At 42.9% G+C, this 283,964-nt stretch overlaps 2 protein-coding genes and 1 long non-coding RNA gene across 7 annotated transcripts; 1 reads left to right on the top strand and 2 right to left on the bottom strand.

Moving 5' to 3' along the window:
- Positions 1-42,253: 42,253 nt before the first annotated feature.
- On the top strand, positions 42,254-267,464 carry Nhsl1 (NHS like 1). 4 transcript variants are annotated; one of them, XM_035440374.1, is made up of 8 exons: positions 42,254-42,679; positions 202,752-202,904; positions 227,538-227,662; positions 242,603-242,795; positions 247,119-247,250; positions 257,610-260,891; positions 261,445-261,574; positions 264,950-267,464. In XM_035440374.1, the coding sequence occupies exons 1-8, from the start codon at positions 42,388-42,390 to the stop codon at positions 265,674-265,676; spliced, it is 5,034 nt and encodes a 1,677-aa protein (XP_035296265.1). In that variant the 5' UTR covers positions 42,254-42,387; the 3' UTR covers positions 265,677-267,464. The 4 variants fall into 4 exon arrangements, with proteins under 4 accessions (XP_035296265.1, XP_035296267.1, XP_035296266.1 ...); XM_027401947.2 differs by lacking the exon at positions 42,254-42,679 and adding an exon at positions 199,824-199,971; XM_035440376.1 differs by lacking the exon at positions 247,119-247,250.
- LOC118238363 lies at positions 52,216-61,313 on the bottom strand. The gene is made up of 3 exons (XR_004768462.1): positions 61,212-61,313; positions 60,143-60,254; positions 52,216-52,346 (listed from the first exon to the last, which is right to left on the bottom strand). It is a non-coding gene; the product is annotated as an uncharacterized LOC118238363 (long non-coding RNA).
- A 10,208-nt stretch (positions 267,465-277,672) lies between the features above and the next one.
- Positions 277,673-283,698, bottom strand: Hebp2 (heme binding protein 2). Of its 2 annotated transcripts, none has more exons than XM_027401944.2 (4): positions 283,597-283,698; positions 283,000-283,135; positions 281,598-281,778; positions 277,673-277,871 (listed from the first exon to the last, which is right to left on the bottom strand). In XM_027401944.2, the coding sequence occupies exons 1-4, from the start codon at positions 283,696-283,698 to the stop codon at positions 277,673-277,675; spliced, it is 618 nt and encodes a 205-aa protein (XP_027257745.1). The 2 variants fall into 2 exon arrangements, with proteins under 2 accessions (XP_027257745.1, XP_035294993.1); XM_035439102.1 differs by having other exon boundaries at positions 277,822-277,871; positions 281,716-281,778.
- Between the last annotated feature and the right edge of the window lie 266 nt (positions 283,699-283,964).

Here is a 283,964-nt window from a genome sequence, read left to right as displayed (position 1 = left end):
TGGTAAGTTTGAGGCCAGCCTGGGCTACAGGAAACCCTGTCTCAAAAATGTTTTTCTTCAAGAAAATAAGGACTGCTGTTTTGAACAGAAGATTCGTAATCATCTCAGAGTCCAAAATACTCAGGTTGCCCATCCCATGCCACCATCCCAGATGGCAGGATGACTTTCACAGAAAGACTTGGCTCTGCCATAGAAGATATTGAGACTGTGTTCTGCTTCCTTTGCAGCTTTACTAGGCTTCAGATAAAAATAAAATCTAGTCTTATTTATTCAGCATGTTTTGCTCTGTAGCTAAAAAATTTAGGTTAGTTTTATGTTCGTTTTTTTTTCTTTTTCATTCCTTTTTTTCAAGGTATAATTTACACACACAAAGTTGGCATGCAAAAAAATGTAGAGCTCCATGTCCAGTTAGTGTGTGTGCATGTATGTGCATATATATCCTTGTAATTACTGCCTCATAATGTAACTTGTAACACTTCTGGCAATCCTCAAGGCTTTTAATGTAACCACACACACACCCGTAAACCTTTTCTACCATCATAGTACAATATTTAGAATGCTTTCATGTAAAGCTATCATTCCCCTTCTTTAAAAGGATTCATAATTTATATTCTGTTTGTTTGCTTCTTTTTTAAAGACAGGGTCTGTAGCCCAGGCTTATCTTGAATTTGTAGTCATCCTCCTGTCTCAACCTTCTCTGCCTTAGCCTCCCAAGTGCCTGGATTACAGGTGTATACCACCATACCAGGGCCAACTATAGTTTTAATGTTCACTTCTATGATGAATGTGATGCTTAATTTTGACTGTCAACTTTATTGGATGTGAGACCACTAACAGATTAGTTAACATACACTTCTGGGCATTGCCAGAGATGACTGACACATGGGACAGCGTCTGAGGAGGAGGGGAATTGAGGACCTTCCCTGAATATGTAGACTATCATCCAGCATTCAGGAGGATGGTTAAAAAACACTAGAGGAAGGAGGTGTCTCGTCCTGAGCATGCTAACTCTTCCTTATGAGTGTGTCCATTGCCACATGACCTTCCATGGACATCAGATTCCAGCTTCTTGGGTTTCTCAACAATGACTCAAATCAGGGACTCTCTGAACACTTCTCGAGCCTTGGATGGAGAATGCATCCCTGCTTTTCCTCCTTCAGCCATCCATTTCCTGGAACTGAGAAGCTGTCAGATTCTCTGCCTCGTCCACTGAAGATGGCCATTTTTGCAACACCCAGTCTCCAGTTTTGTTAGCCAATCTAATAAATCCCTCCTGTTCCCCTAGAGAACTCTAACTGAATGATAGAAACTGCCTTTTCGTGTCCATTTTGCCATTATTTTAATCCTCGTGAAAAAGAGTTGGGAGACATTTTTTAAAATTCAGCTATATGAGGTTTACTTTTCTGAGGTTTGTAGGAATCCTTCAAATATTCTGAATGTAGGCGCTTTTCTAAATTGTGCTTCATCTGATTTTGCCTGGTGTGTGTATTTTAGTGAGGTTCAGTTTTAAAATTTCATTCCTTTACTGACACCCTCCCAACCCCCACCCTACACACACAGACACGCATACAAACACACATACTCACACAGGGTCTTGACCTTGAACCTCTAACTCTCCTGCTTTATTCCAAGCACCGGGATTAGTCTCTCCTTCATACTCCTCTGAGCTCAAAGGTCATAAATGTCTCCTGTTTTTTGTTTGCTTGTTTTTTACACAAGGTTTCTCAGCATAAAAATGCTCTCCCCTCTACAAGAGTTTTTGGGGTGTGACTGGGAGAAAGGAACATGGGTACCACCATTCATCTCTCCCTACTTCCTGATTGCAAATGCAACATGACCAGCTGCCTCACAATCCTACCACCATGGCACCCCTCTGTGCTGACATGCTGCCTCAACTGTGGACTAAAATGGACCTTTCCTTCTTGGTCAGGATGATTTCTAACTTGGGCCAGTTCACACCTCCTTAGGCAACCTGGTGGGCCCTGGCTCCTGGGAGGTCACTACACTGATCCCTAATTTAGTTTGGACATGTCATTGGCATAACAACACTACAGCCCATAACTCCTGGACTCAACAAATCCTCCTCCCTTAGCCTCCTAAGTAGCTGGGACCACAGACCATTGCCACCACTCTCAGCAAACCATTTCTCCTTTGTTACCTTTGTTAGGTATTTTGATACAGCAATGTGGAAAAACAAAACAAAACAAAACCCTAACATATACCTAAACTTGTGAAAACTTTATTGGTGAGAAGGGTTGAAAGTGGAAAAAGTTTAAGAAGTTATGATTTGGTCTACCTGGAATCTATTTTAGGTATAAGCTATATAAGAACTTAAAAAAAATTGTTGAGATTTTTTACTGCAGGGTTGTAGTAAATGCTGAGTGACACATGTGGCATGCTTACTGTTAGCAATCACATTTTGTTGCTATGTATTTTTGTGTTTTGTTGTATTTATTTATTTATTTATTGACAGGGTTTCTCTATGTACCCCTGGCTGTCCTTGAACTTGCTTTGTAGACCAGGCTGGCCTCAAAACCCAGAGATCTACCTGTCTTTGCCTCCTGAGGGCTGGGATTATAGGCCCAGCCTGGTGATTACATTTTGACTTTAGCTATCAACAGGGTATGTCTAGTTCAAATAATTATCTCTTGTTATTAATCCAAAAGACTTGTTTAACCCAAAAGCATTTGCAAATACAGTACATAAGCTTAATTTAAAATCTCGGTGCTCAGTAGACATACATAAATTTTACTCAACCATTATGTCAAGCATAGCCAAGCTATGAAGACCTTTATATTATAAGCAAAGGAGACCTTCTTCTGAAAGGCCTGTGCTATTGTTGGAATGTGAAGATCCCCTGTAGGCACATGTATGTGAATACTTGTTTCCCAGCTGGTTGGAAGATGTTTCGACCTTTTTAGGCAGTGGGGCCTAGCTGATGGAAATGGGTCACTGAGGCACTGGCTTGGAGGTTTATAGCCCAGCTCCACTTCCAGTCCTGATCTACCCAGGTGTGAAGAAGAAACCTCACATGTCAGCCACCACAGCTGAGAGCCATTCTTGTCACGTTGTTCCCTACCTCAGTGGATTGTACCTTTAAGCCACAAGCAAAAATGAGCCCCCCCCCCCCCCGCCTCTTAACTTGCTTTCTTAATCAGGTCACAGAAGTCAGAAAAGTAACTAAAATGACCCAGGGATGGTGGTAAGGACAGATGGAATCTCAGGAAAACCTGTGACAAGTAGATAGCTCCAGAATCTGGAAGCTGTCTGTTGAAGAGTGTTACAGGGGCAGAACTGTGTCCTCACTGACTGTCCTGATATTAAATATATGGCTCTGATACTTTTGCTTTTCTTCTTGTCTTTTATGGAAGAATTTACCCTCTGAATTTCTAGATGGGAGGAAGCTGGGTAGGATGACACATACCTATAATCCAAGCACACCAGAGTATGAGGCAGGGGGAATGCCATAAGTTCAAGACCAGCCTGGGCTACCTACTAAGTTCCAGGCTAGCTTAAGCTACATATGGAGACATGGTCTCAAATGAGAAAAGAAAACAAACCCCAGTAGAAGGTCCATGGACCACAGGCCCATAAAACCTCATCATTGTCAGCTGCTCAACATAATAAATGCATTGTAGCTTTGAGCCAGAACTTCAGAGCTTTGGCCAGTATTCCAACTCTGTTTGGCTGACCGAGATCATAAATAATCCCTCATGGGATGCTACCCTTACAACTTTAAAATATATTGGTTGTCTGGAGTGGGGGCAGAGGGTGTGTGTGTTTTCTATGGTGGGCATGCAGAGGTTAGAGGACTATTACAGGAGTTGGTTCCACCATGTACATTCTTGAGATTGAATTCAGGTCATCAAACTTGTCAATAAGCACCTTTACCTGCTGAGCCATCTTGTGCTCTCCCTGTGGTGGTAACTTTAAGAGGTAAATAAAAGCCATTATATTAGTATACAGATCCTAATCTGCTGTGGGATAACCCTTTTGTATACTATTTGTCACTGTGGTTGGTTTAATGAAGAAGCTGGCTAGCCAATAGCTGAACAGAATAAAGTTAGATGGGAGAGCCAAACTGAGAACGATGGGAAGAAGAAGGGTGGAGTCAGAGAGAGTTGCCAGCCAGACAGAGAACGAGTTGGACACACAAAATGGAATCGAGGTAAAAGCCATGAGCCTTGGGGCAGCACATAGATGAATAGAAATGGGTTAAGTTGTAAGAGCCTGAGGTATTGGGCAAGCATTTATAATTTATAGTAAGTCTTCGAGTCAGTTGTCTGTGAAGTGGCTGCTGGTTATTGGGGAGCAGGAGGTCTGGACAGGAAAACTCCCCCTACACTAATCACTTTCCACCATCTCAAGAGAGTTTTATACTTAATTTGATAGCCTTAGAGTTTGCAGCCAGTAAAAACAGAGGCTACATCTCAGTGATACTGCTGAGAGACATTCTTAATTCACTGAATTACATGGATGAAAATGGTGTACTGTGTGCCGCTAAAACCCTGTTTTGCATTGGGAAGTACAATAGCAAACCCTAAAAGGAACATTGTTTAGCACAATAAAAGAAAACCCAAAGAGCTTCTACACAGACTACTCCAGATGACTTCACTTCTTTGATAGTTTTTTGTTTTTAAATACAGCAAAGGAGTTACTTCTCACATATGCCCAACCTGCAGGACCAAGAGGCCACCGTAGAGTTTAGGGTTCCAAGGAAACTACCAGAAAAAGACTTGACATCTGCCCCTCCCCAGACTGCCAGAACCCCAAGAATATTGAGGCTACAGATATCGACAGCTCCTACTTAACTCATCTGTGCCCAGCGCCACATGGAACCTGCTAGAGCCAGATAGATCTGAGAACTTCACCTTTCAACTTAGTACAGCAGTGCCAGCAGTTTGTAAATTAGTGCTGCCCTCAACCTTGGCCAGAGGGCCTTCTGCAGTGGACAGCAGTTCATGGGGAAACTCTTCACTAGTGCTAAGAGTTAGTGGCATTTGGGTGCTCAGCCCTAAATAGGACATTTATATTAATTCCCCCAAGGCTCAGGCAGTATCATGGAAGATGAGAACGAATGTAAGACCCTGAGGGTGGGAAGGAGTGCTGTGAAATGCCATCTTCTGGATGTGACAATGGCCTTGGCACTCACGAATTCACGATAGTTATGTGACCTGCACAAGTTCAAGCCGACAAGATCAGTCACTATTCCAGCAGACAGCACTGACTGGATTGAGCAGGTTGCACGTGTGCGCGCGCGCACGCGCGCACACACACACACACACACACACAAACATGAGGGTGAGGAGACATGTTGGGGGTGTTGTGAGAGGAGAGAGGAAGGGGTGGAATTTACTCAACATTGTATATAGGTATGAAGTTGTCAAAGAAGAAATAAAGTATTAAAAATAATTGCAAAAATACAGGTTGCTATTGTTACAAAGTACAAAAATAAGCGCTCTGATCAACAAAGCTGTTGGGTTTGTTTTAATTTTTCAAAAGCCTGTGAGGACAGTGATCTTGAGGTCTTAGCAACCCTGAGGTGGGAAGTAAGGTGATAGATAGATGGCTGAAGTGGGGGCCTAGCTGGAGGAAGAAACGGAACCAGGAAAGGGTGAGAAAAGATAGTGTGGGAAGTGAATGGTCACAAGCAAAGCATAGTAACATACATGTGACATACATGTATGAAGACGCCACAGTGAAACTCAGTAGTTTCTACATTAGCCTAAAAAAGTTAATTAAAAAACCAAAACGAAAACATACAGCCCTTTCAGTGTATCTTTTATTAAAGTTGTTTCCTTCACACTCTGTCAGTAAGGAAACACATAAACACAAAGCTTCTTGTTTATGTGGGGCACAGTGCCTACAATATCAGACATGTAGCTTTAAGATTTATTTTGCCATTTATGGTAATTCACACATGTGGTGTTTTGGTTAAGATGGTACATGGTGGACGAGCACCGTGGATGTGCATGTGGGAATTCATCTTGATCCTGTGGTATTGGTGACAAGGCCCTGATTGCAGCAACCACTGCTGCTTTATTTAACAATGTCTTGTTTCTTTGTATGCTTTCACATTTTGGGATAAAGATTGTGTGTCCATCCAACAGTGAGCCACAGTATTTAAATTGACCAACCAAATATTACAACTACTTTGAGGTAGCCAAATGTACACTAGAAGCCTTAATTAAAATGGTGCAATGTTGAATAACTTAGCATTTTTAGTTTGGTAAATTTAGATTACCATGGAAAAATTCTTAAAACAAAACAAAACCTTAGGGCTAGGGATGTAGCTCATTTGATAAAGCATTTGCCTGGCATGCATAAAAGCTCTAAGTTTGGGGTTGATCCCCAGTATTGTATGCACCAGGGTCAAGCCTATAATACCATTGCCTGAAACAGAATTTCAAGGCCATCCTCAACTCTACATAGAGAGAGTTTGAGGCTGGCCTGGGTTGCATGAGACCTCCCAATACAAAAACCACAACAACTTAGATTCTAATGAAACTATGGAATCAGACAAGTCCAAATCAGTAACACAGCAGGTGATGTTTTACTGCCTAAAGCCAAATTTTTTCTCTCAATATGAACACAGCTAATCTATTGCAGGTCTTTTAGTGTTCTTTCTGCCTTTGTGTCCTATACAGGAGGTGTGTGCAGATTAATGAATTATTTCCTCACCTCTGGAAATTGTTACAAAACCTCTACTCATAGTGTTCCTTGTAACAACATTTAGTCTGCTTCTGGTGTGTGCTTGGCATAAGTGTTCTTCTGGACCTTTCTCAGGAGCTAAAACAAAGATGAGTGTCATTGTGCTTGCCCTTCAAATTATGCTGGTACCCGATGAAGGTGCTCTTGTATGAAATGACTCAAGCCAAAGCTTTTGGTCTATGATAATGTGTTCAACTATGAATAGAAAAAGAAGGTTTTTGTTTGTAAGAGGAAAAGAATTCTAGAGTGATGACTATCCACTTGCTGTTGGGACATGCCAACTCTCGGTAGTATAATAGAAAAGGTTCTCACATACTGGAGTGTGTATTCAATGACAGCCTGTTTCTCTACCTTCTACTACTCCCACCCATGTCTCATCACTCTGCAACAGTGTAGTTCATTGCTTCTGTTAGAGATTGTGTGTGAGAGAGTGTGTATGTGTGTGTGCTGAGTACACGTAAGTGTGTAAGTGTGCATGAGCCTATACTCTGTACATCCAGAGGCCAGATGAAGACATCAGGGTCTTCCCCCATGATTCTATGCCTGTTGCCTTGAGACAGCCTCTCAGATGACTGGAGGCTCCCCATTTTGTCTAGGCTGGTCAGCCAGCAAACTCTCAGGATCCACCCATCTGTTTCCCATAGCCATGCCTGACTTTTCACATGGTTAGGCTGGGGATTCTAATTCAGATTTGGGTCCTCAGGTTTGCAGAGCAATTATTCTCAACTATCTCCTTCTGTTAGAAATTTTAAACTAAACTGGACATAGTGGTAAGGGCCTGTAACCCTAGCTAAGCTGGAGATTGAGGCAGGTTATAAAGCTCAAAGTCAACCTAGGTTACAGAGCTAATTCAAAGTCAGCCTGAGTACCTTAGTCAAGACTGTATCTCAAAATTAGAGACAAAAAGGATGGAGTGAGCATGTAGCTCAGCAAAGAGCACTTGATTGTCATACACAGATCTCAGGCTCAATTGTCAACACTGGAGGTAGGCAGGTGGTAGGTAGATAGAAATGGTTATATGGATGGATGGATGGATGGATGGATGGATGAATGGATAGATGATAGATAGATAAGTAGATAGGTAGGTAGACAGATATATAGATGATAGGTAGATAAGTAGGTAGATTGACAGATTGATGACAAGTAAAATGCAGAAATTGTTCAAATATCTGTGTACAATTACATAAAGTTCTTGTAATTTATTGGTTGGTGGAGCATCAACTGGACCTGCTGGTATGAAAAAATGTGTTATTTAAATTACTTACTTATCCCTTCAAATCATGCTTACAGTTCCCCCCAAATACCGAGTAACTTTCAACATGAGTGCCTTACTCTTTTGCACACAGGTCTGCAGTCATCTGGGTCAGCTCTGTGTCGTGTGACACATCATCTTGGCTTGGTTTTAGTCTTTCATCAGCTGTAAGGCTGTCTGTGTACATCTCATCTGGGATCCAGGCTGAAGGGGTGGCTGCTAGTTGGTACAGTGCTCTCTCCGGGTAATTGCAGGATGTCAGCGGTTAAGCCAAAGACAAGAGGACCTTTATTTAATTTTTTGTTTGTTTGTTTGTTTTTTAGTTTTTTACTTTTTATATATTTGAATTACAAACAAGATTGAATTACATGACAATCCCAGTTCCCTTCTCCCTCCCTTCCTCCCCTACCACCTCCCCCAATAAAATCCTACCTGTCACATATCCTTTCTTCTAATCTACACCTGACTCAACCTTTCTGCTTCCTCATGATCTCTGCATCCTTCCTTTCCTTCCCGACTCACTCTCGTAGCTTCCTCCCTTCTCTTCTCATGTTCTCAATTTGCTCAGGGGATAGTGACCCTTTCCCCTTCTCTAGGGGACAAAGTTTGTCGACAAGAGGATCTTTAAATCCTTTCTTAGTGTGTGTCATAATGTCCTGACCAGAGTAAGTTATGTGGGCCAGCATCAGTGGAGGGGCACATACCACACCTACCCTAGTGTGCTGTTGGATTTTTGTGGCTAAGGGTTGGGGAGAATAATTGTGGACAATAATTCCATCTAGTCTACAGGGCTTCACTTTCTATGGATTCTGTCTGTGCCCCTCTAGCCCTTTGACCTCAGTTTTTATTTCTAATATGCTTAGTGGAAGGGAGAATACTTTCTATAACAACTAAGAATCTCAAAGGAAGTGAAGAGCTTTCAGGTAGCTTGACAACCCTAAATCTAGAATCTGGTATAGCTGGTTTTCCATTTTGGCACAACTTCTGGCTTCTTTGTTGGTTTACTTTTAAGATAAAATTAATGTTTTAGCATATTTATTAGGACACCCCACTCTAGTAATGCTGGAGATCCAACCCAGGGCTTTTATATTCTGGGTAAGCACTCTACTGCTGAGCTACAGCCTCAGCTCAAATAGGTTTAAATGTGTTTTGCTTTGTGTTTTTGTAGTGCTGGGATTAAACTCAGGGCCTATACATGCCAGGAAAGCACTCTACAATTGACTGATACTTCCAGTCCAATTTTGTTTTTATAGAGTGCATAGACATGATTCTCCATCTGATACTTACACAAATCTATAGCATAAGTGGTAATAGGTAAGAGCTTCTACTTATAGTTAAATTTAGTTGGCCTAGCACATTGCTGGGGATATAATAATATGGTCAAGGAACAATTGTTAATGTAGCATATTATGTTTCTTATTTTCTAATAATTATAACTGCTTATCTCATAATAATGTGGAGATGAACAGATCTTTGAAAATATGATGACATAGTGTTCTAGTTTTATTTCTTTTGCTGTGATAAAACACCCTGACCAAGGGCAGCTTAGGGAAGGAAAGGGGTTATGTGGCTTACATTTCCAGGTCACAATCTGGCATCAGGGAAGTCAAGGCAGTAGCTCAAAGGAAGAATATGAAGGCAAGCTTGATAGCTGTTTTATACAGCATTACCTCTGACCAAGGGGCTGACTTCACAGCCAAAGAAGTACAGCAGGACCCGGGGAAAACGCTGCTTGTCAGCTTTTTTCCCATGCTAGCTGTCACTCAGCAATCTCTCATACAATTCAGGACTAGCCACCTAGGAATTTTGGGTACAAATGGGGTAGGCCCTTCTGTATCAATTAACAATCAAGACACCCCCGCCCCATAGAATGGATAGCTACTGGCCAATCTGACCTAGGCAGTTCTTCAATTGAGACTTTCCTCTCAGATGACTCTGGTCTGTATCAAGTTGACAGTTAAAGATAATTAGGGGGGCTGGAGAGATGGCTCAGAGGTTAAGAGCACTGGCTGCTCTCCCGGAGATCCCGAGTTCAATTCCTAGCAACCACATCTGTTATGGCTCACAACCATCTGTTATGAGATCTGGTGCCCTCTTCTGGTGTGCAGATACACATGAAGCAGAATGTTGTATGCATAATAAATAAATAAAATCTTTAAAAAAAAGATAATTAGGATGCATATATATAATTGTGGGTATCCTCTGACTTCACTGGTATCTCATTAATTACACCATTTTAATGTAATGCATCAGAGTGGTGTTCTGTCTTGCTCTCTTTCAGGACAAAAGAGTTGTAAGATGCTTTCTCAACAATGGAAATTTGTTGGAAAGTGTTTTTTCCTCAGTTTTGCTTTAAAAGTCATTGTTCTTGAATAAAAGCTAATGTTGCTTAGGCAGATCCAGAATTTCTAGGATCAAATAATCCCTCTTAAATTAGCAATGATTACAGATGCATTGAGGCCTTCCATCCTTTCTGTCTGGTAACAGTCCCTAGGGAAATCTCTAAAGGAGGAGTCAGAAATATGTGCCAATGCAAACAAAACCTACCATGTTTCAGCACTCTACAGGCCATCCCGTGAAAATAACCATTAAAATGATGTTTAAATAGCATTCAAAATTAAAATTGTATTTGATAGTGAGCTATGGTGACTCACATCTGCCTGTAGCCCCAGCACTTAGGAACCCCAGGCGAGGGGGTCACAAGTCCAAGGTTAGCTGGACTATATACTGAGGCCTGTCTGGATAAACAAGTGAACAAGTACATAAACTATGTATGACATAGATATACAGGGGGAGTGAAGTGACTAGGTGTCTCTTGAAAGACTATTTCCTTCTTAAAAGGAAGTAGACGAGTCTGAGAGTTGATTTTATGAATGCATAAAGCAAAGAGAAAGTAAGTGAGACATGGTTTTGTGCTCTCCGTGGTGACCTCCTTAGGAGAAGAGTGTGGCCCAACTCCTACCTGCCTGTCCAGGCTTTCTTCATTGATTCTGGAACCTTACAATAGATCTTGATCTTGGTTTTTGTTATGTTTGTTAATTGTTTTGTTTTAGAATTGTTGTCTTTTATTTTTGAGAGGATAACTTCTTTTTTTGGAGGGGGGGGCGAGTCAAGACAGGGTTTCTCTGTATTGCTTTGAAGCCTCCTGGAACTAGTCTTGTAGACCAGGCTGGTCTCGAACTCACAGAGATCCCACTGCCTCTGCCTCCTGAGTTCTGAGATTAAAGGCATACATCACCACCTGGCAAAAGGATAACTTCTCATGTTGCCGAGGCTGGCCTCTAAATTGTCATGTGGCTAAGGAGGATTATGGGAGTGGGCCACCACCATACCTGGCTTGTTTGGTTTGGGTGGTAAATGAATTCATCCTTTATACTAAAGTAGAGGAATAGTTTGTTGAGTACACTTCAGAGTGCAGTGGGAAGTAACCAGAGTACTGCCTTTTTTTTTTTTTTTTTTTTTTTTTTTTTTAAGACACTATCTCACACTGTGGCTCAGACTGGAATGAGTCATCATGCTGTGCTTTCTTGTAAAATTTTTTAGTTTTATTTCCTTTCTTTGCTGTAATTTTTTTTTTTTTTTACCTTACTCTGTAGCCCAGGCTTGACTTAAACTTGCCAAGTAACTGAGGCTGGCCTAGAATTCCTGATCTCATTAAGTGGTGGGATTACAGGCACTCAACACTTCCCTGGTTCTGTTGTTGTTGTTTTGTTTGTTTGTTTTGAGATTGGGTTTCTCTGTATTGTTTTGGAGGCTGTCCTGGAACTCACCCTGTAGACCAGGCTGGCCTCGAACTCACAGAGATCCGCCTGCCTCTACCTCCCGAGTGCTGGAATTAAAGGTGTGTGTCAACACTGCTCCCTGGTTTTATGTGGTGTTAGGAATAAAACACAAGATTTGGTTTGTGCTAGGGAAGTGTTTTACCAGCTGGGCTGTCTCCCCAGCCCTCTTCCTTCCTTCCTTCCTTCCTTCCTTCCTTCCTTCCTTCCTTCCTTCCTTCCTTCCTTTCTTCCTTCTTTCCTTCCTTCCTTTTTTTTCTTTTTTCTCTCTTTCTTCATTTTTTTTAAAAGATGAGGTCTCCTTATGAAGCCCTGGCTGGCCTGGAACTCACCACCTTCTAGGTGCTGGGATTGCAGTGGTGTGCCACCACACTCTGCTGTTGGAAGTTTGAACCTCTGAGATGATGCTTTTTAAACAGGTTTGAAGCATGAAATGGGGCTGCTAGACAGCCTGGAAGTACTTAGGAAATCAGTTCATAATTGTAATGGTTCATCTTTTTCTCATTATCAAGTTTTTAATTTTATGAGCATGAATGTTTTGCTTGCAGGCATATATTTGTACCATATGCACACTGTGCCGATGGAGATTACACAATATCAGATCCTTTGTAACTGGAATTACATATTGTTGTGAACTGTCACATGGGGGCTGGGAACCTAACCCAGGTCCCTCTGCAAGAACAGCAAGTGCTCTTAACTGCTGAGACATTTCTCCAGCCCCTAATGACTAATCTTGATTGTCAACTTGACAGATGAAGTGTCATCTGGTTGACGAATCTTTGGAAATGTCTCAAGGAGGCTTATATATTATTTAATTGAAGAGAAAAGACCCACTCTAGATGTAGACAGCACCATTCCCTGGACTGTATCTCTGACTTAGTAAGAAACTAAAAGTAAAGGAACACCAGCCTTCACCTCTCTGCTTGCTGACTGCTGATGCAATATGACCAATCACCCTACATCCTGCCACCATGCCTTCCTCACCGTTATGAAATGTAATCCAAAATAAACCCCTTTTCTCTTTAAGTTTTCAAGTATATTTTTACAGCAACTAGAAAAGTAAACTAATGTTAGACCCCTGGAAAACTGAGGCATCCGGGGTCCCAGGCCACCACCGCGGCCCAATCACCAGGCCAATTTGAGAGCTTGCTGCAAACAGGTCAGCAGTTGGGGCAGAGACAGAATAGACAGAAAAGGACAGATGCCAACCCAATCCGCCCACGCTGCTTATAAGGCAATGGTGCCTGGAAGACCGGCGGCAGAACCAGGCGGCTACAATTGCCGCTAACTGAGGAGGGTCCAAGTGTCCTTGGCCTCCGTTCATACCTCCTGGGTCCTGGGTTTCCTCAGGGCAGCAGTCTGTCCTCTGGGCGAATCTGCCGATCACAGTTGAGGTGGCTCCCGCCCGAGCTCAGAGCATCAAAAGACCCCTGACCCATGCATGCCATGTGCATGGGCAGCAGGGACAGAAAGAGATGTTTAACACAGACTAGGGTCCTATTTGGAATTTCAGATGGCTAGCCCCATGGAGATCAACTTGGTCCTAAACCAAGTCTCCCCTACAGATTTCAGAAGGCTGCAGCCTGAACCTCCGCCCTAAACAATTCTTGTGAACCCTAATATAGGACCTTTACATTTACAAAAATTAACAAAAAATAGTAAAACTGATTCACAAGCAGGCGGTGAGGGTGTGGACTGCAACAGATCAGATAACAGATAATAAACCTGCTGCTCAACTGCTCAGACACCCAGCCCATTCCAATCCTCCAGGCATACAGAAACCGTACAGAAACAAAGGCCGGGAAAGAAAGTTACCTAGAGTGGCGCCACGTGACTCAACGAAAGGGGGTGTCGGAACTTTGACTGACTAACTATGGTCCTTAACGTCCGTTCAGTTGTCAAAAGTCAGACTGAGTTAGTTCGGGGACAGACACAAACAGCAAAAACAGGACAGACATCAGACAGGACAAACCGTGCGGCAGAGGAATGGTGCCCCAAACCAAAATTACAAACAACCCTTGGACTTTCGTTCAGGGTAGAACCAAGGGTTCCCAGAACACATCTGCTTTCCCTATGGTCCAAATCAAACAACCCTCAGACTTTCGTCCAGGGCGGGACTTCAAAGTCTCGAAACACATCTGTTTACCCCTGAAGTCCAAATTCCAAATTCCAAATACCAGTACAAATTACAAATACGAGTCTTGCACAGGCTCAGATCAAATTCAAGTCAAGGCACCAAACCAACAAAACAGCAAGAGACATAACAAGCAAACATATAACATTGAACATATAAGTTGCGAGCTCGAATCATCTTAACTCCAAGATCGAATCCACTCAGGTGAGGGGTGGTCGAAAATTGAGGACGAGCCCCCAAATGTTAGACCCCCGGAAAACTCAGGTATCCGGGGTCCCAGGCCACGACCTCGGTCACCCCAATCACCAGGCAGATTCGAGAGCTTGATGCAAACTGCATGAGGCTTTATTGTAATTTAACGAGCTAACCCCATGTTAGCTCGGTTCTTTTGTCCACCCACCATGGCGGTAGGCTACAAAAGACAGTTTGAACCCACTGCCGAGAGATCTTGTGGGCAGCATAAGGGGAGTGTCTAGGGGTACGCACAGGCTCAGGATTGATGTGCCTCCTGGCTTGGAGGGCTTGCCCTGTGTTGATTGGTCAACTGGTTGTTATGGCCCATAGGCCCTCCCAGGGTGGTTGCTATGCTCTGTGAGTCATTGCTGTGTGCTTGTCTGTAAAGTACACCCAGGGTCATAAAGCATAGTGCCACCAGCTAACTTCTGATTGGTTCCTTGTCACAAGGCAGGCACCTAACCTCTAGTGACTAAGACAAGGTCATAGTGAGCACGAGTTACTGTCATGGCTGCCGAAATGGGGGGCTGGTCCCTTCACTAATACATTGGTTAAAAGAGAATGTATATAACATATTCGACTATATGATATACACTGTATAACTGGGGGGTTTCCAATAAATTGTGCATTTTTTTGTTTTTTGTATTTTTGTTTGGTTTGGTTTGGTTTGGTTTTGGTTTTTCGAGATAAGGTTTCTCTGTGGCTTTGGAGGTTGACCTGGAACTAGCTCTTATAGGCGTGGCTGGTCTTGAACTCACAGAGATCCACCTGCCTCTGCCTCCCAAGTGCTGGGATTAAAGGCATGCGCCACCACCGCCTGGCTAAATTGTGCACTTTTGAATACTGCCTATCCTTCAGTTTTGTTTTCATAAGTTAAAACTTCTTCAAATTTGTGATTAAATTTTTTTTGAGACAAGGTTTCACTGTGTAGTCTTGGCTGGGCTGGTACTCATTTTGTAGACCAAGCTGCTCTTGATCCCCTTGTATCTGTTTCCCACATGCTGGGATTGCAGGCATATGCCACAGCTCTCAGCTTAAAACTGTAGTTTTTACACTGTTTTCTCTTCAGACTGTAAAAGTCTTTTTTTTTTTTTGGAGTGCTTGGGGTGGAGGTTGGTGAGGGGAGGGTGCAGGGTCTCAGGTATACCTGGCTGACCAGCTTAAAATTCTAATATTATTCAGCTAAGAATTCTTGATCCCCCTCGCCTCCATCTCTCAAGTTCTGAGACCATAGGCATGTGCCGTCATACCAACCCTTTCATTACTTTCATACAAGAACTATTTATTATAGCTTAGACGTGCTCTGATGTCTTGTGGGGTAATCATCTTGCCAGATATACTCAAGAAATTAAAAAAAGAGAGAGAGAGAAGAAAACAAATATTCATGACATATCTACTCTATGTGAGTGAGATGCTAAAATAAAAACCTTGTTAAGATGAGAAAAATTGCCATCCCAGAAAAAGAAAAAACAGAATCAGAAAATTTAAGTGACAGTTTCTCTTTATTGTAGAGTCACATTCTTTGAGATGAGCCCCATTGGGGGAAAAAAGCAAAACAAACAAAAAAACCTCAAAACAAAACAAAAAAAAAAACAAAAACTGTCCACCATACTTGCAAGTCAGTAATTGCAGCATGGTAAAACCATGTTTTATTTTAAAACAACTGTGCACAAAGGTTTTACAATGGACAAACACAGCAGTCTAAAGTCTGTATTATTGGGTATTTCCCCATGCACATTAAGACACCCCAGAGGACAGTTCAAGTTCACATCCATTGCTAATTGCTCCCAGGCTGGAGTTGAGTTGGTCCCTTGGCGGCTGAAATTTGTCCTTGTGGTTATTCCCAGAGTCTACAGCACTGACCTTGCACTTGGCCTCTGAAGTCATCTTTGTAGACTCACTCACTCTGCTGTGAAGTCTCCAGATTTCATTCTTGGATGTTTCTCTTTTTTTGGTTTTTGGAGACGGGGTTTCTCTGTGTAGCTTTGGAGCCTATCCTTGCACTCGCTCTGGACAACAGGCTGGCCTCGAACTCACAGAGATCTGCCTGCCTCTGCCTCCCGAGTGCTGGGATTAAAGGCGGGAGCCACCAACTCCCGGCTCTTGGATGTTTCTTGACTTAGGAGAAGCCTCCAAATGCCTCTTAAGCCAGGCAGGTGTGATTTCTTCCATCAAGTACATTCCTAAGACAAGAGGTTCTTCTCTGATGACAAATAGAAACATCTAGTAAGTGTTCGCTGTCTTCACATCCTACTACAAAGCAGCGTCTTGCCCTTAAGGACTTTTTCGAAGGAGAAAAATCTTGGCTGTGAACTCCCAGAGCCATAGCTAGGAATAGTCAAATGCTAGGAGGCTCCCAGTGGGGAAGGGTAAACTCCCCAGGTTCTGAGGAATATAAGAACAGCTCATACTTAGCAAGTGTGTTGACCACTGTCAGTCTCACAGCGCACTTTGGCCAGGGTTAAAGGACATATCAAAGATGTAAGGGACATTTGGGGCTGTCCTCGAGCCCAGAGGTATTAGTGCTCCTTTGAGCTAAGTCCTCTTCCCTCGGCCCACAGAACATCATGCTTGTTTTCTTGGATTGTGTCTTCATCCCTGGTTCCCTGAGCTTGTGTGGAAAGACACACTCAACTTGCTCTGGACCTAACAGGAAGACATTCCTGGGACTTTTACCTTGTCTGTCTGCCATGTCTAGCATGATTCCAGAGACAAACCTGACTGGGACAGTGAAGGGATGAAGAAAAGACAAAGACATAGTCCTGGACACACAGGTGGAATGGGCTCTCTGATGGAGAAATTGTAGCATCCCAGAGCTCAGTGTGTTTTTTATATACCCAGAGAGGCAGGTTTATGCAACAGCTGAATACTTAGTTTTATTATTATACAGAGATAAACAAGAAAGCAGGGTTTATAGTATACACCTGTATCAAAAAACCAGGATTAACTAATCTCAGTAGGAGCTGTCTCTCTAGAGAAGCAATCTCCATGCTGCAGATATCCAGGGAGAGAAAGCTATGGTGGACATTTTGTGTACACACAGAGGAAGGCTTTGCCATCCCTCTGAGTCTTGGGTGGATGGATGAGGAAGACTGCCATTTTCCCATGGGTCTGAGGCTCTGGTTTTTGACATGGCTGAGTCCATATCAACAGACACGATCATTTAGATCTTCGTTCACTCAGGTCTTCTTCCACTATTCACATGTACCCTGGGCCAGAAGAGTAAGAAATGAATATTTGACACAAACTTTGGCATGGGAAAAACAAATACACATTTTCCTGGAGAAGGCTCTAGGATTGCAAAGGCAGAGGCTAAGGCTTTCAAGTAAACAGCCCTGAGAAATGTCCAGATGGCTACTCTTAAGTATACCAGTGAAAGCTGAGTAAGTCCTAGAAGGCTTCCGCATAGCTAAGAGAATCTCAGGAAATATCTGATTGCTGTTCTACTGCCTTAGGTTAGCTAGCCAGTGGCTTTCCTTGCTATTCTCACTTCCTATGTGTTCACAGGGACAACTGCATGGGGAGGTAACAGCTCCATTTGTATGAACTATACAAGTACTCACATTCATGCAACTGTTGAGTGGCTGATTAAACTCCTGCTGAGCTGTGAATGGAAGTTCATGAGCTGTACTGTTAGTTAATACACTTGAAGAATTAGCAACCAGAGAGTCGTGTAGTTCTAGATTCTTATTTACTAATTTACCACCCAATTGTTCACTGCTCTGATTTACTAACCCACATCAATTTTAATGTGTATGAGGATGTTAATAGATTAATAACATGCTAACCACAAACTGAATTATGTATTTGTGTTCATAATTGGTGTGAGGAGAGATCGTCAAAAATTACATTTACTTATTTACTCTGTGTGTGTGTGTGTGTGTGTGTGTGTGTGTGTGTGTTGTGTATGTGCTTGACAGGCATAAGAGTGCTCCCAGGGTATGTGTGGGGGTCAGAGGACAACCCCAAAGAGTTAGTTCTTTCCTTCCATCTTGTGAGTCCTGAGGATTGAACATGGGATATCAAGCTTGGTAACAAGGGCTGTTACCTGTTGTGCCATCTCGCTGGCCCATGAGGATAGATCTTAATAGGTAGTCACTTCTTCTTAGTTCCTCAGAGCCGTGTTCAGTTGCCACCAATGCAACCTTACCAAGAGCCTCTTCATTTTAACTTCACAGTACCTCAAATTCAAGGGCAGAGGTGGGGGATAAGACAGGAAAGGTAAGGGTCTTTCAAGGTCTTCCTCTATTTAAGTCCTCTCTCCTGAGAACCCTTGCATGACTCCTGAGGGACCTTGTACTCTAAATTGTAGCTGTAATGGCCAGCTGTTAACCTAGCCCTCAGAGAATGAGAACTCCAGTCTGGCAGGTTTGCAGAGGCCCTGCATTCAACAGGTGGATATTACGTTTTTAAATGCTAGGTAAGCTTTGCTGGTAGCTAAAAACTCTGTTTCCTTTTAAGTAAATTAGCTTAATTTAGATAGTAAGGCTTTTTCCTCTAATTTAAGGTCCATTCATGTCACTTTGATTGTAAAAGAATAACCAAGAGATTTCTCTAAAGATCTACCTTATCCCAGGCTTAAAGGGATGAGGAAGGGGGTGACAAAGCCCACCACACTCCTGGAATAAAATCAGTGTCTGTTTGGTGTGCCTTCATGTTTAACCTAGCAGGAAGAAGACTAAAACAGCCATGTGCCACCATCTCATTGCTAATCCTCTTGAGACAATACATTTATTTATTTATTTGGTTTTTTGAGACAGGGTTTCTTTTTTTTTTAATTTTATTTTATTTTATTAGTTCTAGTTAGGGAACAAGCTTATTTCAAGTCCCTTCTCCCTCTCCCTCCCCTCACCCCCAAACTTTCTCCCCCACCCCCAGCCCACCCCCCCAACCCCATCCACCCACTACTCCCCAGGCAGGGTAGGGCCCTCAACGGGAGCTCAGCAAAGTCCACCAAGTCTTCCTATGCTGATCCTGGGCCCTGAGACAGGGTTTCTCTGTGTAGCTTTGGAAGCCTATCCTGGCACTTGCTCTGGAGACCAGGCTGGCCTGGAATTCACAGAGATCCGCCTGCCTCTGCCTTCTGAGTGCTGGGATTAAAGGCGTGTGCCACCAATGCCCGGCCCTGACAATACATTTATTTTCTACGAAAAAAATAATGTCAGTTTTGTTTTTTCACAAGGGTTATAAACAAGCAAAGAACACTTCACATTGCACTTCATAAATCAGATTTCTAAAGCAGGCCTCGATGAATTGGAAAAAAATTATCTTTCCTTGGTTACTTTATAGTTTCTAGAAAATAAATCACTGTTGTCAGGGAACAATGTGCTTTTCCTCAGTTGCAAATGTGCTCAATTACAAGTTGTTAAATAACTAAGACAGAGAGGCCACAATTAAAGAGTTTATCAAGGAATATGGTATTTGTGGATAAGCTTCCAGAACTGAGATGATACTTAAGCCATGTTTTCATGTAAGTGTCCTAGTTTACATAGGTGAAAGACAGCTTTACCTCAGCCAGCATGTTATTGATCCAAATCAGAAGAGGAAGGAAGTGCAAAGTGGAAGGGAAAATGCTAGTGTGGTGTTGGGGGAGGGCCTGGGAGCAGGGGTGGGGGGTGGAGGGGTGGGGGTGGGGGGTGGGGGTTGTGAGGGGGTGGGGAGTACATGCATGTATTTGGAGCCAGCTGTCTTCCTTGAGCACCTTCCACCTTATAATTTTTTTAGGTATATGGATGTTTTGCCTATACACATCTTGTGTACAATGTGCATACCTGATGCCCTGAGAGACTGGAAGAGAACATTGGATCCCCTGGAAGGTTATGAGCTGCCATGTAGGTTCTAGGAATTGAAGCCCAGGTCTGCTAGAAGAACAACAAATGCTTTTAACCTCTAAGCCATCTCTTTGGTATATCTACTTTAGGATTTTTTTTGTGGTTGTTGTTGTTTTTTTTTTGTTTGTTTGTTTAAATTAGAAACAAGCTTGTTTTACATATCAATCCCAGACCCCTTTCCCTCCCCTCATCCCCTCCCCTCCCCTTCCCCCATCCCATCCCCTTTCTGCTCCCCAGGGAGGGTGAGGCCTTCCTTGTGGGATCTTCAAAGTCTGTCATATCATTTGGAGCAGGGCCTAGGCCTACCCTGTGTGTTTAGGCTGAGAGAGCATCCCTCAATGTGGAATGAGGGATTTCCAAAGTCCATTCGTATACTAGGGATTAATACTGATCCACTACCAGAGGCCCCATAGACTGCCCAGGCCTTCTCACTGACATGTTCAGGGGGTCTGGAACATGCTGGTTTCCCAGCTACCAGTCTGGGGACCATGAGCTCCCCCTTGTTCAGGTCAGCTGTTTCTGTGGGTTTCTCCAGCCTGGTCTTGACCCCTTTGCTCATCACTCCTCCCTCTCTGCAACTGGATTCCAGGAGTTTGGCTCAGTGTTTAGCTGTGGGTGTCTGCTCCCACCAGCTACTGGATGAAGGCTCTAGAATGGTATATAAGGTAGTCATCAATCTCATTATAGTGGGAGGACATTTAAGGTAGCCTCTCCACTATTGCTTAGATTCTTAGTTAGGGTCATCCTTGTAGATCTCCTACCTTAGTTTTTAAGACATGGTCTCTCATTGAATTTGGACCTCATCAATTTGGCTAGACTGGCTGTCCAGCAAGGCCCCAGAATCCCTGTCTTAGCATCTGGGAATCACTAAGGTTACCACGGCTTTGATGTGGGTGCTGGGATTCCAAATCCAGGTCTTCATGCTAAAGCAACAGGCACTTCAGTGGCTGAGCCATGCCCAAGCTCTGCTAGATGAGGACTTTTAAAAGGGTTTCTGGAAGCCTCAAGCAGACATTTCTGTTTAGGCTTCATTGGACACCAGGTCAGGGGGGCATCCTCCTTCCTTTCCAGAGTGCATCAGAGAAAGCATCACTCCCTGACAGTGTACAAAAGAGTGCTGACTAGAAAGGTGGTAAAAACTCTTCTGCTAACGGAGCCAGCTTTTTATGCCTGCCACCACTGACTGGGCCTTTTTACTGAGGCCTTGTCATGTGGAATTGCTTTAAACAAACAAAAAGTTCCAGTTTAAGAATGCAATGTCCCCACCACTTATTTCCTCTTTTAAATGATAGATTTGGGCTGTCTTGTCTCGAAATAGCTACTTTTGTAGCTTGTGTTTTAAGAGTAGCATGTCTTAGATCAAATGACAAAATGAAGGGAAACATCTTGTGACCTTTGGGGTTTCGGTCTTTTTTTTTTTTTTTTTTGCCAAGATAGACAGTTGAGTATTTTGGAATATTCTGGAATTTATTTATTCAAGACTAAGGCAGAACCATCATGAATAATGGATATATGACAAAAAAGAACAAAATACACATTTCTGAAATTCACTTGAGCTTAATGAACAAGGGCAGCTTCAGGAAGAACTTTATGTCTTCTAGGGCAAGCATTTTATTGATTTACACGGGCAGTTCATAAAGACATCTGAACACTGTTGATCACAAAAATACCCAACTTAAGGAGCAGATCATCCTTTAGTTTTAGTCACCCGGCAACTTAGGGCTTGAAAATATTTCTTTGTTATACATATTTTTTGAAAATTTTATATATGCATTCAATGTAATTTGATCATTCCTGCACTTAACTCTTCGAAAATCCACCCCTGATTGCCTAGCCACCCCCCTAACCTCCTGTCCTTTTTTTTTTTTTTTAATAACCCACTGGGTCCAATTTGGTATGGAGCCATTCACTGGAATGTGGTCAACCCATCAGGGACGACATCCTCAAAGGAAACTGACTCTCGGACTAGAGGAAGCTGCCAGCTATCCATAGCTCTTCGCTAGGCGAGGTGGTCCATGAGCCCCTCCCACCTCCATGCTGGAGTGCCGACTGGCTTAATCTTGTACTGATCTTGTACAGGTGAGCACAGCTGCTGTGGATTCATGAGTGTAGTGGTCTCGTCATGCTCAGAAAAGTCCGTTTGACTTTGGTACTCCCTGACCTCTAGCTTTTAGCCTCTTTCTAACTTCTCTTCCATGATGGTCCCTGGGCCTTGGGGATTGGGGCATGATATAAGATGTCCCATTTGAGGCTGAGAAGTATCCACAGATACTTATTCTCTGCTCTTTGGCCAGCTGTGGGTTTCTTTGTGAACCACAGTCCAGTGCACAAAGAAAGTACTCTGATGAGGTCTGAGAGTTTCAACAATCTATGGGCGTAGAGATATGAATTTAAAGGCGGTTGTAGGCTCACTCCATAGGACCTATGAGCTCCCCTACCATGGATTCTTGACCATATTTACACTATCTGGCATGTGTTTCCTCCTGTGGAATGAGCTTTAATTGAGACGGAAAGCATGTTGCTCCTCCCTCCGGTCCCATTTTCTTATGTTTTCATTTCTAGTGTTTCTGGTGCCTCCTACCAAAGAACACAGATACAACAGATGTTGTAATGCTCCTTCTGTAGGAAAATGTACTGGGTTCCCAACAGGGAAGGCACAAGTGAAATTCTTGAAAAGAATTCATTTGTCAGATAGCCTCATAAATCCAATGCATTGCATGTTCCTTGTGTTCTTGATCTACTTGACTCTGTCTAAAAGTCTGTTTCCTAGTACTCAGGTTTTTGTTTTCATTTTATGTACATACGTCTCTTAATAAGTTACTCTGAAATTTTATACATTCTACCATTTACATCTGGCAAGAACCTCACTCACTTCATTTGATATCTAATACCCTGTTTATCCTCAGCAAAACTATTCTCTTTGCTTGGTGAGATGGCTCAGAGGTTAAGAGCCCTTGATGCTCTTGCAGAGGACCCAAGTTCAGTTCCTACCACCCACAGCTTTTGTTTCTCCAGGTACTCCTACTGGTTGTGGTAGTGTATGCCTGCAATTCAGGTGCTTGGACTAAGGAGGCAGTCAGATCAAGAGTTCAAGGTCATTGTGATGATTAGTTTCAATTGTCATCTTCATACAGTCTAGAATCACATGGGAAGAGAATCTCAGTGAGAGATTGTCTAGCTCACGTTGCTCTGTGGGCATTGTCTGTGGATGGTTGTTTGGATTATGCATTTGATGTGGGAAGACCTGAACTGTGCAAGAGTGGAGAAAACAAGTAGAGTGCAAGCATGCATGCATTCATTGTTCTATGTTTCTCTATATTATTATATTACATTATATTATATTATATTATTATATATTCCTTATTAAGGATGTCATTGACCAGTTCCCCCAGCTACTGCTATGATGCACTGTGATCTGTAACTGTGTGCTGATACTCTTTCTTCTCTAAGTTACTTTTACCAAGAGTATTTTATCATAGGAACAGGAAACAGAACTAAAACTATCACCTTGGTTACATAGTAACTTTGATGCTGGCCAGTACTAGGATCTTGTTTCCCGGCTGGAGAAATGGCTCACCAGTTAAGAGCACTTGCTGGTCTCAAAGAGCAGCACTCACATGGTGGCTCACAGCTATCCCTAGCTCCAGATCCAGAGAAACTGATGCTCTCTCTGACTTCTGACATGTGTTGTGTGCATACAAACGTGTAAGCAAGCTGGGTGTGGTAGCCTATGTCTTTAATTTCAGTATCTGGGAGACAGGCAGAGCTCTGTGAGTTCAAGAACATCCTGGTCTACATAGGAAGTTTCAGTCCAGCCAGGGCTACATAGTGAGACCTTATCTCAAATAAACAAAAGTAAGAGCCAGGCACAGTGGTGCACACCTTTAATCCCAGCCCTCAGGAGGCAAAGGCAGGAAGATCTTTGAGGCAGCCTGGTCTACAGACATGTTCTAAGACAGCCAGGGCTACACAGAAAAATGCTGTATTGAAAAACCCTGTGTTAAAAATCCAAAAGGAAAAGAAAGGAAGGAAGAAAGAAAGAAGGAAGGAAGGAAAGAAAGAAAGAAAAACCTAAACAAATAAAAAATGATTCAGCCAAAACGCTCATACATATAAAACAAAATAAATCTTTAGGATCTTGTCTGAAAAAAAAGATTTAATTTTGTAACAAATAATAGAAAAATTGCTTGAGCCGGCTTAGACAGAATTGTAATCCATTGTGCCTGTGACCACATTGTGGTTGAAGGTCTTCAGCAAGCCTGGACTAGCTGTCACATCTCAAGACACCTGAACACAAGGTCAGAACTATGACAGGACTCATTGCTTCTCAATTTTGTTCTCCCTCTGCAGGGCAACTTCTTTCTTCAAGGGTCATTATCTTCTGGTGCAAGTCTTTTGTTAGGCCTATGGTATGAAAACATTTTCATTAAATCTGTAACTTGATGGTTTCTTTTTCTTTCCTTTTCTTTTGAACCCCTGTAAACTTTTATTCAGAGTGGAATACTAGTGGCTCAGCTTATTCTGTGGAGCGTACTTGACTGGGGGGAATCACAGGGGAGCCAGTTGCAGCCCCAGTAAGGAGGGTAGGGTAGGGAACAGTGTGATTTCAGGCTGAGCTTTCTGACCTGCCCCTCTGGTCTGCAAGTGGCTCATAGCAGTAAAACATTCACTGGAACGTAGCTGTGTCCAGAAAAGGGCTCAGACAGTTTTAACATAAAGCGCTCACAGCTCAGAGGATAGCACACACACACAGCCCTGAGTCTCATAGGTCTGCTCACACACTCAAGTGCTCTGCAGTGCTGCACATTGGATCTGTGTAGATCCAACTCAGTGTCCCCATATCAGTTAATGCTGTACCATCCACAGAAGGGATGACAGACCTCCAGACGACTTCACATGTCTGTCCTGAGGAAGAGACAGACACACTTCATACCTCTGGAGGTGGCACTGTTCCTGGGCCAATGTACTCCATTTCCCACAATCCTGAGAATGCTTTTCTTTTTTTGTCTCTTCCTTCCTTCCTTTCTTCCTTTCTTCACCTGCTTTTCTTTTCTTCATTTTTTGTTTATTTAAACTTTCTTTTTTGGTTGGTTGGTTTTTGTTTTGAGACAGGGTCTTACTATAAAGGTCCAGTTGGCCTCCAGTTCATGATCTTCAGCCATAGCCTCCCAAGTGTTGAAAATTTGAGACATGCGCTACCACACTTGGCACTAAGCAATGAGTTCTTAAACACAACAACTCCAGTCATGATGCACAAAAACAAAAACAGATTAAAAATTAATTTATTAGACATAATCAAAATTACACACTCCCTGGGTGGGCGTGCCTGTACCCTCATTGTTTGTAAGGCTGAGACAGTGAGTTTGAGGCCACTCTGGGCTGCATAGAGAGGTTTTTTGTCTCAAGACAAAAACAAGGACCAGGGAATGTAGTTCAGTGGCTGCATGCTTGCATCATAACATGCTCAAGGCTGTCTCTCAAAGCCCAACTATGTGCTCAAAGATTTTATCATATGTTATCATGGAGAAACTTCATAGTCATAAGTTAGTAGTCAATTCTCAGATATTTTTTTGTAAATTTTACATTTTAGTTCATTTTCCTTTGCCATAACAGAATTCCAAAGCCAGAGTTATTTCTAAAGAAAATAGTTTTGTTTAGTTCACAGTTCTATTTAGGGCCTCATTTCCAGCTCATGGTGGAAAGAAAAAGGACAGGGTGCCATGTATGGGAGAGAAATGCATGTGTCCAAGAATGAGAAGAGGCGCTGGCCGTGGTTACCACCTCCCTCAAGAGCCATCTTGCCAGGAGGCATAGTCTCTATGACCTAATTACCACTGAAAAGGCCAAACTCCCAAGACCTCTCAATGTGAGTCATCAAGGGGACCAAGCATATCTGAACCACAGAACAGTGTAGGATGTAGGTGGAAGTTTAAAAGTTATGGTGTGCCTTTGAATATGCAGTTATTCTAGTAATACCTGTTTGAGAGATGGTTCTTTCTCCAGGGACACCTTTGTACCTTTGTTGAAGATTGGCTGTCCTTGTACATAGATGAATGTATTTCTTATCCTAGCTTATTGCTCTGTTTATTGATCTTCATCAACACCACACCACCTTGAGTCACATTCTTTCATGGTAAGTTATAATCAGGCCGAGTTAGCCTTCTGATTTGTTGTATTTTTTTTTCAAAGTTGTTTTAGCTATTCAGGTCATTAATATTTTTGTACCAACTTGCCAGTTACTACCGAAAAGACAGTTAAATTTTTTTAAGATTTTTTTATTTGCTTATTTATGTATTTGCTTCTTTATTTATTTTGAGGCAGGGTTTCACTGTGTAGCCTGGGCTGATGTTGAAGCTGGGTTCCCTGTGCCTCTGCCTCCCAAGTGCTAAAGTTACAGGCATGCACTGACCACGTGTCCTGTTTGGAGTTTTCTTTCTAAATATAGTAAAGTAGTTCAGGGGTAACACAAGCCTATGTATAATCTCCTATCTACTAAGGAGGCTGAGGTGGGATATTGTAAAGTCAAGGCTAGCCCATCTCCCAAGATTTTTGTATGACATAAAACTCACCAATTTATCTTTTCCTTTTCCTGTCTGTCTGTCTGTCTGTCTGTCTGTCTGTCTGTCTGTCTTTGTTTCTGTCCTTCCTTTTGTTTTCCAAGACAGGGTTTCTCTGTATAACAGTCCTGGAACTAGAACTCTGTAGACCAGGCTAGCCTGGAGCTCACAGAAATCTGCCTGCCCCTGTCTCCCTAGTGCTGAGATAAAAAGTGTGCACTACCACATCCGGCTAACTTAGCTTTTCTTAAAAACAATTCAGTGAATATTACTTACAAAGTTGTGTGACCATCAGTATTATTTAATCCAGAGCATTTTCATCACACACACATTCACACACTCCAGAACATCCTTGTGTCAATCAGTCATCCCATCCTGTTAGGCTCTCATCATTTTATAAGACTGCTTTCTGTGTCTATGGATTTGATTTATGTGGACCTTTTATGTAAATGAAATCATCCATGATGGAAAGATGTCTCAGCAGTTAGGAGTGCATGTTGCACAAACATGACAAATAAGGTTTGGATTTCAACACCCATGTAACAAGAAGAGAGTCCTTCAAATGCTCTGCACCAAGTAGGATATTAGAGCTATGTACCAACTGAGCCACTCTCAGCCCTAAATGTGTTTGATGCCACCGTAAATTGTGAGTGAGCTTTTCCTTCCTTCCTTCCTTCCTTCCTTCCTTCCTTCCTTCCTTCCTTCCTTCCTTCCTTTTTTCCTTCATTCCCAACATTCTCTTCTTTATTTTATAGAAACAATTTTTTGTATATTTTTTCCATTGGGCATTGGTGTTTTTAAGTTAATTTTTATGTTATGTGTATGGGTATTTTGCCTGCATGCATGTCTATGTACTATCTGCATGCAGTGCCAGCAGAGACCAGAAGAGGGATGGGATCTTCTGGAACCAGAAGTACAGGCTGTTGTGAGCCACCATGTAGGTGCTGGGATCAAACCCAGGTCCTCTGGAAGAGCAGCCAGTGTGCTAACCCAGTCCCTTGGTATTGCTTTGATTTCTGTTTCCTCTCTGATCTTAATTACTTCCTTCCTCTGCTTCCTCTGGTTTTAATTTGCTTTCCTTCTTCTAATTCCTTAAAGTAGAAGCTTTAGCCAATTAAAACATTTTTTTTTTCTATTCTAGGTCTTCTAAATTGTGATTTGGTTTTCATTCAACTCAAAATACTTTGCAGTTTCCCTTTTGATTTGTCCCTTAGCCCATTGGATTTGTCCCTTGGCCCGTGTATTACTGCAAAATGTGGTATTTTATTTCCAAATATTTGAGGATTTTTTTCAGAGAACTTTCTGTTATTGATTTCTGATTTAATTCTACCCTGCTCTAAAAGCACATTCTGTGTGATTGGAATCCTTTTTCATCTTATTAAGACCTTTTGGTGGCCAAGAATAAAAATAAGTTGTCTTTGTACTTGGTAGGAAAAGAGGATTGAAGAATGTTCAATTGAAATTACTTTCTGGAGTGGGAGGTGCTGCTCAGTGGCAAAATATTTGCCTAGCATGCCTGAGGGCCAGGGTTCGTGATCTCTATACCACTCACTTAAGAAATAAATGGTGTTCTCATGCATCAGGCAGCACCTGTATACTAACTAGCATTTTAGAAACTCCCCTAATTTACTTAAGCACTATGACAAAAAGCAACTTGGGGTGGAGGGGTGGTGGTGGGGTTTATTTAGCTTAACCCTCTCAGTCCCAGTCAATCACTGAGGGAAGCCAAGGCAAAACTCAAGGCAGCAACTGAAGCAGAGACCATGGAGGAAATGCTACTTAATGACTTGTTGCCTATGGCTTGCTCAACCTTTCTTGCACAACCCAGGACCACCTGCCTAGAGGTGGCACTGCCTGCAGGGAGATGAGCACTCCCACATCAACCATTAATCAAGAAAATGCTCCACAGACAAGCCCACAGGTCGGTCTGATGGGGGTAACCCCTCAATTGAGGCTCCCTCTTCCCAGGTGACTTTAGTCTGTGGCATGTTGACAAAAACTAAGCAGCACAGGAACCATGGGTGTTATGTTTCTATGTTCAGACAGACTATATTAAAACCTAGCCTGTCTGTCATATGTTCTTTCTGTTTCTTTGTACATCACTCTTCCAAATTAATCTCTTGCCTGAACAATGGTGATATTGATAAAGTCTACCCGAAGTCCTGTATGTAGATATTGAGAGACATTATCATGTGCAGCCCTTGGCATCTGGCCCGATAGATGTCAGCCATCTTAAAAGAAGGAAGCCACTGTCATATTCTGGGAGGACACTTCCTGTTTTTTCTCCCTACCCTCCAGTTTGAGGCACTTGATATATATTAAGTCAGGAGCACAATTCAAGCACAAACAACTTTGTGGACAGAGTATAGTGTTTGGAACAGGCATCATTGTAAGCAAAGTAAGTGATCCAGAGTATCTGTAGTCTGTGCTGGCTTGATATACCAGTGATGGCATCACCACACACAGCTATTTAGGAGGGAGCAGCACTCCATGAGAGTTCTGGGAGCCCTGTGCTGAATGGTTAAGTGAACTTGGAGCTGATGTCTGTTACACACTCAAAGTCGTAATTTGGAACCTGCAGATGGTGTAAACTAAACCACGGCACTGCAGAGAGGCAGAAATACAAGGGTAAAATTATAGCTTCTGAGAATAACATTTCACATTTCTCCTTGGCTGCCTGATTGGTTCTCAGTGGAATTGAGGTGTTGACTGTGGGCTACAAAAATCTAGGTGGTTTTGAGTAGCAAGCTGTCACATGAATTACTTTTCTCTCTTGGAGAGAAATTGGCAATCATGGCTAGGTTTAGAATTTCTGGGTTCAAACTACAGAGAAAGTGTTCTTTGAGGATTATTAATGTATTTATTAATACATGTTCTTATTTGACAAAGCCTTAGCTTCCATACCGAAAGATTATAATGGACATGTAATATTTATGGTCTTAAGATATTGGCTATTTTTTTAGCGTACTTTGTTGTGAAAAGGAAGATACTGGAGTGTTATATATCCTTTCATTACAGGTAATTTTTTTTAAAGTTATGATTATGACATCTTAATTGTATACTGAATTATTACCAAGTTTCTTAGTCCACCAGGTAATATGAAGTATGGCTAAATTATTAATAAAAGTCAAACATAATTATTGAAATTACAGTTGGGGTTGCATTGCATGATATTAAAAATACTTTATTCACATTTTATTTCCATATCCCTTTAATAATAATCTTACATAAAAGACCAAAATGGACACATTTTTCTTTCTTCAGTATGGTACAATTAAAGCAGGGAGTAGGAAGCTGGGGAGTTGACTTATTCAGTAAAATGCTTGCTACACAAACATGAGGGCCTGAGTGAGATCCCCAAAACCCTCAAAAAACACCGGTGTGATGTTATATTCCCCTAACCCCAGACATGGGAAGACCCCTGGAGCTTGCTGGCTAGCTAGTTTAGTTGAATTGTGGATCTCCAAATTCAGTGAAAGACCCTTCTCAAAAAGTTAGGTGGCCAATGACAGGGGGAGATACCTGGCATTTTTCTCTGGTCTCTGCATGCGTGTATATGCACACTTACACACACCCACACCCACACACACCCCCCCCCCACACACACACTGAAGTGCACGAACAAAACAGAGAGGGAGTGATAGAGCAGAAGAGAGCTGGTTTGTTGGCGTTACAACAGTGCTTTGCTAAATTGCTCTTTAGTTAGATGAGGCACAGATCCAGGTGTGATGCAACCAGAAACCTAAATCATTTTGGAACATCTCTTGCAAATTAAAAGAATACCTGCAAGATTCATTTTTTGCAAATTTTGCCAAAAAAAAAGTGTGACTTTTTGAAAACATCAGTAAAACTTCCTTGCTGGGTCAAAGATAAAGCAAGGGAGGGGCCCTGAGGCTTCACCTTTATTCCCAGTAAATCCAGTCCTGACTAAGATATATCATGAGGAAATCGGTGAGCATTCTCCAATTCCCCAAATTAATGAAAAAGCCCTGAATCTGGTCCTTGGGGATGGGCAATATTGCAGACTGTCAGCTACCTGCACGGAATGATGAATTATTCTGTTCCTGATAGTGTTCCCTCCTCAGGTTTTATTTACTTGAGTATGATAATTTAAAACATTAACATTTTGCATTTCCCCAAAAGAAATAGCCAAAATTATAATTAGCTACTTTTATGAGGTCTGAGAAACGGATAAAAAGGATTATATGTTTCCCAGTTTTTCTCAGTGGACACTTTTCTCCTGAAGACTTACTAAGTTTGAAAATGATTCCCCGTTCATATTTGCTTATGCTCTTGAAGAATGCTATATGCAAATACTAGGTTTAACTGGAAGGTGACTAAAAACAGGAAAGCAAGGATTCTAAATTTAAAATGCATTCTCTATTACTAGAAAGGAACATTTTCCTTGGCGTGCTTGGAGCTTTGTGACACAGAGAAGTAGACAATGAAGTCATTGCTGCAGGTGGAAAATACAAGCAGTCTCTATAGAAAATTCTACTTTCATCAGAGTTTCATGAAATCAGAAAAACATTTCCTTAGTTTTCCCATCTCTACTGTAGAGAATTTGGATTTGACAACCCCCACCCCGGTCTCAGGCACACAGCTACTTGATCATGTTTTCCTGCACTTATTTCAGATGGTGAAGAGTGAAATAATTAAGTGGCTGAAAGAGGGAGATAAAATGGGGATGGCGTGAGGACTGGAAATTGGGGAGTAAAGATGCTGTGACACCCATGGAACAATACATTTTGGGCCTTATCTTTTTCCTTCCCCTTTCTGCAGTGACTGATTAGCATGTGTTAGTTACACACAATAAAGGGTTTCATTGTGACATTTTGATATATTTATATAAGGCACTTTGATCATATTCACCCAGTGTTGTCTCTTTCGTCCTCTCCCCCACCCCACCACTAATCTCTTCCCAGCTAGATCAGACTCTACTTTTGTGTACCTATGACCCAGTAAGTTCCAACAGGGATGCTTACAAGGATCCAGACAAGTCTTCTCTCTTTTGAGACTTCTCACTACAAAGTCAGCAGGCTGGCTTTGAACTTTCCTCTACCATCTGGCTGCTAGGATTACAGATTATTCAGCCTCCTCCTCCTCTTTCTCCTGCCTTCCCCCACATACCCCACTCTGACATGGTCTCCCTAGGCAGCTGTCGCTGCCCTGGATTTCACTATGTAGACCAAGCTGGCTTTGAACTCACAGAAATCTGCCTTCTTCTGCCTGCTGAGTGCTGGGACTAAAGGCATGGATTGCCATACTTGGCCTAACCTGTCTCAATTTAGCGTCTTAATGGATGACCATCATCTGAAGCATGGATGGATACTGGGAACTCGAGAGGCCTCCTGTTTCTGTTAGATGACTGGACATGCCCAGGTGGAACGACTGTGATTCAGGGATTTGCTTGGTCTCTTTAGTCTGGGCTGTAGGGTAGTCACTGCATTTATCAGGGGAACTTAATTGGTTCAATGCCTCCTCTTGATATTGTATTCAGAATGTATGCAACCAGGGCTGGAGAGATGGACACTCTTCCAGAGGACCCAGGTTCAATTCCCAACACCCATGTGGTAGCTCCCACCTTTCTGTAACTCAGTTCCAGGGAATCTGACATCCTCACACCAATGCACATAAAATAAAATTAAATAAACTATTTTTAAAAAAGAATGTGTGCCACCTTAGAACAGTGAAAAGCAAAAGGAGTGTTGGTGTATGCCTGTGACCTCAGCGCTCAGGAAAAGGAAGTAGAGGGTTGTCAGTAGGAGGCCAGCTTGGGCAGTGTAATGAAACCTGCCTTAAAAACCAAAACACACAGAAAAGCAATAAGAAGGGCTAGTTGTGCATAATATAGTCTATGTTAAATAATTCACAGAATATTAAATTTAGTGTATTCCTCATGTTTTCCACCGAGAGTTTGAAGCAGCTCACCTGATATACATGTTTTTTTTTTTGTTTTATTTAAAGCACACTAATGTACAAGGTGATGAAAAATAGAACAGGAAGCTATTGTGATGTGAAAGGGGCACAAACAGAACACATAGCCCATCCTGATGCTGTTCTACAAGCACTTAGCTCAGAAACCAGCTCTGTCTGGATTTGGGATGTGACTCATTTGGTAGATCGCTTGTCTAGCATGCTTAAAACCGTGGTTTAGTCCCAGAACAGCATAAACCAGGCATGGTAGCACTTGCTGTAGTACCAGCACTCATTCTTTCCTACATAATGAGGGAGAGGATAGCCTTTCCTACATGAGACACTTATATCAAAACCATAAACACACACACACACACACACATACACACACACACACACACACACACACACACACACACACACACACCTGGCATATGCCAAAAACTACGATTTATAAAAATATATAATAATTAATCAGCCCGGCAGTGGTGGCTCATGCCTTTAATCCCAGCACTCAGGAGGCAGATGCAGGCAGATCTGTGTGAGTTCGAGGCCAGCCTGGTCTACAGAACGAGTACCAGGACAGGCTTCAAAGCTACATAGAGAAACCCTGTCTCGAAAAACAAAAACAAACAAACAAACAAATATATATATATATATATATATATATATGTAATCATGAGAGAAAATACTTGTTTGTTTTGAAAGCAGTAGTTCCTAATATCAGTTTTAAAAATAAATTTCTTGAATGAAGCTGTAGTAAACAGTACCTGTACCAACTAGAGTAATGGGTTTCGTTTTCTTCCTCTCTCTCTCTCTCTCTCTCTCTCTCTCTCTCTCCTTTTTTTCTGAGACAGAATTTGTCTGTGTAGCCTTGGCTATCCTGGAACTTGCTTTGTAGACCAGGCTGGCCTCAAACTCATGGAGATCTGCCTGCATTAGCTTCCTAAATGCTGGGATTAAAGGTGAGAGCCATCACTGCTGGGCAAGTAATGGGTCTCTAAGTTGTTTCTTGCATCGTCCGTTGACAAGTGCCAATTTTTCAGGCAATGACCAGGAGACACTGTGAAATGAAGCAGATGTAGTTGGTGAGCAGCTGAGCAAAGCAAAGGCATGAAATCAACATGTATGTGACTAAAAAGTATGTGACTCGGGAGGTCCCCAGTCCCTTCTGACTTGGGAGATGTTTCTGCTTCAAGCTTTTCCCTTGGTCTTTACAAATTTCATGAATGATAGTTGGAGTGCTGTGGAGAACTTATTTTTGAATCCCTGTGCTTAAGATTTTGTTGTCTTCTTTCTTTTTACTTTTAAAATCAGCATACAAAGTCTTAGATTTACTTATTATTTTGGTTCTGTTTTCAAACAGGATCTTGCTAATGTAGCCCACACTGGAACCGAATTTACAATTCCCCTGCTTCAGCCTCTTGAGCGATGTTCCCACTCTGATCCTGGAGTAGATGGACTTAGAGGCATGTGTGTGAAGTTTTCAAGTTGTAATGTCTATCAGTTGAATGTATGGTACAGACTTGGAGAGGGAGGGAAAGGCTGAGTGGGATAGTGACATTTTCTATATGTGTCCCTTTTCTGATGTGAGCTTATAGCTTCTAGTTTCTGAAGTTAGGAAAGTAGGACATGGCACAAGGAAGAGGAACAGGACAGAATTCTGGGGCCAAAATTTGGAGAACATAGGACTTGTCAGAACATGTGATGCAGCATTGAGCCAAGGGCCAAACCAAGAGGCGGGTGCCTGAGCCACCAGCAGAGTCATTTCAAAGGAATGAGGGATGAGAGAGCAGATTGTGGATAAGGTCTGTGGACCTGGAAACCTAATGCAGATTCCTCTAGAAGCTTGACTATAAAGGAAGAATAGGGAAATGATTATAACTAATTAATTAGACAACCAAGGACAGAGTCTTGAATGTAATCTCTATCACATATATACATAACACACACACACACACACACACACACACACACACACACACACACACACACACTCATATTATTATAGCCCAGGTTTTCCTTAAATACAAAATTCTCTTTCCTTAGCCTCTCAAAGTCTGGGGCTTCAAGTGTGAGATACTATGAGGAAGTCACTTGATGTGTAGCTAATGCTTTGTTGACTCTGAATTTCATCTGCTTCCTGAGCTCCATCTATCCACCTGTCAATCTCTCTCCCATGAGCATTCTCCATCTGTTCTCTCCCAAGAATAAGGGTCTTATTTCTATTGTTTGAGCAGGTGGGCATTGCCATTGGGGGTCGGGAGCTAGGTGGGTCTCCCTTGCACCTTTCACAGCCTTCTGGGATTGCTAGTCCCTGGGTGTCTGGCATCTGAGTTCTTCATTAAATTCTTACAACCGAATGGGAGTAGTTTGTTTCCTTTCATAACTCAAATACAGGAATTAACCTCCAATCATATACAAGCTCTCACATGTTGGGAAGTTCAGTGTCCCATGATAGCAAGGCCAGCCTGGGAGGCTGAGGGCATGTTTTGCCAAGGAAGTGACATTTGAGCCCAAATCCAAAGCTGAACAAAGAAGATAAAGAGAGGGGAGGATGGCCAGAGTGGAGAAAAGAGAGGCTGTAAGGCTCGTGTCACTCAGTGGACGTGACATGTGAGGAGAAGGAAGGGAAGCAGGAAACAGGGCTGACAGCATGACAGGACTTACACATCTGGGCTCATTGTGGTCCTCAGAGATAATCCTAGAGATAACTTTTGAAAAGCCTTAAGGCTTTGAGCCGGGGGGGGGGGGGATGCAATCAGATTTGCACCTTTGGATGATCTCTGGCTAATTGGAGTCCAGTCCTGATTTCAATCTGCAGGAAAATGACCACAGGCCTGTGTCTGCAAATAGCAGAAGAGACTAGGTTTGCTGAAGTTGGACAAAGGTTGCTGTCTCTTAGCTGATTCTATTCCTAGGCCACAGTATCTCATGGACCATATCTCAAAGGGTCTGTTGAAGCTTTCTTACATCAAAATGGTTTGCTGCTTTCCTCTCAGCTAGTGATGATAAAACACACCAACAATTAGACCTGATGCAGAACCAGCATTGACTGTGTATCAAAGGCCTGGAAAATGTGTAGCCTATCTGTATTGTGTACTCACTTTCAGAATATGCATTACTTGTGTACACACATGACCACACATATGCACGCACATGTGCGTGTCCCTACAGCTTCAGCATTGTAACTAGCACCATGGGCTTTCCCTTTCCCTTCTCTTCAGATGAGTGAGTGGGAAACAATGAAGAGCGCTAGTCACCTTCTTACAGACGCTGTGTCTGAGGACCTCAGGCTCCTTTCTTCTGGTGACGATTGAGTTGAGATCTACAGTGTCATAGGGCAGAACCCAACCAACCACTCATCCACCAGTGACATTAAATTATCCAAGACATACATCTCTAGAATGGTTTCCATCTGTTGTATTTACTACATAAGTAGGAAAGCTGTGACTAATGCTCAAGAAAACTCAAATATAAAGTCAATGGTTGAAGGTCAGTTAGACACTATAGTTAAAAAAGAATACAAAGATGTCAAGTGACTGGGGGTTGAGCAGTTGTGTGTATGCTTTCATGTGTGTCTGCATGTATGTGTGCTGGTGCAATACACATGTGGGCACATGACTGTGGTTGGCTATAAGTTGACATCTGATCTGATGCCTTCCTCAGTTGCTTTCCACCTTACTATTTATTATTTATTATTTTGAGACAAGGTCTTTCACTGAACCTGGAGCTCATGACTGGGCTGGCTAGCCTGAAAGCTGTGGGAATCTTCCTTTCCTGTGCTGGGATTTACAGGCATGTTCCACTATGTAGCTTTCCCCCCTTCCTGTTGGTTTTAGAGGATTGAACTCAGATCCTTATACTTGGATAGCAAGCACTTTGCCAGCTGGTTCAGCTCAGCCCAAGAAGGTTTTATTTTTCGATGTTGGGTGTTGAACCCAGGGCCTCAAGCAGGCCAGGCAAGTGCTGTCCCACTAAGCTCTACCCCTAGGCCCTCAAAGAGAGCTTTCTGAGAATTCGTTTAGACAGAGCTTCACTAAAGTTCCACTCTCACCCCACAGAGGGTAAGGGGACTGGCTTCTAGTGCCACACAGAATGAAAAGGTGTATTAAACTGTCCATTCCTTTACTACCATAATAAAATACCTGAGGCGGGCTAAATTTAAAAAGAGTCATAATTGGGCTTATGGTTTTGGAGGTGCAGGCTGAAGAGCTGCATTTGCAAACTTTTAATATACATACTAGGGATAGATGCCAGGCCTTCACATACCAAGCTTTTGCCCAGTTACTGCATTATACCCCCATCCCTGGTGAAAACCTTTAAGCTAGCAAAGTTCAGAGATACTGCAGGGCATCACATGGTAAGAGACAGGAAGGGGTGTGTAGAGGTTTGAAAGAAAATGACCCCCAAAGGGAATGCCACTATTGGGAGGTATGGTTTTGTTGGAGTAGGAATGGCCTTTTTGGAGAAAGTATGTCACTGTGGAGGTAGGCTTTGGGGTCTCATATATGCTCAAGCCACACCCAGTAACTCAGACTACTTCCTGTTGCCTGCACAAGATGTAGAACTTTCAGCTACCTCTCCAGCATTATGTCTGCCTGCACTCGGACATGTCCCACCGTGATGATGATGGACTGAAACTCTGAACTGTTAGCGAGCCACCCCAATTAAATGTTTTTCTTTTTCTCTATAAGAGTTGCCATAGTCATGATGTCTCTTCACAGCACTAGAAACCCTAACTAAGGTGTGTGTGTGTGTGTGTGTGTGTGTGTGTGTGTGTGTGTGTGTGTACACAGGTATGGAGGTTGGAAAACAACTTGTGGGAATCCGTTCTCTCCTTCCACCATATTGGTCCGGAGGCCTGAACTCAGGCCATGAGGCTCAGCAGCAGCCTTTATCCACAGAGCCATCATGTATGTCTGTGTCCCAGGACTCTTTGGACAGGGCTGGCCGTAAACTTCACTGCAATCTTTCTGTCTGCCTCCAGGGCTGGGAATTCAGGCATGTACATACCACATGGCTTTCATGTGGTAGTGGTGTAAGCTTTTAATCCCAGCACGTGGGAGGCAGAGGCAGGTGGATCTCCACGAGTTCGAGGCCAGCCTGGTCTACAGAGCTATTTCCAGGACAGCTAAGGCTACACAAAAACAAAAACATAAAGCAAAACCCTGTCTTGAAAAACAAAACAAACAAAGTAACTAAATAGATAAATGGAGACCAGATTTGGAACTCCATCCTATCTGAAAAGTCTTTGTGAGGATGGAAAAGACCTGAACAACAAGAGCCTCCGCGGGAGAAGGATGGAATGCCAGACTTGGGGGAGAAGAAGCTACCAGAATCCATCCATGGCCCGTGTCAGGTAGTATGGCCTCACTCCCAGTGAGGGCCCAGACGTGTTCAGAAAAGAGCACATTCCAACAGTGCACACCTAAGCAGAGTGTGATGTGGCAGTAGTGGAGTTCCATCCAAGGACTGCGGCCCAGCTTCCTGCTTGCTTGCTTCTACCCCTCTTCCTCCCCTATGGCATGGTTGCCAGCTGGCTGGGGGAGTGGGAACACAGCTCCTAGAATCCTGCTCACAAAGGGCTCCTGCTGGGAATTGGGAAAGGTTTTAATTACAGAAAGCGAGTCTTTCATTTCCCCCAACCCCCTCAAGCTCCCTGCTTTCTTCCCTCCTTCCTAAGCCGGGTTTTTGCTATGTAGTCCAGGCTGGCCTTGAACTCATGGCACCTCACCCTCCTAAGTGCTGGGATTTCATTACTACATCTCACTTCTGAATAAAATGTTTTGATAAAATGACTTCACTGGTTGAGAAGCTGAATTTAAATTCTAGACACAACCAGAATGTGGAATAAATAGAATTCATGGCCTATATTCATAAAGTAATTTAAATCTTCCATTGTCCATTCAAAAATCTGTTTAATAGCTGGGCAGTTATGGTTGCATGCTTTTAATTCCAGCACTTGGGAGGCAGAGGGTGGGGGATCTCTGAGTTCAAGGTCAGTATAGTCTGTCTACAAAGTGAGTTTCAGGACAGCCAGGGCTACACAGGGAAACCTTGTCTCAACACACACACACACACACACACACACACACCTGTCTAAACTTAGCACGGTGAATTCACACCTGTAATCCTAGCACTTAGGAAACTGAAGCATGATTGCTGTGAGTTCAAGGCCAGCTTGTATTACAGCATGGAACCTATCTAAAACAAAACAAAACAAAACAAAACAAAAACAACAACAACAACAACAACAACAACAACAAACCCAACCAACCAACAAACAAACCCAAAAACCCAAACCAAAAATGTGCTGGAGAGATTTAGACTTAGGGTGATACTGAGTAAATCCTCCCATTTAGCAAGTGAAAACAATAAAACCTCTTGCTGCTTAAGCCTGCCAACCTGAATTCAAGCCCTTTACCCACACAAAAGACCAGATGTGGCAGCACACATCTACAATCCCAGTATTCCTATGGCAAAACAGAGAGAATCATCCAGAAGCTCACAGGTTAGTTAGCTTATGGTATATAGAGCAGCTGATACATCAGGAGAGACCCTGCTTCAACAAGATGGAAAATGGAACCAATTCCTAGCTGCAGCCCTCTGACTTCCACACTTGTGCAAAGGCACATCCATGCCTAAGTAACTAATCAACGAATTAAAAACATTTAAATACAGGGCCTGGAGAAATGGCTCAGCAGTTAAGAGTACTAGCTGATCTTCCAGAGGACCCTGGTTCAATTCCCAGTACCCACATGACAGCTCACAACTGTCTGTAACTCCAGTTCCAGGGGATCTGACATCTTCACACCAATGCACATAAAAATAAAGTTAAATAAATTATAAAAATTTAAATAAAAAAGAGATGATGTAGCCCAGTGGTAGAGTGTTTACTTGGCATTCTTGAGACCCTGAGTTCAAGCTCCCCATCAATAATAAAAGAAGTAGGGGCTCGGGTTCTAACTCGGTGATAGAAAATTTGCCTAGCATACCAGAGGCCCTGGGTTTGATACTCAGCTGGAAAAAAAAAAAATCTTGGGATTGCTCCAGGATTATAAACTCACAAAAATATCTTTGTTCTACTAGTAATATTGTATATGAGGGATTCAAATATAAATATATATAAAGACCTGTTACATCATAATGATGGCAGTTATCCAATTAAGAAAGGAGTGGAAGCCAAAGATTTGGGTCAGCAATAGAGCACTGAAAAGCTCTGGGTTTAGTTCTGAGCACCACAGAAACAAAACACAAAAACCAGAGCACAAACCCAAGTGGATTTTCTCCAGCATTGTCTTTCCCCAGAGATGAACAAGTGGCCGATACGCTCATGAAGAGATGTCCAGTATCACTAGCTCTCAGGAAAATGCAAATCAAGACACATCCAGCAAGGTGGCTGTAATAATTATGAGTGATAATAACAAGTGTTAGTGAAGAGATAGAACCCTCAGTCATGGGCAGTGGGAATGCAAAATGGTGCCGCCGCCTGGGAACATAGCCCGTAATTCCTTACAAGGATAAACACAGAGTTCCCATATGACCCAGCAATTCCACTCCCAGGTATGTATACCTGAGAAAGGAAAATGTGTGTCCACACCGAAGCCTGGAGGGAGTGTTTATAACATTGCTCATAACAGTCAGTGAGCAGAAACCTGGATGCTCATTAGCTGAGAGGATCAACACAGTATAGCCTACCCATAACAATGAGATATTATTTAGCCATAAAAAGGAACGGAAGGGCTATTAACATGAAGAAGCCTTGAAAACACGATGAGAGCTACGAAAGATCACAGATTGATTCCTTTCCTCTGAAATATCTAGAATAGGACAGTCTGTAAAAACCACAGGAACAATGGTTGCATGTGGCTAGTATGGGGTTGGGGTGTCATGAGAACCACTGGTGAGACATAATACATTGGTCCAAATAGACTGTGGTGTGTTTGCATGCCCTTCAATATACTAGAAAGCACTGAATACTTACTTCACTACATACTATTATGTTGTATAGAATTTTAGTACTGTTTTGGGGCAGTCTCACTATATAGGTCAGCCGCAGCTGGCCTTGAACTCCTGCTGCTCTTGCCTGACTGCAGTGTGTGCAACCAGTAGACTGGTTTACATGGACAGTTAAAATGTTATTCATGGTCTGATGATGTCAGCGAGGAGCTGGTGGGAACATCGCCTTTTCACTTCAGGACATTTCTTGAGGAAACAGCATAAAAAGGAAACTTACACTGTTTATATAGTGCTTCATATCAAGATATAAAAACTGGACAGCACCTGCTGCCTGTGCTCTTGGCCCTGCAGGTGGTCCTACCAGGTGATCTGAGATCATTAACGTCACATATTGTAAAAACATATCAACGACAAAACAAGTTGTACAGTAGGGGAAAATGGAAAAGTTTGTCTGCCCTTCCTTCCTTCCTTCCTTCCTTCCTTCCTTCCTTCCTTCCTTCCTTCCTTCCTCCCTCCCTCCCTCACTCTCTTCCTTTCAGGCTTTTTGAGGCAGGATTTCTCTGTATACCCCTGGCTGTCCCGGAACTCGATCTATAGACCAGGCTGGCTCAGGGATCCACCTGTCTAGGCCTCCTGAGTGCTGGGATTAAAGCTGTGCGCTCCCTACCATACCTCCACTTGTCTAGTAAATCTTATTCAAGACGCTCTCTTCAGGCTGCTTGCTTACTTTGCTCCTGTCCTGCGGAGGGGCAGACTAGCCCCACTTTGGGGATTGATCCCAAGCTCAAGTTGCAGTGCTGCAATGTGGGTCAACTCAGCGACAGAAACCAAAGGACAAGATTCCTTTTCTGAGCAAACACAGCAATGAGGCCAGTGGGCTCTTTAGTTTAGGGATATTGGACCCAGTCTCCTCAAATTCTTCTTAGCAGAAGGTTTGAGTTAGCTGGGTGTCTCATGACTACGATTTTCCAGGCCCCGGATTCCCGGTTCTAGGTTCAAGCCTCCTAACTCAAACGCTTGAGGGATGGATGAAACAGGCAACTACGTCGGCCCATCTGAAGGACAGGAAGCCACTAGGGAGACACCTAGAAAAACTCTTGAAGCACTCTGAAGAGGTCTTCGGAGTCCCGTCCCGTCCCCCGCCCCCCCCCCACATCCCCCCTCCACTCAGATTCCTAGTTGGCTGCAGAACTCCTGGCCACTGGGTGATTTATTGAGGTCTTTTTCGAGGTTCACCAAAGCGTCCCAGAAGTCTCCGCAGCCTTGCAGGGGAGAAACCAGGAGCACCCAGACAGGCCCCCCGGCATTCCCCGGGAAGCAGGACAGAGACTCCGCAGTTACCGCGGCAGCGCAGGTGAGCAGCCGGATCCGGGCTGGCCTCGCTGTCCCGGCGCCTCCGCCTCCGCGGCGCCCTGTTGTGCCCCACTCGGGCTTGGGGTGCGGGCGGGGACTGGGTCCAGGCGCCCGGGGGCTCGGCTGGGGGCGTGGGCGGCGTCCTGGGAGCTCGGGGACTGCGCGATCGCCCCAGCAGAGTGCGCTGGGGCGCCGGGTGGCCACCGGCCTGGGCGCCGGGCGCGGCGGGCGCGGGAGCCGCAGGTGGTTCCCGGCCGGCTTTTCTCCTCCCCCTTCCCTTTCTCCCGCCGCCCTCCCTCGCGCCCGTGGCGGCGGCACTTCCCCCGCTTCCTCCTCCCTCTCCAATCCGGAGGGAGGGAAGGAGCGGCGGCGCTTTCCTGCCTGCAAACTTCCAGCGGGACCCACTGCGGCCGCCCGGGAACTGCTCCGGAAACTTCCTGCGCCGGGCTGCCCCGGAGCCCTGGAGGAGGCACGTCGCCGCGCGGCACCCGGCTGGGGTCTCCGAGCTGTCCCCGAGCCTCCTCCCCTCCCGGCCTCGTCCCCGCGGCTGCTGCCCCGGGACTCTCCTTTGTGTTGGATGCAGACCCGCGCCCATCGCCCTCGGGGCCCGGCGTGAACGCCGTGATTGCCGGTCCCCCGGCGCCCCGCGTGCCCAGCCATGCCCTTCCACCAACGGAGCGTGGAGCCCGCGCGGCTGCGCCGGCCCGAGGAGGCAGCGGTGGCTCGGGCTGCTGGCGCGCCGCTCTTCCGCTCGCTGGAGCAGGTCAGCTCGCACACTCTGGTCTGCCTGCTTGCCCAGCTGGCCGACCTGTCGCGCTGCGCCGGCGACATCTTCGGGGAGCTCGAGGGCCAGGCAGCCGCGCTGGGTCACCGCACCGCCGAGCTGCACCGCCGCCTCGACGCCCTGCACGCCGCCGCCGCGCGCCTGGACCACCGGCGAGTGAAAATCCGTGAGTGGCTGGTGGCCCCGGGGAGGGCACCGCGGCACCGAGACGCTCGGCCAGCTGCTGCCTCCCGCCCCCTGGCGGCCCAGGCTCAGCTCTCCGGCGTGCTCATGAGCCCATGGGTGTCGGGGGGCAGGGGACGGGGGTCTTGGGTGGGAGGCAGTGCAGGTGGCACGAGTGTGTGGCGAGCCCCGATTCTGGCTTCCTGGAGGTTGCCTGGGTGGAGTGTGCGCCAAGTGTAGCTCTTGGGATGGCTCATCCCATTGCTCTGCAAGGCAAAACGTGATGGGTCCTGTCGGAGAAGTCAAGGGATATATATATAGAATGGTTGAAGCACTACACTTTAGGAGGATGTGTTTGTGGACAGTCTCTGAGGACGTCAGCGAGTGTTGGGGTGGCTTGTCACCGCTGCCAGCTGCCAATTGTACAAGTGGCCTTACCTACCAAAGAAAAGCGTGCTAACTAAAGTCGAGGATTTTTTCCTTTTGGCCTTGAATTTTGTTTCCACCCAGACTGACCCTCAGTTCTTTGTTTTTCTGAGGACCTTGACCTTGAGCTGGGATTCTGTCTTTGTCTGGCCCTCTTCAACCCCCCCCCCCCAAATTAAGCCTATGGCCTGACATAGTAATCTCCAAGTGCCCATTTCATTTCAGCGGCTTTAACTGGCCCTGATGAATGAAGCGACTGGAATTTCCTGCTGGCCCAAACTGAGAAACTTTCAGTGTGATGTCTGGGTGATTTCTCCCGTTTCAGTACGCGAACTCGGTCATAATACTTAGTGCAAAGAGTAAATTGGGGATGGTTGATGGATTGCAGGGTGGGAGGGGAGATACTGGTGTAACAACCCACGCCTAGATTTCAGCAGCTCTGCAAGAAAAATGGCCTCACTTAGAATCACTTCATACGTAATCTGGAGTAGCTTGTTTTCCAGCCTGCTAGAAAACCTGAGTCAGGTTGAACTATCTTGCAGCCTAGGAGCTCGAATTTTCACTATTTTAAACTTACTACATGCTGCTGAAATGAGTCTTTCTAGGTTATATATTTATCATATGGTTGGTTTACATTTTTTGGTCAGCTCGATTTATGTTGTGCTAAAAACACATCCTTATAAGCTGTGGACCCAGGAGAGTAGGAGGGGATGAGAAGGTCAGAGCGTCAAAGTGACCTAATAGTTTGTTGGGGACATAATCAGATATATTTAGTTCATGTGAATGGAGACCTCGTACATAAGGATATGGTGTCACTGTCAACCTGGTAATCCTGTTTGTTTCTGTGTCCTTTTCGTGCAGGGTGTGTAACTGGGTGGATGAGAATTTCATCCTTGATATGCAATGTAGTGAGGCATATCTAGCTGCTGGGTGAACAAATCTAAGGGAAGTAAACAAAACAAAGGGGACACACTGTAGTGCATGGAATGGAGTGTTGCCCCATTCTGCAACTACCAAACACGGCTAGTTACAATTTTTAAACTAAAATGTAGAAAAATAAACAACATTCCTTGATATTAAAACTTTCTTTGCTAGTTTTGTTTTGCATTTAAATATATTTCCTCCTCTGCCTTCTCCCCATTCCACACGTCCTTCTTATTTTAGATAGTTTCATGTAGTCCAGACTGGCCTTGAACCTGCTGTGTAGCTAAGACAGGCCTTGAGCTCTACACCATCCCATCTCCAATTCCAAGTGCTGTTACATGCAAAGATGTCACCTCCAGCTCCCCCTCCCACTTTCTTTGAATATGTGTGCATTCCAATAAACTATACTGCCCTGAATTCTCTCTAAAGTTGTTCTTGGAGTGACTGAAGTAATTCTTTTCAGAGTTTTAATGAGCTTGTTATCTTAAATGGCTTTAATTTTGGTCATGAGAGAAGGCTTTGACAATAATAATTACTCCTGAAACCATAGGTGTGCATACACATAGAAAGATGAGTTATTAAACACGTTATTAGATTTGGCCCTATCTTTGCACACAACTTTTTTGTATGCTAATAAGCATACAAGTCAAGGCTGGGCAGTGGTGGCACACACCTTTGATCCCAGCACTCGAGAGGCAGAACTGTATGAGTTCAAGGCTGTCATGGTCTACAGATCGAGTTCCAGGACAGCCAGAGCTGCTAGAAAACCCTCTCTCGAAAAACAAACAAACAAACAAACAAAAACCCAAATAATTAAGAAAGGAAAAGAAAAGATCTAATAAGCAGCAAGTCACCTATACATTCATCCTATTTAGCATCTGCAGGATTCTTTGAAAACAATGCCTTGTCTAACACAGTGGCTCATACCTGCAATTCCAGTGTGTGGAGGGTGGCTGGCTGGCTTTGAGCTCTGAGCCCTATGATTAAAGGTGTGCATCACCTGTCCTTGAACTTAGAGTGCTGGGGTAAAGGTGTGCACCACTATGCCTGACATTTTGGTCCTTTTAAAGCAGGTCTTCCAAGTCACAACCTCCATTGTGGACCTTTGCACTGGGAATTGCCTATAGATGCCTCTGATTTCATGAACCCATAACCAGAGACGAAATCCAGCTCAAAAGACTTGAAGCCATTTGTCCTGGCTGAGGGCTAGAGCTCGTACCTTTGATTGGCCTGCCTGTTGTCCAGTGTGTGTGTATAATTTCCCTCCAGGAGTGTTTGGAAATAATAATCAAAGCATAGACACATTCGGTGAATGGTTTGGGTTGCCTATGAACATTAATTTCTTCTTTCTGGTAAGACAAGCCAGTCCATTCATGGCTGCCAGTGTCTGTCGTCATGTGAGATACCAGTGGAACAATTTGAACAGGGACTGCTTGGAACACTAGGTCAGCATGTTAGGCCCATGGGCCAGTCCTGCTGGCCCCAGGGACTATGCGGAGTATTACTTCAGGCTTGCCATTCTTCAGATGTCATAGGTACAAAGTCATACAAAACTTAATTTAGGAAAAGTACATATTACTGTTATTCCCATGCCCAGGGAGGACTCTTGATGAGTCCATGTTGGGCAAAGTGGTCCCACAAATCCAGTATGGACCTTGTGATGATTATTCTTGGTTGCCAACTTGACTTCGTCTGGAATTAACTAAAACCCAAACCTCTGGGTACACCTGTGAGAGTTTTTTTTTTTTTCTTAAATTATTTGAAGTGGGAAGACCCACTTTTAATTCAGATCTTTGAAGGTGGAAGATCTGCCTTTAATCTGGGCCATACTTCTTGTGACAGCCTGTATAAAGGACATGGGAGAAGGACGCTCTCTCTCTCTCTCTTTGCCTGCTTGTCCTCACTCTCACTGGCAAGTCTGCTCTCTCACTGGCATTAGAGCTGCTTCTTTGTAATCCGGCATACACTACACACCAGCTGAGACGTCTAGCTTCATGGACTGAACAACTACTAGATCCCTGGACTTTCTGTGGGTAAACAGCCATTGTTAGACTAGCTGGAACACAGTTCAGACATCATTCTAGTAAATCCTGTGTGTGTGTGTGTGTGTGTGTGTGTGTGTGTGTGTGTGTGTGTGTGTGTTCATTCTATCAGTTCTGTCTCTCAAGAACCCCGAAATAATGCAAACTTTAACACTGCATTTACAAGGGACTGAAGTTGAGTCTTTTACATCTACTTCCTTCAGCCATCCAGCAAGCTGCTCGTCAAAGATGGGGCAGCACTATTTTTTTTTCTTTTATAGTACAGTGACTAGAGTATATTTACATTTTAAAATGGCATGTAACGTGTGTGTGTGTGTGTGTGTGTGTGTGTGTGTGTGTGTGTGTGTGTGTGTGTGTGTGTTTCTGTGTACACATGCCACAGCACATGTGAGGAAGTCTGAGGACAACTTACTGGAGTGTTTTCTCCTTCCACCTTGTGGGACCCAGAGATCAAACTCAAGTCTCCTTTATTCACTGAACCATTTCATTGGCTCTGTTTCTGTGACAGTAAAACTTAGTTTTGCTGCTGACGAAATACGGCTTTATTGGAAATAGTAACAACAGACAGAAATATGAATAGTTATATCTGGGCTCTGTTAGCAATCAGGAAGCGTTACTGTGCAGAGGTCAACAGATACTCAAAGGAGTGGCTATGCTTATTAAGGTCTGTGGAAGTGTGTTCCCCACTCCCCTACTTGAGGTTTGACTCAGGGCATGTTAGGAAATGTTTTACCACTGTGCTGTATCCGCAGACCCCCTTTTTTATTTTTAAATTCTGAGACAGGATTTTTACAGGTTGTCCATGGCCCTGACTCACTTTGAGGCCCAGACAGCCTTTGAACTATTCTCCTGCCTCAGACTTCCAAGTAGCTGGAATTATGGGCCTGTGGCTTTGCCTCAAAAATAGTTTTACTGGGACACAATTCTCACTGGATTCGCCCATTTACAGTGTATAGGCCAGTGGGTTTTGTGAATTCAGAGACGTGTGGCATGACCACAGTCTATTTTGTCACATTTCCATGGTCCTGAAAGAACCCCATCACTGGGAGTCGTTTTCCGTTTCCTCTTGACCTTCCTTACCTCCAGGCCACTGCATATATACTTTCTGCCTCTGTAGATTGACTGCTCAGAGCATCCCAGACAAGTGTCCTCATGCTATCTGTGGTCTTTGTCCAGCTTCCTTTAAGAATCACAGTGTTTCCCAGGTTCACCATTTGCTGCTTCCCATAACTAACCATCACACTCCTGTGAAGTCTAAGGTGTATTAAAAACCCGTCATTCAGATTTCTTATGTGATTCCAAAACTACATGAAATAGAAAGACAAGGCTGTATTTTCAAGTCCATTTTATGGATGAGGAAATGCAAGTCCTAGGGGCTAGTAAAGGGTGTTAATAAACAGGACAAAGTGAGGAATCTCATGATTTCTGCTCTGAGCTCTTTTCAGTTTGTCTTAAAAGTCCTTATTGGGTCAGGGAATGTAGCTCAGTGGTGGCTTGCTTGCCCAGCAAGCATGAAGTCCTGGGTTTAGTCCCCAACACTTAATGTAGTGGTATTCAGTCTGAAATCCAGCCCTTGGAAGAGAGAAGAAGGAAAATCAGAAATCGAAGTGCAGTCTAGGCTACATAGTGAGTTTGAGGCCAGCCTGGGCTACCTGAAACCCTGTATCAACAACAAAAACAACTTCTTGTGTAAATATGAAGTCCTGTTTAAAGAGGGTAGAAAAAGGCAATTTGTTAGCATTTTAAAGTAATAGTTCTAGAATGACAGTTCTTCCCGCCACCTTTAGATTCCAGAAACACTGAGAAGGGTTTGCTGTACTACCTAATTAAGCCCTAGGACATCCTTTACACTGTGGTGTGTACCTCGCCTGTGCGCTCATACACAGCAGGCCTGGTAGGCTCTCTCCTCTAATTTTTAGATTTAAGATGAATGGTGTTGAAGATGGATGGCTAGGTGGGGGTGCAGCCCATTTAGCATGCATAGCTTGTTGGCAGAAAGATTGTTTAGGTATCGTCTTTGCGTAAACAGGTCTAAGAATTGGTAGACAGTGTGGACTAGTGCTTGAGCACAGTGTTCTAGGTGGTAGTTGCATCATCCCATTCTCGAATGACCGTCATCCTCTGACCTAACCAGCAGCTGGTTGATGTAAGCGTGACTGTCTTTCCTTCTTCCTCAGAATGAATCTCTGCAGTGTGTGTGGCTATGTACTAAAGACATTGGAGACAAGACACAATGGAGATGTTGACTTTACTGAACTTCTAAGAACTTCAAGGTGCTGCCTCACCCTTAAATGTCTATCTGGTAAACTTGGCACAAGTCTTACTTTCATTGCAGCATACCACACACTAGAGATGTGGTGGTGGAAATATAGTCTCCACCCACCTTTATCTGAGGAGAGAGTTTTTAAATTTATTAACAGAAACCAACAGCAGCCGAGTGGGCAGATTGTGCCATTAGGTTAAACAGCCTGTGTAAGATCAAGAAATTTTTTTCCTACATGTCCACCCTTAAGAACTGCTGCTTATGCTTGGTGTGGTGGCACATGCCTTTAATTCCAACATTTGGGAGGCAAAGGCTGGCAGATTTCTGTGAGTTCAAGGCCTGCCTGGCCTACATAGTGAGTTTCAGGACAGCCAGGCCTACATAGAGAGACTCTCAAAAATAAATAATAAGAATTGCCTGCCTAGTCTAATAGTACACACCTGATGATGGCAGTGATGAAGAGGCTGGAAGATAAGGGAGTTCAAGGCTAGCCTGGGCTATATAAGACCCTGTCTCAGTAGAAGAGGAGGAAGAAAAGGAGGAAGGATTCTTTTTTTTTCTTAAGTTTATTTATCTTTATTTTATGTGCATTAGTGTTCTTCCATGGGTGTCCAGTCCTCTGGAACTGGAATTACAGACAGTTGTGAGCTGCCATGTGGATGCTAGGAATTGAACCCGGGTCCTCTGGAAGAGCAGTCAATGCTCTTAACCACTGAGCCATCTCTCCAGCCCCTCTTTTTAGATTCTTTTTTTTTTTAAGATTTTATTTATTATGTATACAACATTCTGCTTCCATGTATATCTGCACACCAGAAGAGGGCACCAGATTTCATAATGGATGGTTGTGAGCCACCATGTGGTTGCCGGGAATTGAACTCAGGACCTCTGGAAGAGCAGTTAGTGCTCTTAACCACTGAGCCATCTCTTCAGCCCCTCTTTTTAGATTCTTAAGCTAAAATATTAAGTATTCATGATTAGAAAGACTATTTCTATCAGTATTTCTTTTATTTGTTTTTATTTGCAGTGTGAGGAAGAAGGGCCTTCTGAGTTTCATTCCCCATCTCAGGATGTATTTTATTCGCTAGTTGGCATGAGGATGTGTGGATATTCACATGCCCAGGAGTTAGTCATTTTCTAAACATTAGGCAGGTACTTGTTTCAAGTTCCTTAGAGTTCTGCCCATAGCATACTCAGGCTTTCTTCCCCAGATTTGAAAAGTGCCAGGGTCATTATGGAAAGAGCCCTGTGTTTAAATGCATTTGCTATATGCCCAGATTAGTAAAAAGGGAGTTAAGTTTTGAATTAGGAGGGTGTATCCTTTGTTGCAAGATTAAAGTCTACTCATTGATTCATGGAACACAAAGCCTCCTATGTTGACATAGTGTGATGATGTAGAGAAAAATCTCATGTTAATTAATTTCATCTGTATGTATTGTTTTAAGATGGGAAGTAATAAATGAAGAAATTTTAAACATTAATTTAAAACTTTTTAATTTTTGAGACAGTGTTTCTCTGTGTAGCCTTGGCTGTCCTAGAACTCACTCTGTAGACCAAGCTGGCCTCAAAACTTATGGAGCTCTATCTGCCTCTGCCTCCCAATTTCTGGGATTAAAGACATATGCCACCATGGCCTGGCTTTATTTATAATTTTGAAGTAAGTGTGTGTGTGTGTGTGTGTGTGTGTGTGTGTGTGTGTGTGTGTGTGTGTATGCATGCACATGAGTGAAGCACCCATGGAAACCAGAGGCATCAGATACTCAAGTTGAAGTTATAGAGAGCTGTGAACCACCTTATGTGAAAGCTAGGAACTGAGCCATCTCTCCAGCTCTTGGGGAAAAATGTAATAATAAAGGAAATATTTGAGTTTCTTAATATTTTGGAAGAAGATTTTAAAGCAGAAAACTAAGGCACTATATTCCTTTTGCTTTATTTAAACATCTTTTTTTTAAAGAAAATGGTTTTTAATTTAATTCATTCATATGTATTGTGTGTGTCTGTCACATATATGTGGGTACCTGCAGAGTCCAGAAGTCTTGGATGCCCTGGAACTGGAATTATGAGTGATTGTGAGCCACCTGACACAGGTGTTGGGAATGAACCTTCAGTCCTTTGGAAGAACAGTCATTTTTTACAGTCTTTAAAGGCCTTTAAAATTATTTACTGGGTGAGGTGGCATACTGACAGTCTTAGCACATCAGAGGCTGAGTCAAGGGAATCCCTGCATATTTAGAGCCAGCCAGCCTTGTTCCAGAATGAGACCTTGTTTCAGAAACTTTTTCATATATCCGAGGCTGGCATCAAGCTCTGTAGGTGGCAGATGACCTTGAGCTTCTTGATTTTCATGCTTCCACTTCCCAAGTGCTGGAATTACAGCCCGTGCCATTATACATAGTTTTATTTGACATTGGGATTGAACCCAAGGCTTGGTGCATGCCAGACTAATCCTCTGCCAACTTGGCTACTTCATTATCCTCCCCCTCCCACCAAAAAGTCAAATTTTAGGTAAAATATAAGATGTCTTGCAACTAACACAGAGGCCTAGGAACTTGCTTATTTAATTTTGTTTTTGCTCAAGGTGGTTTACACCCTGGCACAAATGAATTCTGCAGAAATTGAAATTCAAAATTAACAAAAGTGTGCTGATGGCGTGCCAATTTCTGTGTACTGCTTTCATTTGTGTTCTCTCTCTCTCTCTCTCTCTCTCTCTCTCTCTCTCTCTCTCTCTCTCTCTCTCTCTCTCATCCCCTCACTCTTTCCCCACCACATTTCCTTTGTGACAGGATCTCAAGTAGTTTAGACTGGCCTAGAATTCTTGATCCTCCTGCCTTGATTCCCACAGGCTGGGATTTCAGGCATGCACTACCATGCCTGGCTCCTGGTGGTCCATGTTTCTTACAGTGTTCACCGTGGCAGTGTTTTGGAAAAATGTGGATGGTGAGTTGGAACTTGTCTTTCAGTGAACTCCCAAGGGAAGGGCATGGAGGTCCCAGACTTCATGAAATAGTGACATGTTCCCACAAAAGGAGGAAACAGAGGCTAAAGGGCTCATGAAAGAAAGAGGACAGCCACATGAAGGGCTGGCAGCCTAGACTGAGGCTGAACCCATATGAGACACAGGAAATCCAGCCCCTTCAGGCGGGGTGCATCTTGAGTCAGGCTGCTCTAACATTGTGTGGTACATTCTCAATACTACCTGAGCCAACTGCAAATGATGACATTCCTTCTTCAGAGAAGCGGAGAAATAAATGTGTCTAAACCAGTAGAACGCTTGCTCTGCATGCTGCAGGCATAGTGATGGAAGGCTATACAATTCCAGTACTTGAGAGGTAGAGGTAGGAAGATGAGGAATTCAAGGCTACCGTTATAAAGGGTTAAAGGCCAGCCTGGATAACAAAAGACCCTATTTAAAAAAGAAAAGGTCCATCATATATTTTGAAGTAAAAAAAAAAAAATCACAAAGTCTGAATAGGTGTGGTAGCATAATCTGAGCCACATAGAAAGACTCTGTCTTTAAAAAAAAAGGCTTTTGGGCTTTTAAAAAATACACATGTATGTATGTATGTATGTATGTATGTATGTATGTATGTATGTATGTGTGTATGTAGGTGTGTGTGCATGTATGCATTTGTGTGTGTGAGCGCACACCAAATACACACGTGCGAGTTCAATCTGCAGGAGCCTGTTGTCTCCTTCTGCCATGAGTTCCAGTTCCAGAGCTCTGGTCACGATGTTTGGGCAGCAAGTACTTTCACCCGCTAAATCATCTCGCTGTCCACCTGGCCCCCAGACCCAGTAAAGTACTAGCAGATGGGCATATGTGAGACCGGTATGCACCATTTAGTGAGAACCCTGGTTCACAGTTGACATTCCACATTTGCTGCTTTTGCCTTGATGACAGGACAACTGAGGTGGCACCTATGTGCACATTCATTTCCCTGTGTCACCACTGATAGTTGGTCCGGGAGGCTGGGTTACTGTCACTTGGAAGATGAGAGCTGACCAAATCCAGAGGAGAACTGCTGGGAGAAATAAATGTGAAAATGTTACCGACTGGAAATCAAAACATCCTGCACAGCTTCTGGAAGCATCTGCAGTCCCTGACAGGAATGGGGGTAGGGCTTGTTTTCTGTCTTACACAAGCTTGAGCTTGGGGGCTGGGACTGGCAGCCCTTCTCCTGGGACCCTCGTGTGGATGTCCCATTTCTTTCTCAGGCTCTTTCTCCTCCATTTCCTCTCATTGTGGGAACTGGGAAGCCGTCTCAGTTCCCACTGAGCTTCCTAGCTGTGGAAGAACCCCCTCCCTGGAACCCTTTCTGCCTGGGTGGTGGCTGGTCCTGAGTCCTCTGCCCAAGCTCCATTCCCTGGGTAGTGGCTGGTCCTGAGTCCTCTGCCCAAGCTCCATTCCCTGGTTCCACTCGGCACTTGTTTGCTGCTCAGCCCCCTGCTCTTCTGGAGCCTTTTGGAGCCACAAGGACCATTTCATTCATCTCCTTGTTTCTCACAGGGTCTGAGTCATAAGCAATCACCCGGGCTCTGTTAAAAAACAGATTCTCAGACCCCGCCTCTGGAGATTCTGAATCAGAGGCTGGGTTGAGGCCAGGAACAGCCTGGGCCAACAAGGCCTCCAGGTGATTGTGATAAACCAAGTTTTGGAAATACCAGGCTGTTGTGTATTAGGAATCTGACCAGGTGGTAGAGCAGGTACCCATTCATGGAGTACATTGTCGGGATAGTGCCTTCTGGATCCCACAGTGAATCAGACAGTAGCCCTTTTGTTGTTGTTTTCTGTTTTTGAGTTGGGATCTGGCTAAGTGGCACAGTCTTCCCAGAAACTCAAGATCCTCCTCCCTGCAAGTGCAAGTCTTATACTAGTTCTAGAAGATCTGCTCTGAATTAGAAATGGCCATTTTTAGGGGACACTTGCCTCAAAAGACCTGTTGTAAGTTGTGGGATAGTGGTACTCCCTCAAATACAAAGTTGTGACTTGAAACATTTGGAATGTATCTTCTAAAAATTATGTTTTAAAAACAAGCAGAAGCCAGGTGCCTTGGCACATACCTGTAACCCTGGAATCTGGGAGATAGAGCCGGAGGACCAGGGCTTCAAGGATATCCTGCACTGTTAGAGACCTTTTCAAGAACAAGACAAACCCACCAGAAGACAAATAGAACCTCTCTGGTATGAGACACCCCCACCCCTACCCCCAGGAGTGGTGGTGATTTTGTCATTTACTCTGGATTGCTTTCGCAGACATAGAAAGCACCGTTTTCCCACAGGGAAATCTTTTATTATACCTTCCCATTTTCATTGAAAAGTCAGTGTGTTATCAGCCTACAGAGGCTTGTGCTGTGATGAATTTAGGACTCCTCTCTGGCCATGTTAGGCATCTGACTGAGGGTGCAGACTGAGAATGGGAAGAATTGAATTAAGTAGGCTCTGGTATTTGTAATAGGATTATGCCTGATCACACGAGTCATGGTTGAGGTGGAAGTTTTCCCGAGGATGCTCCCAGCTGACCATCTGGCTGCTGGACTATATACTGATGAGGAAACCAGCCTGTGTTTCTCAGGATATCCGTTGTACTAATTAATCAGCTGGTTGACTCTGGAGCAACGGGCTGCATTCATTACCTCTACTTGACATGAGCGCTGAGGTTTCTGGAGATCAGTGTGCAGCTCGGATAGACATAGCATGAATTTTCATTGAGTTTATAGAGTAAGCAGCACATTACAGTGTCCAACAAATATACTTGAAAGGGCATTTGGAGGGAAGTATCTCTGCCTCGTCCATCCAGCCCTTTGCCAGATCTACATTCATTGCTTTTTCTGTATCTTTCCACGACTTCTTCCCACAAATAGAGAACCGTTCTCATGTTTTCCCTCTGCTTTCCAGGCACAGAATTTCAGGGTTTGCCCTATCAGCTTCACAGTTCTTCTATGTGTCTTTTAGTGGGTTTCTAAAAAATTAACTACTTGTAAATCATATTTGTGAATTCCAGATTCAATTGTTAGCCAACTGAATTGGGGAAAAATAAGATAAAATTCAGATAGATTGCTAAATTCCTTATTAAAATTTTAAAAATTGTTAATGCTTTGGTTTTTAGGTCTATTTAAACACGAGCTTCGGAAGAGAAGATTGAGCATTTCCAGCATTTAGAAAGGCTATGGAGGGAGGGGGAAGGGACTGACTGGGTTAATAGCTTTCCAGCATGCCTTTTATCTGCATATCCCGATGAGGAGCGTGAGTTTCTTGTGTGGGATGGAGTAATAGTGATGTAGGAGTTGCATTTGGATTTGCTGTGGTGGATTTTACTATGAGACAGCGAGCTGGAGTTTGAAACATAAATGTAATGGCTCACGAGGTCTGCCTGTGTCTTAGGTGGCAACTGTGTTGACCGTGACTCATGGCAGACATTGGAAGCAAGCAGCTGTGGTCTGTCGTGGAGTTACTTTTCTTTAGTTGTTAACCTGAGATCAAACCTAAGATCAAAAGTTTGTGCTGACTTTGTACAGAAGTGGCTGGCGAAAACAGTATCAGGGTGGGGCACTTTAATCCCAGGACCCGGTAGGCAGAGGTCGGCAGGTCTCTGAGTTCCAGGACAGCCAGGGCTACACAGAGAAAACCTGTCATGAAAAACCAAAACAATAAACAAACAAACAAAAACATTATCAACAAGTGTGGACTGAGAAGCAACTTGGGGTTACACAGCCTACTTTTTGTAAATGAAAATTGAGGTCAGCTATGATGGGCCCAACCTTAAGGAATCTGATGCAGGAGGATCATGATTTGGAGGTCATATTGACCTATATGGTGAGATTGTGTCTCAAAAAAATAGACAAAGTTAATGTAAAAGTTTTTGGTGTTTGGAAGCACATTTCTGATTTGAATATATTAATGTATATTCACCCTAAATTTCAATTCAATTAAACAGAAGAAACAAAGAATACAAAAAAATGACATTGGAGAATATTGCTGTTTGTGCACACACATATGTACATGTCTTCATATTTATTGAAGTGTAGCTATTGGTAGTATGTATGTATGTATGTATGTATGTATGTATGTATGCATGTGTCTGTCTGTCTGTCTGTCTATCTATCTATGGAATCTAAAACCATGACGTGCTAGACAGCCTATCATGTTCTATCTATGGAATCTAAGGCCTTGGACATGGTAGACATACTATTATGAACATCACCACTGGCCCAATTGGTCATATTTTAAATAAACCCCATTCTCTGTACATAGTTTTCAGTTCTGATTGTTTAACCCCTAGCTTATATTGTAAGAATTTCTTCTTGTCACAAACTCCCAGAGGTTGTCTTAAACAGGAGAGGCTCAGGGGTGCGTTTCTGACAATCTCGTTTTTGCATTGGCTTTTTGGTGTTCTAGGAGCCCATGTGCTCATCCTGGAGTTAGGGAGAAGCTGTGGCTGTCCTGCTGATTTCGGGGATTTCCTTTCCAGGTGCTTGGTTCTTTGTGATCTGATAATTACACTCATGATACGGTGTCTAGAATGATGTGTAACTTGAGAACTATCTGTAGATACTTGCTAAGTCTTGGGATTTATACTGTCTTCTGGAAAAAACCAACAACCATTTTCTATGTCTAGGATCACCTTCTCAGAAGGACAGTACTGTGCCTTTATGGCAGATCACCAGGTGGAGGCGATTGTCAATGGTTGTCTTCTCATTCCTTTGGAGTCCAGTGGAGTACTGTGCCTGTAGGATGAACAGGTTCTAATGTTGCTTCATTTTTCCGGTTATCTTTCTCCTTTTTCCTCACAAAAGGGGACAAACTGAGCCGGGGCTATCTCTGAGTGGGAGGGTGCTTGCCAAACTTTCATAAGGTACTGGGTCAAAAAACAAAACAAACAACAACAACAAAAGGACTAACGGGAAAAAGCAAATAAACATTCTCCTTCTCCCTTCCGCAGAGTGGCAATTAGACATCTTTCTCCAGTTTGCTCACCTTGGTGGGTGCCTCCTTTGTCAACATGTGTGCGTGTTTATTTGTTTTAGTCAAAGAAGATTTTTTTTTTTTTTTTAAAACAGAGGGCTTTCAACTATCTCTTGTCTCCAGCTTTGGGTCTTGTTTTCTTGATAACCTTAGATCTGTTAAGTGCAGAAGAGCTTAGCAGAAAAACTGGGTACAGAGGGATGAGGGTGTGTGTGAGCTAGTTACCATGGTAAAGGATGAAGCTGTGTAAAAGGGTTGGGAGGGATGTCTATCTATCCTATTCGTACTTCATATATAATCTAAATAAATTATTTACAAAGTACAAAGCCCAATTATAATAACGTTAATGTACTATTTTTTTTTTTTTTTTTTTTTTTTGTGTGTGTGTGTGTTTTGAGACAGGGTTTCTCTGTGTAGCTTTGGAGCCTATCCTGGCACTCGCTCTGGAGACCAGGCTGGCCTTGAACTCACAGAAATCCGCCTGCCTCTACCTCCCAAGTGCTGGGATTAAAGGCGTGCACCACCAACGCCCGGCCACATTAATGTATTTTAATGTTTGGAAGGTACCATCTGTAACTAATATCGATAGCGTACCTACTATGTGCCCATTTCATGTAGCTTAACCCCTCCCCCCCCCCCCCCGATTTTTAGTGATGACAAAATGGTGGCACAGAAATGTAAATTTGTCCGAGTGTGACTTGGCTTGTCTGGAGAGCTGAGTTCTTAGCTATGTAATAAGTTTAGACATTTTATTTGCATGCATGTGTCCGGTGGTACCTGTGGGAGACTGACTCCCTTTCCCAAGATGTTCCAGTCTCATACACAAAATGGAACATTTCCCTCCAAAATAACTTTCAGTGGTTGAACTTTTGATCCTCCTGCCTCTGCCTCCCAAGTGCTAGTATCACAGGCTTGCTGTGCCTGGCATTTTTGGTATCTTTAAACAGGGTCTTATTCTATAACCTGGGTAGCCTTCAGTTTAGTGCCTTGTAGCTCTGGCTGGCTTGGAGCTACTGGCGGTCCTCCTGCCTCAACTTCCCAAGTGCTGGGATTAAAGGTATATGCCACTATTCCCAGCTTGTGTTTATTTTCCCCAAACTTGTCAGTTCACTGTGATACTGAAAAACATCTGAGTTTAGCTAGGGCTTAGGAAGTATTTCCCATTTTTCTTTGAATCTTGAAAATTATTGTGCCACTTGCTCAATAACATATGGCCCCGGGGACAAATCAGTAGCCCGTGTGACCAGGCTGTTGTGAATCTACAGAGAGGGAACCAAGTTTGTCTGCTTCTTTGCACTGCTCTGGAAGACAGTCTAGCCTCCAAACACGGAGTCTTTGTTAGTGTTTCCCGTCCTGGCCCCTTTTCCTCTGCCAGGCATTCATGGTCAGGGTCAGAAGACAGGAGTCACAGGAACAAATCCAATTTCAGGCTTGTTTTTGGTTAAGTGATGTGCTAAGGTTAAAAAATTCTCCTCCCTTTTCTCTCCCCAGACTCACTACATTCAAATGCTGGAATTCTGGTTTTACTTGGTAGTTAATGAGTGGAGGGCCAGAAACATTGATAAAACTAGATCTCCAGTGTGTCCCCCCACCCATTCTATCCCCTCCTTTCTCTCCTCTCACTCCCCTTTTTTAGATAGTGTTACCTGTAACCCAGGCTGACCTCAAACTTGCAATATAGCCATGATGACCTTGAACTTCTGATCCTCTTACCTCACCTCTAGAATGCTAAATTACGGGTATATTCCACCATACACAGTTTATGAAGTGCCAGGGATCAAATCCAGCACCTCTCGAATGCTAGGCAAGCACTCTACTAACTGAGTAGTTATAATCCTGCCCGCCCCTCCCCCCCTTATTTTTTTGTTGGTGAGAAATACCACTAACTGCTTGGTTAAGAGGATTATGACCTTGTGTGGCCCTGGAACCAGGGTGTCTGCATCTGTTGGTAGTCTACCAGATCCCACCCACCTCTGATATACTGAATCTGAATCTTGGATCTGGACCCTGCAGGCTTCCTTCCCGCCCACAGCCACCTAGGTGATGTGAGTGTATCCCGGTGTTTGAAAATGGTGTCTGCAGATGGCCCAAGGCTGGAGGATAGAATCACCTTAGAGAGCTCAGCATCCAGACAGCTGTGCTTGGGATAGGCAGTTTCTCAAAGGCGTTGCCCCTCAGTCAGCAGCAGGATATGGGCCTGAGAAGGAACAGTAGGAGTCTTGCTGGACAGTAGGAGGTGCAGCTGGTGGATCTCTCTGTTTCGGCATTAGTAACCTAGCCTCGGGGCTTGCCCTTTAGTCTGGGAGCTAGGGTATTTTCTCTTTTCCCAGGAACTTCAAACAGCAACTCTGAGTGGGGAGGTGATTCAACCCAACCACAGGGCAGGGATGGACTTTTGGAACAAAATCCCAGGAGGGAGGGTTACTGGTTTTGAATACTGAATTCATAAAGCTTCTTTTTGAGGTAGAGATAGTATATTCTAGTGTAACTAGGAAAAAGTAAGAAAGATAAGGGGTGTTTTTTACATATGGATGAGCCAGATATGAATAAACATGAGCCATTTTATAAGTGTGAATTAGTGTGTTGCTTTATTGCTTGTAGTTTTATAACTCAACTTTATATTATAACTTTATTATAACTCAACTTTTCAATTTATTCTTATGTATATTATCTGTCTAGAAATTGTCTCTTAGTGTGGCATAAGCCACTGCAATTTGGGGAGATTAAGGAGAAGTAAAACGGCAAAAGGCATTGGGGAATAGTGATTAAGAATGATATTTATTAGCTGATGATCCTGTGTAAGTGACTCAATATCTCTGTGCTGAATTTTCTCCTCTGTAAAACAGGCATTGGTACCTAATTTTTATCTACATGGGTGCCTGGCCAAAACAATGAAAATGCCAATGAATAGTAAAGATCACCTGTTGCTTTGCTCCAGTTTTATTCCTTGTTCCAGTAGGGTTTTTATTTTGTTTTGTTTTTGAGTGCATTTAAATGTCTAAATTTAGCTGGGCATGGTGGTCCAGGACTCTAATCCCAGCACTTGAGGAGGCAGAGGCAGGTAGACCAGCCTGGTCTACAGAGGGAGTTCGGGACAGCCAGGGCTACACAGAGAAACCCTGTTATGGGGATGGAGAAACTGAAGGCTAGAATGAAGGATTGCACTTAATTATTTGACTCAACTTTCATAATATGGGGTTTAATGTCTGGCTAGTTGAGTTTTCTGGAGACCTGATGGATAGGTCTGGTGTAATTTTGGGGTTCTAGGATTTTTTGTTTGTTTGTTTTTGTTTTTGTTTTTTGAGACAGGGTTTCTCTGTGTAGCTGTGGAGCGTATCCTGGCACTCGCTGTGGAGACCAGGCTGGCCTCCAGGTTCTAGGATTAAAAAAAAAAAAAAAAATGACAATTCAGTTATGAAGGTATAGACCTTAGACTTAAATATTTAGCATATTCTCAAAAAGGCATTTTGATTATGTCTCTGGTAGGGGTTTATTTTTTATGTCACTTTTCCTCTTCTCAGGTTGAGATGACATTGGTGATGAGTTTTTATTTGGAGTGTTCCCATGATTTGGGCTTATTTTATGCAGAAAATGTCTAATTTAGAAACCTGCTAAGTGACAGCACTTAATGTATGAGCTGCTTTGGGCTTCTATTTCCTTCAATAAACCTGAGTATTAGTGTTCCATCACTGTGACAAAATACCTGAGGAAATAAAGTAGCAATCAAGAAAGGTTTATTTGCACTCAGGATTTCAGAGGTTTCGGCCCACTATTGTACAGCCCCACCTCTTTGGTCCTGTGATGATACCCGGGGTGATGAACAGAGAGCACATGATGGTGTAAAGCTGCTTACCTCAGGGTGTCTGGGAATAAGGATGAGAGAAAGGAAGCATCCAGAAGAAAACATGTCCTTCAGAAGGTGTCCCTCTGGGGCTGGGGAGCTGACTCTGTCAGTGGAATGCTTGCTGTGTGAACATGAAGGCCTGAGTTTGGATCCCCAGCACCAAGTAGGAGCTGGGTTGAGACAACACATTTGTAATCCCAGCACTGGGGAGGCGAGGACAGGAGGATCCCTGGAACTCTCTGGCCACATGAGGAAGGGCCAGGTTCACTGGGAGAGCTTGTCTCTAAACATAAGGCCAAGAGCAACTTGAGGAAGACATCTGATGTGGATCTCTGGTTTCCACATGAATGGGCACCAGCGCGCGCGCGCGCGCGCGCGCACACACACACACACACACACACACACACACAAGACACATACACAGACACACATAGACACATAGACACACAGCACACACACAGACACACACACACACACACACACACACACAAGACACATACACAGACACACATAGACACATAGACACACAGCACACACACAGACACACACACACACACACACAAAAGACACATACACAGACACACATAGACACATAGACACACAGCACACACACACACACACACACACACACACACAAAAGACACATACACAGACACACATAGACACATAGACACACAGCACACACACACACACACACACACACACACACACAAGACACATACACAGACACACATAGACACACAGCACACACACAGACACACACACACACACAAGACACATACACAGACACACATAGACACATAGACACACAGCACACACACAGACACACACACACACACACACACACACACACACAAAAGACACATACACAGACACACATAGACACATAGACACACAGCACACACACAGACACACACACACACACACACAAGACACATACACAGACACACACATAGACACACAGCACACACACAGACACACACACACACACACACACACACACAAGACACATACACAGACACACATAGACACATAGACACACAGCACACACACACACACACACACACAGAGTACCTACCTGTCCACATTATGCCCCAACCCCTTCTGATTCCATCACCTTCAGAAAGCACCACCAGGGTGGGCTGAGCCTTGCTCACGGATGTCTTTTCAGAGGCATTCTAGATCCTAACTGTAACATCACCCTGTCCTCACCCACTCCACCCAAGCATATTCGTCATAGTAGCCCAGTCATCATGTAAGAATGTGCACTGGGGAGGCTGAGAGGTGGCTCAGCACTTAAGAGTGCTCACTGGCTGCTCTTCCAGAAGACTCCGGTCAGATTCTTAGCACCCACACGGCACCTCACAACCATCTGTAACTCTGGTTCCAGGGGATTGTATGCTGTCCTCTGTGGACAACTCACCAACAGGATGCACAGATAAACATTTAGGCAAACACCTCTATATGTAAAATAAAATAAGAATTGTTAAAATAAATTTTTCAGTGGGAAAATGACAGGCAGGATGCAACAATGACACCCCCTCCTCCCTAAGTGGTGTGATCAGGGCCTCATTTGGATCAGGCCTCCGGGTTCCATTTTAGAGGGTGGCAGGGGTGTGTGTGTGTTTGTGTGTGTGTGTGTGTGTGTGTGTGTGCATGCACACCTGCACACATGCACATCTTTATGATATAATAGCATATGTGTGGGTACAACTCTTTGAAAGCAGGGAGAGAATCATCTGCCAGGTGCTTGGGTGTGTGGGATTGAGAACATAGGCTTTGTGCTCAGCCGAATCCAGGATTATATAAGAGAACCAGGGCAGGGATGGAAAGTGAGTCTCCTGTGACTGCAGCATCAGTGTGGAGTGATGGGCAGCTCTGTGTCCAGCATTTAGGTCTGAGTGATTGTAATCTAATGGCCATTGAAGTGACTCAGTGGCTTTCTAGGATTGGTGCGATGGCTCCGTGGGTAAAGGTGTCCGCCAGCAGGCCTGATGATCTGAATTCGATGCCCAGGACCCACACTGTGGAGGGAGAGAACCGGCTCCTGAGAGCACACCATGGCATTCGTAGGCTGGCCCGCACTCAGACACGCTGTGCAATGCATCTTAAATAAATATGTTTTCTAGAGGACTTTGCACAGATGAAGGACAACTGTTTCAAAGCTCACTTAAACCAGTCATGGTGCATGCCAATGATCTGAGCATACGGGAGGCTGAGGCAGGAGAATGTCAGTTTGGAGACCAGCCTAGAGTAAGTCATGAGACCCCACCTCAAACAGCAAAAAAGCCTATTTAAGTTTTCTTTTTGTTGACAAAATGATTATTTTTGTGTCTACATAGTTTATCCTTATCTTGAAGCCTATATTTGGTGGTTTATAATTTAGTATCTCTAAAACCTTTTGTCTGCATATAAATTACAAGAAAACATTCATTTGTTTTATGTGGGCATGTATTTATGTTGAATTTTTGCTCAGAGAATGTGGGGTGCAAAACACTGACGAAGCCTTTGGCTCCTACTGTTCGTTCTTTGTAAAAGGAACTGAACTGTTTACAGGTGTTCACAGGATCCAGAGAACTTTGGTAAAGCACATGTCTTTAAATCATGTTGAGCTTGTTAAAAAGGATCCCTGTCAAGTCTCATGTAGCTTTACATGTCAAACATGACTTGGAAATGTTTCCCCCAGTGACTGTGTCTCAACAATTTATGTTCTCCAGAGGGTCACTGGGAACAAATTAGATTCTTGAAGGTCACAGTTTACTTTCAATTTGGCTTTCCAAAGTGAAAATGAACTTCTGGTTTTTTTAAGTTGAAGTTGGAAAAAAGTTGCAACAAAGAGTTTTCGAACTGTGTGGCGATTGTATTAAATGGGACTGGGCTTTGGCATCCCTGCAGCCAGAAATGGGACTCTGACAGTTCTTACTCTTTCTTCTTGTTGTAGCTATAAAAATGGAGAAAGAAAGGGAAGGTAAAATGTGCTGAGTCAGGGAAATTGTTTCAGTCATGTGATTCTTAGCTACATAAATGTCTTTGTGTAAGGGGAGGGACAAAATAAAAAGAGAGGTTTTTTTTTTTTTTTTTCTTTTTTGTTATATATTTCCTGACCCAAGGTATCACTTTGTAGAGCTGTCAGACTTTCTCATTGGTATCATGAGTTCCTCAAAAATTAATTTTGAAGATCATCTGGAGGTGTCACAGAATTTTTGCAGTGCCATTCAAGTCAGGCATTTGGATTCTAGGTGTGGAATGCTGTTTACTCTCCTTTTCTTGCTAATTGATCTAACAGAATATGGAGATAGGAGTTATCTAGAAATAATTTTATTTATTTATTTTTACTATATTAAGCCCTTAAAAAGGAATACAGTTCATCTGGGTTGTGGCAACACACACCTTTATTCCCAGCACTTGGGAGGCAGAGGAAGGGGTATCTCTGAGTTCAAGGCCAGCCTGATCTGCAGCGCAAGTTCCAGGACTGCCAAGGCTATGCAGATAAACCCTGTCTCAAAAACAAAAACAAAAACAATCCCACCAAAACAAAAATAAACAGCAAAGAACAACAAAGACTCATGTTGTCGTCCAAGACGTGGAATTCACTATGTAGCTCAGGCTGGCCTTGAACTTATAGCAATCCTCTTGCCTCAGCCTCCTGAGTGCTGGGATTACAGGTGTGGGCATGTATCTTTGGTGGTATTTTGGGGACTGAACACTCTACCACTGAGTTGTACCCCAGCCCTGAAGTAGTACTTTAAATAGAGCCATATCTGTTTTAGAAAGAATTGGGCTGAATTCCCTGCCAAGTCTCTTTTGTGCAGATATTCTTGTTGTTCTTTAGTAAATACGAGGACTTTCCCCTGGTGCCTGACTCTTATTTGTGGAGGTTTCTGTCTATGATATGTGGATCCTTTGCTTTGGGCCCAAGACAAGGCTGACACTTTGTGGTACAAGAGAGTTGTTCGTCTCCTTGGGGGAGGGGGAGAAGAGGAGGGGATGAAGTTGAAGGGATGAGAGAGGGAGAGACTTAAGAAGTATTCCTCTCAAGTTCTACTTCCTCCAAGTCAGGCCCCACCTCTCATACTTTCCACCACCTCTCAGTAGCCCATTCAAGTATAAATTCATCCATGAGTTAATCCATTGGTTTGGGGGTTCAAAGCCCAACCTATATCATTATTTTGGGGACCAAGCCTTCCATGCATTAGTTATTCGGGGCTATTTCATATCTAAACTACAGCAGTGGATCCCTGCCCCTAGAAGCTTCCTGGGAAAGGTTAGTTGGAATGTAGTTTTGCATGTCTCTTCTCTCCTGTAATTAGCGATTTTGCCAGGCTAAAAACCCCCACTCTTTGTATTTTGGAGATGTCCCTCTGCCAAACTCTTTAATCTTCTTAATCCCAGCACTGCTGTTGAGGAGCCCAGTCCTTGGCACCTGACCCTTTGAGTAGTTCTCTTTTCCCCACTAAAAGCTTTTGTGGTCTGCTCTGTGATCCCCCTGTTGTGAAAAATTTCACACTCTCATCCATTGGAATGCATGTGTGTTTTAATATCTGCTGGTTACTTGATGAGTTGAGTCTATTTGTTTTTCTAAATTCTGAAAAAGTTACTAAGTTAGTTCTTAAATCCCTTCCTTTTCTCTCTCTCTCTCTCTCTCTCTCTCTCTCTCTCTCTCTCTCTCTCTCGGTACCCTGATTTTGTGTTTCAATTGAGTACTTTTGCTGAGATGGCTAGGGGGTCTTTCCTGTCTGTCCCTTGGGAGTAGGGAAGGGGAGGGGCTATTTTGAGATGGAGGCTAGTCTTCTGGATGGGCAGAAAGATAAGGAAGCCTCCTGTTAGTAATGAGGTCATCATAGGCTACAGTGATTCTCCAGAAATGACCTTTGTAATCTTTTTGCTATGAAAACGAGACCTCGATGTCAGCTTCCTAGGAGCGGCTGGGAATCGGGCTAGAGCCTCAGTATGCACAACTCTATTCATTTGATCCTGTATTTTGGTATGTCCCAACTGTGTAATCTCACCCCAGAAAGCCTGTTTTAACATCTTCAGATGATCAACGTCCAAGCTTCTGCCAGGATGGCAATATAGGGTTCAAGCTGTTTCAGCAACTTTGCTGTTGTTCTTAGAGAAAGTGTATCCTATAGCCCAAGCTAGCCTCAGACTTCCTATGCACTGATGCTGGCTTTGAATTCCTCATTGTCCTGCCCTACCTCCCAAGTCCTACTCTGGCTCTTTTTCTTCCTTCCATCATTTCACTTCTACTCCTAATGCTCAACCTTTGGTTTTCCAGCTTCCTAAAGCATTCTCTCCTTCTGTTGTCTCACTCTTCATCTTCTGAAGGCAGTCTGTCTCTGCGTCGGTGCTGGTGGGACTGAAAGATGTAGCTCTTTTGCTAGAACTCTGGGGATACTATTTACCCCTGCTTTCTCATTTCCTTAAACATAACAGATTTCTCCCATGCTTTACTTAGCTTTCTTGTTCCCCTAGGGACACAACTATTCTGCTAGTCATCTTAAGGGCTGCTTTTGAGACCTCTAAACTATGTATCTTTCCTTATTTTCTTTTCTAGGGTGTCTGAGTATATCTCCTATCTCCCCTATCCCCCACACACTTATTTTTTTTGTTTTCACTTGAAAATGTTTAGTCTTAGCTAAACAGGTTACATGCCTGTAACCTTGCAATTCGAGGCAGGAGAATCACCAGGAGTTCAAGGTCAGCCTGGATTACATGATGGGTTCTAGGATAGCAGTCTACAAGGGGATATTCTACCTCAAAGAAGCCCTCACCCAATTTTTGCCTTTAATCTTATTTTAAATTGACAAATGATTACATAATATGGAGTACAATGTGATTGTTTTGATACATGTGCCTATTGTGGAAATATCAAATCATATTTTTATCATTCATTTTTATTATTTATTCTTATTATTTTATTATTTATTCACTCAGTAATTCTTTTTGAGGATTTACCCCAAAGATAATGAACAGTCAGCACTTAATAGGTGCAAGCTAGCCAGGTGTGGTGACACACACCTTTAATCCCAGCACTAGGGAAGGAGAGGCAGGTGAATCTCTGGGTTCAAGGCCAGCCTTGTCTACAGACTGAGTTCCTGTGTCTTAGTCAGGGTTTCTATTGCTGTGAAGAGACACCATGACCATGGCAACTCTTACAAAGAAAACAAGGGTGGCTTGATTACAGTTTCAGAAGTTTAGTATATTGTCATCATGATGGGGAGTATGGCTGGATGCAGGCAGATGTGGTACTGGAAGAATAACTGAGAGTCCTACATCTTGCATGCAACAGGAAGTCAAATGACTCACTGGGCTGTGTTCCAAGCATAGGAAACCTCAAAGCCCTCCCCCACAGTGACACACTTCCTCCAATAAGGCCACTCCAACAAAGTCACACCTCCTAATAGTGCCACTTCTTGTGAGATTATGGGAGCCAATTACATCCAAACTATCATGCCCTGTCTTGAAAAACTAAAACCAAGCCAAACCAAGCCAAAACAATAATAACAACAAAATAGGTGTAAACTTTTCTCAGTTTGGACTAAGAGTTTTTTTAAACATCACGTTTTTAAGCCATGAATGGTAACATCATGTTTACCCTTCCCAACAGCTTATGATTTTGCAGAGCACACTTTGTTTATCGTGGTGGTGTTAGGGCTGGGGTCTGGACCTTTTTATTTATTTGTGTCATACTGGAGATTCAACCCAGAGTCTTTTGAATTCCAGGCAAAGGCTCTATACCACTAAGCTCTACCTACCACCTGTAAGAAAATTTTTTTTTCTATTAATGGGGCTGCAGAGATTGCTCACTGGTTAAGAGCATTGGATGCTCTTTCAGAGGAGCTGGGTTTGAGTCCCAGTACCCACACAGCAGCTTTTGTGCCAGTGTCTGTAACTATAGTTCCAGGGAACCTGCTGCCTTTTTCTGACCTCTGAGCGTACATCATGAACCTTGTACAGAGTTGTACATGTTGACAAAACACTCAAGCATGTAAAACTACAGCAACAAAAAATTCTTTAAATATATATATGTGTATATGTATGTACACACACACACACACACACACACACACACACACACACACACACACACGCAGCAACAGAGTCTTACTAAGTTTCCTAGGCTGGCCTAGAACTTGTGATCTGTCTCAGCCTCCTGAATAGTTGGGGTTATAGGTGTGTGTCAGGATGCCTAGGGTTTTTTGTTTGTTTTGTTTTTTGAGGCAGGGTCTTTCTGTGAGGTTAGCCTCAAGTTCATTATGTATCCCAGGCTGCATTAACTGCTTGGGTATTGAGACTATAACCTTACAAATCTGGTAAAAACAATTTCCTTGCTCCCTCTCTTTCTCTTTCTCATTTTATTTAAATTTTTTGAGATTTATTTGTGTATGTTTGGGTGCTTTGCCTGCATGTATGTTTGTGCATGATGTACATATAGTATCTGCAGAGACCAGAAGAGGTCGTCAGATCTCCTGGTACTGGAATTACAGATGGTTGTTAGTTGCCTTATGGGTGTTAGGAATCAAAACTGGGTCTTCTGGAAGAGCAGTCAGTCAGTGAGCTTAACTACTGAAACATCTCTAGCCGCTCTTCTGTTATTTGATACAAAGTTTCACTTATTTTGACACAAAGTTTCACTTATTTTGACACAAAGTTTCACTTCGTATCGGAGGCTGACCTCCAAGTTCCAGGTGCTCTTCAGCCCTGATGAGCCTCAGTGCTGTGACCAAAGGCCCAGGCTTCGGGGTCAGATAAAACAATTTCTTAACAAGGTCACTGGGGTTTGTCTCATGTCCCATGCTTCTGAGTGGCCAGACAAGAGGCAGTGTGAATAAGGACTTGTTTTGACAGTCCTGTCCTACTAGATCATTCTTAAATTATATACTTTTTGATCCAGGAGGAGGGGAGCAAAGCTGGACGTCAGGTTTTCTGGTTTATTCTCTCTACATTATGGGATGTCTTCTGGTTTGAATGGATACTGTACCCAGGGCTGATAGAGGGAGAAAATACCCTGAAGGATCATGGACAGATCCTGAAGTCACCACCATGACTCTATTATCCAAGGCCTTTTGTTTGGTAGTCACATTGTGGCAGAAGTCTTTAAAGTCTTTCTTCAGTCTTGCCTTAATCATCTACTTATTTTGGATTTTGATTGTACAGAAATGTTCCTGAAACTGTCTTGTAAGACTCATACAGTTGGAAGGTCATTACTCTGATGTCTGTAGATCCACCGTATAAAACCATTTTCCAGTCTGATTCCCGGGGCCAAGGTGAACAGGAGGTTCATATCTTAGTTGGGTTCCTTTTCTGATGTTCTGGACCACGCCCCTTACTAGTGTTGGTTTCTTCTGCTATGGCTTTCAGGACTGATGATCAAATCAGATAAGACCTGTGAAACAATTTCTGTGCCCAAAGGGTTTTTTTTTTTTTCTCTCTTCTTTTCCTTTTGTTCTTCCTTCCTTTCCTTTCCCTCCCTCCCTCCCTCCCTTCCTTTCTTTTTTTTCCTTTTGAGACAGGTCCTGTGTAGCCTAGGCTTGCCTCAACCTGGAATAGGCAATTAAAGGGTCTGAAAACCTTTCTTTCCTTCAGCAGTTCCCTGTTTTCACTCCTGGGAATTTGGTGAGTGAATGAAATTGGAGAAGAGAACTGAAAACACTGTGGTTGAAAAAGCACTGACATTTTATCCTCCCCCCACCCCCTTAGAATAACGTCTCAAGTGCAAGAGTTTCCTCTCAGTTCTTCCTTAGAGGGGGATTATGTTGGGTTGAGTGATGATCATGCCAGACTTCTTAGTTTTTAAATTACAACTGGATAGAAATTTCACTTGTTTTGTAGCATCTGAGATGAATGATATAATTTGAAAACCCAGTGGTTTGGTGTAGACTAGAAAGCAATTCTTAGTGACAAACCATTGTTATTTCATGATTTAAACAGTGTCAAAGTGGCTCCAATAATTTTTTTTCTTGGTCTGAAGATGTAACTCATTTGGTAGAGTACTTGGCTGACATACAATAAGCCTTGGGTTCAGTCTCTAGCACTGTATCACCAGGCTTAGAGGCACAAGCTTATATTTTCTGCATCAGGAGGGAGGGATAGATGTTGTTATATGAAAATATGCCATTTTCTACCCTAGCACATACCTTTAACCGAAGAATTAATGTAGTTTGTTCTCAACATGGGTTACACATTTTAACATCCTATTTCACTTTTTGTCCTTCTGCTTGTGTTTTTAGTTAAATTCTACTTCCCTGGTCTTCTACTGAGAGCTCCAAATACCCTAGGCCCTTGCCTTTGGTGGGGAATTAGCATAGTAAAGGGATGTTGACCGGGTCTTATTGAGGACCTAGATCCTGTGGAACACAGTTTTCCAATGCTCATAGTTGCAGATGCAAAGATGTACTTTGACCTTAAGAACTTGACAAGAATACTGTTCTTTACATCTTAGGGAGGGCATTCGCTATCTACCAGTCATACCAGGAGAGTGTGCCCTTAATGCAGTGCTGCTAAAAACGTGCCTGGGAAAAAAAAAAAAAAAAAAAAAAAAAAAAAAAAAAAAAAGGGTATCTGGAATTTGTTAGTTCATCTATGAATCATATTTTTGGTTTGCACTTGTGTTAGGCATGATCAAATTCCCATCGAGAACATTGTAGTTTCACGTATGGTCTACTTCCCTCCACAGAGTGGGTCACTGTCAGCACTTTGGTATACACCCTCTCATTCTGTGATCGTTCCCCCTCCTGAATATCGGCACACTCCCACATTTCTCTCTCTACACGATGGGATCATATAACTCACAAAGTACAGCTTGAGCATTTCCCCTTTGTAACAGCATGCTCTGCAGTCTTCATGTCCAAATTCACCACATTTTCTTTCACGATTGCTGGTTTCTCATTGCACCAGTCAGTCTTACAGTCTGTGTTGTCATCCTCCAGCTGGTAGACATGTGGGTTTCTTTAGAGTTCTGACCATTTCCAGTCATGCTGCAGGGAGCATTCTTGCATGTGTACTCTGTGAAACCCATCACCTAGAATTGCTGTAAAGCTGTCCTTTGAAGAGGGTGGGGTTAGTTGGGGAGCATGGCAGCATATATGATGGTCAGTTGTGGTCCACATGATGAGGGTCTTTCTTTTTTATTTTATTCTGTGTGTATGAGTATTTTGCCAGCATGTATATTTGTGTGCCATGTGTATGCCTAGTGCTTACAAAGGCCAGAAGATGGCATCAGATCCCTTGGTACTGGTTGTGTGCTGGGAATCAAACCCAGGTCCTCCTGAAGAGCAGCAAGCTCTCTTAACCACTGAGGCCATCACTCCATCTACCCTACCTCCAGGATTTGAGCATTTGAGTCAAGCCATGAACTATTTTCTGACTCCTTGGTCCCCTCCCTTGCCTTCTCATGGCCCCATGTATCTGCTGCTCCTAGACATCCGAAGGATCCGCTGTGGTACTTTGTAGGTGGCATTGTCTTATGGACCATCTCACCCCTAGTCACTGTTGCCTATTAAATACGTGGTCAACTTCAGTAGTTAGGAGAACTGCCTGGGACATGAGGTTACACCTGAGGAGAAACTTAATCACTGGGGCAAAAGACCTAGGCTAAATTCTATAGAGTAGGCGTTGGGTGTAACATAGCGGTAGAACATTTGACAAGCATGGTAAGGCTGTGGGTTCCTTCCTCAGCAAGGCCAAACAAAACAAGTCAGTTCTATCTATTGTCTGTCTCTCTGCATTCATCTATCTATGTATCTATTATCTATCTACCAACATCTGTTTGTCCATGTTTATCATCTATATGACTCCAGCTATATAATGATGTATACAGCCTATTGTTCTGTTTCTCTGAAAGACCCTGATGTAAACATTGCATTTTCTGTTCACTGAACTTGTTCTTTAGCATTCAGTCCCCTCCCGATTTCTCTGAGTTGACAGACTGAGTTCCCTGTCCAGGAAGTCATTGCTTCTGCTCTTGCTCACTGAGGCCCTATATATTGCTGCCGTTGTCACCACCTGTACTCATTTCCTCAAAAGTAGTAGCACTGGGTCCTACTTTCTTGTATACTTTTCAATTTGTCCCTGAGTTTGAGTTGAGTGAAAGACTTAACTATGGTCTGGCTGTTAAGTGTGGTCTGAGAAGGCAAAGCAAATGGGGAAAGCGCTACCAGAGACACACTGGAGAACACGTGCAACCCAAATGCTAGGGAGGAGGAGAGGGCAGGGCCCTTGCACTGGATGGCAGGTGTGATGTCTCTTAGGAGTCACTATACCCCCAGGAACCACAGTTTAAGCCATTGTGAATTTGCTTTTTTGTTTTTAACTTTTTAAATATTTATGATCTAACTTTACCCTTACAAAGCCAAACTAGAAAATAATTCATAGAGACATTTAAAACAAAACAAAAGGAAATGCTTGTGAGTTCATCACCTGCATTAACTGTGAATAGTATTTGTGGATGTATATCTCCATCATGGATTCATTTCTGTGATTAACTGTGCATTACATTGTAAAACAGATTACCTTAGTTTTGTTTTATATGTGTGTTTTGCCTGCATGAATATATGCATAGCACGTGCATTCCTAGTGCCTCTTGGAGTCCAGAAGAGGGTTTTGGGTCCCTTAGAACTGGAGTTGCAGGAGGTCATTATAAGCCCTCTGTGGGTTCAGGGACTCTGACAAAGGTCCTCTTCAGGAGCAGTGAGGGCTGTTAACTGCTGAGCCATCTCTCCAGCTCTGTGTATGTTATTTTTAATACCTGTATAGGATCCCACTAGAGAGAAATGTGTGCTATTTAACCAGTCTCCTCATCATTAATATTGAACCCTCTCTCATTCTGAACACGGGTTCTGTGTGAACAGGTGTCATTGTGTACTTGGTTGTTGTTCCCTGAAGGTGGATTGCTAGAGCAGATGTTGTGGATGTTAAGTGACCTCCAGGCTTGGTTCTCAATATACATTTATTCCAGCGGTGTATGATAACTGAAGTACAGTTTGTTTTTAAGACAGGGTTTTGTTATGTATCACAGGTTGCCCTTGAGCTCACTATATAGCCCAGGGTGGCCTAAAAGACCCAGCAATACTCCTGCCTCAGCTCCTCTCCTCTGAGTGCTGGGATTACAGGGATGTGCCACTACACCCAGTTTAAAGGGCCTTTTAAAAACAAGTAAAGGGAGCTGGTGGGTGGCCCACACCTTTAAGCACAGCACTCAGGAGACAGAGGCAGGTGGATCGCTGTGATTTCGAGGCCAGCCTGGTTTACCGATCGAGTTCCTGGACAGGCTCCAAAGCTACAGAGAAACCCTGACTTGAAAGACCAAAAAACAAAACAAAACAAAACAAAACCCCAAAAAGTAAAGAGGCATATTCCATAACCGACTTCTACCCTCCCTCTTTTTCTCCCTCCTTCCTTTCTTCCATCTCTCATTGCTTAATCTGTCATTGCATCAGTCCATGTCTTCACTGGACCTTAGGTACGATGGGCAAGCACTCTACCACTGAGCTACACCCGGGGCCCAGTTTGCTTTTTCTCAGCTCTTGACTATTCTATATAAAATCTCGTTTGACCTGTTCAGCTATTAGTGATTCTACCAGGATAAGCTAATAGTCATTATAGACCCAAGCTTGTTTGAACAGAAAGATTAAGCATGTAACATCCGAACAGCCAGTTCTGCAGCATTCACGAGTGACTCACTTATTTGCTTGAAATGAGAAACTATGGGAGGAGGCAAGTCAATCAACGGAACTTTCTGTAAAGGAGTCATAATATAGCATGTAGACATAAGACTGCCCCCAGTCCCACCTTTTGGCGGATATAGATAGGACAGTGCAAATCACATCCTATTTATTGTCCTAGGATTCTGAACTATGATAAATGATAGGACTGCCTACCACAACAGTGGTTTCCCAAGGGCCAGGGCCATGGCCTTTCCTTTGTATCTTAGTGCATCTTCAAGAAGAAGTGATTAAATATCAAGTTAGATTTTTTTCTCTTAACAATTACAATTAAACTAGTTGTAATGTCAGGTGATGATAATTTAGGAATTTTCCAAAAGGAAAAAGAAGTGGTGAAAGTTACCATGTTTATTTCAACTTTTTTTTCCCCTCAGAAGTATTTTCCCCTCCCTATTTATATGTGTGTGTGTGTGTGTGTGTGTGTGTGTGTGTGTGTGTATGTGTGTCTGTGTGCCTGTGTCTGTGCATGCCTGTGTGTATGTCTATGTGTCTCTGTGTGTGTGTCTGTGTCTGTGTCTCTGTGTGTTTGTGTGCCTGGGTGTGCCCAAGTGCACATGGAGGACAACTTGCAGAAGTTTTTTCTCCTTCTAGCCTGTGTGACTAAACTCAGGTCATCAGGCTTTATCCATTGAGCCATCTATTCTGCCCCAGGAAGGTTTTTGTTATTGTTGTTGCTTATGGAGGTAAATTTACTTAACTAAAGAGTTACAATTTTTTCCAAGATTTTTTTTGGAAACAAGGTTTATTCCAGGAATAAATTTGTGTCATTTTAATTATTCAAGGCTCTCTTTTTGCCTCTAATTTCCTTCATTTTCCATGTAGCTCAAGGGACATTTGTGAAATATAAGATCCACTGTAACAGAGTTAATTTTAGTGTTTCTTATTTCTGTTTTCTACCACAAATAAGTAGGATGAAAGGAGATCCATGATGAGAGAAATGGAATCTGAATGTTCTCATGTTCAACATTTTTTGTTTTGATTAAATATCATTACATCGTTTTTTTTTTTTTTTAATTTTGAAGATGTGTGGGTGACTTGAACTAATTCCTCTATACCAATAAACACGGTCTTAGGGGACGTGAATTTTTTTTTAATGTGTTATTTTTAAACTTCTGTATTTTTCTCTCCAAAAGTCCAGGGGAGGAATACTTTATTGTAACTTTTCCCCCCATGAAGTGAAGTTTGTTAGGTCACAATTTTAAACATTCAAAAGTAGGAAGAAATGTTAATCTGCAGTTTTCTCTGTTCTGATGCTGATCATTGGAACCTTAGCCATCACAGCCTGGCTTAACTAGTCAATAGAGGAAATAGAAAAATAAAGCAAACAAAAACAACAACAAACAAACAAAAAACCTGAATCACTGAGACATGCCGATATTGCAGAAAAATACCGTGTGGGTGCCACTCCTGTTGCTCATCAGAGGAGGAGTACAGGCTGAGGGGTCTTCAGTTGTATAAATCTTTTGTAGAGATGCCATCGTTTCTTTTCTTTTCTTTTTCTTTCTTTCTTTTCTTTTTCGAGACAGGGTTTCTCTGTGTAGCTTTGGAGCCTATCCTGGCACTCACTCTGGAGACCAGGCTGGCCTGGAACTCACAGAGCTCCTCCTGCCTCTGCCTCCCAAGTGCTGGGATTAAAGGCATGTGCCACCAACGTCTGGCGAGATGCCATATTTTCAATCCAGAGAAGTAGGAGGCGTGAGGTGTTATGTGGGGAGAAGACATCCTATGACTATGTGTTTAGGAAGGGTGTGGTGGAGAAAGTGACTCTCCTCTTAATTGCTTGACTTAACATTATGGTCAATTAATGTAATAAGTAAAATGTCATAATGTATCTGCTACTGGGTGTTTAAATTCCTGTGTTTTCAGTCCTTGGAAGCCAGTTGTTACATGTTATGCTCAGCATTAACCTTGGCTTTCCTTTGGTTGTAGGGAAATATTAATTCTTATTTATAGCCACTGTTCCAAAATGTCTTAAATTTATTTATCCTTTCACTGGTAGCTAAATGTCTTAGTTACTTTTTTATTACTGTGATAAAATACTTTGGCAAGCAACTAAAGAGAGGAAGGATTTATTTTGGTTTGTAGTTCCAGAGGGATAGAGTCTGTCATGGCTGATGCGTTTATCAAATTATTCTTAATGAATAAGAAATTGGGAGTCAGTTATGGGGTAAGAACCTGAATGATCACAGAAGTGGTGATGTGACATCCTATATGTTCCATTCCTCCATCCTAAAGGGCTGAGTTCCTGTCTAAGCCCTCCCTTACTACTTCCTTTCTATCTATCCTCAGTCCTCCAAAACCTCTATGGTTAATTTTGGTCAGCTGGTGGCTAGCTCCACCCTCTGATTCAAAGCAAACTTTATTGTCAGAACTGGGATCAGAATATCACACAACATGCCGGGCGTTGGTGGCATACGCCTTTAATCCCAGCACTCAGGAGGCAGAGGCAGGCAGAGCTCTGTGAGTTCCAGGCCAGCCTGGTCTCCAGAGCGAGTGCCAGGATAGGCTCCAAAGCTACACAGAGAAACCCTGTCTCAAAAAACAAAACAAAACAAAACAAAAGAACATCACACAACACATGGCAGGGACGACATGGTGGCAGGATCAGGTGGCTGGCTGGTCACATTGCATCCACATTCAGGAAGTAGGAAGTGTGGCTTGGCTACAAAGTCCAGGTCCAATGACTCACTCCTCCATCTAGACTTCATATCCTTACGGTTCCACAGCCCACAGTACCACCAGATATGGACCAAGTATTCAAGCACATGAGCCTCTGGGGGACTTTTCTCGTTCAAAGCACAATACCAAGAGAAGTTTGAGGGTGGTTTTCCATAAGCTAAGCGTCGTAGTCATCATCTCAGCATACGTGTATTTGCTAGTCTATCTACCCTTTGCCAGTCTGTAAATCTTGGGTCAACGTTCTGGTGTTCTCTTGTGGAGGCACGGGAAGACAAGGATCTTTAAACCACTGGAAATTCAAAAGAAGCCAATCGTTCTCCTCCTTCCTGCTAGTTCCAAGAAGTTTCTTTTATTATGGATTTTGTCAAATGATTTAAGATTTGAAGTGCTTCGAAGGCTCACGTATGGACCCAGATGGTGGGGTGGTTATCTCTGTGAAGGAAATGAAGCCACTATCTCATCTACGTGTCTGTATTCATTTTTGTATTTATTTACAATAACAGAACAAGTGACAGGGAAAAATGGAAAATGAAAAATGTGGCATACACACACACACACACACACTCTCTCTCTCTCTCTCTCTCTCTCTCTCTCTCTCTCTCTCTCTCGAGTGTGCGGGTGGGGGGGAGGATGGGGGGTGGGCTGGGGGAGATGAACTTGAAAGACATTATACTGAATGGCCAGCTACTATGCTATGTGAAAGACAGCTATTGTGTGATATTTTACTTTTATGATCTTTAGACTTTTAAAAGGTCGACTCTATTGAAACAGAATAGAGTGTTGGTTACTGGGAACTAGAAGTGTCAGAAGATACGTAGTTACATACACTTATGGAGAGTAAGTTAGGTAGAGCTAATGTTTACAGTGACAATGTGCAATGATGTGTGAAATTTCCTAAGAGAGTAAGTCTAAAGTGCTTCCATCACACAAAGCCCAAAGCCCCCCTGAAAGAATACAGAGGTAGATATATTAATTAGTGTGATGGTAATTGTTTTACTCTGTAAACGTGTATTGATGGAAGTTTCTGTCTCGCCCGGTCCTGCAGCCATTTAGTCCCCCGCAAACACACAGAGACTTGTATTAATTATAAACTGTTTGGCCGATGGCTCAGGCTTCTTATTGGCTAGCTCTCTCTTAATTATTAACCCATTTCTATTAATCGATGTGATTCCACTTGGTCTTGGCAGGGCATCCTACCTTCTCAGTACCTACATGGCATCTCCCTGTCGATGTGAGTTCCTCTCCCCAGAATTCTCCTAGTCTGGTAGCCCTGCTTATACTTCCTGCCTGGCTACATCCTGCCTGTCCATTGGCCAAAACAGCTTTATTCATCAACCAATAAGAGAAACATATATTCACAGCATACAGAAGGACATCCCCCATCATATGCTTGCTATAGTTTGGATCTAGGATGTGTTGTAGAGGCTTGGCCATGGCTGGCACCACTAGGAGGTAGTAGAGCCTTTTACAGGAGAGGCCTCATGGAAGGACTGCTGCTCTTTGGGGCTTGCCTTTGATGGGTGAAGTGAGGCCCTAGTTTCTTCTTCCTTTTATTTTGTATGTGTGCACATTTGTGTGTGTAGGAGTGTACACACACAGCATGCATGCGGAGGCCAGAGGGCAACATCAGGTGCCTTCTTCCATCACCCTCTACCTTGGTTTTTTGAGATTGGGTCTCACCAATGGAGCTAGACTGTCTGCCCGGTATGCTCTGGCATGTCTATGGCTCTGCTTCCCCAGAGCTTGGATTTACAGGTGCACACCGCCATAGGTGGCTTTTACAGGGATGCTAGGAATCTGAACTTGGGTCCTTATGCTTGCATGTCAACACTTTACTGAGTGAGCTCTGCCATGCAAACCTTCCTTGCCTTTCTACAGGGCCTCAAAACCAAGATAAAATTATCCCCTTATGTACTGACTCGTATACTTAGGTATTATGTTGTAGTAGCAATGGAAAGCTGAAATACAACTTTTGTTTGTCAATTATACCTCAGGAAGGATGGGGTTGGAGGGAAGTTAGGACTCATCCATGGGCTGTAATAAAACTCTTCGATAAGTAGAGGCTTTCCTTTCAGATAACTACGGATAGCATGTTCTTCCCACGTTAGGTTATTGACTCTCTTATCAGGCAACCTTTCTTAAATCAGGAACATACGTTCAGGAATTTTTAAAATGTTTTTAGGTATTGTATCATAAGGCCTTTTTTTATTAACACAACTGTTTTCTCATCTTTAGGTCTCTCTCCTTTTGTTTGGTTATTTCTCAGATCCTGCAGGAAAATTCTAACGGCATAGGAATGGAAGGTGTGCTTTCCCAGAGGCAGTAGCTCAGTTCTAGTGCTTGTTCTGTTACCGCTTTAGATTTTCATGTTTGGTCATTCAGTATTCAAAAAGAATTAATGTTGGCTTCTGGGTTGACAGGCAGCTAGGAACTGTGTCTCTCCAATAACTGACCCTCAGCTCCTGCGACATGGGAAGCTCCCTCTTCTATCCTTTCCCTTTCTTTCCCCCTTTTTCATTTTATTTATTGATTTATTTTTGAGGTGGGCCTCAAACTCATGATCTTCCTGTTGCAGCCTCCTGAGTGCTGCAGACTACAGGCCTGCAGCCTATGCATGGCTACAAATGAGTCCTTTTGGTATCTTCACAAAAGCATTCTTTGGTCTCAAGTTTCTCATGCCACCCAGGACCACTGGGAGTTTGCTTATAAAACCTTTCAGAACATGTTTGAGTTTTTCTAAAAAGCCCTAGATAATTATAAACATAAATTACAAATAATTAAAATGCAAGCAGAACCCTCATTAACTAACTCCAGTTCTGTGAAATCTAGACTATCTGAACAAACATTGTGCCGATTTCTTGTGTTCTTTGGAGCAGCGCCCGCTCCCCCTATCAAGGATCTCGCTCTGCCCGTAAATCATGCAGGCCTTCTCTGAGGGGCACATCTGTGTGTGATTGCCTGGTTATGTGTGAGCTTGGTCAGCAAGGAAATCCTGTGTGTGTGTGTGTGTGTGTGTGTGTGTGTGTGTGTGTGTGTGTGTGTGTGTGTGTGTGTGTTAGGAGGGAAGCACTGCGTTGGTTTTTAATCTTCCATAAATGACTGTTGATTATTACACCTGATAAAAATGGAAGTAGGGCATCTCAAAGACGGGGCATGTACAGAAGCTTGTTTTCCTCACGGTTGTTGTCTTAGGAAAATTGGTGGCGTTGAGAACCCGGCTGCCTGAGGTTTCTTCATGCTTCCTAAACTGGCAAATTAGGATGCACTACTATTATGATCCAAAAAGTGTTCATCTCCGTGAGAGTTGCCAAAGGCAGGGGAGCCAAGGTATATTCAAGCTGGGAGCTGGGATACTGTTTTTCTTTGGGGGTGAATGGCAGAAGCCATGTGCTGTGGGCATGCATGCACTGTGTGGTAGCAGTTTGTGTCTCGTCTTGTTCCTGGTAATTTAGTCTCCTTGGCCTTCTGTTTCTATGTTGGTCCTGATCCTCCTAGCCACAGGATCGATGCCGAGTGTGACTCTTCATTGGCGGTCAATATCTGGAATGCTTTCAGCTGCTCAGAGACACCCCACACACATAGGGAGTAGACAGACAGACAGACAGACAGACAGACAGACAGACAGACAGACGGCCTTCCTTTTCTTCCTGACTAAAGATCTATTGGGTATTTGTGGCTACTAAGCTGGTCATTGCTGTTCGTCAGGTTCCTCTTGTATTTGAGTGTGAGGTGGAGGAGGGGGGCCCTTTGTCATAAGTATTCCTCCAAGTTACAACTTGACTGCTACAAGTTGTGTGTGTGTGTGTGTGTGTGTGTGTGTGTGTGTGTGTGTGTGTGTGGTGAACTCATGGGTACACTTGTATACATCTGCCACATTCGGGTGTCACTCAGGAGCCATTGCCCTTTTATTTTCTTGAGTAGGGCCTCCCAGTTTCTGGAACTCACCCAATAGGCCAGGCTGGGTGGGGTTCCTCAGTGATTCTCCCATCTCTGCCTTCTCAACATTGGAATTGCAAATGGGGACCAATGTGCATAGCTTTTTTCACATAGGCTTGGGGTGTGAAATCAAGTCCTCGTGCTCCCAAGTCCAGTACTTGACCACTGAGCTCTCTCCCCAGATCCACACCTCCAGGCTTTACTCAAGCTGACTTGAGCAAAGAAAGGAGGGCTTTTTTCTTCTAAGCTTGTCTTTGGGTAAGATGAGCTCTTTCTGATGTCTTCTGTCCACATTACAGTGGCTAGAGCTATGTATGGCCACCGTTGTCTGTCAGAGCATCTTGTGTTTTACTCTGAGCACATGGTGGCTACAGGAAACAGTTGGTATTGTTGTTAGTGGGAGAGTGAGTGGAGTCATCCTGGGATGACAACACAGGGTACACCGCAGAATGGTATCCTATTCTGGTTTTAGTTGGTTACATAATTGGTCACATAAAGCTGTAAGTACCTCATCTGGCTTCACTTAATTCTTTTCAGTGTCAGTTATTAAAATGAAAAAGGATGGTATTTATCGTATTAGAAAAGAGCGACTGGTTGTAATTTGGTTTCTAGTGATTGCTGTTGAATATCGTCTATTATGTTCTGATTCATCTCAGAGTTATCAGTTAGGTAAAAGCCATATTAAGTTGGCTTCACACGTGGTTAAAAAATAAATAAAATTTAAAGGCCCAAACAAAGCCCTGCCATTCCACAGATTCTTTTCTAGGCAAGGGAACATGGTTGGTGAGGGAACTTGCAGTCTATTGGACCAGATCAAAAGCTGGGGCGGGGACACATGAAATACAAGTTGGATACGGAACACAGGGCTTTTACTCCATGATGACAGTGGAGAAGAGGGTGACAATGGAGAATACTCTTGCATTATTATTGTTTAATGCCCATGTTTCTAACTGTATGTTTTGTTATTGTTTTCGAGATTTATTTTTATTTATGTGTGTGTCTGTGTGGGTGTGGGTGGATGCCCACAGAGAATGTGCTGCATCCCCTGAAACTGGAGTTACAGGCTGCTGTAAACCACCTGATATAAGCTCGAGGGTGTAGAGAACCCTCGAGCACTTTTTAACCTCTGAGTGAGCTCTCCAATCCCTTGCTTTTGTTGTTTAGACAGGGTGGAACTCAGGCTATAAGTGAACTAACTCACTGTGTACTTGAGGATGACCTTGAACCCTTGATCTTCGAGCCTCTCTACCCTCCAAAAGCTGGGGTTGGAGGTGTGTACCACCCATCCAGTTTTGGACCACATTTTATGATGTTTATTTAGTGTATCCAGGAAAGATCTTGTCACTTTAATGAGGAAGGAAAAAGACTTAATTATACAAGCCATTTAGAAACGTGCTACTTCCTGCATTTTTCCCCTCGGTCTGGTTTGGTTTTAGTGCTCAGGGTTTTGTGCCTGCTAATCATACTCTTTCACACTGCACTGTACCTCCAGACTATTCTTTAAAAAAAAAAAAAACAAAAAAAAAAAACCAAACCTGTGTCACAGGTGCCCCAAAATCCCAGTTCTCAAATTAGCCACTTAGGCTTTGTGAATATATCATGGGTTTTCGTTTCTGTAACATAAAATACCTATAATTTAATAAAGCTAAATCACAAACGCAGAAAGAAAGACACTAAATAGGTTGGGAATGGAGCTCAATGGTAGAGTGTAGCTTGTGTCCAGCCCTGGGCTCAGTGTCTACCACCATTGACCAAACCCCCGAGCGTCGGATCACGTCAGATGAGCTCTTTTCTCACGTCCCTCAGCCAGCCAGCCCCAGCACACATGGCCGAGTGTGGTCTCTTTCCCATAATTAGATTCATATCATGTGTATTGCTCTGCAGCTGGGATTTCACCCCCCTTATGACACATTTTCTTCTCTTCAGCACATAGGGATTGTGTTTTGTTTTCATCTAGGATGGCACCACCCGCCCTCAAGGACTTTAATTTTATTTTTACATTTGTTTACTTCTTTTCTGTGTCCATGTGCCAGTGGGTCACAGCACACATGTGGAGATCAGAGGACAACTTGTGGGAGTCCCTTCTCTTCTTCCATCACATGGACCCCAGAGATTGGTTTAGCTCATCAGGCTAGAGGCAAGTGTCATTACCCACTGAGCCACCCTGTCAGCTTTCCTCCAGATTAGATGTATGTATAGGTATGTATATATGGGGAGTGGCATATGAAGACATAGCCTTCTAAGTGTTTGTTCACATCTACTTCAGCAACAGTGGATCTATCAAGTCTCTACATTCTTTTTATGGCTATGAAATGTGATCGGACTACAACTGCTTCCTAGCCTATGGTCACTTGTCTAATTCTGAACATGTTCGAGAACAGAGCATCCATAAATCAGTGGTGGCTTGCTGGCATTGTGTGTGTTTGTTCTGAATCTGTGTGTTTATGTTTGTACGTACCTGCTGCATTGTGATGTTGTTGCATGTGTCTCTGGACTGAGGAATGCTCCCACAGAGAAACTTTTGACAGCTCCTCCGTAGCACAGTTTATTTCAACAATTGATAATAGCATTTATAAGTTAAATCTGCATAGTGTCAACACTTTGCAAAGGGCTAAGGACTAAAGGGCCTTTTTAGAAATTGCATTTTATTTATTTACTTACATGTCATTTGTATGTGAATATGGATGTGTGTGGGTCCATGAACCATGGCATGCATGTGGGAGTCAGAGGACAACTTCCAAGAGTCAGTTCTTTCCTTCTATTACATAGGTTTCTTTTGCCAAACTTTTCAGCTCTCAGGCTTATTACCAAGTACCTCTAACCACTGCGCTATCTCACTGAACCAAGACCAAGGATCTTTAAGAGACACTTAAGTGCTTATTGATAGATGTCTCCTGATTGGACCTGAGGCTGTAACACCCCAGGAAAGCCCAGTTGTTGTGGGCTCAGAGTGAATGGTGGAGGTCCCTTCCTCCAGAAAGAACTCACACAGCAATCTAATGGTTCTGTGCAGATACTTGGGAAAGCCAGTGTGGTTGAAATGCTTGAATCTCAGATGTTCCTCCCCAGGGTCAGGCACTGATCATCTGGCAGTAGATGCTGGAATTCTTAGCTCAGCCCTATTGTAATGCTGCTCTCGATTTGCTTAGGAAATTACCTGTTGGTGATTATTATTATAAATGGTGGTGATTAAACATCTCAGAAAGTGGAACATTCTGCGTGTGGGTGTGTAATGATCTGGCGGGTGCTCCTCTTTCTAGAGTGTGAAGCCTATGGATAAACAATGGCCTTTCTGTTAGAAATCCTACCCCCACTTTTGTCTATTCCTTTAGAGGTGGGTGTTCCATCACTTACAGAGTAAGAGCAATACGATGAATAATATGTGTTGTCCTGTGAAAAAACTATACAATTTATTATTATTACTGTGTGTGTGTGTGTGTGCGTGCGCGTGTGTGAGTTTGTACACAGGCACACATGTACCATGAAATGCATGTGGAGGGCAGAGGAGCACTTTTGGGAGTTGGTTCTTTCCTTCCACTTTATGGTCTGCCTGCCACATAAAGTGCTGTTCCCAGCACTTAATAAGTTGCAGGCCTCGCAAGAAGTACAGTTACTCAAATGGAGAGATCACATGTATGTAGGAAGGCCTTAGTGTACAGAATATGAAGGAGGCCTGTCAGTCCATGTCTCCTGGCTGATTCTTGTCTGGTTGGTGAAGGCAATCTCACATGATGACTGTGGAGCAGAGCCAAAGGTAGCTACCAACCTGGGTCTAGACTCGATTGCATAATTGTACATAAACGACTGGTTCTTTAAGTCTTAATTCTAAGGTGGCTTGTTAGTACAACAACAGATAAATGAGAATTCGCCTGTACTAGTGTTCATTTAAATAACTGCTTGGCAACAGATTGTATAAGTATGCTAGGGGAGTATGAAGTATTGCTAATCAAGAGATCGAAATAGCTCTGTCAATATATTATGTGCTGTTGACTAATGTAGTTACCTAATGAGGACAGCAAAGAAATGACATAGCCACCAGAGGCTTGGGTGCCACTGGATGTTATAATGAAACACAAACTTTAGCAGGGTGACTCTGGTGACATCTTAGGAATAATTGTTGGTATTTCAACACAAAAAAGAATGACAGCAGTGTAAATCATAAAGCTGGAAAAGAAATACATGGAAGAAATATACTGTTTAAATTGGTCGAATGCTTAACCCTTTCTCCCTTATCCCTTTCCTGTTGGATGTTTCACGCAGAGTGCCTGAAGAAGTCCACTGGTCCAAATGTTTTCCCTCAAGCACACCATTTCCCAAACCTGCCTGTAAGCTGCTTTCTTTAAAAAGTGAATACGCTTAGGAAATAATTATTCCTCAAAGTACACACAACTCCCAAGCAAGCTTTTGTTCTGCAGACAGGGCTGATTCATTAAGAGGCATCAAGATAATTGTCACGATTTAAAAATCTAAAAGAGACCCCGGAGCCTTTGGCTCCAGTATAAAACTTTCTGTTGGTTTCTTGGCGTAATGCCTCTGGCTGAGTGTCTTGCGCTGTACATTGCTCCATTTTTGGGTTTTGTTTTGTATTTTTGTCCCCAGGACAGGAAACTGCAGGACAAAATATATTCACTCTGGTAACCAATGCTGGCCTTGTGGTGACCCACTCTTTTTAAGTGATTATTAATGAAAAGGGCCAGGGGTTTTATTCTTCTGTCACAAAGACATTGTAAAACTAGGAATCACTGTTTTGACACAAGGAGAGCAACATTCACGCTAACAGTTGCATAATTTATTTCTTTCAGGAAATACTGTGCTCGGTTTTAATTAAAATTCTTGAAGAGTGCAGTCTTCATTGGAACACACCCGACTTTGCTCCCTCTTGGGATTAATCCATGATTGTGCAAAAGTCATTTTATAGAGAAGTGTTTTCTTACTAGGATGTAACTGCAGGCAGGCTTCTGCCTTTGACTGCTGGATTAAAGGTGTGTGGCATCAGTGGTCTCCTTTCTTATCATTGTTTCATATCTCATAGTCCCAGCCCCTTTACATCAAAATTAAATTTGAGATGATATTTTTTTAAATGTAGTTTTGTGTCCTTCCTTCCTTCCTTCCTTCCTTCCTTCCTTCCTTCCTTCCTTCCTTCCTTCCTTCCTTCCGTCCGTCTTTTGTTTCCTTCCTCATGCTAGGCCCTTTCTATTGCTCTACCACTACATCCCTCCACCATGTACGTGTGTGTGTGTGTGTGTGTGTGTGTGTGTGTGTGTGTGTGTGTGTGTGTGTATTCTTGAAACACACAAACAGTAAATTCTGATTGAATTAAGTTGCCTATGAATTTAGTCAAGTATTTAGTATTCAGGAATAGTTCAACTCTTCTCTAATAACCTCCTCAGTTATTAAATTGATTTTTAAGTGAAATTAGGAGTCCAGTATGGTTCACAAGGGAAGATTTAATCAAATGTCAGAAGGACAGACTATTTTAAAAAAAATTACCTTTAACTTGACTGATGGTGTAGCTTTATGGTAAGACATTCTCTGACATGTGTGTAGCATGCAGTTCCATTTCTAGGATGGAAAAAAGCAAGGCCCTCCACCAACTGGTTACATCCTGGCCCCTTGAGAGGAAGGTATAGTGAAGGTAGCTAGAGAAAATCTACACCCACCTATCCTCATTGTTCCCCCTCTTCCCCTCCATTTCTTGCTCCTTCTCTCCTTCCCTCCCTCTCTTTCATTTCATCTCCTCCTCTTTTCATGTTTGTATGAGAGAACCCAAAGCATCTTACTACACCTGACAGAAATCTCCTTGTTCTCCATCAATATCCACATGACAGGATATCTTAAAATTTCCCTTCTTACTTTTGAAAGTATTTCAGAGAACATGGGATTGTTTCCAGCTCTGGTTGTGGATATTGATGGAGAACAAGGAGATTTCTGTCAGGTGTAGTAAGAGAGAGAGGGAGGGAGGAGGATTTTCTCTAGCTGGGTTCCATCCCCAGCACCACATAAAGTTGACATTGGTGCATGTCTATAAACCCAGCACTCAGGAAGCAGAGGAAGAAAGATCAGAAATCCAGGGTCATCTTTAGCTACAGAGAGAGTCTGAAATCCACCTGAGTGACATGAAACCTTGTTATTTAAAAAAAGGGGGGGGGGGCTGTCCAAGCAGCTAGCAGTGCCAGGAAATTGTGCCACAACTCAAGTGATGTGGTCTCTTTACACTTACCTTTATAACTATTGCAATCAGCATTTTATTGGCCATCTTGCTTTGTGTTCGGTTATAAAAATTACTTTTGCTAAGTATAGCAAATAAAAATTGTACAGATTTTACTGTATAAATTACTCAGTCGTTAGAAATATGTTCTCTCTCTCTCTCTGTCTCTCTCTGTCTCTCTCTCTCTCTGAGCTGAGGACGAAACCCAGGGCCCTAAGCTTGCTAGGCTCTACCAATGCGCTAAATCCTCAACCCCAGAAATAAACAACAAATTGTGTGCTGTTGTGAGTGACACAACTCATGCCACTCCCTTCCTATGTATATCTATGTTGTGTGCCACCCTCCAACTAGTCACACACCTGCCTTCATCATTGGATTGCCTGCTATGGCATCTAATGTCTTATGTCTAAGTAACCCTTATGGAGGAGCCTAACACTATGCCACGTTGCCTGTGATTCATTAAAGGCCATCTCACTATGTAAGTCCTTTGTCATCTTACATCGTGATCACAAAAATAAGGGTGGGGACTGTGCAATAGGTGTTTTGAAAGCTGGGTGCAGTGCTATACACTTGTAATTCCAGTTACTTGGGCTACTGATGAAGAAGGAACAGCATTTAGACCCAGGAGTTTAGGGCCAGGCCGAAAAACAGTGAGAATCTATCCCATTAAGAATATTTCTTTTTTTGAAGTACTGAAGAGATAAGTCAGTGGTTAAGAGCACTTGTTGCTCTTGCTGAGGACCCAGTTTCAGTTCCCATCATCCACAAGGCAACTGTAACTTCAGTTCCAAGGGGATCTGATGCCCCAAGGATTTCTGAGGACAGTGTAAGCACATAGTACACATACACACATACACACAAAGTTAAAAATAAGTAAATTTAAAAAGTATTTCCATCAATATAGAGAAGCTGCAGTCACATAACTGCTATTGAAATGTATTGTTGTAATTGTTTTGGTTCTTAGCTGTTGCTGTGCCTAATAGAGAAGTCACACTTTATCATAGGTATGTGTATATGGGATTCCTTCCCTCTCCCCATTCCTTTCTGTCTACTTCCTGCCTCTTTTTAAATGTTTCCCTGCTGGTCTTCATCTTATAATCCTCCTGTCTCAGTCTCTCTAATAGCTGTTATTACAGATGAGTGCCACCACACCTGGCAGAAGCTGACAGTTTATGTAAGTTCAGATAATCAATCTAATAATCCATCAGTTAGCTCACGCGCATGGATGGAGTCAGTATTGAAGATGTCTTCAGTCTTACCAACCAGTAAGCTGATTTATGCCTCCCATGCAGTAGGGATGTTGACAGGTGTCGTGAAAGGACTGAGAAATACTGTGACATTATGGAAGAAGTTTGGCTGCCCTGGCTCAGCTAAAGATAAGCATGCCAGCTTTCTTTCATGTATCAGCTCTGCCACTTTGTAAAGCCACTTATTCAGCAATTCCATGACAGCCTTGGAGGGTGCCATGGAGGTCAGCAAAGTGCTACGAGACAGGGAAGAACTAGTAGATACTATGCTAAGGATGGCAGAGCCTGAGGCCATTTAGAACAGGGGATCACAAAAGTGTGTGGAGCCGCACCAGTTGGCATGGTAGCACACAAAGCTGAACCAGGGGGCTATTGGCAGGTCTCCGTGGGATTGCAGTCTGTGCATCACTGTGAGGCTGGCTGGTCAGGAACCAGGAGAGGCGGATGGAACTCTATGAGGTTTTCATGATGAGAAAACCTTGCAGACAAAAAGCCGAGTTGCTTAATAAAAAGTCAGTTTGTGCTGGGCGTTGGTGGCGCATGCCTTTAATCCCAGCACTCGGGAGGCAGAGGCAGGTGGATCTCTATGAGTTCGAGGCCAGCCTGGTGTCCAGAGCGAGTGCCAGGATAGGCTCCAAAGCTACACAGAGAAACCCTGTCTCAAAAAACCAAAAAAAAAAAAAAAAAAAAAAAAGTCAGTTTGTATAGAAATTTGTTTATAAGGATGTAAATCACTGTTCTCAGGGGTGTCCGTACCCATGTCTTAATTATTTAATGAGGAAAAGTCATTATGTGGGGATTTATTTTGTGGTAAATGAAATATACTGTATCCCCTGCTTTTAAAGGGTTTAGATAATGCATTTTGTCTTTCAGATGTTTTCTAAGATATTTCTAATTGCTCCCAGGTGGAGAAAAATAATCTGTCAGTTTCCAGATGGCCACTAAAGAAATAAATAAATGCACAAATCTCCTTTAGGTTCTTGATTGCCCGCCCCGAGTCTCGAGGCATCTCCAGGCAGATGAACCGTTCCAGTGTGAGTATGAGTGAGCTTTAGCCCAGATTTAACTTTCTGAAAACAGATGGTCCAAAAGAGGAAGGGAAGCCTCTTGCCATCCCCTCCGGCAGAGCGCAAGCGTGTTTGTCCTCATGCAGAGGCACTTTGTCTCTGTTTTGGCCTGACTTCTGGGAGCCCAGAACTCTCAAAAAAGATGTTTTCTTGAAAATAGGGAGCTCTTTTCTTGTTTGTCCCTGTATTCTTGGCTGAGTTTCTCACATTCTGGCTGCTTTGACTCATTGATATTCAGCTGGATGCACAATGGCCGAGAAGGCAGCAAAGGGTGGAAGTTGTTGCAATGGAAGGCCTGCCCAGGCCTCTGAGGAGAGATGCCAGTCTCCCCAGGAATAGTGGAAACCAGTTCACTTTGTCCATCATTTGGCTACTTAAAGCTCTCAGCTGATTTAAGTAGAATTTCCTGGTCGCTCCGTTTTTTTTTTTTTTTTTTTTTTTTTTTTTTTTTTTTTGAGACAGGGTTTCTCTGTGTAGCTTTGGAGCCTATCCTGGCACTCGCTCTGGAGACCAGGCTGGCCTGGAACTCATAGAGATCCTCCTGCCTCTGCCTCCCGAGTGATGGGATTAAAGGCATGCACCACCAGTGCCTGGCCCGGTCTCTCCCTTTTTTAAAATGTAGATTTCAGTTGGACTTGAACTTTTTTTTTGCCTCCTTTGCCTCCACATGCCTTTCCCATTGAGAAGAAAATTTATGATCAAGTTACCATTGCTTTTTTTGTAGCACAAGCATGTCTACACAGTTGGACAAATGGTAAATTTTTAAAAGGATTTCCATCAGCAATGTGGCTGAAGTGAAATTGATTATAAAATCGGAAATGGTTCCAGCCTCAGATGAGTTGTTTCCCTCTTAGCATATTGAAAACACACATTGAGATACTCATCCAACGATATAATTATTTCTTTGAGAGATGGCTTTGAAAAGAGTAATCAACATTTGCAGTTTGCAGTTTAGAATCTTTTAAGAGAAACTTGTTTATTTGGGGAGGAAGAAATTGTGTTCCACTAAAGCAAATTGGGAAAACATATAATTGAAGAGTGTGTTCATTTTTTTCCTATTGTAGTAGTTAGGAAGACAGGTCTCATACAAATCATTTTCTTATTATGGTCTATTTGCCTGACTTGAGGCTTTTTAGATTGTTAGAAGGAAATCCTATTATCACGATAGCTTTTGTAACAATTACTCCCACAAGTAAGTATGCATAAATAGTTCTGGGGGGGAGCGAACCTGGAGAGATGGCTCAGTGAGTAAAGTATGAGCGTGTTCACGAGGGCCTGCACCCAGAGAAAAGCCAGTGCTGGGAGACAGAGATGGTGGACCCATGGGTTACAAGCCATCCAGTCTGGGTGAAATGATAAACTCCAAGGTCAGTGAGAGGCGTTGTCCCAAACAAACAAATCAACGACAACAATGAAACAAGTAGAAAAGAGTTTGAGGAATATATCCCAGTGTTAGCCTTTGGCCTGGCCTCACAACAAGTGTATGTGCTCTCTCTCTCTCTCTCTCTCTCTCTCTCTCTCTCTCTCTCTCTCTCTCTCTCCTCTCTCTTTCGTGTGTGTGTGTGTGTGTGTGTGTGTGTGTGTGTGTGTGTGTGTGTGTGTGTGTGTCTGGAAATTGTCTTTAAGCAGTGTTGGGGGTGCAACAAATGATTTTGGTATTCTCAGGCCATAATTAGTGCTTGGTTTTTTTCTCTGAGACATACCTGATGTTTTACAACCAATTATTAAACTGGGAAAAACCAATTCTACAAACTTTCTTTGATTATAGAAAGCAATGCCAGTGAGTGCTGACAATTTGGAAGATTATAGTTTCTTAGCACCCGGAGTTGGATCATCAGTCTCAACATGCACAGAAAGGCATTTTAAAAATTTTAACACTTTGTTAAAGCCTTTCTCTTATCTAAAACCAGCAAGTGTGCCTAGTGACTTAGCAAAACTTAGAGCCTACATAGTCAGGGGATCTACCAATGCCAAGTGTGAGGAAATGAGTGAGCTATTTTATGACTTTGCCTGAGAGGAAAGGGATTCTTGCATTGAAATTCTCCAGGAGCTGTCAACTAGAATTAATTTAAGCAGACCCGTCAGGTGGGTTTGGATGGTGACCTACAGGTTTCTCTCCCAGGTCAGCAGGCATTCATTGTGGGCTATTGAGTCAAATAATTTGGACATCTCGGTGCCAGGGATCATGTGAGCAGCCAAAACCTGAGAAGACAGTCTTCAACCTGTTCTCCATTCCAACAAAGGGTGGTTGTGGCCACTGGCTGCTGTGCAGGCACGAAAGGTGAGGCTGAGGCTGGAGGGACCTGGCCTCAGCAATGCTGTTCCAGTGAGGAACCACACTCATTCTACAGACACCAGTGAGCCAAACTGAGTTCATAGTGCTAGCTTGTTCTCAAAGAGTTGAAGGTAAAGAAGAGAGACAATCTGACCCCGAGGGAGTTCTCATCCTGAAGGAAGATTGAGCCTAAGTGAGTTCTAGACAGAAGTGTGAAAAAGCCCAACCACAGAAACACTGCCAGATGTACCTAGGACACACAGGGTGCTAGCAGCTCCCTCCTTTGCCACTGCCTCTGTGTTTACCTGACAATGCCAGAAGAACCTGGCAGAAGAGAAGGTACAGCTGTGTCAGAAATTCAGTTCTGAAGGAGAATTCTTCCGGGACCTGCCATAGGTTTTGTAGACACTACCTCTGCTGCAGTGTAGGGCCCTTGGAATGATATGCAGCTTGTTATTTCCTTCCATAGCAGAGAAATACTGGACAGGGTGATTTCTCTAGAAATCTGATTAATTCAGTCTGTCCCCTCCACCCCCACAATCACTCCCAATTCAGTGGCTCCAGCAAGGGATCCCCAATCTCACCATCTCCAGCCCTTGTCATTCAGGTTTGTCTTAGCCTTAAACTCTTACCATTGCTCCTTCTGGTTCCCAGTGATACTATAAATGTATGCATTAGTCAATTACAATAAGGGAGGACTTGAATGTAGCTAGTGCAAGGCTGTGGGTTCAGTTCTTAACACTGCAAGAATGATTGAATGTATGAATGAAAGATTGAACAACAAACAAGCCAGGCAGAGGCTTGGGAAGAACAAAGCACTTAGAAGAATCCCTGTTGCAGATGCAGGCCCAGACACCCTTGATGTCCTCCATCTCCTTGGGTCATCGACCTTCACGTTAGTTCTGGGCTTGCCCTATCCACCTGCCATCCATTACACCAATTTAGGCTGTTGTTTTCTTAGTCTAAGTGACTATGGGGCCTTTCAATTGGCCGTTTGCTTGCAGTCTCATCTCTTTGCTCCTAGCTCCACCTACCTTGTGGAGTGATGCTCCGTAAATTGAGGCCATGCCCTCCCTGGAAGTCTTGGGTGGTTTCTCATAGCCAACTTTACTCCCTGAAGCCCCAACACTGTACACAGGCTTTCCATTCCCTACCTATGTTGTTCCTTTCCATCTCATTCTGCCGACTTCACCCCAGCACTGCCTACTTTCTTGAGTCCTGTGCTCTACAGCTGTGACAGCACTTGTAAGGGACACTCACTCTGATTTGGCGAGTCCACAGGGAGCATGCATCCCTTTGTTAGTAACTTTGTTAGTAACTTTTGTTAGCAGGGCTGATACTTATACTTGTTAGTCGATATACATTGTCCAACTCAGATTACTCACACTGACTGCAAACTTGATTTGCTTTCTTGGAATTATTAAGAGGCAACTGAGTCTTCTTTTTCCTGCTCATCATTGGTACATTCTGGCTTTGTTTTTATTTATTTGAGAATAAAGTGTATGCTCACAAATCCCCCCAGCAGACAAGCAGTAGGTCATTGTCATCTTTACCTTTGTCTTCAGTCCTCCTTTGTGTCATTGCCTACATTTTCTTATGCTTGATGACTTATTCTCTGAGTAGTCATGTATGAGACTTGGCAATGAATGAACTCATTCTTTATGAATGAACTCCATACTCTTGTAACTGTACTAGGCTCCTGGGGGTCAAACTCAGTTCATCAAGTGTGGCAGCAAGCACCTCCATCCACTGAGCCATCTTGCCGGGCCAGCGGCGATTTCATTTGTGGAGGGCATGAACCTCATTTATAGCCATTTCTACTCAGAGCTTTTGTTGTGACCGCCTATGTGGGTCTTGTTAATCCAATCTGCTTCACATCATTTAGGTCATGAATTACTTTTCTTGTGTCTTCAATAAAACCACGGTTTGCCTCTGTCCTAGGTCTGTGATGACACTTTCCTCTGTGTGGATTTGCTCTGGGCTCTTTTATCCCGTATGCCAAGGTGAAGGATTCTTTTGTTTACATCCTAAGTGTTATCCTGTTCTGTTTTTTGGCAGATATTACAATCTTGATCTCAGTCCTCAATCAACCCTACCTCCCTGTCACCAGCACAGATGGGAGATGGACTGGCAAAGCTGAGGGGCTTTGGCTGTTGAAGACCATGACTTTTAACCGGCTTTTGACTGTGTCAGAAGCCTGCTGGGGGAGCTTTCCCCAGATCTGCCATGTTGGAGCAGCACTCTTGCCCCACTGAGTCAGAATGACTGTGCAGAGCCTGGGGCTGAGTGTGTCACTCTAGAGCACATCTCCTTGGGTGGCTGATGTACAGTGAGGGGAACTGACCCATCAGGTGTTCTTCCTACATTATGAGGCTGTCTACAGAGGTTTTCCCTTCAGCAGAAGGCTGCCTGTTTTCATCAGTGAATAATTGTTAGATAGTGGTGTCTAAAGTCATGATTAATATAGACCTAAGCAGTGAATTTGCTAGTGGGGTTCCCTCCCTCCCTCCCTCCCTCCCTTCCTCCCTCCCTCCCTCTCCTTTCCCTTCTCTTCCTTCTCCTAGCTTCTCTCTCTCTCTCTCTCTCTCTCTCTCTCTCTCTCTCTCTCTCTCTCAATGGGTTCCCCCTGAGTAGTCCAAGCTGGTCTCAGATGTGCAATACTCCTGCCTCAGTCTCCTGGGTACCAGGGTTCACAGACTTTCGCTACTGAAGCTGGGCCTCTTTGTTCTTTTCAACAAGCAGTGTTTAATTATGTTGTCTAGACTGACCCTGGACTCCAGCCATCCATCTGCCTCCGCTTTCCTAGTAGCTAGAACAACTGTCTTATATGAGCATCCTTGGTGGTACTTTCTCTTTTTGATTTTTTTTTTTTCCTAGCTCTGTATCACCCAGAGCCCTCCAGTGGGTTGAAGGCTTCATGAGAAATTAGGGGCTGATGGTCAAGCTCAGGGCTTGAAAAGTAGTGATAGCTATAGATGAGAGAGTGCCGCCATCATCACTTTGTGGTTCATTGTGCCCCACTGGGCACAGGTCAGTTGCTGAGATCCGATAATAGGGCATACACTTTCCTATGTCACTATTCTGGAACAAAGGAAGCAGGTTCCCGCAGCTCTGCTGTGCCCCTGACAGGTTCAGAGCTGTCAGCCTTAGCTCCTAATTTTCTGTTTTTTTGTTTTTGTTTTTTTCCAAGACAGTGTTTCTCTATGTAGCTTCGTAGACCAGGCTGGTCTCGAACTCACAGAGATCCTCCTGCCTCTGCCTCCCAAGTGCTGGGATTAAAGGTGTGGGCCACCACCGCCTGGCAGCTCCTGATTTTCTATTACCTTATTTCCATGCAGTGTTTCCCACAGTCTGTTTGCTTCACAAACATGCCTTCCTCCCCTCATCTGTTCCCGACTCAGAGGACTTGTGTTCTAGAAAAGAGTGTTTGTTCTGTAAACAAATATGCAAGGGGGAGGATAATAATAGGTGGTTGAGCCAATGAGACCTGTGCTTGCTGACTTTGAATGGTTATGGTGGCTTGTGTGTGTGTGTGTGTGTGTGTGTGTGTGTGTGTGTGTGTGTGTGTGTGTGTAGGGTAGGGGGGTGTCAGGGAGTATGGGAGGGACAATGGATTTCTGGAGTCAGTTGCAGATTGTAGCTTGCCTAGTGTCCTGTGAGGTTCTTCTACAGCAAACAAGAACACCAGTGTGACTGACTCACATACCTGTGTCCCGTGCCCTTTCCCCTGCTAGATTCATTCTTTTTTTTTTTTTTTTTCTAAGATACACCAGTGTTCCTCAGGGCATTTTAGCCTTGCTCACCTCTCTGTAGCCCTGTGCAGCCTTCCTTCCAGGCTTCCCCTCTCCCCCAGGTACTGTAATACTTAGCTTACCCCACCTACTTGTCTATTTCATTAGGATTTGCATATTGATTTACTTGTGTGTGAGAGGTCATTTGTCTTCCTAAACAGTTGGGCAGCCATGGTTTTCTGCCCCTCCTGCGCCCAGGAGAGCTGGACTGGTGTCTGTAGCCGCATCAAGCCCCTAGAAGAAGCCCTTCTTTTCACCATACCTTCCCTGGCCTCACAGCAGGCTGGCAGATTAACCTCTGCCCTCAGCACAGAGACACAGACTTGTGGGTTGTCTCTTTGACCTGCTTTTACCAGACCAGGCTGTTTTCCTAGACTTTTCTCATAGAGGTCTTAGGAAGAGGGGAGGAGGAGGGGAGACAGGCTGCTTTCAGACATTCCAGAGATCTAGTGAGACCTGTTTTGGGGCCTCTACCCTCTGGTTCTGGTGTTGTCTGTGGACCTTATAAGCTGGTTTATCCAGAATGGCAGGAGTGCCCTGTAATGCTAAATGCTTGCCGGGATACTTGGGAAGGGAAGTTGAACCAAATGAACTTTTCTCCTCATCCTTCTCCCTCACCCTGATACTCTCTCATCAGGTGTGGAGCGTCACACTAGCCCATACTGTCCCTACCGTGAATTTCACTTCTCAGCAGAATGGATATTCTTCTTGACTTCACTGTGTTCTTCTGACTTCTTGGTGCTCAAGAACTACATATTGGCAGGCTGGAGCTGTAGCTCAGTTAGTAGAAGGCTGCTTGCCTAGCAGGCATGGAATTTTGATGCATAAACATTTTAAACATGTAAGAGTGCCTTGGATCATGTACTTTTTTTTTGGTCTGGAAGGCTTAGGTGTCAAGCTTCCTTGGCTAGAAAGAAAGTGTAACCATCCAAGATTGGCCTGGCCAAGCCCAGGGACTTGAGGGCCCCTTTGTGATTCAGGCTGACACCTGAGGAGGGTTGGGCAGACACTCTCTCTCTCTCAGAGCTGAGAGTCAAACTCAGTGACTTCAAATCCTAGTTTGGTGGTCTAGGGTGTGAGCCAGAGCTGCCTGATGGGGGCTCTGAGGGGACTCAGAGGAGGAGCTCCTGGGAATAAAGCTTGCTACCCAACAAGTACTTGTTTCAGTCAGTCACTGCCCAGTTACAAGCTACTCAGAGATCCCAAACACTGTTGGTTTAGATATTTTCAGACGTAATGAGAAATTCGAAAGCAGGCAGCGAGTGCTCAGGTTTCAAGCGGATTGTAGTATTTTCTGGGTTATCACTTGCGTATCTCTGTCACTCAGTTACAAGAGCACTTGTCACCTTAAGCAGAACTTTTGGCTTCTAGGCAGGAAGAACACAGCCAAAGGATTGTAGCAGCTGATTCTCAGTCCTCAGAAAGATGTGTAGAATTTGCCTTGCCTCCATTTCCACTGATTCTTGTTGACCAAACTATAAGGGAGGAAAGGGCGTGCAGTTTTTAGAGTGGGCATATCATCATCATCATCACACACCCCTCTCTCACACACACCCCTCTCTCACACACACCCCTCTCTCACACACACCACTCTCTCACACATGCCCATATACCACACATACACATTGCCGACACCTAGGAAGGGTTAGGAAAGGAATGTTTGATAGCAAACCAGCTGTAAGACCCATAACGCTCCCTATTGTAACTGTTTTTAGAGTGGGCACATCACCATCACCGTCATCATCATCACCACACACACACACACACACACACACACACACACACACACACACACACACACACACGGCACACACTGCCGACACCAAGGAAAGGTTAGCAAATGAGTGTTGAATAGCAAACGAGGTAGCTGCCTGACCCACCGTGCTCCCCCTATTGTAACTGCTTAGTTGACCTTGAGTGTAGTGGTTTGGGATCATAATTAGCAGTCACTAGGACAGGAAGCCCTGCTGGGAACTCATTCCTAGAAGGAAGCCACAGTTTGCTTTCCCCGGGCCATCCTTGAATAGACTTTCTGTTTACCCATCCTCTGTCCTCCTCCTGCCTGCTCATTTTTATCCTCTCCTCTCACTGCAGAGCCCTTTAGGGGAGCACTCAGGTAGTGGCGATGAGGGTCCCATCAACTCTAAAGATTAGATGTCAGGCAGCCGTCATCCATGCTGGGAATCTGTGGAGTTTCCAGGTCTCTCCTTGCTGTCCTCCCTCCTCTAAAGAAATTCTTAGGCCACATGCCTCCCCAGCTTTGCTGGCATTCTATTCCCATTCTGAGTTAATGAGATAGAAGAGGGGCCTTTGCCTGCAGTTGTCAGCAGGGAAAACTGGCTCATCAGTCTAGACTCAGTCTCTGTATTTCCCATCAGTGGTGGCCATCACCAGAGTGATGTGCTCATAACTTACCTTAGTCAGTGGTTCTGACTGTGGGGAAGGCCAGGAGGCTAAATGACGTCATCTAAAATGCTACCTCAACCAGAAACAACGAGAACTTTCTCAGGATGGGAACAGGTATTTGAAACATAGGCTGGGCCTTGTTGTAGGCTATAGACCAGCAGCAACTAATATTTTGGCCTGTGTAGAGTTCAACACGACGTGTCAGCCCCATTGATGTAGCTTACTATACTTGCTGAGAGCAAGCTCCCACCCTTCTATGCTAGGCAGATTCCCTTTAAAAGGGGGGGGGTAGTATAGTGACTTCTCTGGATTCATTATGCATCTATTTCTGACTTCATTGCCTCTCCATACTCAGTGAATGCAGGTGTAGCCCAGGCTAACTCCCTGGGAGGGTGTAAATGCCTTTTGTCCTGATTAAGACTGAAAACTGCATTTCTAACTCCTTTTCAAACAAGTGCCCTCGAAATACAGCTAATCGGCAAGAGAGGTTTCTTTTAAATAATTTGTATTGAGTGCTGTTTAAGCACCACAAACCAGTGGGTTTATATGAAGATCTTTATTTTTGAGTCGTTGTCACGGTGTAGTCAGGCTGATCTTAAACTCATCATTATCTTGCTTCATCTTCCTAATTGCTGGGATTACAGGCATGTCCTACCTTGTCTGTCTGGCTCTGGTAATGTATATTTCAAATTCATGTATAAAAGGTAAATGCTATTGTGAAACTTTTAAAAGGAACAATGATTGGAAAGTAAATGTGACTATCATCTATCTATCTATCTATCTATCTATCATTCATGTATCTATCATCTATCTTGTCTATCTATCTATCTATCTACCTACCTATCTATATGTATGTCTACCTGTATCTATCTATATATGTCTGTGTGTGAATGTGTAGTTTCATGGTAGAGCTCATGGGTAGCATGTGACAGGTCCTGGTCCCTTCATATCCCTGTTCTCAAAGATAACATCTTTTTTTACTTTGTCATATATTTTTCCAGACTTTTTTCTGTGCATTTGTATTTACCTATGGAAATTATCCTTTAAACTGAGTATAGTATGATGTTATGATGCTATAACTTTCTGCTTTTACTAGAACAATTTATATTGAAGACCCCTGTATACTAATACATCTGTTCTTCCTTTAAAAACATGGTCTTTGTTGTTCAAATTAAAATATAATTGCACCATTCTCCCTCTCTTTCTTCTGTGCAACACTTCCCACATGTCTCATATCTTGTTCTCTCTCAAATTCATGGCCTTTACTTCTTCAATTGTTGTCACATATATACGCATTTAAGCTTGTACTTTAGTTATTGTATAGTACTCTAAATCATGAACATACTTAAGTTCTGTCCCCTTTTATCAAGCATTTAGTTTGTTGCCATTGCTTCACATTTGTTCATGAAACAATTTATATATAGTTTCATGGGCATCTTTTACATGCCCCTTGTCTTCTAGGGTCCGTCAGAATTCACATAGGAGGCTATGGCACTGAGGAAATATTATTATGTGAATGTCTTATCCACGTTCCATGTTTCTTCCTCTCCTAGACAGGAGGAACATTCCAATACATCTGTCTTGTATTTTGTTTAGTTTTTAAGTTTTTATTACATTTGTGTGTTTGTGTGTGTGTGTGTGTGTGTGTGTGTGTGTGTGTGTGTGCATGTGTGTAAATGAGTGCATGCAATGGCCTGTGTGTGGAGGTCAGAGAACAGCTTGTGAAGGTGGCTTTCTCCTTCTACCATGTGAATTCTGGGTATTGAACTCAGCTCCTCAGACTTGTTGGCAAGCACCCTTACCTGCTGAGCCATCTTGCCGGCCCAGCAAGTATTATGCTTTGATGGAACAAGTTGGAGTTATCTATTTGCTATTTATTTAATACATTGTAGAATTTGAACTACTGCTTGGGTTTTGGCTCAGTCATCCCTGAGTAGTAACTGCAGTTAATGGTGTATGGAGGCAGGTTAGGAGTTTTCTAATGAGATGTTAACTAGACAAAGTACAGATGAGAGTTCCAGTATAGAGAATAAGTTGTCTCAAATTTAGTAAATGTGAGCAGTCACTGTGCCACAGACCTACCACTGTGCCTGTTTCAGAGAGAAGGCCAACTCTTTTGAGTTCGTTTCATTGAAGCCATTCAACTTACTTTTTAACAACGTTAAGTCCATTGGCACATACGGAACTTGAAAATGAGCCTTTTTTTTTTTTTAAGGTTCAAAATTTCTACATGTGTGCATTAACAGTTTCTGTGTTTAGGTTTTTGGCGCTAAGATTGAAAGTCTTCAGACTGTTTTGTTGTTGGAAACTGGCTGCCTTTATCTCAGAAATAGCTTGGTAGGAAAAACATGTCATTCAAAGCAGTTTTCGTGACTCTTTGATGGACAGACATGTTAGTGCCTTTCAAACAATCTAAAGCCCCATTAAGAAGCTCTCTTTTCTCCTGAGCTAAAATATGTGCTTACACAAAGCAATTTCTCTGTCTGGAGTTCCTTTGTTGGGATTCAGTGTTGCAGAACCATGTGCCCCGCTGAGTGGTCATGCAGGGTCCTGTGGCTAGACAGTGAAGGAGGCTGAGGGGGTTGAAGATCAGCTTTTCAATGCCTTAGGAAAGTGGGGGCTCTTCTGTTAGGATGCTTGGGCATGCCACCATAGCTCCCAGGAGGACCTCCAGGGAGGCTGTGCCTCCTAGGTCTAGAGGAGGCATCCTGTGTCTTCTTGCCAGATTGTTGCCGTCTCCATTGTGTGATGTTAGAACCAGTTCCGTGGGATTATGAAAGACATTACAAAGTTTCCATCTGGCCTCCTAAATATGTTCCCTCTGAGTATTTGTCCTGAAACAGCTCTGCCTTTAACTCTAAAGCTGTAGGGGTGGAGAGAGGCCAGCCAGAACTGTCACCTGCGGTGGTGGCCTCTGACAGTCCAGTGCTGTTGCAGCAGGTGATGCCCATTGCTTTGCTTTGGCTTTTGTTCTCATGTTTGCTCTTGCTTTTGTTTCGTGCCAACCACCTTGGCTTTTCTGAGTTCCCCAAGCTTTGATGCACTGCAGAAAACACTCAGATCGCCAGCATTTTAATCCCGGTAGTTGCCATCTCACTTTCAACTCCACTTCAAGGGAGCTTGCCCAACATTAAGGTACAGTTTGCAAATGCAGAAGCTGTATTGTCCTAAGATTTATGCGTATTCTTTTGTTTATGGCTTAGGGAAGTGTCTTGTTGACTTGACAGGCTTGTGCTAGTGCTGATCTGTATAAATAATTCTATTTTCTTTCTTTCTATGTTCCTCTGTTGTATTATATCAGGTGCTGGAATATTTAGAAATAATTCTCAGAGCATTGGTGTCAGACACTTGTGAGAGGGAGACTCTGGGTAATTTGTCTTTGTTCATTATGTTAGGCTGTGGCTTGCATTCAATGAATGAATGAATGAATTACTTGAGTGTCAGGCATGGTGTTAGCTTCTGGGGATACAAAGCATGAGATGGGAGAGACACAGGGTGAGGGGAGAAAGGGAACCCTTCAACAGTATAGCATACTGCTTAAAGATACATGGGTTATGATGGACAGTCTGGGGCACTTGCACCTAGAGGATGTCCTCTCTTGGCTTATGAAAAGAGTGGAGCGACTAAGCCAGATGCAAGAAGGGCAGGATCCCACTAGTCGCAAAAGGTACAGGTACAATAAATGGCATGATGTGACTTGGGGTAGACAGACACTTGAGGACACTGGGCTAAATGGTTGATGTCCAGGGATCTGTGAAACGGACTGAGCTCTCATCATGGAGGGCCTTGTAGAGCATCTGAGTAACATGGTCCTAGCCTGTAGGACTGATGCAAAATGGCATGTGTTGATTTACTTGATGGATCTATAGACGTGCTAGATGAATAGACATTAAAAAAAATCACAATGGATGCTGTGGGATTTCGTGTCCCTTTGTTGTTTTGCAATTTTACAAAGATGGCTGATGAAATTCATTAATAGTAGCCTGCAGCAGATGGACATGAGGCAGTGGAGACAGTTCCTTTTCTCTGGGGGTGAAACATTTAGTGGTTGAGAAGTGTCTGGCCACAAAATGATGGTAAAGCCCTCCTGCAGAAGACAGCACCTACACAACTCACTGAAGGCTCTCTAGAGCCTTCACTCCTACTGATTAGTGTTCAGGGTACTGGAATGTACTCTGCATGCTGCCAAAGGAGAAAGGTTAAACATCAGCTAAGCTACAAAAGCAAGAGTGACTTGCCTGCAAGATAGGCTGGTGCAGTAGTGGCACAAAACTTTTGGGAATAACTAACTAATATCTGATTTGAGTTAGGGTTCACTCCAAGAGATGGAACCCATACTCATTGCTGCTTGGGTGGCCAAGAAGAGACTAGATAGCTCAGGGACCTAGGAGAAAACCAAATACTACTGTTCTGCTAAAGGAATATAGCAACAAAGTAACCCTTAATGATATTCTGCTATACTCATAGATCAATGCCTTGCTCAACCATCCTCAGAGAAGCTTCCTCCTGCAGCAGATGGGAACAAATACAGAGATCCACAGCCAGACAACATGCAGAGAGTGAGAGCCCTTGAAACGCTCAGCCTTAATAGAGATATCTCTATCAAATAATCTCTTTCCTGTGCAAAGGGGAACAGAAATAATGTAAGAGACAGAGGGGATAGAGGACATCAAGAAATCAAGGTCTTCTGGATAACAGGGCTGGTTCACATATGAATTCACAGAGATTGTGGCAGCATGCACCAGGCCTGACCAGTCTTCACCAGATGGGGTCCTAGAGTTGAAAGGGGAAGTGGATACAAGCCTCAACCTTAACCCAGAGGCTATCTCCCATTGATAGCCACATGCAAATGAAAAAATAATTTTCTCCAAGGGAGTCTCATCCAGGTAACGGAGCACTCTTAAGAGTGGGCCCCATGCCCAGCAGTAGATGGCAAACACAAAAGAAACTCAACAGTATCTTCAAAGGTTCTTTGTCTCATAAGGTTAAGTCAGGGCATTTTGTAAAAACCTTACTGGTACTTTACATATATATTATGGCTTCAGTTTTTGGGTTTTTATAGGATTCCTGTATGTTCGAACTTATGTGTTTCTTGTTTGGTTGTTTTGTCATCCCCTTCCCCCTCTTTCTTTTTCTTTGAATCAACAGGGTCTCTCTATGTAGTTGTGCCTGTCCTGGAACTCACTACATAGATCAGGCTGTCCTTGAACTCACAGAGATCTGCCTGCCTCTGTCCCCTCTGGCATCAAAGATATGTGCCCCCACACCCACCCTGACTTGATTTTGGTTTATCTATTTCATTTTAATTACTATTCCTTAGATGCCTGTTTGTTTTCTAAGGAGAGACAGAAAGAGTGTGGATCAGGATGGAAAGGAAAGTGTGTGTGTGTGGGGGGGGGGAGACTAGGAGTAGAGGGAGGGAAAACCATTGATGGTGGGTGTCCTTCTGTATATATGTTTCTCTTATTGGTTGATGAATAAAACACTGATTGGCCAACAGTCAGGTAGAAAACATAGGAGGGGCTACAAAACCGGGGGAAGGCTAGGGAGAGGAAGGCAGAGAGGAGGCGCCATATAGAGATCGGGAAGATAGGTGTTCTCTGGTAAGATAAGGCCCTGTAGAAATACATAGATTAGTAGTTATGGGCTAATTATTAAGAGAAAGCTAGCCAGTAAGAAGCCCTCGGCATCAGCCAACAGTTTTATAGTGTCCTTGTGTTTATTTGGGAATTGGCTATGGGACCTGGCTGGAAAGAAACTCCAGCTACAAACCATAATCAGAGTATGAAAAAAAGTATATTTACAATGAAATAAAAAAAAGAAGAAGAGTGTGGGTGCTGGGGTTAGCTCTCAGTGGTAAATTGCTTTCCTAGCATGTGCAAGGTTCTGGGTTCCAGGCCCATCCTGGAAGGGAAAAGGGGAGGAAGGAAGGTTCAGGACATGCTGCAGTTTCATTTGCAGCCTCTCTTGGCATAGGCAGCATATATGCTCTGGATTGTAGGTGTTTGTCCTATGGGCAGCTGGCACAGTGCGGGGCTATGGGAACACAGTAATGACTTGGATATGTGAAATTCTTTGCTGTTTTGTGAAGCCCTCACCTCTGTGTTTTATGTTTTGAGCTCATAGAAATCCCAGCTTTGGAAAGAAGCTCGGGTAACTCTCTGAGTATTCTACAGGGAAAACCCAGAGAAGCGAAGTGGGAGCCTTGACAGTATGAAATTAGGGAATGAAGGCTATGACTTAACTCCCAAGTGTGTGAGTCCAGGACTCTTGAACCTTCTGTCTTCCCAGTTTGCCCTGCTTGATTGGCAGCACAAGGGTCCTGGTGTTCTCCCCCCTATAAGGTAGGTGATATCTCTCAGCAGAGATTCTAACCTTAGAGAAATTACATTGGGCCTGTTCTCTGGAAGAGAAGTTATTTTGGGCCTGATGTCTCACTTTTGATGGAATTTTTGCCTTTATATTTGTGCCTGCTGTCCCTAAAATACCCTTTAGACCTAATAATAGAGGGCAATAATCACTGGTCTAGAGGGGCATAGTGTGGTTCACATCTGTAATCTTAATACTAGGGGGCCAACCTGGGATATACTAGCAAGATGCCAACTCCAAAGGAAGAAGAAAGAAAAACCACCTTTCTCTTTATTTTCTGTGTAACAGTAATTTGTCACATATCTAGAGCTGATGAAAATGTGGTTTTTAAAAATAATATTTGTTTTACTAATAATTTATGTATATGTGTATGTGGGTGCCCTAAGAGGCCAGAATAGGGCATTGGATCCCTTGGAGCTGCAGTTATAGGCAACTGGGAGCACTCTGTGGGTCTGGAAACCAAACTCCAGTCCTCTGCAAAAGTAACAAGTGCTTTTAACCAACCTCCTCCCGCAGCCATCTCTCTAGTCCTATGCTCTCTTTTGCGAACTGTGATGATTTAAAACACAAACCAGAAAGTCCTGCCCTACACACTTCCAAGGGGATTCCTTTTGTTGTGTTATCTGTAGGACATGGTAAATGCCTTCAGTTTAAAATGAAAAAAGTAAAACTAGATAAAATAAAGGTTAAGAATAATCCCAGCACCTGGTAGATGTAGGCAGAGGGATTAGGAGGTTCAAGACCATCCTCCTCAACTACATAATGAATTTGAAGGCTATATGAGATCTGTCTTGATAGATAGATGGATGAATAGATGGATGGATGGGTGGGTGGGTGGGTGGATGGATAGATAGATGATAGATAGATAAAACAAAGTCCCAGACCTGGAGAAGGTGAGATCTGCCTAAATAAATAAATAAATAAGGTGAGATCTAAATAAATAAATAAATAAATAAATAAATAAATAAATAAGTTCCAGACCTGGAGAAGGTGATTAGTAGGTAAGAAAGTAAGTTGACCTGAGTTCAAATCCCAAGCACCCATGTAAAAACCAGACATGGCTAGATGTGCCTGTAAACCCAGGTGGGAGAGTAGACAGAGACAAGGAGGTCTTGAGAGCTGGCCAATCAACTGATCCAACTGAAACCATGAACTTCCACTTCAGTGAGAGACTCTGCCCCCAAAATAAGACGAAGAGGTTGGAGAGATAGATGTCTCAGCAGCTAAAAGCACTCCTGCTCCTGTGGAAGACCTGGCTTCAGTTTCTGGCACCTTCATGATGACTGTAGCATTAGATCCAGGGGATCCAGTGCCCTCTTCTGGCCTTCACAGGATCCTGCATGCATCCACAGGACAAACTAATGTACCTCACCCTCCACAAATAATAAATAAATATACTGATTAAAAATAAGGTTGCAGGGTGTGGTGGTGCACACCTTTAATCCCAGCACTCTGGAAGGCAGAGGCAGGTGGATCTCTGTGAGTTCAAGGCTAGCCTGGTCTACAAAGATAGCCTGAAAAAACCAGGACAGCCTGAAAAAACAAACAAACAAACAAAAACAAAAACCAAATAAACAAAAAGAGTAAGGTAGAGTGACTACTGGACTACTCTTCTGGCCTCCACACATGTATGCATGGGAGTGTGCACAGACCACACACACACTCTAAAAATATTCCTATGAACTTGTAAGAATAATTTGCATTTCTGTGGAAACTAAAATAAGTGCAATACTCTTGTTTACTTCATTGAAGATGAAATAGTTATAAATGTCATAAATCATGTATTGGATCTGTGTGCCTAATGTTAGACAATGCAGATAGGAGAAACTCAAGTTCTAAGGACTTTAAGAATCATACGATGTTGATCGATCAGCTGGAAGACTCATGGGTTGATTGTATGTGTAATGTCACTTCCACCCACCTCTCAGTAGTTTTTTTTTCTTAAGAATAATTTGTCCAAAGATGATGAATGGACTTTTCAATAAAAGATGCTCATACGATGGTTATCAATAGACAGAAAACGAACCCCAACTAAGCCTTATACTTTATATAAAAAAAAAAAAAACTCAAAAAGGACTACAGACAAGTGTCAGCTAGGGGAGAATCTAGGCAAAGATGTATAGAATGTTCGAGAATTGGTGTCAGAAAATAATCTAATTGCAAAGCAGGTACAAGACATGCAGAGCTGTTTCTCTGGGAGGATAAGCCTATATGAAAATAGTGTTTATTTGCCCTTTGATGCCAGGAGAATGGCAGTCACAACGCGCTGCTGCATCTCCCGGATGGTGTGCCTCTAAATGCTGGCTCGGAATATCGAGAGGCCAGGCCATCCCTACATTTTTGGTATAACATTCTGGAAAATAGTTTAGCATTTTTACTTAAGGTTGACAAGGGATTTGTTGTGTAACCTAGGATTTGCTCTCATGTCTTCTCTCTCTCTGAGGCCGAGATGAAAACTTGTATATGACATTCATAGCAGCAGTATGTTTAATTTCTCATAATTGCCAGAACCTGGAAAATACCCAAGTATCCTTCTGTTTGGACAAATTAGGGCTCATTGACATCAAGAATAATTAACACTCACTAATAAGAAGGTACGAACTGAGGTGCATAAAACGACTCAGAAGAACACGAAGGAAAGAATGCTGGATGCAGGGAAGTCTCTAAATGAAGTATACCCCCTGATTCTATTTGTATGACATTCCTGGCATAATGTAATTACAGGGGCAGAGGCGAGGTTAGTGTTTATCAAAAGTGAGGAATGACATCTAAAGGCTTAACATGAAGGAGTCTTGCTGTGAGATTGTGTTCATGGTGGTGGTAGTTCCAAAAGTGATGGGATGAAATTACACATAAACACACACTTATATATAATTGGTAAAATGAATAAAAAGTATGAATTCACCATTGGCAGTTCCCTGGTTTTGCTTTATACTCTGATTAAGCTGTGATCTTCAGGAGAGAGTGAATGAAGCATGCATAGGATTTCCCTGTATATTTCTTGTAAGTCAATGGTACATAACATTTCTGTATTTTAATTATTGTGTGTGTGTGAGAGAGAGAGGGAGTGGGGAAAGAGAGAGAGAGAAAGAGGGAAGAGAGAGAGAGAGAGAGAGAGAGAGAGAGAGAGAGAGAGAGAGAGAGGGAGGGAGGAAAAAGAGCTCCTCATGTGTGGAGATCAGAGGATAACTTTTAGGAGTAGGCTCTCTCCCTCTACTGTGGATTCTGGGTATGGAAAACAGGTCAGGCTTTCTCGGCAAGTGTCTTTACCAGTTGAGCCATCTGTTGGCCCTTATCAATGATTTTTAAAGTAACAAGATTTAAAAAAAAAATCTTGCTATTTCTTCATTGTATTTTTAAAATCCTTAACTCTTAGGTGTCATCTTTCAATATATGCAGAGTGTATTTTTGTAGTCCTAAGAAACCATGATATCCTTGTGCTTTGGGGACTTGCCACCTGATAGTACTTTTTAATGAAAAAGTTTTCAGGAAAATGTTACACATTTACAATTCCTTCCTTAACCCTCATTTCTGTTTGTCCTTAAAACCCAATGTGTTCCCGAGTGCCTATGATACCACTGCCGGATTTAAGTAGAGAGTACCTGTCCTTGACCTTAATTATTATCTCTGATTTGCCTAGGGGTGATTTTATGCAAACAGTATTCCTCTGACAGGTGCAATAGAGCAATAGCAGTCCAGTCTTCTCTTGGTGCTGAAAGGCTACAGAAGGTTGAAGGGCTCCCTGTGGACCGCCAAGAATGTTCCCCATATCCTCAGTGATCCCGGGTGGTTTAGTTTGGCATTCAGTACATAAAACCAGAGAAAGTAACTGAACAGATTCTTAAAATAACAACGGATATGGTTTCTGTGTAGAACAAGTTCCTTAAAACCCAGGCGAGAAGCACACTGCAAAGGTGCTCAGCAGGTCAGCAGGCTGGGGTGTGAGAGGCTCTGAATCCCACCCTCTGCTCCACGAAGCGGGGATGGCCAGCAATCCCTGTGAATGTTCCTTAAGGAAAACGTGTGGGTTAATATCATTCAGAGTGGCTGATTCCTTACAGTTCATTTGAATTCTATTTTGTTAACAGTTTTCTTTAAAAAGTAATTAAGGACAAAAAAACCCAAAAAACAACAACAACAACAACAACAAAAAAAAACCCCACAAACCAAAAAAACAGAACAAAACAAAACAAAACAAAAAAATCCTGCACAAATGAAAATAACAACAAAAAGCAAACCTTTGTCCTCTAGTGTGTCATGTGAACATGGTGAAGATGGTTATTTATGAATGACTGAGAAGTGTGGGCAGCCCTTTCTAAGTAGATTTGTATCCTGATGCTCAGTGGTACACCCAGGGCTACGGTTAGGGCTAGAATTAGGGGGTTAGGGCTAGGGCTAGGATTAGGGTTGGGGTTAGAGTTAGGATTAGGGTTAGGGTCATGATTAGGGCTAGGATTAGGGTGAGGGCTAGAGTTAGGGGGTTAGGGTTAGGCTCTTGAGTGGCAAATTTTCAGAGTATTTTGAAATATTGGAGGCTAGGTTATTTTAAATCATAATTTCCCCTTTCACAGATTAAAATTTTTGATCCCTATAATTACCAAACATTATGTTTTAATGAGCATACTAGGAGCTAAGTAAGCATCTACATTCCTGTTTATTAACGTCAAGGTAAGAAAATTTAAGTAAAATTTTATTTTAAAGAGTGACAAAATTATTTTTCCACTTAATTTGCAGTAATATGTTACACAAATGGTTTAAACTCTGTGAAGTAAGAATTGCATGTGGGTTTACTTAGCCATCTTATCTCTCTCTTTTTGGTTTTTCAAGACAGGGTTTCTCTCTGTAATCCTGGCTGGCCTGGAACTCACTCTGTAGACCAGGCTGGCCTCGAACTCACAGAGATCTGCCTACTTGAGTGCCTGTTTAAAGGTGTGTGCCACCACCACCCGGCTATATTATCTCTCTGTGTACCCACTTACCGAGGTAGTCTGGTTATATAGTCCACATAGTCCCTTAAACTTGTGATCTCTTCTGTTTAAGACTGCTGAATTCTGGGATTGCAGGCACTTGCCATCACACACAGAGCTCTCTCTCTCTCTCTCTCTCTCTCTCTCTCTCTCTCTCTCTCTCTCTCTCTCTCCCCCCCCCCCCCTCTCAATGTAAATGTGGGATTGGAGAGATAACTCAGTGGCTAAGAACCCTGTCTGCTCTTTCAGAGGACCTGGGTTCAATTCCTAGCACCCACTGACGTTTCACAAATGTCCATAACTTCAGTTTGGACCTTCTTTTGGCCTCCTAAGGCAATTCGTGTGCATAGTGCCTTGTACATACAAGCAAATCACCCCCTAATACCACACCTAATAAGAATAGGGGCAGGTGAGGTGGATCAGGGGTAAAGGTATTTGCTTCCACACCGGGTAACTTGAGTTCAATCCCTGGGACCTGCTTGGTGGAAAGACAGAATCAGCTCTGACCTCTACATGTGTACCTTAGCACCTGCTTGGTGGAAAAACAGAATCAGCTCTGACCTCTACATATGTACATGTGCACATAATAAACACGTGTAGTTTCAAATAAATAAATAGTTAAAAAGAGAAGTGTGAATGTTTAAAGCAGTTGGAAAGTTCTTTGTTTTTGTTACTCTGCAGCCAAGAACCCTTCGATCCTGTGTAGCGCTGATAGATAGGCCATCCCTTGCTGTAGGCATTGCTGACCTGAACTGAAAGAAAGCCGGATCTATTGCTTCATTTTACTTTGTTCTCCCGAGTACCCTGAACGCTCTTGGCACTGGCTGGTGAGAAAGATGTGCAGATGGCACTGGAAATTTACTTTCTGGTCCCTTCTCAGATCCTAACCTGACCCAGCTAGGGGCCTTCCATTGAGATCAGATTGGACCCGGCTGAACATTGTCATTTGATAATCTCAAGGCATTCAGTGAGAAACTAGAGGTTTCTCAAGTATCTGGGTTACACTGTTGGGTAGATAAGCCAATTCTAATTTCCCTAGCACTATGATTCCCGAATATGTTACAGAAGGAAGAAAATGACTCCAGATTAACACAAAATACTATGTTTAGAATTTGTCTTGAACAAGCATAAAATTTGCACAGTTCCATATCTCAAGAGTGTTTTCTGAGGCCACACTCCATGCTGGTATGGAATAGTGGCAGACACTGTATCATGTCTTTACAGCTGAAGTTGGCCACAGACTCCAGGAGACTTACTATTGGTCTGAGAGGGAATTGAAGGGAAGGCCAGGCCCTGAGTTCAGGCCTGGTTGAGAGCACAGAGTGACCTGAATTAAAAAGAAAACTGTCTCCAGTCATTGACTGTAATTTCATCTCTGCTATGCTGCAAAGGGTGGCGGTATGATTCAACCACCTCACTCCAAAGAGGAACAGAAAGCAGGCAGGTGTCATTTCTGTCTGGTTGACAGGTTGTTCCCATGATCATGGTGGTGAGAGGGCCCATGCTCTGTTTGTTTGTTTTTCTGAACGCAATAGAGAAATTTTAGGAACACAGAGGATAATTTCACGGATAATTTCACATGCATCAGCCATTGGGAATTTTCAGCAAGATTTGGACTAAGAAGGGCAGGCAGATGGCACCACTGAAGTATGAGAAACCCTTAGGGCAGTGTGTCTAGCCCATAATAAATAGTCTGTAGATCGTTTTCTGTCTCGAACTTGGACTTTAATAAGTGGTTGAAAAGAGGAATGTAAAGGTTCAGTGTTGGGGATCAAACTCAGGGGTACATGCTTGCTAGGCAAGTGCTCTACCTCTGAGCCTCACAGCAGCCTTCAGAAATGGGAATTTCCTGGGTGGTCAAACACATCTGTACCCTTCACTCACTGTCCTAACTCTAAGGTAAGGGAAAGTTAAAGGAAAGTCCTTCATAGCTTTTCATTATTCACTGTTCAGAGGAAATCATGCTAATTAGAGAGTGTAATCTGTGCTTTAGGGACTCACATAGATGTATAATTAGCATGATGAGAACACTATGTGCCGTGCCATAGTCAGTGGTGAAGTTTTCACATGTAATGAAAGTGCCTGATGAAATTCTAAACTCAGTCAGCAAAATTATTTTTCTAGTCAGGGTATTCCTGGAAATTTTGATGTTCACTGAAGGCAAACACAAATGCTATGTTTTTGTAAAATAAAAATGTGCCAATATGAAAACTGTTGAAAGTTTCTCTCTCTGTCTCTCTCTCTGTCTCTCTCTCTGTGTCTCTCTCTGTGTGTCTCTCTCTGTGTGTGTATGTGTGTGTTTTGCAGGGCAGAGGAGGGCAGCCTTGGGTGTTGTTCCTCAGGTGCCATTCACTTTGTTGGTTTTTTATTTTCACCATTTTTTTATTTAAATTAGAAACAAGATTGTTTTACATGTCAATACCAGTTCTGTCTCCCTCCCCTCCCACTTTGGTTTTTGAGACAGGTTCTCCAACTGGTCCAGAGCTTCCCTTGTAGGCTGGGTTGGCTGGCTCGTGAGCCCCACAGATTTTCATGTACTGGGATGACGGTTACAGCACTGTACCTGACTCTTTTATGAGTCCCGAGGATCGAATTCAGATCCTCACACCTTATTGCCTGAGCACCCAGCCTCCAGTTTTACAAAAGCAGCACTAACACTAGTCTATATCACAGCAGCCCAGTATCCCTGCTGCCTGGCTACCAATTGTCACCTGATCATTGTAACAACCCCAGATGCCCACAGTTTTCCAGGGTGTACCAGCGAGGGACATCACTCCTGGGAACTCATGTTCATGGCTTACTACATAGAGGGGGACTTCCCTTTCAAAAGTGGGAGGTTCATCTTACCTTCTGATGTCTCCTTAGTTCATGGGGTCTAGTATGTGAGGAGTGGGTGGTAGAGGGGGAAAAGATTGCACTCTGAGAGTTTGGGAGTGTGTTGAAGATGTTTAGCATTAATTCGTAAGTGCAAAGACACTGTGTGATGGTAGACAAGAACTCACTTGTCCTTTTCTGGATCATTTGTGTGGTCCTCATTTTTTCCATTGTCTGAGGATCACAGTAAATGATTTTGTGGAAGGATTGTTATTGGGATTTCTCTTGGGAACACCTAACCACTCAATATTATTGACTGTAGCACTTGGCAGCCACCAGGTTTTGGCCATCACAGAGGAATCAGTCACTGGGAGCTGGGTGACTCAGGGACTTAACTACATGCTAATGACTAATGTGTGTCAGCAGTCAAGGTGGGACAGAAATGGCCTTTGCCTAATTTGACAACAGTGGTTTGTTCTAATATTATCCCAAATAATATTTTTTGGGTTGCATTGCAAAGACTGTAATTCTGAATACACCCTTGGGAATGTAATTCTCTGCATGGCCTGTCCCTAACCCTGCTGTAAAACATTGTTTGCTTAGGTAGCCTGCCTCTTGGCTTCATTAGTCTGGACTAGGTTAAACACCAATCCTCAGTGGCAGAGTGCCCTGTGAGGAACCTGGGGAAGGGAAAGAGAGGGGGAGGGAGGAAGAGAGAATATGAGAATGACAGGTCCTATTGAGTAGTGGACTTGAATGCTGGGCTCACAAATGTGCTGGGACAGCTGACTTTTCTACACTGGTCTTGGGTATTGAGCTCAGGTCCATATGTTTGCAAGGCAAGCACTTTACCGACTGAACAATCTCCCAGCCTCAGAAATGGTTTTATTTAAACTTGATTACCTCCGTAAAGAGCCCATCTCTAAATAATATCCTAGGATTTCGCCCCACCTGCCTGTCTTCCTCTTTAGTTGGGAAATGTAGTTCAATTCTTAAGAGTTGTAGAAGCCCCACCTCCTAGCTGTATGGACTGTGGGTCTCAGGAGGATGCTCTGTTGAGAGGGAAAGGCACATGTTTGATAGACACATTCTTGATTTGTCAGTTCCAGTATTTCCTGGAGGTCAGTTGAGGTCTGTTGGGGTCAGTTGTGTGCCAGATCTTGAATTCTATGAGTGACTGTGTGGACTTCCAGTATGTTTCCTTTGTCTAAACTTGTTGAAGCTGGTGCTGTTATTTTTAGCTGAGGAATGCTGATGGAGAATCAGATTGTGACAGATATTGTGTCCTCTGCTCTCATGTGATTTGATGCCATCCCTGGTTACATGGCCCTGCGGAGAGAAGCCCACTATCATAGCATCATGAGGAGATGCAGGGGAAGGTGGGATAGAGCTCATGGAGTTCTGGTTCCTCTCAAAATAACGTTTACTACTCAGGTGCCTTCCTTTAATTAGTCATCATGAATGATATAGGCTAAAGAGATTCAAAGAAAGCATGAGAGTGAGGTGTGTGTGTTGTTGACTCTCAGCTTTCTTTTGCACACAGGATTGTGTATGAGGGAAGACCACAGGTTCTAATCAGACATGCTGAGTTTGGAGGTCTTGGTGGGGTTGGCTCTAGTGACTGGAATACAGATACCAGGGACATGTTTGGAAAGTTAGTATGTTACGGTGGTGGAAACTATGCTGACTTTAAAAAAGCACCAGAGAGAAAAAGAGAATCATGAAAAAAGGTCATTCATGAATATCATGTCTCTCTCTCCCTGTGTGTGTGTGTGTGTGTGTGTGTGTGTGTGTGTGTGTGTTAAGTGTACTGTATATGTATCATGTATGCACATGCATATATGCAGATGCACACATCTGTCTGTTTGAGCATGTGGAAGTCAGGGGAGGATGTTGACTGTCCTGTTCTGTCCCTCACCACTTTATTCCTTTGAGACAGAATCTTTCACTGAACCTGGCACTTGGCTAGGGGCCAGCAAGCCCAGCCATCCTCCTGTCTCCACCTCTACCCACGGCAGCACTCGTGTTAAAGACAGGTGACCATGCCTGGTCATTTTTACATGGGCATTGGGTGAGTATTTGACCTCAGGTCCTCATGCTTGCACAGCAAACATCTTACTCATGGAGTCATCTTTCCAGCCTGAGAATGTCACCTTTGAAGGACAAAGGGGATCAGCAGGAAAGAGTAAGACAGAGATACAGTCATCCTTTTGGCCAGTAGGTTTAAAGAAACCAAACATGTTTCTTTCCTCCTCCTCCTCCTTCTCCTCCTCCTTTTTCCCCCACCCCCTCTGTGTAACAGCCCTATCATGAAACTAGCTCTGTAGACCAGGCTGGCCTCGAACTCACAGAGTCCCACCTGCCTATGGTTCCTGAGTGCTGGGACTAAAGGCGTGTGTCACTACTGCCAGGCTCCACAGCATAGTTCTTAACTCTGCTCACAGCTTTAAAACGACACAGCTTGCCTGGTGCTGTGATCCCCAGCACCACATAAACTGGGTATGGTGATGCAGCACTCTAGAGGTGGAGGCAAGGGGGATGTACAAGGCTCGCTAATGAGATTGTTCAGTAGATAAACACACTCATATGTGTGTGTGTGATACAGAGAGAGAATAAACAAAAGGATTTTCTGGGGGAAAAAAACAAAATAAAAAATATTAAAAATTAAAAACTTGAAGGTCATCTTTGGCTACATAACAAGTTCCAGACCATCCAGAAATATAGGAGACCCTATCTCCAAACAATCAAAAAGTGACTGACTGCAAAAGAAGTTTTCCTTTATGCCTTAAGGTGGTAACCCTGAGCATTTCAAATTGGCTTCTTAGGTTTCTTATGGGGCCCAGGGAAGCCAGGATGAATTTGTTGCTGCTGACTCTAGCAACTGTCCTAAAGTGTTGTGTCATTTGAAGCCTTGAGGGGACCTCCTCCCCCCATCCCGCCCCCAGCCTCAGTTGAATGTGGGTGAGAAGCGGTGAATTTGAAACTTAGCACAGCTTTGCTAACTTCCCAGGAACAGCTCTGCTGTTAATTGTGGCAAACAGCCTGGGATGTCTTTATGGGGCTGTGGATTCTTTCTAGGCCTTTGGTGACCTTGCCGAGCTGGATCACCCCTTTATAATTTTAAGAGTCTCATTAAAACGAAATGCTTAGTCCCCTTACATAGTCTTGACTGTGTCACGGCAGCTTGGCACTGGTTTTGTCTGTCAAAATTGTATTTTGATTTGTTCACATAAGCCCTTCAGCCTATTTTTTTAGATGTTTAAAGCATTTTTCCATGTACTGGATGGAAAAGCCTTGATTTTCAAAAATTATTTCCACATGACCCTGGGTGCCTCCCATTGTACTTTAACAATGGTGGAGGGATTGCATTGCTTATTCTGTCTAGTGCTGGTGGTCAGGGACCTTAGATGCACAGCTGGGACAGCCCTAAGGGTGGTGATGTAAGCCCTTCGTTATTAAGTTGATGGTGAAAAGAGCTCCTGGCTTATCCCACTGGCCAAGCAGGGAGAATTCAGACTCCCAGCCTTCTCAAGTCAGGGACTGTCCCTTCAGTACCAGACTGAATGATGGCCTTCAGATCAGTACCTTTCTACCTGTGTTGTGTGGGACCCGCATAGGAAAGGACACTTTATCGTGGGTCCTTTTTCTTAATAGTTTCTGAATGTAGGTTTAGGACACCCCCTTTCTTTCTCCTCCTTAGATGTTAGGGGAAAGGATAGCATTCAAAGAGAAGGGACCTAGAAGTACCGCCACACGAACAGTAAAGAAGAGAAAGTTAGGCTGTATTGGAGCTCCCTCTGCCTGTCCAGCATAGTTCTCTTCCCTTATCCTGGGGGATTCATTTCCATAATGGCAGTTATATGATGTCAACTGTAGCCTAGAAATACCAATGGATAACTTCAGAAGTAAGTTTTTTTTCTTTTCTTTTCGTACTGCTCTGTAGTGTGACATCTTTTGATGCTATGCCACTGCGTTCCAACTATAGCACACTGATCTGTTTGTCCAGTGTCTCCACCCCTCATACACTACCTCCCTCTCAACCGCTTAGTAGACACTTTGGTTATCAGTTTGATTGTTGCATGTTGCTTGCATTTAAGACACTTTTATTTTACTCAAGAATGGCTCCCTGGGGACTGGAGGCAGGGCTCAGTGGTTAAGGTCCTGAATTCACTACTCAGCCACCACATGGTGGCTCACAACCATCTACAATGAGATCTAGTGCCCTGTTCTGGTGTCCAGGCATGCGTGCAGGCAAAACACTGCATACATAATAAATAAATAAATAAATCTTTAAAAAAGTGCAAGAATATTAATGCTGATATTGTGGACATAAAAATGAAGCTATATGGTGATTCTCTTCAATGGGGTGATAATATGCGATGTTTTTAGAGAGAGGAGAAAAACCGATCACATTATATAAGCATCATTGCACTATTCTATAAATTACAGTTGCTCCTTTATCACTTTTGGCCTATTACTAGGCATTATTTATGAATTAACTTTGTCATAGGTATGCATGTATAGGACAATACATGGGTTCAGTACTGTCCGTGGTTTCAGATAACTGCTAACCATCCGAGAGGATGTCCACTGAGGTCGAGTGTGACTACAGTATACAGACTCTGTAACACACACATGCAGAAATGGAGCCAGGAGCAGCCAAGAGCTTTTCCAGACCCTGTGCCCCTCGTTTCTTATCAGGACACCTTCCCCCTTTCCTAACAGTCTCTCAGCTCTGCCCCTGTGTTTGTGCTGGGCCGTTTTCACTCTTTACATATGTATCGCCCTGTCTTTCGAAGATTAGAACATCTGCATAGGAGAAACTTCTTTTATAATCTATCCCAATTCTTCCTATCACGTGGAAGCTGATTCTTAAAACTTTAAGTATTTTTTCTTTTTTAATTTTAGCTCTTCCCTCCTTTTTCTGCCAGTCCAGTCTTTCTGACATGTGCTGTGCCAAAAGTATGCACATAAAAAGGCTTAAGTCATTGTTTAGGGAGCCACCAGTTTCCAAACTTATAGATGACTGACTTACAAGGGCCACAGCAGCCTTCATACTGTGTTGTGCATCACACAATAGCGCTGGTGTTGGCACAGTGGGCAGCTTGTTATTTTGTGAAGTTTTAACTGTGTAAGTTGATCTCCCAAGGCCCAAGAAATGTTGAATTGCTAGGTGGAGCTTGGGTAGGGGGCACAGGGACTTAATTCAGGTGTGACTAGCCGCCACCTATTGGCAGCTGTCAGTGCATGTCCAGGGTTATGTATTGAGTAAGGTCCTCTGATTTATTGTTCTCTGAGAAAGGCCACCTGTGAGTGTCAGGGTTTGTCTGGCTGCTTGGGACCTCGTGGGAAGCCTTCTATGTAGCCCTTTCCTTGTTAATGTCGGTAGGCTCAAATGCTGTACATGTCCCATCAATTCCATGTTTATTGTCTTGATCTTCCGGGGAAGCAGAAGTGGTTTCGGCTCTGACTGCTGTTCCTTAGGATTCTGTGCACTTGGTATTGAGCCCACACATCTGTAGAGTTCAAGGTTCCTGAGGTAACTCCTATACACATGGTTTAAAAATAGCAACACAGACTAGTCCACTAGGATGGATGCAATGCCCAGGAAGTGTACCCCCCAGCCCCTTGCTCCTCAGAACAGGTAAGTATGGATGTCTTTGCTCAGAGCCAGGGAGTTTGAGAAGTCCAGGGAAATTGGCATCCCTGTTGGCAGTGGAAAGTAAAGCTGTCAAAGATTTGGCTCTCTTCAACTTCATTCTCCCAAATGCTTTCATGGACTCCCAGCTAGCCTGAACTAGTTGTGAATGGAAATCTTATTGTTCTGTACCATGAACGACCAAACAAACTGGCAATTTAGAGAAGTCTTTTCTCTCCCCTCTTTCTTGCAGCACCCACTTCCACCCTCCATAATTAATGTGATCAAATATCCCCCCAATCCTTAGAAATCCGTGGCCCGATCAGCATATCAAAGGGTGGGAAGGTCCCGAGCTTGGAGGAGGCCAGCAATCCTTACAAAACTTTGTCCGAAGTAAACAAAACTTATTTGCATAGGAAGAGACTTTCTCCCTTTACCTACAGCTGCGCGGTTTCCCCTTAACACCAGTTTTTAGTAGAAAATTAGCCAATTCCCTTTTTGATTCAGTTGTTTTTGAAAGTTAATTCTCACCAGCCAAAGCTCTGTTCAGACTGCGCTTTGAAGCTGGGCTGAATTAACAAATGGAAGCCTTGGCAGTTTACTAATTCATGGCTGTATCCCCCTCCTTTCTTTGTGTGGCTAAATACTATAATCTTTGACCTGAAAGGAAGACTGCTACCAACAAGTAAATATTTAAAAGGCTCCGAGAAGTATAATGTGCGTGAGTTTGTGCCTGGATGTCTGTCTGCTGGATTAAAAGGAATGACTCACTTCTCATCTGCTAATGAAAGTGAGGTGGTTGCTTTACAGTAGGTCGAAAGGAAGTGCTTCCAAAGTGCTAAGGGTTGGGGTTCTTTTTATTTTTAGGTTTAGCTAGCTGCCCCTGTGAGTGTTGCGTGGTAAGTATTGGCATGGCTGAGTTTGCACATTGTGAATGAATGAGCTCTGTGCCACCGTGGACTACTTGGAACCCTGAGAGGAAGTAGAAGCATGACTCACTCACAGATGTCCTTGAACTGTGTATCCAGGTGTGTGTGGTGGGTGGGGGAGGGGAGGTTGGGAGATGGGGGCATATTAACTTTAGAGCCAGTCCTAAAGCCTGGTTGAAAAAAGAGCTGGAGTAAGGCAAGGGCTCCCAGGCATACAGTGCTACTGGCCACCTCTGAGGACAGTGGCTCAGTCCCACTGTGTATAATGTCCCGTGTGCATCACCTCTGAAAAGACTTCCGTCCTCTTCAAGACTCGGGCAGTCTGGATGGCACTCACTGTTTATTTGTGTAGAAGTAGGTGTGTTTGTCCTGAAGGCCTTTAGGTGAGCTTCATCTACACATCCGACGCTTAAAACCTCAGGTTTAAAATTGAACGAAGCTACTTAAATAGAGGGTTAGGGAAAGCCCTAAGAGAAGAAAGGCTTGAGCAGCTGGTGGCCTTTGGCCATGGCACTTGCTGGGGAGCATGCTGCTGAGTGTCAGTGTTTTGGAGACAGGCTCCTGAAACTGGAAGCAGCTCCTTGCTCTCTTCCTTAATATGCCATAGTGTGTTTAGAAAATGTTTGGACCAGCCTATTGAAATGTATTTGTGCTTGTCTTACAAGAGTTTTCTGCCTGTTTGCCACCTCCTAATGTTTAGCTCTGGATACATAGTTCCCCCCCACCCCATTTGTATTAAGGGAACGAACCCTCAAGTCCTACAATTTTCATTCCATATTTTCTTTCACTCCAAGATTGAAAGGTGCTTTGAGATGTCAGCAGTAGGCCTATTAGAAATTACTTTCATAAAATTTTAAAAAGGTGGGAATCTAGTTTGGTTTCCAGGCATGGTCTCATGCATCCAGGACTGCATCAAACTTGTTACTTAGTCAGTGGTGGCCTCTGGTCTGTGTCTGCCTGCACAGTGTTGGCATTGCAAGCAAGCACCATCATGCCTAGGTTTTGGCCCTGTTTATGTGGTTCTGGGGGCTGAATCCAGTGCTTTGTATGCGCTGCAGATGAACTTTACCAACTGCACTACAGCCTACTTTAAGTTTTGAACAGCGGATTATGCTGTTTCTTTAAAGGTTATGTACAAATTTGTTTTAATTTCTTATGAGAATAATCATGCCAAAAATAAATGTTATGCGGGGATAAAACTAAATAGTTGCTTCTTGGCTTTACAGTTAAGACCAAGTGAAGTTAAATAGCATTTGAAAGTTTCCATAATTTTATCTCTTTATCCATTCACCTTAAACCTACAGTGCGGTATTATCTGCCAGTGCTTTTGCTCCGTGGAGATCTGGTACTAATAGTCCCTTATCTATTCCTTTGGTTGATTATAGTCTGAAATCCGCAGTGATTTCTCTGGGTGGGGATAGGCTTCTTAAGAGTTTTGTGTGGCTGATGTTTGTTCCACAAGGTGGCGCTATTGCTGTGCTTCAGAAAGGCCTGTCTGAGATGCCACTGTCGGTGCATACAAACGTTGAAATCAAGATACAGCTTGGCCTAATGTAAATATTTGTGATGTCTGCCACTCTGTGTTATCCCAGCATGTTTCTAAAAGGGGAAAGGATAATACTAAAATCTTTCTTACCATATTTTTATTGTGAACTCACAAAGTTAAAATTTGCTCATCACTAGAGTCAGGAAAAGGCCCATGCAGGGAGACCGGATACTAAGAAACCAGGCAAACCCAGGAACTTCTCTGTGCCCGATGTCTGAGAATGGAGAAATCAGCCACTTGGGAGGATCAGGAGTTACGCTTCCAGGAGACAACAGGAGAGACTAGGCTCCCGACTCGTCACAGGGCCTGGGTAGTAGTGTGGGTGTGATCAGTGACAGGGCTTTGACAGGGTCAGAGCTGAGGTCTCAATTGCCCTTCCTGAGTGCCAGCTGCTGGAGAGCAGAAGTGGTGGCGTGGAAGACAGTGGGCCCAGCGCTTTCCTAAGGGGACACTACTCTCTCACCTTTGTCCTCCAGTCTGCACAGCTGGCCTCTTCTTGTTTTTTTGTAAGGAACTAGAAACTGGAGAAACAGAGTGAACACCCGCTGCAGGCATAAGGAAGTGGAGGCCGAGACTGTAGGGATTACAGACAGGTGCACACTGAGCAGGAGAGCAGCGCCGGGAGCCACTGAGCAGCAGGGATCAGAGAGAAGTGAAAATGGAGTGAGATGGAAACCATGAAGTGGTGGGCAAATCCTTTCAGGCTTCGAGGAGGAGGTGGGGCAGGAGAGGGGAGTGGGCACGGTGAGGTTTTACATTGGAGCATGTCAGCGGAGAAACTGCCACTGGTCATTTGGCTAAACCTGAAGCCTCTTGGGTGGGACTAGCAGGGAGCAGGTGGTTGGCCCCTGATGAACTCCTCCTTGGTACTCGTCACCATGGAAGACAACTTCTTATCTGTGGCCGGCTATTGAATGCCCATATGCTGACCACACATAGACGGCTGCATACCATACAGGCAGTGCATGAGCCAACTGACCCCATGTGTGTCTCATAGACCCCTGGGTGTTCTCAGGCCCTTCCTCCAGAGGTTCTGAGAATCTGGAGTGGAGCCTAGGGGTCTGAATTTAAGAACCCTCAGAGGTCACTTGGGACCAGGCCCAACTGATCTGGACTCTTCGAATGAAGCAATTTCTGGAACATTGCTCTTTATTCTCTCTCTCTCTCTCTCTCTCTCTCTCTCTCTCTCTCTCTCTCTCTCTCTGTGTGTGTGTGTGTGTGTGTGTATGTGTTTGTGTGTGTGTATACCAAAGGACAAAGGATAACGTTCCTTATTCCCCAGTAGACATTTACCTTATGATTTTGATTTTTTTCCCCCCCAAGTCAGGGTCTTCTACTGGCCTGGACCTATCCAGTAGCCTCAGCTGGCTGGTTGGCTAGTGAACCCTGGGGATGGATCCTCCTGTCTCAGGCACATTCCACTGCTCCCTTTTCTTTTTCTTCCTGCCCATTTATTTATTTATTTATTTTAAAATTTTATGTGTATGGGTATTTTGCCTGAATGAATGTCTGTGCACCATGTTGCCTGCTGGTGTCTGCAGAGGCCAGAAGAGGGCATCAGATCCCCGTGGAATAGTGTGATTGACAGCTGTGAGCCACCTTGTGTGTCTGGGAATCAAACCTGGGTCCCCTGGAGGAACAACCTGTGCTCTTGACCACTGAGCCATCTCTCCAGCTTCTGTTCTGTCCTTTGTCTTTTGTCCATGCTGTGTCCAAAGTGCAGTAGGACTCTGCTGAATTTTATCCCTTGAACTGTTGAAATGGATAGGTACCTGACTTCCTAATTTGTGAAGCACACACAGGTTTGAAGTTGAAGCCCCTCCCCCTTTTTTTCTTTTCTGATTCTGACCTCAGTCCTGGGCAGTGTTTGAATTAGTATAGTCCTTCCTTGTGAACACCCCATTTCTTTCACCAAATGTGACTTTATTGCAGGCGGCTTTTCTGAAGGTGGGCGGTTTCCTTCTGCCACCTGCTGGTCATCTACATTAAGACAAATAATAGACCACATGGTTGAGAATCTAGGCACTAATACAGTCCAGCCAGGTCCGGCCCAGCTGTGTCTCTAGTCTTTGAGTGGTACCAGACTATCAGACATAGAGTCTGGTGCTGCCCTGGGCACTGGCAAATGGGCACCCATCAATCATCCTCCTCTCTGCCCGCACCCCTCCCCCGCCTCTAGTAGACCACTGGATAAACATTGGATTACACTATTGATTTCTTCCCAGTGAGGCTATAGCCTGTTTAGGAAAATCCGACTCTGATCTTTTCTGAGCCTTCAATGTAATCTCATTTTTTAGAGGAAGTCTCATCTGGCTCTGGCCAAATAATACACTTATGTATTTTTAAGCGACACTTAGTTGGTTCTTGAATAATGTCATTTTCTTAAGTGACATCTGGGCTGATCCGAAATGCATGCAGTACTTGACTGTAACTGCCTGTGTCCCAAAACAGTATTCCAGTTCTGAACAAAAGATTTGGCTGGTATCATTAATTTTCTCCCTTTTGAACCTACGTTTAACCAGGTGTGTTTTTCTTAGCGACTGTAACCAATAATGCTGCCTATCTTGTAGAGGTAGAGGGACTGGAGGGACTGGTACCTGTTGTAATCAGTTATATTTGTTTGCTTTTTGGGGCAGGCTCTCATTCGGGCTGTGCAGCCCGGACTGGCCTCATATTCACAGCTATCTTCTTGCCCCAGCCTTCCAAGTTCTGAGCTCTTAGGGATGCATGCCTTCCTCTTTTTATTTCTTTCTTTTTATTTTAAAACTAAACTGGTATTTTTCAGTTTAGGTAGGGCAATGTAACAGCATATCTTTGCAGTTTTATTAAATTGGGGGGTGGGTAGCAATCTCTTAATTGGCCAGGATTTCACATTTTTCTGTAAACCATTCATTGCTTTACATCATTTGGGGGAAGAAATAAGAAATATGTCTCCTAACTGCTAGTCAAGATGGCAAGCACCGGGGTTTGGAATTTAGAGTTTGTAGGTGAAACCTGGGTGCTCCTAGGGACGCCTTTCCCTGACAGGCCTCTAGTATCCACCTGGATCCCCACTGTGTTTTTTTTTTTTTCCAACTTTTTTTATTTGAATTAGAAACAGGATTGTTTTACATGGCAATCCCATTTCCCTTCTCCCACCTGCCCTCCCCATCCCCACTGTTTAACAGGCTTGATGTCATTGTATGCACCTGCTCCTGGCTTTAGCCGCCATCTTGGTCCACCAGCCACATCTACTTCAAGTTATATAAGATCTCCTGCTGCCTGGTTCCCTCTGCTGCTGAAAGTAACTTGCCAGCATGGTCCCATTAGCGTTCACAATGGTGGCGAGATGAAGCCCTTGATATCCAGTGCACAGTGATTCCAGAAGGGAGAGAGACCCATGTGGGTGCAGTCATGAGTCTCCATAGCTTTGTGTTCACTTGGAAGCTTTGGGAGACAGTACTGTCCTTGTTTCTGAGACTCAGTAGGTGACAGCATTGCTAGGCTGGTGAGTAAAATCACCAAGGGACTCTACTGTAATGTCTGCCTTAGCTTTTGCTTGCCAGTCTCAATACACTCCTACCGAATGTCAGTGGAGAAGACCCCGCTGTTTGCTTTGTAGAAGTCTTTCATTGTCTCCCAAAGTTTGTTTTTGGATGCACACATTCTTTTTGATAGCATATCTCGGAGCAGCACAGTCCACTAACAGATGTTCTCTCCATTTAGTGCCTCCATTTTTGATGGTGGGGAGCAAGTGTTGTGAGTGTCTTAAGTACTCTTTTGGCCTTTCTGGTTTCTGCTCAGGAGATGAGTTTCCCACTTTAGGCTCTGACACATGTGGCTGCCAAGGGACAACTGAAGTAGTCATTTCCAAATAGTCTTTTTCACTTGGAGATTTTGAAACCCGTTGGGCAAGTTGCCAGCGTATGTGACTACAAGAATTGTTCTGTGAAGAGGAAAACATCACAACAAAAACATGAAAACCACAAGTTCCACAACCAGGAAGTCCTTCCAGTTATATGTCTGTAAGGGAGGAAAATCTACCCCCCCCCTACAGTCTGAGGCCGAGCTGCTAATTGAGTTGATCGACCACTGATCAGCAGCAGAAATCTCATTGAACTATGCACAGAGATTCTATATAAAATGAGAGGTGTCAGATAGTTGCAAACCTAGGTAACCCCAACTGCAGAAAGGAAGCATTTGGGCTTCTGGAGGGGCGTGGTCACATTCCTCCTGGGAGGGGCAGGAGGAGCTTCCTGTGAGCATGGTGGTGGTGTTGTATGGATGCATGCATTCTCTTGATGGTAAAGGCTGTTTGGAGCAGCCCTTGTCCTGGTACACATTCTGAAATGTAGACTTCCTTTCCAGATACAAATCGCTGTGACAAAAGGGCTGATTTTCAGAATGACTCCTGTGTCAACCCGAGTATGCCAAAGAGGTATATTTTGGAAGTGGCATATTCTAGTCCAACCACATTTATATTTTAGGATGGTGTGTCCTAATCCTTAGCCCTTCCATTTGCCCATTTTGGAATTTCTATGTGGCCAAATTTCCATTTTAATATAAGGTTGTTAAATTAAAAGCAAATTCTTATAAACCAAGTGTGATTGTTTTTACATGTGAGAAAAAAATGCAATCATCATACTCTTCAACAAAGTTTAGGTATGTCCAGCTGGGAAGTAGCCCTTTGGTTACCCAGATGAAGTTGTAGGGAGAAGATCAGGTGCCTTGGTTCATGGGAAGAATCAAAACTGTGTGCCCTTTAGTTGCAGAGTGGAAAGTTTACTGTATTATTTAGAAAAATAACCTAAAAAGTATCTGGGCAGTACAATTCTGTTTATGAACCATAAGCAAACGAATCAATACTGCATCTCAGTAAACACACAGATATGTATGTAGAAAGAGCATGGAAAAACGTGTTTGGGACTGATACACACCAGATTTGAAAAATCACTTCTGAAAATGGTAGGGAAAAGGCAGGATGCTTATTTGTAGCATTTTATATTTTATAAAATGCTGAAGCAGGGGCTGAGAAATTAGCCCAGTTGGAATAGTACTTGCTATGCAAGCATGAGGACATGTGTTTGGACCCCAGAACCCATGTGAAAGTGGTATGTGCTTGTAGCCCTAATGTTAGGGAGGCAGAAAAGTGTGGATTTCTGGGGCTCACTAGCCAGCCAGCCTCGTCCACTCAGCAAACATCAGGCCAACGAGTGGCCGTTTCTGGAAAAAATCTAGGTGGACAGCTCCTGAAGAATGACAGCCAAGTCTCTGATGCTTTTGCTTGCGTTTGGGACCCTTTTTCTCCTACTGGGTTGCCTCTTCCAACCTTAATAGGAGGGGGTGTGCCTGGTCCTATTATAAATAAAAGTTGAAAAGTCCAGCTTCAGGGAACCACCTATTAGATGACACTTTCCCTACGTTTTTGCATTTACAAATATCCTGAAATAGATTGTTGAAAAGAAATTAGAAAATCTGGAATGTACAAGAATGAAAAAAAAAAAACAAAACAAAAACCCACAACTTAGATTTCATAGTATAGAGATGGGTAAAGGCATTACAGGTTATAGATTCCCCCTCCTCCACGCTTCCTTGTATGGCTTTCTGATATAGCTGTATGAATCTTAATACACGGAGGTATGCTCTCTGCTAGTCCTGGAGTTCCGAGGCTGCACTTTCTAGATTGCCTCCAGCAAGCTCGAATTTCCTGGTTCTCCAGCAGCCAGGATGGAATCGTTTCATCTCCGTCTCCATGCTCTCCTGCCTTTTCCTCTTTAGTCCTTACCTCCCTCTCTTACCTGGATGCATGTGAGTTCATTAAGCCCTCACCCTAGAGAACCCATAATAGCCTCATCTCAAGATTTTTTTATTAAAGATTTATCTGTTTATTTTATTTCATGTGTATGCATGCCTGAATGTAAATATGTGTAGCATTGTGTGCAGGTGCCTGCAGAGGCCAGAGGAAGGAGTTGGAGCCTCTGAAACTGGAGTGACATAGTCCAATCACAGCTGTATATCTTCTCCCCATATAAAGTCATACAGGCATTGCCCTCCACCGATACTACAAAAAATCCAAGGTACTATTGTTTTGTTCTACCAAGTCATTGTTTGTGCTAAAGTTTATGCTGGCCAAATTCAGTGGTGTGATAGCCAGTTTTTAGATTTTCAGGATTTTAGCAGCTGCTTGTAAATGAGTGCCAACTAGAAACTGACCTTGGTGGGAGTCCTTACACCATGGAAACTAGCAAATACTGCAAATCAAGGCTTCCTCCATACCTCAACTCCTACACCAGAGAGTTGCCTTACCAAAACAGCACTCCTGGATCGAATTTCTCTGACCACAAGAATCTCAGCCTGGAGTATTTCTTATCACAATAACTAAACTCCTAGAGCCTTGACTCAAGGCACTGTTGTCATCCCACCCCCTTTTGCTGTTATGTAACAAGTAACTGAATATTTGTGTCTTACAATAAACATTATTTTCCTTCCTAGCCAGCACCTATCTTCTGTATTTGACAGCCTGGCTCATTTCTTAGGGGATTAATATATAGTTCAACTGATTCCTTTATCTGGGCTCTTTTCCACCTCTGGAAGACTCACAAAGTGACACAAACTGAGTGAGGCCTAGACAGTTGCACTGCCCCTCCTACCCCTTGTGCACACACGCACGCACGCACGCACGCGCACACACACACACACACACACACACACACACACACACACACACACTTATTTGGAAGCAAACTTGAACTGAGGTTCTTTTTGTTTGTGTGTTTTGAGACAAGGTCTCACTGTGTAGCTCAGGCTGGCCTCATGTTCTAGGTCATTCTGCCTCTGCTGTGATAGCCAATGTGCTGCATTACACCTGACAAGAATTTGGGTTCTGAGTGATGCCAATCAAAAGCATTTTCAGCACTTTATACCCAGGTCTGTGAACTGACGTGGTTAGAAGGTTCATCTAGCTCGCTAGAGTCACTGCTAGCGTTGTTGAGATGAGCATGTGTTTCTTACTTGGAGTGGAAATGCAGTGAAGGCTGGTTAAATCCAAAACAAGCCTGTGAAAATACCAGCTTGACACTGTGCTGTGTAAGCCGAGATGAATAGAGCTGGAGAGCTAGAACAAAATAGAATGAATGTTTTGGGAGGTCGCCTGGGTTGACTGAAAACTTTTTTTTTTTTTTTTTTATAAACATCTACCAGGAAAAAAAGCCAAAAACCAAATGTCTTTCCACTGCTTCTGACCAGTTAAGTTCACCCGACAGGGCCCCGAGGGTGGGGTAGGGTGGGGTGGGATGGGGTGGAGGGGAGGCTGCCCATCTCTCTGGAGAACCACAGAGAGCCAGAGGCTGCTCCTCTGGTTTTGGTTTAGTGTTCACTGCAACAATTACTGGGCTAGATCACTGAGATTATGTGAGTTTTGCTAGATGAGAGCAAGTATTCATGTCTGGACAAATTTAGAAGGGCACAGACTCTTTTCCTAAAACGAAACAGTGTGACTGTGTGAGCCATGAGATTTTATTACTCACTCTTTAATTCAGATTATGTTTCTATTATTGGCTTCAATTTTGATTTGGGGGATTTGGTGATAAAGGATTGATCACCTTGAAGGTCTAATTATGTCCTTATCTTGAAACATAAGCTCAGAAGAAAAATTGTACATGGAAATGAATGCCTGGCTCCACTGTTCACTCCTTCACTGGAAATCCCTGTCCTTGGGGGGTGGGGGCAGCATACTGGCTTAAAGGTGAACTGTGCACTGCTATCAGCTAGCTGCTTTTTGGGGTTCAGAATTTCAGGCACTTCCTCCAATCTGAATCAGACTCTGCATTTTAATAAGATCCCGTGTGATTTATGTGTTTAATAAGCCTTATAAAAAGCTGACTGAGTAGGAGGAAACATGAATACCCATAACAGTTACTGCAGAGGCCATGAAGTCAAGATTTTCAAAGACTGAAGTTTCCTTTCAGAGTTTTACTCTTGCTCCCCTTGTGTCTGGAAAAATTGCAGTGCTGATATTCAGGGAATTTTCTCACCTGAACCCCTTAGATGGGGGTTAAACTAGGTACAGACTTCTTTTGGGCTATAGACTGCTCACAACCTGCGATGGTCCCTGTGCTCTGGCACCGGCGTTCTGGGTACCACTGCTGGTGATATTCCTGGCAGTGTGCTTCACCCCAGGGGACCCAGGGTGCTGATGCTATCATATTGCTCCTGTATCAAGTGGTCCCATGAGGGCAGGGCTAAGGCTCGGGATGTCAGATCTTCAAGGAGGCCTCTTCCGACACACAGATGTGTATGTGTTGTCATGTGAGGAGGAGAACATTACCCATTCATGGAGAGGGACAAATGGCTTCCAAAGCCAGACCTTTGAGCCCAAGTTGGCACAGAAGTCATGATCTTCCTGCCTCAATCCCAGAAGTGCCAGGGTTACAGATGTACAGGCCCACGCCAGGCACTTTGCGTTTTTATTTTAAAATGGGCTCTCCTGTAACCCAGTCTCAAGTTCCCTCCACAGCCAGGGATGACCTTGATCTCCTGATACTTCTTGCATGTGTCTTCCGAGTGTTGGGGTTACAGGCATGTACCACCCCCTCCCCACTCCCTGAGCTACTATTTCTTCCTTTTGAACACTGATGCACTGGCAGCTGAGTGTGGACAAAGGAAGAATTTAGTGTACTGAGAAGAATTTTAGTTATTGGTTGTGGGAATAACATGGCCTTGCTTTTATGGTTTTTTGCTTTGTTTCTTAGATTCAAGTTCTGGGATGACCCCAGTTACTTGTGAGGTACAGACTGGAGGATCAGAAGTTCAAGGTCAATCTTGGCTTCATAGGGAGTTTGAGCCCAACCTGAACTACCTGAAACCCCGCCTCAACCAAACAAACACCAAACTAACCAAGCAAACAAACAAACAACACCCCTGCTCCCCCCAGCCCCAAATCAGACTAGAAGTAACTATCTTACACCATTTACTTTTGTATGTGGAGATAGACTTTTAATTATTAGTGTGTACAAATTACATAGAAAGGTTTCCACTTAACCCTGCCCTTAAATTATTCATAAGAAGTGACAGTCCCAGAAGTAAAAGGTCCCTGAGGGTTGTCTGGGAGATTTGGGTGGTAATGTGATAAGGGCCACATTGCCCTGCTCTCCCCTCCCCCAGTTCAAGCTGCCAACTGCTGTGTGTGCCTCCTGCCCCTCTTTGTCTCTGTTCAAAAGGCTTCAGTTTGGCTACCCATTGCTCCCTGGGTGGCCAGGCCTACCCACTGCACTCAACAACCCAGAGCTGCTCTCTGCTACCTCTCCTCCTCTCTTCCCTTTCTGCTTTGACAGAGCAGATGAGGCACACATGGAAATGAGAAGTCACAGTGCTCATTTGAGGGTGTAGAGGCCAAAAGAACTCATGGCACTTGAAATGAATTCCTGCTCCTGGCTGGCATTTTACACAGATGGCAAGTAGAGTAATTTTATGCCTGATTGGTGGAGGGGTTTGTCTCATCGTATATCCTGTCATGTTTAACAATTTTTATTAGATGGAAAACTCTGACTTGAGTACTCTCCATTTAAAGAATGCTGGTACAAAGCAAAAGGCTTCTAAATGTATCCAATGTACCCCACTGACTTAGGTAGAAGATAAATCTCTTCAAATTCATGGGCATTAACTCACGAAGATGGAACTAGAACTTTCCCTAATAACATATTGTGGCGTCTCTCAGTTTTTATAGGTAACTTTTATTTAGTTTATTATTTAAATTGTTTCTGAAATAACACATTTTCTTCTATTATTGTTAGTAGTGATTGGTCAGTGAATCAAAAGGGCCAAGGCTTAATATAAAAGAGGCAGGCAGCCATCAGACTGATACAGATTCATCCTGGCGTCATTATCCAGTTATTCTGACCCTTGGGCTGTAGTCACACAAGGAAAGGACAAGGGTGCTAGTGAAAGACTGCCGTGACAAAGCCATTGTTTTAAAGCAATGCATTTTATCCTGTAAGGCCCCTCAGACTTCTGCTAAACATGTAATTTCAGAAAGCTCGTTTATCTGCTCTCCCAGTGCCTGAAGCAGAGCCATAGTAGGAGAGGGCGGTATTGGCACATGGGTCACAGCAGAAGTTGCAGTGTGACAGCCTGGTGGCAGGAGGGAGCATGGGGGAAACCCAGCACATTGAAGAGCCGGATCAGATCTCTTCAAGCAGGTCTGTTGACAAGGTCTGAGAAGGTTGTGTTCTCATAGTTCTCCGTGTGTGTGTGTGTGTGTGTGTGTGTGTGTGTGTGTGTGTGTGTGTAATGGTTAAATTAAGACAGTTTGCAATTTTGAAGATTCTGACTGAAGTTATTTGAGGAAACCAATGATACCCTAAAGCTCGATAGTCCACTGATGAACGTGTGTGGTCTTTGCCGTTGCTCAGTGAATGTAGTTTGAAGGAACATGGTAGTAGCTGAGGCAGTCCACTTAGGCTCCTCTGGAACCCACATGAAGCATGGATAAAACATGGCCAAGCTGACTACAAGTGTTGTATTCGTTGTTGGCCAATAGCAAGTTGGACCCAATAGTAACATCACTTAATGTATGTGACTTTCTTTGTATTATCAAATATGCAATCATCTAGACCAGTGCTTACCAACGTTCCTAATGCTGGGACCTTTTAATACAGTTCCTCATGTTGTGAACCACCCCCACTATAAAATTACTTTGTGGCTACTTCATAACTGTAATTTTGCTACCCTTAAAAACTGTAATGTAAATATCTGATATGCAACCCTAAAGGGGTCTCAACCCACAGGCTGAGAACTGTTGATCTAGGCCATAAACTAGCCAGTACATGGAGGAATTGGTTAATCAATTCGGTTTTGTGGTTTGTAAGAACAGTTTCTCTAAATCCAATTTGTTAGTTTGCCTACATCTAGGGTAAAATTAATTTTTTCCAAATAACTTAAGCCGTCTGTATAAATACAAATGACTTTAATGGAGAGTCTTGAGTCTTGGTTCTAAATAGGCCAATTTATATTAGTCTTGGTTGCTTGAAGTGAGTTTTCTTTTGCCTCCCCATTAGCTTCTTGCTAGATGTGTGCAAGGGTATGTGAGGAGGCCTGTTGAAGAGAATTCATCTGCTCTTCCGGTACAGGCAACATCAAGGGCTTTATTATGAAGCTTAGCTACCTTTACTTTACAAATGCAGCTATAAGATGTGGACAGCAAATTGGGGAGAACTTCAACATTCGGAGCCCACGGATTCTTCTTAGAGGGCAGGAGTATGTGCTGGGGAATGCTCCCACGAAGCTCTGAAATGCTAAACAGCATTGAGGGCTCATACATTCTTTCTGAGGTGCTTGTAAAAGTTCCCTATTTTATATTTTTAATTCCTTTTACTTCTTGTTTTCTGGAGGCAGGATGTCATGTAGCCCAGGCTGGCTGCTTGACATATAGTGGAGGATGGCCTTGAGCCACCGATTCTCCTGCCTCTACCTCTTCATTATCAAGAGGTTGGGTGTACACACCACTGAGCCTGATAGTAATAGCATCTTTGCACTTACAATACTGGTCAGCATAGATAGATCATCAAAAATTAAGAGCTGAAGCAGACTGAGCACACCCCTTGTGAACCTCTAACCTGGTGATGTCAGATACAACTCATTTCCTATTCCTGACCACAGCTCTGGTAAGGCAGATGCTTGAATGTCCCTGTCTGGACCTTGAGGGATTTAAGCTACATGGTCCCTTGAGAGTCCTATTAGCTTTGAACTCCTCATCAGTGCTAACTGGACAGTTTTGTCACTTGGCTTTTTAGTCCCAGTGTTTTCCACTGTTGTAGCATGAGAAGCGACTGTTGTAGGGACACTTTGCTCTGTAAGTCTTCAGTGAACATCTCAGACCTGGTATGCTTGAAGAACTCCCTTTATTGTTTCAGAGAGTTGGAATAGACACAAAGTTTGCTTTTAGAACTTTTTTGTTTTTCCAGATAGTTTCCCTGTGTATCCCTGGCTGTCTTGGAACTTACTCTGTAAACCAGGCTGGCCTGGAACTTTGAGTGTCACGCTGGGGCATCACATTGACTTAGGGGAGGTGCTACGTACATTCCAGTGCACTGCAAGGTAGAAGTCTAGGTGTTTTGCTTTAGCTTACAGGTGATTGCCCTCGCATTGTTTTCAAATAGAATTCTCTCTAATAAAGTGGCCATTGAAAGGCAGAACAGGATTACCTTCTGGGGCCCGGGCTGAAGGGGGTGCTGGGCCCCACATTCTGCCCAGGAGTGGCAGGAGGGGAGGCAGGAACAGGTGCAAACGTGGCTGTCTCACGTTTACTGGAGGCAGAAAGTAGGAAGTGAAGTGAAACTTCTTACATTATCCTTGATAATGGCATTTCTTAACCCCACCTAGGAAAGCGGGACGCTAAGACGCATGAAAAGGACTCCTGGTGATCACACTTTTCAGACAAATGGGTTCTGTAACTGGCAATCAATTCTGTGATCCGCAGACGTCTACATCGGACGCAGGCTTGCATTCCCATTGCTTTGCAGGAGTTTAGAAGTTTGAGTTACCACTGAAGTATGGTCTGTGGAGGGGCGGGGCTCTCTGTCTCCAATGAGGTGCCTTCAATGTCGGGCAAGCCTATCATCTTTCGCAGGAGTGCTTACTCTGTAATCCAAGCGATAGCCACGCAGCCTGTTTTATTGTTTGTGGAGTCCTGCGGCTAGGAGCGCTTCCCAGACGGGAAGGAGGGCAAGTGGGCGGTTTATGATTCTGCCTGTGCCGGGACGACAGAGCCGAACCTTTGATTTCTCCCAAGTAACCTGTGTGGGTGAACTTTAAACTGGGGGCCTGCTTGACTCTGGATCTTTTTCTGCCGGGTGGGGAGTTAGCTCCTCCACCAGAAGCTGGCTTTCTGCCTTCCAAAGGAAGGATGCCCTGGAGAGGCGTAGGATTACATTTAGGGATGCTAGCCATACAGCCAAGAGTCGGGGTACCTTGGCTCTTCTTTGCAAAGTCTTGGCAAGTGTGTCTGAAATGACCACACCGTTTCTTTCTTTCTTTCTTTTTTTTTTTTTAAAAGATTGTACTAATATTTATTTTTATTTTTGCCCGTGGACGTCCCTCCAGAAATCGGTGCCGCAATGTGGCTAGAGTAAACCATTTTTTTTTAAATATATCTTTAATCCTTCCTTTTCCTTTTAATCGGGCACACAGGAGCACAATGCCTGCCCGACTCTCAGCGTTGTCTGAATAAGTGGGAAGGGGCAGGCTCCTTTCAAGGACCCGGGCCAATTCTAAAAAGCCAGCTTTTTGTTTGTTGGGCTGCCCTTTGTCTCTAGAGGATTTTGATGTGAAAGAAGATGAAAAAGGAAGGCGCCTCAGGTTCCTTCAGCCTCAAGGCAAACCCAGGCTCCCTCTCACGTGCTGTGAGTTGGATAAATTTCTCCTCCCTGTCCAGGCAGACAAAGAGGCTGTTTCGCAGTGATGGAGAGCTGTCTGTCTGTGGGCAGCAGGTGGAAGCAGACGATGAGAACTGGATATACAGAACCAGAAAAGGTGACTTGGTTTTTGTTGTTGTTGTTTTAAATTTAAACATCTTCTAAAAAAAATTATTCGATAGAATTCTTTGTTCCTATCAATGATTTCTTGTCATGTCAGACCCCACCCCCCAATTAGGAGTTTCCTGTTTGTTTTGGTGTTAGAATTCAGCATCCTTCATTTGTCTAAACTAAAAAAGTCCTGCAACAAGATTCAGCTTGTGACTGTAGTCTTCTGAGAAGGTTAAATAGCTGTTGTTTGCAGTGGGTGCTCTCCCTTCCCCAATCCATGCTGCCCTGCCACGGGGGGAATGTCAATGAGAAGGCATGAGCACAGATGGGATCTTCTAGCCTGACAATCCTGGGCGAGTCATGAGCTCTGTTCTGCAACTGTTTTGAGAAAACTTACGGTGTTTGTGGATGGTCTTTTTGCAGCTTTCTTCTGAGAAGATGAATGAGTTGTGAGTGCGAATGCTTGAATTAGACAGGTGCTGAGTCTGACACAGAGGGAAATGGACACACAAGGGGTTTACCTTGGCCAGAAGGAGTTTTGGATTTCTGTCAAGTTCCATTTCAGACCAATGTTGGTGCCTGTTCCCGGGCTTAGCATATTAGACCCCCCCTGAAAGGTAAGGCAAACACAGTTCTGCTGGATGACAGGGGGCATCTAGTATTTTGTAATACCATTTTCTGTATGGAATTGCTGGCATCTGCCTATTAGTATGTGGGCTGTAGGAACTGAATTGTTTCTTTCTGTGATGGTCTCTGCATTGGGTGTTGTCCAAAGTCCAGCAGGGAAGCCCTCCTGTGTGTTACAAAGGAGCCTAGCCCAGACATTGCAGGCACTGTGTGTGACTTGTTTACTGTGTTCCTTCTCTGCCAAGAGAAACCTTGCTAGAACCTCTCAGGGACCCATTCTTCCCCCTCTTCTGGGAATCCAAACTGCAGAAATGAGAGTCAACTAACCTGTGTGCTTCTGGGTATCCTCATCATCCTTCGCTATCTGAGAATGAAACACAGCTCTTTTATAGGGACAGTGGGTGTTAACCTGCTTGTGCTTGTCTGTGGAATGACTGGTTGCTATTCTTTAAGATGTCAGTTGTTTATTGCATCAAGGAAGTGGTCATCCATGGTCCATCCATACTGAGATTTAAAACCTGAGTTTTGAGGTCACACTGTATAATCGCCAGTGTTGGAACAGGCATTTGCTTTCTGGCTGAAACTGTATAGTTCAAATCTGTGAACTACCTTTCTAAATCAGGAATAAGCTGTGGTTTTGGTAAGTGGCTGGTCCATAATGTTTGAACCAAACATGTTTGCAGGGTGGACACTATAGTGCAGTGGTTGCAAGAGAGTGCACTTTTGACTCCTTTGGTCTTTGCCAGCAGTTGCTTCTCAGGACTTATCTTGCATCAAATCAACCGCTGTCGAGTTTCAATTGAAGATGTGTACGTGTGAGCATGTGGCTTTAGTACTTCCACTGTCCGTGGTTCATCTAAATTAACATTAAAGGGAGAGAGACTGAATTTGTATGCATTACGTTGATTTGGAAAGTGAAGCCAGTACTGTACACTTGACTTGTAGAAAATAAAGAAGTCATTGTGAAGAGCGGGGGCAAGTTCTGAAGGTAGGGAGACTTGTTTATTTCCAATAAAAAACACCGTGCCTTTTATCCCTTCATGTAACATGGGCACTGTGGCCTCCTGTATATAAATGAGGGGCTACTACAGCAAGTTCTTAGAAATAATTGGCCCAGAATAAATATAATCGTTTTGTCATATGGGGCTCGGGGAAATCTGTAAAAAGCTGCCTGTACACTACAAATCATAGAATTACACTCTGTTTCCATATTTAGCTTACGAAAGAAAATTGGCTCTCTTCCTTGACATGCTGTCTCAGGGGCATGCACTAACAGTTGGCCTTTATTCCCCATAAGTCTTTCCTTTAGAGAAATGTAGAAGTGACATTTGTTTACATTAGCGGATCAAAAGAGGAACCATCTTTAAGAAAAGTCATTCAGAGTTTTGAGTTTTATTCTGATGAGCATCAAGGAAGCTGAATCCATAGCAGGGATTACCAGTCACCCCAGAGGGTGCCCAGTGGCCATATTAAGATTGGGTTACAAATCAAAAAAAGCACCTAAGACCTACCAGTCTGATGGGAATATGAGGCGTCTAAATATCCAACTCCTAGAACATGAACAAGTCTTTTGAAAAACTTCTGTTGCCCCCCCCTCCCCGCCACTGCCTTCAGCCCTGACAGATGGGGTGGGCCATGGTAACCTGGAAAGTCAACCTTCCTTGTATCCTGTGGGGTGTGGGGAAGCTGGTTCTGCAGCTGCCTCTGCCTGCCCCCAGCTGCTTCAAAGCCAGACTCTCAGTCCTGCCCTCTGTCGCCAGGTAACACTTTATAGCACAGCCAGCCCACTGGATCCTTGGTGAATAGTAAGTTGTATAACACATTTAGCAAAGTAGAAGGCCTTTTTATGGTGAATCTCTAGACTGAAGAGTAACAGTCACAATGCAAGTTTTTACATGGTTATTTTTGGGGAGGGCGTTTATTTATTTACTTATTTCTTTCTTGAGACAGGATCTCTCTCTCTACATAGCCTTGGCCGTCCTGGAACTCATTATGTAGACCAGGCTGGCTTTGAACTTACAGAAATCTGACTACCTCTGCCTCCTGAGTACTGAGATTAAAGATGTGTGACACCAGCCGAGCGTTGGTGGCACATGCCTTTAATCCCAGCACTCAGGAGGCAGAGGCAGGCGGATCTCTGTGAGTTCAAGGCCAGCCTGGTCTACAGAACGATTGCCAGGATAGGCTCCAAAGCTACACAGAGAAACCCTGTTTCGAAAAACCAAAAATAAATAAAGATGTGCAACACCAACCTTTAAATGGCTACTTTGGAAGATGTCTATCAGTGCCTTAGCCTTTGACTTACACCCCAGAAACTAAGGTAAAATGGCAGCTTAAGATTTCTGCAGATTCTTTTGTAGTATTAGAAGTGACCATCTTTCTACTATGTGACTTTTCCCCGTGTATCGAATGTTGCCTGAAGTGGGACAGGAGAAAGAGCTCAGAGGTTAAGAGTCCCTCTGCTCTTGCAGGGGACCTGAATTCCATTCCCATGACCTGGGTCAGGTGGCTCACAGCTGCCTGTCACTACAGCTCTAGGGGATCTGATACTTAGAGGCCATCTGCACTCATGTGCTAGTCTTTCCTTCTCCTATGTACACATAATTGAAAAAAAAAATAGAGAAGCTACTAGAAGAATCATAGAAATAGGTTCAAAGCCATTACCAGTAAGCATTTGGACTTATTTTGCCAAAGTCCATAATGAGTTTCAAAACTCTCTTTTACTGACATTTGTGCTCAGGGAGGTAAGAGTGAGTGTTTAACGAGGTGATCAGTTCTTTTGTTCTCACTGTGATCTGACCCAGTTCAGCACACTATGCTTCAACTTAATTAACTGTAAAAACCAGAATGTGAAAGTGAGAGTCATTGAATCAGGAGCAATATCACCAGACGCCTGTGCGGGAGACAGCGGGGAGTGTGGTTGCACAGGAGCTTCGGTGTAGCTTGCTTTGCAGTGATGGGAAGGAAGGCCCATGGGAGGAACCTTGCTTACTGAGTTCTGGGTGGAGGACGTGAAGATGCACAGACCCTACTGTCTAGGAGTTTATGCTTCTGTGGAAAAGCACAGGAGGTGTCTGAGGGGCAGTTAAAAAACAAACAAACAAAACCCCCAACAACAACAACTGTGGAAAAGTACAGCGTGAAGGTGTAGAGAAAGCCCAGAAAAGGAATTTTGTCTGAAACCTTTTCATGTTTTCTGTGATCTTCTGGTCATTAGCATGGAATTAACATCGTTTAATTAGCGATTCTTCGCCAGTAACACTGAAGGTTCTCAAGAACAACTAATGACCCACGTCCATCCTATGCTTCCCTTTCCTGCTCACTGAAATAAAATAAAAGGAGGTCGGGTCACAGTGGGGGTGTGTTCTCGTTGCGCAGAGCACGTTTTGTTTCACACACCCACCCTTCTCTTTTGGCTGGGTAGAGGCATGATTGATGATCTTGGATTGACAGCTCTACCGATAGAGAGGGAAACCCTCATTTTAAATAACAGTTTTACTCTTTCCCTGTGGATTTTATCGTCGTCTGAACTTAGTAACCTTACCAAACCTGACTTGTCTATATATCAGTGTCCCTGGGGCTTGTAACTTCAAACATGGGGCTAGAGGTACAGCTCTGTGTGGACTACACCTCAGGGATGAAGCCCTGGATTCAATCCTGGGCACCTCCTGGCCCCTATCTCCCCCCCCCCCCCCGCAAAAAAAACCCTTGATAATCAGTTCTTGTGTGTAGGAGCTGTATGTAAATTGTTTGTAGGAGCTATGTGTTATTTCATCCCAGTATCCCCCTTCAGAAGAGAGTTGCAGAAAGCAGACCCACTGTCCACAATTAGATTAGTAATGACCAGATATTATAATGGAGAAAAATGGTTTGCCAAGATCCAATGCAGCAAGTTCAAGTTCCTATTTCCATAATGATAACTGGGTTCTGCTTAAAAAAAAAATAGTAAAACACCTTTAAAACTATGAGACTTGAGAACAGCACTGACATTAAGGAAGACTAAAAGGCGCTGCTAAATATTGTTAAAGGAACATTGCAAATTTGTTCTGCAAGCTATACAAGCTTTATTTATTCTGAGGGTCCACTCTGTTTGTCAGGAAAGTGGTTAAATGGGTTTTTTATCTAAACAAAAGCACCAAAACAAATATTCTAGGTGCATGATGGCGTGTTGTCCTTTTTTGAATTTGGAATTATGTGAAAGAGACACAGAGAGGTCCACTTACTGTTTTCTCTGGTCCACTGATACCCCCCTTTATTGACCTTTGATTATTTCTTTTCTTCTGAGGTTGGCAGCCTCTGTTGCCTCACTACCTTATTTTATAGAAAAAAATAGCTTTTTTTTTTTTTTTTTTTTTTTTTAGAAATTAAGTTGTGGAGGTTTTAGTGAAATAATGTTTGGTCTAATATCCTCCCTTTATTAACGTTAAAAAGTTTGTGGGCTTGTTTGAGAATAGACACTTCCTTAAATAACTAGAAGTGTGTTAATGAAAAAGAGGCTTTCCACCAGGGCTTCAGTTGGAAATGAGTCATTTTTGCTTTTTTTTTTCCATTGTAGAAATGTCTTTACTAAATGATGAAAAAAATTTTGAAGCTGTATCATTCATTCATTCATTGAGACAGATTCCCACTAGGTAGCCCAGGTTGGCATAGAACTTGCTATGTAAAACAGACTGACCTTGATTCAGCTGCTTCCAGAGTGTGGGATTAAAGGTGTATCCAATTCTAAAACCCAGCTTTTGAAAGTTATTTTTTAAAAGGAATAGTTGTAAAATAGTTTTGAGAAATCCCATGTGTTTATAAGGATCCAATATTGATTCGTATTGTTATAGAATACTGCATTTCTATGTAATTTTAAGGGTTTTCTTTGACTATAGTATTTTCCACCAAATTTAAGGTTTTTTGTTTGTTTTCTTTTCTTTTTTGAGACAGGTCTTACTATGTAGCTCTGGCTATCCTGGAACTCACTGTGTAGCCCAGGCTGATCTGCCTGCCTCCCAAGTGCTGTGATTAAAGGTAAAGGTGTACACCACCATGCCTGCCGAGTGATTTTTTTTTTTTAATGACTGTATTTTCTATCAAAAACTTCAACTCATTATAGTCTTACTAGTTTTACCTCCTAAGGGTCTATTGTGCTTGCAGTCACCTGCTTGTCCTTATCTAGCTGCATCTTCTGCTCTTTCCTGGGCCTCTCTCCTCCCCTGCTGTATGTATTCTTGTTCCATTTTGATCCATCCTTGAGTCTATACTACTTACAGAATGATTTTTCTAAAATGCATTTTTACTCAGATTAGCCTTTGGGGCTCACCATTGTCTACAGAAAGAGGTCCCATCACTCAACGTAGCAGAGAACCTCTGTGCTCCAACCTGTATGCATCCTAACTCTTACATGGTGACAAGGTGTAAACTTACTGCTCTTTTCCAAGTCCATCCCTTCCTCTTCCCCTTCCCAGAATGCCGCAGGCTCCTCCTGTGCCCGCTGACTTCCTATTTAACCTTCCAAACTCACTGTATAAGTCTGGGCAGTCTTCCCCAACACCCTCCAGGCGAAGCTCATTATGTCCTTCCCTGTTATTTCTCTGCCTTCCTCATCCCCTGTAATTGCCTTTATCATACAGTGGGGTATATTTATTTGTCTTGAACTTGACAGCCAAGGCTTTTAGGACAGAAATGTATCCCTCCTCCCCACAAGGCTGGGTGCTTAGTAAACTATAGCTGAATGGGGGAACGTAACCTGTTTGGATTCTTTGGCAGTGCTGTTTGCACAAGCCAGGCACTGCATGCTTGTGAATTTGGCTAAAGCACCACCAGGTTAGATGTAGCCCTGTGTTTAGTAGCTGAACTCCGAGTGTAACAGAAGCCAAGATTGACTTCATGGGATTATAACCTTGGCGGCAGCCTGCTGTTTGCTGTTGCTGCCTGCTCTTGGGCTGTGCACGCATCAGGCACCTTGTAGAAACATCTGATTCTTTTGACCGATGAGTAAAGTTGACTTCAGTGAGCAGAGATGAGGCCTGAGAGCAGCAATGGGCATCTGTAAGGAGAGGCTGCGTGGTGTTATTGTGGTCGACTCCAAACCATTTTCCCTTTGCTTTTGCCATTGTGAAGGCTGGGCTGATTCTACACAGCATCGGTAATCCTGAGCAAGCCAATCAAATGCAAGTCTCTACTTTGGAGCCCCTTGGTAGTTTTCCAGCCTCCCTTCCTCTGCTAGGACACTAAGCTTCTCACTGTTCACAGCACGCAGTGGCATTTGGCCTCCCCTTTTCTAGAGCTGCTTTGCACCTGCTTCTCTTTCTCTGTCACCTCTGTCACTCAGCATCTAATATATTTTATGTTTTATTTTTTTATTTGTGTATGGGTTAATTCATGTGTCTGACTACAGGTCAACCTTGGGTGTTGTTCTCTCTCTCTCTCTCTCTCTCTCTCTCTCTCTCTCTCTCTCTCTCTTCTTTTAACAGATAGCTGTGAGCTGCCGTCTGGGTGCTGGGAATTGAACCTCTGGAAGAGCAGCTAGTTAGTGCTCTTTTTTTTTTTTTTTAAAAAAAAAGATTTTATTTATTTATTATGTATATAGTCTTCTGCCTCACAGTAGAGGGCACCATATCTCATCCAAGGTGGTTGTGAGCCACCATGTGGTTGCTGGGAATTGAACTCAGAACTCTTAACCACTGAGCCGTCTCTCCAGTCCATGTTTTATGTGTTTGTGTTCAATGTTATCTATCTCCTCCAAGTAGAATTTAGCCTCCCAGCTTGGTAGCCTGATTCTTAGTAAGTGTTCAGTATATTTTAAGTGGAGTAAATGGGCTTGGTGGCTGCTCAGAACCTCATCTGCTAATTGTGTAATTGGGGACAAGTCACATAAACTCTTTCTGATGAATGGTACACATCTATTCATAGATCCGTAACAGGTATGGTTTTTTGAATGAAAATGTGTATGAATTTTTAGATACTGCATTACTGTAGAGTAGTAGTTCTCAACTTTCCTAATGATGTGACCCTTCAATACCATTCTTCATGTTGTGTTGACCCCCAACCATGAAATTATTTTGTTGCTGCTTCATAACTGTAAATTTGCTACTGTGATGAATCGTAATGTAGATATCTAATATGCAGGATATCTGATATGTGACCCCTGTGAAAGGGTCATTTGACCCCCCAAAGGGATTATAAGATGCCTTAGAGATTAGATGTGGATGGATTTAATGGTACTGGCTGTTGGGTTGTATCTCTTCACTATTAACAGTGAAGTGAGTCAGAACATACCTTGGTACTAAGGTAGCATATACTGTAGAAGTTTCAGTGTAGAAACAAGGAAGGGTCATTGGGGTGGTTGTATAACCAGGTGTAAGCCGTGTCTTCCTTTACATAGTCCTCCAAAGAACCTGCCCTTCAGTATTTTTGTCAAGTCCTGAGATAAGTAAAATATTAATTGAAGGCCATGTCTGAATCAGTCAGTTCACTCCCCAATTATTAGCACTAGCTGATGTCTGATGACAGCTTACCAGGTCTACACTACTAAGAACACTCTACATGAATTAACTTGTTTAACAGATACTGTCTAGGTGTCATAAATAGTCACTAAAAGTAACAACTAATTTGATAATCAGGAAAGGGTCAGATCATTAGGATGGAGCTGGTCAGGAAATTTCCCTGTAGTAAGACAGGGACCCACATGTAATTATTCAGACAGAAAAGTGACATTGGCAGTACTTTGGGCGTTTTGGGGTCATGGTGCTTCCTGCCTCTCCTGGACTTGCAGCTCATTGAAGTTTCATCTGTGTCCTACCCTGTGTCATATACTTTGTACATCAGTGTGCAGGCATGGTGGGAATGGGGTCAGTAGACCATGGGGGGGCACAACAGACTAAATAACAGAATGTGTAGGACTAGAACCAGGCCATCCATCTAGAGACTGTGGTCATGAGAAGAGACAAAGTACCGGTTGGAATTATTACATATTCACACGAAGAAAGCAGCTTCGGAGCTACAGGTTTCCCGTTAGACTGTCTTTATTAGGGGGCCTCTTGGATTTATAGTGACATGTTCCTGGAGGCAGTGACACCTAAAGGGTTTATTTTTGTTTGTTTAGATGTTTCAAGACAGGGTTTCTTTGTAATTTTGGAGCCTACCTTGGAACTAGCTCTATAGACCAGGCTGGCCTCAAACTCACAGAGATAGGCTTGCCTCTACCTTCCAAGTGCTGGCATTAAAGGCGTGTGCCACTGCCTGGCAACACCTGAGTTTTTAAGAATACTTCTAGACTTCTTTTAGCTGTATGAAAGGCAGGTGGTTGTTACCTTAGAATTTGACTCTTTCTCATTAAAAGTGACATATGTGGTGGTCACTGTTTTAATTGGTGGAATTGGAAAATGTTTTAATAACTGACACCCATATTTGCATACATGTATATGCCTGGAGAAACTTGGAGCTGGTCAGACCTGGATATTCACACCACTTTTCTCTTCCATGCCATCAAATTCAGCATTGGCAGAGCAGTCCTGATCATTTCACGGCTGTCTGACAACTGACTAGTTATGATGGATGGTAAACCAATGATTATTTGGTTCTTGTTAAAATCTGTCACTCTTGCCAAACACACTTTGAATGTCCAAACATGATTGATAAGTGGTGAGCGTTCGTCCAGTGCAGCAGTGAGGTCCCATTGAAGGCTGTCTTTCCCAGAAATAGGAGTGTGTTCTGTTTCCCAGTTGGCACTTCTTATGTCCTCCCTCCCACTTACCCTCCTGATCTCATGAACATTTTCTCCCATCTTCCATGATGGCACATAGTGGGGCCTTGGGGTTTTTTGTTTTGTTTTGTTTTGGTTTTGGTTTTGATTTTTTGAGACAGGGTTTCTCTGTTGCTTTTGGAGTTTGTCCTGGAACTAGCTCTTGTAGACCAAGCTGGTCTCAAACTCACAGAGATCCTCCTGCCTCTGCCTCCCGAGTGCTGGTACTAAAGGCGTGCGTCGCCACCACCACCACCCAGCTAGGGCCTTGTGTTTTAAGAACTGCTGTTGCTCACCAGATGCAGTAAATTAGCCTTCTAAGTCCACACTCAGGAGCAAGCTTCTCCCAGGTGCAATGTGAGAGTGGCTTGAATTGGGAGGTTACCCGGAGTGGAGTGTCCCTTGCAGACACTCAGTAGGATGGGACTCAGCCTTGCCATTTTTCTGCTGCACTCTTAGTTTTGGAAAAGACTACGCTGAGAGCTGCAATGAGTGGATGATAGCGGGAGAAGGATGCTCAGAAAGTAGAATGAATAGGCTCTAAGAGTGGAGAGCACTCATAGTAGAGATTGCCATAAGAGAGTAGAGAGGAGTGACCATTTTAAATGACATAGTTGGATTTCTCAATATGCTTCCTGCATGACTAATTGTGTCTCAGGTGTTTTAGTCGTGTTTTAAGACACAGCTTAACGTTTCTCAACCCTGGTTAAAGATTTCTAGTTGTGCAAGGAAGCCAGCAGGTGTGAGTTCAATGTCTGTCCTTCCTGAGGGATAAAGTAACAACCAGAAGAGATTTCAACTGTATCGTTTGATTTTTATTCAGTCCCTCTCCTCTGTCCCTTGAGGTTCTGTCACTTTGTAACTAGAAACGCCTCAGCTCTGGCAGAAACTGGGTTTCCAGTGTTCTGGGGGTACATTCTGAGATAAGCTGAAGTTCTTCCCGAACACAGGTGAGTATTGCTTTAGTCTTGATTGACCGGGGATCCTTTTACAAAGCATACAACTACAGTTGGCAAGTTCACCTTCAAGGGTGGTTGTGGCTGGTGCTTGGCTTGGTTGCTGGGATCACCTTGCCTGATGGTTTCTTATTTACGTAATCTTCTACCCCACCCCCAGCAATATAAAGTACAGAGCTCTGACTTCCAGAAGAAAGTGATTAGATTTCTGTTTTAAAGCAATTGTATTGCTTAGTCAACACACTCCATTCCTAATATAAACTGATGGTTGAAATGTTTTTGTTCTTGTTTGTTATTAGCTTCCTTAGTGTGTTTGCCTGAATATTGCCCGACCTAAAATTCTGTCTGTGTGGCTTTTGAGATGGTATGCCTGTTTTGTGTACTTCTTTCTTTCGTCGTCAGGATGTGTATTCCTTTGGATCATCTGAACTTGGTTGAGACCTGTGTTGGTTTATTAAGTTGACCCTTAAATGTCACTGTAGCCAAGAAAGGCTGACACTATTTACTTGAGAAACATTGATGCTTGTATTCTTGTTCCAACCACTAGTGCCCTGAACAAAAATTTGATTAGAAAGTTGTCCATTGCCCCAGAAATAAATTTCAATTTAGAAGAGGGATGAATCTTCTACCGTGGAACCATAGTGTAAGTATTTGGCTCTCAGTCACCAAAATGTTGATTGCAGTTGATTGTGAGTCAGATATGTTCCAATGTCTAGAGTAATCTCCTTCACCGGTTTCCTAGTTCACATGTAGTTCACCTGTGTGCACATACAAAGGCTTTGTGAGACTGATTGCCTATCCTGTGCGTCTACATGGGATACCCCTAGTTTTCACTTATTCTCCCTTATGGAGGCTAAAATGTTAGTCCTGACCTAGTTGGCTGTATTATTCCTCATTGGGTCACAGCCTTGAGTCAGTTAAATGATACGTTGTGCCAGCATTACTTTTCAGTGGTGTCTTCTCTGTGTATCTGACAGTTCCTCGACAAGCAGAAGTTATAACTTGCAGGACTCTTGTTGTTGTAGAAAGGTCCAGAAAGCCTCAGGTACCCTGAGACCCAGTGTGGATTAGGGCTGCACCTCAGAAAACTGACTGTGACAGTGAATACGGAAGCATTTTCCCACTGCTGAAATTTCTCTTCTGGGTTTCTGTCTGTGCCACTAGCCCAGGACCAAGTGAGCGTGTAAGGAGCGGCCCTTGAAAAATGGCAGCAGGGCTGAGCATTTCCACTGTGAACCTCACTGCCTGACTTGGCATGACAGCGAGTGACATTGAAGTGGCTGCTAATCATGCCAGCTGATTCCTCGCACCTGCTGGCTGACCCTAGGGGAAGTCTGTGAATAGCAATGTCTGGCCAGTGTCTGCCTTATTCATTATGCTTGTTGTCCATTCCCCAGAAGGGGAAAATTAGTGGAGACATTTTATTCACTTAAATTTCCTTGTGTGTGTATGTGTGCATGCATATTCAGGCGTGTGCATGTATGCATATATCTGCATGTGGAGGCCAGAGGCCAATGTTGAGTGTCTTCCTCTGTTGCTCTCCACCTTACCCTTTGAGACAGTGTCTGTCATCAAATCTGGATCCCATCAGTTAAGCTAGAATGGCTGGCCAGTGAGCTCCTGAGGCCTTGTGGTCTCCGTACAAGCCCCGCCCTACGAAGTGGTGGGGTTACAGACACGCCACACTAGCATTTTGCATGCATGCTGGGGAGAAAGCACAGGTCCTCATGCTTGCACGGCAGGCACTTTACTCACTGAGCCATCCTTCTAGCCACTTAAATCTACCTGCATTGTTAACCTCTAGCCTGTCTGTAGGGAAGAGCCTGTTTTAACTAGAAGCAGCATTTTCTAAGCAACATCATATTTTATTAACTGGTGGTTGGTCAGAGACAATCGTATTGACACTGTGCTAGCCTCCATCAGATGGAAAGCACTTTTTTTTGGTTGTTTTGTCATTGGGATTTCTCTGAGCATTATTTTAAGTCAGGAAGAAAGGAAATCTGCCTTGTGGAAAGCTAAAACTATTTGAAATGTTTGGTTCTGAACATCATTCTGTATTGTATGTACTGTGTCTAAAGCCTGTTTACAGATCTGAGTTTACACAGTAGCCGCACATACATGATCTCATTTCATTGTGATGACAGTCCTGCAAGATGGGCAGGACAGGTGGAATTATCTCCTTCTGTGGTGGGAAGGCAGGTCCTGGAAGATTAGATGACTGGTTTGCTGCCAGCTAGGAAAGAAATGATATAGAGGGGATTTGAACCCACTTCTTGCAGTTTAGTTCCACCTTCTTCTTGTCTGAAACTCTGAACAGTTCAGGGATGCAGTTTAATTTTTTTTATTTTTGGACTCTTTAGTGTGTCTGTGAATAGTCATCACCAGTAGCCATCTGGCATGGTCCTGATGGGCACTGGCTTGTGAGCATCTTTATCTTGGCAGGAACTGAATCTCCACTGCATTGTCCCTTAGTATACTCACTGCTTTGCGTTTCTCTTTCACTGTCAGGCTTTCTTTTTTTCCTCCTGTGTATTGGGGTCACCATACTGTGTGCTTTGGTGTTTCTAATTTGTGACCTTTTGGTGTTTCTAATTTGTGACCTTTCGGGGAGGGTCTGAGCAGTCCATTTTATCCCAGCTGTATTGATCTAGAGACTAATGAGATCCTAAGCCACAATCCTGAGTCACCTGGTCAGAGGCCAAGTTCTGGTTTCTTGATCTCATTTTCAATGCTTGAGTTTGTTAGAAAAGTGTTCCTGTAATACTCAATTGTCTTTTACATATTAATCTTCTGTTAGCCTTTCTTTTCCAGTGCTATTGAATTAGTCATATTTGCATCATTGTACAGTTCTATTGCTGCATGTGGGCCTACCAGTTCTTTTTGTAAACACTGAAGTTTAAACACCCCTGTAATCCCTCTGTGTTAACTTGGATCAGCATCTGCTGCATCATTTAGTTAGACAGCTTTGGCCTCGCCATTAACCACTTTCCCTAACAACACAGTTTTCCTTCCCTCATGACTTCCTTCTTCTCTTTCCTCCAGTTGCTATCAAGTCAAGTCTATTCATCTGTTAGACATTTCTCCCGCAGATTCTCTTCTCCTTCTTTCTCCCTTCCTTCTTTCTGTCTTGAGATGAGGCCTCATTATGTAGTCTGTTTGTATTTACATTTGTGATCCTCCTGCCTCTGCCTTTGCTGGGATCGTAAGGGAGTGCCAGTATGCTACTATTTCATTTCTTGCATTCACATCATTTGATTTTTAAAGGTAGAGAGATGGTGAAGAAAAATATCTTTCTGTTACTGACAGCTATATCTCCAATGGACGTTTTTTGAGCCCATACTTAAAGTAACAGTTGAGCCTCATGAATACAAATGGGAATTATATGGAATAAGGCTGCAAAAGTTGATTCTTGTTATTTTTTCTTCTGTGAACGGCTAATGATTCCAATATGCAATATTCACATGATCTTTTACTAATCTGTTGAAACCATGTAAGTAAGCCCCATCTTGGACCCACTGTAGCTTCTCAGTGAGTACTTCAGTTTGTACATAAGAGAACTGAAAAAAAAAATGTTTCAATGCAATTTAAACTTGTACTCTGGCTTATTATAAGAAGGATACAAAAGTATTAAAATGCAGTTTAAATTAATTGAAAACAGAACTTAAAATGTTTGTGACACAAGAATTGAAGTGCTGAGAAAAATAACAATTTTCTTGTTTTATAAACATTGGCGAATTCATCAATGAGCCTCTCTCCTGATAGGAAAATCTCTCATTCCCAACGTATTTATTGCCACCTTGGTTATAATGCTTTCATCTTTTCTGATGAAATGAAAATTCAAAGAATTCTGCTTTCTAATTAGAAAAACCAACTTCAATAATTTATGGAGTGAAATTATTGCAGCAATGACCAAGCTCCATTAGAGTGTTTTAGTAAATATTTGTGTGTAATAACCAAATGAGGGATGTGCGGGACTCCCATCATACTCACCTTCCCAGCAGGCTTAGGGGCTGAGGCTCATACAGCCTTGTGACATTCCTTGCTTGACAGAAGAAGCAAGGAGCAGGCAGGTGAGTGAGATGACTCCAGACCCGTGACCAGCAGGGGCCACTGGCCTTAGATTCTTTCTCCCATTTTAAGTGGGATTGAGAGTGTACTCTTTTCTATAGTTTCTTTAGTTTTGACATTCCTCACTGATGTGGAGGTTAAATGATGGATTCCTCTGCTGACCTCACAGGGCATGCTTTGGAAGTTTGCATTTACTCTGCTTCACCCAGAAGGTTTCTAAGAAGACAAGCGACTTAGCATTGCAAAGGCAGAGGGGAGAAGCCTGGGCCCTGACAACAGGCTCTCAGTGTCAACTTTATTTTACTCAAAGACAAAACGCATTCATTCTGTTGCAAAAAGGCAAAGGGTGGAGTGAGTAGACCCGGACACCCCAAGCTGCTGCCTTCCCTTTGTTTAAGCTTAAGTCCCTGGAGACAGCTGAGTGACTTCAGTAGAGCTGTCAGAGTCACACCTGCCTCCAGGGAAGCAAACACATTTTTTCAGCTTTCAACGTGGCATTCTGTGTTTGACAGATACCTTTTTTCCTCTTGAGTGATTGTAGATTCATTATCGCTAATAGTCAAATTTGTAGGTACACAGAATAAAAATAGAGCACGAGTAAATTTCAGCCTTTTACCCATAACAGAATTGTAAATCACTGGGGTTGAGATTTAACATTAATGTTAAGCCAGAGAGAGAGAGGGAATAGCAGGAATGAAAAATGAAGAGGCCCTGGCCATGTTCCACCTGATCAAAGAGGAGGGCTGTGTTGTGGGATGTACTACTATGCTCTGAAGACCTGGAGACTCTGTGATCACCATGGACTACAAGCATGCACTCCACCCCTGAAATTGCCCTACCAATTTTAGCAATCGTTTTCCTGCCTATTTTTAAACTCCTAAGGACAGAGGAAAAGACTCAAGGAGGCCAGCTGTGGTGGTTTCCTCAGACCATTATCATTACCAAATCCTATGGGTCTTGAAGTAACTTTCCCATTCCAAACCGCATGGCTCCTTAGGAGGCTTGGCAGCTGGAAGGGAAACGTGTAGTTTCTTCCTTGAAGTGTGGTCACTCGGGTTAAAGTGGGTCAAATGTGGGGATTTCAGGAACAAGCTACCCTTTAATAGAAATTCTGTAGGTTTTGTTTGTTGTTTGTTTTTGAGACAGGCTCTTCCTTTCCCTTTCCACACAGTTCTCTCTCTCTCTTCTGACAGACAGGATGACAGGAGTAAGCTACCACGCCCCACTGACATTGTGTAGTTCTCTTTAGGGCTTTGAGCTTTCCAAATACATAATTGGTTATTTAAAAAACCCCTCAAATTTCTAAGTCATAAGGTACTTAAATATTAGAGCAATATAACTTAGTTCTCTAGACAAAAATCATCAGGAATTTTAATTTAGTTTACTATATCCTGCTAATTGATGTCCTAGTGTGTCATTTTTTTGGTAACCTCTATGCTTGGTTTTAAGTAGTGATAGCTGGATACCTGCTTTGGTTTTAAATTTGTTTTACTAGTATATACATTGTTGCAGAACTTGGTGCTCTCGTGGCTACGTGCCACATGAGCAAGTAATTCTGACTGAATGTATGTATGTATGTATGTATTTATTATGTATACAGTATTCTGCTTCCATGTATATCTGCATACCAGAAGAGGGCACCAGATCTCATAACGGATGGTTGTGAGCCACCATGTGGTTGCTGGGAATTGAACTCAGGACCTCTGGAAGAGCAGTCGGTGCTCTTAACCTCTGAGCCATCTCTCCAGCCCCTTAGGTTGTTTTCTAAGAACAATTTTGGATGGTGTCTTCTGAGGTGGGAGAGGAGGCTCTGTTTCTGCTGTGGGAAGTTCTGCTTTAACTCCTTGGAGTACTTTGGTGCCTGGGGAAACATGATGCACATGATCTTAATGGTTTATTTTTTGGGAGGGTCCATTTTTCTGAGGGTCTGGAGGAATACTGTGATTGATCTGTGGATTTTAGAAACCAGTCCCCCACGGAGCACATTGATGAAGTGTAGAGACGAGATCACAGGATGCTGGGTCTGCTCTGTGTAGTTATTTTATGTCCTTTGACCTGGACCCTTCACAATATGATCTGTGTGTCATAGCCACAGTGACAAGGGCAGAGCTTTGAGAGAAAAAATAAAAAGGATCCTGGCAGTTTTGTTTTTCTCTCCTATTACACATTTCATTGTAACCTTCTGAAGAAGTGGGGTTTGAGATCATTGTTGTGACATCTTCTGGCACACTCCCTCCAGCTGGACATACTAGCCTCCATATTCTTATAATACATGCTTCCAGAAAAATTCTTTCCTTCCTTTCCCACTTTTGTCATCCTTCAAATATTTAATTAATGCAGAATGAGGGTGGGGACAGCTGCTTTCCAAGCTTGCTGTGGTGGACAAGCTTGCTTTGGGACAGGATCTGTCTGTGTTTGCAAATAAGACCAAAGACGGGATTGTTCCTTTAAAAATCTATCAAGTTATTAACAGTCATGAACTGAGCCCTCAAGAGGGTGTTTTTTATTTGATTGAACACATTTATGGGTTATGGTATGACAGTGTGACTCTTGTGTAATAGTGTCAGTGGCTTATTAAATAACAACTTTTGTTTTGTTTTTGAGACAGGGTCTAACTATGTAGACCAGGCTGGCCTCGAACTCAAGGAGAGTTTGAGTTTGCCTCTGCCTCTTGAATTCTGGGATGAAAGGTATGAGCCACCAATAATGAGTTTTAATAAAGGCTTACATAAGGAAAAAATCACTCCCATTTATTTGATTTTTTAAGAAATACGTTAAATAAATACCCATAGTGTTGGGTGTATGTCTCATCTGGGCTTTGTATCTTTCTGTTAATTCTTTGCTTTTGGATGTACTAATGAAATGATTGTATGTGGTTATGCTACAAATATTTGTTCACTTGTCTTATGATGCTCCAGGCACCCTTTGAGTATCAAAAGCTAACTGCAAAAGAGCAAGCCCTTGTTTTGAGGAACTCTCCTTTTAGGTGAGACCTGGATAGCTGGGTGAGTGAAGTTCTGTGGAGAGGCCAAGGGGGATTAGATTAGTTCTTTCTGGAGAGGGAGCTGCTCACATAAGTCTTTAGTGAAGTGAGAAAACAGAGTGGGAGTGGGACTGTGTTCCAGACAAAGCAAATGACAGACTCATCAGAGACAGCCAGGGTAGGAGGCTGTGTGGACTGTGACACAAGCCTAGTGAAAGGGCCACTTATGAGGAGGCGTGTCCAAAAGAGTTGGCAAAATGAATGTACTCTAATTTTAGAGGAGCTTTTATTGCTAGATGAAGGATGTGGGATTTGTCCTTTGTGTGTGTGTGTGTGTGTGTGTGTGTGTATGTATGTGTATGCATGTGTATGTGTGTATGTTGTATATATGTGTGTGTATGTCTTTATGTGTTCATATGCATATATGAATGTATGTGTGTGTTATGTATGTAGGTGTATGTGTGTTCATAAGCCTTATGATGTGTGTTTGTGTGGATATGTACATAGGTATGTATGTATGCATGCATGTATGTATGTATGTATGTATATTACATAAGTGGAGAAATAATTTTCTCTCCAAGGAAGACAGAATGATTAGAGTCCTTTTAGAAAGATGTAGTAGGGATAAACGTGGATCAAGGTCAGATTTAGTAAGAAAAGAAACCAAAATGACTAGAAAAGTATGAAGGAGGGTCTAGCTTGAAGCAGAATAACCAAAGGCACTCATTTGGGTTTAGCCTTTAAAAAAGGAAAGATTTATTCTGCCTTATGGTTATGGAGGTTATCAGCTGGTTCCAGTGCTTTTGGCCTGTGGCAAGGCAGAACCATGGCAGAAGGGCATCATGGGGGAAAGGGCATCGTTGTTCATCTCGTGGCAGGCAGGAGGTAGGGAGGAGTGGTGCAGAGAGAAGATGTGCTCCTCATACTCCCCCAGAGACCTGTTTTCTCCACCTAGGCCCGCTTCCCCAGAGCGCACTCAGCTGCGAACTCGTCACCCGGTTACCCTTTGATGAAGTTAGTGTTCTCATGATCTAATCACTGCTCAGTAGCCCCACCAGCTGGGAACCAGACATTTAGCACACAAGCCTTTTCCTGGGGATACTGTATCCAAACCATAACAAATCCTGCCCCTGGCCTTGTGCCTGTTTCCTAATGCAAAATACATTTTACTAAACTGCAAGCCCTGCCAAACTCTCAACAGTCCCAACATTATTGAAAAGTTTTAACCTAAAATCTCTTCTGAGACTCAAGCTATGAACCCATTTTTTTTTGTTGTTGTTGTTTTCTGCTGTTGTTGCTGTTATTATTTTGTTATATTTTGTTATATATGTTGCACATACAATGGCCCAGGGTAGGTATTCCCATTTCAAGCAGAATAAATGGAGACATAGAAAGAAAGGACATAACTAAGCAAGAGCAAAACCCAGAAGGTTTTGTAAATGCTAAGTCCTACAGTTCCAAGCCTGGAAGCTGGGGGTGGTGGGAGTTCCAGCATCCTTGAAGGCTGCAGCCCACATGACTTCCTTCCTGCACTGTCTGCTTGTGTTCTGCTGCTTTTCTTGGCAAGCCTTGCACCTCTCTGACCCCTTTAACTTCTAGAGTCTCCCTTACAGCTCTGGCTTCACTCTCACAGCTTTTACAGCAAGGTGAAGCAGGGGCACTTCTCAAGCAGTCTTCCAAAGGGCTTTCCTGGCTAGTCTTGAGTCTGCAGAGGGTCAGGCTGCGCTGATTCCCAGGACATCCTCAAGGTTCTGTTCTTAACCACAGCAGGGGACCTGACTTCCTTTTAAAAAGCACAGGCCTCTTTAGCAACAGGCTCCTCCTGATTGGCCACTTTAGCATACTCCTTTTCTGGCCTTAACCCCAAGTGCTCCAAATCTTTCAAATCTGTTTTAAGTTCATGTTTTCACTGTAATTATGGCTAAAAGTAGCCAGCAATACTCATGCCATAGCTTGAAGGTTGTCCTGACTAGATTAGGTAGTCCGTCAAATTTAAATTTATCCTGATGTCAATACAAATCTCTTAGGACACAGAAGAAAATGTGACTATATTCTTTGACAGAATGTGACAACGCATGGCCTCTAGTGAAATTCCCAGTAGAGTACTTGCTCCTATGTAAAACTGTAATGAGCATGGTTTACTGTTGCTTGCATTTTTATTGTCATTCTAGTCTTTGGGGCTCCCACCCTAATCACCTTGGTAGCATTCTAAATATTCTCTATTCTCCATCTCCAGACTTTTCCAAATAGCTTGCACAAACCAGTTCTAAAGGCCTAATCCCCATGGTCAGGCATATTGTCACAACTTGTTGGTACCGATTTTCTGTGTTAGTCTTTTTTTTTTTTTTCTTTTAACCAATATAATATATATTATGTTGGCAAATTATCATAAGTTGCTTGAGTTCACTGAGAAGTTGGCCCTGGAAGCAGGGTTATCTTCCTCCCACATACATTTCAGACCTGGGTATATTTGTCTCAAAGTGTCTTGCAAGGCCCCTTGCCTGGGGATCCAGGCCCAGATCATGTTAGGAGGAGGAGGCTCTCAGACCGAAAATCTGTTTCAGGTTGTTCTGTCTACAGAGGATGGACTGGTTTAAACTATTGGGATAGGAGTGGGGGGGTTAGGAGTCTAATTATCATGCATGATGACCTAAGTTTAATTCCCAGCACTTCAGTGATGGAAAGGCTGCTTAATATGTAAAAAACAAAACAAAACAAAACAAAAACCCCAGATTTAATTCTAGGAGGAATAAATGGATGAATTAACCAACCAGGAGAAAAGTGAAAGTAACCAATTTAAAGTTATGATGCTATAATTCTATGTCTTCTTTCTCTTGTGTTTGTGGGTATAACAAATGATGGACAAGGCCTGACAGAATTCCTCTCTGACAGAGTCTGAGTGTTGATGAAGTCATATGTACAGTTGTAGGATGGGCTTGAACTTGGGTCCTCATGCTTGTGTAACACATACTTTTATCCCCTACTTTGTTTTGGAGGTTCCCCCTGTTGTTTTGGCAGCTGTACATAGGAGCTCCCTGTTGATTCTCCTGTCTCTGCCTCCAGTTTTACCCTAGAAGTGCTGGTATTACAGATGCAAGCTGGAATCTGACCTTTTAGGTGGTGTCAAGGATTTAACTAGGTTCAACATGCCTCTTTGGCTTTTTTGATTGGAGAAGAACCAGAATTCTTAGGGGAAAGAATGTTTTCCCTATTTTCCTCCCATAATTTTATCATTTGTTTTTTCAGGAATGGAGTAAGAGTTTTGAGTCAATCTTTACTCATTGGTTCTATGTGCTATGTAAATTCATCCCTAATTTATCCTGAGTCAGTCTTTATGTGTTATGTAAATTCATCCCTAATGTATCCTATCACACTGTGGAAATCAAAATTCTCGTATACAAGTGACTATCACTGGAGTGCTTGGGAAGATATCTCTCAGCAAAGTGGGCTGTGTTTATGGCTACTGCTCTGTCCTGTAGAGGCCATGTTAAACTTTAACATGACACTGGATGCTGTAATCCCACAAGGGAGCAAAGAGGTTGCTGCCTTGGCTTCAGCATTGGCAGGGAAGAGCTTTGTTTTGTCCAAAGGGCTCTGAATTCTGGGCCTTGTGCATCATTCCAGCCTGCTCCTCCATATAGGAGTTTATATAGTTCAGGTGTTTACTTTTTACTTCAGTAACAGTGATCAGTAGTGGCAGAATAATTTTAATCTATAGTCCTTAATGTTTTTTTCTAAGTTTGAACTTTGGTTTTTCATGTTTTGTTCTTAGCTGTGTTCACAGTTGGATAGTCAGAAAATAAGGAATCCATTCTCCCTCCCTCCTACCCTCTTTCCCTCCTTCCTTCCTCTCTCTAAGATAGGACTTCTCTGTGTAGCCCTGGATGTCCTGAAACTCACTATGTAGACCAAGCTGGCCTCTGACTTACAGAGATCCACCTGCCTCTGCCTTGTCAGTGTTGAAATTCAAGGCATGAGCAATTACATCAGGCTCAAAAAGAAGTGATTTTTAAACGTGATAATCTACATTGACAGAAGGCCACTTGTGACCTGAGATGAATGCTGTGAACTTTGCAGGTGATGATAACTGTAGTTTCACAAATTTAATAAAACATGGTGTTTGTGTCATTTGGGAGTGTTATATTCTAGGACCTCCCCCTTTTTTTTTAAACCAAGTAAAAGTGTAGCATCAGAAATAAAGGGGCATGGAAGAAAAGAGATTTTAAGCCTCTCTGTAATCATACATTGGAGGAACTTTCTCTTTCATACATTGAAGAGTCCCTTTCTCCGTGATTTTTGCCTTAATGTAGGGCTTCTTTATTAAGTTACCTCAAATGTAGTGACTTATGATGTCACAGTTCAGGAGGACATAGGTTGAAACCAGAGGGAGCAGGCTGTATTGTTTTTGAAGGCTTAGGGGGTACTCTTTGACTGCCTTTCCCAGCTGTGGTGGCTGGCTGTGTTTCTTGCCTGAGGGAGCATCATGCTAGTGTCTCTCCCATCTCCACAAGCCCTTCTCCATTTCTGTATGTCTCTGTCTCTCTGACTAATATTCTCTTATTGGATACAGGGACTAACTACCTAATTCATCTGCCTCATCATCATCATCTGGAGCCTAGTCACACTTCTAAAGACTTTGTTCAAAATGAAGTCACATCAGGAGGGTGATGTCATATTGTGAAGAGAGAAGAGAATTTTGGGTGGGCACTATTAACTGCCTCCCTTTTTTTTTTTTTTTTGCCTTTGAGACAGAGTCTTGTGTATCCTCTACTGGATATATTCAAATTGACTGTGTAACTGGGATGAGTTTGAACTTTGGGCTCTCCTGTCTGCTTTACCATGCCCAGGTTATATGATGTTGCAGATAGAATTCTAGTGCTTTGTGCATGCAAAGTAGTACAATCATTCTATGAATTGAACTCCATGCTATATGTGTATGGACCCTCAGATCAAGATTTACTGGACTGGGCTCAATATTGGTTAATATAATTTTATTGGGGGGGCACTTACACAAGAAACAGATGACTGCCACAAGTGGATCCACTCCAAGGATCCACCCAGGCTGCTCTCTGTGACTCGACCAGAACCAAGAGAGAGGGCCTGGGTCCCGACCCCAGACCTAATCCTCCTCTCGGTCACGTGGTCACCTGTGACCACACACAAATGGTCGTGGGCAGCTCTACAGTTGCGGGTGTGTGTGTGTGTGTGTGTGTGTGTGTGTGTGTGTGTGTGTGTCTTACTACATATGTGCTTTATTGTGAGTGGCTAACAATAGCAAGTGAGTTAGATGTTAACAGGCAAGAGTCTACCATTGGTCATTATTAGTTTGGGCTTCTATTGCTTAGCTTTACTTATAGAATTGATTCCTAATTATTTATTCCAGTTATCTTCCTCTTTCTGCCCTTCCCCCAACCTTTGCCATGTTGGGGATGTAGCCCAGGGCACGTTAGACAAGTGCTCTACCACTGAAATATAACCCTGCTCCTAGTCCACTCATCTATTCCACAAAACCATGGAAAAGTCTAATTGTTTCTTTCTTTCAAATTGACATGATATAGCTAACAGTTTACATCTGTGTACCATCCCCAAACAATTAATGGAGCAGGCTAGAATCTTTTGACTATGCCAGTACATTTCATTAATCGTCACATTTACAGGCAGTGAACTGCTTGGAGACCATCTAGATAGTGATAGGATGCCATGGGAATCTCTTTATTTTCCACCACAGTATACATTCCTGTATGTAAAGTCATGTCTAATAGGAAAAAAAGGCTTAAAATATAGGTATCTGTGGATATTCATAAAGTCCATTTAAATACATAGGAAACACCCACACTCCCAACCACCTGTATGAGCCTGTGTTCAAGAGTCTTAACTCTCCAAGGTAGAAATTTCTCTGTTCCATTTAAAAAGTTGAATCTGGGGCTAGAGAGATGGCTCAGTTATTAACAGCACTGGTTGCTCTTCTAGAGGACCTGGGTTTGGTTCCCAGTACCCATGGCCATTAACACTGGCCTGAACTCCAGCTCCATTGGATCTCGTGCTCTCTTCTTGCCTCTGTGGACACAGCACATGCTTAGTACACAGGCATAACATGTAGGGAAAACACCCACATATATAAAGATAAATAAATATATATTTTTAAAAAGTTGAATCTCACTTATAAGGACATTTTAGGAGGATCTTTGCAATTCATACATCCCATGTAAGACCACTCAAGATAGAATGACTCCAGCTCACCAAGTAAGGGTCACAGGGTGACATGGAAGATCCCAGTGTGGTTTTGAATGTGATACCGCTACTCCTTAGGTAAACAGATTGCCTCATGGTTTACTGGACTAGCTGAGCCTTGCAGGCTCTTGCAGTTCTGTTCTAAGAGTTACTGCCCCAGCTTATCATTTCACATTCAAGTTCTTTGTGTCTTAACTTCTTTTGGCCAGAAACCTCATCTTCTGTTTCCTTTGGGTCATAGGAAGTAGTTCAGTGACTTCCCTGGGATAGGCAAGGTATTGGCTAGCTGCTGTTGGTGGTACAGGATAGTGAATAGTGATTCACCAGGGATGTGCTGAGCCAGGTGCTGAAAGGCAAAGGATCATAGAGCATCTACACTGTGCAGCAAGGGCAGCAGCTGGCACCCAGCACACAGATAGATAGATTGGGTCTGTGAGTCAGTTTCCTGCATCCTGTGGTGTCCAGAGGAAGACCCGCTAGCAGCAGCTGGGCTTGTGAACAATGGTCGCTTCCTGCAGTCAGGGGGACTGTACAGTGTATGTGGGGAAGGACCCCGAGGGCCACTTAGGGTTCAGATGGAACTTCAGAGTACCTGGGAGCCAGCGTTTGTAGACTATTTCTTTTCTTTTGTTTATAACCTGCGATGGAGAATTTGCTAGGGTGCATTTAGCCTTCCATTGTAAGTGAAGAGATTGATCCAGTTGTGCCATAATAGTTAGAAACACACACTCCAATGCTGACTTCACTTTCTCATCTGAAAAAGTGGCTGTGTCACAATGGCAAGTGTGACATAGTTCACATTTCTATACTAATACGTTTATCTATAACACTAGTAGGCTATGGATAATGATGGTGGATGTGTACATGGGATTTACTATTTGGTATGATATGAATGTTTCGTACATTTTCACTGATTTGTGTATATTCAACTATGTGGAGAGTTTAGTATTCTAATGTTCAGTGTTAACTACCTGTTCCACAGCAGAGAAGAGAGGTGAGCGTATGACAAAAGAGGCAAGGCAAGGTGATAAGTGGTAATTAACAGCAAACTGCTAAACAGAATCCAGTGATTTCTGTGTTGGTGATCACATGAAGAGCCACATCTGGAAAATGCTCAGAGATAAGCACAAACAAACGGGCTCTCTGCGCTCCCCAGGCTGTACAGGAGAGGATGAACTGCGACTGTTGGCCCTGGGCTCCCCTCTCTTTTCTAGAGGATCCTGGGCTTATGCCTGGTGTGAAGGAACGGACAGATAGGGAGGTGTCAGCAGCCAGGCCAGAAAGCTGGGATTGGGTAGTGGCTTCCTGTAGTAACAGGCTCTGGCTGGCTGCCCGAGCTCTCTGGCGGTGGCTGCTGAAGAGGTGGGTGGGAGACAGCTGTGCCTAGCACTGCAGGCCACATCGGCTCCCAGAACACCAGCCCCTCCATGAAACGGCTGAACAATGTTCTGTCTAAAAGGTGAGAGGGCTTTGCGTCCCTTTGGGAAAACTGTCATTCAAGCCACAGGGTTGGATCCACGGCAATTAGAATTTGAGGGAGTTTAGTAAGTATGAAAGTAAAAAAAAAAAAAGTCATTGTTCTTTTCTTTTCTTTTCTTTTTTTTTTTTTTTTTGGTCACAAACAGGAAGAAAGACCTCCTGCTGGAGAGATGGAATTCTTTTAGACAGAAAGATTTCTCCGTTTAAATGTGTTTTGTGTGTGTTCTGTCATAGACGAAAGTGGTTAAAAGTTGAAAATGGAAGTTTTTTGTTGTTGTTTTATTTTAATAAGTTCCATAATGTAAGAATTGTTTAGTGATGTTCTGGGCCTCCTAGAAGAGACGTTTTTTCATGTTAGGAGTTACTCATACACAAAGTTAGAGGAGGGTCGAGGGGAAAGGAGTCCATTGCTTTCAGCCTTAATGCATGAATTCAGGAATGAGACTAATTGTACAGTAGAGGACACTTCCTGTTCTGGCTATATGTGAGTTGTGAGACTTCCCAAGTATTCTACGTGGTGAATAACTGAATATTTGTATTGATGGAACTGATGATTTTCTTTGTTAGACAATTATTTTATTCCTTGAATTACTGTTTCTGTCAGCTCTTGTCACAACGTCCTTACTTGGGGCATGTGAAAAATGTGCTTTTTCTGTGAGATTGTTGAAATGAGGGAGTTATGATGAATTTCCTTGGAACTGAAGCAAACTATGTTGCTGGTATCTTTCTGTGTATGTCATTCTGGTGATGTTAAGCTCTTGACAGCTTTTCAGTTTTGGGAAAGAAGGTGTCCCTGGCTTGTTTGTTGTATAGATTGCTCCTGTTCTCCGTCTGTTAATGGGGTATGGACATGGGCTGTGGGGTTTCTGCCTTTGTGTGTTTAGCCTTCAGTGGTCTACTTTAAGTTGGAGATATTTATTGATGGGCCAGGTACAGAACTAACCAAATTGAGGAGACAAGAATGAAAAGAATATCCCATTTTTTTCTCCTCAAACATTCAATTCTTATTATTATTGGCTTCTCTTTTTTTCCTTGTATTTCTATTTTTACCTACTTATTTATTTATTTAATTTTGAGACATGGTTTCTCTGTGTAGCCCTGGCTGTCCTAGAACTTGCATTGTAGATCAGGCTGACCTCAAACTCCACCTGCCTCTCAAGTGCTGGGAATAAAGGTATGTGCCACTACTGCCCAGTCTCAATTAATTCTTACAGTAGAGAGTCGTAATGGATTTCTTGGGAGACTTAGTCAGAACGAATTTGATTATTTCTAAAAAGCCATTAAAGGCTAGGTTCACAACCAAAAATATAAAAAGTAGTTTTTGATGAAAGGGATTATGAAATCATTTCTTTTAAACTTATTTTTTTCTTGGGGAAAGAAGGTGTAGGACCCGAACAATGTTATTGGATAGATGAGCATGCTATCTTGGTATGATTTCCAAAGTGCAGTTGATGTCATTATGATCTAATGCTAGCTCAAGGTTAAGAATTTTTAATTGAATGAGTGTGTGAAATTGCTATTGGGGATGACATCTAGAGCCTCAATGTGTTTTTTCCCCCCCACACCCATCCCTTAAAAGCAATTTCACTTTCATAGAGAATTGACCAACACCCTGGACTCAGCTTCTGTGCCAACTTAGGACAGTTTTAAAAAGAAAGAACATAGCATCCATTGACAGCCAAGTACTTTGATGCTGAAGTGTTGTGTTTAAACATGGAGTTCGCTTGAGCAGCATGAATAAAGCCCCTTTCTGGATCTCTAAGCATTAGACAAACTACCGATAATTCACACTTCATGTGATTTACAGCCTGCTGCTGGTGCACAGTAATGCACTGTAGATAACCATGTGTGTGACCTACTGAGGCAAACCCATGATGAAGGAAGATCAAACCCAGGAATATTAAGGACCACTTGTTGATGTTTGGTGTTCTTACTTTGGAAAACAGGGGAGTGGGAGTCCTTCCAATAATTGGCTTATCTCTGTTGCTAGCTCATGTCCTGGGGGCTATTCAATATGTGGTAGTGATTAACATTGACCTTAGAGGAAATGTGATTGTCTTTCTTTTGGTTTAAATCATGTTCCTGTGCATTTCTCGTAATTGCTGAAAGAAAACATTCTAATCAGATAGCCTCCCACATTGACGCAATTTTCCTTTTTTTAATTGAGGCTTTTTTTTTTTTCTCAAGTCATGTTTTCTTGGCTTTCTGTCAATTTTGTGCTAGTAGAAGTAGTTACCTTTACCATTACTATTACTAGAATAGCTTACAGTCATTCTGTATCTGTGAAGCTGATAGATCCTTAAATAAATTTAGTTATTGTTTACTGTCACCACTGAAGTATCTCAGTATATCCACCCCACCCAAATTAATTTGTCTGAGCAACATCTGAGCCCCTAGTCTCTGGGAAGATGCTTTCTAACAAAGGCATGGTGTGAGGTTCCTGCATTGTCTAGTCAGTGATCCATCACGGTCCAAGATGGAAGTTTCTGGCTGACCAAACAGTATAACTAATAGCAAGCCACCATGTGTTTATCACATGCGTATAGTCACAGACGACTGTCTTTTAAAAAACAACTAGAATTAAATTATTTTAACTGAAATCACACAGGACATAGTTATCTCTAAGATGGTTACAAACAGAAATTTATTAAGTACAGAACACCAACTTCATCTTTATAAATATTACCTTTAAGTGCCTTTTTTATATGGGGTAGATGTTTAAAAGTTTTCTAATCCACCACAGACTGATATCTCATAATCATCAAATCATGGGTTGTGTGATGTCACTACAATGTCACACACTAATCACACTTGCTTTTTGGACTTCAACAAAGTATTGTCATAATGGTGCTATTAGCAGAAAAGCATGCATTAATTTACTAGAGCAGCTGTAATTAGTTACAAGGATCTACAGGCCAGACATCTGAAATCAAGGTATTGTCTTGGCATGTAGAGACTTCTACTCAACTGAAACAGTCTCTGTTCGAGAGAAGAAAGAGGGTTCATAGGACTCAAGAAGCTAAGGGAACTTTCAAAGCTTAGGGTACTCAGAAAATGGCAAGGTTTGGGCAGGGGAGATGGCTTAGTGGGTAGAGTGCTTGCCTTGCAAATATGAGGTCCTGAGTTTGGATCCCCAGAACCCTTGTAAATCCAGATGCCATAGTGCATGTCTATAAATCCAGCATTCCTAAGGCATGATTCGTGGTGGAAACAGGAGAATCCCTGCAAGTTTCCAGGCAAGGTAGTCACGTGTATGCAGAAACAATAAGAGACTCTGTCTCAGACAAGGTGAAAAGCATAGACTAGCAACTGAGCTTCTTCTTTGACATCCACATATGTGCTGTGGTGTGTACATACCCACATTCACACATTTGCTTGCATTATATACACAAGAAGGCCTTTCCCCAAGGGTGTGTGTGTGTGAGCGTGCGCGCGTGTGTACGTATGTGTTTGTGTATGTATATATGTATGTGTGTGTGTGTGTGTGTGTGTGTGTGTAACAATTGTTGGGAAGGAGGAGACTCCCTGGTGGAGTTGTCTGCAAGGCCTGCTTGGCAGAAGCTCTGTAAGGCTGTAGATTTTGGGAACTGTCACTCATGCTGGGATGGATGTTTCAATGATTCAGCTATCTTGGAGTCACGGTGCTTCTCTCAACAATCCCACTAACCTCCCTGGTTCACCTTTAGACTTAGGTGGAATCACTTTTTTGGTTTGTCATCGGTACCCTCTCTGGAGTGAATAGACTTTTCCAGTAGAAGTCACAGAACCTGGTTCTAGAAAAGAGTCTTTCTTGGTTCTTCCACTTTTGATGGAGCCTGGTATCCCATTTATTCTAACAGCACACAGCACACCAGTTTCTGCTTATTTTCATGAGACCTTTCCTGTATGTCACTGTTTGTTTTTGTGTTGAGCATTTTTCTCATAAAGATACCAGTTAATTAGGGCCCTCTCTAATCCCATGTCTAGCCTCAGTTTGCCTGAATACATCGGCAAGGACCCTGTTTCCGGATAAAATCCTATTTTGCCATTCTGGTGGATGTAGATTCTAGGAGGAGGCCATATAAACCAGGATAGCAGAACACACATAGAGTCCATGAATTGAGTTGCTTAATAAGTGACATGCTAGCAGTGTGCCGTGACTGCCCAGCACATGTGGCTGCTTTTGAAACCTGACAATGCACATTTAAGGCCAATTTGTACATAGATGGATTGAAAATCTACTCAAGCCCAGCCATGCAAAATAGAAAGTTGGCTCTTAAGTTCCTTTACACTATCCTGTTTCCTTCATGAACTTTTATCCTGTCGAGAAGGGGGTGGGGGTGGGGGGGTTGAACTTAAGTTCCCTTCAGTCAACTCAATGTGAGCCGCAACTTTAAATGAATGTATTATATAGTTCAGGCTGTTGGATAACTTACCTCTCAAAATTCTCTTGTTCATGTTATTCTTGAGTTACAAAAGTAAAACAAGGTGTAACAAATGATGTTAACAAGGGAAGGATGAATGCAGACATTGCTTACCAGCCTAAGAATCAGTTCAGTATTTGAGGTATACCATAGGCCTTAATTAGATGAATTTTATTATTGGATTTTCCTTGGTTCTTCACTTTTAACAGGGATTTCAAAGCAGGGATTGGTGTAGGGCTGGATTCTTTCCCTTCTCAGCATCAGTGTGTCTTTCAAGATCTAGAAAGCAGGTTTGGTGGGGTGGGAAAGCTGTAAGTTCTGTGCAGTTGGGTGTGTCCCAGCTGCCTGCATGCTCTACATGGTAGAGTCTTACAGGTACTCTTCTCTGCTTCACAAGTTACAGATTTAGGAAAGCCTCTGGCTTGTCTAATAATAGCAAAGAGTTATGCCAGATAGCAGGAGCGTGGCCATGAACCATTTCAGGCATGCGCTTCTGCTCCTTTGAGGGCTGTTCATGCTGGAAACAGCCCCCACCCCGTCTTAGACATGCTCCCTGGGATGAAGTGCAGTCCTTTTTCCAGTTGTCTCGTGTGTGTTGTATATGCAGAAGAATTCCTTAGATTCTTTTCTTGGCAGCATTTAGAAACCAATGTCAGGAATCAGAAACAGATTTGTTTTTTCTGTGCTGGAACAAGTGCATTTTTCAAGTGGGCTAACAAGCAAACCATTTGCTTTGGAAGGTCTCTTCGTCACTCCCACCCCCTTTGTTTGAGATAGGCTCACTGTGATGGCCTGGAACTCATACTCCTCCTGTCTTGCCTCTTCCCCGAGTGTTGGAATTTTAGGTGGCACTTCCTTCAATTCCATAAAGTGCCAGAAAGTAGCCATTGAGGAAAGTTCCTGCTGCTTTCTTCATTGATTCTTAGCATCACTGAAGGCAAGAAAAGCAAAGCAACACCGGGGATATTCCACAGTTGTGGAATTCTGGACATTTTACTCTCGTGTTTTCAGTACTTGGGCATTGTATAAGTTAGCAGTGTCTTTAGATGCTCTGAACCATTTCTCATAAAGTGTCCCTCATTCCTTCACTCTCCACTCATTTAAAAACTGCCCGTTATTGATAGCCAGTAATCTGCAGCTACCAAGGAGGGTGTGCACCTGTAATTTAAATGAGCACTTTTAATAGATGCACCGATGAGGTCTTGCATTTCTGAAACCAGAGAAAAGCAGGTGGTTTACAAGGAGCCAAATATGTTCTTGATAATGTGACTGTTAGAGTGGAAGCCAGATCACCTCCCTGAGTAGTGGCATAATCTAGGAGGTGCTGTCCTTAGGGCAACAAGAACAGTTGCTGGTTTTGCTGCACTAAGTGCACAGGACTTCAGATCTGTCCATTTTTAGTTCCTGCTCTGTGCAAAGATAAAGCCATGGATCTTTCCGGGGAACCGAAGCAAGTGACTTTAGTTCCTGAAAACCTTGGCAAAAATATGTTTCACCTTGGCTTTCTATTTTAACTTGGCCAAGGGGCAGGGAGGGCCTCACTGTGTAGTGGAGGATGACCCTGAATTAACTCCTAATTCCACTGCCTGTGTGATGAGATTATAGGCATGTGCCATCACACCCATTTAGTTTTGCCACACTGGGGATAAAAACCTAGAGCCTGGGCTGGAGAGATGGCTCAGAGGTTAAGAGCACCGACTGCTCTTCCAGAGGTCCTGAGTTCAATTCCCGGCAACCACATGGTGGCTCACAACCATCCGTTACGAGATCTGGTGCCCTCTTCTGGTGTGCAGATATAGATGGAAGCAGAATGTTGTATACATAATAAATAAATAAAATCTTTTAAAAAAAAAAACCTAGAGCCTTGTGAAAGCTAGGCAAACATTTGATCAAGGGAGCTATATCCTTGTCTCCATTTTTAAAATCTATGCTTGTTTCATTTCTTTGTGGATTTTCACGTCTCTCTGTTGTTTTTTTCTATTCTCCTCTTAGCTATCTTCCTCTCTGATAGCCTGTATTAGGTATTTTTCTTGTGGCTGTGCCAAAATACCCAAGAAAAGCCACCCACCTTTTGGCTTGCAGTTTAAAAAGGGATATAACTTGGGACTGAAGAGATGGCTCAGTGGTTAGCTGGTCTTCCTGAAGTCTTGAGTTCAATTCCTAGCAACCACATGATGGCTTACAGGCATCTGTAATGAGATCGGGTGCCCTCTTCTGGTTTGCAGGGATACATGCAGACAGAACACTGTATACATAGTAAACAAACAAGTCTTAAAAAGTGTGTGGGAGGGGCTGGAGAGATGGCTCAATGGTTAAGAGCACTGACTGTTCTTCCAGAGGTTCTGAGTTCAATTCCCAGCAACCACATGGTGGCTCACAACCACCTTGAATGAGATCTAGCAACCTCTGCTGGCATGCAGGCAGAAGACTGTATACATAATAAATAAAATCTTTAAAAGAAAAAAAAGTGTGTGGGGGGGGGGATGTAACTCAACATGGTGGATGGAGAGAAGGCATTGAGGCAGGAGCCTGAGGTGATTTATTGTGGGATATTTGTTTACTGCATGAAGATGTATTGCTGTGATTGATGTAATAAAAAGCTGGATGGCCAATGGGCAGGAGGTATAGGTGGGACTTCCAGACAGAGAGAGGTAGTAGGAGAAATCAAGACACGAGAGAAAGATGCCAAGAGATGGAGAACAAACAAGACATGCAGGAAGAGGTAATAGCCACCAGCCATGTGGCAGCTCATAGATTAATAGAACTGGGTTATTTTAAGTTATAAGAGCTACTTAGGAACAAGCCTAAGCTATAGGCTGAGCTTTCATAATTAATAAGTCTCCGTGTCATTACTGGGGAGCTGGCAGGACAGAGAAAGACTTGTTACAGTGGTTAGTCACATAGTTTCCAAAGTCACAAAGCACAGAGTGAGCAAGAATTGGGACCTTGATTTAAAATCTCAAGACACACTCCCAAGTGACCCACAAGCTTCCACGAGATCCTACCTTCTAAAGGTTCCATAACCTTCCAAAACAGTTCCACCAGCTGGGGAAGTAAGTGTTCAAGTATAGGAGCCTATAGACATTTCATATTCACATGACCACACAGTCAGAGATGCTCAGTGATACCCAACTTGGTCCTACCAAATCCACCCTGGTACAAATGCATGAGTAGTAGTCTGAGCATGCCTTAGTAAGGGGATAGGAGAGAGGCTGGGGTGGTTAGGGTGGTGTTTTAAAAGCCATCATGTAGCTAGGTGGTGGGCACACGCCTTTAATCCCAGCACTCAGGAGGCAGAGGCAGGCAGATCTCTGTGAGTTCGAGACCAGCCTGGTCTACAGAGTGACTTCCAGGACAGTCTCCAAAAGATACACAGAGAAACCCTGTCTCGAAAAACAAAACAAACAAAAAAGCCACCATGTTGCAGCCATGGACTGGGCACAAAGGTACTCAGGGATATGTAGTTTACTATTCTAAACAGCCAGAGAAATGAATGCTGAAAAAAGTCTAAAAGTCTTTAAGCTATAGCTTTGGTGTAGTTAAACAGTTGGGCAAGGTGTGGTCTTAAGGACACCAGGAATATTTGTAAATTGAAAAATGTAAAAGTTTTGTAAGTTCATATACAACAGTTAAAATTAAGATTTATTCATTTAAAGTTGGCAACAGTACCTAGTAAGCTGTTTGAGATGTCACCGATTTAGTCTTTTTATCTAGTGATTACCTAATATTTCCAGTTTTTGTTAGCCTAGGTCAAGTTTAGACTTTTTTTGTTGATGCCACTTACTATTAAAATTTTGTTAATCTCGAGGGCCATCAAAACAAAAGGATGAATCAGTTTAACATTAGTTGAATGGGGGATAGGTGGGTGCATAATGAGAAAAACGGAAGCACTCATGTCCACTTTTTGAGTACTTTTCAATGACAAAGACGTGGACCGCACACAGTGAGCTCTAGGAATCATGAGATGTAATGCCATGGGCCTGAACATACATTTACACTGGCAGTTGTTTTCCTAAAGACACCATACTTGTTCTAGTGGAGTTTTGCAAGGCAGCTTTTGAAAACAGCAAGAAAGTCATCTTCTGTGATGGAAAGATGCTGTGTGGGCCCCTTACTGTTTCATTTATGAGCAACAAATACTCTATTTCCAGCTTTGTTGCCATCCAAACTTTTAGAATGAAGTTCTAACAAAGAAAGCTTGGTGTGTTGGCTTAAGCCTGTACTCGTGGCACTGGGGAGGTAGAGATAGGAGGACTGTCTTGATTCTGAGACTAGTCTGACTAGTGCGTTCCAGGCCAGCCTGAATGACCTATTTCCAAACAAAAATTCTTCCTAAGATCTTTCTCAAGGTGGAGGGTGCAGAAGCGCCTCCATAGAGCCAGACTGGCATGCTCAGGAGATTGCTAAGAAGGAAGGAGATGACTAGGGAAGCTGGATTACACTAGATTCTAGTGTTAGTCGCAGCTGAGAATAGTGACTTTGCTGTCATCCTGTCACTCTTAAATGGCATAGGGGACTGGTTGCAGGAGAAGCATTGCCAAAGAAAATGCAGAATATGGAGGAATCTAGTACCCAGGGGTACTGTCCCTTCATCCCTTCTTGTCCTACCAAGTTACTTTTCTTTCTGTCTTTTTTTGCTTGTTTGTTTGCTTTTGTTTTTGCTTTGAGAAGACCCTTGTCTAATTTTAACAGGACAAAAGACATTCTGGTTCATTCTTTCTGGACGTGTGGCAGAGTATCCAGAATATTCAGTATTTTATAAAAAAAAGTCCAGTATTATCCCAGGACAGCTAACTTATAGATGTTGATTTATTCAGTTTGTTTCTATTCTGAAACACCCCTGAAATTCTTCAGGTGTAGCACAAACATTTTGATAAAATTTTGGGTATGAACGCTAATTAACTGACATTGACAAACCATCACCATCCCTTCCTCACGGAAGCCTTTATCCCTCATGTACTGGCTCCACACCTTGGCTTGAATCTCTTTAGAGAGATTCCTGACTGCTTTGTTGTCCATCCTAGAGGTGCTTTTGCTCATCAAGCTCTTGGGAACTCTTCCTTCACCAGGGTTGACTTTGAAGCAAAGCAAAGCCTGAGTCTTTTTTCTTCTTCTAAGATTTATTTTATTTTATTTGTATGGGTATTTTATCTGCATGAATATATATGTGGCCGTGTGCCTGCCTAGTGCCATAGATCCTCTGGAACTGGAGTTTCAGACAGTTGTGAGCCACCATGTGAATGCTGGGAATTGAACCTGATTCCTCTAGAGGAACACCCATTAACTACTGAGTTATTTTCTCTAGCCGTGCCAGAGTCTTTTAAAAAGGGTTCCTTGAGGCCAGGCACTGGTGGTACATGCCTTTAATCCCAGCACTTGTGAGCCAGAGGCAGATGGATCTCAATGAGTTTGAGGCCAGCCTGGTGGTCTACAAAACAAGTTACAGGACAGCCAGAGCTGTTACACAGAGAAACCCCATCTTGAAAAACAAAAAACAAACAAAAACAAACAAACAAAAAAAGGTTCCTTGATAATTGTGATCCAGATATTTAAAATGATTAATGTCCATTAGTGAAGAAAATTCAGGAAATCTTGTCTATCCTTTGATCAGATGAGTGTAGCTCTTCAGGGGAAGATCTTCTAAGCCACTGTCTACCTAATAGAACATTGACAATTCAACAAATAGCATATATAAAAATTAGGCATTTTTCTATGACGTATGCAACAGTTTCATTTAAGCTTGATTCAGGTGTTGTTGATTAACCCACTTTTGACTTTAGAAAGTAAAGATTGTTTAGTAGCATAATGTGCAAATCTGGTGTTTCGACTTAGGCATATAGATGTATTTCTCATTTTCCATTGCAGCATATTTACACCAGTCTTTACGAAATTTTCTGGACTCTGTGTTGTATAAATACATCCAGATGAAGAAAAAGTATCACAAATCAAATATCCTGGCAGAGGAGCGTTAGAGTAGAACAATACTTTGAAAGCCATGTAAGCTGGAATAGCCTCCTGCTAGTCCTCTAACTGCTCCAAAGGAAGTGTTTGCTGCCACAGCAACCCGAAAACAAAACCTTTCAATTTTGGAAACGTTTCCTGGCAGAACAAATACTTGATAAAAATTTAAAGCAAGATTTGGAATGCTCAGATGGTGCCTTTTATAAAAGTGTTTTGTTGTTACAAAATCTCTCCTCATCCAGATGAGAGGGATGGGTGGGTGGATAGTTTCATTCCTACCTTCGTAGATGAATGCTGTACTAAGGGGTTGGTAATGAGCTCCTCTTGACATGGGGGTTATATTCTGTGTGCTTCTGTCCAGCAGCCCACTTTGCATCTGAGAGAAAAGAGTGTTAATGTCAGCAAATCCCAATGATTGCTCACAGATCCAAAACAATGCTAGAAGTGGAAAATTCCACACCTGTCATCATGAACTTAGCCACAGTCAAAACCACAAGTGGCACCAAATATCCTATACAATTACTTTTAGGCTACAGATGTACAGGGTATACATGGACAGCCTGAGCTTCCTTTTTTCTTTTCTTTTTTGTTTTTTTGAGACAGGGCTTCTCTGAGTTTTTTGTTTAGACTTGGGACCTACCCCAAGACGTATCATTTCTCACTACACCATCAGCCTCAGCCTCCAAAAGCTAAAAAAACAAAACAAAAACAAATAAATAAAATAAAAAATCTGAGCTACTTTTGATCCTGAGCATTTTGGGACCAAATCCTTTTGTATACATGAAAAGATGACATCATCATCTCTCTCTCTCTCTCTCTCTCTCTCTCTCTCTCTCTCTCTCTCTCTAAATCACAGCATTTATAAATGTTGTCAGGATTGGACACCCATGAGTACATTTTAGTGGCTTCAAGCATGTCAGATATAAAACATCAGTTTGGTATCTGTCACCACTGTTAGGCTGGGTTTGCAAGACCAGTCCTTTTCATGATAGTCTTCCTATGTCTCTGATGCTAGAATTGTCTTTTCTGCAGCCCAAGATAGTGGTGTTGCTGTGGCTAATATCACAGACTTTTTTTTTTTTTAATCTTTTTCCCATTTAGGATAACAATCTTCCTGAGAGTGAGGGTGTCCTAGTTATTCCCGAGAGCCCACTTATCTCCATGAAACTGTAGAATGAGTTCATTGTTAGAATGTTATTTGAAAAAGATGTCTGCCAGCTGGGAGGAGGCTGGAGCCCTTACAGTAGATGGGGTTGCTTCGGTATGTAAAGTACCCAAGGATTCTCCTGCCTGCTCATTTAATGAGATCCTTTAATTTTTTTCCTCTCTCGGTTTTGGAAAGTGACTTTCAAGTTCTGGGCCTTGTAATGAGCAGCTAGCTGCCTTGACTTGGATCGCAAGTAGCTCTGTGAGGTCTACAACTGGGTTAGATTGTATAAATACTTTTTGGAGAAATGAGGGGCAGGCTCTCCTTGCAGAAGTGGAGTGGTTCTTGCTATAAGTGTCATTTTAAGAATCTTCTAGTCAAGCCAGTATGCCTTTGATCCCAGCACTCCAGAGGCAGAGGCAGGCGGATTTTTGAGTTTGAGACCCGCCCAATCTACAGAGCAAGATCCAGAACAGCCAGGGTGATACAGAGAAACCTTGTCTTGAACCCACCTCCTGAAAAACAAAAAAAAACAAAAACAAAAATGAAAGAATTTTCTAGTCAGGGTGGAGAGTCCTGTTGTGTTTTCTAATTAGATAATGCAGTATTTTGTGTAACTTCAAAGTTTGTATCAGGAGTCTACACCTCTTCGTGAAGCTTCCAATGCAGGTATCCAGCCATCTCCTCCATGTAGCTGCCTTGACTATACTTCAGAAATTTGTATGTGGAAACTTCATGTCAGTTCCTTCCTGACCCCAAGCACACCTCTGTTCCACCGCAGCCTTCCCTTTTCAACAGCAAATCCATCTTGCCAGTTGTTTATACCCCAAACCTTGAACTCATGTATCCTGTCCTTCCCTCATTACTCAACATCGCATCCTATTGGCTTCCATAAAATGGTTTCTGAAACCCGACTCCCTCTCAGGGCCTTTGCTTGCTCTGCCTGAATCTTCCTGGACCATGGTAACAGCTTCCCTTTTCAGCCTATTCTCAACCCAGTAGCTGAGTAACTCTTTTAAGGTTTAAATGAGATTGTGGCTGCCCCTTCCCTTAAGACCTCTTCTCACTCATCGTAAGGGCTCCTGCTGGCAAATTATCTATTTTGAGAGTGTCAGTCACAGGCCTAAGCTTCAGAACTTATCCTGCATCTGGTACTATGGAGAAAAAAAAAAAAAAAAAAAGGTTTCTCTGCCAGAACTGTAGTCTCAGGCGAGCCATGTTCTTGCCTGATTCTTGTGGAAGGTAAGTCTTTAAAATGACTTCACATTTCCTACAATGTGAGGGGGGGGGATTACTCCCTCTCATTTTATCTTTGAGAGTAACACTCTACATGCTAAATGCAGCAATAGAGATTTCCCTTTGGGCTTTATTAAGTAAGTTTAATAGAATTTCTGTTGGAATCTTGAAATATTGACTCTAATGGCTTTATTGATGGGGATCCAGTTAGGATGAACAGTAAGGGTGTAAGTGTGTCTAAACTGGAAAAGGAGCTTAAATGTGTCTTAAAAGCCAGGTTGTTAGGTTTGTGCATGTCTGGTAGGCTGAGTTTGGTGTGTGGTCAGATGACAAAAGTCACTCAGAACAGGATGTTATGACTTTCTCTTCACTAACAGCATTTAGATGGAGGGCAGCTTCCACCCTGCCTCAAGGAGTGGGATTTACATGCTCTTTGGGACAGGGACCACTTTCTCTTGTGTGCTGTGGATGTGCTGAGGCACTGTGGTTTCCCTAGCAGGGTTTAAGTAGGTCCCTCTAGAGCTTAGCTAATTAACTTAACCAAGAAGGGTCTCTGTGTACTTGCCCATTAAAGGAATGGCATATATAAGAGGACATTAACCATCACTCCTGTGAACATACTTTTTGAGGATAGCTTAAAATATAAAAGTAGGATGACTCCCTATAGGACAGGAAGTTACAAGCATTAAGTAAAATAAGAAATACAATTATTTTTCTGAATCTTATTTTGTTATTGTTATTTTCTGGGTCTTATTTCCTAGAATAGCCCAGCAGAAAAATCCAATGAAGTCTGGGATAGTGGCATACAAATGTAATACCCGGGCTTGGGAGATAGAGGCAGGAGGATCAAGAGTTTAATGTCATCCTTGGCTATGTAGAGAGTTTGAGGCCACCCTGCCTCAAAACAAAACAAAACAAAACAAAACAAAAAACCACCATCACCACTACTACCACCACCACCACCACCATCACCAAAAACGAGAAAAATGTAATGGGATAGTTTAATCACTGATTACAGGAATCACAATTGCAGAATGAAGAGCTGGTAAAGGAAAGGTTCATGTGTTTCTAGGAACTCCAGTGTTTGAGCAAAGGAGCCTAGGCTCTGTGGTGATGGAGGAGACATGAGCCTGGTGATCACTTGGTCTTTGAAGTGCCTGGCCAGCCTCTGGGAAATGGCTGCTTCCTGGGCCCTCTTATTAAGCATTCTCAAAGGACTGAGGACTCACCTAGGGCAAACAAACCTTTTGTCTTAAGAACTTTCCTCTCTCTTGAGTGTTCAGTGTTTTAAGAAGGAATCCCCAGGTATAACCTAATGAATGGACAGCTGATCATGGGGTGGGGGGGTGGCAGTGAGAGGGAGTGGTTTTAAGAAATAGGTTATTTTCTCTTAGGAAATAATCATTTAAATATAAAATATTTTCATATAATATCTATTTGAAATTTCATTATAGTTTTATTTCACATGGTCTTCTATCCCTTGTTCTAGGTTTTTAGCTCCACTCTAGATTCATCCTTCTATTTGGTTGTTGTTGTAACATTTGTTATCTGTTTCCTCTATAAAAACATTCACAACCTGGCTGGCAGCTATTTCTGTCTGCATTGGGTACCAAGCAAGGCAGCCACTTCCTACGTAGGACCCATGGCAGAGTGCACCTGGAGGTAGTCTTTTAATATCTCGGTGCTTGTTTGTAGTAGGGACCTTATGTTTATTCTTCCTCCTTTCCTTTGGATATTAACAAATATAGGATCATGTGTTCGCTGACAGCTTCTGTTTGCAGCTTTGCTTTAAAACTGGATCCATCATTTTAACGTCCAGTAGAGATCTATCTTACTGGTTCATGAAAGGCTTGTCAAATGTCATGGCAGTATGCTTCTATAATCCTAGTACTCAGAGGCTCAGGGAGATTATGAGTTCAAGGCTACCCTGGGGTAAATAGGAAGGCCCTGTCTCAACACACAGGCATATGTGTGCACATATGTATACACACACACACACACACACACACACACACACACACACACACACACACACTAAAGATGAGCCTAGGAACTTCTCTGTTATTGCATAAGACTTTTTCATGTGAAGCAGGAGACCCTTGACCTAAGAATCAGAGACTGCTGCAGACCCTGGGTGTAGCCTAGCATTTACTGATGAGGAAGAAGCTATTTAACCACCACCAGTTGTATCTCCTAACAAGTAGAAATAAGAGCTCTGCCTGCCTACCTAATGGAGTGATTTTAATGGGGGATTAAAAGAGATAAGGTGCCTGGAGACTAGGAAACTTCTTTGCCTTCTCTTTTATCCCTGCTAATGGTACCTCCTTCATAACTAGACTGGGTTTCTCCCCTCTTCCTCCAAGCCACCACTGACTTAGGTGATGATTAGCAGCTCATGTCTTTGTTGCTCAACAGAGAGAGATTCCTGGTTCATCGTCTAGACTCATTACCTAGATCTCAAAGTCCATCCTAATGGCAATACCAGGCCACAGTGTATTTCTTTTCTAGTTAAAAGTCTTCGGGTCTTAGCCACTACCACCCCATATCCTTCAGGATAAAGTATAAATTTATCTATGACATGGAGGGGCTTTTATAGGAGGTGTTTGCTTGTTTTCCCCTTCTGACCACAATTCTACTAACTTCCTTTCTTGTCCCTGTTCTCTTCACCTTTCTTTTCACATCCCATGACCCTCTCTCTCTGCCTACAAGGACCTTGGCTTCAGTGGGGCTTAGAGGACTTATTTCAGCTATTTCTTCCTCTTGGAGGCTCCCACAGCATTATTAACCCCTCTCTGTTCTGCTGACATCTGTGCTTGTCCTTTAGAACCTACAACACAAGGCCTGAGAACTTTTTACTAGGTTCACTGCCAAGACTCACACGAATGTTGGCGGAATCAATTAATTATTAATTGGAAAATCATTAAAAATATAAAGGAGAATTTCGGCATGCCATCTGGCTAAGTATTAGAAGCAAAATAGAGAGCATTAGCCTAACCCTCCTAGAAGTTCCGTGTTATTCACACCAGGATTGGCATCACCACTTACTTTCTTTGGTTTCTGTGAATAATTACTTGTGATGTATAGGTAAGCAAAGACTTCTTTTTTGTTTGTTTGTTTGTTTCTTTTTTTTTTATTAGTTCAAATTAGGAACAAACTTATTTCACATGTCCATCCCTTCTTCCTCTCTCTCCCCTAACCCACATCCCTCCTCCCCCACCCCTGACCTACCCCATACACCATCCACCTTCCACTCCCCAGGCAGGGTAGGGCCCTCAAAACAGGGGCTCCGCAAAGTCCTCCACATCATCCTGGGTTGGGCTTGGGCCCTTCCCCATGTGTCCAGGGCAAGAGTACATCCCTTCACGTGGGGGTAAGCAAAGACTTCTAAGTAAGATTATGTATCTGGAAAAGAAAAGACTCCACATGGCAGGACAGTGAGAGAACTCTCTGGGGGCGCTGTTTATGAAGGCGACACCCTCTGACCTCAACTCCTCCTAATATACTCACTTTAGGGATTAAGGTTTCATCATGGGAATTTGGGAGGAGACAAACTTCCATTCCATTCCAATCTGTAATTGATTATTAAGTCAAATGGTCTGGGAATTGATGAATATGAGTAACAGAGTATTCTCTATTCCACTGTGCCAGTTGCAGTGGGGAAAAATTTTGGACGCCATAATCTTTATCCCTTGGTGCTGTGCCTGTTAGCATGTCATGCTGTATGGTGAAAAGAGACTTTGCATATGTAAGAAAAGGCAGCCTTACAAACAGGTGATTAGCCTGGATTATCACAGGAACATTTAAAAAGCAGAGCTGCCCCAGCCCATGATGGAAGGCCAAGTTTGGAGATTCTGAGCATGGAAAGCATGCTTCTGTGTGCTGATGCTTGAAGGAGTGGCCACCAGGAAGTCAAGAGAAGCAACTGGCTTCTGCCACCAACCTGAATATTTGATGGAATAGCCCCTCCTCCATGGCACCCAGGCTGATACCTGTCCTTCCCACCCCTTCCCTTAGGCCTTATGAGACTGACCCCTCAGATCCCAGCCAAGCCATTGAATCACCAACTGACAGGGATGTAGGGCAGTAATGGGTATTATTTCAAGGTACCAAATTCATAGTAATTTGGTCTGAGAGTATGTGGCTTTCATAAAGATGGGACTGATTGAAAATGAATGGCTTCTCTTACAGGTTATAGAAATGAATACACCAACTAAACAATAAATGGGGCTTCTGGCCCATTCAAGGGATCACCTCCACTTGAACCTTTCTCCTAGGAAGATCTCACTTCCACCAGGCCTTAATGTCTGAATCTCTGACAGACATTAAATTGAGTGCCCTTTCTGACACCTGTCTGAGGTGCTTATTTCTGGCTGATCTGTGAGATCTCTTTATAACCTTTGAAACATCCAAGGTACACTCCTGAGTGTGTCTCAGATTTCTGACGATTTGCATGGAAAAGCAACCAAAAACACTGTATGCTATTATTTGCTAACTTTGTTAAGAAATGTTAACAATAATAAGTCAATGGAGGGGAGATTGGTTTTTGGTGGTAGAATATAAAAGTTTCTTTCTCAACGTCTCATGTTTTGTTGAAGCATACTTCAGATGTTTCCTTCTTTGCAGCACTGTTTTTCTAATGTTGCCTTCTGAGAGCCGGGCTTTCTTGTCAAAGGGCCCCCTTCAATCCTCAGATACTTGAAACTTATGTCAATCAGACAAAAATTTGATTTTTACCTCCCTTTAGAAACACTAACTGAACTTTCTTACTGCAGTTCTAAAAGCCATTCATTTTAACTGTTATAAACCGGACAGGCCAAGTCTTTGGCAGTTGGTTGAACAATTGGCTTAGTGTCAAAGCAAAGAACAGTCTGTCTATGTCGGATGGTGACGGCAGTTAGACATGAATAGAGTTGTTAACTCCCAGTATGCTCTCACCTTTGTAGAAATCAAGTGACTACTGAGTACATTTGCCTACTGGATGACACAATTTTAGAAAGACATTTGAATGACCAGTCAGAGAATAAAAATTCAAGACGGGCTTCAGACTACAAGGTTATGAAAACATACGTGTTGTTTGTTTGCTTGTCATTTTACATTCATTACATGTAATGAATTAGAAACTTATCTTCACTTTTTAAATGAACTTATCATAGAGGAGTTGTGTGTGTGTGTGTGTGTGTGTGTGTGTGTGTGTGTGTGTGTGTGTGTGTGTGTTGGAATTGAACCCAGGACCTTGCACAGACTAAGTATGTGTCCCACCACTTAGCTTCATTCATCCCTGGTGGTAAATGCTACTGCACATTAGTTTTGTCATTTAGGTGGGGTGTACATCCATCTTCTGCCTTTTGAAGACTCTTGTATCTTAGCAGATTTATTTTTCCTCAAAGAAGCCCTTGTTTAGTGTACAGCAGACCCTCTGCACTTCAGATTTGAAGGCCATGCTGACAGGCAACTGTCACTCTCCATTCCCTTTCTTGTTCAACTGGAGCACTCAGCACTCTTGATAACCCAGTCCTGCTTGGAGGTTTTCACTCCTCCAAAGGGCATTTTATCTATTCCGTATGAATGGAAACTCTCTCACCCTTCCTTCTAGTCTGCCACTCTCCTTTATTTCTCCATCACCAGAACGATTCTCTGCCTATGGTGAACGTATTTAAAAAGTAATGTAAGACATAAAGTCTCAGTGTTCATATAATCATCATCATATAATCATCTGGAATTATATTTACTTATACAGCCTATAATTATGTCAAAATAGCTTGTTTTCTCTGCATAATTATCACATGTGAGTCTTATGTGTGTAATTCACTAGTTTCTAGTAGATTTCAGAATACCCACTGGAGTGCAGCCTGTGTACTTGGAGATGTCTGTAGGGAAGGTACAGATGGGGAGCAGGGTCTGGCATCTAGTCTGGGAGCTTTCTAATCACTAATAACTTTGGCTCCATCAGCGGAAGTGCATGGCAGTGGGACAAGTCATTTAACTTCCTGGGGTCCAGTTCTTTTCACCTCTTAAATAGGTGATCCCTAACCCACAAGAACCGTCTGAACTTTCAGTGGGGTAATGCATGCACAGCTTGTCTGGAACTTGGCTACACCCAGTAACTGTTAACCACTACTTTTCTTGCTGTTATGTGTGTGTTAAACGCTACACGGCCCCCGAACATCTGACAGTATTTGTCACACTGCCAGCGCCAAAAAGGCTCTTTTCACCTTGGGTTTTCAGTTTCCTAAGTGGATTGCTATGGGGCAGAGTGTGTACCCGTTTCTTCTACTGTTCATATGTAAATGTGCCCACAAATGCCAGGACAGGGTAATCCTGCCCTCTGACTTGCCATTTATCTTCAGCCATGAATTCAGCCCCTATCCACAGATGTAAATGAGGCTGCTGCTAGCCTCAGAAGCCTTAAGGCATTCTTTTGTCATTTTAGACTTAAAATGAAAAGAACCCCCAACCCCCTTCACTTTTGCCTTCCCTTGGTCGGTCAGATTCTCAGAACCCAGTTCTGAGCATGCTCAAACTACCACCTAACAGTCTTCTGAGCTCTGGTGTTTATAAGTGATTTCTTCCTTCTGTATCTTCATTCATTTTCCAAAAATATAGAACTACAAAAGATGTCCTTATGGGTACAGAATACAGAGCAACCCCCAGCTCTGGTCTTGACCTTCTATGTCAACAGGTTAAACAGGGGAGGCTAAAGAGCCTCCCCAGGGATTTCCATGTTGCTTATACAGCTGGCTCGATTTGCTTTCCTGTTTAAACACTACAAAGCAAAGACAAAGAAGTGAATGTTAGACACATAACAGGGTGTAGCCCCCTTTGAAGACTATCTTCAAGTACCAAGCAGCAGGAGAGAAGCCGGCGGAATTTTAAAAGCTAACAAGAATAACAGAGATGTAGCCATACCCCCAGGATGGGGTTTTGCTAGACACACAACCATGTGTCACTTTATTTTAGAATTCATTATTATGCCATTTAAAAATAGAGGGAAATGGTTAAATCCAAAAGCACTTTTAAAAATGACAATAGAAAGTTCAATTTCAGAATTAATGACATGGGACGCAAAGTGTAGTTTCAAACAGTAACAAAGGAATAAAAACATAAGGTCTCAACTTGGGGAAAAATTGAAGGGAGCATAGCTGTTGGGAGAAAAGTAAAAAGGAGGGGAAATGGCAGACACTGTTATTTGTCTCCTTTATTTGAAGGTTTCCTTGATAGAAGAGAATGTAGGGTAGGGACACTGATGAAATAGAAGAAAATTGGTGGTGTATGTGGGAAAATGTTTTAATATAGTAACTTGGGAACTCAAGCGAGTATTTACATTTTAATTTTAATTATTATAATCATTATAGCTAAATATTTTCAAATCCCTTTTTGCCTAATAGTTTCTTTGTCCAGTCCTGAGCTGTTGTTAAAACTGCCCCGTGTATCTTGGTGCATCAGGCCAGCTAACCTTCCTTTTTGTACTGTTAGTTTTGTAGTTTACAGCAAAGTGCTTTCCCCATTCTTATGTTTTAGCTTTGGGTGATCATATAGTGCACTTGTTAGACTGAGTCCTTTCTATCTCTCAGAGGCCAGAAACATTCTCTTATCTGTACCACACAACATAGCACCTAAAATAGAGCTTGGAGTTTACTAGTCCAACCCTATCATCACTGCAGTGATTGCAGAGGTGGAAAGGCCAAGGCACAGGGGGATGGGGGTGGGGGGCTCGTTTTGGTCTCACTGAGCATGGTGAAGACTAGGAATTTCTATGCTCATTCAAAGGTAACTGTCCACCAGAGTTTGTAGCTAGCCCAGTTGCTACTTCACATAAACCCCTCTGAGACCTTTACCACCAGTTATTCATTGGCATTGATTACATAAGGCTTTGAAAACATTCAGCTGATTGTGAAAGTTTTTATAAAGTCTATTTCTGACATCTATGGATAGCCTTCTGATACTTTCATTATCTAGTTAATTAAAAAGTTATGTGTATGTACCTTTGTAAGTATACGCCACACTATCCGTGGAGGACAGAAGAGGGTGTTGGATTCCCTGGAGCTGCAATTACAGGTGGCTGTGAGCTGCCTGCCCAGTGTTGGTGCTGGGAGCTGAACCTGTCTTCTCTGGAAGAACCATTAGCACTCCTAACTGTGAGCGATCTCTTAGCCCCACAGTATATTTAATTTTTAAATTTTTTTTTTCTGTGTGTCCATCTGCTAGGGATAAAAACTTTTAGATCACTCTAGTAGTGTTTCCTCTTTGGAAAATCATTAGCAGTCTCTCTGAAAGACAGCTGCGTGCTCACCTTCTGACCCTGTAAATTCCTCTTCCAGGTGCAGTCCCACCAGAGGGCAAACCAAATGCTTGCCAAATGCTGGGTATGCAAATGTCCTTAGCTGCACTTTCCTCAAACACCTTAAACTTGGATAAAATCAAATATACATTAAAAATACAACGGGAGCTTGGTATGGTTGATACCATACCATGTCATTCCATCCCATGCCATACCACATTCATACAATATGACGGTAAGAATAAAGGTCGTGCTGTTTCACACAGCCACATATCTGAATGTCACAGACGGAGAAGAGTGTGATTCCAGTCATAGGCTTCAAAACCAGCAGGGATAATGGTGCTGGTTCAGTCCCGATGATGGTTCAGTTGCGGGGTAGATTAAGAGTGTCAGCCCTGTGTGCTGTTATGTCAGCCCCCACTGTGTGGTGATTCATGGAGACTTGGACATAGCTTGTTCACGTCTCTGTACCCAGTCAAAGTGTGCACTTAGCATTTAGGTTTGATTTTAGCTTCCACAGCTCCTGCTGCTTTGTCTGAGTGGGACTCTTGATCACCTAGGTAAAAATATTCTTTTCTATCTAATGAGTAGTAAAGACCAGCTTCCAGAGTCTTGAGCTTGGTTTGAATTCTCAGCCCACTGTTTGGCCCATTTCAAGTTGGTTAGTTCGAAAATCACATAGCTTCTCGCATAGTTCCCATTTCTTCATCTTAAGAAAATGGGACCAAGAAGAGCTGACACACCCCAGGGGTGCGATGAGATCTCAGTGAGATAATGCCCACAAAATGCTTAGCTCATAGGAAGGGCTGTTTACTTCTAGCTATTATTTTTGTTTCCCTAAAGAGTATTCTGTGCTTCTTAAAACATGAGGCAATCTTGCCATCTGGCCTCAGGCTAGACCTACAGCACAGAGCTATCTCCTAGGATTTGGCTTTCCAAACCTTAAACCCTCTGAGGAGTCATGACCCACATTACCCGTCAGCATCATGGCTGCAGGCATAATGATTTCCCATCAGCCAATCAAGAATCCTGTCTTCCATGCCTACAGCCTTTTGTATGGATTTTTTTAAATCTTAAAAATCTCTATTTAAGCCTCTAACCCTTGACCTTGACCTTGCTGTTGTTACTTTATTATTATTATTATTATTATTATTATTATTATTGAAAATATTGGATGAGTTGTAATATACCTTCGTGTGTACCTTCTGTCCAAATGAGTGAGCTAATCCTAGCCACTTTGTTGGTGGAAAAATGGAGAAGCTGGAATTGTACCAAAAAATATCTCTCTCTCTCTCTCTCTCTCTCTCTCTCTCTCTCTCTCTGTGTGTGTGTGTGTGTGTGTGTGTGTGTGTGTGTGTGTGTACTGATGAGACTCATTATTTCAGAAAATAATTGCCAGCCTTTATGACATTCATTAATCTAGACCTTTGAGTCTTGATATATGAATCTAAAACTTATGAAATTACTCAACAATTACTTTTTTGACTTAGCGTATCTATCAGTCCCCATCTATCCCCCACTTCCCCGCTTATCTTTGGAGGGGAATTTATTACTAAAAAAAGTCACCTGGATGGTTGTGGTGCTCTGTACCTGTCATCCTAGTTCCCAGGAGGCCAGAGCAGGAGGGATGAAGATTCTGAGAGAGCCTGGGCTTCACAGTATAAGACCCTGTCTCAGAATACAGAAAGGCGGGCAGGCAGGCATGAGCATACATACATACACCTGTAATCTCAATGTTCTGGAGGGCAGGCAGGGGGTTGGTGAGTTTGAGGCTAGTCTGAACTACATAGCAAGCTCCAGACCAGTGTGGGCTGCATAAAGCAAGCATTGACTCACCCTGCTAACAATAAAAGAAGCCTACAATGTCATCTCCCCGATTTACACGTGTTCTTTTTAGCTTGCCTGGGTCTGGGCTCTGCGTTTTCTATTACACTTGATTCTCCTCTGGGATGTTCACAGCTCCCCCATGGCCTGATACAAGTCTCACTTCTCTGTGCCTGGTGTGGCCTGTCTTCTGAATGCAGACCTCTGTGCTCATGGGAGGCTTTCCCCTTGCCTGTCTACCTGATTGATTTCTTTCCTCGCCAACCATTCTTTCTTTCTTCTCACTAAATGGTGACAACTGTCATAGTAACTTCCATCCCCAAACTGCTCGTCTGAGTCATCTGGTTTGTTTGTCTTCTATTCCACTGCTAAGTTTCTAATCTTCCTCTGAATTTATCCTAGACCCGCCCACCTGTCCCATTTTCAGCAGGTATCTCTTGTCTACTTTATGGCAATAGCTTCTTGCTCAGTCCATGTGTAAGGTTCTCCACACACCAGTGGTCAAGGAGAAGTTCCTGCAATTGCTTCAGAAGAGCAGCCTCTGTTTTCAGACAGGACAGATAGAATGTGAATTTGAAAAGCGGTCTTCAGAACCACCAATGTCATGTTTGCCAGCACAAAGAGATCAGATGACTTGCCCAAGGTGACCTTGGAATGCAGAGCTGGGATTAAGCCAGCCTGTAGCCCTGGTGTTAGGAAAAAGCTGTGTTTAAGTGGAAGTTTACTAATTTGCTCTTAAGATTTTTGTTTGTTTATTAAGTATTCATTGTATGCCAAGATTCTATGGACTAATATTTTATTTATTTTCACTTAAACTGAGCTATTGAGCTTTGTGATGTTATTGTCATTATGCTTTAACATTAAATTTAACAAAGGACATATCTGAATTTGGGGCAATAATTTACATTGAATGTCAAAGTTTATTATGAAAAGCACTTAAAAAGTTTGTTCCCTTTGTTCTAGAAAACATTTAAGGACCTGGAAAAATAAAATGTGAAAAAAATTAAAAGGTAATAGGGAAAATTGAGTTGGCCTTCCTGCTGACATTTCAAGGGATGGCTCTGAAAATTTTTATTGTTATTTGTCTCCTGGTACGAGAGTGTTTCAAGGTTAGGTGTACAGCTCAATGCTAGAACACTCACCTAGCATACAGAAAGTCCTGGATATGATCTCCAGCTCTGCAAATTAATAATAATAATAATAAGGCAATGAAGCAAATATTTACTAATCCACTCTACCTGAATGTCAACATGGAGGGAATTCAAAGCAGTGGTTCTGGTCTTTTTCTAACTACACTCTAGAGTCCCTCAATGGCATAAAGGTTCTTGAAGTGCAACTTGAAGGTTAGTTCAGCTTGTAGACCCTATGCTAGTCTGTAGATGTCACTGACTCCCTTACCCCCTCCGACTCTCACCCCCTGTGCTCCCCCGCTGATCTCTGGATGAATCTATGCTGTGCAAATGTCATTCCAGCCTTCACAGATCATGGAGGCTGCAAATTACTCTCTTCATCCAAGATGACATTTCTCTGATTTAAAAGGAAACAGGAGTATGAATATTTAATGTTTCATTATACTATTTGGATGTTTATGAGGAAACCAATATTTTTGAGTTATGAGACACATAAAATTTCCATTTGTTTTGCCGTTTGGTTGTTTTGCTTTGCTTTCCTGGTGCTGGGCGTCTGACAGGGCCTTGGGTGTGCTAGGTGAGCACTCTACCAGAGTCACACCTCCAACCCTAACTTTGGTTTTGGTTTGTTTTGGTTTTGGGGGCATGGCCAGCTCAGGCTGGCATCTATGGTATGCTTTGTAGCCCAGGCTAGCTGGAAGTTCTGATCCTCCTGTCTTCAGAGTATTGGGATGACAGCGATGTGCCGTCATGACTAGCTTTCTAGGAAAACTTAAACAAAAATTACCTTTTCCAACGGTTATTGGACAGGAGATTAAAATTTTCTTTACAAGACTCACTTTGTGTTATATTCCTGGTAAATTATGGTTTGGAAAAAATAATTGCTGTTGACACTGTTACTACATATGTTGTAAAGCATTTTTCCAGCCTTAGTCAGAGAGACCTATTTATGCAGTGGTACCCAAAACAACAATAACAACAAAATGTATTATCTCAATAGATGCTTAGCCACGGAGTGTTTTTTTTTTTTTTTTCTCTATTAGTTTTGGGTGTGTGAATGTTAAAGTTATGTGTCACTGAAGGGTCTCCTTCCTCATAAGGTCCTATCCCTCCCAGAGAAGCTATAAATACTACAAGGTTTCAGTGGGAGCAGGGAATGATATTCCTCAGTGGTGTAGCCACTTAATCAAGTAACCCCCACCCCATGCTGATGCAAGCAGCTCTAATAATGAAGTGAGGAATCAAAACCAAGGACATAAAAGTAGGAGAGAGCCTGGGGAAGGGTTTGGTAGGAAAATGTACAAGAAGATGACATGAGGGAAAGGGACCTTGAACAGGTGTGTGTGTTTAAGTACACATTTTAAGAAGGTTACTGTATTATTGTTTGGGTTGCCCACCCCTTTGCATAAGAACACACAGAGTCAAGAACAAACACTTATAAGTGTGTGTTTGTTTTGTAGCAAACTTTCTTGTTAAACTATCTTTGGATCTCCAGTCCCCAAATAACAACAGAGACTTCTTATTAATTATGAAAGCTTGGCCTTTAACTTAAACTTTTCCTCAACTAACTCTTATAACTTAATTAACCTGCTTCTATTAATGTATTCTGTGCCATGTGGCTTTTACCGTTTATCAGTACATCGCGTCCAACTTGCTCCAACTCTGCTGGCAAATTCTGCATCTAGATTCCTTCTCTTCTTCACTCTTCCAGAAAATCCCGTCTATCCTTTCCTGCCTAGCTATTGGCCATTCAGCTTTTTATTCCACCAATCACAGCAAGGTGTACAAATATTCTGCAACATTTCCCCCTTTTTGTCTAAATAAAAAGAAAAGGGTTTTAACTCTAACACAGTAAAACTATATACAATACGAACAATTACCAAGTAAGGATTACATGTACAATGTCCAGTCCATTTGTACTTGGCAAATTTGGAGAAACTACTCTATTTTCTATCTAACTTGATGAGTCCACATTTTTTATACCTAAACCACTTTTTTATCCTAACTTATATTACGAGCCCCAAACTATCTTTTCAGACCTCAAAACATTTTTTCTTAGATAAATGACTTAAATTTTTGTCTTTCAACCTTTATACATTTTGCATCTCTTCTGTGAATTTCTTTTCTGAATTTGGTAACAAGGAAAACTGTAACTATACCTATCTACTCTTTACCTGAGAAAGATACAATGTTACCCGAGTAAACAGGAAGTGCAGAGCAAGCAACTTCAAAAACTATAGAAATGACAGAAATAGCTGGCTGCCTGGACAGTCACCCATGGTTTCTCTGCAACATTGGGGCATCCAAGTGTGGCTTACAGACCTAGAATATCTGACGGACCTTTTTGTGAAGCAGGAAAATTTGAAGGGTTGTCCTACTTGTGTTGACAAAGTTAAACAGTCACCTTTTGTTTTTGTGTTCTGGTTGTCCATTTTGGACAGCATACTGTCAGCAGTTGAGGCAAGGACAGTTTCTTGCCCAATCACAATGAAAGCAAACCCCACATGGAGTTTTTTTGATGGCCATCATCCTTTTTTGAAGTAAACTGGTGCTGCCAGGAACAGATGTGTCTCAAGGTCATGAAAAGCCTTAGGTTATTAAAACATTAGATGCCATATTCTGTAGGTCTCTGAAGTGTTTGAGAACCACCTACCTATCTGAAATATATCTCTGTTTTTAACCTTGAAAACATATTTAACATGACTACATGTTTGATTATTATAGATGACTAGCTACTAACCTGTGTTTCTTAATTATTCATTACATTTTTAAATGAGCTGCTCAGGTACAATATCTTAAACAAGAATAGAAATATATATATGCAATGTAACAGAAATAACCTGAAATTTGTATCAGTATACAAAAATCGTTACCAATGTGAAATATTTGAGACTAGTAGTTGCTTTTTAGTCTAAAAGTAGGTTCTATAATCTACCCTTTTATCCTATCATTCCCAGTTGTCTTCTACTTTGATTACATAGGGTGACTGCTGGAATCTCGAGTTTACTTTGTGGGGTACAGCTGTCCACTGAAAGCTCTGCTGTTGGGAAAGTCATTTCCATGAAATTTGTTTCTTTTCCTCTGTGGCCTTCTTACACTTTTGTTGAGTTTAGAACATGTCTTTAAAATTGATTTTGCATTTTCCTTTTCAGTTCTCTATAAATGCCATCCATAGAAGGAAACCTGGGCTGTGTTGAGTTCACACACTTAGAAGTTGGGGTTGCTGAACACAGTTGGGTGAATTCTTGTTGGGCCATTGATGCAATTTGAGCAAAAGGTTGCTCTAACTTTCTTAGCTTCTGATTCAGGATGTTTAGTGTAAATAGCTACTACTATTGAGTTTAGATCAGACTTGATGGGCGGGGCACCCAAATTTCCCAGTTGATTTTGGAGCAGGTCAGTTGTTCCTGATGCAGGTCTTGGCTTGCAGTGGGGGCCATCACAGCCAAACTCATTTCCCATCCTACATGGTTTCCAGACACCCTTGCGACCATATCCAGGTTTGCAACCAAGGATCTGCCTATGGACTCATGTATTACAGTTGGATGCCATACCAGGAGTGTTAGACAGTATCTGAGCAGGTTGTTAGGATCTACTGGCAAGTGGAACATCCCTGGTCCCCTGCCAGTCTGGGAGTGGTATTCAGACTTTTATGCCATCAGTGCTGACCAGCAGGTGGCAGTAGCTGCATTTTGCTGTAGCAGCTCGGGCTGGGTATCAGGTAAATTTAGTCTCTGTCCTGGCTGGAGATTTTGTAAGCCAATTAATATCCTCTATTAATTGTGGTGCATGTGTTCTTACGTGTTATTTTTTAGTCTCAGTATTACTGGAGTGGATTTGGTTGTTTGCCTCAATGTGCTCTGACATTGCCTTCATATCTACCTTAAAAAAGTGCTGTCTATTTTGGGTCAGTGATCTGATATTTCTCCCCAGGATAAAGATTTTGTTTTGGTTTGGGTGTATGTCCTTTATCCGAAGATTTTGAAGTACTTTAAGAGTTGTGTGTGATTAAGGTTGGTGGGAAATCAGCATTTTAATAACGATCACGTAGAAACCTTTTAGGACATCCACTTTGGTCATGACTGTAGTTTCTGTAATTCCCACCCAAAAAGGGACTCATTAGTGTGGGGACCACCTTGCTCTGTCAATTTTTCATCAACATTAGTTTACTGTGGATGTACACTTTTGTTCTGTTGTTTTTCCAAGTCACTTTCACCCATCTCTGAATTTTTTTTTTTTTTTTTTTAAGTGTGGAGGGGAGGGAGGACGGGGAAGCATGCACGAAGCCAGAGAACAACTCTATGGAGTTGGTTTTTTCTTTCCACCTTTCCATGGTTTCTGGGGACTGAACTCAGGTTGTGAGACTTGTCTAGCAATTGTCTCTACCTATGGGGAGCCATCTTGTCAGCTCTCCTACTCCCTTTTGAGACAGGATATCATTTAGCCCAAGCTGCATAGCTAAGGATGACCTTGAACTTCTGTTGCTCTTACCTTTACCTCCCTCCCAAGTGCTGGAGCACAGGCATGTAGTGACTCTTGGCTTTTAGCCCAGTGACCTATGCATGCTAAACAAGCAGTCTACCAGTGGAGCTGTATTCTCAGCTCTAATTTTTTCTCAATACACAGATGTCTATCTGTTACAAACCCCTTAATGTTCAACTATTTCTGGCCGAGTGAAGCCCAGCAGGCAGAGCTTGTCAACTCTCGTGAGATCTCTCCCCAGACATCCCTGTACACCACACATTGTCACCCCTCTTGCCACCAGGTGGTCTTAGGAGGCTCAGATGCAGACAACAGTGTAAGCAGAAGGGTATATGACAGGGTGAAAGAAGAGGCTGGGTGTCAGGCCCACACCTAACTTTTAGGAACTTTAAGAACCGGTTGGCCCTGGGAGCTGACCCTCACTGTTGGCAAAGTTGGTCTCCAGTTTTTGAGCACAAGACCACACTGCTTCAGCTGTATGCCCTGCCAGCCAAATAAGTGGCACATGCCTGCCTCTTACCTCCATAAAATTAGAGGCTAGGCGCAGAGACTTGAGTTACTTCAACAGTCAAAGTTTTTGGTAGAAATCACCGAGTTCCTCATGGAATTTGCAAATACTAGACACACACACACACACACACACACACACACACACACACACACACACACACTATATGTATACATTATATATATACATACACACACAACACACACACACACACACACACACACACACATATATATATATATATATTATATATATATATATATATATATATATATGACAAACTAATCTGAAACCCAACGGGTAACAGAAAAAGGACCTGTGAAAAGGTACTTCAAGGTTTCCTCCACCCACATCTTTCCATAGCAACCCTCAATGTGGTCCCTATTATCTTGCTGTCTCCTGTGCTCATGTGATTGCCAATAAGGAAAGACTCTTAGTGGGGTGAGCACACATACAAACAGCAAGCACACAGATAAGACACTGGGAAACACCAGGGAACTTAGAAAGAGAAGCTGGTTTCTCCTTGAAGGCTGGGGATTTTAAGGGTCTTTCGAGGGCGGTTTTCCTACCCCAATTTAGGTTTAGCCGGTTTGAACAAAGAAAGACAAGGAGGCTGATAAGTCCACAAGTTTTGAATTAAACATACCCTGGTCTGGTCTTGAATTTGTCAGACCGATCCACAGCCCGCAGACCTTACTAGTAGGAGAAAAACCCCACCAGGTCTTTGTTTGAAACTTCCAGGTTTTATTCTTGGCTCAGGAAGTTGAGGAAGAAGACAACCATATTGGAAGTTCACCATTTTTATTATCTAGTCATGGTCTCTCTCCCTATTGCAAGCTGTTCCTTAAGGGACAACTCTATACAAGTTAGAAAATCATGGCACCATGATAAATACTCCTTTTCATTCCCTAGGCTCCTTCTGACCCCACACGTTTCTATTACAGTTTCATGTTTTACATTTTGTCCGTTTGGCCTGGCACTGGGGTTGGCACTGTGCAAAGCGAATGGTGCGGATTTGACTCTGGCCCTCCAAGAGATGTAAAACAAGGAGGTCTTCCCTGTGCAGAGTGCATAGGGCATAAAACAAAGCTCCTTTAAAATGCACTAGTTCAGGGATGGATAATTGATGCTGCAATGCGAATGGATTTAGAACAAACATGTTTTATTAGGAAAATGTGTTTGTTGTGGAGATGGAGGTCATGGTCAGGGAGGGAGACCCCCATCTAGACAGAGTGGAGGGGGATTTTCCAGTCATTCTTTGATCACTGTGGGAATCTTCCGAAACCTCTCTCTCGCCATTTGCATAGACCCGAGAAGAATTTGCAGGGGCTGCTGAAAAGCAATCTTCTGCCCTAAGACTTCCCAATGATCCCCTTCACCACTGTGACGTTTTTAGCACATTCTACACATTGGCGGTCTCTATGAATGAAGCATTCAGGTTGCCATTCAACATGTCTGGTCTGGGATGCATTCTAAGTGCAATTATACAAGAAGCTATTTGTAGCGGTCAGCAGCTGCAAAATGAAGAGACTTTTTTTTTCTTTTGAGGGTGTGTATGTGTGTGTGTGAAATGCCATCTCAATGAAGCTAAAAGTTCAGAATGCAGGGTGATCCAGTTGAGGAGTTGTGATTGTAGCTGAGATATAGGTGGTTACCCAGGGAGGAAGTGCGCCTTTTACACTCTACTAACATAGACTGTGCTGATGAAGTGTGATTTGCGTAGACGCCCTGGAATTTATTCTGACGATGAATGTAATATACAGTCCAGAGTCTGTGGCGGATTCTGCTATCCAGTGGGGTGCCATTGGTGAGTATGTGTCTCTCCAGCTGAGATAATGAAATGTCAATCAGATTCGAGGCCATTGTGTGTAAACATCTAGCAAGGGTGGGAAAGTATGAGCATGTTAAACCACACTGATAGCCAGAGAAGATGATTAAATAGACTTTGCAAATGAAAATTGATTGAGATGATTTTATAAATATTTCCTTTTAGTTTAGTACTGGGGATCCAACCCAGAGCTTTGTGTTTTTATCATGTAGTAATTTCTGTGGCGTGCTGCGTTCAAGGAGATAGGTGTCTCAGACCTGCTAAGTGACGTACGTCTGACCCTTTTAAGGGGGCTTTATATAGAATTGGAGAGATTGGGGAGAATTTTTTGGCACTGTAAGATCCTACTTTATTTATTTTCTTCCTACATGTCTTTGGCTTCTTTGTTTGGGACAGTTTCTCACTATTAGCACAGCTGACCTGGAGCTCTCACTGTGTATGTAGGTCAGGCCTCCTAACAGGCCTACCATGTGCTGTGATCACTGGTGAATACCACCAGACCTGGCTCACTATATATTTCTTTCCTTTTTATTCTGGTTGACTGTTTATATCCTAACTATTAGCTAAATTCTTTATTAAAATTTTTGAATTATGTGTGTTTGTATTTATATACTTGTGTGCTTATAAGCCAGAGTGCTCCTCTTGATCACTTTTAAATTATTATATTTTATGTATATAGGTGTTTTTCTGGAATGTATGTCTGAGCACCTTGTGCACCTGGTACCCATCCCCAAGGCCAGAATCGGGCATCAGGTCCTTTGGCACTAGAGTTACACATGATAATGAACCACAGTGTGAGTGCTAGGAATAAAACTAGGGTTCCCTGGAAGCGTATCCATTGTTCTTAATTGTTGATCTATCTATCCAGACCCTACCTTACTATTTCCTGAGATTAGTGTCTCTCACTGACCTGATTTGGCTACACTGGCAGGCCAGCAAGGTCCAGGGATCCTTTTGTCTTTGCATTCCTTGTTCTAGGATTATAGGCATCCACAGCTATGCCCAGCTTTTCTCTAAAGGGTGCTGGGATCCACAGGCCTTTATGCTTGTGTGGCGGGCACTTTACCAACGGAGCCACTCCCCAGCCCACTGCTGCTTAAATTCTTCAGATGATTTCCCCCCCTACATTCCCCACTTTTTTTTTTTTTTTTTCATAGTGGAAGACAGATAACAGGTGGCTTTAGTTCTGTAACCTAGCACTTGGGAGCTTGAAGCGGGAATGTCTTAAGTTACAGACCAGATGAGGCTAATTACGGTGACCTTGTCTCAAAAGAGGAAAGGGAAGGAGATTAATACAACAATGATCCAAATTATGAACCAGCCACCTTGACCATAAGTTAAACATATTATAGGTACATGAAGAAGATGGCTCATCTTCATCTTGCCTATGATTACTTTATTTGCTAAATAGGGAAAAATACAGTTATTATTTAATTTTTTTTTTGCTTCCCATTTTGAGCTGCCATGCATGATACTGAGGGGGGAGGGGCCAATCATAGCATTTTGAGAATCATGACAGTTACCTAGCATAAGCATTATTTTTCAGTTGTCATTTTGGTAGGGTTCTGTAATCAACATGTCCCCCTTCTCCTTCCAGCTCTGCCCTAATTGTATTGCCGTCTACTAACAGGGAGTGCCAACAGGCGTGGTGGTACCGCTGCTGTGTCAACTCAGCAATCTACAAGTCAAGCTTAGTACAAAGCTACAGATCAGAGATGCTGGGCAACCCATCTCCACTCAATGCTGTGTTTGTTCTTGTCACTCTCATTTGTTGCTTATTTACTACAAATGGTTGGGTGTGCGAATTGCAAAGAAAAATGAGTGAAAGACTATTGAAAATTTGAGACTTTGGGAAGCTCTTATTCACTTAGTCTTCGGCTGGCTAATGGATCCCAGATGTCCATTTCTGCCAGGCTGCTGCTCTTTGCCCTGTATCTCACCTCCAGCAGCTTTGAGAAGCCTCCATGTCCTCACATGTAATAAGGGGCTATGGTTTCTGTTTGAGGAATTTTGCTGCTCTCTCTCCCCTAGTTTAAGAAAATACTAATCCTAAACTCTACGCTGATCAGATGCACATTATCTTTGCCTAGATGAACCTTTTTTCATTACTAGAAAGCCACATACAGTGGGACTTTTTAACTGTAAGTATGGTCAGTTCATCAGCAAACCAAAATAGCTCATTTTAACCACTCCCCCAGGATCATTTAGCATGTGAACCAGCAGGTCTCTTTGCAAGAGCATTTGCACACACCAGCTTATTAATTGTAATGTTCATTGGAACCATATGTGCGACCTTATAAGAAATTACAAGAAAAAGAGAAAAGAAGACCTCAATGGCTGTGCAGCTCAGCAGAGCACATGTTCATAAGGGATCCATCCAATGCTTGCTGTAAAGGGCTGAGGGAGTGGTTGAGGGGCAGAGCCTTTGCTGCACATGCTTGAGGAACTGAATACCATCCCAAGCATCACCAAACCCACAATTCTAGTGTTCTTTAAGTGTTAATGCTCACTGATCATTGACTATAAAGAAATGGGGGCAGCAAAATGTCTGATTTTCCCCTGGACACTTTAACTGTTTTTCCTATTCTTGAATAGTGTTTCAGAGCCAGCTTTAAATAAAAACTCTTCTTAAGACCCCATTGTTAAAAACTGGGCATATTGGTGCACATTGTTAATCCCATCACTTCAGAGGCAGGGGCAGAGGGGCAGAGGGGCAGAGAGAGAGGCAGAGAGAGAGAGAGAGGCAGAGAGAGAGAGGCAGAGAGAGAGGCAGAGAGAGAGGCAGAGAGAGGAGAGGCAGAGAGAGGAGAGGCAGAGAGAGAGGCAGAGAGAGAGGCAGAGAGGCAGAGAGGCAGAGGCAGGTGGATCTTGGCCAGCCTAGTCTCTAGAACGAGCTCAAAGACTGCTAGGGCTACACAGAGAAACCCTGACTTGGAAAACAAAAGCAAACAAAAAAATAAACAAAAGACCCCATTGCTGGGACGGGAATGTGGCTGAGTGAGTAGAGTACTTGTCACACAAGAAGGAGGAGGACCTGAGTTTGTATCCCTACCTGATAGGGACCTCCTTTTCATAGTAATGTAAGCACTAAGCACTTCTTTAGCTAGGCTTGGTTGCAGATGATATTTAGTTTATGAATATTTGTAAGTCTCTCTGGAAGTACAGTGTCAACCTTATTCAAAGTCAAACTCAAAGGCCACAAAAATTATAGATCTTCCCTCGTGGAGAAAGATAAGGAATTCTTCTGAGGATGGAAGAAAAGCTGGAGCCAAGGCTGCCCTAAATCACTGTTACACCTGTGCTTCAGCAGGTGTGCTCTAGGTGTCCCCTATAGGTGGCGATGTCCCATGTCTCATCTTCATTTTGTCAGTTTCTCTCCAATAATTTGTTGTTGTTGTTGTTTGTTTGTTTGTTTTGTTTTTGTTCTTTTGTTTTTTAGTTGTTGCTATTAGTCTTTTTAAAGAAGTCTTTCTTTGCCTTTCCTCTCTTTCTTCCCCCATGTAGACATTTCTTCTCAAGTAAAGACTTCTCGTAGGTTTAGTAACACCATCAATCAAGCAGGTACTTAGTATTACCCAGTGTTAGCTAATCACATGTCACTTTTCAATTAGATATTTAGGGTTACCCTATTATACTCTGGCTTTTTATTCCACATTGAGATGTTCTTTTTCTCCCCAAAGATTATTTTTACCAAAGAGTGACATCATTTTTTTCTTCCAGATTTTAAAACTCATTTCCCTTAAGTTAGTTTTTATTCTTAGTATATAATTATGTTGAATTTAGATAGTATAAAAAGTATATTTTAATTTTCGAATCATTGAAAATGATTCTCTTCTCTGAGATACACTAGAGCAGTTAGACCCTTAATATGTATTCAGACAGTAAAATGAATTAACTTTGTAATTAAGCTCATCTATATGCAGCTCTGCTAACCTGCATTGTTTCTCTCTTTCAATGAGCCTGCATGTACCTCATATAGGCTTTGTAGAATGAATTGGCACATCACTGATGCTTGGATGCAAGGGTGTGAGCTACACAACATGGTGAAGAATAATTGACTCAGGTGTAATGAGCTACAGTTAATGAAACAGTCCATTCTCTTTCTGTAAGGCACACTTTTAAGTTTTAATTATTTTTTTTTTTAGGTTTATTTATTTTCTGTGTATGACTGTTTTACCTGTATGTATGCATGTATGCCACACGCATGCCCTGCCTGGTCCCCTCAGAGGTCAGAAGTGATCGTCAGATCCCCAGGATCTGGACTTAGGGAGAGTTTGTAAGCCATTGTGTGGATGCTGGGAACCAAACTCAGGTCTTCTGCAGGAAGTGCTCCTGACCACTGAGTCATCTCTCCAGCCCCCCACAGGTTGCTTTTTCTTCAAGCTGTACTTGAAATAAAATGACATGTTTTTAAAATAAAGTTATCAAAGCTTTGTCAAGGAGCACCTCAGTAAGGTTAAGCTTTGGCCATAGCTTGAAGAGTGACTAGAGACATGCCCAGTCATAGGCTGGGATCAAGCATCTAGGGAGGTTAATAGCCTATGAAGGGTGTTGAGTGGCTTCCACAGCCATATGGCCCCTTCCTAACACAAGCAGCATGTAAGACACTGCAAACCAGAGGCAAGAACTTCAGTTCATCTGGGAGCAGCTCTCTTCTGCCCCGCAGGCTGCTTATTGCAGAAACAAGGAGACCTGATGCTCCTCCTGGCTCTTTCCCATTCTGACTCTAAGTGCCTCTGAAAACTCCCCTTTGGGACACAATTAAAGGCTTGCTGCTTACAAAGCTGCCTCTTGTGTCACTTCTGTCATCTCAGGATATCCTTGGATGGCCCTACCCTGTGCTGGCCAGCTGAACTTTGAATGTTCACATTTTCTCTTCTCGAGGCATGTTTTCTGTCTGCTTCGCCATTCATTTGCTCATTGTTTGTCACATGAATATTGTGCTGGCCTAAGCTAGCCAGGGTGATAGCAGGCATTGTGAAATGGGCTGAGCAGATGGGAGCGGTGGGTTTGGGTTAAATTATTAACCAGGAATCACATGCAGAATGGAAGGAGTTTCTCAGCATCCACATTAACTGGCTGAATGGATAGCATATCAAGTTCCCTCTATAGAATGGATGTGTTATCATTTCAAAAGGTTTTCCTTTCTGCCTCTCACCGTCTCCACCATACACTGGTAAAGGGGGATTTCCATCCGTCCATTGCAATATGTCCCGGGCACATCATTAAAAATTAATTTGGAAACAGAAGAACATATCACCATGAAGTTCTGGAGTCTTGGTGAATTTAAATGTGCTTTGTGAAATAACAGTGAGGCAGCTAGAATAATTCTCCATGAAGGTTTGTCACACGCTTTCATTCTGGGAACAGTATCTCTGAGATACCACCTTTTATCTCTGTGTGTGTAAATTATATTAATTTTAGCATTTCTGTAATCTCTTGCCAAGTATGTACAAATAATTTAATTTAATTGACTTAGAAGGCTTATATTGTATGGCGTTTTTCAGATTTGCCTAATGATCCCCCAAAACATAATGGATAGATATTTCTAAGGATTTTAGATTATATTTTAACTATATATAAAGATAATGAGTAAATCTAAAGTAGTTGTGTAGTCTTCTAATTTATTTTTGAAAAGATATTTATTTTTATGTGTCTGAGTGTTTTGCCTGTGTGTGTGTGTGTGTGTGTGTGTGTGTGTGTGTGTGCTACATTCATGCAGTGTCAGAGGAGGCCAAATGAGTGAGACAGATTCCTGGAACTGGAGTTACAGACAGCTGTGAACTGCCATGTGGCTGCTAAGAACAGCCAAAGCTCTTAACCACTGAACTATCTATCTCTCTAGTCTCTATTTTTCTAATTTAGATGTTAAACTTGCTTAGTAAAAATAGCCTTAAGGATAGCAAACAGTAAAGCCACTACTTATAGATAAGGTTGGGCTGAGGAATTTTCTATTTCAGCATCTGAAGTTCCCTGAGATGTGTTATGTTTATCTTGAACTACATAACTCTAACCAGAAATGTATGTTATATATGATCTTTTTTGTTGTTGTTGATTTTTCCAGACAGGATTTCTCTGTAACAGCCCTAGCTGTCCTGGAACTTGCTCTGTAGTCCAGGCTGGCCTCAAACTCACAGAGATTTGCCTGCCTCTGCCTCCTGAGTGCTGGGATTAAAAGTGTGAGCCACCAATGCCCAGTTGAAAATGTCCCTTTTTAATCAATATTATTTAACAGTATGAAAGTTCGGGGATTGAAAAGACTTCTAATGTTCCACTGTATTTAATGTACCAAGAAGCTGGCATTTTATGAAAATGGGGATGGGAATGAAGGGAGTAGAGGCTCTGTGGGGGAGTTCTGGAAGCTTCCATGGCTTTGCTAGTGAGAAGCTTTTAGTTTTTACTTTCATCATGTAGTTTCTATCCGTCAAAATGAAAAGTTTGTATCTAAGATGAAAGAATGGGTGGTGACATAGACAAATACTGGATAGTTGGGGTCTCTGTCCTCTTCCCTCACCTACTGTGGTACTTTGGGTAGAGCCCAGACAGCTTAGTCTAAAATGCCTACCCCGACTTCCCTCCCTCAACCCTGCTTGTTTGGTTTTTTAATTCATACTTTAGGTATCTGTGACTTAAAAACATATTATACTGTTCTTAGTACTATGGAGCTAAAGTGTTTGAGATTCCAATTATGTGTGTGTACACATCGAGATACCTTGGTACCCAAGTCTGAATTTAGAATTCAGTTTCGCTTTCTATCCATACCTTATGCACGATCTGAAGGGACCTCTGGGTCGGCCTTTCTCTGCACCTCTGTTTTGACTGTGCCTGCATCTCATGCTGAAGTCAGGTGTGAAATTTTCTACTGATGACATCATATAGGAGCTCAAAAACTTTCAGATTTTGGACGCCTTCGTGTTGGAGATATTCAGAATTAAGGATAATGAGAGTGTGTATGCTGCATAGACTGATAAATGTAAGCGTTGTGAAGAAACTTAGCTGCAAATGACTTCCCGATCTCACCTTTTAGCACGGAACGTGACACACACAGGCCTTCCCTAGGGTTTTTCTTAAAGTGCCATCTAGCCCCTGGTGACAAGCAAGGGCCTTTGGGTGTGTTCTTGTCTTGTCCTATGTGTTCTTCCCTCACCATTGTCCCAAGACAATGTGCGGACCTGAGTCTAGTGACAGTACCCTCCCTTCACTTCTCCACTGAGACTGTCTGTTCCGTTGTGTCTCAGCTGTTCCTCTTATAAATAAACTAGGGGTCCTCCTACATCATTTTCATTAGGAACTTCCTGTCCACCTCCATCCTCCCAGACTTACTCATTGTTACTGCCGTTTTTATCTTTTGGGGTGCGGCTTCCTGTCTTCCCCACTGGACTGTGACCATTCTTTCCCCTGAGGCAATCAAATCTAGGGCCTTATAGCCATTCCAGGTACACACCTAACTACTGAGCTATATCTGTTGACTTTTACTTTTATGACAAGGTCTCCCTGGGTAGCCTAGGGTGACCTTGAATTCAGGGATTCTCTTGCTTCCACCAACAAATACTGGGATTATAGGCATGAGCACTAGGTAGTCATGAGTGATCCACTTTTATCCTGGACAGATATCTGACACTAATAAGTGCTTGGCATAAAACTGTTAAAAGATTGAGCAAAGCCACTGCCAAGTTTTTTAACTGATATATTGGACATACTTACCTGTGGAAGTGTTAAAAATGATGCCCTGAAGAAAATTTGTTGTGAATAAATATGTTCTCACTCCTTTGCTCAGGTTGTAATGAACTTAAACTCATAGGCTCACAAGCCCTCTGCCTCCCATGTAGCAGAAAGTAGAGGTATATATCACCATTTCTGGCTTAAAAGAAAAAAAAAAAACAACTTTATTTATTTATTTTGGGTTTTCAAGATGGGGTTTCTCTGTGTAGTCCTGGTTACGTTAGGACTCACTCTGTTGAGTAGGCTGACCTGGAACTCACAAAGGCTGCCTGCCTTTGATGGGATGAAAGGCATATGCCACCACTCGGCTAAGAAAAATCTTTAAATGTAACATTTATTACTAAGAAGATTTTATTAATGTGAAAGAAGTCAGGAAAGTTGGAACTTTATAAGTAAGGATACATATTTCACAGCACAGTAATGGAAGCAGAATTCCAAAATTCCATATTGGAATAAGCCACCAAGATTATTGGAGATTAGTGATTTAACCATTCAGCCATCACAGTTCAACCAGGATTTTTCATCCAGTGTTGCAGCAAAGGGGTTTGTTTGTTTTGTTTTGTTTTAGCTTTTTTTTTTTTTTTTTTTTGTGTGTGTGTGTGTGTGTGTGTGTGTGTGTGTGTGTGTGTGTGTAGGTGTACATGTTCTGTGTGTGGAGGCCAGAGGCCAATGTTGTATGTCTTCTACAATCACTTTTCACCTTACTTTTTCTGAGATAGATCTCCCACTGAACCAGAAGTAGCCTGGTTGGTCTGCAAGCCCCAAGGATCCTTTGTCTCTGCTTCCCCAGTGTTGAGATTATAGTGTCCACTGCTACACTTGCCCTTTTTACAGGGGAACTAGGGGATTGAACCCATGTCTTCATGCTCGTGCAGCAAGCACTTTACTGACTAAGCCAGCTCTCTAACCTGAAAACTTTTTGAGAATTAGCATTTGTAGGTATTAGAAAAAGGTGCCATATGGGTATAAACCACAGGTGGTGGGTGGGACAGTCATTCCAGGAGCTGACAGTTTAACTCTGATACAGTAGAAAAGTAGCTGCTTGCCACCAAGCCTGACAATCTGAGTTTGATTCTTGGGACCCTATGGTAGAAGGCAAGAACCAACTCCTTCCTGCACATTGTCCCGTGACCTACACTCACGCATGCACAAGCACGCACATGCATGTGCATGAACACACCACACACGCAAACACAAATACAAATTCAAAAGTAAGTGTAATTCCTTATTAAGCGTGAGGCTGCTTTGTTGATTCTGAGATTTTTATTTGTGTATTTAACAAACACAAATACTTACCATATACCAAGAACTATTACACAGAATCTATCAAAAAAAATTCTTAGGTTCTGATATTAACCCTGCCATAGTAGTGCTGTCCTTCCTTCCACTGTACCGCTGACCTAACCAAAGCCTGAATGTCTCATTGAGTGAGCTGCTCCTGTCCTGGGACAGGAGGTTGGTGGTTGCAGAATTGAGGTCTTCACTCTTGTGCTATTCGGTTAAGTTCAGAGTCTAAGATATCCCAGCTGTTTTGCTGATGCTGCTGTTAATACAGCTGTCTACAGCTGGAATAGGAAGTTCCATTAGAATCATGTATTTCCTGTTGAATGTCTAAACCAAGCAACTTCAAAATACTAGATACTTGCTTAAATAAATCATGGCGGGAAGACATGCAACTTATATGGTAGACACACGTCCCTGTTCTTAGGCTGATACATAAGAGGTAAAGGGCAAGATGGCGTTATTATTTGGGGAATGCCTTATAATAAATAAAACTTGATGGTTAATAAAATGTGTAATGCCAAAACACAACAGTGTGTTAACAGTTGACAAACCTAATAATTTATCTGGTTTATTTCTGAAGAGGATGAAGTGCCCCTGGCTCCGGACTGGAAGCCTGTCTCTTGGCCCTGAGTTTACCATTGTCTGATGTGTAACAAATAGGGGTTTATCTTCCCTAACTGTGACTACTTACCAACTAGGCAGTCTGGAGAGAGAAGGAAATGGCTCCATTCTTGCTGCAGTTCATTTTCTAAGAAGGGAAAGAGTACTTGTTTAACTAATCTTGTTGGGACGGGTTGGAGATTTGTTGTCCCCCTCCCCCACCTGTTTTGAAAATGAGAGCCAGTGGGATTTACCTTTGACTTTTGTTTATTGACATTTTCTCTTCAAGTACTTAGACCTCATTATTTTAGTGAGGACCACCCCAACTTGTTTAAAATCCACCCAGGTCCGTCCACCTCCCTTCCCATCCTCTGTTGTCTACATTGCCCAACTTTTCTTTGCCCACTGAATTTAGCACTCTCTGATCTGCCATATGATTGTTTTTTGCCTGATGAGAGAGGCGCATAGTAGGCTCTCAATACTTACCTATTTAGTGAATGTATCTGTGTCTGCATGCCGTTAGAGTGTACACAAAAAGCTCTGTGTTGTACAGCATCGAGTGTATTCAAGGTTTGCGCTCCTGAACAGTTGGAAAGCTGTCTCTGAACTTCAAAGTGACATTGAACTTGGAAAACTTGTAGATGGTGAATAGGATTGCTTCTTTATGGTACTCTATCTGTCTGTAATGCAATGCACAGAGCAAGGTCTCAGTCACTGGTAAGTCTGGAGAGGGACTTTGCTCTCAGTGAAAGACAGTTTGCAATTTGAATTGACAATTAACATCTTGGTTGTTACTCAATTGCCATCTAGCACTTTGGTGATTTTTTAAGTGAAGCTTTTGGTGTTCAAAAAGGGTGGCTAAAAGCATGAGGTGCCATCATCCCCAAGCTTTCCCTAGGGGGAGCCCCTTCTATAAACTGCTAGTCTTTCACTTAAGAGCCTTTGTTATAAAGCAAATGTTTTGAATTAGGGGATTATTACATTTTTCCATGAGTTACAAGGCTGGCCCCAAGCTATGAACTAAGAGGTCCCTTAAACAGCTCCACAGACCGTTCTGTGTGCAGGAGGGTGAGATGGGAGGTGTTTTTCCTGTGTTCCCCTCCAGTTCCTGATCTCTTGTCTTCAGTTTTTCACATCTATCTCTTTCCCATTGGGTTGCATTTTTCTAACTGTGCCTTGATTTCCCTCCAGTTACATTTGTTTTTCCTCAGTCCAGAACTTAGCACATTTGAGCTAAAGAGTATTTCAGTTAATGTTTATTTAAAACTACTACCCAGTAAAGCTGTGGTAGAACTGCTAGAACCAGGCTGTTAGGTAATTACTGCATTTAAAAGAGATTAAAGTGATTCGGGTAATGTATCTAATTTCTTCATTGGAGTGGGGAATTTAAGGGGTTTTGTTTGCTTTTTTAAGAGTTGTGCCGGCTAGATGCAAATGAGATTACACTTCCTGAGACTTTGTGCTGAGTGTAGTTAACTAGCAGGGGGTGAGAAGACAGGGCACCCTCATTTGCATAAAATGCCACTAAGTCATCTCGCAAAGCTCCCTGGTGTTTCTTTTCTAGAGCCATACTGCTTATGGAAGTTCTCTTGGTCTGGGAGGCAGAGCCTGGGGGCGTGGTTATGAAACAAAGGTTGGTTCATTTCCCCTATATCAGTTCACATCCCTTACTCCCACAGTGGGCTGAAAAGTCACAGACTCAACATGGAGTTATGTTCAGACTTACTGGATCCTGTAAAAACAAACAAACAAACAAACAACGGATCTGGATGTACACGGTGGCCTCATGAAAACTCAGGACCTATTTGTTTCATCGTGATGTGACTTCCAGAGAACAAAACCTGCCGTCTATTTGTGGACGATGTGTGAGGAGGAAATGGAATGAATGGACAGCCAGGCAGAGAGCCTGATACAGTGCTTATGCAAATGAAGACTGTGATTGGCTTTCCCTTTCCTGTTGTCACCGGCTGCTTCTAGCCTTTACAGATCAGGTTTCAGTGGGAGTTTTTCTGGTTCAAGGACTGCTAATGGTTTGTAACCACCTGACTATAAACTTGACCTCAGAGTTACAGCAGCTCAGGGAGACAGATGTTGAAGGACTGCAACCTGATGAGGAAAGTTAGAATCTGGGGCTGTGCCACCGACCTACGGGGCCCAGCTTTTAAAGTGACTTTGAATTCCGAACCTATGTAGGTGCTGCAGAAAGAAAATGGTGGTCTTCATGAACGCAAAGATTAAATCTTTCTTTAAACGTTTCAAGAAGAAAAGTAAGTTCTGGGGAGAAAGAGAGTGCTCTCTCTCTGTGTGTGTGTGTGTGTGTGTGTGTGTGTGCGCGCGCGTGCCTTTCTGAGTGCTGAAATCACAGTAAACATAATAGCCTTGAATTAATCTCCACTGTATACCAGGTCACTGCAACCCCTTGGACAGTATTATGTGACCTTATTCTGTCTTATTTATTTATGTTTGGGGTTTTAAGTGACTTCATTTCTTTTATACTTCTCAAAAGAAGTCCTTCCAGGAAGGAAGGACTTGATATACAGTGTGTGGTTTCTGGGTATTCAGCTGACTGAGTGGCTGAGGTAAAGAGTCATGTGTAATGTGTCACATAGTTGTGGTGGGGATGATCCTCTAAAGCCCCTTGGTACTCTCTGTTATGTATTACAGAGCCGGAGGACAAACTGTCTAGACGGATCAGTGACTGTCGTAAAGCAGTGAGCTTTTGTGTTGTGGCTTCATTGTGTACTTCCTGTCAGTTTAAATTTCCTTAATCTCGGTGCTTCTTCATTCCCGTGAAAATTTAATTTTCCAGTGACATGGATTTTTTTTTTCTATTAACTTATTTCAGTGTGGCTTTGTGTTGCCTTTTTGATCAGTGACATGACCTGGATAAATGTGTGGCTGGGGGTGGAGTGGGGTGAGGAGGTGTCTCTGCTAACAGATATTGGAGAACTCGACAAAGGACAGCACTGCACTCCGGGCTCATTTTCTGCATCTCTCTAGCTAGAAGCCTGTCTGTGGAGGGACTGATACAAATCTCCCCTTGGCAGGAGGCAGGTAGAGCAGGGAAGAGGCAAGGGCTCTTTCAGAGGAGCCGGTTTGTGTCTGTGCCCCGGGGCTGCTGGTACAATTACAGGGGCTCAGATGCCATCACTTGGATTTGATTTGCAATGAGCCAAGAGGGAAAGTTTCCATTTTCTGTATAAGGCAATTAAAATTTAAAAATAAATAGGCATTAGCAAAAACCATTGTAATGAATTCTGTGTGTACTTTGAGGGGCCTCTGGCTGCTTGGAGCTGTGTTCCTCTCTGAACCATACAGCAGAATGAAGTTCACGCTTTAGGATTTCATATATTAAGGCTGATGGTGTTATGAGCCATGCAGGACACTGTCCCTTATGTAAAATAGCAGGGGCCTAGTTTATATATGGCCCTTGTCAAACATTGTAATCAGAAAACAGCATTTCTGGTTTTAACTTTATGTCTAGTTCTAAGCTTTTATTACCATCGAGCAATTTATGGAGAAAGTAGCTCCTTAGTTCTTCTCAGATCTATAGACTTTTAAAATGTGGTAGCTATAGGAAAAATAACTAGTAGGGTGGGTGACAGGTATGTGGGAGCCAGGCTGAGGAAGGCACAGTTCTCCCATGGGAATAGTTCTGGGGGCTTGCTCAGGATTCCTTGTCTCTGCCCTAGTCTTGTTTTACACAGGTTATTTCATGAGCGACCTTAGCCCATTTAGGCTCTACTGTAGTCCTAGGTCCTGTGCTGTGGGGTATGTTTAGTTAACTTTAAATACATTCTGACAGAATCATTAGTCCATTTTGTTTTTCATGTTCCTTTGAGATTGTGTTTTATGATCTAGTTCCCAGGCATACGTTCTGTTGTTCTGGGCAACTGCCTGTTGTAGGGCACGGTCAGGGTAGACTTACTTCTGACTCACAGTCCTAACGTCTGCTGGCTTTACATGAGTTAGATTTACCACCTTGGGTAGATGCCCAGGCTGGAGGGTTCCTTTTACATATGTCTAGTCTTTTCTGTGCATGAGTATGTGGCAGACATGTAGACATTATTAACTCTTTGCTGCTGAATGTGTCCCACTAATACTCCAGCATAGCTTGTGTTGCTGGGAAATATGGAATAAAAGAGAGCTCAAGCCCTAGTAGGCGTGTAAGAAAATATCTTAGAGATTCATCTTAGGCTCAGTGTGTCTGTTATTTGCTTCCCACCAAGGCTTTGGACTTGTTTGGTATTGGAAAAATTGAATTGAATTAGTTTGTGTTGGATAAAGTCAATTGCATTGGACATTTAAAAAATTACTATGGAAGTATCCCGTGAAAGCATATGTGAGAGAATTTGATAGTGCAGATGGTGTTCAAACCGAATACACTAAGTTTAAAATTTTTTGCTTGTGCTAGTAACAGTGGTGGTTTAAGTTATGCAGTAGAAGAGAGATGTTTGGTCCCAACCTCATGGTGGGGAATTTGTTTCCGGTTTGTTTACTGTTGCAGCAGCATTGTACAGTTGGAAAACTTGGGTTTGCGGTGTGTGGGTAGGGAGGAATGGGAGCTCTCTGTTGATTTTGTCCATCATTCTTCTTACACAGGATCTGGAGGAGGAACTATGGTTTTGGGAAGCAGGGAGCTGAGCAAACACGTCTATGAACATACTGTGTGGTAGATGGACAATTGGCGCTTTTTCTTACAGATGCAGCCCAGTGGACTGACAAGACCACTGGAGGCTGAGATGAAATTCCACTAGAGTTAGTTCCCTTGTTCCTGGCAGGTTCTTACCTGTGGGTGTGTTAAATACCACAGTCTTATCTTTCTCTTGGGGTTTTGAAACAGGGTCTCACTCAGTATATTCCAGGCTGGCCTGGAACCCACTATGTAATTTAGACTGGCGTCGGACTTTTGACAGTCCTCCTGCCTCAGCCTCCTCAATGGTTGGGGCTAAAGGCGTGAGCGTATAACCGGTGACTGAGACCTTATCTTAATGTAACAAATTCAGGGTCAACAGCTGACATGTGTATCTGTTCCTTTTCTCTGTAGCGGTTTCCAACCTAGACGAGGAGAGTCGATGGACTGTCCACTACACAGCGCCATGGCATCAGCAGGAGAATGTTTTTCTTCCCACCACGAGACCCCCCTGTGTTGAGGACCTGCACCGCCAAGCAAAGCTCAACCTCAAATCAGTGCTGAGGGGTAAGGCAGCCATCTCTCTGGCTTGTTTGGCTTAATTGCTAATGGTTAAGAAATGACAGCATCTATTTAATCACGGTCTGTAAAAGAAGAGTCATGGACTCTGAATGTCCATGACTTGGTCCCTTTTTACTGAGTGCACATTTGCCTTCAAAGAAGCCAGTGCTGCTTAGAAACCCCTCTGAATGTGTAAATCACCAACATTAATCTAATCCAAATAAAGTAAACTTGTGCTGACTTGGGTGGGGGCATGTTGCCATTGCTCTTCAAAGCTGTTTTATGTATTGAAAGCAAATTTGTTAAAGCTAGTGCTTTTGAATGGTTTGCTCTGCGTTGCTCACATCAGAAAGTGGAGTGTGTGTGTGTGTGTGTGGGGGGGTGTTATAAGTAGACTTTGATGTGATGCTAAATAGTTGAGGTATCAGGATTTGGGTAATGCCCAGCAGGACTCTTCTGACCATGCATTCTATTGGTAGTGGCTACTAGGAAGTATAGGAGGCATGAATTCCTACAGCTAGTGCAAGACTTTTACTGTCACTAATTGTTGATGTTGAAAACAGTAAACGAGCAGTGAAAGGATCTTTGCAAAGATGAGTGGGAGGCCAGGGGATTTTTTCAAGGAAAAGGATTCCCTTTGGAAAATAGAGACTTTGTAATAAAACAGCACGCCAGAATTCTTAGCCTATGGTGGAGTGTGCCTATCAGATCTCTCTTACATTTGGAACATAAATAAATAAACCAAAGAAGTATTTGTGGTTTACTTGAAATTTAGTGAAACTGAAATTTTCTGTTATCCACTGTGGAGGACTTGAGTCTTGAACACTTCGGTCATTGATTCAAGGAGAAAGCACCGTGAGGAGCCTCTGGCTTTATAAGAATTTTTACTGATGTATCAGTCATTTACAAAGTGATTTATTATTTAATGCCTTAGCACAATGATACTAGTGCATGCCTATTAAACAGTTTATTACAATACCAGGAACTAGTCCAAGCTCACTGAATGTCTCATCTCATTTAATCTTCAGAGTTACCCTACAGTTGCTCTCACTGCATCTAGATGAAGGAGTAATTCACAAAGGCAAACTTGCCTGTCACTTCAAAGTTACTTGCAACAATCAGGACTTAAACGTGACCTCCTAAGGCCACGGGCCTCATATTGCTCTACTTTAATAGCTATTTGAATTTATACTTTGTAGTACAAATCACACCCTGAAAAATACCCAGGAAATATGCCAAAAACTGCTCTATGGGGAATGGAAAAACAAAAAACAAAACAAAACAAAACAACAACAAAAACCCAGATAATTTCTTCTTGGAAACAGATAATAATCAATAGATTTTCCATAAAATTATTGCTTTTTTGTCTTCCTTTAATTACTTTTGCATCCATCATCTATATGTGTGTCTATCAATCTATATCTACTTACCTGCCTACCTACATATATACATATGTGTGCCACAGCAAATAAGTGTATATCAGAGGGCAACTTGCTCATTTGTGGTAGTCAGTACTTCCCTTTCGCCATTTGGGTCTTAGGGAGCAAACTCAGGTCCTAAGGTTTAGTAACAAACACCTTTCCCTGCTGAACCATCTTGCCACTCCCTCGACCCTTTAATTTTTATAATGTGTAGCTTATCTTGTTTATGTCAGAGTACCTTGTTTTAGACTCTAAAACATAGGGCATTATCAGGTTCTCTTTTTCATTAAGCCAGAGTAACTTAGATGTTAAATGACTTCGATGTTAAAGGAGAAGAGCTGTTCATTTTGTTCATTTATATGGCCTTGCAGTTGTACTTTGAGCTTCATCAACTTCATGACACTGATTGCTCTGTGTACTTGAACCCAACCATTCAGTCCCCAGTGGTTCCTCTCTAGTCAACTTCAGCAGGCAACAACTCTACTTACATAGCTCTCCTGCCTCCACCAGATAATTAATGAGAAAGTGGCATGGTTCCCAGGACAAATCCTTGAGGCACTGCCTCTCTCACATGGCTCTGCCCAGCTCTGGAGTAGTCAAGCAGTGGCATGGGCTGGCTTGTAGAAAGCTCCTCCGTGAAGGTATGCGTGAGTCTGGGTATTCAGGCCCTCCTGCTTTTTGATCACTCTCCAGGAAACTGTGCCTCACTCTGGAGTTCATGTATTTTCAAGTCCCACATCAAGGGCTTTCCTTACCGTAGAAGACTGAGCATCTGTCTATGGATTCTTCAGTCCCCCACCAGAGATGTCACCACCACCAGTTCCCTCAAAACTTGAATATTATTTTGAAAAGATAATTTCGAGATAGTTTTTGAAATTGCTTTGGTACCCTCAACAATTTCATCAAAGAGATATTCCAGTCATAACATTAATAACTTTGGGAAAGTTCTGAGACTAAAGTCTGGATCTTCAAACTTATTTTTTGAGGTTTTAAACATGATTTTGTAAACTGCTGATGGATAGGATGCGACTGGAAAGAACTTCTGAATTCTTTTCTGTTCAGTATGTACTTCTGATCACTTGATTCACACAGAACTTCATGTCCAACACCCACCCCCCACCCCCACCCCCGCCATCATCTCAGCAAACAGAGCGAACTGCAAGAAGTGTATCCATTGTCTCCACACGAATAAAGAATCAGGATAGTGGGGAACACTAGTGATGTCCCTGAGTATTTCCACATATACTGTTAAGATTTGACATTGTATGAGTTATCACTTGAAGTTAATTCTCCCTGAACATTTTTTGCTCAAAAATTTAGAGAAGTAATTATCTGTAGTGTACAATCTATTTTGTTCATCCTCCTAATTTCACAGTGACCTTGTCTTTAATCTTAAAGGAGTTTCCAACATTTCTTTTTTGCTAAATGGGCAAGTGCTGTCTTGTTATCACTCAAGTACTCTTGTGAATTATTCCATCACTCTTTACAGGAGCGAAAGGTAGGCTTGCCTAGTTTTAAGGACTACAAATGGAAATGGTGAGTACTAATAGAGTAACAAATAAACACTAAGTGTAGACTTCTTAAAGTGACACGGTAGTGCTTAGTGGTCACTCTGGTGACTGAGGAAGGCACAGTTTATTGGAAAGTGTGCTATGCAAAATGTTAGATTTAAGTTGATGCCCAAGGGCAGGACATAGACACCATTAATTGATATTTGAGCATTAGTTTTGTACTTACTAGTTTGCTTGCTTGTCTGTTTACTTAATTTTTTAGACAGCATCTTGCTCTGCTGCCCGGGCTGTCCTGGCATGTTTACTCCTTCAGCTATAGCCTGCCCAGTGCTGGGATCATAAAACTGTGCCACCATGCCCAGCTCTATGCCAGGAGTGAACTGAAGTTTGAGGGTCTCCAGCATTAGGGGCTCAGTTTGCTGTCCTAACTACCCAGGCTGCTGTGTTGGTGAAGTATGGCAGGTGCACAGGGAAATCTGGGAAAGAAAAGCACCAGGAGACCCTGTCTCCTAATCTCCTTCACTCTCCCGGGTGGTCTCTTGCTCTCACACTGCAAGGAGATTGGCCTTTCTAGATGTCCAACATGCATGTTGCATACCCAGAAGCAGGTGATCCCTGGACTGTTTCACTGTACTGGAAATTTAACAGAGATCTGTTTTGCTGTGTTTTCTTGTCCCACCAGGTCCTGCCACCCTTCTCAGCCCCAAGTAAGCACACACAGAATCTATATTAATTATAAAACTGTTGGCCGATGGCTAGGGCTTCTTATTGGCTAGCATATTGACCCATTTCTGTCAATCTTAGTATTTCCATGTGGTCTTATCTTACCAGAGAACACCTGGCCAGTCCTATCTTCCCAGTCTCTACATGGAGTCTCTCTGTAGTCTCTTTCTGCCTTCCTTTCCCAGAATTCTCATCTCCTAGTCCCGCCTACCTAAACAGTGTTTTATTCACCAACCAATAAGAGAAATTCCCCATCAGAGATCATTTGTATTTATCTCTGGCCAGCTTGATGAAACAGTGGCCACATTTTTAGATCAAATATTGGTTTTGGTGACATGTCACTAATGATTTAGGTCATGATTTAGTACCATTGAAGATACATGTGTGGTAGTTTGAAAGCAAATGGCTGCCAGAGGGAGTGGCATTATTAAGAGGTATGGCCTTGTTGGAGTAGGTGTGGATTTGTTGGAGGAAGTGTGTCACTGTGGGGGTAGGCTTTGAGGTCTCTTTTCTCAGGCTTCATTCAGTGTGACAGTCAGTTGACTTCCGGTTGCCTGAAAGATGTATCAGTCTCAGCTCCAGCAACACCTCTGCCTGCACGCCACCATGCTCCCCTTCATGGTGATAATGGACTGAACCTCTGAACTCTGAGCGAGCCCCCTCAATTAAATGTTTTCTTTGGAGGCTAGGAGAGGGTGTTAGATTCCCTGGAGCTGGAGTTACAGACTGTTATAAGTCATTATGTGGGTGCTGGGAACAGATCTGTGGAGCCATCTTTCCAGCTCCTTGTTGTTTGGTTTATCAAGACATCTAGCTTACAGAGAAGAGTGAGGTTTTGACGACAGCTCTTTTATCAATGAAGAATTCACTTAACATTGCACTGAATTTCCAGAAAGTTCTACTCCTTTATCTTTGTAGCTACACGAACCTTCGTGATGCTGCTGGAGACAGCTTTGATGAAAGATATCCGCTTTATAACCACATTTCATCTGCACAGCTTTTAGCTTTCTAGAAAGTGTCCCAGTTGAGTGGGAAGGGGGAAATAAGAAGCTAGGGATTGGTACCAAGAGAGGGTCCTTGTTTGTTTCTCTAGAGTTTGCAGACTTCATTTGACAATAATGAGCATATTAAAGACTGAAATAAAGACATCATGTTTAAGTCTCCAAAAAGCTCAACTTAAGGAGAGATAAATATGGTTTCTCACAGTATGCTTAACAGACAGTTTAGTCACTGTATCTGTGTACACTGCTGCCTGAATTAGTTCACAGAGCATCTGCTGTTGGTATCAGGAATGTTCTTGTAGTCACAGTTCCTTGCTGAGAAATACATTTTAGCAGGTCAGCTTGCTCTGTGGCTACAGGTACAGGCTCGCACTTCTACCAGGTACAGAAGTGTGAGCACAGTGTGGAGAAGTGTTGAATTTGGCCCATGTGCCTTTCAAGTCAGAGTTATATTTCTTACACCTGAAAGTACAGAGTTGTAGATTTACAATGTGAGAAAGAGACCTCTTTCTTCAGATGATTGAAATAAGTCTGTGTGTTTGCATGTCAACCTGTCTAACATTCAACGTGGGATAGCTTTCTACAAATTACGGACCAGGTTTCTAATAGGGCTAGCCAGGTTTCTGCATCCAGTCTTTTCTCTGGATCTGATGAGGAAGATCAACTGTTGCATCTATCTTCTTTGGGCAGATTGGTCTCTGAGACCTCACAGATAGGCTTTGGGTCTTGGGCAGTAGATTCTTGTCCTGGAAATCCTGTGACCAGCAGCTTTGTAGGCATGGTTTTGTAGGTGTGGCTTTATAGGAATGGCTTTGTAGACATTAATTGAGCACTCATACTCTTCTCTTTTTTTTGTTTTTTTTTCCTCATTTTTAAAATAATTTATTTGTTCTCATTTTATACACATTGGTGTTTTGTCTACACGTATGGCTGTGTGACAGTGTCAGATCTTAGAGTTATAGACAGTTGTTAGCTGCCATGTGGGTGCTGGGAATTGAACTGTGGTCCTCTGAAAGAGTAGTCAGTGCTCTTAACGGCTGAGCCATCTCTGCAGCCCAAGCACTCATACTCTTAGTATATAACACATCTGCCCAGCACTGCAGGTGGGCTCCAGAGGAATGCCTGCCTACTTGTGCTAACCACATTGAGTTCTTTATCTTTTATTTTTCTTTCACTTTAAAAAAAAATTAGAACATGGGCTGGTGAGATGGCTCAGCAGTTAAGAACATTTATAGTTCTTCAAAGAGGATTTCAGTTTAGTTTCTATCACCAACATGAGGTGGCTCACAACTGACTGCAATTCCAGCTTCAAGGGATCCAACGCCTTCTTCTGGCCTCCGCCAGCACTATACTCATAGGCACCCCTCACATACTCATAATTTTTAAAATAATAAAATAATTATTTAAAAGCATAATATAATATAAAATACATAAAACAGGTACAGCTTAACAATTAATTTTAAGGCAAACATCTAAAATAACCATTCCTAAGTTAAGGAAAAAAAATAGAATACCAGGTAAAATGTAGAAGTGCCTATTCTTGTTTTCTAAGAGACGTCTGAGTCCAATGGAAAGTTCTTTAGTTACATCTATACCCCAGTCCTGACATGTATATACCGGGCATACAGTATTGGAGTTGGTTTCTTTAGTTACATAAGTTTTCCTTTTCGTTTCGTTTATGGATGTCATGGTATCTATTTTCATAAGAATAAAATGAACCTCAATATGTAAAAAAAAAAAAAAAATCTCAAAAGTACTGCCCCTCGGTGTTTGTGGAAGGAGGGTACATTTTAATTTAGTGTGGCAGCACATGGGTATGACTGAATAGAGAAAGCACAGGCCTCTTTCTGAAATGGTTGTCAGGTTTTAGTTGGTATCTTTCCTGAATGCTCTACTCCAATCATGAGCTATGGGAGGGGGAGAGAGGAATAGAACAAGGAGCAATGTAAGATGACAGGGAAAGCCATAGGCATGATGCTGTGGTTCTTTGTCATCCACGTTTCCTAGCAGCATCTGGATGACCCGTACAGTGGAAAGCTGGGAGGAACCAGTCAGCCATCTCTCCCATTCTGTAGACACACAAAACAAAGCCCTGAGAAGCCGAGGGATGCCCATTCTGCAGGCCTATTGTGATCTCAGACCCCTGGGCATCCTGAGGAGACTTGTTCATTTGGTGCCTCTTTAGTTGCTGCCAACTTCCTTCAAGTTCACAGGGACAGGACTCGCCCTGGGAGTTTAATGGGCCAAGATGGATTTGGTTTCTGGAGGCAGTTCATTGAGGAGAATCCTATGAGCTCATTGTTGCCCAAGGTAGCTTCACAGTTGTTCCTGGAATCTTCTCTTCACTCACCCTGATTTCATTAGCATTCAAATTAGTGCAGGAGAAACAAAGAAGTGATGTCAGGTGTGACCAGCACATCATAATGCCATTTGGTGCTTGTTCTTAGGGTCATATTAGGCTCTAGTACCTCAACAGACTTAAAATGTATGAAGTATAGGTTTCAAGGGGAAAATGATAAAAGCTTGGAAATAATAGGTAAATGATTTAACCACTTGTAGCTGGTACTCTGGTTAGCTTCCGACTTCCTGATGAATATTGACCTATCAATGAAAGAAGGGTATCGCTAGCAAAGGAAAAAGTACATTGAGTTCTTACACACAAGTAATATTAAATTACGTTTATTTACATACTATTCAAAATCACTTTCTAGGTTTTTTGTTTTTGTTGTTGTTTTTGATTTTGTTTTTTCTTTTGAGATAGGGTCTTTACACTGTAGCGTGGCCCTGAACTCACTATGTAGTCTAGGCTATCTCAAATCATAGTGAACCCCCTGTCTGTATAGTCCAGGCTAGTCTCAAAGCCACAGTGAACCTCCTGTTTCAGCCTCCTGAGTGCTGGGATTTCGAGAACACAATAGCACACAATAGCATGCCTGGCTCCCATTTTCTAGTTTAAGCAAAAATGGGCATAGAATTGGGGCAGAGGTGGCCGTAGAATATTAGTCAGAAAAGCCATGGAATGGAGGTGTGAGATCCAGCTGTCTTACTTCCCTCAACCACAGCAACATTGGGTTGGAGTCTTTCTCTGTGGTCAGCAAGTGCTCTAGAAACTGAGACGGGGGACCAGAGTTCTGACCTCAGAGTTGTTAGTGCACAGTGGGGCCATCTTGGGATCTTATCTCACATTTATTTCCTGGCTTCTGGAAAACAGCTTATAGTTTTATCTCTCTGCTTCTTCCTAAGCTGCAAAATTCTGATCAGCCTCATCCTTGGAAGGATGACATATGTGCAGATTACTGGCATAGAGACATACTAACTGCCGAGCCTAAGTCCTAACAAATCAGTTGTCTAAAATCAAGTTTCTGTTGCCATAGATTTTTTTTTGTAGGCAAATCTTGCAAGTGAGTCACGGGGCTGGATGTTGTAATGGAGCCAAAGATGAGTAACTGTTGTTTTCTTCCAGAGGCTCAAAGCCAGACAGAGTGATAAGACTGTATGAATAACTAACTGGTACAAGGTTGACGATGGTGGTGTTATTGAGCCTCACCCTACCCTTGGGTGTAGGCTTCAAAGCATAAACTTAATCATTCTTCTGCTTCATTTGAAATTCTTTTCTAGCTTCTGTTCAGGTCTTTAATACCACAGTCTGTGTGAAGTGGCCCCTGCCATCTGTGTCCCTGTACCAAATCACCGTCTCTTTTTCACGGACCTCTGACACTCTCTGTAAGGTCTTTACATTATAATTTTACGAGGAAGTTTGGTAAAGTTCTTTGCCTAGAATGCTAGCTTGCTCTCCCCTGCCCCCTCTACTGTGTATTCCCATTCAATCTTTGCCCTTCTGAACCATGGCCTCTCACACCTGGCTACCTCCGATGCCTCTCTTTGATAGTCCTGTGGGTGTCTGAATCTCCACAGAGCTATTCTGGACTTGCTAGCAGCTCCTCTCGACTCTTCCTCATGTTCCCACAGAGCCTTATAGTCCTCTATTCAAACAGCTTTAAACCAGTGGAGTCATTATGTTTCCACATTTATTCCCCCTCTAAAGCAAGACTTTTAGTAGCCAGACTTTGTCCTGTGTATCCCCAGCTTACAGTCCTGTACATGGTACTAGAAATGCTACTCCATTTCTGGAAGCCTCAGTCATCTACAACTTCAGAGAGCTGAGTCAAAGCCAATGAACAACTGTGAGACTGTGGTGGTGACAAGAGTGGGAATGAGGGTGGGGGTGGGGATTGCAACCCTGGAAGCCTAATTGTTTTATATATTTAGAGGTCTGTAGCAGGCAGAAGATGCCAGAAAGCAACTGGGGAAGGAGAAAGTCAGCAGGACAGGACTTCCATCCTGGTACACATGGACAGGACTTTGAATCAGTCACTAGGAAGCCGTTGGTGACCTTTGAAAGAACAGTTGAAAGGCAATGAATTGGGGAGCAAAGTATAGCACCAGAGAGGTGACCTGTGTCTTCTTAGGGAATTAGAGAAGCATGGTTTGAGTTGGAGCCAGAAATCACCACGTGGTTCCCTTAAGAGAGGTGCGGGAGACCTGGTGGAAATGTGGCTCCTCTGTTTTGTTAGCTCTTTGGTGACTATATGACGTCAGGTGATGATCTTGTGCCCAGTGATTGTCAATTTAGTTAGGTTAACTTTTCTAAGGATATGATAATACAATTGAAGCCATTCCTCCTTTTTAAAAAATGTGTTTGGTGTTCAGTAGGCTCGGAGTTTTCATCTTTAGGGGAGAATGTTTGAAAGAAGGGCTTAAATCCCTTATTAAGAAATAGAGGGTTAAAGACAGAAATACGATGTTGAGAGGTGGAAATTATGAACAATGCAGGCTGGTTAATGTGTCCTGTTGGACTTGATGTTTTCCAGTAACTACTTCATACACAATGATTCTAATGTGTGCTTTCCTTGGTGTAACCTGTTGAGAGGGAAGTCAGGGGCTGGAAAAGTGAAGCTTCATTGCTTTTCGGTGCTCTTTCAGACAGGTAAAAGAGGACTCCCTTCCCCCATCTTTAATGGTTACTAGCATACAAAAGATAAACCATAGAGTACAGACCTTCAGATGATCCGGCTCTTAACAAAGCACCATGGATTGTTTAAACAAAGGCTTTTTGTTTTGTTTTTGTGTCCACAGCCAGTCTGCTGTCTCAGCAATTCTATTTTCACTACTGATAAAGTAACTCGAGTGGCTTCTGTGCTTCAGCCACTGTGGTAGAAAAATGCTACATTGAAGGTCCCTAGATAAGGGCTGCCATGGCTCCCCGAACAGTCAAGGCTCTAGTGTTGGCGGGGAATCTCGACTGGCTACTTGATATTGAGTGACCTCTCTGATTCTCCTCAGCTGCCTAGATAGCTGTCCTGATTCTAATGTGAAAGGAGGTTGCCTCCACTTCAACATTCATCATGGGCACCAGCCAGAAGGCTTGCACCAACCCCATTTCAATCAGATTCCATTCTGCAAGCCTTCTTAAATTAATTTGGATATGTGAAGAGAAGAGGTTGTAGGCAGTTTGGCTTTCCGTGATGGCAAATGACATTTGAATAGTGATGCTTTCGATGGTGTGTTGAAAAAAAAAAAAAAAAAAAGCCGAGGATTAGTGGCTTAGGTATTGGTATTTACTAGCTCAGGTCCCTCTCCCACCTCATTAACTATAAAGGGAGATATTAATCAAAATGACTTTCAGAATCTCCTTTATTGCCACATATTGTTCTCATATATGGAATCTGAATTTAAAATTACATATGGATATATATATATATATATATGTATATTCATACACACATAAGTATATATGTATATACAATTATTTGTGTACCTGAAATTGCTCGTGATGTTTAATGTCAACGTGGGTGACATTGGTCCCAGTACACAAGATAAACAGTGTGTGCTAACACATTAGTCAGCAAACTTCCTTCCATTTGACGGTTGAGCCAATGACCAGCAAGTAGTGTGTTTTCTCTCTTCTGCCCCCACCTTCCCTGTCTTAGTTTGTATTTTGTTGAATGCGCTGTATAAATTGAAATGAGGAGTCACTTGGAATTGGGTAAAAGTGCGTTTTGGCCTGTCTCCCTTAGCAGGAAAACCTGTCTATTTGAATGGTGGCATTCTTTCATCATCTTCTCTCCTATTTTATTCTTCCCCCAAATTGATTCTGGTGCTTTCTCTGGAAATTTAGTTTTCCTGGGACATCTGTTCTGGATGACCAGAAAGCTTTTGGGAATTACCCATGATGCAGTTAGCCTTTTGATTTTAGCATCTGGGTGGTTGGTGTGTTGGTTTTTCCTCACTGTGACAAAATACATGAAGTAAAAGACTTAACCAGGTGGAGGCCTTATTTTAGCCCAGGGTTTCAGAGAGTTCAGTTCTTGACTGGATAACTGCATTTTCTTTTCTAGGCCAGTGGTAAGGCTGAGAATTTTGGTGACAGGGCATTTGGAGCAGGCTGCTCACTTCACAGTTGGGAGAAACAAGCTATGCCCTTAAAATGGACATCTCTAATGACCTGCTTCCTCCAATCAGGTCCCATCTTTCATAATTTCTACCACCTAGTCTGTCCATTCAGTTATGAACCCATCAATGGGTTATTAGCCCATTGATTAAATCACAGCTCCCATGATCCTGTCATTTTCTTAAAGCCCCCCTTCTGAATTGTCTGGGGACTAGCCTTTTCAACACATGAGTCTTTGGGGACATTTCATTTCCAAACTATAACAGTCCTCCTGGAATTCTACTGAGACGCACTTTCTTTGGGTAGATAACCTGACTGAGGACTGACTGTCACTGCCTCATCCCACCTATTCGTTCTCTCCTCTTTTCTTACTCTGAGCTCTGAAAGGGCCCATTTCCTGGGAAGTCATTAAATTCTGTATTGAGCCATATCCCAACTTATGCCCTTAACCACCCCTGAATTGTGACGTGTCCTTAAACACTGATGACTTAGACTATCAACCAGACAGACAGGCCATATGCCTTGGGGAAACGAAGGCAGAAATTCTATTGTCCTCTTTAGTGTGTGTGTGTGGGGTCCCTGCTCAATACCTCCTCCAAGAGAGAAGACCTTATTTACTTTTGCCTTCACTTAAGTGGTGTCACACAGCCAGCTTTAATTTTGTAGAGAGTTGTTTGCCTGTGAACTTTGCTCTCATATGGTGGCCCTTGGGCTAGCAGCATGAGCATCACCCAGGACTTGTTAGAAATGAAAGGTCTTGGGCACTGCTCCAGACTTCCTGAGAATTGGGAGTAGACCCGGCAATGCCTTAACCAACCCTCCTGGGGATTCTGAGGGACCTTCATCTGGAGAAATACTGTCCAAGTTAGGGGAACTTACTTTATTAAACAGCTGAGTTTTATGTAGCTTGAAGAGTGGAACAAAACCCACCACCCCTCTGCAGTGACTTGGGGAGTCTGGGCTTTTGTGTCTTTCCCTGCTTACTCTGTTTTTCTCTTGGGAGTCTGGGCTTTTGTGTCTTTCCCTGCTTACTCTGTTTTTCTCTTAAGTTAACATGGCCTCGGATGTGGTAGAAGAACATCCAGAGAGTTACTAAGAAACGGGTCAAGGCCTGCCACTCAGAAATGATGACCTGAGTTCTGATCTCCAGCACACAGGGAAGAAGCCAGGCTCAGCGGCACACACCCGTAATCCTAGTGTTGGGGAGGCAGAAATAACAGGACCATGGGCCTTGCTGATTAGCTAGGCTGGCCAAATTGGCTTAGTAGGAGATTTATCTCAAAATTATAAGTGATTGAGGAAGACACTTGTCAATTTTCAGCCTCCACATGTACTTACATATAAATATAGACATGTACACACACACACCGAGAGAGAGAGAGAGAGAGAGAGAGAGAGAGAGAGAGAGACAGAGAGACAGAGAGAGAGACAGAGAACACCTGCAGCAGAATCACAGACCCCACGGTGTGACTTGCCTCCTCCCAACTTTTCTCCTGGAGCAAAATTCTGGCTAACTCTCCTCTGCTGTCCAGACAATGTTAGACTCATTCCTGTCCTGAGTTCCCTCCCACCTTGACATTTGTGCTAGAGTTGTCTTCACTCAGGTTGGCCAGGCTTTCTGCACCTAATATTAAGCAGATCTTACTCTTGTTAAAACCATACATTTTTGCTTTGTCCTTTTGTGTTTTATGTTGCTTTGGATGCTGAGGATCCGTGATGTGATGGTTGGTGAGAAACTGGTCTTTGCATTGAATATACATACATGCATTGTAGGATAGCTCTGATTTGAGTACTTGGAATGCAACGATGTGCTTTGATGCCATTGTTGAATATCCCTGTTTGATTGCATAACAACTCTTACTTGAAAGTGTGGAAAAGAATGATCATTAGTTCAACAGTAAACCAAAAGGATATGTTCCTCTGAATTAGCATTTAAAATTTCCATCATATTATCTAGAAAAAAATACTTATGGACAAGATTCATATTAAATCCACTAAATGAGTGAGTCACTTGAAAAATGCTGGCACATCTACAGGCTCTTAATTATCTTCAAGTTTGTTGATGCTCCAAGACAATTTAAATAAATTGAAGTTAACTGCATTAAAGGATTTTTGGAAAATCCAAATGCATTTTTGGCAAATTCATTATCCGTAAATGGCATATGGAATCAGTTAGATTTCCTTCTCTTTTATAATCTTGTCAAACCCAATAAATTAATGAAGTGAGGGGTCAATTTAAAAATTGTATTTTATGTTGATTTTCATTAAGGAAACATGTTTTTGAATACTTACAAAGCATGATATTTACGTGCAGTCAGTTTTTCCTGTGTGCTTCATTGAAAGCACATAGCTGAATTGTTTTAGCTACATCATACCTGGCACAGCATTGGGCTGGAATTGATTTTGTTCTGGACCTAAATGCCTGTAGCCAGTGCATTTTTAGTCCCCCTGGCCCCATATGAAGATGTGCTGGCCCTAGACCTTGCCGTTCTTAATCTGGTAGAAAATAACTGGGATAGAAATATAGAAACCTGGACTACAAAAAATTTTGCACCTGGGCTTCCTGATATAGGAGGGAGATAAAATGCACACTCTCCCTTAATTCACACACAAGCATTTTAAACACAATTGTAATGGTGGCAAAGGGCTTTTTTTTTTTTTTTTTTTTTTTTTTTTTTTTTTTTTTTTTTTTTGTCGGGAGTCTTGGCTTTAAAAATCAGCAGTCCAAAAGAAAGGATGTTTTAGCCACTGGCTCCTGGTCGGGCATTTTCACTGGAGCAGCATGTTATGGCCTTCATCCTTGTAATTAACTCTGGAATGGAGTTCTCCCAAAGTTCTTTGACCTTAAATTCTAGTCAGAGGGTTATGAAAGATTCAATACTATTATGGAAAAACTATATTCAGATGTTAAAATTTGGCATGTCTCGAACCCTGTGCTGCTGTGGAATCTAGCTAGGGTGGTGCTTTTGACCCCAGTGTCTTCCAAGGTCCCAAGGAATGCATCCTCACATGAACTTCCCTTCCCTACTCCACTGGCCTGGAAAATAATAAACTAGAAAACTTCCGGGATCCTTTTGATTTTTTTGGTTGCAAATTCTTCTTTCATTCATCCCTTTGTCCTTCTCACATGTTGTAGCAAGTCAGTATACTGTGTGTGCATGTTGCAAGTTCTTCTTTCATTCATCCTTTTGTCCTTTTCACATGTTGTAGCAAGTCAGTATACTGTGTGTGCATGTATGTGTGTGTGTGCATATGTGTGTGTGTGTGTGTGTGTGTGTGTGTGTGTGTGTGTGTGAATGTGTATTTATTCTTTTAGCACTCACCCACTCGTATTACAATATGATCTTCTCAGAGACTAGAAAAGCTGTAACGATAAATAAAAGACCCAGAGACAGATATTGGAATTCAGGCTTCAAGTTCATGATCAGAGAAGCAAAGCAGTCAAGCCAGTAGACCTTACCTTCACCCAGCTGAAATGGCAATCCTGTCTCCACAAATCCTCAGAGGCAAAAGGTTCTAAATTCTTGTCTCCTCCTCCGTATATTCCTTTTTCTCTGCCCAGCCATATCCTCCTGTCTCCACCTTCCTAATGCTGAGATTAAAGATGTGTCATCCCAAATGCTGAGATCACTTTTGTGTGAGCTGTTTCTTTTAGGACTGGATCAATTTCGGGTAGTTAGCGTGGCCTTGAACTAACAGAGATACCGTCTACCTCTTAATCCTGGTCCTGGGATTACAGGTGTGTACCACCACCTGTCATCTCTATGGCTACTAGGATTAAAGGTGTGTATCACCACTGCCCAATCTCTGTAACTTGAGGCTGGCTTTGCTTTCTGAATCCTCAGGCAAGCTTTAATAAACCATAGATAATCTATCACCACAAAAAGCAATCCCATTTTCTGCCAGCATGCATTCGATTTCTGTTTCCTCTCCTTTCCTGTATCACCCAGCATCTTGCTTGAGGCAGGTTATACTTTTTTATTCATTACCAGAGATCAAGCCAATGCCCCTGTGAATGCCAGATTATATGTTGTACCATTGAGCCACATCTTCAGTCACAAGTCATAGACATTTGCCATTGGTTGAAGTTGAAAACTTTCTCTTAGACTATTTCCAAATCGCTATAAAAATCATCAAGACAGGGCTGGAGAGATGGCTCAGAGGTTAAGAGCACTGACTGCTCTTCCAGAGGCCCTGAGTTCAATTCCCAGCAACCACATGGTGGCTCACAACCATCCGTTATGAGATCTGGTGCCCTCTTCTGGTGTGCAGATATACATGGAAGCAGAAGGTTGTATACATAATAAATAAATAAAGTCTTAAAAAAATCATCAAGACAATTTTTTTAATTTTTAAAAATAGTTTGTTATTTTTATTTTTATGTGCATTGGTTGGGGTTTTGTCTGTATGTATGCCTGTGTGAGTCATGTATGTCAGATCTTGGAGTTACAGACAGTTGTGAGCTGCCATGTGGGTGCTAGGAATTGAACCCGGGTCCTCTAGAAGAGAAGTCAGTGCTCTTAACTGTTGAGCCATCTTTCTAGCCTCAAGAAACGTTTTTAATTTCTTGGATATTTTGCTGTATGTATGTCTGTGTGCCATGTGCATACGTGGTATGTGAGGAGACCCAGAGTTACAGATGATTGTGAGCTGCCATATGGGTGCTGGAAGTCGAACTTGGGTCTCTAGGAGAGCAGCCAGTACTCTTAACTGTGGAGCCATCGCTCCAGACCCTAAGATTCGATTTAATGCATAGCAGACCTTCTTTCATGAGATTCGTCAACTCAGAGAAGCATAGTTCTCACCTTAAAGGAATAGGAGAGAGTTTGTTCTGTAGCCAGTATGAGTAACCACTGTACAAATACCATGTTTCAATGTGAAAACCATTTCATGAAGGTTTTTAAATTAAAGTTATTCCTATTACTGATGTGGGAGAGGGGGCATGGGCGCTACAGTATGCATGTGGAGGGCAGAGGACCTTTGTGGAATTGGTTCTCTTTTGCCACCTTTACATGTGCTCTGAGGCTTGAACTCCGGTTGCCAGACTTGTACTATTGGGGGGTGAGAACCTTCACCCTCTGAACCACCTGGCCTGTTCTTTATGAAATTTTTATAAATAACAGAACCAAAAATGTTATAACTCAAGCCTTTTAAAAAAATTTTTTTCGAATACGTTGGTGGGTACATCAGGTAGGTGAGTGATGCAAATTAGGAACTTCTGTTCTAGCTTGAGATGCTATCTGGTGACATTCTTAGCCTTTGGGATGGTGGAAGTTAGGGGACATTTTGTACATTCCAAAACAACAACAAACAACAACAAAAATCACTTACTGACTTGTGACTAGGCTGTTAGGCCCCATGTAGAGGTGGGCCGTATGGCTAATGAGAACACCAGAGATGGCCCAAGATGCTGTTCTAGCTCTCCACAGTCAGCTTTATAGAATGCTTGGCACAGGTATGGCTATCCCCACTGCCCTGAATCTCAGTTCACAGATCAAATCTATGAGAAAGAAATTGCTTATGACAAGTTATAGATATCAATGGTGAATACCATGTGTTGTTCCAGAGCTCACTGGTGACTTCTCTTCATTCAAACTATACCCGTGTTTTAATTGGACTTCTTATGTCCATGTGATCTAAACTGGATCCCATTTTTTGTTGTTGTTGTTTTTCGAGACATGGTTTCTCTGTGTAGCTTTGGAGCCTATCCTGGCACTCCTCTACAGACCAGGCTGGCCTCGAACTCACAGAGATCCTCCTGCCTCTGCCTCCCAAGTGCTGGGATTAAAGGCATGCACCACCAATGCCCAGCCCATTTTTATTTTAAGATTTATTTATTTATTACGTTCGCAGTGTTCTGCCTGCATGAATGCCTGCAGGCCTGAAGAGGGCACCAGTTCTAATTACAGATGGTTGTGTGCCACCATGTGGTTGCTGGCTCTTAACCTCTGAGCCATCTCTCCAGCCCCTGAATCCCATTGTTTTAAGGTTGGAGTTGGTGGGAATAGGTGGTGATAGCAAATACAGTTGGGCTCCCTTTCTGTTCGGAGTTACCAAAGGCTACCCCTATGTTTTGTGTTCAAATCCAGAGTTCTGACAGTAACGCAGAGGCCCTGCACTGTTGTCCTCCTTTCTGTTAAGCCTCGCCTCCCTCCTTTTCCTCTTCTTTACTTAGTCTTAGCCACTTTCACCTCTAGTTATTTCTCAAGGACTGTAAATGGAGGTTTTTCTCCCACCCTCCTGTTCCCGAATATACACTCAGAGGCTTAATATTAATTATAATTGTTTGACCAATGGCTCAGACATATTACTGACTAGCTTCCACAAATAAATTAACCCATTTCTATTATTCTATATTTTGCCATGAGGCTTGTGGCTTGTTACCTCACATCTTGCTTACCTGGCGGCTTCATGGCGTCTCCCCCATTCTACCTTCTTTCACTTCGTATCTCCGTTTGGATTTTCCACCTGGCTCTCTTCTGCCTGGCTATTGGCCAAATCAGCTTTATTCATCAACCAATAAAAGCAACACATATTCACAGCATACAGAAGGACCTCCCTCATCAAAGGATGTAGAAGCCATGCTTTCTCAGATGTCACATTTCCCGGAAGCCTGGACTGCATCTGTATCATTAACTCCATCGGTCCCCATCCCTCCTCTGCCTTATTTTCTTCCCACGACTTCAGACTTTAAAACAGTACTTTACTGTTTTCATTTGTTGTCTGCTACATGTCAGAACATAGGTTCTGTGGGCTCAAGTCTGTCCTGTTCACTCTGGAAATCCCCTCTACTTGTAACAGCGCTTGGCAGGTGGTAGACACTTAAGATCTATTTGTTGAATTCATAGGTGTGTGGAGTAGGGATGCTGTGCCCCGAAGTCAACATACCTAAGAGGAGAGGAAACTGGGGGACTGATGACTTCCTGCAGCCATGGTTTTGCTTCTTTGGCAATAATTGCCCTTGTGCTTTCGAAAAGGTGTGAATTGAGGCACAGTAGGACCTAAGAATGCATGAGCTATGGCTTCTTCCTTTAAAGGCCCTAAAGCCTAGAAGGGAAGGGATGATGTATATTAGTGAAGACAGAGGCCACTGCAGTGACTTGGGAGTAGAAGGCAACTGTCCAGAGAGGTAAGTCCTGAAGGAACAGAGTCACCACTGTGATACTGACAGATTCATGATAGCCCAGGGGGTGGGTGTGTGGGGCTGGAGTCATGAGACCAGGCTTTGTGCAACTGCGAGGGTGTGAGGTCAACCTCCAAGGGGTAGATGACCCTTTGCTCTTCATTCTGAAGGCTGGGAAATCCAAGATCTGATAAGGTCCTTCTTTCTATAGTAAGTGATACAAGGACTGACAGGGTAGGGGGAATACCTATTCCTGAGACCATAGCCCTTTCCAGGATAATGACATTTGTCTGTGAGAGTGGAGCCCTCATGTCCAAAGCATCCATATGTCCCTTCAAGTCCCCAGCTCCGGGACCATCACAGCGGCAGTTAAATTGCAGGGTGAGTTTGGTGGGAACATTTAAAACATAGCAGAGGTCCAGGAGAAATGAACAAATCTCCCATCCTAAGCAATGCAATTGTGCATGTTATTACTTCCGGGAGAGAAGAATGAGCTCTGAGGCCAGAAGACCTGGGTTCTAATGGTGTTCCCACCACGTGCAGCACACCAAGCTACCTCTTTGTCTCTTCAAGTTTTCATGTGCAAAATGGAAGTATTCTAGTCCCCACCTCTTAGGGTCATGAAGAGTAATTGACTTTATGTGTAACAATCTTAGGACAGTGACACAGGAAGCCCTCAAAGCGGGTATAACTGATGCATGGCAGTTACTGTTATGACTTTTGTGAGTTGTCACAGCGTCCCTTTCCTTTCTGAAGGATTGCTTTGTTGGGACCTGCAGACGAATCCTGAGAGAAATAGATATTAGCTTCCCAGGGTCACACAGCCAGTGGGTACGTGTCATGCCCAGTTCTTGTCAGTGTCTTTCCAAGTGATGTGCTGAGGATATTGTCAAGAACCTACATCTCAACACAGATTTCTAGGAAAATCTTTGTGTATTTCTTTCTTGTCTTAGCATCTCCTAGTGTGTCCTACTTCAATGCTGCCACGACAATGTATCATAAAATAAGATGGTTTAAAAGAAATGTTTTATCCTGTAGGTCTGGCAACAGAAAGTTCAAAATTAAACTGGTGGCAAAGATATGTTCCTTCCATCCTGTCTGGGAAACTTTCTTTGTCCCTTCCAGCTCCTGGTGGCCCCGGCAAGCTCCAGGCTCTACATCTAGCTTCATCTGGTTGCTTCCCCTAGAGGGGAAACAACCACTAGGCCCCACTCTAACCACCTCATTTTAGTCTGGTTCTACCAGGGAGGACTTCACTTTCAAGTAAGAACATGTTACATTGGCTAAAGACTTCTCTATATTTTTTGAGAGGACACAGTTCAATGTATAAATCATATTTTTAGTCCAGAGAACCTCCATTTTTTCTCTCTTTGATTTGAAGTTTCAGTATATTTGCTGGCTACCCATATGACACTCTTCTAGAATAAAACAACTCTTAGTCATGAAGCTTTGTGTTGTGTGAAATTAATTAGATGTGTAATCATTTTTGTAAATCTGGAAGTTACATTGGTTTGAATGATTTAGCCCTGTTTTGGACTGAGGGCTGTTATAAAGGTCCCAGCCATTGACAGTGAGAGGGCATCATTAGGAGTGTCTTTCATTCTTAGGCAAAGAAGTACTCACAGCTTTGTGGTGTTTTGGTAAAGATGTAGCTAAAATTGGTAAAAGTCACAAAATCTTAAGCCTAGATTAGCTATGTAGCTATGTCCTGACTTTTAGTAACGAATCGGAGTAGTTCTGATTTATGTGTGAATTCTAAGAGCAATGGGTGTTTGGTGGCCTGTTGTTTTGCACATCCCCTTTATGGAGAGCTCTGTGAAAGTTCTTATACCCCAGAGTCTAACACAGTGCCTGAGCAGACAGAAGACTAGAAAGTATTTGTTAAATTAATGTCAATTAATGAAGGCTATATGTTCCAGTTCAACAGATTGGAATGTGAGTTCCTAAGAGACTCAAGTGCTGCCCCCTAGATCTCACATAGAGTAAGCTTTGTGTTGTCTATCTGCCCTATTCCAAAGGGCGACTTAACAGTTTTAATAATAATTAATCCCCCTTTACACAAACAAAAGGGTTGATTTTTGTTGAAGTTGTAAATTGCTTGTCAGAAGTCTCTCTGCCTCATTTTGGAAGGATTGGAAATAACAATGTGCTGAGAGACAAGGTAACAAAAATCTGGAAACTGCAGTCAATGCCATTCCTCCATTTGGTACAATCTTCTCAGCTGTTCTGGTATATTATCATTTCCTTCCCTTTGCCGGATGTAGGATTACATTTCCTGTCTTCCCTGAAGTTAGATCTAATTATCTGGCTTGTTTCACCCAACAACATTGGAGCTAAAGGAGGTCTTGTAACTTCAGGCAGAAGAGCCAGTGTGAGCAACACCAGATTCTTACTGCAAGTACCAGGTGAGGTGGACCTCTGTCTGCTTGCCCTTAGGTGGAGTTGGTAACCAGGCCCAGTGCCAGTTCTGGCTGTGTAAGGGGAGTATAACTGCTTTCTGCCACTGAGATTTTGAAATTGTTGTGTTAAACCACTAAGAGTCTGGGACTATTTGTAGCTGCTATATATTCTAGTTCATTGTGACTGCCCAAGTAAATTTAGAAGCAGTAACACAGAAAGAGGAAATTCAGTAAGAGTGCCCAGAGAGAAATAAACTTTGAAAATAGCTCTTGGAAACTTAGTATAAGAGATTATTTTTTAAATTTTATGGGTGTGTGTGTGTGTGTGTGTGTGTGTGTGTGTGTGTGTGTGTGTGTGTGTTATATACTATGTACATGTCTTCATGTGTGTTCTGGGAATCCAAATTCAGATCTTCTTTATTATATAGAAAGTGTTCTTACCCACTGAGCCATCTTCCCAGCCCCTCTACCTTCTTTTTGAGACAGTCTCTCATTGTACTTGGAGCTCCATGACTGGCTGGTTGACTGGCTAGCCAGCAAGCACTCTGCTCCTCCTGTCTGCCTCCTCAGTAATGGGATTGCAGGTGTGTGTGCTGTGTCGAGCTTTTTATATTTATGCTGGATATCCAACCTCAGGTTGTCCCTTCTTCTTGTAGTATATTCTGTTGATATTTCTAAGTTAAATTCTGAGCTTGTTCGACAGCCAGCTTGTTTATGACCTTACTCTTTCTTTCTGTCTTTTGGCTTACTGGAAATGTTTGCACATGTTCCTTTTGCTAAAGAACTTCTTTTCTGGGAGGCTGGAGAGATGGCTCAGAGGTTAAGAGCACTGGGTACTCTTCCAGAGGTCTTGAGTTCGATTCCCAGCAACCACATGATGGCTCACAACCATCCATAATGAGATCTGGTACCCTCTTCTGGCTTGCGGGGATACATGCAGACAGAATACTGTATACTAAATAAATAAATAAATATTTAAAAAAAGAACTTGTTTTTCTTTATGAAAGGAAATTTTGTAGTTGGGAAAGCAGAAGCCTCGGTGGTGATGCTTATCCAAGCAGTCCTTTGAGAACAACAGCTTAGTTTTAGCCTGCATTTCTATGTCAAGAGTGTGTGCTAAAGATGGACTGCTGTTATGTTTGGGATCTTGTTTCTATCTTGTAGCTGCTGGTAAAACCTGCTTGTAAATTATATGCTGTCTTGCAGTTAAGTTACTCTCATTATTGTGTTTGAATAGTCTGTTTATTCTTGATGGTGTGGTCTACTCCTGTTTCATTCTGCATACAATACATTCAGTTTTAGAAAACATAGCCATACTTTTAAAAGCCACACACGATCTATTGCAAGCTGTTAAAGGAAATGCTCCTAAATTTCCCCTAGAGTTAGAAGAGGTAATGCTGGAGTTTTGTGAGTTTACTTTATTTCAGAAATTGGATAAGAGGGAAAAAAAGATCGTCTGCCAATTCCTCAACCTACACTAGTGTTTGTTGGGCCTCAGTGTACACACTTCTCTGACATGAATGCCATGGCAGGAAAAAGATGCACTGTCTGTTACACTGGATGACTGAGGTACCACAACTCGAAGTACAGAACTCATGGTTTAACTTTTCATGATTTTTCATTTTTGTGAAGCTGTTCTGAAGTATTTTGGGCTTTAAGATTTAAGATGTGTCAATCATTTTAGCTGCAATTAGTATTCTTAGCTATTTCTCCCAAGATAAGGACTAATATCACCCTTAGAAATGAGCTAGCCCAGAAGTCTCTACTTCCGAGGGAAAGAAATCTTATATTTCAAATACAGTCTTACATGTTACAAATATGTTTAAAATTGGTTATTGATACATAAACAAAATTTAAAGTCTTTTTTTTTTTTTTTTTTGGTTTGTTTGCTTGGTTTTGAGGCATGGTCTGTCTTGGTTAGCCCAGGCTGAACTTTTCTTCTTCTGGCTTCCACCTCCCGAATGCTGGGATTACTGGCATATGCCACCATACCAATTCAGATTCTTCACATGTTTAGCTAATGTGGCCAGAAAAGATGATTGTGGACAAAAGAATTTACCTGAAAGGCTTTGGCATCTATCTTTATTTGTCAGGTCTCTGAAAAGCCTGCATTGCTGAAGCAGTAGCTGTGGATGGTAATAGTGGTGGTTCATCTTGCAAGATTTACCACAGCCCTTAAAAGACTCAGTGGTACAGAAATGGTTGGAATGGTCTATTTCTAGGGCCATGGGAAAGTGAATCTAGCAGGATGTTAAGTGCCATATCCACTGGGTTGTGTTAAGATATAGCATGTAAAGCTATTGAATTGAGTGTTACCGAGCTAGCCTTTCCTTAAGGTGGGTATTTAAAGAAAACCAAATCAAATATTCAAGGACCCCAGAGATCTTCAGAGAATGCCATTTGAAAGCTACCCTTCCTGTTTCCTATAACATCGTCTCAGTAGATATAGCTATAGATCTTTTTGTATTTAATCTCAGAGAGATTGATAACTGTTAGGGAGTTGTGAAAATATTTTTCCGTCTGAAGGGCTAGATCAGATGAGTGAATTTTCATTTATACACTCATGCATGGTAAGCAAATATATAAATAAATCTAGCTTTAGAAATAGTTTGGCTTCTGGATGCTTCAGACACTTGAAGATTGTGCTTTAAAAAAGTGTCATGAATACTCTCTAGCCCATAAATGATGAAGTTGTTACTTAGCTATCTTACAGTGTTCATTTTCCAGTTACCTTGGCATTTTCACAGAGCTTAGTGACTGTTGTCAGGGACTTTTTTTTTTTTTCTTTTTAAAATCTAATATATAGTTCTGAATTAGAAACTTCAACCATCCACTCCCATTGCAATAAAGAATGAGGACTTTTATTTTCTGCTCGTAAACAACAACAAAACCCTCATCACTTGATCTCTTACTGAAGTGATTGTCCTTCTCTAGTGAGAGTCGGAGGTTCTCTGTTAACACAGGAGCAGTGAAGAGACCTTAGTTTGTTTCTGTGCTTTTGGTTCTATGGTTTTAAAAGCCCTGTAGCAGGGCAGTGGTGGCACATGTCTTTCATCCCAGCACTCAGGAGGCAGAGGCAGGAGGATCTCCGTAAATTTGAGGACAGTCTGGTCTACAAAGTGAGTTCCAGGACAGCCAGGGCTACACAGAGAAACCCTGTCTTAAAAACAGAACAAAAAACAAAACAAAACAAAACAAAACAAAAACCAGCCCTGTAAAGAGAAAACTCCTAGAAAAGCGCATTTTCGCTGCTTTAGAAAGTTGGTTTTTAAGGGACCACATTACAGTTCCTCTTGTCTGGCAAATGCTCCTTTAATGGGTCTGGGTAATAATTGGGCAAGCTCCTGATGCTTTGAGATGCCATTGGTGCCTTCCTCTGTGCACTGGCAGATATTTCGGGCTAGCACATAGCTTCCTATGAAATCCCACACAGCAAATTGATATCAGAATTCAGTTGCAGGCCAAGTGCTTAGCATCTTCAGGGCTGTGAGTTTCATTTCCAGGACGCTGTGCTTTCCTCCCCCTCCCCCACACCCCATCTCCCTGTAAAGCTACAGTATCACAGTCATTCTGTGATCTCTCATGTCACTTGTGCTAAGTCCTGGAAACAAGCATGGCTTGGCCATCACTTTTGTTGTGGGTTTGGAAAAACTGTTACAATATAATCAGTAGTTCTGTGACAGCAATTATAGTACAGTAACGAAGGCCCTGGGGTGACACTCTGAGTTCACTGCTTCCTTGCCTAGCATACTGAACAAGTGTTTTAATTATGCTAACCTTCAATTTCCCGGGAACAGAGTTGCTGACAAGTGTTTACTGCATAGGCTTGTGGTACTCTCTGAAGATCCACTTAAAGTGCATTGATGTGATATTTAGTGCCTTAATAACCCTTAATCATTTATATCATTATTTTGAAATCCTACTTTGCTTAGGAAAATATTACTGGAAAAGTTAAGTAAAGTGGACTTCCAGAAATTCTGGTTTCTAACGACTTCTTGCCCTCTCTGCAGAATGTGACAAGCTGAGGCGGGATGGATGCCGAAGTTCTCAATACTATTCTCAGGGACCCACCTTTGCAGCCAGCACCAGCCCATGCGATGAATATCAAGATGAGGATGCGGACACAGATCGAAAGGTGAGGCTAACTTCAGCGTGCGCATCTGCATGGCACCCAGTAGCAGAGGAAAGCTGATAGACTCAGAGTAACCCCTTCCTCTAGTTGAGTAGTGTCACGGGTTAGTTTCTTGCTTTTGACATAAGTACCCTGACTCATGTATGATTTCATGTAGACAGGGAGATGGGTGAAGAGCCCACCAGAAGCTCTCAATACTGTGTTTGCAATTTGTCCTCAAGCGTAAAATTGTTCTAGTTTTTACACAAAAGAGAGCCTAGGCCAGGATCCAAGAAATACACAAAAGTAATGTTTACTTTGCATATTTGTACATTTTGAATATCTATTGGCTAGCATAAAATGTCTTTCAGAAATTTTTTGTTTCTCATATGACCAGGAGCTCAGTCACCCCTCAGAGAGGTCTGTTCCAGTCAGTGATACCTCGGCAATAGTAACATGCCACAGAAGGCTGTTTCTGAGCTGGGGAGTTCTGTATAGGTCACAGTCTGAGGGACTACAGACATGGCATACAGTTTTGGTGAGAGTCCTCTTGACTGTCATATCACAATGGAAAGAACAAGTCACATCTCATAACAGGATGCAAGAGAGTTCAACCAAAACTACCTTAGTTCCCTTCAAGAGCATGCCCAGAATGACCTGTCAACCTCCCAATAGTCTGTTTGACAATCCTGCCCCTGAAATTGTCCTCTTGTGACTAAGCTTGCAAACATGGGCCCTAGAGGCATAAACCATATATTCAAACCCATAGCAAAATGTAAAAGCCACTGTTTCAAAAGTGGTATGTTGGAATAGGCCAGGCATATAAGTAATGCCTTTACTTAGTTTTATTACACTTGGTAACTCTGTACCTTTGGGTTCCTTTTTCTCATGCTACCTCTTGCATGCAACACAAATGACATCAGTTCTAAATACACATGAGAGAATAAAAGTGTGTGGAGATTTTTATTTTCAGTATATCAGTGATGTGGACAGACAGTGGAATTAATTAGGTTTGGGGATTGGGTTTGGCTCAGAAAGCACTTTCTTGAAGATTTATTTTTATTGTTTTACTTTATGTGCACGTGTGTGGCTGGACTGTATGTAAGTACACAGCATTTTGTTTTTTCCTAAAGGATAGGTTCACATGTTAGGCTAGTCTTTTTGCTAAGGCATACAAGAATGGTTACTTACGATTATATAAGGGGTCAAACAGCCATTTCAAAATTGGCCTGTTCTTGATTATCAAAATCACCTATTCTTTATTGGCATGAATAAGAAAAATAAAAAGAAGAGGTGAACTGTACAGTGAGATTTGTGTATATCCATATAGACCTCAGCCTTCCACTGATCCCCACAGGAGGAAAAGCCAATGGTGGTGTAGTTCTTTTGTTTAAGTTTGAAAATATAAAAAGGGCGCAGGATGAGACGTGAGAATGGGAGATACATTAACCATAGTTTGTTACAGGTGGGGGAGGAAGAGCGGGAGTGAGAGAGATGAGAGACACAGAAGAGGAAGAGAGAGAGAGAGCAGAGAGCAGGGAGGAGGTAAGAGAGAGTAAAGAGAAGAGAGAGAAGAGAGTTACTGGTTGATCATCATAAACAGAGAGAGAGAGAGAGTAAATGGAGAATAATGCTGCAGGCTTAAAAGGGGGAGCTCGATCATGTACAGAGTCCCTAAGCAGTTATGCCGCTCCGAACTGTGTAATGAGTGACATTGTCAGGCGGCGAGGGTCCGTCTCTTAAAGAGGTACGGGCAGGTCAGCATTAATGCCTGAACCTTTCAGGTGGGCCCAGAAATGGTGCCTAGGAATGAGCCAGAAACAGTGTCTGGGAGTGGCATGGTTGTATAAGCTGTGAGTATCCAAGTGTAAGAGGGTCCCTGGCAGCAACTTGGTTATCTTGGAAACTCTCTAAGATCTGTAATAAAATGGAGACCTGATTTCTAAATTCTTATTGGCTGCTTACTCATCCTGACAATGCAGTGGTATTTGATTGCACTGTTATCCCTGGACCAGGAACCAGAAATTGGGACCACAGACAGAACTCTTGAAGCCTACGTGTTCTTTCTTTTCTTTCCTTTCTGAAACATGTAATGTTTATTTGTTGTTGCATGTAGTGTGTGTGTGTGTGTGTGTGTGTGTGTGTGTGTGTGTGTGTTTACATGTGGGGGTCAGAGAAAAACTTTAGGGAGTCCTCTCCTTCCACCACTTGTTCCAACTTCAGGTCAACAGGCTTGCAAAGAAAGTACTTTACCCACTGAACTGTCTTGTCAGCCCCTTTGCATGCTCTTTCTTTTTATCAGATATGTCGTAGGCTCCCTGACATGTGTGGTAGAAGAGCTGTTCTCTAAGAACTTTGAAGGCCCCCTCTGGGGCCTACATAAAGTTTTATTACTTTTGTGATTTAAAAGTTCAGGTTAATACTTGTTCATTGGCTTGCAATCCTTGGAATACACCATTACTGATGCTTAAAGGGAACTGTTTTTTTCTTGTTTTTCAACGTACACTAAGTATTATCAATTTTTGGTTATTTTGTTTTGTTTTGGTTGTTAGGTCTAAATTTTATCTCAAGGCAATTTGTTAAGAAGTCTGCTTCAGGTCCGAAGAATAGTTTAGAAGGAGAATGCTTGCCAGTCATGACCAACATCTCCCCCCAAAAGACAGATCATAATAAATGTGTTTCAGAATGAAATAAATACCAAAATATTTTGCATTATAAAATGTGTTGGTATTAGATGCATATTAATTAAATCCCAACTAAGAAACCATGCCATCTTAGTTTCCTTTCTTGTTGCTGTGATAAATGTATCCTGACAAAAGAAACTCAAGGGGGAAGGGTTTATTTCAGGTTATATCTACCATTGTAGGGAAGTCGAGATGACAAGGACCTGAAGCATCTAGTGACATCACATCCAAAGCCAAGGGCAGAGAGCAATGAATGAATGCATTCATGCTAGTACTCAGCTTGTCTTCTTCACTCTTATTCAATCCCCTGTCCAGGGAATGGTGCCACCCACAGTGGGTGGCTCTTCCGGCTAATCAAGATAATCCCTCTTAGAACAGGCTCACAGGAACTTGATCTGCACAATCCCTCATGGAGACTCATTTCCCAAGTCATTCTAGATTGTCAGGTTAACAACTAGAACTAACCATGCCACCATCATATTAAATATCCTTTTTCTTCATCCTATCTTTAAAAAATTAACTCTTTTAGGTTAGGATACGAAGTAGTGGGTTTCATCTTGGCATCATCATATATGGGTGTCATTATACTTTATTCCCATTTGTTCCAGTCTCCATTTCCTCACCCTGTGTCCCTTCCCATCTTCTGTTTGGTTCTCTTTCTTCCCTCCATTAGTCCACCCTTTAGCTTTCTTATTAGCCTACTTCTTCCCTTCCTTCTTCCTTCTCCCCTTAGCATCCCTCCCTACCTTTGGCCTAAATCACTCCATGTTATATTAACTCCCATAATTTCTTGATTCTGTGCAGCACAAAAAAACTCACTTGGGAACGATGAGATGGTACAGCCAGAGAAGGTGCCTGTCACCAAGCTTGATGACCTGAGTTCAACCCCCAGAACCCACATAATGGAAAGAGAGAACAGATTCCCACAATTTTCTTTGGCGAGCATGCATGTGCGTGCACACACGCGCGCGTGCGCACGCGAGCACGCGCGCACACACACACACACACACACACCCTTGAACATAATGTCACTCATTTGCATCTCAGTATGGTATACCCAGTGTGATGCTCTTAGATCACCTAGGTGTTTAGCATTGAATCATATTTGAAAGAGGAAGTCTTCTGACCTGAGCTGTTACTTCAGGGAAGAGAAAGCTGAGGAATTAGATTCAGGAAGTGCTGAAGAGATGAAGAGTCCCAGTTCCCTTTGTTATTATTGGGAGAGCAATTTCAGGTTCTATCTCGACTGTACTGTTTCTATAGCTATTTCACTAGGCATGCAAGGTTTTCGTGTCCTTGCTTAGAAGGTTGGAAGTGGAATAAGACTGATATTTTGGGTTTTTCTCTTCTTTTTTTCTTTTTCGAGACTGGGTTTCTCTGTGTAGCTCTGTAGGCTGGCCTCAAACTCACAGAGATCCACCTGCCTCTGCCTCCTGAGTGCTGGGATTAAAGGCATATACCACCACTGTCTGGCTAAGATAGATCTTTTTGAATGGACAGTTTATTCATTCACTTATAGCAAGTATTTATAAGGCAACTCAGTATACCAAGCAGTGTTCCATGTCCTAAGGCTCCATCAAGTGATCCAGTCAAGATCCCTGCCATTGAAGGAATAAGAGCAGTGAACAGTTGGCATAAATAAATACCAGAAGTGATGTGTATCATGAGGATAAACAACGCAATGTCTAGGATCCTTCTAGTGCAGCAAGACTGCCATATTAGATGGAAGCAAACAACAAGGACACAGTGAAGGTGTCATTACAGCAAAGCTTGGGATGACATATAAGAACACCCATCTTGAATATCCCAGACCTCTTTAGGAAGGAGAGACAGTGAGTCTGGAGACTATAGTATGGTTCCTGTGAGAACAGCTGGAGAGAAGGGCAGGAGGGTATCAGGCAAGGGGAAGAGAAGGAATGAGGACCATGGGGAGAGGCAGCCAGTGACCTTAGACTGATTGATTGATTCTGGGTGAGACGAGAAGTCACTGGGTGAGTAGATCAGGGAAGTAATGTGGTCTGAATGGCTAATTAATGTAGTTTATGAAGATGAACTCATAGGGAGTTGATGATTGATGCAAGGAGACCAGACAGTAGACTACTGCAGTAATCCAGGGGAGAAAACTTGCATGGGGACAGGGACAGAGGTGGCAGAGGCAGAGGCTCTATGTTTGTTTCTAAAGTGTGTCCTGTGGGATTTGCTGAGGTTAAAGAAAGCAAATGAGCATGAGTCTGTTTGTTTTTCATCTTGATCCTTCAAGATGCTCATTAGGAATTCATTGTTTCTCTTTATTATACGTATCTAGCTCATTAACCCCACCCTTTCCGTGTCTTTGAGAGGCTTTCCCTAGTTTCTACCATGTGGCCATAATCATATCCACTTCTTTGTGTGTTCTCACCCCCAGTTTGACCCAGGCTTCTTCTTGTTTGCAGCCTAATTAGCTCAATAGGGCTAGAGAAAAGCACCATGGCATGTTAGCCGCACTGCTAACCCATGTCTGGTATAGCCTCTGGAAAATCAAAGTAATCAAAAGACAGCTTTCCCCCAAACCACATGACTGCCCTGTTTTCACCTCTTCTGTATGCACTAGTCCTGTCCTGCCACCACAGTGGGTAAACAGTTGCTAATCCTTTTCTCTCCCATTATATCCCAAGTGCCCAGTTTCTGGCCTGGCATGCAATAGGCACTCAACGTCTTCCCAGTGGAACGAATAAGGCCAACCTCTAGAGAATTTAAGATGTGCAATTTACCCCTCCCTCTTTGGCCCAGTGGGTTCTTTCTTGCTTGCACCATAACCATCATTATGCAAACACACTGAGATTTCTTTCATCTTGGAGGAAACTTCCTTTGACCTTTCATCTCCCTCCAATTCCACCAGGTTTTCCTTTCCCTTTTTATTTCTCCAAAGAACTGTCTAGACTTACTGTCTCCACAGTTTCCTTTGAAGCCCTCGAAGCCTCTATCCTTAGCTCACTACTGACACTACCCTCGTGCCCAGTAGTCACTTCCATGGTGCCACACGAGTGGCTCTAGCAATTCATCTTCTCTCAGTAACATTGGACATCATTTGTGAATCTTCTTGGAGTACTTAGCTCCTGTAGCTGCACACTCTATCCGGTTCCCTTGTCCCTCATTTGCATCACGTCCTAGTCATGGATACTCCTTTGCTTCCATATGTCTAAATCAACACTGTGGGCTCAAATCATTGCACCTCTGCTCAGATTCATGCCTTGGGTGATCTCAGTGAATCCCCCTATTTCCAAATCCTATGTATGAAAGTTTTCTAACTTTCAATATTTTCTTTTTAAGGCAGAGTCTCACACTGTAGCCCAGGTTGACCTGGTGCTCTTAATGTAGCTTGAATTCATGATGATCCTACTGCTTTAGTCTCTTAATACTGATATTACAGGTATGGGCTGCCTTGCCCAGCTTTAAATAGCAGTTTCTTGCCTGAACTTATTTGAACACTTATTTGTTGACTGTGCATCTTCCCTTACCACAGATTTGCCCAAATCCAACTGTGTGATTCTCAGAATCCTCTTAAAACCACAATGAAAGAAACCCAGTCACCATAGCTTCCTTCATCTCATGAACCCACACCATCCCACCAGGTGTCTCAGCTAGAAACATCCGGCACATTTGATTATTTTCTCTACCACTGTCAGAAAGTTCTGTGGTATTACTATTAATGTTTACAAAATGGAGTCAGAAAAAGGTTGATAAATGGTAGTTTATTGGGAGAAAGTACTCACGCAAGGGAGCCAGTGTCCAGGTTTGCATCTGAGCAGGAGGGACCCACAAAATGCTTCCTAGTCAGCTCAGCCAGACCAAAGAGAGCCTTGTTCGCACCTCCCTCCTTCTTAAACTATTGTTACATAACTCTGACCATGCCCAAATGGGTGTGGTCAGCGGTACCTCTAGTCAGGGTTTCTCCCCTATAGATTACTAATTCTTAAACTGCCTTTTAAGAAAATCTTAAATGTGGGCATCCTGCAATGCATAGGTCAGGATGTGTGTCGTTGAGACTAGGTGTACAGCAGGTTGGATGTGAGGTGGTGAGGACCAGAACTGGTTTGAGGTGGTCAGTTCTGTGTGTACTGAGTTGACCTGGAGTAGGAACAGGAACAATGGAAAGAAAGTCAAGGACTTGTTGAGTGGGTAATAGGAAATTACTCACATTCGATTTTATAATTTATGGGATATATCATATCTGGCCCCAGAAGAGAGGGAATGTTTTTACAGGCTTGTCTCAGGGAAAGTGGGCAGGATGGACTCCAGTGCTTGAAACTGTTCCAGAGCAAAAGGAAAAGCTCAGTTCTTTTTCTAAAGATTTATTTAGTTTTCTACTATGTATGGGAGTGTTTTACCTGTATGTGTGTATGTACATCGTGTGTGTGTGTGTGTGTGTGTGTGTGTGTTTGTGTGTGTGTGTGTGTGTGTGTGTGTGTGTGTGTGTGCAGTGTCTACAGAGACCAGAAGAGGGTGTTGGATCTTCTAGAACTGAAGGTTCAACCAGCTGTGAGCTGCCATGTGGGTTTTGGAAACTAAACACACGTCTTCTGCAAGAGCAGTGAGGACTCTTAATGGCTGAGCCATCTCTTCAGCTCCAAGTTCTTTTTTTAACAGATTAGTGTGCCAGAAACTTTAGGAAGTAGATTAACTGGCCAGCCTGACTGATGAAGGTAGGCTTTATCAATCATAAATCATTAGGAAACATGGCCAGTAGCTCATTAAAATACAAGTATCTACAGTTAACTGTGGTTTATTTCAATGGCAATGTATGGACTTAGATAAAGTATGGCAATTTGCTATTAATGTTGAATATATTAATAAATCTTGGGGATTAAAATCATGTAATTAAAATAGTAGATATTGACAAGATATTTATTACAAGTTAACAGCCATTCCCTATAAAACCACAAAAATGGAATAAGGTCTAGGGAGATGACTCAGAGGGTAAAATGATTGCCGTGACAACCCGATGACAAATCCAAGATCAAAGGAGGAGGAGAACCCAATCCTAGATGTTTTCCTCTGCCCATGAAATGTGTGCTGTTTCCATTAGAATGGGACATAAGAGGAGGACTGAGTGCTTTCTTAGCATTTATGTGAGAGAGCCTGAGTGCCATCCCCAGCACTGCTAAATAAATGAATAGATAAATAAATAGATGTCATGTTTCATATAAGAAACAAGAACAAAATTTGGAATGTCTGAGGTTGCAGTACTACTCTTAGCACGTTTTAAGTATGTGTACTTGTTAAATTTAGAAAAATATATATTTTGAGCTAATACAAATAATACAGGCAATTCAATGATTTAGGAAGGTATCAAGTTAATATACAGAAATGTAGACAGAGTTTCTGTCCCAACGGGTCCTGCAGTAATTTGGTCCCAAATAAATACCCAGAGGCTTATATTAATTAGAAACTCTTTGGCTGATGGCTCAGGCTTCTTATTGACTAGCTCTCTCTTAATTATTAACCCATTTCTAATGGCCTTATCTTACTGGAGAATGTCCGGACCTGTTACTCCTTTGGCGGCAACATGGCATCTTTCTGGTGGCTCACCCTCTGCACCCCCTCCCCAAAATTCTCCTCATCTGGTAACTCCACCTATACTTCCTGCCTGGTACTGGCCAGTGTTTTATTCATCAATCAGTAGCTTTCATATTTACAGTTAGGATAAGAGACGGAGCTTTAAAATGACGACGTCAGGCAGAAGAGCCAAAGGTAAATTTAGTAGGGAGTGTATGTTATCTGTACCAGCAAGCTTTAGAATGGTGTGAAAGAGCAGAAATGGGACGAGAGGAAATGTTCTCAGACCAGAGGATGAGGTTCACACTTGCTGTCATTTCTGCCAAAGTTGGTTTACTAAGTTAACTCTGAAGAGCAATGGATTTGCTCTGTTCTGTCTTAGGGTTATTGGAAGAGGACCATGGGAGCTGGGCCCGGGCACTGGTAGCTAGGGTGACTGGAAAACAGGGAAGCTGCCTGGGCTGATTGGCAAGTAGTCAGAAATCTTGCAATGTAGGCCCTGAATTCATCAGCCAGCAGAACCTGATACCAAAGCCAGAAGATAGTATAGAAGCAAAGGGACCTACGTCTTCGCTGGGTTCATAGATTACCCAGCTGATTCTTCACATCAGACGGGATCCTATAAACAAAGAGGGCTCTCCGTGCCAGCAGTCTATGGTACTTCCATGTTAAGGCCAACGCTACAATTCAGTTCTTACAGTGTTTAAACAAACAAAACAAAACAAAAAACCTTTATTCTCAAAGCAGTGCTGACAACTTTCGAGAGTGCAGAGGAAGCCACTCTCCAGTGCAAATTCTACTAGGGGGAAAACCCTTTTGTATTTCCTAGGAGGTTTGGGGCATCCTGGTCAGAGAAGGCTGACGAATACAGGAAGTGCAGGAGCTTACCCATGCATAGGCTACACAGGGTCTAATGAAAAGCATCTGATTTGCATCCAGCAAATATTACACTTCCTGAAGTGCTTGGGGCAGGAGCTCTGTCCTAAAATGAAAGTTGTTGTTAGAGTCCAGGGTAAGGGCGGATCCATTGGAAAAGAGAACCTGAGGGGTATACATTCTGCTTATTTACTCAGGCTAATTGTCCTAGAGTAATTATCCTAATTATCCCCATGCAAGATCTCTTACCAAGTGTAAGGCCCTACAATCCGTTTAAGGGATGAAGAAAGGTAATTTGCTAATGAGAGCCACACGTCTTTGATATTAAAAGTAGTAATGTAGTGTGGCAAGAAAAATGTTTAAATTATTTCCAATTGTTTGCACTGTGTGGAATCTGCATAGCAAACAAACGCACCAGGAGCAGAAAGTGTTGTCAGCAGAGGGTTCTTAGAAATTCCAGAAAATGCCCTTGTGTCTCAACTGTGCAATCACAGAACAGGTCCCCCTGCTCTTTGTTCTTGTGTTGACTTTTTCCTTCAGTGTTCAGTGCCTGTGAGGTTTGAAGGGCGATCTGTTACAGGTGCCAGAATGTTTCCTGCAAGTATACAGGGGGTTCTCCAGGTGCCATTGTGGGAGGCTGCATTTGTGGCGTGTTCATCGATTCAGGGAACCGTGCACAGAGGCCCCATTGTGTTAGGAAAGGGCACCAGGTGCCAGTTACTCAACCTCTTGTATAAAATTCATCCCCAGAGTGATGAGTTGGATTGGAATTTTGGCAATAAATGGTTGGTCTTGGTGATAGTAACAGAAATGAAATTGTCTTTTCTATTTCCTGTTATTTTTTGAACCTGAACCCTGGGGGTGTTTTAGGTTTCGTTAAAGGAAATACTTAAACCAAAGGAAGACTTTGAAGACAATGGCAGGAGCCTCTCTCATGGCTGTAACTGTGCACCGGAGGCTCGTTTGCTCATTTGAACACGATGCAGAGAGCACAGGTTAGAGGCAGCTTCCCCACCTGTTCAAGCCGGTCCCTTTGCTTACTTACATGAGCTTTGGTTTCTTTAACTTTAAAGAGATGAAACCACATGTGGTTCTCGGGGGACAACCCTGGTTTGCAGCTGCTCGCCTGTGTAATTATTAATAGCTCGGCTCTTGCTCTCAAAGGTATTGGGGTTTTGATGTAGATGATATCTCGTTGTGCTCTACCCTCCACCCCCAAGAGTGTTATACGAGTGAGTGTCTGTAAAGTCCTGTGTGTATCACCCCGAAAGACATACTGTGTGTTTGGATAATGATGATTACTTGTATTGAACTTTCCAAGCCAGACATCAAAGAAAATGGCACAATAGACAATGTCTGTTTTATGAAAATTTGGCCACCTTCCCAATCATCTTGTCTCTTCTTCTGCCCACATGGAATTTTCTGCCTGAAGCAATGGATTTGAGTGCTTTTGGCAGCTACAAAAAAAAAAAAAAAAAAAAAAAAAAAAAAAAAAAAAAAAAATCTGATTATCCTGGCTTCACAGGTCATCTGTATGTACGACTCCTCCAGGAGTCCGAAGTTTCTAACTTTGTAATCCTAGCAGCCAGCACACTTTAAAACATCTCCAGAATTTGTCCCCACATTGTCTCCCATTTTCCTTAAGAATCCCACGAAATGGGTGTTTTAATACTTGTGACTATTGTTTTAACGGTGTGGAATCTGAATCTCGGAAACAAGTTAATACATTCACATAATCACATAATTAGAAGTCATCAGGGAGAAGATGGGTCCAGGGCTTCTCAGATTCAAGTACTTTTTATTGTACCATGTTCCTTATTTAAAAGGGTGTCATTGCTCCACCTGCCCCCGTTTCTTCACATTTGCCATGCCCCCTTGTGGCATCTCCCTTTCCATCTTTGGTTTATCTGACATTCCTAAGTAAGGATTCTGGTAGCTTTGGGGAGAGGAGTGCCATGTTGTGACCCCTGGAAAGGGAGGGGTGGAGGTGGGTAATGAACAAAGTCAGGAGGAGGAAACCAGTTACTGGGCTGGTGTAGGAATCACTGCTTTACAAGAATTGCTACTCATCTTCCTTTAGTAAGGAGAAAAGGGTTACTAATGTCTTGTAGACTGGAGGTTTCGGCCCATGAATGGCTGGCCTCCTTGTCTGTGGGGCCTTTGGAAAGGCAGCATTTCATACAGAAATGAGGAATCAGGCAAAACCATCCATCTGTGTCCAAAAGACAAATAGGCCAGCAAAGAAAGGAGCCAGGGTTCCATTCTTCCCTTTGAGGGCATCTGCACCATGACCCAAGATCCTCTCACTTAGTCCCATCTTCTTATAGTCCCAACACTGTTTGGTAGGATGATGCTGGGAAGCAGGCCTCTAATATATGGGGTGGGTACCATAACAGAACCCATGTAGAACTCATAGGAAAGACTGCCACTGGGTTTTCCTGGTCTCTAAATCTGTGTTTATAAACAGATTAGGCGTTTGAGTTGGATCATTCTGAAAGTCACCCATCCCAACCTTTTCTTCAGTAGATGATGGTACCGTGAAATGGCCACATTTGCATATTGATTTAGTGTTCCGCTTGCCTGGGAAATTTGCTGGCCAGAGAAGAGGGAGCTTTTGGAGCTTGGTAAAATAGAACTGCTTTGTGAGTGAGTTGTCACACTGTTGCCAGCCCCAGGGATCCTCCCGAGGTAACCAAAACTGCAGGGAAGTTCTGCCTCATCGTGAAAGCTGTGGACACCAGGACCACCCATAAAAGTAGGTTAGTGAACCTGCTGAGCCACCTCAAAGTGCTGAGGACACAAAAGTGCTTCATGTTGCTGCTCCTTGGTGATGTCACCTGGCAAAGGAGCTCATCTGTCTTCCACCAGCACAGACCTTCAATGCCCCTCCTTTCACAGCTTTTTGGCCAGCAGTTGCTTCTTTCTACCTTCCAAATTTATGGCTCCTGTTCTGCAGGAGTAACCTTCTAACTCACTTGATTAAGATTCAGCATCAGACACTGTTATACAAACTGCCATGGAATTATCAAATAAAATCAATTTTAATATGTGTTTGTGTGGGTCTGCAGTTAGAGAAATGTGTTAAAAGTCAGTCTTAACAAGAGTGTCAAAACTGCAAAAAGACTGGAACTAATGAGTTTACATCCATGGGCTCAGCTTCTGATGTCTCAGATATCCATTTGATAATCTTAATAGTCTATTTATTTTATTTTTGCACAAGTGTGAGCAAGCACATGCCACAATGTGGCATGTGGAGGTCTGAGGACAGCTTGCAAGACTTAGTTCTCCCCTGTCATATGAGTTCCAGGGATTGAACTTGGCAATGACAAGTACCTTTGCCCACTAAGTCATCTTTCTGTGAATTTTGTCTGGATCTGTGTGTGATCTGATCATCAGAACGTTGTTTAAGTTGGTGCCATACTAAGTTGTCAGTGACACGTGCTCAGCTTGTACATTGAGTGTACTTATCTAGTTACAAATATTAATCCACATTTTCCCTAGATTGAAATGAAACTAGATGGTCTTGCTGTGTTTTGCAAGTTAGCAACAATAAAAATATATATTGAGATATTTAATTATACATGTGTGTACACACAGACACATATTTTTTTTTGAGACACGGTTTCTTTGTGTAACCCTAGCTGTCCTGGAACTCCCTCTGTAGACCAGGCTAGTTTCAAAATCAGAGATCCGACTGCCTCTGCCTCCCAAAGGCATGTGCCACCACTGTCTTGCTATGATCTATATTTTTAGCTCTATGGTGTTTTGATTATTGTAATTCTTCTTGCAACAAAAGAAAAATTCATACTTGTCAATTCATGGGTTTTGCTTTTCTAAAGTTCTTTCTATATCTGCCATGCTTACTGCCTTCGAATTTAACAGTCATGATGCATGCATATTTATTAAGACCCAACAGTACCTCCCAGTGCAGAAGGTGGGCAGTGGAACCCTTCCCAGCAAAGGAAAGTTGAGAGTTTCAGAGGAGGCTGGAACTTCATAGTGTTCAGCTTTGTCCCTAGGCTATTTTTCAGATTTTCGTCCTTCAAGTAGTAGAAGGGATGGGTATTTTTCAGCCAGTTTGTTTTCAAGTACTAAGCAGGGTGGCAGTGGCCTTGTGTCTGAGGTGACATGATGTGTTCATCTAAATATTCCTTATCAATAAAAAAATTGGGAGTCAAATATTGGGGGTAAGAACCTGAATGATCAGAGAAGCAGTAGAGAAGTGACCAGTAACCTCCTATGTCTTCCATTCCTCCATCCAGAAGGGTTGAGATTCTCTCTAAGCCCCGCCCTACTAATTCCTGTCTATCTGTTCTCAGTCCTCCAAAACCTCTGTGGTTAATTTTGGTCATCTACTGACTAGGACCACCCTCTGATTCAAAGCAAGCTTTATTGTCAGAATGTGATCAAAATATCACACAATAGTGACGGACTGATGTCTTTTTGTATTTCTATTTCTTCCTTGTGTCCCCTTAGAGCTGTTACTTACATCCTAGAAGGATGCCAATGAAAGCTAGATAAATCTTCAGAAATGTGAACAAGTCCAGAGAGAGAGAGAGAGAAAGAGAGAGAGAGAGAGAGAGAGAGAGAGAGAGAGAGAGAGAGAATGCACTGACAGTATGAGACCCTTTATCAAATAACATAAAACAAAGCTGGATAGCAGTTACCTTTCTTTGTGAGGGGCTAGACCAAGATAGGTTGAGTTGATCTGGGAGCTGCTTACACAGGTGTCTACTTTGGGGAGGTTCACAACCCTTTCTTCTTCAGTACAATTCTTCTTTTATTTTTATTTTTATTTTTGTTTTTCAAGACAGGGTTTCTCTATGTAGCTTTGGAGCCTGTCCTGGAACTCCCTCTGTAGACCAGACTGGCCTCAAACTCACATAAATCCACCTGCCTCTGCCTCCTGAGTGCTGGGATTAAAGGCATGCACCACTAACACCCAGCTCAGTAGAACTCTTCTTAAACACCTTATGTGCATAGTGGTGTTTCAGTTTAAATTCTATAAACTTTAGACCTTTTACATTTATTGTATATCTTAAATGGCTATTTCCTTACATAAGCCAGCTACTCTTTTGTTGTTGTTTTGTTTGTTTTTGCTTTTGTTTTGAGCATGGTGCATTTATTTTGAGGTCTTGGGTCATCTTAATTACAGAACTGGCTGCCCAGGGGCTCTGGTGAAGTCTTGTTTAAAATGCTTGCCAATATAGCTTTCTCAGCTTACACTTCTTCAAGTGTTGTAGGAAAGGGCATTGAAGAAGGGCTCTTTGGTGAAAACGCTAATCTGTGTCACAGAAGACACAGCTAAAATGTTGTGATGGAATTCTGATAGGGCTCAGAGCACAGCTTTAGTCAGCTCTTGTAATGTAACAATTTCACACTGATTTTTTTTTTTTATCCATACAGATGGCTTCAGACGTGCACAAATAGTTGAACAATGGCTCCATCATTTTGAAATGTTCCTTGAGGTCACAGCCTAAAGGAAATAAGTTTGAAGCTAGAAATTACTTTGAGCAAAACTGAATTTTAATACAAAGAGAAAGTGGTGGCTTTATCGACGACATTTCTCCGGGCTTCTAACGTTAGACTAAATCCATAGGTTTTCTAACCACAGCAGAGTTAAGCAAAACAGGAAGGATATAAAGAAATTCTGTGGGTCAGCAAAACTTTCTGCTACCCTGACATTCTCCAGACCAAGGGCAAGGAGAATCGTATACATGGAAGGTCACATGCAAGAGGAGATCATGTCTCTGTTCTTAGAAGGGGGGCCATTCTTGAACATGCTTTAAGTTAGTCTAATTTTTTAAATAACTACTTGTAACTATTCCTGCTAATTACTTACACCCATTTTCTCTCTTTCTCTCTTCAGTGTTCTATCTCTTCATCCGAAGAAGAAAGATTTATCAGCATCAGGAGACCTAAAACACCAACCTCAGCTGACTTCTCAGACCTTCACACTCAGACGAACTGGACCAGGTCCCTGCCGCTGCCAACACCAGAAGAGAAGACTCGGCAGCAAGCCCAGACGGTCCAGGCTGATGTGGTTCCTATTAACATAACTGGTATGCTTGAGGGGCCGACAGGGTCACGGTGTCTTTGGGAGAGTGTCTGTGGCTTTGCTTGCTATATGCTGTTAGCATTTTCTTTATGCATCCAAGTGAAGAGCTATGAGCTGGCCTCCTGCTCTTGTTTGATGAAGGAAAGACTAGAACTACACGTGTGTGCATGAAAAACACCCTGTTGTTTGTTAGATAAGGGAGAACTCGATGGTTCAGCCATTCATTCGTGAGATGGCTTTTGAATTGCACTGTTCTTAACTAAGAATTTGGTTCTGTAGGAATATCCTGTAAATGTGCTCCTCAGCAGCAAAAATTGTACACTCACATAAGAAATATTTCTAGAAATGGAAAGAAATATTTCATTCTGTGTATACTGGGTATTTTCTTAGCCTTTGTTTGTTCAAATGGAAAAGGAGTACTTGAGATAAAGGCATCAAGTAATTAGTGACCAAAGCATATCTTTAAAAAAAAAAAAATCTTAGTAGAATGGTAAAAGTATGCCTTGGTTTCTATAAATTGAGTCTCAGTCCTCAAATAAAGATCCATTTCTGCCAAGGAAGTGACTTTGGCACATTGACAGCACTGTGGCTATTAATTGCCAAGTTGAGTGGTTGACCCTTTTGATGGTTAAGGCAACAAGTAAGAAAACACAGAGAGCTCCAAGCTGAGCCTCACAAATTTAGAAGAGCTGTTAAAAAGAATCCACATTTGCCATCTTTATCTCTTCTGTAGTCTTCCAAGAGAGTTGGTAAGTGGTGTGGGAAGGGCACGAAATACAAAGTGGTAAAAAAGGTCATAGTAGTTAGACTAGGTCTTGGGTGTAGTCCTCAGTGTGTGTGTGTGTGTGTGTGTGTATACACACACACACACACACACACACACACACACACACGTTAGTAGCATCAACTAACTATGATGGTGTATTACATAGAAATAAGTAATTAGTGTCATATACACAAAATCTACACAAAGTCTGGTCTCTATACTCTTAAATCTGGCTGACCAAGAGGAAGAAGTTTTCATTAACTATTAGGATGGAAGCCCATAGCATCCTTCTATCTTTTGAGGCTATTGCTGCTGGAAGGCTTGTTACTATGGTACCAGTAAACTTGCAAGGGCTAATAACATTTAGATAAGATTTGTTTTAAAAAAAATCTTAAGACTATATTTAGAAATTATGCATAGAATTTCCATGGAAATTTAACATATAAATACATGAATTATTTTCAATTCCATGTATATATTTTCCAGCTTTACCAACTTAAGCCTTAAAGCAACAGCATGGCATTTTTATTCATTTTCTTCGTAAAGAGCATTGCCCATGTCTGTAAGCATATCTCCCTTCCACCTAGCTCACATCTTTAAAATCTTATTTTTAGAAGTAGCTATGCTGTAGAACAGTGTGGTGCTTACCCCCTCTTCCACTGGGCATCAGTATGTTTATATGCTCTAAAAGAGAATGAGTCACTTGATGGGTTAAATGCAGAAGAAATGTAATTAATTATGATTGAATAATAATATTATAAGCTATGCATTTCGTGCCATGAAGGATGACAACCCTTAGAGGAATTAGAGTAAAAGGTTCTGCCTTGAAAGAAGAGTGAAATCAGAATAAGGAGAGTTTCAGGCAGATGGCAGTGTTTGTAGTGGGATGCATCCTTGAAGATGGCTCCCCCAGTTGTTTCCCTGAGCTTTCTCACCTGTTTGGCAGCTAAGCAGATGTGAATTACAAGGATATAAAAGAAGGCTTTTAGATGCCACCCACACAAAGTGAATGAATACTAATAATGAACTGGACAGCCTGAGTCCTGTCTTTAATTGAGTGTGTTGCATAGCACCAACATTAACATAACATCTGTATACATATTGACCTGTGTGTTCACATAGACACATGTGTTTCTTAAGGATGCACTTAGCTAGTCTGGTCCAAAGAGCAACAAGTTTAAAGTTTCACTCTGGGTGGTTGGATTGGCACAGGTTCTTCAGCATCCTACTCTGTATTGTTTATTTCTAAAAATCCAGATTTAATTAGATAAAAATGCCACTGTTTGCTGGGCATTGGTGGCGCACGCCTTTAATCCCAGCACTCAGGAGGCAGAGGCAGGCGGATCTCTGTGAGTTCGAGGCCAGCCTGGTCTCCAGAGCGAGTGTCAGGATAGGCTCCAAAGCTACACAGAGAAACGCTGTCTTGAAAAACAAAAAAACAAAAAAAAACAAAACAAAACAATAAACCAAAAAAAAATGCCACTGCTTGTAGGAAATGGTCACATCCTTATTAATTTGGGTGGTTATTGATGCCCTAACTTGATTTTACAGGGATGCTTTGGAAAAACAAATGCCAATACATATATGGCTTTAAATCCAGAGTGGAGCCTACCAGGGCTGGAGATTCAGAACACTGAACCAGTGGCTCAACACAGTGAGCCACTGGCCTGCAGGGGGAATTTAATCCCTTTAGTTACAGTTTTGTAGAGCCTTGGTATGTTCTAAAGGTTAAGGAGGGGAAATATTTTAAATAAAAAGAACATGTGACTATTCCCCATCATCTGCCACTTGGATCAAGTCTTCCACCTAAAAGACTAGTGCACTTGTCAACATACTGGGAAAGCATTTGCAAATTCTTTTTCTATGATATTTGGCTAATGCTGTGTGTCAGTGAAAGGGAACAATTCAGTTCAATAGATAATTATCTCTAACTACATGGTACTGGACATTAGGTGACTGGCATTGAGGATGCCAGGGTACACATGTCATAGCCTCTATTTGATGAGATGTGTAGACCCCAGCCTGTGACATAGCCTTTTTTTAGGTCACGTGAAACAATGTGAAAGTTGTAGAGAGATTTTCACCCTCATATGGATTGCTTCACAATTTTCTTAGTAATTGGGTAGTGGTTGTTTGTTTCTTTTGTTTTGTTTTGTTTTTGTTTTTTGTTTTTTCCCAAACAAATGGGGTCAGGAAACTGGAGACTAGATGCAACTTTCTGATAATATTTTGCCCATTTTAAATGTCTCCATAGAAGGAGCATCTTTTCTTTTGCTTCAGGAAACTAATAAAGCACTGAACGACTTCCCTTTTGCAGTGCTTTTTAAGATGTTGTGTCTGTGTGGCCTGTTTACAGGGAACGGTACCTACTGGCGTTCCAAGCCCGGCTCTGTTCAGAACGAATTGTAAAGATTTGCAAATTTACAAGCATTTATTAGTCAGCTCCTCAGTGGATGGTATATGTTTAAAAATTACCTCGTTTTAATGAGGCCAGGCTCATACTTCATCTCTATGAAGTTTCATTATCCACCACATGTCCACTTTGAAGCTATGACAGTATGACTAAACAAGAGTGACTGGTTCGTACTTTTCTCATGCATAAGGTGACAATAGAAGTATGAGGTTTATATGAATGTGTGTATTTTAAAAATCTAAATTTTAAGGGAATAACTATGTAAAAGCACCAATACTGCAAAACTTCCCTTAACCAAAATGGCAAATAATTTAGGTGCAGTCTGAAACTGATGGCAGCGGAGACCTTACTTTCTGGTTTCCCACAGTGTGCTGATCTGCTTGGTCTCTGGGCAAACTGCTCTGTGGATGCGGTACTGGGGTTCTACTGTCCGAAATGGCATTAAACTTTAAAAGATGCAGATAGGAAGTGGGCATGCAGCACTTGCCCAACGTGTGTCAGACCCTGAGTTCAACCCCTTAAGAAATTATGAGCAAGAAATGAAGAGTTCAGCTTTGACAGCAGCAGTGTCGCTTGGTCTCACCGTGGTGGAAGTACTTTATCATTATAAGGCATTTGGTTTCCATTACAGTCACCTCTCATACTGTAATGATTTCACACCCTATCCAAACTGTTAGCCTTCTTGACTGACATTTGATAAGCTCAGTCTTAGACTTGTTGTAGCATGACACTAGTCTCTATGGGATGACCAGATGGATACAATGTATTTATTGCCACTGGTCCACACACACTGATGCAAAGATTGACCTATGTAATCAAAGCCATTTATGAAGCTCTCACTTGCCAGGTGATTCATTCTCGAGTAACAAAGAATCATCCTTGCAGTGTGTCATTAGCAAATTTGTAGCTTGTTTGGAAGTGAGACTGAGTTGCCTTCCTTTGAAGGACACACAGCAGACCCTGGAAACAGCCTTCTGATGATAATGTATTTTCCTTCTTTATTCGTCCTTCAGCCTCCATCATTGTGTGACTGGCTAACCTCATTATTAATACTTTCTTTATCATTTTACAAGCTTCTGGAAGGAAGTGCATGGTGTCAGCTTGCTCGACAATAACATTGCTTTGCTTGTTCTACTATTCTATGTCAGGGGAGAACTTTGATCGTCAGGCCAGCCTTCGGCGGTCTCTAATTTACACAGACACTCTGGTAAGACGACCGAAGAAAGTCAAAAGGAGAAAGACTATTTCAGGAATCCCTGACATCATTCAGAAGGAGCTAGGTATGGCTCACCAGCGTTGCATTCTGTTGCCCCTCCTTGCTGCTCCAATTTACCGAACTAACCTCATGTGGTGCTGTCAATTCCACACGGTCTGGTGGCCAGCTTCTGGATGAGGTCCTAGGGGAAGTGGTCCCTGTGCACTGGAGCTGCTTTGGGGAAGAGGGATGGAGAAGATTCCATGGAAACTTAGCACCATGGAAGTTAAGAATTCCATCGTCTCCAGGGACCTTGAGAATTGGTTCTATCTATGTTTCAATGTACTTTTTATTTAGATCTTTTATTTAGCTCCTGGGCTTTCATAGATGGAAGCCTCATTCTAAGAATCTACCTTAGGAGAAACACTGGCTATTACTTCAACAATACTGATGGCATGTTGTCCTAAGAGGTGGCAGTCTAAGGTTATTTAATGGTAAATGTCAATGCTACAGGAAGTGGCCATGAGGCTGCTGAAATGGCTTAGCAGGTAAAGGCACCTGCTGTCAAGGCTAATGACCTGAGTTTGGTCCCTGGGACTCACGCAGTAGAAGGAGAGAATCAACTCCTAAAAGTTGTGCTCCAACTAACACTTGTGTGATGTGGCCCACATGGCACGTGCACACATGTAATAAATACATGTAACAATAGTGTAAAATATGTTCTATATGTTTGGCAATATCTCCATTTAAGGCAAACAATTTCACAGCTTCTTTTGTTAAATTTAAAAACAAATAAGGCTAGTGGAGTTGCTAGCTCACTGTCTACTTGCCCATTGTGTTCATACTCATTTTTTCATATGCTATGATAATGCTCTCATGTGCCTCCTGTAATCATTTCCTCCTCTCGTGTTTCAATGGGAGCCAGCAGGAGAACCAGCAGGAATAGCTTAGCACACTAAACACATCACTCCACCTTTTCTAGTCCCCTTCTCCATTCTCTACATGGGATGGTGACCTTAATAGAATCTACCTCATAGGGTTGTTTGAGGAACAAATGAATTTATATATACCATGAACTTGGTCTCTGCTACACTGTAATAGTCACTGTTACTATTGTGGGACATAATGTTACTGTCTTAAAATTCACTTCTTTGTCAGCCTGTGGACTTATTTCATAACAGTTACTTTAGCATGGTGTTTCAATTTACTTTTATTTACCATTGAAGGTAACACTCGAAAAATGCAAGAGTCATTATCTCTGAAATTGCTTACAAGTCTTTGAATCAAAATGAGCTTACCCTAGCAACAGTGATATATTAATTATAAGCCTTGAGGTCCTGTTTTAGCTTCCAAGGCTATAGAGATTGCATGTATTTATTTCCCTCCAGGGTTGATGTTTAAATATGTTGGAGGAGGAAGGACGGATCTACTCTTCCTTAACTGGCATTTTCCCCCTTACCAGCATCCAGTCCTAGAGTGTTTACACCCTCCCTTCCGGACTGTAGAAGCATTGGATAAGAACAGTAGTACTTTGCCTTTGGTGCACATAGCTCCAGTGACCTTGTTCCAATGCAAGGCTTTAAAAGCAAAGGCAGGGAGGGTCTTGAGAAATGACTCAGGTTAAGGGAGTGTACTGCTTTTATAGGGGACCAGAATTTGGTTCCTACTCACACCTCAAGGACTATAACTGCCTGGGATTCCACAGCTCTGACGTCTGAGGGCACCTGCACGCTCATGCATATACCCCTGTAAATATGCATGAATGCTCCCACACACTAAAAATAAAGGGGACAAACAAAGAACAACAACAAACAAAACCGCAAAGGCAGAACCAGGCATGGTGGTTCACTCCTGTAGTCCCAGCACTTGGAAGTTGGAAGCAGATGAATTGCCATTGGAGATTCAGCACTTGCCAGGCTGAAGCAAACTTGCCATGGACTACAAAGTAAGCCCCTGTCTCAAAAGAAAAAAAAAAAATCAACACACAACAATAACAAAACAAAACAAACAACCACAAAACAAAAGCGACTGAATTGCACCGATAGAATTTCTCCAGTCTGTCTTTGTTTCAGGCACTGGACAGATTCTAAGAGCTCCCTGATCTGTCGGTAATCGTGCACTAGTGCCGTGGCTTAGTTGTAGCTCATTCTTTCAAGCCGTTTCCCATCTTGAGGTTATAGTTCATACATGTGAGAAAATAACCACTGTTCATATGCACAGCAGTTGCTTGATTGGCCCAACCCTTGTGGTACCCAGGCTTCTGATGAACCGGAGAAGATGGCCTTCAAAGGAGCAGCCAGAAAACTGGGCAGTTGGGCTCTTTGTAAGCCACCAAGGTTGCTTTTCCAACCGAAATAGTAGGTTCTAGATGACTTTGTACAGAGAGTAAGAAGAGTTTGTCCCAGATAATGATACACATCCACACAAGTATTGTACACGAGTTGTTCTCCGATGTCTGCTGTATGAAACCTAAAACCTGAGAATGTATGTATGGATGTGGAACACGTGTATGTCTGGTGTCTGTGGAGGTCAGAAGGGAGTATCCAATCCCCTGGGACTAGTTTTTAGAGGGTTGTTAGCTGCCATGTAGGTGCTGGGAATCGAACCCAGGCACTGTGTAAGATCAACAGGTACACTTACCTGCTGAGTGGACTCTGCAGCCTGAGAACTAGGACCTTTAATCACTTGCATTATTGAACCAACCAGGAAGAGCCAATAAGGGAGTTGCTTATTTGATCTTCTGAAATGATCCTATCCATCAAGGTCAATTGCATGTTCTACAACTGACCTTGATATTTTGAATCGATGAAGCTTTCCTTTCTCTTTTGCTTGGGACATGGGATCACCACTAGTGATCACTTTGCTAATATTACTTATTCTGTTACCTTTGCCACATAGGAGGGGCAAATGGTATCATTGTTGTATGGTCAGAGATGTACCTGGGGGCACTGTGTTTAAGAGCAGGTGGCTCAGGTCTGTGATCCCACCTACTCAGGAGATCCAAGGCAGGAGAATAACAAGTTCAGTGTCTACTGGGACTACAGGATGGCTTCAGAGTCAGCTTAGGTAGCTTAGTGAGACTGTCTCAAAGTTAAAAATACAAAAAATAAAAATAAAAATAAAAAGGGGGGGCTCAGGGGCTCAGTGGCACTTCCTAGCATGCACAAGGCCCTGGGCTCAATCTGCAGTACTGGGGCAAAAAATCAAAACAAATAAACCAGAGGACAACTGGGGCTAGTGTTGTAGCTCAGACGGTAGAGTGTTTGCTCAGTACGCACGAAGCCCTGGGTTTGATCATCGCCTCTCCCTAGGAGAGATGTGATGATACACACCTATAATCCCAGCATTGAGGAGATGAGGCAGGGCCATCAAAAGCCCAGGGTCATGCTCAGCAGCACAGACAGTTTGGGCCAAGTCTGGGCTACAATGGTAGGAAACTCTTTAAAAAGAAGCAATTAGATAACAACTCTTTTCTAATTTTTTAGTTCTTAAACATTTTTTCATACAATGTATACTGATCTTAGTCTTACCCTTCCACAAATTCCTCCTAGAACTTCCTTTTCTCTCCACCCACCTAACTTCATGTTCTTTCTCAAAACAAAACAAAATGCACATGTGTGCACTCACACACTTATGCACTCACAGCTACAGCCAACATGGAATCCGTTTTGTATTGGCCAATGGCTCCTGAGCCAGAGTGTAGTTACTCTATTAAAAAGATTGTTTTCCCTCTCCCAACAAGTATCAGCTGGTTAGGGTAGGAGCCTGTGTCCAATTTCCCCTTCCAGGGCTGGGATCCTATCTGCCTTGGACCTGGGTAGGCCTTGTATGTGCTGCCATAGTCTCTGTGGGTTCCTGTGTGCATCAATCCTGTTCTGTCTAGAAGACATTGATTCCTTGGAGGCATCCACCACCTCTGGTTCTCATAATCCTCCCACTTCCTTTTCTGAATAGATTCCTGAGTCTTGAGAGAAGGATTTGATGAAAAAAAAAAATCCCACTTAGGACTGAGTCTTCCAAAGTCTCTCACTCTCTATGCATTTTCCAGTTGTGGTCTCTGTGTCATTTCCCATGTACTGACAGAATTGTCTCTGATACAGGTTGAGCAAGGTTCTCATCTATGGGTATAGCAGTACGTCATTAGGAGTCAAGTTTTTGCTGTGTTCCTTTTGCAGAATAATAGCAGTAGGCTTTCTTGGCCACTTCAGCAGTGCCAGGAGTGGGTTCCATCTCCATAAGTGGGCCTTAAATTGAATCAGAAAGTGGTTGGTTACTCTCATAACATGTGTACACTACGATATCATACAGGCAGATTGCTAACGTAGCTGGAAGAGTTCATAGCTGCGTGAGACTGGTGATTGCTTTTCTCCTTTGGTGGCATGGATAGTACTTTGCAGCACTGTGAACATTGTTCAGTAAGGGTGAAGATTCAAGTTGGGCACCAGCTCAATTTCTTCAGGTTTGATAACTTAAGTATGTTGTATCCTCAGCAATAGGGTCTTACCATCAGGCTGTAGAAGGTAAGCAATAGCATTGGCAATAGCCTGTGATGTTTGGCTAGGATGGAAGGTCTGTGGGACTCCTTTGGCCAATGTCTCAAAAAGATAACCAATTTCTGGTACTAGGGATTCTAATTGGTAGTATATGATGTCTGGTTGGGCCATTCTGTCCCCTATTTTATGGTTTCTACATTTAAACTCCTTTATGTCTGTCTGTCTGTCTGTCTGTCAAGCTAAGCTTCTACAGTAGTAAGTTTCCATATGGATTTTATTACATTCTGTTTATAAATATTGACTGGTAGGACTGGGGTATAGGATGAGAAGTAACATTTGAATAAGATTCTACTTATATATTTTATTTATTTATTTATTTATTTATTTATTTATTTATTTATTTGATTTTTTGAGACAGGGTTTCTTTGTGTAGCTGTGTAGACTAGCCTAGCCTCGAACTCACAGAGATCTGCCTGCCTCTGCCTCCTCAGTGCTGGGATTAAAGGCGTGTGCTACCACTGCCTGGCCTACTTATATATTTTAAATTCAAATAAACTCCATGAGCTTGGGTGGCACCTGAGTCACTGACCTTTACTCCCAGTCCTCCTTTTGTAGTTAGTTTTGTGTTTTATCATATAGCTTCATCTGTGCCTTGTACTGAGACAACTGAAATTCATCCTGTGAAAATACTAGAGTTTGTTTTGGGAACAGAAATTTTTGTGGTCCTTCTGGTAGGTTTTATATTAGTTGTTTCTCATCCATTTTTATAGCATCTTTAAGAAATATTGTTATTTTAATAAGAACGCTGTAACTCAGCTATACATTGTCTCTCATTCTGTTTTTTGGAGCCTAGAGTGGCTTCACACCTTAAATTTTACCCAAAGGCATCTGGCTTTGTTTGTGGTATTTGAACAGTTTAATTGTAGTGGTTGAAAATCTACCACAAAGCTATGCAGATTTATGGGGAGGGGTTGCACTTTTTTTTTAAGCACTTTCTTTTTTAGCCCCCCCCCCCACACACACACACACTCAGTGATCAAGCTCTGGGTCTCACAGACTAGGCACGAAAGAATTCTATTCACAACTGAACTCTCTGGTATTGAAAGAAAAAAGATCTCTTATGAAATGGAATTAGGATACTCTTGAATGTTCAAAATTGAGCTGTACCTACACAAGCCAGCCTTCTGCCTTCAACACCAGCACATGCTAGAAACGTGTACCTTGTAATTTCCTATTCTTAAAGTATTTTGCCTCCATTCCTGCTCACTTGCCTCCTTCCTTTCTTCCTTCCTCTCTTCCTCCCTCTGTTCAGTTTAAAGGAACCCTGGCCCAGGAACTCAGATTTAGGTTACCCTAAATTCCATGTTTCATGTAGTTTTACATTTTTACAGAAAACAAAGAAGACTTTCATAAATCAATTTAAGTTTAAAGTGTATTGGTGAGAATACCAGAGGGGTGGTTACAGCAAGATAGGGAAGCTTTTCTCTATGCCTCACTTGCTATCTTGATGATACTCTTAGCTTTGGGTTGATAGAAGCTAAGTCTGCTAACTTAATAGATCCCAAAAGGTTTTTATCTATTAGTCACAGAGTATTAATTCCAACACAGAGGCACTCAAGGAATGGCTGTTGATGGGGCTAAAGCTTGTTCAAAATAAGGTAATTAGCCTCTGAACCAGCAACATCCCAACCTCTCCACATCAAGATAGTTCTAATTTGTTCATCAGTCTTTGCAAAAACAGCTTCTTGCCCAGCTTTCTTTCCCATTGGCCAGGCATCACAGGTTGAGGATGTAGGGGCCACATATTATTTATTAAATATTAGAAGGTTCCTCATAGCCAGGAGGCTCATTCCTAGGGTCTGATGTTGATGAGGCTGAGTCGTGCCATGCCACTTGCCCTCTTGCTAGGAAATGCCTATGTATATGTTTTTATATTTGTCTGCTCTCTCTCTCTCTCTCTCTCTCTCTCTCTCTCTCTCTCTCTCTCTCTCTCCCTCTCTCTCCCTCTCTCCCTCTCTCTCTCTCTCCCTCTCCCCCTCTCTCTCTCTCTCTCTCTCTCTCGCGTGTGTGTGTGTGTGTGTGTGTGTGTGTGTGTGTGTGTGTGTGTGTCTATGTGTTTTAAGACAGGGTTTCTCTGTGTTGCTTTGCAGCCTGTCCTGGAACTTGCTTTGTATACCAGGCTGGCCTTGAACTCACCGAGATCTGCCTGCCTCTGCCTCCCGAGTTCTGGAGTTAAAGGTGTGCATCATCACAGCCTGTTTTCAATGAATACAAGAAAGAGGGTAGAGAAGGGTGACAGACCAGCTTTGTTAACAACACAGGTGCAAAATGAGTCTCCATTATCACTGTGAAGGAAAGGACTTTTTTTGCTAGGGAGCCTTCTTTGTACTGTGATATCTCTGGGATTAATGTGAGTGTGTGAGCAGGAGCGGACACACACACACACACACACACACACACACACACACACACACACACTATGATGGTTTGTTTTGTGGGGCAGGGGGAATCTTGTCCTGAAGGTGGCCAGCAGTGCTCAGCAAAAGCCTGGGTCTTGACTCCTTTAGTATTTACTTCCAAATCGTATCTGATGACTTATAACTTGTTGCTTTCCATTTAATTGGAGTAGAAATTTTTTCACTTATTTCATTAATCTTTCTCTTTTTTAACTAAATTTACCTTTTACGTTTTTATATGTGTACTGTATGTACACTATTCCCCCTTTCCTCTAACCCCTCCCATGACCCTATTCCAAATTCATGGTTTCATATATGTATGTATGTGTATGTATATGTGTGTATGTGTGTTATACACACATTAATGAATATGTAAATACATCCTGTTGAGTTCATTTAGTGTTGTTCTTCTGTGTGCTTTTAGGACTGACCACTTGGTGCTGGATAACCACTCAGGAGGTTCATCCATGGGAATGGCTAATTTTCTCTCTTTCTCGGGAGTTGTTAATTGCCTGTAGCTCGTTGAGATTTCCTCCACCCACAATGGCATGTCAGTCGCTCTTGTCACTGTTTGGATCTTGTTTAGGCAGTCATATTATTGAGATTTCATGGGTGAAGCAATTATATATATTGATATAATCATGAAGCAGTCTTCCTGGTCCCCTGATTCTTACAATCTTTGCACTCATTCTTAGATGTTTCGAGCCTTAGGTATTTGGGTTGTGTTGTAAGCCTATCAGTTGGGTCTGGGCACCCCACAGGTAGTTAGTTGTTCTCTAAATCTTGACAAGTTGTGGATTTCTGTAATAGTCTTCATCTGCTACAAAAAGAAGCTCCTTTGATATGAGCTATACTTATATGTGGGTATAAGGATAAGTATTTAGACTGTAGTTAGGAATTATATTAGTTTAGGGACGTGGAAGTAGTAGGTTTTCATTTAAAACCCATACCTTCACTAGTCATGGATAGTTGATTAGGTTTACAGTACTAGGCCTCAACTCCTTTCTTTCTGTTAAGTAACCGTTATGGCCAATTAAACCAGTGGTTCTCAACTTATAGGTCATGACCCCTTTGAGAATTAACTGAACCCTTTCACAAGGGTTGCCTAAGACTATTGAAAACAGATCATTATGTTATGATTTGTAACAGTAGTAAAGTTACATTTATGAAATAGCAATGTAAATAATTTTATGGTTTGGGGGTCACCACAATATTAGGAACTGTATTAAAGGGTTGTAGCATTAGGAAGGTTGAGAACCACTGAATTGAACAGCGTTGGTTACCACTTAGATGTAAGTGCCACTATTGCATTTTGGGGATATCTTGCCATGCTAGTTATTGTTGTGGTTTGTTGAGTATCACAGCTGGGTAGGACTATTGATTGCTTTTCACCCTTAGCAGCTTACATAGCACATTATAGCACTATGAGGGCTAGTCCTAAAGGAGGCTTTCAGTTCAGTTCTTCCAAGTCACCAAGTCCAAAGTGTGTGGTGTCTTCAGCAATAGACCTTCAACTTCTGGGAGGCAACCAAGGGCAACAGCAATACTTCATGTTGTTTGGGAAGTTTCTTGGATTCCCCTGACCAACAACTTGAAAGGAAATTTCTTATGCCTGCTACTGAGGTTTTTGTTAGTCTGTAACTCCTGGGGAGAGCATTATCACTCCAAGTGTTGTACATTTATTTCACTTCATTAAATCCATGTGCGTAATACATAAATGTTATATGTAGTTTTAGGCAAATGTAAACTATGAAAAGCCCTGTGGCTTTTTCAAGTATCTGTAGTGTTTTCTATCCTTCCTCTCTCCCCACTTAAAGCTTCCCCCTTTTCTCATTTCCCCTTTCATATGACCTGCTACCCTTTATACCAAGATGATGCAGTAATATATGTGACTATCATGTTAAGATTTTTCACACTTTACAATTATTTTGTTGGTTTATAGTTATATTTATCTACTCTCCCCATACATATTTCATATTGACAAGAAAAAAAACCCATGAAACCACTGTTTTGCCATTATCTTTAAGGATTTGATTTGTATTAGGGATTGAGTCTATTTCCTAGTGTGTTTTGGATAAGTTCTTGGCTTTGTGATTTTTTTTTTAAGCTCTATTCTTTTCTATGTAGCTTGACATCTGTTTATTTACAGTTACAGTTTTTATGGTCTACTTCCTTTTTATTTCATCCCTTCTTGTGTTTCTTTCTTTCTCTTCTGAACATACTACTCTCTGGTTGGTTGTAAACTCCAAGAAATAAATATCCCTATTTTGAGGAAATGTTCCCTGGATCAGTTCCGTAGCTCTTCCCCCAACCAGAACACAGCAGATTGCTGTTGAATTTTGAATGTCACCAGCAGACAGATGATAATGGCTCAAGATGGATAATGAAATGCTTGAAACACAGATGGGCCCATAAATCAATTTTCTTTTTCTTAGGACTTCCTTCTGACACCGAAGAATCAATATAATTAACACTGGTTTCAGACCAATATCATTTGAATGGTACCTCTATGGCCCTACTGACTGCTCTATTTATTGGATACTTGATGGGTGCTGTACTTTGCTCTGTCACCTAGTCGGGGAAAGGCTACATTGAAGTGTTTACTAATAGTTATTTTGGGGGTTGTTATTGTTTGGTGTGTGTGTGTGTGTGTGTGTGTGTGTGTGTGTGTGTGTGTGTGTGTGTGTTGTGTGTGTTTGTGATGTGGGGTAGGGGTGTGTATTGGGGCAAGTGCCTATGCAGATGTGTGTGCATGTGGAGGCTAAAGGATCTACCTACCTTGCTTTTTAAGACAGGGTACCTCACTGGTGTGGAGTTTACCAAATAGGCTAGAGTGGTTTCCCTGTAGGACCACCTGACTCTACCTCCCTAGCCGAGGTGACTACCCACATCTCCCTAGCCAAGAAGGCTACCTATCACCTCCCTGGCCAAGGTGGCTACCCACCATGCTGGGCTGTTCTGTGTGTTTTTAGGAATTGAAGTCAGATCCTTATGATTGCATGACAAGCACTTTACTTCCTGACCTATCTCCTTAGGTCCTGTTGTTCGTGTGGATGAGGTGTCACTATATAGCTCAGACCAACCTAGAACTCAAGATGGCCTGCTTTTACCTCTCCAGGATTGGGATTATAGGTGTGCACCACCACCACACTATGCAAAAACCACTGATTTCAAAAGTAAATCTTCCACAGACAGTACTCAGCCCATGATCTCAAAGGGGGCACCCACGAATGTCATGTGCATCATTCATGTTATAGGATGATTTAAAGTTCCAATTAAAAAGAAAAGTACATGAACTTGATGGTAATGGTTTGGAGATATCAGGAATAGTTAAGCTCAACAGTGTATGTAATCAAATAGAAAAAGGTTGTGAGGTTTTGTTGCTGATGGTGCTCCTTTTTGTTTTATTACAACAGAATCAGGGAAGGTTACAGGTGATAGTAACCTATGGATTTCTATTTTCAGATAACAGGTCTCTTTCTGCTTTATCTCCAGCATCAGTCCCTGGCCAAGATGATGATGATGATAGTGGTCACTCAATGTACACCCCAGACCACTACTCTACACTAGGAAGGCTTGATAGCTATCGGCCTACAGGGCAGCGCTCAGAAACCAGGGACTCCAGCTGTCAGACAGAAGACGTGAAAGTCATCCCACCATCAATGAGGAGGATCAGGGCCCACAAAGGGCTAGGCATCGCTGCCCAGATGAGCCACCTCCCGGGCTCCTCTGGCAACATGTCTGTGCTGAGCGATTCGGCTGGTATCGTGTTCCCATCTCGCCTCAATAATGATGCTGATTTCCACAGTCTCCCACGGTCTGGTGCGAGAGCAAGCACCTATTCCCTGGAGTCAAGGATGGGTGCCCTGGGCTCTGCTGACAACATGGATGACACTTTCCGCCACCAGGGGGGTAGCTCCCAGGGGCATGAAAACTTTGCACATTTAGGGGGTGCCTCGAGGTCTGGAATGCTCTTGAGGCCCAAATCCCAGCAACTGAGGTTCTCAGAGAGCGAAAACATAGCAAGTCCAGCATGTGTGGTTTCGCCTCATGCAGCCTACTCTACCAGTGTCATTCCAAATGCCACACTACTGTCTTCTTCAGAGGTTATTGTTATTCACACTGCTCAGAGTATGGGACAGCTGGACAGTAGAATGCCTGGGTCATCCACGTACTCAAAGATAAAACCCAGAGATCGCCCCATGCCCAGATGTTCTCTGAAAGATGACCATCAGTCCCCGAGTCACCACTGGAATGAGCGTCATATTATTCATTCACAGGCTTTAGCCTCCTCTGCCTCTAGTGCCACCACACTGTTGTCCCTCTGTGATTCAGAGGTCCCTCTAAATGCCCCAGCCAGCAGGGAGAATGGGTCTCAAGCCATACCCTATCATTGTAGAAACAACCTGAACTTTCCTGCCCACCTTCCAGAGGTGGATGGCAAGAGCGAGTCTAGTTATTCGGGGGACAGGGGGCATGGCAGTTCTGAGCCCTGGGAATGTAGAGCTTCCAGCAATGGTCAGGCATCCCCACTGAAGCCACACCTGGCAACACCTGGTTGTTCTACTCCCACGAGTAACATGAGCAGCTGCAGCTTGGACCAAACATCTGTCAAGGAGGATGCCAGGTCCCTGTATTCAGAGGACCACGACGGTTACTCTGTGACCACTCACAGTGACTCTGGACACGAGACTGGAAACGTGTACAACATCAGTGATGGCTTTGGGAACCCCAGGCACAGTATGGTCAATGTTTTTGATGGAAGGGCTCAGAGAAGCCAAGGGGATCAGGCCAATCATCAGGATAAATCCCTTTCCAGAAACATCTCTCTGAGGAAAGCAAAGAAACCACCCCTGCCACCCTGCCGCACGGACTCCCTTCGAAGGGTTCCCAAGAAGAACAGCCAGTCCAATGGGCAGATGCTCAATGAGAGCCTGATCGCCTCGCTCCAACACTCGCTGCAACAAAGCCTACCTGGCAAGGGTGGCAGCTCCCCTTCCCAGAGCCCCTGCAGTGACTTTGAGGAACCCTGGCTCCCTCGCTCCAGAAGCCAGAGCATTGTCAGTGAGGGTAGCAGCATGACCTCCACCACCACTCCCAATGTGTACTCTCTGTGTGGGGTTACTCCATCACAGAGTGACACAAGCAGCGTCAAGTCAGAATACACAGACCCTTGGGGCTACTACATTGACTACACCAGCTTTCAGGAAGAGCCAGGGAATCCCACAGGGGGCTGCTCGGCCAGCAGTGAGGCGCCAACTGGAAATGGGCCAGTCTGCCATATCCAAGAGGGGTCCAGAGGCCCAATGCCCCAAGTGCCTGGTGGCTCAGTTAAACCAAAGATCACGTCACCGGAGAAGTCACAGAGAGTCACCTCTCCATCCAGTGGGTATTCCAGCCAGTCTAATACACCCACAGCTCTCACCCCTGTGCCTGTATTTTTAAAATCAATGTCACCAGCAAATGGGAAAGGGAAGGCCAAGCCCAAGGTACCAGAAAGGAAGTCGTCTCTAATCTCCTCAGTGTCCATCTCCTCTTCGTCCACTTCTCTCTCCTCTAACACTTCTACAGAAGGAAGTGGCACCATGAAGAAATTGGATTCAGCCCTGGCCTCGCCCCTTGCTCCTCCCCCTCCCCTTCCCCCTCTGCCTTCTCCCTGTCTGGCAGACAAGTCCTCCTTTCTTCCACCACCTCCTCCTCTAGCAGATTGCCCCGAGGGCTCTCCTCTGCCTCCATCTCCGGTGTTCCCCCCTCCGCCACCAGAAGCCCTTGTTCCCTTCTGCTCCCCCACTGACAGGTGCCTTTCTCCTCCCCCCACAGCTCTTAGCTCTCCTCTTCCTGGATCCTCACCTCCCTTGCCAGCACCTCCACCTTTCTTGCCCTCGTCAGAACCCCCTCCAGCTCCACCCCTGGACCCCAAATTCATGAAAGACAGCAGGCCTTTTTTCAAAAACTCTAGGCAGTCCGAATCCTCCAGGGAGGCCCTCAGGCGGCCTGCCAACAAGGAGGAGGGTTGCCGACCCCCCATGCCCTTGATCACCACGGAAGCGTTGCAGATGGTACAGTTGAGGCCAGTGAAAAAGAACTCAGGCGCCGAGACAGCCCTGTTTTCTGAACCATCAGCTCAGGAACAACGAACTCCGACTGCTCCACAGTATCACTTAAAGCCATCTGCTCTCCTCAAATCCCGAAATAGCATAAATGAAATGGAGAGTGAAAGCCAGCCTGCCTCTGTGACGAGCTCGCATCCGATGCCTGCCAAGAGCCAGAGTCAGGGTGACCATGACAGAGCAGCCGAGCGTGGCGGCCTTCTGAGCCGCAGTGATGGAGCTCAGTGTCCAGGACCCAGCCTCAGGACCACTCTGCTCCCAGACTCTTCACCCAGCAGGAAGCCACCCCCCATCTCCAAGAAGCCCAAACTGTTCCTGGTGGTACCACCTCCGCAGAGAGATTTCACAGCGGAGCCCACAGAGAACGGGAGCGAAGCATTTCCAGGCGTGCCCAGCCCTCCCAGGGCAGAGGAGGAGGCTGTACACAGTCAAGAGGAGAAAACCAGCCCAGCATCCCGAGCTGGTTCTCATGCTACGCCCCCCACCCCCAACAGTCCGGTTCTGGAAAGAGGAGCTGCAGGGTCTTTGTCCCCTGGCTGTGTGGAGACCAATGTCCCCATGGTTCAGCCCAGTGACTCACCGGGCCCTACACAGGAAGAGTCAGCCGAGAGCAGCGTGGATGGTGAGGGCAATGCGGAGAGCTGCCGGTCTCAACAGGGCAGGGAAGGTAAGCCTGGCTGCTCTCCGTTGTACTCTTCTGATGCTCTGGAGCTGAGCCAAATAGGGCTGCTGAACACTCATTGCAAACCAGGTGAAGCAGCCCAGACTTAGGCGAGGGCCGGCAGCGTGTGGGCTTCTGACACCTCATTACCCACGCTGCTTCGTGAAAATTTTAAAATCTCTGGATCCAAGAGAAGAGAGGGAAAAGTAAGTGTGTGTGTGTGTGTGTGTGTGTGTGTGTGTGTGTGTGTGTGTGCGTGCAGCAGGCTGGGTATTCAGCAGCAGGAGTAATCTCCCTTCAGAAGAGCTACAAAGAAATGTTCTAACAAAATTTAAGAGCAACTTCGTCCAAAGTCTGTAGCAGGAAACACTGAGCCCTGACTGCCAGTAAGTGTTGTGTCTCCCTCTCTCTGTAAAAACGCATACTGCAGACCCACCCGCTTCCCCGTGGCTCTCTCACTTTGTCAGAAATGACAGGGAAGCGGTATGTTTCAGAGCCGGGCCAAGGACTGAAGTGCTAGTCACGGCATCTTGTGTTTGCCTGCTTTTCTTCTCTCTAGCTGGGCTGCTGGAACCCAACACAGCTTCTTCCTCAGATGCTCGGGACTTCTCTAAGGAAGATGGGAGTGATGACGTCATGACCCCCACTAGACCCATGACAACAGAGGACCTGTTTGCAGCCATTCACAGGTATCCCAAACTCCTTTGTTATACTTCAGTATATTTTCTAATGCCTTCTTTCCAGGAGGTGCCTCTGCTGTCTTGCGGTGTCTTCTGTCAGCCAGGGATGGCTCCTTCAACTTCACTCATTTTTAAATCTTTCTTATACTTTAATTTTCCTTTAAGTCTGATTTCTGTTTTTACTTTGTTCCATTGGTTTCCATGCTGACATTGAGGACATAGTGTGGTACCTGCTCATTGACACAGCTGTGGCTGGCAAGACACCTAGTGTGTCAGTCATGTGACCCAGTGTTTACAAGATTTGGATCCCGCCCTAGGGTGAGGAAGGCTGCCTTCTGTGGACTTAGGGTACATAGACTAGCCCTATAGAGCCATTTTCCTAAGAATGCTTTAGTTGATTTCTTTATCATTTTGTTTGTTTTTTAGAAAATCCATAATTTCATACTGCTTTTTTTTTTTGGCTCTTTCAATGTTTCATCAAGAGTATATGTTTCTTTTTTTTCTTTTGTCCTCCAATTACTCCCATATCTGCCCCCAGTCATTTCAAATTTTCTCTCTCTTTCCCCCCCCCTCTCTCTTTCTCTCTCTCAGAAAATTCTTTTCCTTTTAAAGCCACTAGAAACCATGGGGTTCAATTTGTGTAGATCAGCTAGCTACACTTGAGCTGCCCTGGAATATGGTTGATATACCTAGTGTGGCTACATTGAAGGAATCTGACTTTTCCTCTTGAAGCAGCTATCATTTGTGAATAGCTTCTTGATGAGGGGTGTGACATTGTGCCCAGTTTCCCTCTTTTGTGCTGGGATTTTGTCTACCTTTTTTATATAGACTGAGTTCATTTGTAGGTCTGTCGTGTTGTGTCTGGAAAATGCCATTTCCTTAAAGTTGTCCACCACATCTAGATCTAACATCCTTTCCACTTGCTTCTTCCATATTCCAGAGCTTTGCTGGTCCTGATGCAGAGTTGAGCACTGTCTCCAAAGTCTCTAGTGGTCTCAAAGTCTCTAGTCTCTTTTGCAGGAGCAAAAAAGCACACTTTGTTACCATATACCCCTGGCGCCACCTGCTGTCTTTTTTATAGAAGTACAGCCAGCAGGTTTTTCAAAGGAGCTGTGTTTAGATGGTTACCCATGAGAGTAACTGATTGCACACTGTAGCCTTATTTATTACATTGCTTGGCTGTATACATCCGAGTCTCTCCACAGTGGCATCAAAGTAGAAAATGATAAGATTCAGATATGTACAAACATTTTAACGCTGTGTAAAGAAATGTTCTTGCTGCTTAGGTTTCAAATCTATGCTGTCAAGACTTCGTTTTGACCTGAGTGATGGTCCCTTATTTTCCTTCTGGGACCAAGTACCCTATAGAATCATTTGATTCTCTGTATAAATAGCCCGTGCCATCACAGCTCCTGGATTCTTAGAGTTTAAAGTGAAAAGGTTGTTGTATTCAGAAGAAGAAAGTCCCACCCTCCACTAGAACTCTGTGCAACACAGAACTATCTAATGTGGGGGAAGTGAACTGGGATTTGAGTTACCAAGTTGAGTTGACAAAGAATTATGTGTATGTCTTTAGCTTGTCTTTGCTTTGTTTTTGCCTCTTAATTGTAGTTTTGGTCTAAAAGACCCTAAAGACCAGCCCCTTTTCTGTTGCTTCTCTGGTTTCTTTGATCTCATTAGAAATAAAAGGGAACTAGTTACCTGGTTCTTTCTCAAAACAGGGAAATGAGAAATTCATCTCTTGAAAGCAAATTAAGTGATGTTTGTAGAGGTTTACTCGGATGTTTCTAACTGTGGCCATATTGGACACATAATAAGCCCTCAATAAATATTTTCTGAATTAAATGAAACCAATTGGAACTTAACTGTTAGGAAATTCTGAGACCTAATGTCTTTCATTTAGGACGGAATGCACTGAGTTTCTAAATATATGGGAATCTGTATTTATAATCACAAGCCACAGGGATGTGTGTTGCCAAGTTGCTGTGTGTACTAAATACTCGGTCTCAAGGAAATCCAACTGTTGTGGAGCCAAATCACTGCAGATTTTTTCCTAAAAATATTCCAGAGGTCTCTTCTATATTTTATTTTGGCAGCCTTCAGAAGGCTCTGGAGAATGTGTGGTTTCTGCTACAGGGACAGTGCCATCTATTACAGATATAGAAATCAGCCAGTTTGTAACATTCCCTGCACACATGGGAGAATTACAGGCCAAGCAGCCTTAGGAGTAGATTGAAAAGACAGAACTCAGTTATATGCTAATTTCTGTTGTCAGTATTAATACTGAATTAGCAGATGTAATCAAAGTCCATCTGAAGCCTGGGGCACTTAGAATGTTATGTTCACAACGTTCAGCACCTAAATTCATAATGTCATTTAAAGACTATCCAAGTTGAAGCACAGCTTTTAAGTGTTATCATGCAAATTAACTCCCTTCAGATTTAAAGCCAGATGGAAAGTGTAGAACACCAGTTGAGGTGTGAAATTTTTATATTTGTTGAAGCAATTAGACTTTAATCCAGTGTTAACTATTTAAATGCCTGTTAGAGCTATCATCTTTAGAAATGCACACACACACACACACACACACACACACACACACACACACACACACCACACTATGCAGAGACATCAGAAATTTAAATTTAACTCATTTTGTTGGAGGCAGCTGCTCCCTGAGAAACAACAGTGTTTTTGTTTGTTTGTTTGTTTGTTTTTGTTTTTGTAAACCTTGCCATCTCTTTTAGTTCAATATCTACAATTAAAGGCTCTAAATTTCAAAGAGCATGATTGTGACGTTTTGTGCCTCAGCACACTCCGACAATTTAAAAGCAAGTCAAAACATAATAGCACAGATTAGTGTCTGGAAGATTGAGAAGGCAGAGTTGCTCTGGTGGGTAGCCAGTGTTCAGCGATATAGATGTGTAAGTACATGGCAAGAAGGTCCATCAAGACTGAGTTGTGCTAAGTATGTCTGTGTGTGTGGGGGGGGATCATAGTCTAGATTCCCCTTTTAAATACACAATTAGACAAGACCCCTTCTAAGCTCTTTTCCAGCTCCATAAATTTGAAACTCTTCTTTCATTCCTTGCTCTTGGTAACCATCATGCAGAACTGTTAAACAAAGGTACTTTAGGCACATTCTGCTGCCATGAGGGGAAGGGACTTCTGGTGCCTTGACTTCAATAGTAAATAACATCAGAGAAGTGAAGTTCTTGGGCTCATCTTTAATGTTTGGAGAGAGAGAGAGAGAGAGAGAGAGAGAGAGAGAGAGAGAGAGAGAGAGAGAGAGAGTCTGTTCACTAAGGTGACAGGAGGATGACAGGTGATTGCAGTAAGGGTTGCTGAGGAGTGACGTTTATCTCAATTTTGTTTTTAATTTAGATCCAAAAGGAAAGTCCTCGGCCGCAAAGACTCAGAAGACGATCACACCCGAAACCACTCTCCCTCCCCGCCAGTGACACCCACGGGTGCAGCACCTAGCCTGGCCTCTCCAAAGCAAGTAGGTTCTATTCAGAGAAGCATGAAAAAGAGTGCTACCAGCAGTGACAACTTCAAAGCTCTGCTGCTAAAGAAGGGCAGTCGCTCGGACACCAGCGCTCGCATGTCCGCAGCAGAGATGCTCAAGTCCACGGATCCTCGATTCCAGAGATCCAGGTCGGAGCCTTCACCAGACGTCCCGGACAGCCCGTCCAGCTGCTCCCCCAACAAGAACAGGAGGGCCCAGGAGGAGTGGGCCAAGAACGAAGGCTTGATGCCTCGGAGTCTGTCCTTTTCAGGCCCACGGTACAGCCGTAGCCGGACGCCACCCTCTGCGGCCAGCAGCAGGTACAGCATGCGGAACCGCATCCAGAGCAGCCCGATGACTGTCATCTCCGAGGGAGAGGGAGAGCCTGCTGAGCCAGCGGACAACAAAACACACAGGGCCCCGGACTCTGCCAGGGGATGCTCTCTGGACAGGCTGGAGGGGAAAAAAGTGGACCCAGACAGCCTGCTGTGTAGGGAGGAGCCCACTTCTGTGGATGGCATGGGAAGGGCAGAGGGCAAAGGTCTCTCGGAGCACTGTGGGGGTAGTGAAGAGTTAGGGTCAGAACCTGCCTCTCTTGAGTGAGGTTGGAGGGAATGCATCACTCGGAAGTCTATGTGGCCTTTTCCTGGCTTGTGGGGACCCCACTCAGCATTGGTGATGGGGAGGTCTCAGCCTTGCAGGTCACTTAGGACTCACTCGCCATGTGGCTTAAAAGCAAGTAGAAGCTTCAACTTCTGAAAGTGCTTCCTGGGGAAGATTTTTGTTTGTTTGTTTGCTTGTTTGTTTTTCCCAAAAATGCCAGGTGTGTGTATATGTGTGCATTTTGAACACTTTATTCTAACACATACACACACTAACATTGTGTATAGAAATAGGAGAAGTCAGAGTTAAGGTAGATAGAGTCATGAAGACTTCTGGACCGTGGTGGTAACTGCTTTCAATGCATTATGGGTATGGGAATGAGTAAGTTCAGTAAGCTAAGAGGCAGCGGGGCTGATCCTAACCATGGAACACCGCCATGTGTGCATGTGCTATAGCTCAAGACACAACATGGAAACCCTGAAGAGACTGGGAAATGGCTAAGCAACTCATTGGTTCAGGTACTTTGTGGGGGAGGGGCTCTGCTGATGCTGCTTCCTCCTTCTTTTGTAAAAATAACCCAAGTGGAAGTGTGGAGACTATGTCCTGTGCCTACCACTCACACTTCTAGCCTGATGTTGGAAGCGTGGGTGGGTTTTTTTTTTTTTTTTCTTTTTTAAAACATGAATTCCCTAGAGTTGCAACCAAGCCCTTCTCCAACGGAGGTGATGCTATGGTTGCTGAGGTGATGGTGTAGTAGAACGAGGGAAGAGAGAGGCAAGAAGAGCAGGGTCTCATGAGGAGAGGGGAATGGGTGATGCTGCTGGATTGTTTCCTGTTTATTAAATAAAATATTTTCAGAATTAAATCAGAAAACGTGCACTGTAGAACTGTGGGTGGGTGAAGCTTTTCCTTTCAAAAGAGTTCTTTTGTTTTCAAACCAGAGTGTAAACTTCCGTGTGACAGCTTGTCACTTGAAATGTCGACATTGCTAACTCTTGGATCTCCTTTTGGTTATACCAAAGAAAAATAATACAGCTATTCCCCCACCCCCTGAACTGCTTGCAGCATCATGTCCTTACTTAGAAGGTTTACCAAAATCTATTATATAGTATCTCACTTTCAAGAAAATGCTGACTCTTGTTAGTGGAAGAAACTGATAAAATTGGTAGGGCTTGGCTATTAATTAGCCCTGGGAAATGAGTTTTTAGATTAAAAAGATTTTTTTTTTTGCACCATTTGATTTGTGTGGTTTTTGTATTTGTTTATGAGTTGAGTTGCTGAGTCCCTTCTGGGTTCTTCCCATTAGAATTCCAGCATGTTTTAGAATTGGGATGAGAGTGTGCAAAGTGTTTGTTTTACTGTAACAATTTGTGCCCCTTGCTTCCTTCCAGGTCTCGTATGCCCAGAACAAACCACACTCTTCATTTTTCTCCCAATGATTACATCGAACTTTTAAAGCCACTGTGGTTTGCCATTGACAACCACAAATGATGACTTGACATGTGGCCACAGGGATTTTTTTCTTTTAATCCTTTGGGTTAATTTTCAACTACATGGGGGCACACAGATCATTTTTTGTAAATCTTAGGAAGGTCATATTGAGTTTTGCATACCTAAAAAAATTAGAATGTATGTGGCTATCAGAAATCTTGAAATTAATATATCAATATTTGTTTGAGGGCAAGATGAGGAGCACTAGAACTAATTATAAAATGATTTAAAATCCCCATTTTAAAGATATTTATTAGGTTTTTAAGTTTGCTTTGAATAAAACAATTGTAAAGTCAGTATTTGAAACTTGTTTGTATGTGCATTTAAAGTTTCTTAAGTAAAAAAAAAAGTTTCTTAAGTTTTCAAAGAAGTATCTATTGTATGTCAAACATATTTTTTCCTCATACCCCATCTCTTCCTACTTCTCTCCACCTCCCATTAGCCTTGGGCGGTTTTATTCCTACTTTCTATGGAACTATTCTACTAATACAGAATCATTGAGTATGTTTACTGGACATGAAGTGAAAAGCAGTGAGACCCAGCTGGTGCTGGGTGGAGGCAGAAAGGAGACAGAACAGCAGAGGCATTGGGCAGTGCCTCTAAAGGCATATGAAAACCACTTTAGAAGATAACATTCTAAAGTGTGAGTGATGGATGGACCAGTTTAGTTGGTGTGGTTTGTGGAGTGAGGTGATTTCATAGATGTGAGTAATATACAGGGAAAGAAGAATCTAGACTCACTGCATATCCTCGGTGTTGCTGCTTTTCTGGCTTGAGGACTACTTCTGTGTGTGGGTTAGGTCATATTTCAGGCTTTGTGAGAGCCAAGTGGATGGCTCTCCTCATGCTGGAGAGCTAGAGAGGTACCAGGGCTAAGTTTCTACTTCATTTTTCTAAGAATTAGTGAATATTTGGTCTGTGTGTTGGAAAGAGTCTTAACTTTGGGTCCCTTGCTATCCTCTGAGGGTTTTTAATTGAAATTGGTCACCTTTCATGTAGGGGCAAGAATGAACACACACACACACACACACACACACACACACACACACACACACACACACACACACACACACACACACGCTCTCGGGATCCATGAGTTCTGTATCTAGGAAGTCAACTAACTACAGATCAAAAAACATCTGCAAAAAGGATGGGGTGGGCTTGCTTTTTGTGAGTGAAACTCGTATTAGTTTTGTAACTGTTCATTTGAGGAATTAAAACCACAAGGAAAGAAAAGGGGGCATTTCGGTGTCTACATTATCTCCACCCACTGGTGATACCCTGCACTCTGTAGCTAGGATCCTGGCAATCAGATGACATACTAGATAGATTTCATTGTTTGCACATGAACTTTTTCTCAGCCTACATGCAAATAAATGTTTATATCAGTGAGGTTCCATCACCTGCATCTTATAATGGATGTGGCTTGCTCTGCCAACTTTATAATGCAGCAATTCTTATAGGATCTAAGTAACAACAGTTTGGGGCACAATACCATTTACTGTCCCATGTTTCCATCTCCCCCAGCATCCTATAGTATTCCAGAAGCTATTAATTCAGTCTTATTGTTAGCATAACTTGCTTTTAGGACCCCAGGAACATGCACATAGTTCTTCCATTGAGAGACAGAAAGAAGAGAGAGAGAGAGAGAGAGAGAGAGAGAGAGAGAGAGAGAGAGAGAGCCCCACATAGTCAAATCTGCATGGATGTGGAGGACAGAGGTTTGATATTGAATGTCTTCAGTCTTCAGTTGCTCTCCATCTTATCTTTTGAGACAGGGTCTCTCTTTGAACCTGGAACTTGATTAGGCAAAGCTGTCTGGCCAGTGAGCACCAGGGATCTGCTTGTTTCTATGTCCCCAGTCCTGGGATTATGGTACACAGTGCCCTACACGGGTACCAGGGCTCTGAATCTGGACTCTCATGCTTGAGTATCGAGTGCTTCACCAGCAGAGCCACCTTCCTCCCATCTGATTTCACACTCACTACACACTGCTAGTGGTCTGTTGTGTGTTGTTTTCTTGCCTTTTTTAATTTTTAAAATTTATGTATAGGATTACTCTATCTGCATATATAACTTCTTGCCAGAAGAGGGCATCAGATCCCACTATAGATGGTTATAAGCTACCATGTGCTTGCTGGGGCTTGAACTCAGGACCCCTGGAAGAGCAGCCAGCTCTCTTAACTGCAGAGCCATCTCTCCAGCCCGTGTGTTTTTTCTTTACCAAAGATACCTCCAGTACCACAGGATCTACCAAACCCAGGAAGCTAATTCCTTTACATCTGTCACTTCCAAAGAAGCTTTTCAACTAAGTAACCTCTCTACTATGACGACATTCACTTGGGGACTTTATCTGATGTCTTAGCATGTCTTACCTCTATTCTGGCTTAGTGGGGTCACAAGCTCCTTCCAATTCCAGGATCTGTAAATTACATATTGAGCTACTTACCAGTTCTTCAGTCTGAACATGGTAGCCAAGCTTTGCAGCATCTTTGGCACATAGCCATTTATTCCAGAGGCAGGTGGATCTCTGAGTTTGAGACCAGCCTGGTCTACAAGAGCTAGTTCCAGGACAGCCTCCAAAGCCACAGAGAAACCTTGCCTCTAACCCCCCCCCCCCAAAGAAAGCAAATTGTGGTTACAATCCTGGAAGCCAAGAGAAGGGGGTCAGATTTTGGGATGCACCTATTACTCTTTGGAGGAAAGAACTTCACACTGCCCTTCCTTATGCCAGGGCAGAGGAAGGAGGGTCAGGTACTTCTCTATTTTAATAACTGGCAGTGGTCTCCCTGCAGGCTCAAGATATTCACAGTCTTCTAGGAATGAAAATTGTGTGGGTAGGGAGGATGTAGGTCAGCTGCTAGAATCCTTGCTTAGATTTGAGCCCTAGAACCTCATAAACTAGGTGCGTTAGCTGTTGCCAAGATTTCTTCCCATGGGAAACCACAAGGTCTACTCCTCCTCCTGAGGTTCCAACAACAACCTGGGGTATGATTTCACCAACATTTACCCAGTAGAGCCAATGCGTTTTTTAGGCTTACTTACAGGCAGGATCCACTCTGGAAAGTGTACACCTTGCTGGGATGATGACTTCACTTCCCCATGAAAGCCCCGCCCCTCATATTTCCCCACCCACATGTTCTAGCCCCTCCCAGAGACTCATGCAGCAAGCAATTAGGGCCGAATTGAATATAACTGGTTGGGAGTGCTGGCTAGTCAGGTGAGGGTAGTGACCCTTCCCATCCCTTCCTTCCAAGAGGGAACATCAACAGTTCGACAGGCCCAGTAGTAACGATATCTGGTAAGCAGGCCGCGTTGGACGCCTGAAGATGTCAGCTGTTTGGCTCAGAGGATAGCTTCCTACAACAGTGGTGCAGGCCTGCCTGACATCTCTGCACATGGGAGGCGGAGATCAGAGGATCAGAAAGTCAAGGTCCTATTCAGTATGTATAGATTTAGGTCCCCGGTTAGCGGTGCTTTTCGGGGAGGTTTAGGAGCCTTGCTGGAAGAGGTATGCCACTGGAGGCAGGCTTTGACACTTGCAGTTCACTCTGCTTCCTGCTTTTTGAAGAGGTGAATTCTCACCGCCTGTCCCTTGTTGCCATACTTGGCGTCTTAATCTTCTGGAAAGGTAAGCCCGGATGAACCCTTTCTTCTGTGAGTTGCTTTTGGTCATGGTGCTTTATCACGACATCAGAAAAGTAATAAAAACAAGGAATTCAAGACCAGCCTGGGTTAGAGACCTGGTCTTTAAAAAAAAAAAAAGTGTGTGTGTGTGTTGGGGCGGGGGTGGGGGTGGGGAGGCTATCAGCCTGTCCTCATTGTGTTTCAGACTCCTACATTTGATTCTGTCTAGGCATCACTACATTTGATTCTGTCTAGGCATCACAGACCTGGTCTGGTTGGACATTGGCTGGTTTTTAGTTAGTTTTACCATCTGAGTTCACACTTGACCTTCAGAGTTTTGTGCTTGGCTGTATGGGTGAAGGACTTGTAATAGTTGATTTTCTGTATGCATCTGCATATTCATGTGTGTGGATACATGTGTGTATATGCATGTGGAACCCAGAAGCCCACCTCAGGTGTTATTCTTCAGATATTGTCCCCTTAACTTTGGGGGCAGTGACTCCTATTGGCCTGAAACTGGTGAAGTAGGCTAGGACAGCAAACCAAGCCCCAGCGATCTCCTTGAATCCACTTCCTCATCAGTAGGATTCCAAGGGCGAAGCATTGTACCTGGCATTTTTGTTGTTGTTGTTTTTTTTTGTTTTGTTTTGTTTTTTCGAGACAGGGTTTCTCTGTGTAGCTTTGGAGCCTATCCTGGCACTCACTCTGGAGACCAGGCTGGCCTCGAACTCACAGAGATCTGCCTGCCTCTGCCTCCCGAGTGCTGGGATTAAAGGTGTGTGCCACCAACGCCTAGCCCATACCTGGCATTTTTAAAGTGGTTCTTGGAACCGACCTCGAGTCCTTATGGTTTTATTTCTTGAGCCACTGGGGATAGGGGCTAAGCTCTTGTGTATAGTGGGTATGATGGCTAATCTTGGTTGTCGACTTGACACACCTGAGAAGAGGGAACCTCAACTGAAAAATTGCTTTCATCAGATTGATCTTCGGGCATACCTGTGAGGGCATTTTCTTGATTGCTAGTTGAGTTGATATATAAAGGCCCAGCCCACCGTGAGAAACGCTAACTCTGGGCAGGTGAATCTGGGCTGCTCAAGAATGAGCCAGCCAGGAATGGCAGCAAGCCAGCCACCAAGCAATGTTCCTCCATGGTTTCTGCCTTGTGTTCCTGTTTTGAGTCCCTCCCTTCACCCATCTGAAGGTGATTCTCTGCCACAACTCCACATCTCAGAAAGGAAGTGTCACAGTGACAAGTGGCAAGTAGGGTCAATACCAACTTCACATCAGCAACCCAACTTCTAAATGAGGCCACTGAGTATTGTCCCAGCTCTGGTAACTGTACCTCCTCAACTACAACTCAATCCATACAAGCTTTAGAAAGCCCTTTAATCCCCAGACTCTGGGTTTCCTAAAGCCCTTTGTAAGGTCAGCAGTTTTCTTTATCCATAGAGTCGGTGCCCTAGAGGCCTAGCTGTCCCACTCAGCAAGCAGCATGCACAGCATTTTAGTGTGGGTGCTGAACATGGCCTCTTCCTTTGCTGCTGCCACTTCTACCCAAGAGGTTCCCCCCCCCTCATCATTCTCACTCTCTCTGCTGTCCTTCAGAAGGACTTTCCCTGGCCATGATGTATAACCACCACACAAGTTTCCATGTCTTTGTCTCACAGGCTCATTTCAAGTCTGTCTGTGTTCATTTATATGTGAACAGGCACATATGTGTGTGAGAGCATGCATGAATGTGTGTGTACATTGGGAGGCCAGGGAACAACCTTGGCTATCTTTTCTTTTTTTATTATTTTTTTAAAATTTAAATTAGAAACAAGCTTGTTTTACTTGTTGAACCCAGTTCCCTCTCCCTCCTCCTACCAATCCCCTATCCCATCCCCTTTCTGCTACCCAGGGAGGGCGAGGGTTTCCATGGGGGATCTTCAAGTCTGTCATATCATTTGGCCTAGGTCCTCCCCCATGTGTCTAGACTGACAGAGTATCCCTCTATGTGGAATGAGCTCCCAATGGCCATTTGTACACTAGGGATAAATACTGATCCACTACCAGAGGCCCCATAGATTGTCCAGGCCTCCTGACTAACACCACCTTCAGGGGGCCTAGATCAGTCCTATGCTGGTTTTCCAGCTATCAGTCTGGGATCCATGAACTCCGCCTTGTTGAGGTCAGCTGTTTCTGTGGGTTTCTCCAGCCTGGTCTTGACCATTTTGCTCATCACTCTTCCATCTCTGCAACTGGATTCTAGGAGTTTGGCTCAGTGTTTAGCTGAGTCTCTGCTTCTGCTTCCATCAGCTACTGGCTGAAGGCTCTTGGATGGCATATAAGGTAGTCATCAATCTCATTACTGGGGAAGGGCATTTAAGGTAGCCTCTCCACTATTGCTTAGATTCTTTTTGTTTGTTTTTTGAGACAGGTTTCTCTGTGTAGCTTTGGAGTCTATCCTGGCACTGGCTCTGAAGACCAGGCTGGCCTGGAACTCACAGGGATCTTCCTGCCTCTGCCTCCGGAGTGCTGGGATTAAAGGCATGTGCCACCAACACCTGGCTATTGCTTAGATTCTTAGTTGGGATAATCCTTGTAGATCTCTGGACATTTCCCTGGTGCCAGATTCATCTTTAAGCCTGTAATGGCTCCCTCTACTATGGTATCTCTTTTCTTGCTCTCCTCTATTCTTTCCCCGACTCAATCTTCCTGCTCCCTCATGTCCTCCTCTTCTCCCCTTCTTTCTCCTAACTTCCTCTCCCCTCCTCCCTTCCTCCCAATTAGCTCCGGAGATCTTGTCCCTTTCCCCTTCTCCGGGGGATCATGTATGTCTCTCTTAGGATCCTCCTTGTTTCTTAGCTTCTCTGGCGGTGTGGATTGTAGGTTGGTTATCCTTTGCTCTATGTCTAAAATCCATATATGAGTTGAGTACATACTATGTTTGTCTTTTTGTGACTGGGTTACCTCACTCAGGGTGGTTTCTTCTGGTGCCATCCATTTGCCTGCAAGTTTCAAGATTCCATTGTTTTTTTCTGCTGAGTAGTATTCCATTGTGTAAATGTAGCACATTTTCTCCATCCATTCCTCAGGTTGAGGGGCATCTAGGTTGTTTCCAGGTTCTGGCTATTACAAATAATGCTGCTATGAACATAGTGGAACAGATGTCCTTGTTATATGAATGTGCATCTTTTGTGTATATGCCTAAGAGTGGAATTGCTGGATCTTGTGGTAGACTGATTCCCATTTTCCTGAGGAACTGCCATACTGATTTCCAAAGTGGCTGTACAAGTTGGCACTCCTACCAGCAGTGGAGGAATGTTCCCCTTTCTCCACATCCTCTCCAGTATAGACTGTCATTGGTGTTTTTGATTTTAGCCATCTGATAGGAGCAAGGTGGTATCTCAGAGTTGTTTTTATTTGCATTTCCCTGATGGCTAAGGATGTTGAGCACTTTCTTAAGTATCTTTCAGATTGGCTGTCTTTTCATCATGAGATGTTCACTCTGATTTTTGTTGTTGTTAGTTTTGTTGTTGTTGGTTTTTTTGTTTTTTTGTTTGTTTGTTTGAGACCAGGTCACTCACCAGCTTAGAATTCACCAAATAGCCTAGAGGCTGTCCTGAGAGAACTAAGGATCTGCCTGTCTCCAATTCTCTAGTTCTGAGCTTCCAAGCACATGCCACCATGTCCAGCTTTTTTTTCCATTTGTTTGTTTTCATTTTAATGTAGACATTGTACAGAGGTCCATTTCTATAGCAAACATTTTACTGATGGAACACTCTCCCCAGCAACCCTCATATCATTTCTTGATAGCACTTAAGGTCATCTTATTTCATTGAACTTCCTTACCGTCTAGGAGGCAAAGTCTTTTCAGTCAGGGCCCCCATCCTTCATGAACACTACTGAATTTTCAGCAGGCAACTGGACTCAGTAGACAAATGAACCATGTTGGTGAATAGGAAGTCAGTCAATAATGAGGGACCATGAGCACTGTCCCAGGATCACAGTAAGAACTCCATGACCTGAACCATGAAAATAAGTGCCAAGTCATGGAACTGCTTGTGTTGGGGGAGGTAGATTTGGGATTTTTAAGATGCTAAGTGGTGACTGTAAAGGGATGATCGAATGCTATGAGTTTCAGTGAATTATTTTCAAAAGCTATCTTCTGAAAAACCTGACTTAACCTGTGAAAACACAGATGGTTGTGTGGAAAGCAAAGGGTACATGGGACTGACCTCCTTAATTCCTGAAATGTGGCCTTATAGTCCAAAGCTCCAAGGAAGCCTTTGGTCAACTCTTTCCAGGGCATCTAAATAAAGAGGCAAAGTGGTAGGTGTGGTGATGTCTTTCTTGCACAAATAAAGCCTGTCTGAGGGTCAGAGAATGGAGCTTGCCACTAGCTAACCATAGAGGCCTGGAGGTCTGTATAGACAGACAGGAAGTGACATAGCTGGGCAGAAACAGGATATAAGCAGGGACAAACAGGAAAAGGTAAGGTGTGCCATGGCTTGCTCCTTCTCTCTGATTTCACAGCATTTCCCTCTATATCTGACTCCGGATATCTAGACCAATTAAGAACTCTTTTACAGGTGGGTGTAGTATGACAAGCAAGCTGGGAACTGTCCTATATGAGAGTCAAGAAAAAATGGGATTTCTGGTGGGGGAATCAGATTTCCAAAACCGGAGTCTGTTCTGGGTGCAGCAATTGGAGGCATTGAGTTTGCAGAGGAGACAGGATCTTGTTCATGGAACAAATTATACCAACAGCAAAGAGGAAGGCTGACACTTAGAAAAAGAAAGTCTAAACATGTCTCCCATGGAGGAGGGAAAATATAGTAAGCAATGTTAACACAAAGGATTCGTGTCAGTCACAAAATTAACCAATTCGATGCTGTGAGAAAACTCTGTCTGGATCTACCAATTTACGGTTGAAATGATTTTAGCTTCTAGAGGAAGAGAAAGGGAAAATGGAATACATTGAACTTGAATGGGGCAAAAATCAGGTGTTTTTGAACATTTTTCCCATTTTAGTCATCAGAAATAGGTTCCTTTCATTTAAAACAGAATTTATGCATGTTTCATATGGAACTGCAGGTTAAATTATGGAAATATTTGCCTCCTAACAGTAGAAGTTAGTGCTGTGGACTTTCATCAGTAGGAGAGACTAAAGGCATCCTCCAGCTAGTGATCATATATATCCATGCTATAAAAGTAATTTCTTTTTTGCAAGCATAGATATGTAAGAAATCAATAAATTTAACATGCAACTCAAGGAAATAATGCTGAGAATTAAAGATTTTTGTATCTGCAGTAATTTAAAAACTCAAAATGTAGCTTGCTTTGTACCAAAAATGACTGTCTCAAGGGTTTCTGTGCAGGAAGCATATTACCTCAGTTGGCCTCGTGAGGGAAGAAAGGAAAACCAGGTCAGCCTCTGCCCTTACAGTTTTGTCTGGGGCAACTAAGATCTCTGTGCCTCAGTTTCCCCTTCTATAAAATAATGATGCTCGCATGTGGATTTTTCTGAAGTTTAGCTGTGAGGATTCAGGTGACGCATTCAAAATCGACTACCTAGAAACTTGTAATTGTGGGGACAGATGGTGGTCTAGAGCAATGCTTCTCAACCTGTGGGTTGGGACCACTTTGGTAAACCTCTGCCTCCCAAAATAGTTACGACAATTCATGAAAGTAGCAAATTTATAGTTATGAAGTAACAATGAAAATAATTTTATGCTGGGGGGTGGTCACCACACCATGGCAGCATTTGGAAGGTTGAGAACACTGTTCTAGAGACTTTAATTTTACAAAGACACCTTCTAACATTAAAGTTGGGGGAATCTCATGCATCACTTAACCCTATTCAATCTCCTGGCCCCATAGCCTCAGGAAGTGACAGTGTGGCCCGTGCTTACACAGTCAATGAGATGTGGGAGCCAAGTCACTTGTGGGAAGTTTTAATTATCAGGATGCTCCTGAGATCTAACCTGCTTGGTCCCTGCTCTGAAAGCCATCAACCCAGGAGTCCACATTGGAGTAAGCGCCCTTCTCAGGACAGCTGCCAGGAACTTGAATGTGGCTTGATCTTCCTAACGAGAAGACTTGACAGAACAAGGAGGCAAGGCTTTCTGACTTCCTTGATTTCCAACCCATGCTTGGAAAGAGTAAGAGTTTCCATAAAACCTCTAGAAAGACTCCATGGCATGCTTTAAAATTTTAAATTCAAGTGAATGCTAAAATTAGGAATATGTGTGTATTTCTTCAGAAGGCACACCTAACAAGTAGCAGAGGACATGTCACCATTTCATCAATTTATTTTCTGTCTCCAAATTTTGTCAATACTTTATGGTAAGAGCTTTCTTTAGGCAGGGAGCAGTAGCTGGATGGGGACCTGGGAACACTGGAAAAATGTAATAGTGGCAGCAGTAAGAGACTAGTTTTGTATCCGACATAATTTTACTTCTACATCGGACAAACCTTTAACATGTTTATTGCTGTTATATGAAAGGTAGAGCATTCAAATGTCATAAGTCCAAGCGAAGAAGGCAACTTGATGGTGATAGTTTGAATAAGAAGAAATGGCATGGCATTGCCCTCAATCCTCATGGAAATAGAGGCCATCTCACTTATGACCCATTTACAGACTTGGTACCTAGAACGAAATAAAGTTTCCCAAAAAGGCACACTGGAAATAAGCATGATTCAGGTTGGTGTCTAGTGTAAGATATCCTAGAATAGCGGTTTTCAGCCTGCAGGTTGCGACCCCTTTGGGGTCACATATCAGACATCCCATATATCAGGTATTTACATTATGAAAACACTGGATACTTCACTTGTGGTGATGTTGATGCCTGCATTCAACAGAAGTTCTGCCCCTGGCAGTCATCTTCATTTTCTTACTCGTTTTCTTCAGAGGGCTCATTTTTCTGAATCAGCCACACTTCATTATTTCTCTCAAGTAACTGGAAAGGACTGCTGTAGCCAGCAGTGTAAAAGACCTTTTCATTGAAAACTTTCCCTTCTTCCCTCAAAATGTTTGCTAATGTCAAAAGCTGTTCTTGATTCTTTTGGCCACTGGAGAATCCATCAAAAGACCTACAGAGGAGAAATCAATTGCACATGAGTGGTTCTACTATGGATACCAACGCCAATCTGAGATGAACAGCAGGGTCTGGGTGAAGTGGCTTCTAGGCAATCACTGACTTTCATGTCCAGGCTTTAAGTTCACTTGGCAGAGACCCAGGAAAACTCTCACTTTCTTGTGTGTGCTAACATATACAAAAGTCACCCTAGAACATTATTAAAATGCATGTTGAGGGTGTGTAGATTAGGGCCGAAGTGCAACTTTCCAGAAGCAAGCTGATGCTTCAATTTATAGAACCACACAGAAGCCCCCTCAGACACTCACTCTTCTTCCACACTCCAAGTCCCTTATCTCCCTCCTATCTCTCTCTCTCTCTCCCATCATTCTTTTTCTCTCATATACAATGCAGGCTGCCTTGAAAGTCGCTGTGTATCAGGGACTCTTGCTATATAGCTCAGGCAACACTTAGAGGCACTGTGTTGTGGTATATTTGTACACTGTGTGAAGATATATTTGCTGTGATTATTGTAAAAAGCTGAACAGCTAGACAGGATAGGTGGGACCTCCAGGGAGAGAGGAAGGGGAAAGATGGCAGAGGAGCAGGGGAGACACCAGGAAATATGGAGAGAAAATGAATGGTATAAGATGAAAGAAAGGTAAAAAGCCACATGGTAAAAACATAGATTAATAACAACAGGTTAATTTAAGTTATAAAAACTAGTGGGACAAGCCTAAGCTAAGACCAAGCTTCTTAATTTATAATAAGTCTCTGTGCAGTTATTTGTGAACTGGCAGACCAAAGAAAAATCTGATCACACTATGTAGCCAAGGCTAACCTCAAGCTCATTATCTTCGTTAACTCAGCCCACCCAATGCCAGTATTATGGGAGTGTGCCATCAAGCTGGACTTTATTGTGTTGTGTTTCTTTTGTTCTGTTATTGTTGCTTCATACTTTGAGATGGAGTGTTAGTTGCTCAGGCTGGGTCAGAACTCTCAGGTTTAAGTTAACTTCTGCCTCAGCCTCCCAAGTACCTGGGACTCACAAGAGTATGTCAACAGACCCTAGTCAGACATTCAATCAACTGCTTCCTCCCTTTTCCTCTTCTGGGGCACACAATGGGATACAGATGAATATAATATAATTTGGATGTCTACACATTCATAGTCCAGTGAAAGATTAACATTTTGCCAGCATTATCTAAACATCCTGAGAAAGTATTTTTAACAGAGACAGGATCAAAGGGCTCTGGGAATACTTAGGATGGCACTCAATCCAGGCTAATAGGTGTCTTCTGAATTGGTCTTATAATGAAGGATAGTTTTCCTGAACAAAGGAAGGGGGGATAAGAAAAATGGAAATGACAAAGTACAAAGCACTGTCACAGGGAAGCATAAGATGGGGTCCAAAAGAAGAGCTGAAGCAAGAACTTTGCATATTAACCTATGAGTTTTTGGGATTATGCTACATGATGCCAAGCAGAAAGGAACCTGATCAGATCTGGGTATGAACAACATAGGCCAAGAGACAGGACAGATTAGTGGGATGGAGCCATTACAAGGATAGGAAGGGAAAGAGAATAAAAGTTAGTACAAATGGGCCGGGCAGTGATAGCATATGCCTTTAGTCCCAGCACTCGGGAGCAGAGGCAGGCAGATCTCTGTGAGTTTGAGACCAGCCTGGTCTACAAAAGCTAGTTCCAGGACAGACTCCAAAACCACAGAGAAACCCTATCTCGAAACCCCAACCCCCCCTAAAAAGAGTACAATGGTTTTTTACTTGGACAGTTAAAAATGAGAAATAAAAAGTATTTTTAATATGCTTCATTGGTATAAGTTTCCTTATAAATGTGCCAATGCAAAACAAAAACCAAACAAACAAAAAAAACCAGTCTGTCAGACTCAGATAAAACATGATCCTTCAAGAAGATCAAAGACCATGTTTATTCAACAATGTCTGTCTATTCCTAGAGGCACACTGGCAGAGGGCAATAGCAAGGGCTGGGCCACCATAGATAGTCCCCACTACATAGCCATCCCTAATGGAACTGTGGGAGAGGGCACAGCACACCATATTAGAAGAGTTACTGGTATATAATTGTAACCTGGTAGAATCTACAGGGAGGTGACTCTAAGACAGTGGTGCTCAGTCTTCCTAATGCTGTGACCCTTTAATACACTTTCTCATGTTGTAGTGACCCCCCAACCATAAAATTATTTTGTTGCTACTTCATAACTGTATTTTGGCTACTGTTGTGAATTGTAATGGCAACATCTGATATGTAAGATTTCTGATATGTGACCCCCAAAAGGGTTGCGACCCAACAGGTTGAGAACCACTGCTCTAAACCATGACAACTTTGTTGGGCTTGGGGGCACCTGAAATCATGAGATACATCTGTGTGGGGCATCAGGAGCCTAATTTCTGTCCAGCAAAGCTTTGAAGGTCTAACCTCTAGTCCTGTGGACCTGGGGGACAGACCCTTGAGTCAAAAAGATTAAAGTCTTGAGATTTGGGTCTTGATTGAGACCTATTACTATTTTCCTATTTGGAATGAGGCTGTCTCTCCCATGTATGTCACATTGTTGTACTCTGGAAGCCCACAGCTTGTTTGACTTTCCAGACCCACAGCTGGGGAGAATTTGCTTAAGGATGAATCATGCTTTGAGTCTCAGCCAGATTTTATTTGGATGGTATTTAAATGAGTCTTTTGAGTAAGTGCCAAAATGAGCTAAGATTCTGGTGTTGCCGAACATTTGTTTACACTGTGTGAAGATGTGTCACTGTGACTGGTTTAATAAAGAGGTGGATGGCAATAGCTAGACTGGAAAGAATAAGTGGGACTTCAGGGAGAGAGAGAGAGGTACTCGGGATGAATCTGGGCATGCAGGAGAGATGCCAGCGACAAACTGAAAATATTGGACATATAATACAAAGGAAAGGTAACCAAGCCACATGGCAGAACATAGATGAATAGAAATGTTAATTTAAGTTATAAGAGCTAGTTTGGTTGCAGGAAAAGCCTAAGCTAAGGCCAAGCTTTCATAATTAATAGTAAATCTCCATGTTGTTGTTTGTGAGCTGGTGGCTCCAAGGAAAGTCTGGCTATTTTCTGGGACTAATAGAATGGGACTGAAAGCATTTTGTGCGAGAAAGACACAAAGTTCCTGTGATGGTTTTAAGAGCCTCTGGAGTGATTAGGTCATGGGGTGAGCCCTCAATGAAATGGATTATCAGCCATACAAAGAGGATCAAATGTGCTCATATAACCAAGGGACGGTCCCTAGCCAGTCACTAAAACTCCCAGTGCCTTGAACCCAGCTTTTAGAAAGAACTACAAAACCCAAATTTTTGTTTCTTATAAGCTATAGAGTCTATAGTATTTGTTTTGACAGCTCAAACAGACTAAGATGACATCATATACTGTTTTGTTTGAAGGTGTTATTGTTCAGGTCTACTTAGGTTATAGGAAAGGGTGGCCCTATGCTCTGGGTAATAATTGTTTGTGCTATGTTTTATATGTGGAAGGTATTTAACAGACTTCTCAATAAATAGATTATATTTTTCAATAGACCTCATGACATTTTAAAAGTGAGCCAGTGGGAAAACACCATGAATGTATTAGACTGCGCTTGCGGAAGGGTAGAAAGCCTGCTGAAATTGCATAGGAGCTAAATGGTGAACGCACATAGGTAAAACAGGCTAAAGTCAGCCGACTGTGAATTATCTACCACTTACCTTACAAACACAGTCATCCCAGCTCTGTCTTCAATGAAGACATCTGACTCTGAAGGCCTGGGTGGATCCGATTGCAGCTCAGAGGGGACATACAGGGAAATGGTAATGGTAGACTCACTAAAAGGACTTGAGCCGGGCTCCACGTAGCTTGTCACTGGAGCCGTCAGCCTCATTTTCATCTCTGCAGCATGAAAAATGAAAGCACCTTCAGCGCGTTCACGGCTAATTTGAGTTTTAAATTTATTCTTTTTTCTTTTTAGATTTTATTTATTATTATGTATACAACATTCTGCTTCCATATATATCTGCACATCAGAAGAGGGCACCAGATCTCATAATGGATGGTTGTGAGCCACCTTGTGGTTGCTGGCAATTGAACTCAGGACCTTTGGAAGAGCAGTCGGTGCTCTTAACCTCTGAGCCATCTCTCCAACCCCCTAATTTGATTTTTTAAAGCTATTTTTATGTGACTTTCTTGGTTTACTTTACAGTACCAATTATATGCTGACATACCTTTGAGATAATGTCTCATCTTTTAAAGAAGGGTTGGTGGTGGAATGGCAATTGTTCATAATCTACATTAAACATTTTCTATAATGTTATATTCTGGGGTTAGTGAATTCTGTTTTTCAAACATAAAGGAGAAATTACAGAAAACATGGGGCAATTAATTATTTTTTCTTTACAACTCAGAAAATGAGGTCCTCTATGCAAGGATTCAGGCATTATGCTGGCCTGCCTGTCACCTGGCAGTACCTGGTCAGTCCAGGTGCAAAGGACCCCTTTAAAACAAAGACCCCCATCTACTTTCCCGCTGTTCCCCTGGGGCAGACAGGATGTTTCCTGTCTCCCTCTTCTCTTATGTCCTCTCTCTGTCTCTGTGTCTCTTTACCTCTTTTCTCTTTCCTCCCCGCCCCTCCCCTTTCTAATAAAATTTCTCATTTAAGCTCTGTCTGCCTGGCTTGTTTGTCCCCGCCTTGGTCACCCTCGCCTGCCATGAAATCTCCAAGGTTCCCCCTCTCGCGCTTTTTTCATAACACTCTAGACTAAGAAACCTGCAAAATTACACACACACACACACACACACACACACACACACACACACACACACACGAGTTATGACTTGTGGGTCGGGCTCTTGCACATCTTCCTGTCTCCTGGTATCACTAGTTATCATTCACAAATTATTAGACATTTGCCACAGGTAAGTCCCATTTTGTCGAACAAAAATTGGGGACGAATAGAATTGACCCAGCAGCACCTTCTTCTAGCTACACTGTTTCCTAGGGCCAATCCTGTGTGGAAACAGGATTTCAATGGTCTGGTTATTCATCTATTACAAACGAGATTCCTTCAGTAAGTTTAAACTCAAAGATCTCAGGATCTCAGTGGCTACTTTTACCTTTCTCATTTTTGCCTTGAATGTAGTCATTCAGTTTTGTAAAGCCAGTCTGGATGGCTGAATCCCAGTCCATAGACTCCACACAAGTGCTGACCCACTTGGCTGGTCCGTAGTGTCTGATTTCATAACTTCCAGGCTAAAATGGAACAGAGAAAACTTCTAGAAGCAACTCCTGGACATTGGGAGATGAGAGTCAGCAAGACCAGTAACCTCAATCCCTGGTCTACCAGGAGACCACCTTGCCAAGGGACTGCTGGGGCCCCAAGGTCTCGTCTGAGGTTCGCGGCATTAAGACAAGAAAGTCCTCTCCGGAGAGCTCCCTTTGGGATGGGGGAGCTGACACTGCCCTAAGGGCATGTTAAATGAAACACGCATCCCTTAGAAGTACTGGGATGTTCCTCCCTACTTCCCCCACCCCAAACAGGAAGTGGAGACATGGCTCTCACCTGGGTGGGGGTGGGGGTGAGGTAAACAGCGCATCTCCTGCCTGGTTTGGGCAGAATCTAAAATAGTACTTTTCATGTGACTTTATGGGACTCTTCGATTTCACTGTAAAGCAGCCCAGATACAACCTTGCGGGCCCTGGAAGACACCTACCTGGGGGTCTGTGTCCTCTGGAGCCTCCCAGCCCGGCATCTCCACCGCAGGCTCCACTGCACCCTCGGCCGCCCCGAGGTCTGCCTCTGGCTCTTCGGCCATGGGCAAGGACAGCTCACGAGGGGCGCGCACCTGGGTCACCCTGTTTGTGTGCACTAGTCACCTTGTCCTGAGTCCCCGCCCTGCGGGTGCACTGCCTCGTAGCCCTGACTGCTGGGTCGGTAGGACAATCCAGGGGTTTGAGCCGCGAAGGGGCCCCGCCTGTGCGCCAGCCCTGGCCGCGCCCATCCGCCGGGACAGGGAGGTGGGCCAGGATCCGCCAGCTGGCCTGTCGTCACCCGGCTCCTCTGCAGAGTCCCTGCCGCCTA

The sequence above is a fragment of the Cricetulus griseus genome, chromosome 2, assembly GCF_003668045.3.
Source record: "Cricetulus griseus strain 17A/GY chromosome 2, alternate assembly CriGri-PICRH-1.0, whole genome shotgun sequence".
In the NCBI taxonomy this organism is placed as follows: Eukaryota; Metazoa; Chordata; class Mammalia; order Rodentia; family Cricetidae; genus Cricetulus; species Cricetulus griseus.
Note: the sequence above shows the minus strand (reverse complement) of the source record. Positions and strands in the feature narration are given on the sequence as shown.

Excerpts from the sequence above, each read along its gene's own strand:
- Hebp2 (XM_027401944.2), bottom strand. The coding sequence starts at position 283,698 with ATGGCCGAAGAGCCAGAGGCAGACCTCGGGGCGGCCGAGGGTGCAGTG. Across the intron at positions 281,779-282,999 it reads TCAAGGCAAAAATGAGAAAG|AGATGAAAATGAGGCTGACG; the intron begins GTAAAAGTAGCC and ends TTCATGCTGCAG. Across the intron at positions 277,872-281,597 it reads GGGATGACTGTGTTTGTAAG|GTCTTTTGATGGATTCTCCA; the intron begins GTAAGTGGTAGA and ends TCTCCTCTGTAG.
- Nhsl1 (XM_035440374.1), top strand. The coding sequence starts at position 42,388 with ATGCCCTTCCACCAACGGAGCGTGGAGCCCGCGCGGCTGCGCCGGCCC. Across the intron at positions 260,892-261,444 it reads GTCTCAACAGGGCAGGGAAG|CTGGGCTGCTGGAACCCAAC; the intron begins GTAAGCCTGGCT and ends TCTTCTCTCTAG. Across the intron at positions 261,575-264,949 it reads CTGTTTGCAGCCATTCACAG|ATCCAAAAGGAAAGTCCTCG; the intron begins GTATCCCAAACT and ends TTTTTAATTTAG.